The sequence below is a fragment of the Heteronotia binoei genome, chromosome 12 (assembly GCF_032191835.1).
Source record: "Heteronotia binoei isolate CCM8104 ecotype False Entrance Well chromosome 12, APGP_CSIRO_Hbin_v1, whole genome shotgun sequence".
NCBI classification, from domain to species: Eukaryota; Metazoa; Chordata; class Lepidosauria; order Squamata; family Gekkonidae; genus Heteronotia; species Heteronotia binoei.
Window position 1 is genome coordinate 44,836,492 of NC_083234.1, and position 245,169 is coordinate 45,081,660.

Sequence of the window (245,169 nt, forward strand, 5' to 3'; positions counted from 1 at the left end):
TATGGTCACTCGTGTCATGTGCAACGGGCACTACTAGTGAGGACAAACCCACAGGTCATTTTCCCCTCCACTCTGTGGCCCACTTTATTGCTTTTTGATGTGCTGAAATTTCACAAGCAAAGCTTTTCCAGACATGCAATCAACACCTTTTTATTGGGCGGGGGGACACACTCAGCCTGCTTAATTTCTGTGACCACTGAGAGCACTGAAACAGGATTTGGACACAAAAGCACATGAGGGAAGAAAGGACACAACTGTGGGTGAGGGAGATGGAGTGCAACGATTTCCACAGCCACACTCCCATCACCCTGTTTCAACCCACTGAAGCTGATACATCATCTCCAAGACTCAGACCAATTTTGTACTAGACCTTTGATCCTGGTGCAGCCCTGTCCCCAAACTAACATTCTACACTAGAGTCAGAGAATCAGAGAAACCAACTCTACGATTTTAGTGTAGAATATCAGCTTGGGGACAGGGCTAAACCAGGATTAAAGGTCTAGTGTGAAATTGGTCTCAAAGAGCCACAGTAGATATGATAGCGGCAAACACATCAGTCATTCCCATGCCTCACATACAAATAAAGTAATAAAGGTACAAGTTTGCCTTTACAGTGCCAGAAAGCCAGCATCATTCTTAGCTTGACGGGCATTATGGCTAAGAGACCGAGCTATGATTTGAGAGGCTGGCAGTTCATATTTCATCTCTGAAAATGAATCCACTCAATGCCTTTTATGAAGGGCTGTGGTCCCAGTGGCAGAGGGTATCCTTTGCATGCAGATGGTCCCAGGTTCAATCCTTGGCATTCCTAGTCAAAACAGCACCACTGAAGAGAAGGAAGGAGAGCTGCTGTCAGAGCTAGATGGGCCAGCAGTCTGACTCAATATCAGGCAGCTTCCTAAGCCTTCAAGTCATTCCCATGCCTCACAGACAAATAAAGTACTACGGGTACAAGTTTGCCTTTCCAGTGCCAGAATGCCAGCATCATTCTTATCTCATTGGGTATTATGGCTAAGACAAAGACTTCCACTCTGCTTAACGACATGCCCCCTTTTGTGTCAAAATCACAGCCACAGCCCCTTCCCTGGTAGACGGTCAAATAAATGGAACTTCCCTGTCACATTTCATGTGGCCCTGAAACCTATTGTGGGGGCCACTCTTTCTGTGCCTTTTCAATAGGCCACAACCTCCCTGTCACTTTCCTCCTTAATGACAATTCCACTTACTAACACTTTGCTGGGTCAGATTATTGGGAAAGGCACAGGAACAGGGCCGAGGGAAGAATGGTGGCGATTCTATCCTTTCAAACACCCTGGCCATGGGAACACCCTTTGCCCTGGAGGGTGTTTCCCAACCTGGTGATATCCACAGGACAGAAATCCAGGCCATGCCAATACAGTCCCAGGAGTGGGATTCTGACATGGATTGAAATGGGGAGGAGAATTTGGGGAGGTAGGAAGGGAGAGACCTTCTCCTCCCTTTAGACCTGAGGGGTGGTGTTGCCCAGGGCCCCCTCCCCCCCCTGCATCTGTGCCCGTCTCACCTGGGTGGCTGTTCCCTCTTGTTCCATCTTTTATTGGGCCCCATATCAGCAGCCTTCGGCTACCTGGCGCCGGCAGTCATTCCAAGGAGTGCTTTTGTGACAGCTGACGACAAACTTTACTTGACTCCAAGAACCCCTCCCATCCCTTGGGGAAAGGAGCACAGAGGAAGGGCTGAGAACTCGCTCGCCTCCCCTGGGCAGTCAGGGAGGACCCCCAGCACTGGGCCAGAGTCACAGTAACTTGGGGTGGGGGTGGGGTGGTTAATTTCTAAAAAGAAAAAAAAAGAGAGACATGCTGGAGCCCCTGAGTGTCAGAAAACCAAGTCCTTCATCTTGAGTGACTTCCCTCAATCCCAGAAATCTTGTCAGCTACCCATGGCTACCTAACACCAGCAGCAGCTCTGCACATGCTCAACAGCATGTAGCTTTTGCCCTCATCATCTCTCGTTGCTCTTTCCTGCAGCGTTGGTCATCTCCCATTCTGCTAAAAAAAAATGACGGTGCAATCCTAAACCAAGTTAAATGCAGAATAGGTTTAGAAGGATGTAACTTGGTTTTAAGATTGCACTGTTTGACGGTCAGCTCCTGAGAACAGTGACTTGTTCTGTCATTAGGACCACTGATAAGATAAAAATTCTGACCAGATTAACACTGTGGTTTCCCCCTCTCCTCTCTCTTCAAATCCCTCCCCAGAAAACCCACAGATTCTGTAAAATCCTGAATGTGACACCCTCTAGTTATTATCCTCAACTGAGGCAAAACCTACCTTTGCCTGTTTGTTCTGCTTTCCTTTCCTTTTCCTCCACTCTGTTTCCACACCTTCACACACACTCTGTTGCAATTCACAGTGTAAGCTCATTGGAGCAGAGACCCACTTGTGGTACTCTGAAAAGCACCATGTACATTAAGGAAGTAACAAATATCACAATTCCTTTGCCTATTCTAGGGCCAAAATGAGGGTCCAGGGCCAAACCATGGTTCAGTTGTTGCCTCAGTGTTTGCACCTTATTACCAAAAGCTAGGGTTTTCCTACCAAAAAATTCTGGGTTAGCAGGCAGCCTGCTTTCCCCTGACAATGCCCCCCCTCCATGTCTAGTTGGTTACTTACGGTTCCCACATGGTCGACCTCCGTGCCAGTCCTGTCCTGTGTCTGCCCAGTAGCTCCTGCCCCGGGCTGAGTATTCACTCCCTGCTTTGGAGAAGTTCCCCACTTGGGACCCATAGTAGATACTTTGGGTGCCCAGTCCATTGAATCCGCTGACGTGGGAGTACCCCGAGAGGAGGCTGTTCGGTGGAGCAATGGGTCTGCTTAGGATATCGCTGATGCCGTGCGGGGTGCCAGCCGCCAGCTGGGTGCTGAGTCCCGGCGGACTGAGCTTGTAGAAGGAGTTTTGCACAGAATACTGGCACATGGGGGCTTTCACCTCTGGGAAAGGGGGCAGAGAATGGTTGTTGAGTAGGAAGGTTCCCTGTAGGTTGGAGTCCATGGTTTTGCTGCTTGCTGGGAAATGGGTCTAAGTGAGAATGAGTGTCCAACCACACTGCCTCTAGACTTCCAGGGGCACACTGCACAGAGACAGTGCCATTCCTCTGAGACCCAAGGGGGTTATCTTGCTTGACAGCACCTTTGCCAATGCCTGGGCAACTGGTACCCCTGGGCTGCGTCGCTCGCCAAGATAACTGACTGCAGCTCAAGCCCATCAGATGTCTGGCTTGCAGGCCCCCATGAAGCCAGAGATTCTGAAACCAAGACTGACTGGCCACCAAGTTTAACTTCAAGAGAAGCTACCTTTCTTCTGATAAAAGATAGGGCTTATTAGAATACCGAGTTTCAATTGGCTGATGTGCGGGGTCCACCCGCTCTCATTGGACAGGCCAAGGGCAGGACCTGGATTGGCTGCTCCTAAACAAATTACCCTTTGAGAGATCGACGGTCAACACCAGAACCTTAACGCTTGGATAAGCTGCTGGAGGTGGGGGAAGAGGCAGAGCCTGCCTGTGCCTTGGGTGTGTGATGGATTAGAGTGGGAGGGGTGTGCATGCATTGCATGTATAGATGTGTGGAAGCGAGAGTAATAGACACAGCCAGCTTTGCAGTGGATGGACTGAATGCGGGCGAGTGCAATAGAAGGACTTTAAGAGAGAACTGCAGGTGCAGTGCGTGGCAGTTAGCCCAGTGTGAATTAAAAGCTGCATGGTGGGAAACAGACAGATCCAGCACAGTCCACTAAGACTGAATGGGAATTGTGCAGTCCTGTTCATTCCAGGGAGGCTTGAGCAGGATTTCTTGCCATGCCCTGTGTTAATTCTGCGGAGAGCAGAGGTTTCTGTTGGGCTGGCTTGTTATTCTTTGCAAACACTTGGGCAGCTTGGAGGCGGCTGTGAAGATATAACTGTATGAAGGAGAGAAGGCAGAAATGCACACACAGAGGTCTCTCTCACACATACAAGGAAATGAAGTGGCAGAGATTTTGAGAGGGCAGAAAGAAAATCAACGCAGCAAACAAAAAGGGGGTAAGAATTTTTCTTCCCACTAAAATGGTTTCCTATTTGCAGTGAGATTTTTTTTTAATGGAAAAAAAATCAAAGCTGAAATTCTCCACCTGTGGTCTGAAGTCCACCCTGCCACCTCAGAGTTTGGCCAACTTGTTCTCCTGCACGTGTGGCTTGTTTCAGTGGAGAGAGTGTGGTGGATTTAGGATATACTCTGGAAAGAGTTTTCAGAGACTTGTCAGTTTTATCTCTTGACAAATACCTTGTATCTTTGAGATTAAAACTAGATCGGACGGGAGTTTCATGCCTCTTTCTCCAGTTTTTTTTTTAAATGAAAAGTAATCTTGGAGATTGTGACACAAAGCAGAAGTGCAAGGGTAGAGGGTCTCCTTAAGAGCAATTTCCCACAAATATATGAATCACTAGCAGGGTTGCCACCTTATCCTAGGCATCCGGGCACTTTGAAATCTCCCAAGGTCATGGGAGAGAATGCAACTTTTGTGGCCCCTCTGACCAGCTCAGCTCCCTCCCTTACTTGCTGAGCAGCACAGATGGGGTTTGTGTAATTCTGCACAAAATCAGCAGCAGCACTTGTGACAGCTATCCAAATATCCTTAGGGCAATTCATTCTGTAAGTTTTATCATGGACCACTGATGTGAAAATGCAGCCTTCATCTCCACAGATACGCAGTTTTAAGGAGATTCCCCCAACACTGGAGCACTGAGTTTACTGGATTAATCATGCAAGACAAACAAAACAAGCAAACCCCAAAAGATAGCTTTCCTGAGATTGCAGGAGGTGGATTGTATTTTGGAATATTTCCTTGTATACACACCCACAAAAATAATTCCTGGCATATATAAAAACAGCTCACAACAGAGAGGTTATGCTAGATGCTTTCTCTATGATACAGTAGTTCTCTGCTTTGTACCCTAGAAAAGTACTTTAAAAAAAAATGTGACTCTCTCACCCAGCCAGTGCTCAGTAAATGATACTTGCACATTTTATGCCAACAAAGGCTGGCTTGACTTGACTACTTGCACATGCCATTCATACAGTCACTCAGTTCATGCACATCTTAGGAATCAACCAACTTGGCTGATAGGCGTTCACTTCATCCCCCCTCCTCCTTTTGTCAAGTTTATCTAACAAAGGAAATAAATCACTAACTCCCCTATTCTTCTTCAGACTCATGCTGTGATCTAATACCAAATTCGTGACCCCAGTAACTGCCCCTTGACAGTATCCAAACAAGTAACATCAGGAAGCCAGTCAAGAAGAATCAGAAGAGCCTACATTGGTTGGTGTGGATTTATTTATTAATTTGGACTCTGGTAGCTGGTGGACAAAGGAGGATGGTCTATACATCAGGGTGAGGGATGGAGAGGGAGGGTGGGGAAGAATAAGGAGGAGCCAAAAGGCTCATATTTTCATAACAATAAAAAAGGAACAAAAAGTAATTTCAAAACTTCTAAAAAGCATCTAGAGTGCAGACGGCAGCATTCTCTAGGCATCACCCTCCCCTACAGCTCCTACTAGCGATCAGCGGGCAAAGCGGCGCCCGGCAGGCAGGCGAGTGGGCGCAGTTCACAGCTCAGTTTCCTATGCACTACAGGAGGCCAAAGCATGGGGGGGAGCCCACGCTAAGATTCTATGGCGATGCTGTGTCAGCAATTTGGAGGGGAGGGGTGGGGGGAAGTTGCACAGGGCATGTGTCATGGGGGTGGGGGGGACAAGGGGTTGGATGCTCTGTACCCCGCGTGTCCTGTTGAGGCAACTCTTCTCTCTGGGGAGATGCCCAGCCCCAGCACCATTCAAGTGGCTCTTCCTCCAGCTCTTGCTGGCATCCCCCTTGCCTCTCCCCTCCACCTGGGGGGTATACATGCTCCTTGAGCCCCAAATACCTTGGGGCTGTGACCACTACCCCACCCACTGGGGGCTGCCGGCAGCATCTGTATGGGGAATATTAACAGCAGCAGGCCCTTCCCTTGGCAAGTTCCCAGAGACAAGAGTTGAAGAAGTTGTGCATCTCTCAGTAAATAGGGGCCACTTTACATCTCTTCTAGGTCCAAGGACGGTTGCAGGAGGCTGGCATGTGGCAATATCCTTCCCCCACCCCAGCTTTCCTGGAGCAAATGCCATCTCTTGAACGTACCTGCAACAGTTGCCACTGGAGAGGACCCAGATATTGCTCAAGGCAGCTGTCTCAGGGTTCAGGCTTGGCTGGAAAAGAGGCTGGGGAGTGGGGAAGGCAGGATGCCCCAAGCACTGAGAGACGGGAATGGGGCAGTGAGTACCAGCTGCGGTGGCATATCCTCTGATTGGAGGGGGGGGCAAACAGAGAGCACCACATACCCCGTTGGCCACTACTTATCATGAAAGTTGGGGTGGGTTGGGGATTCAGTTGTTCCCCAGCTAGGAGTGGTCCAAGAAAAACTGGCAGATGCCATGTCTGTGCTGAGTGTGGGGGACCCTTTTAGGGTTCTCCCTGGTGCAGAAGCGCAGGTAAGGTAGCAACGGAACTCTGCACCTCTCCTGAGCGACAGATTGTGCTGGGTGGAGCCGGGTGTTGGCGCAAGCAGGTAGCTACGCTCTCCCAGCCCTTGGCCAAATTGCAAGAAGCATCCCGTGGGATCGAATGCAAGTGTGCCTGGCACACATGTAGGGGTTGGCATAGCCCTTCTCCCCATCTCATTTTCCACCCCCTCAACCACCACCCTGTGTGTGTGTCTGCGTTTGTGTGTGTGAGAGGGAGAGATGAGCCTGGGAGACTGCTTCCGATAACTCCTAGCTCTTTCCCACCTCTGTTTCACAAGCTGCTGGTGGCTTGTGGAGGCTACCGGGGAGCTGAGCCAATGCAATCCTGCCGAACGTCCCTAATTGTGTTTGCATAGTAGGTTATCTGTTCATTATCATATACACAAGGTTGAGCAACTGTCCGGGTTACGCTTTCCATCCAAACCAGGTGAGAACAGGGAGGAGGGGGTCTCGGTGGACCTGGGTTGCTTCCTGCCTCCTGGGCCTGAAGACCTTCACCGGATGCCCTTCACTGGAAACACTCGGGCACCGCAGATGGACGTAGCATAACCGAGCACAGAGCTGGCAGGAGAGCTGAGCGGGGGTGGGTGGGATGGCCGATGAGCTCCGTCCAGCTTACTCCTTTCCCAGGAGGCCGAGGCATCACGTCAAGGAGGGGCTTTGGAAAGGACCCCTCGCATACAATGGCATTTCCCCCCTCCTGGGTTTCCTGGTCCAGGCTTTGAGTCAGGAGGAAGAACTGTAGCTCATGCGTCTGCAGTCAGTCGGTCATGCGAATAGGACAGTAAAGTTATGTCTCATACGGAAATCATGCCATTAACCTAAAGCATCATGGGCAGCCAGCTCTGCACTGGTGAGCTTGCAGCTCCACTCGCCTGGCCATGTGGAGGGCACAAGGGGGGTGGAAGTCAGTGGGTTGGTGTCGAGGTGAAGCCCTAGTGGAAAGAGAAAGAGAGAGAGAGAGATTGGGTTAGAGCCACAAAAAAGATCTGCACTGAGGCTCTGTGCTTGCATCACGGACCAGGGACACATCTATGCCACAGGCCTAAGCTAATTTAATAATAATTTCTGCTCCTCAGGGAACTCTGGGAACTGTAGTTCTGTAAGGAGAAGGTAGTGATTCTAGCACTTATCAAATTACAGTTTCCCAGAATCTTTGAGGAGAAGCCATGATAGCTAAACTAGTATAATGTAACATAAGTCTTTGATGGAGAACTGTTTCTACAGTATGGACGTATCAAGGATTTGGCTAGACCAAAAATGAAATTTGGGGTAAAAAATGGAAAAAAGAATTCAGCGAGAGCAACCATGTTTATATATATATTGGAAAGGTCAGCTTTGGGTAACACAGCTAGGTGATTTCTAGGGACGCCAAATAAATTTTGATGAATGCGAGAGACATTTCTGGAGTGGTGCTATTTGTTTCACACATCCGCCACTTCAGCTGGGACTGGGTACATTCTACGCCACTGCCACTGCACCAAATAGCAGCAGAAAAGAGATACTCAAGCATTCTGATGAGAATCTCAGCTTCCACTGGGGTTTTTTTTTTTGAAAGCCATGTTTCCAGTCTTTTGGAATGACCACACTTTACAGAGATGCTTCCCATAGATTCAGCTTTGTGATGAGGTGCAAACCAAGAGTGTAGGAAGAGTGAAGGCCTTGAACAATGAAGTATTCTATTCAGATTGCTTATAAAGTGACAGACTTGCAGACTCATAGACTTCTGTGTGGTCCCTGTGCAGGCACACTCTGAAAGAAGATTTGAACTATGGGAGGTGGAAACAAGTGAAATCAGGAGAATAGGGCATTGAGCACTGCCCTGCCAAAAAGCTGGCTTTCACAGTCAGGCATAGCATACCACAAATGTAAAGAATGATGATTAGGCAGCTAGTGTGCGGAGCTCCAGAAGGGGGTATATCTCTGCTTTATGTTGTGGAGGTAACAACTAACCTTGTGGAGTATGCTGTAATTATTGCTGGCAGTGTCTGCTGAGCCAGTTTACAACAGTGCTTAATGAGTACCGTGATCCAGCTCAAGAGAGACTCGATGACCTTTGCATATACCTCTGTGACAGATGAATAGGCTGGTGTTCTTCTGGATGGGAGAAAGGAGGCATCTGGCCAGAGAATTACTTCTTCTCTATGGAAGATGAGGTAAATGGTGTCCAAATGTACAGCATTCAGTTTACTGCCTCATAGTGCCAAACTTATGGCCACCAAAAATACTATCTATAGAATATGGCTTTTTTTTCTTCAGAAAGAATTTCTAATGATAGGGTAGAGTGTGGATGTGTTCAAGCCATACAGCATAGCCTGTGTGATTGTTGATCAGGACCCTGTTTTCTTGGATGATACATTCTCAGGTTTCATGAAGGTGAAATTGGTGAAGGTCAAACTGAGGGAGTCTACTGTGAAGGGAATCAAAGACTGCATTTGAAGACAACTTGTTGTCACAAAAAAATGTTGTTTTTGGACACTGTGAGTTGGATCAGGTTTCAGAGGAGGCCTTTTGAAACACAAAGAAATAGGATTTGACCCCACAGCAGGAATCCTTGAAAGTTGGAAGGTTACGTTATCTTGAAGACTGGTTGTGGAGAGGGCTCCAAGTCAAAATCGCTTAATGCTGTGGTTGATAGTACATCACAGATATGGCAGTTCTATAAACCCAAAGTTAGTGACATTTGAGCATGAAATAAAAACTATGGGAAAGTGACTTCTTGAGGATGGTTTTTGTTTTTTTGGCCTTTTCCAAGGAAGAAAGCAGTCAATGCTTTGACTTCAAGACCTTCTGTTCTCAGCTAAGCTGGTGTTTGGGAAATGAGGTTCCAGTACTGGAATGGTCAGGTGTTTGAGGGGCCAAAGCCAAAAAAGACTGGCCTTGTAAGGACCACTGTTGTTAAAAGTCTCAGCCAGTGTGTCACAGCCTAACAGAACCTGCTTTCATCACGTGATTCTTAGCCATGTGGAGTGGCTGTGTCAGGCTTGTGTCATCCTGATTCACAGGATTCAACTACATAGCCCTCTTCTAGGCAGAAAAGACAGCAGTTTCAACTGCATATCCCTCTTCTAGATGAAGAATGGCTATTTATGAAGGGCAGTTTGCCTCCACACTGCAAGCACCTTCAGAAGTTGGCACACTGTGCCACAAAATGCAGATAAGTGGAGAAACAGAAGTACACTTGTCAGGGATGGGGGGAGTGTGGAAAAACTAGAGAAGAGGGAACAGAAGATAGGAAACAGAAAATAGGAAATAGAGCTGAATTTGGCTTTCTTCAATAACTTTAGGAGAAGTTCCAAAACATTGCTTCTGCTATGGCAGTCAACGGAAACTGAGTGGGAAGGCTCCAGGCATGCACCACACCATTATCTTGTGATATAGCACTCTGCTGCTTGATACTGATGGGGCTGGTACCAAAAACCATTGAACTTAGCTCTAGAAGCTTCCAGAGGATGCTTTGTGTCCGAACAGACCTGCTTCTCCATAAATATGTGGCATAAATGATGGCAACAGCATTGAAAGATCTTGTAGCACAAGCCACAAAGAAGAACCAGAACTTCTGGAATTATATCTTAAAATAAAGAACAGCTTCATGTACAGGGTTAATACCTACACAAAGCAAACAGGGCTGGGAGGGATTCCTAGAGGCCAGATAATTGATCTTCTGTCCAGAATGAAAGCTTTCATATGCATGCATACTTCTTCAGATGAGGGGACAGGGGACAGTGCGATGAAATACATATAGTGTACTATTTCGCCATTTGATCCTAACTTTGCAACAGTTTACCAACTACATGTAATTCAGCCTACTGTACCCCATTCCCTCGTCTGAAGAAGTATGCATGCATATGAAAGCTTACATTCTGAATATGATTTTAATGTTTAAGTATATAATAATTGCTTAGATTTTTAACTATAAATTATGAAATGTTAATTTTAATGCTTAATTTTATATTTTATGTTAGTTTTACATGTTGTAAGCCGCCCTGAGCCACCTAGTGGGAAGGGCGAGATATAAATCTCAGATAAATAAAATAGATAAATAAATAAATAAAACTTTGTTGGTCTTAAAGGTGAACTTGACTACTACTTTGTTCTATTGCTTCAGACCAACATGGCTGCCCCCTTGGACTGATCTTCTGTCTGTTCCCAAGGCCTCCTCCGGAACTGGCCACCCTCATTCACCTGCTAATCCCTCCTTCAAGCCAATCCCAGCCAACATTCTTTTCACAACCAGCAACTGCAGCGACCCTCTTTCAATTCAGGAAGCGTGCCTCATTTTGCATAAGCACAACCTACACAGCATTCTTGAGAAACCACAGTTTGCGCCGCTTATCTTTTGCCAAAATATTTTTTGAAGGGAGGGAATTAAAACTGAGATGGATAATGGTTAGAAGCTCACGGAAATAAATTCGGCTGGCACGCGTATATGTATTATGGGAAGAATAAAATGGATGGTTTTTTCTCTCACCACTATGTTAGAAACACTTTACTAAGTACTTGGATAAAATATAAGAAATATGGGGATGAGAGAAAACCGCTGTGGATAGTGCCAGCAGAAGTAATAAAAATAACAGCTGAATCCGACGATAAAAGAGAAATGTCATATAACCAACTGCTCAAGATTCGAGGAGATAAAATTGAATTAAAATCTTCGGAAGAGCTAGACAATAAATATGATTGGTTTCAAATGCAACAAATTAAAAGCCTGTTGGAAAATGATATAAAATCGGAAGGAATTAGACGAGAACAAACAGAATTGGAAAGGGTCCTGCTTGGTGATAATGAAAAATTGATATCAAAAGTATATAAGTTATTATTGAAATGGTCTACAGAAGAAGAAGTAGTAAAATCTCAAATGGTCAAATGGGCAATCAATGTGAATAGAGAAATACAAATGGATGCATGGGAATACCTTTGGATGAAATCAATGAAGATATCAACTTGTCAGAGCATAAAAGAAAATTGTTTTAAGATGATGTACAGGTGGTATATGACCCCGAAAAAATTGGCTAAGATGAGTAAGAAAATGTCGGATAGATGTTGGAAGTGTAAAAAACATGAAGGTTCTTTCTTCCATATGTGGTGGACATGTGAAAAAGCGAAAGAGTATTGGAAGATGATACAACAAGAAATCTCCAAAATATTGGGTTACGACTTTAAGAAAATTGCAGAGACATTTTTGCTTGGATTACAATTAGAAAAATATCCAAAGGAAGATAGGACTCTAATTTGGTACCTGCTATCAGCTGCTAGGACATTGTATGCGCAGCTTTGGAAGCAAGAAAAAATACCGGATAAATGGGATTGGACTATGAAAGTTCTATCGTGGAGTGAAATGGATAAATTAACTAGAACATTAAGAGACTATGATTTGGAGATATTTAAAAAAGAGTGGAGGAAGTTTAAAGAATACATAGAGAAAGAGTCGAATGTAAGAAGACATTGGACAATTTTTTAGTAATATTGGGGGGGGGAAAAAACCGAAGAAGCAAGAAGGGGGGGGAAATATATATATAATTTTGATTAGTCAGATGTATCTTTAGTATTGAATTAGAATCTATAACCTCGGGGAAGTCTAGATTGGAGGGAGAAGGGATTGAAAAGTCATATGGGTTAGTATTGAAGCAACGAAGGGAAATTAAGTTCTGTAACCATATGCTATCAATAAATTGGTAAAACATAAAACTGAGATGGATAAACAGAGGGGTGCTGAGACCGCCTCCTAGGGCATCCCCAGGGATAAACTGATATTTGAATCACACAGTCTCAACTCCAACACTCGTGCTCTGGATCACGCTACTTCCTGAGAGATTCACTTGTTCCAGCGGGTGAAGACTTCGAGCTCCCTGACAACTGAGGCAGCAGAACCCTGGTACAAGACAGCAGGCAAAGCATATGCCTAGATTAACTGCATCTCCTGGATGTTCAGACCCTCTTATAAAGCTTGCCCTCTGCCATGCCAGCATGCACATGGCAGGCAGTGCTGTATTTTAACCTGGGAGACACTGGGGTCAAATTGCTATTCATCCATGAAGCCCGACAAGTTAACTGCTGATCTTATAGCCTAGCCCACATCACAAGGCTGTTGAGAGGCTACTACCAGATAATCTCTGAGCTCTTGGTAAAAAAGAGGCAATGGAAAGTCTGGGTAACAGCAATACCATAGACCATGCCCGAGCTACGTGGGACAGACCTGCTCCTCCATAAACAGGTGGCATAAATGATGGCAATAACATTGAAAGATCTTGCGGCACAAGAGGAGGCACTTCTCCCTATGCACCCTTTCCCAATGAAGATGCACCAGACAGGCAAGCAACAGCATATCTGGGCCTCTCCAAAGGAAGCCCTGTTTCAAGCATTCAGACTTTGGGCTCCAGAGGGCAAGGAAGAGGCCACTGAGACAGCAACACAGACTGATGACAGCAACAACAACAGCACACACAAACACAAATACCAAATGAGTGCAGGGAAGCCACTGCCAGCTCCCAAACAGAGCAAGCAGGTCTGCCCCTTTAATAGCTGCAGGAAAGCAGCAGTACAGCCGGCCTGGCTTCTCTTCTCCCCTTGTAGCTCAGCAGGGGATCTCCTGGTTTTACAGGTTTCTCCCCCCCCCCCGCCCCCAGCCAGCTAGCTGGCGGGGGAAGCCCCACCCCCACAGCTCTAGATCTCCGGCAGTTTTAGGGAATAATGGGGAATTGATCCCCAGATATCGCAGGCTCTATGGGGGCTGTGTTTTGAGGTAGATGCACCAAATTTTCAGTATAGCATCTAGTGCCTCTCTCCTAAATACCCCCCAAGTTTCAAAATGATTGGACCAAGGGGTCCAATTTAATGAGCCCCCAAAGAAGGTGCCCCTATCCATTATTTCCTATGGAAGGAAGGTATTTAAAAAGGTTTGCGGTCCCTTTCAATGTGATGACCAGAACGACCTTGGAGTTCAACTATGCTTGTCACACCCTTGCTCCTGGTTCCGCCCCAAAGTCTCCTGGCTCCACCCCCAAAGTCCCCAGATATTTCTTGAATTGGACTTGGCAACCCTAGCTTCTCCCCGCAGGATAGGAGAAAGGTGCACTGTCAAATGTTGCAGAGATTAAAGACCCAGGAGGCCTGCTTTAGAGGAACTTCATCAGTCTGAGAAAGAACATAATACCAAACTAATGGCTCATCTAGTCCAGAATCCTGCATTACACTGTGGCCAAACCAGCTGACCTGGAGAAAAGCCTTTTGTGGCACTCAGTTCCAATCAATAGGGAACACAGATGCAGCTTTTGTACTCAACAGGATTGCTTGCTCAGCTCTTCTTCTGCAAAGCCATACTGTCCCTGGGACTGACCAGTGAGAACTGATTCTGCATTATGTCTGAAAGCCCATAACACAAGAGCTGTCTCCCAGGCTGGAGCTACCTGAATGGTGACTTTATAGCTATATTCCGTTTTGAGCAATGCCTAAATGCAGGCCCTTTCCAGGAAGCGGTTTTGACTCCAAAGAGGAAGACAAACTCACAGGCCTCCTATCCTCACATTACTGTCCCCTCAATGATTTCTTCTTGGCCCTTGTACTACCTCTTGCTCCAGGTTTGAGAGGGGAGGGAACATCACAGTTCAGTTTTGCATGTGCAAGATCCTAGTTTCAGTACTTGGTATCTCTGGTTAAATGACATCAGATGGCAGGAGATGAGAAAGATCTTTTTTGCCCGAGATTCTGCAGAGTTGCAGCCAGTCAGAGTAGATAATATTGGGCTACACTGACCAACGGTGTGACACAGTGCTAAGACAGCTCCACAGGTTCATAGCCACCCCTGGGGTTTTCTGCCAAAAGATACAATGATGCCTACTGGCTAAAAGGGGCTTATTTTTGAAGGCTACGTCTATCGGACATGCAGGTTAAATGGAACTACCAAGTTCACAGGCTGGTAATATCCATTTTTAGGTGCAACAGCAGATGAGGGTGTTGCTTTTTTGCCCGACTGGTGGGCTTCTCTGTGTGCTGTTGGTCTGGGCCCTGAAGGAAATTGCATGTCTGAAATGGCTACATGAACCAGTAGTTTGATCCAGCATGATTCTTAGGCTCATAGGTTTCAGTGTACAGCACCTCTGCACCGCCTCCCCACCCCAACTCTAGACATAAGTCCTTGAAGATGTATCAGTTGCCCTCTTACTCCTCCACCCTCAATTTCTCAATTCTTGATCCAGCCAGGCCACCCCCTCTTGAAGACTGGAGAGGGAGAGATGGCAAGTTGCCTCAGGTAATCTGGTCCAAATATGCAGTGCAAGATCAGGAAACAGCACAGAGCAGAGGTCTCCAATCCTCTGCATTCTTCCCCTGTGGGTAGTCATTCCCAAATGGTTTGCCACAAGACATTAAATAATAAAGCAAAGCCCTCATGATCCCAAAGATTAACTGAGGAAAATGGGCACTGAATCTCTGCTCCTGCTCTGAGCTTGCCTCAATACTGCTGCATGACTAGATCAATCAATCATTCCCATGGTATCTGTGACCAGCTGAGGCTGGATATTGCATCTCTGCATGACTCATTGCTCTGGGCATGACAATTAGATCTGGACACATGCTAGCAGTAATTCATACAGAGAAACGGGGTGGAATATTCTTGAAGATTTGAAAAATAAACTTTTGGGGGTGTAAGAGTGAAGAAAATCTCCACAGTCAATACAGATAAAAAGTCATCTACTGAACATGTGAAGGACACTGTCCTTAGGAACTTGCAACGAGAGCTCTCAAGAGACTGACACATAATAGGGATGCACTGGGTACAGAATGATCCTTCCCTGGCCTCGCGGTACTACACCTAAGGCTGTGCAGATTTCAGTCAATTAACTGAGGCTATCTGCATAAAACTGAACACAAATGAGACTAATGATTCTAAAGAGGGGGAAAGTTGTTTCGGATGATGCACACGTGTTACAGGCGACCAATTTTGCGCTAGAGCTTTAATCCTGGTTTAGCTCTGTCCCCAAACTGACTTTCTACACTAAAACCATAGAATCATAGAGTCATAAAGTTGGTTTCTCTGATTCTATGATTCTAGTGTAGAAAGTCAGTTTGGGGACAGAGCTAAACCAGATTAAAGCTCTAGTGTGAAATTGGTCGAGGTTTCATCTTGGAAGAGGCATTCCCGCTTGGGTGGGAGAGAAGGAAGAATGCCTCTTGTAAAAATGGTGCTTTCCACTTCTAATTTTACCCCAAACCCTTGTTTTTAAAATACACTGTCCAATTAATGGAGGCACCTTCTTAACTATCTAACCAATTAACTGACTTCATGGTGTTTCTGTACTGGGATTCCAAATGTTTCAGTCGCAGGGTCAACTCAACAGTAACAAGGTAGGATGAAGAAGCCTGGGAAGGCCTTCTGCTGGGGAGGGGGCTACAAACTGCAGTCCAAGGCTGTGTCCAGGAGGGGAAACTCACAGGTGTCACCACCACTTACCCCCACCCCTCCCTCCCCAGCCACGAGTAAGAACAAAGGGGTGTTTACCTCCAAAGAGGCCACTCGAGGGGGGGAGGGGTGTCACTGCTTCCCCCTTTTCAGGCTGGCTCGTTTCACTATGTGAGCCCCCATCCTGCCCCCGAGCAGCTCCGATCTCGGGACACTCCCTTGAGCCTCCTCCTGGGTAACAGCAGCAAGGAACAGCAAAGTGGGACACGGTCACGGACAAACCCATGGGGTGCACAGACGGACAGAACAGACAGAGAAACACAAGGAAAAGGAAGTCAGAAGGCCAGTGACAGTGCAGAGGTCAGAAGTCTGAAGTAGGGAAAGGGGAGGAGGAGCTGTGCTGCCATGGCAGGAGGGAGATGGGGGCGGAGCAGGAAACAGAAGACAGGAAAGATGCAGCTGGAGCCCTGGGGCTGAACCCTTGCCCGCAGGGCTTGTCTACCTTGCTGCCTGCACTCCCCCACTGCCCAGGGGCATGTTTCCGGAAGCGATCAGTCTCAGCTTCCAGGTCTAGAGGTTTCTGCAGGGAGCCCCGGATAATCACCTCTTCATGTTGCCGCCCATCGCCCATACTGTCGGTGTCCAGCCTCCGCACCACCTTCCGGATAATCTGAAACAGACGGGTAAAGATTAAAAGCAGTCCCCGAGGTTCCTGGCCTTTCGAATGACTCTGCCCGTTCTTCCTCATTGTGCCTTTGAGCCCTGACATCCTTCATGGGCCACCATGTGGGAAGGCTTCCCAGCCTCCTCTTCAGAACCCTTTTCTGCCAAGCCTGTACCCTAGTCTGTATCGCCAACAAACTTAAATACATACAGTACCCTTGCTACCTGCACAGTCCATTATCAAAATTTAATAACAATAAATATAGTGATTTTTGAGTGTTCAAAACTCTTATTAATTTTTGTCAATTTAGCATGCTTTTACCTCCCTTTTCTCTCAAGATCCAAAATGGTGAAAACAAATTATTAAAAACCAATATAAAATGGCATTTCAAATAAAGTGTCTTGCTACAGTTCTTACAACAAGCCTGTGAGGCAGATCAGTATTTTTATGACCTTATGTCAAAAAGGGTGGGGTGGGGGGTTAAGGCAGAGAGGGAACAGCTATCTCAAGGCCGCTGGTGAGTTTGAGCAGAGCTGAAATTTGAAATGTGCTCAGTCCTCAGTTCAGTCTCTCAGACACAATTTTAGATCAGCTCTGCAATTCTGACTATAAGTTCCTTGTGAGCACCTTCTTCATCAGCATCATCTCACTAAGGCTCACACAGTTATGTCATCCTCTTATCCCCGTGCCCATTCAGATCTGGCACTGGAATATCTTCTTACAGCTAAGAACTTGAGGTTCTTTGCCTATGTGCTGTAGCCATGGATCACATCCAATCTTTCCCCCACCCCCAAACCTCTAGGGGTGGGGCTTGCCTCAGACTACCCACTCACACCTCTCTACAGCTGCTAGCCCAGTACAAAGGCACAAGAGGGCCCCCATCAAGAGGGATTAGTGGCACTGACTGAGCTCTTTTCCTCTTGAGCTTTTAAAAATAATTCCAGGGACTTATTTGCCTCCTTTCCTAGCTTCCTTGGTGTTGGCCCTGCTCCTAATTCTGTCACAACTCTGCTAGTTTTACCACCTTGTGGTAAATGTTGTGCTCCTCTCTGACCCAGTGCAGTGGCAACTTACCCCCTCTCCCCTTTATCACTCTCTTGCCAATTCCTGCAGCTGATCAAAAAGGCCAGCGTAGCTGTCCACAGAATTTGAGCCAGGATAGAGGCTGCTCTACCCATGACAGCTGCATAAGGGGTTTGATTCTGGGCACCATTAAGAGTCAGAATGGAAGACCAACACATCCAGGGCTGGTCTTAGCCAACGAGCAACAGAGGCAACTGCCTGGGCCCCACACTTAGGGAGCTGACCATCCCTAAGGAGTGGGACAAAGAAGACGAGCAGGCGCCTGTCATTATTTCCACCAGTTCCATCTGGAGTTTGGGCTGCTGGCTTCCAGCAACAGCAATAGCTCCTGCCCACCTCACACTGGGTGAAGGCTGACCCTTGCTTGGCCCCAGTGGGGGTAGTAGTGATTCTTGGATCTCAACCTAGATTATTGTCCAAGCCTCCAGAACTGTCTGCATAAGGCCAGAGTGGGGAACAAGCACCAGAAAAGTTACCTATGAGTCTTTTTGGTATTACTGGCACTATACAACAGCCTGGCTCCCAAATTGTCCCAGTGCTCCATCATACACTTCTTCTAACTATCAAGGCTTAGGTTCTCCTGCCCAGGATATACAAACTATTTAGTTGAATTGTACCAATGTGCTGCTGTTGTGGATGGTTACAGAATCACAGCATGGGAGTCAACTGAATGCTATTCAAAACAACCAAACTTCTCCGCAAAATGCGGAACCATCTGTCCCACCCCAGAAGTCCTTGTAACATTTGTCTATACAGCCTACAGCAAAAGTTGACTGGACAGAGAATGATTCCAATTTAATACAATGGCTGGGATATTGTATAGGACAGGGGAGACCTGGTTCAAATCCCAAATCACTTATGAAACATAACAGAAGTGTCCTTGCACATGAAAGCTTCTACCTTGAATAAAATTATGTTGGTCTTAAAGGTGCCACTGGACTCCAACTTTGTTTTGCTGCTTCAGACCAACGTGGCTCCCCACCTGTAAATACCCTTGGCCAGGCACTCTCTCCTAGCCTAACCAGTGAGGTACAAATGTGATCAACAGGCAGACAGATAGAGAACTGTAGTGAGCTGCAGCATGTCTTGGAGAGCAAGATCCACACCCCCTACACCCATCAAAAGCTAAAATGCCACAAGTTCGCTCAGTGATATGTCTCACCACAAAAGAGAGATTCAGTATAGTATAGTGGATACAGTCCTAGACTTGCACTGGGAAGATCTGGGTTCACACTCGCAATCTACCATAAGGACAGGTCAGGTCACTGTATATCACTCTGACCTTGCTTTGAGAATAATACGGACCACGTCAGGCACACAACTCTGAAGCAGAGGTGAGAAAAGCAAACAGGTGAAAATGCATGCAAGCAAAAAGATGCCAGAGAAAAGAAGACCACATCTGCATGTGACACAGCACCATTTTCAGTGGTGACAAACCCTAAGCAAAAGGCTAGCTGTACCAGGCTATTAAGCAATCGTGTTAAAGACCACCCCTGCAAGGCACTCACCTTCTTTGTGACGATGTTGCCTTGTTCATCAGTGAATTGTTCCTCGGTCACTTGTTCCCCTGGAATATCCAACATTTCATTCCCCTGAAGGAACAAGAAGGCAGTCAGCAAAAACTTGAGTGTTGAGAAGCCCATGATGCTGACATCTCTGCTACAAGGCAGTGCAATACCCATCACCCCATAATTCTACAGTATCCTACCCAACATAGTATCCTGAGCTCTGTGGACAAAGTCAGCTCTCCCTGTCCCACCAGGGCCTTGACAGCCCCCCCCCCCATCTTGCTGCCAGCTATGCCTTGCATGGTCTCCTTGAGGAAGGGGCATTCACTGGATACCCTTGCTGCTAACGCCAGGAGGGTCTTCAGACAGAAGCTGCTGAGTACCTGCATGATGACCCGCCGGCGCACCACTCGGGTGGAGACGGCCTCCTCATCATCGCTGAGGGCCTCGCTCTCACCCAGCTCCTTGTCTAATTCTTGGTGAATGTACTTCAGCACGAAACGGACGGAGCCATGGGCGATATGCAGAAGGTTCTGGCAGCTGACCAAGAAGAAGCCCAGCAGGACCAAGCTGATGAGCAGCTGGGTCAGGAAGCCCCACATGATCCCGGCTGGAAGGCTAAGGAGCCCGTTCTGGCTGTCCCCACCCAATCCAACCCCAGCCTACAACCTGCCTTCCCTCATAGCAGCAAGGCACTGCCCAGAGCTGGTGAGAGGAACAGTTTCCTGACTGGGAACCGGGGAGGTGAGAGGATGAGACCGGCTGCTGTAATTTTAGCCGGGCCCAGGACCAGCTGCTTGGAGGCACCCAGCCAATCTCCCTGCCCCCTACCCCACTCTAGTTAAGAGGGAACAGCAGAAGGGCCTCGTCAAAGTCACTGGGAGTTCAGCTTCCACCCTGGCAAGGCCCCTCGTGCCCCTGAAAGAACAGACTGCAACTCTTGCAGGGGTTGAAGAAGGCCTACAAAGGCCTGCAACCTCATCTAGATCTCCTGACAATTCATGATTCTGAGAGGCAAGCAGCCTTGCCTTGCCTAGCCCTGCTCGAGCTGGCAAACAGAAGGCTTGTTTGCCTAAGTCCAGCACGGCTACCCACCACCCTCTGGCATCCCAGGCAGCTCTATTTCTGGTCCCTCCATGCCTGACTCTGGGGGAGAACCAGGCGCTACCCAATAAGGAAGCAAGTGCAGAGGCTAGCCAGGCGAGATATAAATAGAGGAGCACAGAGAGGCTGCACAGGACAAGACTCTGGGGCTAAGGCAGGCCCACCCCTTGTCTCCAGACGAGGACTCAGCAAGATGCAGATGCCAAGGATAGTGCTGTTCTTCTCACAAGCAAAAACTGCCTTGGTGGGGCCTGTCCTGCTGAACTCCTGCCCTGCTGCAGCCTCATTTCATCACTGTCACTCCCTCACACAAACAATATATTCCTATCTCCTAGGGTTCTTTGTAAAGAACACTGAAGGCCAAGCTAACCGTGGTGCAGGGAATTCATGATTAGGTTCTCCCTGATAGTGTGTGTAGGATTCAAGGTAACAGCAGCTGCCAAGGAGGCAGAATCCAGATCAGGACCACAAGATGGACGCTTTACTGTTTCCTCCGGTCTATTTTTCCAATGCAACATCCCCCTGCCTAGATGGCCACTGAGCTAATTTCTTCCCTTCCAGGGAAAAAAACCTTTTATCTACCCACCTGATGGCTGTGTTCTCCAGTCCTTCCATAGGCAAAGAAAAATTCTCATGGAAGAATTTGATGATGATGATGTTATTGGATTTATATTCTGCCCCCCACCCTGAATCTCAGAGTGGCTCACAATTTCCTTTACCTTCCTCCCCACCACAGACACCCTGTGAGGTGGGTGGGGATGAAAGAACTCTCACAGCAGCTGCCCTTTCAAGGACAAGCTCTGCCAGAGCTATGGCTAACCCAAGGCCATTCCAGCAGTTGAAAGTGGAGGAGTGGGGAATCAAACCTGGTTTTCCCAGGTAAGAGTCCGCGCACTTAACCACTGCACCAAAATGGCTTTTTGTATCCGCAGAGGGGAAAGGGATTTAATAACTATCCCCCCCTCTCTTGTAACCCTTGTCTGAATTCCCCTTCTCTGTAGCTGTTGTTAGCATTTTTTTTAAAGAAACCTCTCAGGAGATCCTGTGAGCTGAATCCCTTTGGGGAGGGGCTGTGGCTCAGTAGAAGCAAATCTGCTTTGCAAGCAGAAAACCCCAGGTTCAGTGCTCAGCTTCTTCAGTAAAAAAAGGAACAGGTAGTCGGTGATATGAAACACTTGAGACCCTGAAAATCCACGGCCAGGGAGAATAGTGCTGATGTGGGCAAAACCCAGAAGATCCAGACTTTTCTGTACACATGGTTGCCCCCCAGGCTTTGCTGCAATCTCTTCCAAAACCCTGCAGCAAAGGGGATTTGGGAAAGATTGCAGGAAAGACAGGGGAAAAGCCAGGAAGTGCATAAAACTACATTGATGCTGTAGGGAAGGGGGGTGGGAGGGACTGTTTCTCAGTAGCATCCAAAACTGGGCAAACAACATGCATGTAAGTGACCTTTATTTTTAAAAAGCTGGGGGTTCAGAGAAGCTAGTAGATTGTGTCAATAGATTGTTATAACAGCACTGTACTACAGTGCAACTATAGGTTTTTTTAAAAGCCCTCAGAAAGCCCTCTGGTGGTGCAACTGGGGAAAAGGTGGCTTCAAGGAGCTGGTAGAAAGAAAGTGGTTTTGATATCCAGGGCTTTTTTGGTAGAAAAAGCCCAGTAGGGACTCATTTGTGTATTAGGCCACACCCCCTGACACCAAGCCAACTGGAACTGCATTCCTGTGTGTTCCTGCTCAAAAAAGCCCCAGATATAAACCAGATTTCCAAATCTTACACAGCAAACTCACTGAACTGCTGTGCCTCCTGTACTTATTCTGCTATTCCACTTGAATCAACTCTAATCACTGGCCTCAGTACACTCCTGACATGACTTTACCAGGGTGATTTAGCAATATGTCATTTTCATTCAAAAGGAAAGTTGAGGCACTAGACATTACAGAGACATCCCATACACTTTTAAGTTTATGCTCACATTTATCATAAAAATGAACAGTTTTTCAAGAAGTTGAATTATATACCCAGTCAGTATCACACCTACCCTTTTTCTACACATGTGCAGAATCTCAGCATAGACACGGGTCTGTATATGCTCATAGCCCAGGACTATTAATGATGCTTCTGCAGAACAACACAGCCCTATTTTGTACCTGTGCAGCTGTGGGAGGAAACAGGTGGCTGTGAAGCAGCTCTGCGCCCTCCTACCTGTGTTTGCCCAAAGAAGCTGCTGTCAGCTTCATCCAGCCACTTGGCAAGGCCCTGCCGTCTCCCAGGTTGGAGCCCCCAATCCCTGTGTTGTGATGGGCTCTCCCTCTCCTCTGACGAGTCAATCCGCATGTGCTCCAGCCTCTCCCGCTCCCGCATTTTATAGGGCACTGCTTGCCGCAGCAACGGCGGGCTTGACACTCCCTTGGGCAGATCCGACAGACTGGAGATGAAGGTGCTCTCCACGGTCCAGTCGCCAAGCCTGCTTATCAAGGACAGAAAGAGAGGCTCACAATTCATGCCTTCTTCATGCAATGCAGCTGTGCAAAGGAACATATTTTTAAAATGAGAAGCCCCATATATTCCCCCATTCCATCCTACTTGGTTAAAGATGGCAAAAACCTTTATATGGCCAAAAGCAGCAACTTGCATCTAACAAGGAGAGCTTCTCTGCCTTGCAAACTTAAGTCAATTTCACATCCTATCAAGTGTCGAAAGGCTGCCCTCTATGAATCCTGGGAATTGTAGCTTGGGTGTGGTTGCTGTGGGAGTGCTCAGTACAGAGCCTCACAGCATACTAGATTACCCAGAGTTCCCTGGAGTGAAGGAATGACTTCACTGACTGTATTATCTAGTACTGCAGTCATTCTCGCACTGTGGCTAGTGTGAAACAAAAGCCAGTTATTCCCATCCTTGCCATGAAGCCTGTCTCTCAAGGAAGCTCACAGCTCCCCCATTCCTCCACTGGAGCCATTTTAAGGTGAGAACCACTTGCCAACTGCAAACCCCACCTGGCAAGGGCCTTGCTCACTTTCCTGAAATATGGGGCAGGTGCCATGTTGTGGGAATCGTACTCAGAAGAGTCAGAAGTGGCATGTCAAAGAGCCATGTGACCCAAGCCACTGAATATCACTGATCTAGTGTACTGGTCCAACAATTCCTCAGCAATAGGTTCAGCTGTGTAAGAACAATTGGCCCAAAGTCACCTACTGAGTTTCATGTTAATTTGAAACTAGGGCTCTATACTCACAGCCCAGCCCGCTAATCACTAGGCTACACTGGCTCTGTTAAAGCTATATTGCTTTGATACTATTTTATGGCGGTATTGATGTCTTAAAAAGAGGATTTAAAACCTGCTGGCACTGTTTTGATGCTGATTTGGGGGCACAGAGTGAGATCCCCCATTCCTCTTTTTGCTAGTTTGAGCCACCACCACCCCTCCCCATTTCCTGGCCTGTGGACAGAGTGATTCATTTACCTGTCTTTGCCCTTGTCTATGACACGACTGACTGTGGGCGAATCCGTGATGCGGGCCTGCACCCTCTGCTGGCCTGAAATGAGAGAGACTTCACCATGGGAATCTGGCCCCCCCCAGCGGCCCCGCCTGGCGCTCACCATCTGGCCTCCTCCCCTCTGACCTCTGACCTTCCTCCTGCTCTAGTGTGTCCATCAGGCCATTCATGGCGTCTGAATCCACTGTGTCGTCCTCAACCAGGTCCATGGAGCCCAGCGGGTCGGGGCCATGCACATCCTCCAGGAGCTGCCCCGGAAACCGGCCTTCGCTCGTGGCATCCGAGTCCTCAGCCTTGCTGCACTCCAGGGAGGAGTCTTCGGCAGTCACCAGCGAGGGTGTGAGCCCAGAGGACCACACCTGCATGTCGGACATCTCCATGAGGGCGTCCTGCTCGGTGGCGGCCATGGGGATGGCATCCATGATGGCCACCTCGCTCCAGTACTGGTCGGCGCGCAGCGGGGAGGGCAGTGCATAATGCAGGGAGGCGGGGGAGAGCAACTCGTCCTGCAGCGAAGCGTAACCTGCATGGGCAGACAGAGGGCAACAGACTGACACGCTGGACTGAGGGCAGCACGCGCAGACCCAGCCCTTGGGGGATGGGGGTGACCCACACATTTGTGAATCAAGAGGTCTCAGTTCCAGGTTCCAAATGAAGAATGCCATTGCAGGGGACCAAAGCTAGGCTAAAAGAGTTCACCCCAAGGAGACATCAGGGTACAGAGAGGCACCCTCTCTACATTATGATCCTGCCCTGCTAACGTTTTAATGGCTGCTTTCAAATAGAAACCAGGTTTCTAGTTTTATAGAGTTCCTAGCTTTATGTTGGAAACTTGCTCCCAAAATCATTCTATTAACTAGGACTTTACAGGGTGAATAACAAACTTCTACCGGGAAGGGCAGGGGGCAAATGGAAAATGACAGGAGAGGAGGGAAAATAAAACAAAACCTAATGATGAAACAAACCCTGCAAAGCCTTGTGTTTTTATATGGAAGGTTCAAACACTGCAAAGACTAGTGTTTTCATATGGAAGGTTCAAATCACCTCTGTGCCTCTCTCCCTTGTGTGCATCACTTATGTGAATGCCTGCTTGTCATTAATGTGGAGTGAGAAGTGGAGAAGAGGCATTAGTAACACAAATGAGAAATCTGGCCAAGGTATGGTTTATACTTGCATTACGGAATGGATCTTGGCAAAAACAAATACACTCCAAAAGTTTAAGCCTTGCATATGAAAACTCCCTTCAAGTCTTTGAGATCAATAACCCAAAAAAGTCTTACATGTAGCACCCCCTGACATGTTTCTAAACTATTATTTGTGAAATCTATTTATTCTCTTTCCATTCAAAATACTCACGGTCAACATTTTGATGATGATTATAGAAAGAAATTTTCTATAGATTATTTGAATTTTCTAACAAGCTCCAAAGAATTACTTTTAGAGCATGAAATATACTGGACTGCTACATGTTTGACTTTTCTTTTTGATTTTAAAGATTTTGGGATAATCCAGAATATTTGTTTCACTGGAAGCTTTCTTTTATTCTCCCCTCCTTTTAAATTTCTCTCCTGCAGAATAGCCCAGGCAAGGGCTCTGCAGCTCTCACCTTGCTCCTGAATCTACCACCATCTCCATGAATTTACCCCTCACAGAGTGGGTGAAGACTGGAGGCAGAACATGGGTTTTATTCAGGGAGCTGAAAGTGGGACCGATTTCCCACTCAGTGTCAGCTTTTTCACATGGCAAACAGAAACCTCTAAAAATGTTTCTGTTTGCCATGCGAAGAAGCCTACACTAGCTGCAGCCCCGGAGCAGATAGCATGAAATTGGAAGGAAGTCCCGCTGATAAAAGGAACGTAAGAGCGACATAAGGTGAGTGGGAAACTGGTCTGGCTTTAAAGGAGGACTATTGTTCCTAAACATACTCATCACACTTTTTGCCTCTGGAACTCAGGTGCTGAAGGAGATGATACTGGATTTATATCCCGCCCTCCACTTCGAAGAGTCTCAGAGCAGCTCACAATCGCCTTTACCTTCCTCCCCCACAACAGACACCCTGTGAGGTAGGTGGGGCTGGAGAGGGCTCTCACAGCAGCTGCCCTTCCAAGGACAACCTCTGCCAGAGCTATGGCTGATCCAAGGCCATGCTAGCAGGTGCAAGTGGAGGAGTGGGGAATCAAACACGGTTCTCTCAGATAAGAGTCCGCACACTTAACCACTACACCAAACTGTCTTTCCAAGGGCTTCTTTTTGTACCACTTTGCATTCTTCTTGACCTGCCTATGGGTTTTGCAAAGGCATATGCATGGTCATGGGGGTGATCAGGATGCTGGACTAGAAGCACTTATGGTCACATTTAGCAAGGCTCTTTTTAACTTCTTGAAGATGTTGGAGGAGCAACAGCTTCTCCCAAACTACTTTCAATTCTCTCAAAACTATTGGCATCCTCTTTTCAAAACCTGCAAGTAGCCTTCATGAAGTAATAATAAAGAAAATATGCCTCTGGCCATCTGCAGAGGGAATTCCTCTCCCTACTGAGACAACCAAAACCAGGGATCTGGATGAGTGGATTTTCCAGTAGAAAACAGACATGAAACAGCATATCCACAACTGGAACTTAATGGTTGGATTTTGATTTAAAAGCAGTAGCTAAGAGCTGCAAATAAGATTAAGAACAGCAGTGGCAGGGGATGAGGCGGTTAACCTTTCTCCCTGAGATAGTTTCCTGATCAAAATGAGCTATTTTCCTGATCATAAGATTCCATTAGGTAAAGGAAACAGCAGCTTAGGCAAAGACATTTTGAGGGGAGGCAGGCGACTTTGCTGCTCCCTAGCCATTGCTTTTAAACAAGAATCAAAACATCTGGAGGGTCCAGTCATAGGTCTTCCATGTGACATCATTTTTGACCCTTGCAGAGGCATGTATTCATTTTATTTACCATCTTTTTAATCCCAAACACTCAGTAGGGTTACCAACTCCAGAGTGGAAAATTCCTGGAGATTTGAGGCTGGAGCCTGGGCAGGACAGAGTTTCTGGAAAGAAGTGGCCTCAGAGGGTATAATGTCATACAGTCCACCCTCCAGAGTAGCCATTTTCTCCAGGGGAACTGATCACTCTCATCTGGAGAGATGTAAATTCAGGGAGACCTCCAGGCTCTACCTGGAGATTGGCAACCCTACCAAGAGGCCTGGAGGAAAAAGCATGTCGTTTCTTTAATAGAGGCTCAATGCGTGAAAATGGGCAGATGGAAACATTTCATGGCATGGAGGAAAACATCATTGCCTGGTAAATAACATCCCAGTACGCTTCTATTAAAGGGACAGGGCATTTTTTCCCTCCAGGCGTGTTGGCAACTCTAGGGATCAGTACCTTCATACCTCTTCAGAAATTAGCAACTGAGTGTGAATATCCAAATGTCTTGCTCCCTTGCTTGGTTGGGCCCCCCAATTCCTCCCCCATACATTCCTTTGCTAAGCTTTGGCTGAGCCCATTTGTGCGTGACAGAAACTCTTGGATGCTTCCTGCCTTTTCCAAAGCATATTGGCAGGTGCCAGCCCACCCCTTCCCTGCACTTGCACCTAAAACAAAAAGCCACTCTTGCTGGTCATTCTGGCAGTGACTCTGGCCCTGGGATTTTCCACACCGATTGCCCAAGAAGCTTGCAATCGATCGCCACTCCCCAAAGGCGGTCTTGACCTTGGCAGCAAATGCAGCGGTAAGGGCTCTCTGGCACTTCCTGGGACCCAAAACATCTTCTGTTTGCACCAAAAAGTGTTCCTACTGGCAACCCCTTGCTCTTTGGCAAATATGAATGGGGCACACTCTAGCTGCCAGGGGCACTTGGATCACAGCTGGCAGAAAGCCTGGAACAGCAAGACACCTGTGTGTAGCACAATCCCAAGTTGCCCTCCTGCCAAAAGGGCTGAGCTCTGGGGAGGAGGGAGGGAGAGACCAGGATAGCAAAGGAGGGATGTGAGTAAATGCTCCTGCAACCCCCTCCCCCAACCCCAGGCTCAGTTACAGATGGGGAGAGGGCCTATAGAGCTCAAAGGCTCCCTGGAAAAGAGTTTTCATCTCTCCTCTCTATCTGCACTGTTCCCAAGCAGATGCCATCTCTGCCATCTATCCCTTGTTATGCTGGTCTGAAATCTCTCTTTTCCCTTTGTTGTCCTCTCTTTCTGAAGATTAGAACTGCAAGCTCCTTGGGGCAGAGACCTGTCACATATTGCTTATGAAACTCTGAAGAACATCTCTGAGTACACTGATGACAATGAATAAACAAAGCAGCCCAAGGGCCAAAGGGCAAAAGAAATAAGATCTCACCCCCACCCCACCCCGCCCTGTACGGATGCAGTGAGAGTTAGGGCCATCTCTGCTTCATGCAGACTTTAGCAGAATTTGTTCAGTGCCTGCTGGACTTTGCCTGCTCAGCAGTGCAGGGGAGGGGCATTGGGGGGTGGTCCCTTCTGGGAGCCAATCAGTCCAGGTGAGATTGGGGATTGGCAGGTTTGGGGAGCAGGCCTTCTTGTTTCATCAGAGCAGCTTGGGGAGGGCAGGGAAAGAGAGCCAGGAAAGGGGTTGCAGCAAAGGACAAAGTGGAGACGATCAGCTGTGGCCGCACGGAAAGGCATGCCAGGTCGGGTCAGGTGCATCATGCGTTCAACAGCAAGGCAAAAGCTCTCAGACGGCTCAGCTCAGACAAGAGAAAGAGACAGAGACAGTGGAGACAGGCAGTGGAGGAGGAGAAGGAGGAGGAGAAGGAGGAGGGAGAGAGGTCAGGATGAGGCCAGAAGACAAAGGTGACAGGCACCTACTGGCCAACCATCTCTGGAGGAGCTTGCAAACACCCCCTCCCCATGGCTGGACAGCACGTGGAAGAGCGCAGACCATACTGGGAGAGGGAAGGGAAGAAGAGAAAGAGCCAGTGCGCATTTGGGACACCATGTACACGCACTCCAGACCACAACATCACCCACCTGCACCAGTGCCCACTAACCCACACAAAAGTCTCAAATATTGCACATCTCTCCCTCTCGCTCTAAATCCACAACTGGCACATGGGATCCTGGCCATGCAGCCACCTTCTGCTTCAGTGCCTAGTGACTGTCTCCACCTCTACTCAAGATCTGTATCCATCAGGCCCTATCAATGTCCAGCATCCACACAGGGGGCCCCTCTCAACACTCAAACTCACACTCCTATCCTGAAGAGTTTCCAGTCCTGAAGAGTTTCCAGTCATGCTTTTAAAGGCAAAGGAACATAACTCCAAACAATTCAAGGGCCAAACTGAAACTCAAGAGAGATACATTACTTAGTTAACCATGCTGGGGGCGGGGGGACACTTTTGCTACAATTCAGCATATTTCTTGCAATCCACTTTTCTAACTTCCATTTCCTTCTCTGTATTTGTTTTCTCCCCTCCATCAATACATGAATGGACGCATCATCTCTATCTCTGTTACCTCCTTTTCTGTCCCCTCTCACTAATCTCTTTGCACCTTATTTTCCGAGCTACCTCCTCTTTTCTCTCCTCCCACAACTCACTGTTCTTCCTGCCCCCACCATCTGACGGCACTCTCCCGCTTCCAGACTTGGCCAGGCCTTTGTCCCCTTTTTGCATTGTGCTGGTGGAGTGGGAGCCACTGCACCATCGCTCCTTCCCATTTAAATGCTGTGCACCTAGCTATTCCTAATGCCAACTTCATTTGCATTTCCAGTTTGCATTTCCCCCTCGGTTCTCTTCCCTGCAAGATACCAAACCACACTGCAGTACCTGATCACACCGTGGCATCCCACAGCCTTGTGCTGTTAATCCATTCTGTTGAGCTGGACACTTCTAGCTGACACTAGCAGAAGAGGGGGCTGCCAGCAGGGAAAGTCAGCAGGCAGTAGCTGGTGGCTGAGTGGATCTCAGGAACCAAAGAACAGGCCGGAGAGGCAGCAGAGGTCCAGAAAGAGGGGCAATAACACTCATGAAGCCTGCTCAGGCCTTGCCTGCACACACAACTTCAGGACAAGTGGACTGACAAGAATCTGGTGCTAGTGAAATAGCTCAGCAGGTCTGGGCAGGCACTCACCATTCATCTGGGAAGGTGACAGGGAGTAGTCCCTATGCGGGTAGCGTTTGTCACCCTTCAGACTGCGGCTCTGCCGTACAGAGCCTTCCAGCATGTTGATGATCTCGCTGCGATCAATGTTACGCAGAGCAGTGTATAAGTTCTCCACTGCAAAAAGAGAAAGGGGAGGGGGACACATTATCTGTGAGAAGCAGAGCCCCTGACTAAAAGCAGAAAGTATCAGTAACAGAAGAACCCAGAGCAGGTAACAACATTAAAAAATCCCATAAGTTAAATATTAAAAACAAATTTCGTACCAATAGACTAAAAGTCAAGTGAGATGGCTTTTAAAGACACAAGACAGCATAACTTATACAAAGCAAAGTTGTAAAGTCTGCATGTCGACGAATAATAGCTGGTGCCAGAGGCAGGATGAATGGAAGGAAGAGGGCTGGGGGAGGCTGATAGATGGAATCCTCATTGCCTCAATCGTGGGCCTGGCAAAACACTCCTGTCTTGCAGGCCCTGCTGGGGCTAAAGCAGAGAAGGCTCTGACTCAGGTTGAGGCTAAATGAATACTTTTCAGGCTAGGGATCACCAGGAGATTATTATCCATTGAGTGCAATGCTCCTTGGAGGGTATACCAGGAGAGATAGTCCCATAGATATATTGGTCCCAGACCACGTAAGAGCTTTAAAGGTTAGAACCAAGACCTCAAACCTGATCCAGTATTCAGCTTGGAGCCAGTGCAGCTGGTGGAGCACTGGTTGTATGTGGGCTCTAAATGGTGTTCCTGTAAGTACATGCGTAGCTGCATTCTGGACCAGTTGGAGTTCTGGGTCAGTCTCAAGGGAAGCCCTGCACAGAGCAAATTACAGTAGTCTAGTTTGGAGGTGACTGTTGTGTGTTAGGTTGGGGTGAGACAGGAAGGTAACTAGTTGCCTGACCTGGCACAGATGGAGAAATGCCAGTCTAGCAACATTTGTGATCTAAGCCTCCATTAACAGGGAGGGATCAAGAAACACACCCAGGTTCTTCATGAGTGTCTTCAGTGTTAACGACATACCATCAAGAACTGGAAGTTGGCATCCCAACCTGGGATCTTCTCAGCTCAGCCACAGGACCTCCATCTTTGATGGATTTAATTTCAACTAGCTCTGCTTCAACCAACCAACCACAGCTTCTATGCCCTTGGCTAAATTTTCTAGGGTGGTGTTCGGCTGGCTGTCCATCCACAGATACAGCTAGGTGTCCTCAGCATACTGGTGGCACCCCAGCCCAAAATTCTATCAGCTGGGCATATAAATGTTAAAAACACACAGCACATGTGAGAGAGATGCAAAGGGCATCAATGAGGGAGCATCCAGATAAAGGAGGAGGGAAAAAACCTTTTGTTGGACATTTGGAGCAAAGGAGAAGTCTCTGGATTTAAGGTCTTGTGGCATCTGTCTGTCCAAAGAGTTCAAGCCCATTTGCCCCAGGTGCCATCCTTAACACTCACTGTTGGCACTCTGCCCACCACGGCTGGTCCACAGGTTCAGCAGGGTCATGCTCTGTTCAAGCAGGGAGTTGGGGTTCTCCACGCGGATCCTGTTGATATCATCCACTCCAAACTGCAGTTCCCGGGCCAGTTCTGGAGAGAATCGGGGAGGAGGCAGAGGACCAAACAACAGAATTAGTTGCACACATCCTTTTCCTGTGCACACTCCACGTGGTTCTAGTTCCTCAGAGCACAGATTGCTCTTCTGAGACACCCTGGGACTTTTTTTTTTGGCCAGGCATCTGAAAGATGAAGCCAATCCAGAAGCTTCTTACTGCCTCCCAGTCACAGAGGCTCAGGTACATGCTGCTACTCCCTTGATGTGCTTGAAGCCTCTTTTCAGGCCTTGGCATACATAGTCCCTGGCAAAGGCCCAGTAAGTTTCCCAGTCCATATCTTGAAAATCAGCCCCTACAATCAAACCAGGGTACTCCTGTCCCGTATGGCTTGCTTTGCCATGCCCCAGACTGAGCCCTGTGAGGCCCAACCCCTTCCCCACCAGAGCCGCACTCACCTGCCCAGCTAAGGCCCAGGTGTTCTGCAATGACAGCCATTTTCATGTCAGTCTTGTCTTTCTCCGTGCTGCTTAATGAGCCTAAGGAGGGTGCAAAAGACTCAGAATGATTTCCAGGTGAAGACAAGGTGCAAAACTCTGGTCACAGAGTCTGGTCACAGCTGGAGGTTTTCATGGCAGCAAATTTAGGGTACTTTCAAGAACATCTTTCTTTTTAAAAGATGCTGAAGATGGCTGATTCCATCCAAGATAAAGGCAAGAAGGAAGCTTTTCATTCACAAACACAGCCCCATTCAATCACTCTCACTGCCTGGCTTTACTCTCAAGCCCAGCTTAATTTGGGGCTCAGAGATGCTGCCTCTTTCAGCCAGACTTCAGATATATGAATGCATCAGAAGGAAAAAACTCCTGATCACTAAGTAAAACCTGATTTTAGGGTTGCCAACTTTGACTTGAAAATTTCCTGGAGATTTGGGGGCAGGGCTTGGGAAGGGTGGAGTGTGAGTAGGGGAAGATGCTCCACAGGGATGAAGTTGCCATTTCCTCCGGAAGGACTGATCTCTGTAGTGTGGAGATCAGGAGAACACTTCACCTGGAGGTTGGCAAGCCTCCTGATTTACACATGCAGGAGAGCATAATGGGAAGAATGGACTGCAGCAAAAGATTTGATGTTTTGAAAGGCTTCCCAATATGAAAAATCCCTTGCAAACAGAAAACCAGCAGAGCAAGCAAAGGTGGGTGGGTCAGAACCTTTATCCCTGCTGTACGCATTTTGTATTAGCGTGGCCTTTTTGTTTTCAATGCAAAGGCACATTCAAACTTGGAATCCATCACCCTACCGCTGAAAGTGGTGGCCCATTCTGCTGTTCCCTGGCATGTATAAACCAGGTCTAAGCTATTCAAGCTCACTCCAAGACCCTTAGAAAAAGGACTGGGGGAAAATCTAATCAATAAATCCCTGGACTGCATCACTTCAGATGCCAGTAAGTTTCAGTGTTTCACTGATTCCCCATCCCCACATTAAAATGTCAGCACAAACACCTCTCCAGATCTACATTTAGAACCTTTACATCTACATTTAGAAAAATGGCAAGTCAGGGAAAAGGCAGAGTTAGCTCCCTACCCCCCACCAACATCCCACATTCGTGGGATTTGAATGCTCTCCCAGAAAAAGCTAGCATGTTAGCAATAATGATATAAACCTGGCCTTAAAAAAAATGTGGGGACACTTGGAAACAGTCATGTGCTTCTACAGAAAATACTCTTGTCCACCTGCAGAAATACAGGGCAGGGAATGAGTTATTAGATTTTCTCGTCCTCTTCCTTTAAAGAGTTAAGGGCCACATGCAAGTTTCTCCCTCCATCTTATCCTCACAACAACCATGTGAAGTGGGTTAGCCAGAGAAAGACAGAAAGAGAGACTGTCCCAAGATCTGACCCAGTGAGCAGCTGAGTAGGGATTTGAAACCCACTGCTGATCCAATATGAATCTACCTTGGCTAGGAAGTTGATGTGCCACGTAGCTTTATGAAACTGGTAAATTTACTTGTCAGCATTCCAGATTCAGAGCTCTACTTTGCTCCATGTTGGTTTCTAGAAAATCTGGCTGGCTCCTCTACATTTTTCAAAGTTTTCTGAACACTAAAGTAAGGGTTATCTTGCAGGATATTACATTATTTCTACCTGCCTCTGTGTCCTCCTCCTCCCTACCCAAGTTTGTTTTCCTGCTTTTTACAATTAATGTCATGCCTGGCACAGTGCTACTAGGTGGGCAGCTGGCCACTCAGAGAATGAGGGACATTTTTGAGACAAAAGGGTCTTCTGTTTAAATAAACAAACCTAATACTCTTCACTTCCCTCCTCATGAGGGCCAATTCACACATGACATCCATGCTCAGATTCCCAATAACTGAGCTGCAAAGAACAGCAAGTGTAGGAAATGGATCAAAGATGCAGTGCCAGGGGTGGGGTGGGGTTAATTGCCCTTGATCTTTCACCAACCAGAAATGACCTTCCCTCTAAGACTGCTTAAAAACCACAAGCAGGAAAATTAAACAGGCATCCTAGGGTGAGGTCAGACGTTCAGAAAATCCCGCTACGGGCATGCGTGGAGTCTGGAAGCATGTTGGATTTTAAGCGGTTGTCCAAATGTCAGCATCTGCAAATGGTGGTTAACTCGTTCGAGTCCCGCGTTGAGATGACTGGGTCACGGACTAATTTGATACTGCTTTAAATTTGGAACAAAATTCTTCTGACAGTTCCTGAGTGGAATTTCTCTGTTTGAACGCTCCATCGTTGGCGACTCGTCAGAAGCGCGCCACCGCTTCCCGTCCAAAGCCCCCTGCAAGTGATATCACTGCGCCAGTGAATGAGCGAGCGAATGTTGGCTCGATAAATCGTTTATCCACCCCTATGTCCAGATACAAAACTCACTTTTGAAACTAGATGTGAACTAGATGTGAACTGATTTGAATTCCTGGGTTTTTTTCTGCACGCGTAGTGCTCGTGCTGGAAAAGTAGTGCCAACGGACTAGCAAAACTGTTAGTGATCCGACCCATTTAAAAGCGACGCACATCCCCACCCTCAAGAACGAGGTCATGGTGGGTGTGCGAAGTCTCTCGTGGAGAAGGGGGGAGACGCTGGATCTGCTCAATAGTGCAGATAGCGGGCATCACTGCGTCTGCGCTAATGCAGATTGACGTCTCATGAAACGAGGTCCGGTAGAGCACTCTGATCAACCAGCGATGGGACCCACATGGAATAGAACGGGAACCTGGCTGTTGTCTGATCGGGAAATTGGTTGTGCGGATTATAATAGAGGCGCGTTGCAGATGGATTTAATGGTTAGTGTGACCGCACCCCTACAGGGGTTTTTTTTGCATCCTAGGCAAATTTCTTCCTTTGTTTGATGGCTGCTTCCCACCTCCCATCTGCCCACCTCACTGACTCCAGGAGCAGGGCAGCTCCAGCCCCTGCCAGCTCTCCCAGTGATGTTACTGTGCAGCAGCTGTGGAGCAGCAGCAGGGAAGACTGCAGGTGCTTGGGCAGGCTAGGAGAAACAGCAGGCAGGTGACGACTTCCCTTTGGCCTCCAGAAAGGCACATGGGAAACAGGAGGTACCTCTTGCCTTTTTAGCGCATTTCAAAATCTGGTGCCCCAGATGATTGCCAGTTCTGCCAAGTGGTTAAGCTGGATTTACCTACAGATACTCGTTTTATTCCTTCCATTCTGAGCTTAAAGCAGCCAAAGAGGGGACTTCTGACTGGAGAAACTATGTTGTGTCAGTGCACAGGGGGAGTTAAACCTTCTCCTCCCCAACTCTGTGAATCAAATCTATCCCCCCCCCCCTTCCCCAAAGCTGCACTTTGACATTCAGTTATCCATCTGAGGATATGAACATGGGTCTCCAGCGTCACATGTGGTTTTTGCTCCAAGAGGGGCAACAAAATGCCAGACCCTGCTGGCTGGTCCCATAAGCCTCTTACCCAGAGTGCTGTCGCTGAGCAGGCTATATCTCTCACGCAGGGCTAGGGGGGTCAGCGTTCTCCTTCGCTCCTCACTGGCAGAACTCTGAGGATGAAAAGGAACAGCAACGGTGAGTCTCTAATCTCCCAGGGACAGGAAGGCAGCCTGAGCCAGACATTCAGTGTTTTCCTCAGAAGGGACACTGCCACCCATCCAACAAAAGCAACAGGAAAAAGTTATTTATTTATAATTTATATTTGTGAATAGTTCAGTCCATATATATATATATATATATATACACACACACACACACACACACACATAACATAATAATAAAAGCACTTCCAACCATTATTAAAACACTTCATAGATGGCATTAATTTGAATTTCAGACTGTGTCATCACCTCATACATGGAAAAGAAAGGAAGAAGAGAGGGAAAGGGAGGGATGCAAAAAGGGGAGGCAAGGGATGTGCAGGGCAAGAGGATACCCATTGCTGTCCTCCACCAAAAGCCTGGCAGAACATCTCTGCCTTGCAAGCCCTGCAGAATTGCACCAGGTCTGAAAAACCTCTGGCCCTGGTTGAGGACAGCCGGGTGTCTTTTGGGCTAGGAATCACCAGTAGGTTGTTTTCTGTAGAGTGCAAAGCTTTTGGGGGGACACCAGAGGAGGCAGTCCCACAAGTATGTAGGTCTCAGATTGTTCAAGGCCTTAAAGGTCAGAACCTTGAACCTGACCCAGTATTCCAATGGAAGTCAGTGCAGCTGACACAACACAGGTCAAATGTTTGCTATCCATAATGTTCCCATCAGGACTTGCACAACCACATTTGGATCAACTGGAATTTCTAGATCAGTCTCAAGGGCAGGCGAGTGTAAAGTGAGTTACAGCAACCTCTCCTGTTTCTGCCTCCAGTATAAGAACATTCCAGGGAAGGTTGCCTAACTCAAAATGTGGAACCTGAGTACTTTTGAGATGTGGGTGGGGGCTCTGATTCATTGTGTTCTTCTTTCTTCCATAATATGTAGCTTGACTCACTTGCTTGAGTCATTCTCTGTGGACATTTTGTTCCAATGCTCTGGAGTGTTTGTGGCCCTTTGTATTCAGAATAAACTGGATTAAAAGCATACATTTTACTCTGATTAAATTAACTAGCAAGTGAAGATTTTTAATGGTAGAATCGCCAGTAACAGTTCTGAAAAATGATGGGTTTACAGAAGTCAGTTAAAATGTAACTTTTCTGATACAACTGAGTTTAAAATGCTAATGTGTTCATTACACATCAGGATTCTTTGTTGTACAAATCACTGTGGTGACTAGGAAAACTGTTAGGATTTACAAGCTGGCAGCACATCAGGTATAGTGACAGTGAAGAAAAACAGGTTGCTTACCTGTAACTTATGATCTTCGAGTGGTCATCTGTGCAGTCACACTGATGGGATTCAGGCGCCTGCGCCGATCACGATCGGTAACTTCAAAAGCTGCGGATTTCCGCGCCCCCGGCCCGGTGCGCATGCGCACCCCCCCCCCCTTTGCGCATGCTCACCGAGCCCGGAGCGGACATCCCGCCAGTTCCTTCTGACCGCTGCGTGATCCGCTGATGGACCAGCAGCAGTGGGGAAGGTGGGCGGGTAGTGTGACTGCACAGATGACCACTCGAAGATCATAAGTTACAGGTAAGCAACCTGTTTATCTTCTTCGTGGTCTCTGTGCATCACACTGATGGGAGACTAGCAAGCCAATATCCTACCTGGAGGAGGGTGCTCTGGTTCATCAGCAAGACAGCGACTGCAGCACCGCTCGGCCAACCGAAGCTCCTTGATGCCATCTCAGGTCCAACGCATAGTGCCTGACGAAGGTATGCGGCGAGGACCACGTGGCTGCTTCGCAAATGTCTCTCAAAGGCACTCCTTTCATGAAGGCCGTCGAGGTGGCCATCGCTCTGGTGGAGTGAGCTCTGATGGGACCCGGCAAGGGCCTCTTATTTAGCAAGTAACAGAGTTTTATGGTCTCCGTGATCCACTTAGAGATCCTCTGAGTCGAGACCTTGCTCCCTTGTGATGCTGGGGCATACGATAGAAGAAGTCTGGAGTCTTTCCGTAGCGGCCCCACTCTATGTAAGTAAAAGGACAGTGCTCTCTTGACATCTAGTGCATGGAGTCTGCGCTCTCCGTCCGTAGTAGGGTTCGGGAAATACACTGGCAAGTATATTTCCGTGTTTAAGTGGAAAGACGATATCACCTTTGGGAGGAATCTGACATCAGGTCTCAGCCAGACCCCTTCCGCACTAAACCGTAAGTAAGGGTTGTCACAACGGAGAGCGGCCAGTTCTCCAACTCTCCTAGCTGACGTGATGGCTAGTAGGAAGGCCGTCTTCCACGTTAGTAACTGAAGTGAGCACGTAGCCATAGGCTCAAATGGTCTTCCCGACAAAGCTTGCAGGACTCCCGGGAGGTCCCACGCTGGAGCCGGAAACTTTATTGCAGGGTACAGTCTGGCAAGGCCACGAAGGAACTTTTTAGCGTCTGGGTGAGTAAACACCGAGTGGCCCTCAATGTGCACATGCCTAGCTGATATGGCAGCCAAATATACTCTGACTGAGGATACCGTTAGTCCCTTATCAATCAGGGCGAGGAGGAAGTCCAACACAGTGGGAAGACCTGCTCTGGAGGGGTCTACCCCGTATAGTGAAGCGAATTCTACGAATTTGGCCCACTTGTAGTCATAGGACTTCCGAGTGGATGGCTTCCTGCAATTGAGAATGACTTCCTGCGCCCTTGCTGATATTGGTGCTGTTATAGCCTCCACGCCGTCAATTTCAGGTGCGGTGCGTCGTGATGGGTCACCCGCCCCTGATGCGACAGTAGCAGATCTGCGGCTGGGGGAAAATGATGAAAGACCCCTCTGGAGATGCTCAGTATTGGGGCAAACCAATGTTGCCGTGGCCACCAGGGGGTGATAAGGATTCCCCGCGGTCGTTCGCTGTGAATCTTGTAGACCACCCTGGTGATGAGCGGAATGGGGGGAAACAGATAGATGTGTTGCCCTTTCCAGGGGAACAGGAGGCCGTCCCCCAACGATCTCGGATCTGCTCCCCCTCTGCAACAGAAGTTCTTGCACTTCGAGTTGTTTCGGGTAGCAAATACGTCCACCTCTGGGGTCCCCCATTTCTGAAAAACTGGTTGAAGGAACCGCCAGTTGATTTCCCACTCGTGAAGCATGGCACCTCCGCGGCTCAGGGAGTCCGCACGAGCGTTGAGAGTGCCGGGGAGATGTGCTGCAGTTAGTGTTGTTTGAGTCTCTCTGCAAATCTCCCAAATGCGAAGCGCAAGCAGGCAAAGCTTCCGGGACACTGTGCCCCCCTGCCTGTTTATGTAGGCAAGGGCTGTTGTATTGTCCGTTAGGATCGCTACTGATTTGTTGGTCAGTAGCTTCCGAAAGGAGAGGATGGCATGATGGACTGCCAGTAACTCTAGAAAGTTTATGTGGAACCGTAGATGGCATGGTGGCCACCTGCCCCCAACGCACATGCCGTTCAGATGCGCTCCCCATCCCCATAGGGATGCATCCGTGGTTATCGTCAGGGATGGTGCCCTTCTGTGGAATGGAGCGCCTTCTATTAGATTCCGCCTTCGGTGCCACCAGTGTAGGGAAAGTAGAACTGGTACTGGAAGGACCATTCTGCGTGACGGGTGGTCCCTCAGGTGGTTGAACGCTCTGATGAACCACAGCTGGAGACTTCTCATGTGGAACCTTGCAAACTGGATGACCGAGGTGGTCGCGGCCATCAGCCCTAGAAGACGTTGGATCTGTTTCGCTCTCACAGTGGGGTTGTGGAGGAACTCTGACACTAACGATATAATGTCGTTTGCCCTGTTTGGTGGTAGAAAGGCCATGCACCTTCTGGTATCTAGGATCGCTCCGATGAACTGCGACCTTTGGCAGGGTTGGAGGTGTGACTTTCTGTTGTTGACCTGCAGTCCCAGTTCCTGCAGGAGGGTCAAGGTTATCTGGATGTGGTGTAAAAGACGATCCCTCGAGTTTGCCACCAGGAGCCAATCGTCTATGTACGGGAACACTGTTATCCCTTGTAATCTCAGATGTGCTGCCACTACTGCCATGGTCTTCGTAAAGACCCTTGGAGCTGTTGAAAGTCCGAAAGGCAGCGCTCGGTATTGGAAGTGAGATTTCCCGATAGTGAACCTGAGGAATTTTCGATGATCCGGATGTATACTTATATGAAAATATGCGTCCTGCAGGTCCAGTGTGGCCATCCAATTTCCCTGGTTGAGAAGAGGTAGAATGTTTTGCAGGGAGGTCATCCTGAACTTGTGATGAGCGATGAAGATGTTGAGCGCTCTCAAGTCCATGATAGGCCTGAGGCCACCATCCCTCTTGGGGATTATGAAATACCGGGAATAAAAACCTTGTCCTTCCTGACCTGGTGGAACCGGTTCTATTGCGTCCTTGAGTAGAAGAGCTTGTACTTCCTCCTTTAATGTGGGGGACGAAGTGGTGTAAACAACTGTAGGGATGGTAGGGTATTGCTGGAACTCTATTTGGTAGCCTGATTGAATTATAGACAAGACCCATTTGTCTGTTGTAATCTTGTTCCAAGCTTGGACAAAGGGATAGAGCCTCGTCTGGTTGCCAAGGGACGGGGATGGGAAAGAACACGGTGGGGAACAGTCAAAGGCCCTGCTTGGGCTGCCGGTTTCCCTTTTGGCGGGGAGTTGGGGTTGAAGTTGGTGAGTACTTCGTTTTGGAGCTATATTGAGTTTTGGAGAAAGAGCCCGAGCCCTTCGGTCTCCATTGTTGGTCTCCTTGTTGTTTCAGATACGGTTTCTTGTTCCAAGTTTTTGACCAGGGTCGTTTGGTCTGTGACTTTGATGAGGTAGATACCCCTAAATTCCTTGATGTTCTAATACTTTTATCCATTTCTTGTAAAACGGTGTCAGTATTAGCGCTGAACAGTCCGCTGCCATCGAAAGGTAGATCTTCTATATAAGACTGGGTATCTGGTTGGAGGGCTGTGGATCTCAACCACGAATGCCTTCTAAGTGTCACAGCCGAGGAGATGGTTTTTGCCCCAACGTCTCCCACGTGTTTTGCTGAGCTTATCTGTTGCTTTGCCAGTTGGATGCCTTCCTTCTGCATTTTCCGGATCGCTAACATTGGTTGTTCCGGAAGGGTTGGTAAAATCGTGGACAGTTGGTCCCACAGAGCATATTGGTAGCGTCCCATACAAGCTGTGTAGTTTGCCATCTTCATACACAGTGAGCCTGCTGTATAGAATCGCCTACCCAAATTGTCCAGCTTTTTGCCCTCCCTATCGGGGGGGGTAGAATGGGTCTTCCTAGCTTTAGACGAGGAGGCAACCACCACCGAGTTTGGTTTGGGGTGGTTGAAAAGGAATTCAGCAGTAGACTCCTGAATTCTATACATGTGGTCCAGCCTGCGTGAGGATATCGGTGTCGACGCAGGCTTGTCCCATGCAGATTTGGCCGTGTGCATCATTACTGTTGTTAGGGGCAATGCTACTGCTGTGGAGGTGTCGAGTTGCACGACGTCAAAAACGTTGTCCGTCACTACCGGTTGAGGTTGGATAGTAGTGAGGGCTAGTGTTTGGGCCATCCGCTTAATGAGGTCACCGTAAGACTTGAGGTCCTCGGAAGGGGATATCGGTTGTTCTTCCCCGACCTTCTGAGAAGGTGATGGTTCCTCAGGAGAAGAAAGGTTGCCCTGTTCTTCCGAGGTTGATTCTCCCTCTGACTTAGAGTCCTCCGGGGACTCAGAGCGCTCCGACCGGGGTTGTGGTGTGTCCGGGGTCTTGCTAGGTTCTGGAGTCACTTTTTTGTGTCCTCGGGGCCGAGGGGAGCTCCCCTGTTTGGGGGGTTTTTCGGTGTCGGGAGGTTTCGACAGCGACGCCGATGGTGTATGCCTTGGTGTATGGTACGATGTTCGTGATCTCACCGACGCTTCAGATTGTTGGTCCCACTCCAATTGTCTGGGGGGCAGCCAAGGGAAAACTGACGGCATCGGATAAGAGCCATACAAGTACTGCCACTGTCTCTGGTCCCACGGTATCGGGGGTGGTGGCTTCGTTAGCGGTGAGCTTCCTTTAGGTTTCGGCCTCGGTGAGCGAGTGACCGATGATCTGGCTTCGGTCGAATCTCTCGATCGGTGCCGACGTCTAGGGCTCCTGGAGCGACTGCGGGATCGGTCCCGACGTGTGCTTCGGGAGCGATGGCGTGGGGTAGTAGATCTGCGTGGGCTGCGCGATCGACCCCGTAGTGGAGTGGTGCGAACGTCTCCTCTGGGTTGAGGTGATGGAGTTCGCGGGCGACGATCTTCGATCGGGCTCTGTTCCGTTCCCGAGCGTTGCGCAAGCTCGATGTCGCGGTCGGAGTCCGACGAAATCGCTATTTGCGTCGACATGGAGGAGAGTGTCGGTGGGCTGAGTCGCCGTCTCGGGGAGGCAAATAGTTTCAGAGGCGGAACTGAGCCTGTTGCCAGTCGCACTGGCGATGTCGGAACGGAGGCCGCAGAGTGCCCGCTGAGTTTGGGCTTGTCTGCCTTTTTCTTCTTCTTCGCCTCGGTGTGGGCTACCTTCTCCTCTCTAGGCCGTTTCGCAGGCGTAGAGGAGTCCGACTTCGGTGCCGAGCCCACTTTATTGTTGGGGCGATCGGCGTCGGTAAGGGCCCTGTCGGCATCGACCGACTCCGATGTCGATGTGGTCGACATTTTCTTCGGCGAAAGTGCTCTTTCCATTAGTGCAGCGGCTAGACGGGCTGCGCGATTTTTCTTTGTTTGCTTCGAAAACTTCGAGCAATGCGAACAGGAGTCGGGAATGTGGGACTCTCCCAGGCAGAGTAGGCAGAGAGAATGTCCGTCTGGCGGGGCTATCTTGCTGCCACACCTCGTACACCTCCGAAAAAATCCCCAGCGCCTTTCCATGCGTGGCGGGAAGGATGAGGGGGAGGGGAGGATGGGAGGGTGGAAAGAAGCGGGAAAATCCCGAACAAAAATCGCCCCTTTTTCCTTTTAAGTCCAACACAATAAACTAAAATAAGAAAGACAAAACAAGAAATTGGAAATCCACAATCCTAATATATATAAGGACAAAGCACCGACCGTAGCGTGAAGATCAACTGATCCAGGCGGCGGTCAGAAGAGAACTGGCGGGATGTCCGCTCCGGGCTCGGTGAGCATGCGCAAAGGGGGGGGGGTGCGCATGCGCACCGGGCCGGGGGCGCGGAAATCCGCAGCTTTTGAAGTTACCGATCGTGATCGGCGCAGGCGCCTGAATCCCATCAGTGTGATGCACAGAGACCACGAAGAAGATCTGCTTGTTTATTGGTTAGTTTGAAGATGCTAATTTGCATCTCTGAGCATTCTGTTCCAGTTGTGAGCTAACTGCTTCTTCTTCTGTTATATGCGGTACCATGCCGTATATTAGTTATTACTCTGTAAAATGGTTCTCCAGTAAAGCTAAATTTGTTGTTTTACACAAAGTGTCGGTTGATTTGTATAATGTGCTTCTGAAAATATAACAATTTATCTAACAAAGGCATTAGCACTTCGAACAGTTTTTATGTTTAGGAAAAAAATTCTGGTTCCTATGAAGGACATTGTTAAAGAGCATGTAACTTTGGCAGCTGGGATGGAGGAGCTAAGGTTAGGGGAGGAGAAGTCCTGCCCCTCCATAAGTACCAAATGTAAAATGGAGTATGAAGAATAAGCACAAGTATTCAAGTGGGTCTCATGCAGGTCACAGAATTCAGTTATCCTTGACATAGAATAGGAGTTGCCACAGCATTCCATATTAATACACAGTATCTCTGCTTCAGTTGGAATATTAAGAGTTTTCTATCAGTGCTATTTCTGTCCTAAAAAGGGGCAAAAGCATTCAAGACAAATTCCAAACTGAGAACCAGGGCTTTTTTTTTTAGTAGCAATGCACAGGAACACAGTTCCAACTGGCTTGGTGTCAGGGGCTGTGGCTTAATATGCAAATGAGGTCTTGCTGAGCTTTTTCTACAAAAAGCCCTATGTGAAACAATGATGATGTCAGGGGGTGTGGCCTAATATGCAAATGAGTTCCTGCTGGGCTTTTCCTACAAAGAAAGTCCTGCTGAGAACCAATGTGCTGTAGGGGTTAGTGTGTCAAACCAGGATCTGGAGAATAAGGTTTGACTCTCCCCTCTACCATGGAAGCTTGCTGGGTGATCTTGGGCCAGTCACAGAAACTCAGCATAACCTACCTCACAGGGTTGTTGTGAGAATAAAACAAAGGAGAGGAGAACAACGTAAGTTATTTTGGGTCCTCTTTGAGGGAGAAGGAGAGGTATAATAAAGTAAATAAATAAAAAAATAAGAAATGGAATTCTGTGCTTAATAACAAAGGTTCTGAATACACACAGCTCAGATGTGATTGGATGTGTCTGTGTTGATGGGTGGATGGCTGATGAAGGACTGTGCTATGCAACCTTGGGGAAGAAGAGTAGAATTTGGGTTTGACAGGTAACATCTGTTCATGTGTTGCTGAGTGTCAATGAGCAGAATGTCAATGAGCAATGGAATAAGGCAGAGGGAGAAGGAATGGGCCAAGGTGCCACTCACCTTGGAGCAAGGTGGCATCGTAATGTTCAAATGGCAGAGGACGTGCTGAAGCTCTTCATACTTCATGGCCTTGCGTAGGAAAGACAAAGAGCCACTTGCTTCCCGACTGCTGTCCCGCACCTGCAGCCCCAGAACACAGAAGTGTTAAGCATCCTGCTGGACCAGTGGGTCACTGCCAGCCTATAGCCCCACTCCAGAACTTCACCTTGACTGGGATGATGAGACGGTTCTCTCGGAATGACTGAAACAGGAAGCTGCGCTGTTGGGTTGCCTTCTTGATGGGAATCAGGTTCCCCGAGAGCTCCGTGTGAAGTGGCATCCCCTCTACTACCTGGGGAAGTAGCCACAAGCTTAGTATTCTGAGCAGTTCCTATTAATTGTTGTTGCTATGCTGTTTATTACATAATGTTATGCTTTACTTTGTTGCCCTTCCAAACAATTCTACTCAAAATGTAGTAAGTGCAGCATCATAAAAGTAGAAAACTTAAATTCTAACAAGGATTTTACTCCCTATTCTGGCTCTTTCTTGTAGGCAGATGTGAGCCATGTGGAAAAAATTAATTCTTAAACTTGTTCAGTTACCTAGCAAAGGGTAACTTTCACTGACATGTATGAATTCAGGGTTTTTTGGAGACTCTCCACATTCAGAGGCACTAAGCTTCTGAATCCCCAAAACCAGGAGGTAACAACAGGAGAAGGCCCTGGCCTCTGATGTTGGCCATCCAGAGAAACTGGTTGGCCACCGTGTAGAACAGGATGCTGGAATAGATGGACTATTGGTCTGATCCAGCAGGGCTCTTCTTATGTTCCTATGACTGCCTACTCCTGTATGAACCTATTTGATCACTACACTTGAGGCCCTACTTTGGGTGCCCGCAGCATTTGAGGTTAGGTGGGTGGCAACCTGAAAGAGGGCCTTTTCAGATGTGGCACAAAGATTGCAGAATTCACTCCCTAGGTCTGTCCTTTTCTATCACAGTCTTTCACCAGCAGGCGGAGACTTTTTTGTTTTGTCTGGCATTCCTTCAATATCCCTTCTTTCCTGTTCTATGTTTTTAACTGATGTCTTTTTGGGTTGTCCTTTACTTTTTTATATATGTATTTTATTTATGGTTTCAAAATCATTTTATGTTTTTTTATCCTGCTCTGTTTTTTACTTGCTAGCTTCCTTGGTGGCTCTTATTGGGCAGAGAGGTTATAATAAACATAAATCTTCTAAATAATAATACTACTAATAAGTAATAAGAGCAGGACAAAGGAGATTGTGCATACACACCAAAAACAACAATGCTGCAATGTAAACAACTTCAAACTTCCTTAACAACTGGAATTGCCCAAGAGGCCGAGTGGGAAACAAAGCAGACGAGGGCAGCTAAGCAGAAAGTTGCTGGTCCCAGACAATAGCTACCTCAATGTCTCGGCTGCGTGCCACTTCCGTGAAATTTTCATGCTGCTCAAGGGTCTTGTCCACCTTGTCATCGGTCATGCAGTAGCAGCGCAGGCGACCCTCCCGTGCGTCATTCATTTTGGCAAACACCACAAACTTGGCCATGTAAGGCACAGCTGCCAGCTCCTTGTACAACAGGGTAGCAAAGTGGACGGCTTCAGCTGTGCGTGGACAGTCCGCCAGCCAGAACCTGGAGTGGGGAGCAGGACAGAGCATTACCAGATGGGGCTGAAGCCAAGGAGACTTCCAGGCCATAGGACTGCAGTAACCTGGTCAGCATAACTGGGCTTATCCCGCTTTTTTAAATCCTCACCACCCCTTTGCTGTAAGGAAAGCTAGTCTGAGAGATAAATAACTTGCCCTGTGAAGTTTACGGTTGAGTGCTGATTTGCTGCCAGAGGATGTAGCGATGGCCACAGAAATAAACAGCTTTAACACAGGATTAGGTAGATTCATGGAGGATAAGTCTATCAGTGTCTACTAGTCATGGTGACTGATATGAGCCTCCATATTCAGAGTCCCCTCTTGTCACTTCTACATCATGTTCGCTTCTGTTATTAAGTATGGAAATCACTGGAAGGAAACCTTGACCCATCTTGCTACAGTGCTTCCCACTGCTGGTATTGCTGTAGGTCATAGCGTCATGTTGGTCTCTATACTAAGTATGGCCTAGTCATTGACGGGGACAATGGACAGGCATCCCAGAGATGCCTTAGCTTACCTGGCAGACACATTGGTGGTGAAATTCGCACATTCATTGGCATAGACCAGTTTTGTGGTCCCAGTGATGTCCTCCCATTGTGCTGGAGCTGTTCCTCCTGAGACAGGGAATGAAGACATGCCCAGCACAGTTAAACAAGTGAAGAACTTTCACTCTAAAAATAAAAAATTCCTCGCTAAGTTTGAGCTCTGGAAAAAAACTGATTAAACAAGTATGGAGCAGAAGCTGGTTACAGGTGGTGTTGACTCCCCATGATATCCACCAAGAAACCCCCCCCTCCCCAAAGTATTCGTTTTATTTAGAAAATGTTTGTGCCACCTCTCCAGAGAACCTGCCTGTGGAAGCTTACAAAATAAGGAGAAAACAGAATGGTAGCATCAGTCACAGAGACAAAAGTAGTCAAAGGGTCAAGTCAGTGGAGCAGATGAAGAATATCTTTATTTTTTTTGGGGGGGGGACACCCTAAGTGTCTCACAATAAAGCTTCTTCAGGGGAATCTGCTAGTCCTTCAATGTCTTTACAGCAAAAATACATCTATTCTTCTCCATTTGTACCACTGGCTTTTTGGCTAACAAAATAAAACATAATAATAATGCAAAATTTTAAAAATTGTTATTTAATGCCCAGTGTTAAAAACCCAGCCAGAGCATAATAATCATAAATCACTGGGCAGCAGTTTTCAGCACTCTTTCCCTGTTGTACTCTAAAAGTACTCTATCCCTGTTGTAGCTTTACGTTCTTAAAGTTCTTTCTTTTTAAAATCCATAAGGCAAGAAATGAACAGATAAATGCATGGATGCTTGCGTAACACTTTAAAAACTGCATTTAAAAAAACACTTTTTAAAAAAAGGCAGAAAGCTGGCCTGAAGCATGGAGGCAGGAGAGAAATCTGAGAGTCAAACCAGCATTCCATTCACTGGGATGTTTCTCTGTCACTTCAGCTGGGAAGAAATCAGGCTTATGCAGCAGCTGAAAAATATACCTAGTGCTCCATTTTTACAATGCTATCTGCCTTCATCCAGAGACACAAAATGTCTGCTTGGTTCTCTGATGCAAAGCCTGCTACGGTGGGGAGGGCAGGATATAAATTAAATATTATTATTATTATTAAATATTGGGCATGGCGGGGGGAAAGAGGACAGAAACGCTTTCCTGGGGCATGACTCATAAATCTGTAGCTGCAAAATTAGGAACTCTTTCAGAAGGAAATCCATTACCATGTCTATTTATGTCATTTCAGAAATAAAACAGACATTTCCTTTCCATGACTCATGAAACTGTATGTGTAAAATGAGATTGTGGCAGAGGCGCCAAAAATGGAATTCATATGAACATATGAAGCTGCCTTATACTGAATCAAACCCTCGGTCCATCAAAGTCAGTATTGTCTACTCAGACTGGCAGCCGCTCTCCAGGGTCTCACCTGTTTGCCTGGATCCTTTTTAGTTAGAGATGCCGGGGATTGAACCTGGGACCTTCTGCTTACAAACAGATGCTCTACCACTGAGCAACTGTCCCTCCCCATGGGAAAATTCAGGGGGGGGGGGGACCCTTCCAAGGTTACAAATCCAAAGCACTGAAGCAGCTGCAGCTTCTGCAGAATTCCTACCACTCCATGTCACAGAAATTCTGCAATAAAGCCTCCCTATGTCCTACACTTATGGTGTATTCACACTACACTAAATAACGCATTTTACATTGGATTTTCACTGTGCAAGAATAGCAAAAATCTAGATGTAAAACGCATTATCTAGTGTAGTGTGAACACACCATTAGACTAGTTCCTTGTTTTGGAAAATGCAGAAGAAATTCCCAGCTCTGCTGTTAAGATAAAAGAGGCACAAAGGTGAAGCAGCCACCTCCGGCAAAAGCTTTTGGACACTGTTAAGGGCAGCAGAGTGAGAGCTGAGCAGAAAATCCATCAGGAACAGCTCTGGTGTAAACCCCACTGAAATGTTCAGAGCAGGCATGTATCTTCCACTTTGACAGCCAGGCTGTAAAGAATGCTTTGAATGGTGCACTTAGAAAATACCACATGTAGATCAGAAGCAAGCAAATGTCATTTATAATACATTGTGTACCAGAGAACAGAACTACAAGTTACAAGGAGCACAGGGCTGCTGCAAAAATAACAGCTACTGTCAAGTTTCCCCCAGCCTTAACATATAATTCAATTTACCTCTTGCCCAATGTTCCCTTTAAGCTGTGGAGTCTTGTGAGCAGAAATTCTACTTTGTGAGCTACTGGCATTAAAGTGGTGAGCTGCTGCATAAATTAGTTTGCTCTGGGGCCATTTTTTGTGAGCTAAGACAAAAATGTGTGAGCCAGAGGCTAAAAAACTGTGAGCTAGCTCACACTAACTCAGCTTAGAGGGAACACTGCTCTTGTCCAGATGTCCTCATTGGGACTATTTCCCTGCTATGATGTGAAACAGCGACAGGGAAACACATGATGTAATGGTCAGGTCATGAAGAATTTCAAATTATTACAAGCCTGAAATTGGACAGCCATTTTTGGTGGCAGGCAGTCCTAAGTTTCTGATAATGTGGATTTCTATTCAACAGAAATTAGAATAAATCTGATCTTGTGTTTGTCTTTTACCACTGAGTAGCTGCAAACTATGCTCATTTCCATAAAATTAGTAAGCAAGTCTACCAAGGCAGATGGCATCACTTCCAGGCAGGTCTGAACCCTGGAACCTGCTATCCTCAAAAGAAAAGCCCACCCAATTGAAGTATAATACCAGATTATCCCTCTCACCTATAACGCTGCAGAGTAGGCGGAGGCTGGTTGTATCGCCTTCTCCACTGTCCCGGGGATTCTCCCTCCATGAGGGTGGCAGAGGGATACGCAGCCCAATAGGGCGGTGGAATTTCCTGCGGCGTGGCTCCACTGTCACAATCGGACTGAACGTTGCCTGGTTCCCCAGCAGTTTTGTCACCAGCTCATCTGGCACTGGCTGCGCCTTTTGGAGAAACAAGGAGTCTTGTGGCATCTTAAAGACTAACAGATTCATAGTGGCATTGACATTCATGGTGTTGTGTACGTGCTACTGTGTCTAATGTGAGTTTCTAGTTCCTGCCTGGCTCACTGGAGCCTTTAGGACTGAGCTTGGGGATACTGGAACAATGGGAAGCAGGATCCAAATCTCTGCTTCCCCTGGACCAATTGCCAGTTGTTCAAATGATCCAATGACACTCTAGCATGGGAACCTTGAGTGTATACAGTTGGCCCCGTTGACGCAGTTCTCTAGTCTTAGTTTAACTGTTGCCATGCTGTGATCAGCTCTACCCAAGTCTCCTCATGCACCAAACCCAGTAGTTTTCATATGGGCTACAGCTTAACTGTAACCCACAAACACCTACACCACAATAACCATTTAGTCTTTAAGTTTTCACAAGACTGTTTTTTATTTTTGTGGTATCAGACTAAAGCAGCTTTGAGCTAAAACATCCCATTTTTTGGCCTTTAGGCATCAAGTGAAGACAGTTTCCTCAGGAGGGTGTTTGCTATTTGATATTATATCTGTGCCTGACTGAGGTTTCTGTCATATTTGATGGATCCAAGTAGTCAGCCATGTTGGTCTGAAGTAGTAGAACAAAATAGGAGTCAAGGTGCACCTTTAAGACCCACTTAGTTTTATTCCGAATGTAAGCTTTCATGTGCTCTCTTAGAGAACACACGAAAGCTTATGTTCTTGAATAAAACTAATTTGGTCTTAAAGGTGCAACTTGACTCCTATTTTGTTCTCATATTTGATGGTTTGATGATCCTGTTTAATCTTCTTGGTTTGCATATATTGAAGTAATTGTATGACCATGTTAATTTTTGTTGTTATGAGTTTTATTTGAAAAGCACCTTGAAATCCCACCCCCCCATTTCAAAACATAAGATACAAATATTTCACTAAATTTGTTGTTGTTGCTGTTGTTAACCATTCAGTTGTGTCCGACTTACTAAACTAGGGTCACCCAAATATGTTGCCATGAAATGCTGGTTGGTGACACTATACATTCTGCAAATTAATTACTGTATGTTTTTATTATGTTCGGATTATAAAGACCTATGGATGTATACAATAAATTCTATCTTCCTACCTACAAATTAATCACATTGGCACAGCATGTTTTGCTCCTGCTAATCATGAAAAGGCAATAACTCTGGCTACTGCGTATTCTACTCAGTCCCTCTTCTTGTATCTGAGATTTCACTAGGAACTGCTCACTTGTTTTTGAGCTTATTTTGTTGCATTAAAAAAACCCCAACCACCTTGCTTTTAAAAAATAATGCAAGCCATATTACCAGGATGCTGTATTTCGCATCATGCTTCTGCAAAAAATCCACAGAATCCACACAACCCTACACTGCTTTCTGCTCACAGGGCTCTGCTAACCGCTTTGCACAGAACTTAATGTCTTTCCATCATCCCCTTCCTTGACAAACTATGCCAGGTTTTTTTGAGCCCTGAATCTTAAAGCAGAAGCATGCTTGATTCCTTAGACTGCAGAATGCATGTGTCCTTTTTTGTAAGGTCTACAAAGCACACATCCCTGCCCACTCATGCCTGAGTATCTCTGCTCCTCCCTATTACAAAGAAAGCATCATCCTGATACCTGTAGAGCTAGCTTGACCTTCTTGGTGACCGCTGTTTCTGGAAATGTGGCTTGCACCATGGATACCAACGTGCTCTGCAGACAGCCGCCTTCTGGGCCAATCAGCTCTTGGTCCTGGCATATGCGGGACATGACCACAAAGTAGAGAGGGAAATCTGTGGTGATGATGCGGCAAATCCTCTTCTTCTCCAGCTCCTCTAGGCTCTCCAGTTCTGCAAGGATGGCAGCAATGGGGGCAAGAGCACTGGAGCCACAATTCCCAAAATATGAGCAATGACACTGGCTAGTGTGGCATGGGGCATAGATCTAGTGATATATACCAAGACACTAACTAAATTTTAAAAGGCTCACTAGTAAGGGACAAAACAGGGTGAGATTCAGGCTGACTCCACATTTGCTCCACGCCAGGCTTCCGTTTCTCTCTGGAGCAAGCTAGCAATTTTGCACCAGCTGCTCCGCACCGTTATTTTGTGCTGGGGCAACTCCCAATTTGCTGCACTGCAGTGTAAACCTAAAAAAAAAGTTTACGCTGCGGTGCAGCAAATTGCGGGTTGCCTCGGTGCAAAATGGTGGCGCAGAGTTGCTGGTATGAAATCGCTAGCTTGCTCCAGGGAGAAACAGAAGTCTGGCATGGAGCAAGGTTACTGCGGAATCAGCCTCAATCAGTAGAAGTCAGTTTCATATGCTCAATATTTCTTGTAACTGGAAAACATTTTTTCCCTTTTTCTTCTGAGTAAAAGCATCATAGGACAGATAAAATAATTGCAGGGTAATATGAAGCATTCTGGGGGTATTTTTTGTATTGCTTGTGTATCTGCCTAGAAGTCATGGCAACTTCTGGTGACCCCTACTGGGGCATGGAGGATGTTCAGAGAAGTGGCTTGATACAGCCTGCCTCTGCCCCCTGCTCCTGGTATTCCAAGGACATGTCCCATTCAAGTTCTTGCTGAGATTGGCCCTGTTTAACTTCTGAGATATGGTGAGATCAGGTTTGCACAGACTATCAGGGCATAAAGCATTTTTTGTAATCCTTGTCCCATGGCTTTGATTATTTATTTATTTATTTATTCATAATTTCAATTTATAGATTACCCTATCCCTGAGTACATATGGCTCAGGGCACTAGATGTCTCATCCTACCGGATATCTCTTCTTATTGGGTTGCATTGTTTTTTACACAATGTAATCTGCCAACTGGGAAAGGCAGACTAGAAATATAGTAAATAAATAAATTAATCAATTGACTATTCTTGATCTATCCTGCCAAGCTGGAAGCAGAGCAGCAGTGTAGTGCTCGGAGAGGCAGGCAAGAGTTCAAGCCTGGGTTTATGCCACCACCACCTGCTTTCTCCACAGGGTGATGAGCTGCTGTAAGTCAGTTCCTGATAGCTATCTGAGCAGCCTTCCTACTTATTCATCCTCGTGTGCAGGAATGCATAGGATGCTTGCAAACCATGATCAGAGCAGTGTATTTACTTCTTATGTTCTAATGCTAGATATCAAGACAAATAACACTCCAAACTCTACACTAGCTCTTAAAGACTTTAGCTTCTTCCCTACCTGGACCCTGCCCCTCCTGCAAGACATCCCTACCTTCATCCATGCCATTGAGGACCTGGTCCAGGTAGCTCTCCCCATAACGGCTGCGGTGCTCCTTCCACACAGTCCCATTCTCGCTACGCAGCACCACCAGCTCCCGGTCACCACGCCCATGGGAAGCAAAGTGGGGGATCTCCACAATTACAGGGCTGCGGGAGAACTGAGTGTTAGGACCCCAGGAGGCTTGTCAAGTTGTTCTCAACAAGAAATTGAACAAGAAAAGGAAAACTAAGGAAGCTGTTCAGAAGGAGGGGCTGAAGCTCTGGAGCCTCATGTTGCATCCCATGTGCAGGAAAAAAATTAGGGACTACTGGCCTCTTTCTACCTCGCCACAGACTCAGCATTCCCAAACTGACCACCAGTCTATAGCCTATATTTTGGGGGTCATCAGCACAGCAAAGTTCAAGGCAAGATTTCCAGGCCAAAAACAAATTGCAACTATTTGCATTTGGTTCCCTTTATTAGTGTTTGGGTGCAGAAAGTATTCAGGCATGCACACTCTTATGCCTAAAGTCATCCAGCTAAGAAGGAGGGAGATATTTTGAAGACCAGGAACCAAGTCACTGGCTTCACCCACATGATGCTTGCAGCCAAACATTAGCAGGATTGCAAAGGAAGAAGATATGGAAAAGAATGTCCTGCTTTACTGAGGTAATGCATGAGTCTATACTGACAGCTTCCACTTTTCTTTGTCTCAAAGGAAAGGGTTAAGGGAACAGCCAGAAGAGGAAACGGAGTCATACCTCCTCCTCCTCGTCTCCCACAGGATGAAGTAAGCTGCTATTAGGCTGTTCACAGATTTGCTGATGGGACAAGCCTAGAACAAATCCCATATTAACACTCAAGCCTTTTTATGAAGGATTTATGGACATTTGGATTTTTTTATGGATGAATTTTAGATTGTTGTGCAAACATCCAAGGACAGCCTGGTCATCTTATAACACAGGGCAGACTCCAGACAATGACTACAAAATGAGGAACAAGCTCCTACAGAATAAGGTGCTTCCAGACACTACTGCAATATATAATGGTCAAACAGGAAGTACAACAGGAAGTATTTCAACAAAGAAGTACTTCCTGTACTTCTTTGGTGTTATTGGTTCTGCTCTGCATCTGCCTCATAGAGAAGTAAGAAAAGGTGTTGTTCATACCCCATCCCAGCTCCCAAGAACCTCATGGGTGGTTAATGGCGGGGGGCCCAATATCTGTAACAACAAATCTAGCAAGAATACCAGCTTTCACCTGAGGAACTGTGCTCCTGCGGGACCCAAGGCAATAATTCTGCTGGCCAGTCCTTCTTCCTCAGCCAGAGGGGGTGGTGCTGGCAGTTTCTGAGGCTTGACCAGACGGCAGGTGATGCGTGTGGGTGCTGCACACGTCCTGGGTGGGATGATGACACGTAGACCATTGTGCCGGCTGCCACGCATGGAACCACCACGGGCGTCCACCATGAAGCTTACGAGGAATCTGTGTGTGGGGTGGGGGTGGTTAAGATTTAGGATCAAACTAGGCAAATTACAGTTAAACATGGTCCCTATTTGAATCAGGATCACATGAGGAAGGAAGAAGGGCTTTACCTTTCCACCTCCCATGGTTTGAATTAACCAAACCTGCCCCCCCTTCCTTTGCTATTAATCCTTTAAACAAATAAAGGCGTGCACCAATTTTTTGCCTGTCTTTTCCTCCTGAAGAGCTGTAACAGCATGGGGAGTCTGATTAATCCCCCTCTTTCCTTCCATTTTTGCCCCCAATCCAAATGTGGGTCACACACAACTGCAACTGAGCTTTAAAAGATTCAGTCATGGAACTGCCACATCCTCAGCTTTGAGCTTTAGCTGCAAAATCTCTTGCTCGTGATGGGGCTCCCAAAGATCTCACACCCATAACCTTAGGAACAGAGGAGCCTGCAACTGAGTCCTTCCCTTTGCCCATGGCTAGTGTTGGCTGCTGGCTTTCAACTGGTGTGTTGCAATCCCTATATGAGGTTAAACCCTTACAACTTATCCTAAAGTGTGCCGCAGCAGCCTTTTTTTAAAAAGAAGAAGGAAAGACTGAAGGGGAAGATATGGTCAGAGCAGGAGTGGAAAGAGAAAGACCAGCAACAGACAAAAGACAGAAGCAGTATGTAAGATGCTCATTGCTAGTGCACATCCTGAGCACATGAAGCATTAGCAAGCCAGAGCTCAGAGCACATTTCTGCATGCAGAGGAACTCAGGTTCAGTCTCCTGCATCCCCAGTTAAAAGGAAACCATTGCCACCAGCTAGAGCAAGACAACACTGAGCTGAGATGGACCACTGGTCTAACTCAGTATAAGGAAGGCAGCTTCAGACATTAATATGACCGTATACACCTATGCTTGGAAGCACTGGTCAGCCCTGTGTGGGGCAAGGGGGACTTCCCACTGCCCTGTGGGGTGAAGGGGAATAACTCACCCTGTGTGAACAGGACTGGCCACCGGGCTGATGTTGTCAGAGGTCTCCGTGGCAGGGCTGCTGGGGATGAGGGACTCCTCATCAAATTCCTTGGAAGGCTAAGCAGGACAGAACCAAAGCTCCTATTAAACACAGGCCTAGGCCCTGCCAGCCCTTGCAAAGCTACTGGGCTTCCCCTTCCACCCTATTCATGCCTACACAAACACATCAGATGTCTATTCTGCTACAATCAACCTCCCCCACCCCCCCACCCCATGCAGTTTCTGAGATCCAGCCTTAGGTGGTTTCACCTAAGTCCTACATTTGGCAGTTAGTTTCTAAGCCTGGATGCAATCAATGTCCCTAGGTCATGGGATGTCCTCTCCTGTAACTCCAGATGCATGGAGGCAGGCTGTAGTTACTCAGTGGTGTAAAAAAGGGTACTCACAGGCATAACAATTGAGACAACACTTTAGGGCAGAGTTTGCATTAAAAATTAAGCCCAACCACTCGGCATATTGCACCTTCAGTTCTCTTCCTGGGTTTCTCCTATCACAATGGTTTTCTAATTGGTTTCCAGGGAACCTTGAGATTCCCCAGTAGTGTATCGGGGTTCCTCAATGAGGAGCAGCAATAACAGACAAGCTTCCTGGACAGAGCTTGCCCACCCATGGCCAGCCTCCTCTGTAAAGTGCAGACTTGGGGTGCAATGCAGGGCATACTCTTCAATCACACAGGGTAACAGAGAAGGCCAAGAGACTGTGTGAGCAGAATATGCCCTTTAGAACACACCCCAAAGTCCTCTATGACACATGGGAGAGTCCTTGGCAGTCAAGTCAGAGTGCAGAAAGGATTTCCTGATGGAAGAAAGATTGAAAAACCTGTTGCAGGAAGAAATCCTTCCTTTATTCCCTGGAGAACTATCAGCCAGCTTTGCTTCCACCAACCCCACTAAACAGGGCACACACCTGTTCTGGCTCCTCAGGTTTGATCAGCACCGTCTCTGGAGTGACGCAAGGGATTCGTGGGATAGCTGGTGACTCCTCCCTCCTGAGGGGCAAAACACAAGCGAGGGGGGAGGGGATAGAATCAAGGAACAGTTCTCCAGTGGTCCTTGCAAGCCCTTCACTCTGTGGCCCCAGCAAGCTGCTTTTCCTGTACCCCCAAAACTCAAAGCCTGGCATAACAGAAGGAAAGTGGCTGTGATGACCATCACACACTAAGGGCCAAACAACATATGACATTTGAGTTCCTTGTGCAATCTGATCCTAAGAAGCAGCCTTTGGTGGGAAGGCAGTAAGGGGAAGGAGGAGCAAAATCTTCCATCACCCACACTTTTTCCCCTAGTTGGAAATCCCATCCCCCCTTTAGCTGTGTCAAGCCCTAGTAGGGAGTATGTATGTTATTCTCATCTTTCTTCCCATCCTGGGGCTTAAAGGAACTGGGGTAGCATTTTTGATCAGTGAAATGGCACAGGCTGAAGAGTTAAAGGCCGTTCTCCTCCTCTAAAAGACAATTTGATCCATATCAAGGGGCCCCCTGAAATTCAGGCCCATAGCATTAAATCAAGGAACTCAAACGTTGCATATAGCTTGGTCCTAACAAAGGTATGTGAAATACAGACTAAGAATAGAAGGCATTACAAAACCTGCCCCATTGATAAGTCAAAGAGGACTCATTCAGACATGAAGGCTCCTAACCTCTGTTTCATGCTGCAATTTGCCACTAGCAAATGGAGAAATGTTCCAGGGTGAGTTGCTGGAGACCTTCTTCTGTAGGATGGCCTCAGGATAAATATGAGAAACCAGCCATGCAGTTGGCTCAACCCATCTTGGACCTGTCCACAGGGCCAAGGTTGGCAAAACTGGGCACCTGTCAAGGCCTACAGGCTGACAGAGGGTCCACTGCTAGCTAAAAATGCTGCATCAATCTCTTGTTTCCCAATAAGGAGGGTGTTTGGAGGAAGCAGAGTGTGAGAGAATCACAATCTTTCTGCTGCTCCAGGCACCCTTCCCAGTTGGCCCAGAGGCCCTTGTGCTGCAGTTCCTTGTTCCTTTTAGATCCACCAGTGCTGATGGGAATAAAAGGTGTGAGAGAGTTGCATCTGCTCCCTCCATTGTAGCTGCAATTAGAAGACCTTGAATGGTGGGGCAGAGGGAGGGGAAGCCTTGCATGAGAAGGAGAATAGAGTTGCAACTGGTAAATGGAGAGGAGTGGCTGCAGAATTGTTATGGAAGGATCCGAGGGCACACTGTACCCATAAAAACAACCTGCAGCTGGTTTGCTACACCAGCCCAGCAATAGTAGCACTTCTGATTTGAGACAAGGTGAAGCTATGGACCCAGGAGGTTGGGTTTAAACTCCGCTGTGGGCAGTCCCAAAGCAAAGGCATATGACTGTGACCTCCACATGGAACAGCATGAGAAAGTTTCTGGAGGCTCCCTTCTCATCCAAGGGACTGCCAGCACATGCATGCACTAGCATTTGTGTGCAGGCAAGCTTGAGTGAACGCGTAAGCGCTGGTCTCTGGGTAGAGGCTGCTCTACCACATGAAACTTCAGATTCTGGGTGCTGTTAAAGGTAGCAGAATGGAAGACGGAAAGACCTGACGGTTGTGAGGCAACCCACCCAGGAGTTCTCCAGCACAACTCCCACTGAAAGGAATGGGAGCTGTGCAAGGACATGCTATCATGCATCTCCAGTTCGTTTCAATGGAGTTTCAGCAGGAGAATTTCCCAATGGACTGCAGCCCATGTTGAGTAACAAGAATGCTCAGGTGCCATTTGGATTTTTCAATTCAGGGACCAAACGGATGGGACCCAGTCTCAGGGGAGAGGAGGAGCTGCTCTCAGCATGAACACAAAGTCTCCCACCAACTCTTTCCCCCCCACCCCATGCAACATGTCTTACGTGTGCTCCAGTTTAGGAACAAATTCCACAATTTCTCTCTCATCATCCTGATAGTGGAAGCCCCGCTTGTGTGGCTTGGTCCCAGCCAGCTCTTCCCCTGAAAGAGAGAAGGGGCTGAAAACCAGGACTGATTGGGGCATTTGGTGTGTGATGGGTACACATTAAGCACAGCACTGCAGGTTTTCTGGTAAATCTGGTAACACAGGAACCTTCTCTCCCCTTGGATACAGGCCAGGGAGCAACCAAGGGGGTCAGGACCCATGGCTCACTGCAGTGAATAAAACCAAATTCAGGTTCTGTTTTTGTGTTGTAAGAGTAACATGGCTCAACCCCACATTATGTCTGATGATGCCTGAGGGTTGGAAATACATGGGACCGGTGGAACACATGGCTCAGATAGTAGTGGCCAGGGTAGAACCTACATGATTCTGGACAACCCACACATGATCACATCCTTCTAGCATGATTGGATGTAACTAGCTTAGGATCCAGCCACACAGAAGGGCCATCTACACCTTTCTGGCCATGTCCACATTTCATTTTAAGCTGGAAACAACCCATTTTTCCAAGATGCTTCATTTCTCGTGATGTGCATATACATTTCTTTCAACCTGCAGTTGCCTTTGGTCAAATTGATTTTGAGGGACAATACAAAAATGTATCAGACCTTTTTGTTCAGAGGCAAAAGCGGGTTAAGTGCAGACATCACAAGCAGCAATCCTTCTTTCCAGCCCCACTTATGTCTCTGAATAAATAGTGTCTCTAGACTTCATAGCTTTTGATGGCATGGCTGGCCAGTCAATTCCTTCACAGCTCTGGGAGCAAAAAGATGTGTAGATTCCTCATGAAAGCACAGCACCAGGGCAACCCCCCCACCCCACATAATGTGCTGCTAATCAGTTGCCAGAGGGATTGCTTGTGCCAAGTAGGTACTCAGTAGGTGTGACTACTAACTATTGGAAGGAAAGCCCTGGCCCCACTGACAGACCTCCTGATGGTACCTGGGTTATTTGGCCACTGTGTGACACAGAGTGTTGGACCACTGGCCTGATCCAACATGGCTTCTCTTATGTTCTTATGTTAGGAATTGGGGACATCTTTGGGGAGAAGACTTATCTACTTAGATATTTACATCTTGTTTTTCTACCCAGTGGGACCCAAAGTGACTTACAACAGCATTCTCTCCTATTCTATTTTACCAACAATCCTGTGAGGTAGGCTGGACTGAGAGAGACAGAAACTGGCTCAAGGTCCGTGGCATAGTGAGGGTTTGGACATGGGCTTCCCAGCTCCCCACCCTAACCACTACACCACGATGACACCATGGGCTTCCCACCCTAACCACTACACCACGATGACTCTTGTGTGCGAAAGAAGGGATGTGGTATATGTCCTGACAGAAAGAGGGCGAGGCAACAGGGATTACAAGAGCAACGGTGAGACAGGGCTGTGTGTGTGTCAAGGAGCAACAGGGACCTGTAGATCCCTTTCCAAGGGAGAGAAGTACAAATCCAGGCTCTGATCACAGTGCCCAGATAGACAGGTCCGGCCCTCACACAGTTGTGGTTTAGCTTAGAGGGCTCAGACTGGTGCAAAGCAGTGCCCAGCAGCAATGAGATGGTGGTTGTTCATGCAAGTGCCGTTCCTACCCACCCAACATCCACATGGCCACAGACACGAATGGGCAGGTGGGCAAGCTGGCCCACAGGGAAGCTGAGTAAGGCATGGGATGGAGGCAGGTGAGGCCTGGGCAGTCACAACGTGGGGTGGAATGGGGCAGATGGGTTGGGCGGGCAAGCCAAGCCCACAGTGACAAACACACAGTCCATACCCAGGAGAGTTACGTGAGCTGTGCCTGGAAAGCAAGAGGGGAAAAAAAGAGAGGAGATTTGAACTACTGGCCAGAGATCACCATGTGCAAGCAGCTAATGGTCAAAGACCAGGCAACATGGCACTTGGGAAAAGAACCAGTAAGAGAGGCTGACCACCTCTCACAGAAGGTTGGGTGTCCAAGTATATTTGGTTTAGCTAGACCTGGGGAGAGGCAAGCACTACACATGGGGCTGAAACCTCACCCCCTGCAGACTGAAAATGTCACGTACCTACCTCTCTAGCAATGCCCATACACACTCAAGAATATCTTTGAGGCCATAAAGATGGCATAAATGTATAGGTTATTAAAGTTTGTAAAACTTGTTTCTTAAAAAAAAACCTGCAGAAATTCTTGCATTTTTTTCTGTGCTCTTTTGAAAGTGTGGCATTCACAATGCCAGGCACAGATAGGAGCCACTGCAGAGTCAGGCAAACCCTTACCAGCTGCAGAGTGGAAGAGACAGGGTCTTTGGACACCGCCCCCCCCCATGCTAAACTCAAAGAAGGTGAATTTGCTGAGAGACTAATGTGGTTTAAAAATAACTAATTCAGGCTTGAAAACTAGAATGCTATAGATGGCGCAGGGTTGGGAACGATGGGGGAGAAATTCTATCAAGCAGGAAGACAGAGGTTTGGAGAAAGTCTCTTGTTAATGTGCTCTTTGGGTCTTCCAGCCATATGGGGATTAATGACTTCTACCCTTTAATCCCAGTTGCCCTAAGTACAGCACTTGGAGCAAGGGAAGACCACCCCTGGGACTCACCTTCATCCTCGGAAACATCCAGGATTTCATCCACCGTCTCAGGAAAACTCATGTGGTGTTTGTCACTGAATGACTGCATGAGGCAAAGGACTGGGTGAGAGTTCTGCCTTGGGGCTACAAAACCACCCCCCAGGACAGGCTGGCTTGGGTGTGGGACTCACCAAAAAACTGGTAGTCTCCTCTGTCACAATTTTTAGCACATCAGTGACAGAAATGTAACCCAGTCGCTTGGCAATGGCCAGAGGGGTGGCACCATTCTGCAGAGAGAGACAGAAAGAAACAGAGAGAGAAGACACTCATGTTAATAGCACGCAAGCCTCGGATGAGTTAGAAAGAGATTAAAATTCTGCACCAAGAGAAGGTGAAATCTGCAACCTGCATAAATTAAACAAATGTGAATAATTTCTTTTATCTTGCATAACTTATTCTGGTTCCACTAATCAAGGGGGAGAGGAAAGAGATACCGAGGGCACAGAAGTCCTACTCCAGATGAGAGAAGACACTTTTATTAGCATTTTAAAAAAACGAGTATTTTTTTTCTTTTTAAACCTTTTCCCTCACCTCTTAAAACACACTAAAGATATCATGTTCAGATAAGCATTAAAGGAAATACAATCTAAACAAGGGGACTTTTACCTTCCATGGTGACCGTACTATGAATTCCCTGATTCCTCCCCCTTTTATTTGACTGCACCTATGCAAAAGCACAAATGTGAAAGCCATCACACTGCCAGCCTCCCCCACCACTCCACCTGGAACTCCCCTCTTTCCCAGCTAAGCTGCACTATAAAGCTACAGCTCACCCTGGAAATGAAAAGAAGCTATTTAAAGGACCCAAGGGAAGGTGGAGGAAATGTGGAGCTTAGCTCTTCCCTCTACCTCTTAGTAGCTATGAAGAGGGCCCACAAGGATGTCCTGCCCAAAGCAACCCTTCAACCCTCTCTTGAATGAACTCAAAGGAGGTTTTTCTTACTTTCTAGTCCACGTTGAGTCCCAGTGAGAAAGGTGGATTATAAAATAATCTAAATATTAAATATGCTCCAGCTTAAAGGGGACAAACCTGGATGGTGCACAAGTTGTAATCAGAATAAACACAACATTGCATGGTTGCTCCCATTTATCTTGGGGCCCTCTGCATGGAAGCAGCCCTAGAGATTGTCTGTAATACCCTGATCTTTGACTGACCCACACATGCACATTCAGCAGCTAATGGCTGCCATACTAAACCATGGCCTGCTGGTCAATCGCACATCTTTATGCTATGTTTTCATTTTTCCTCACATCTGCCCAAGTGCAACACTGTTTGATACAATCCATTCATGCATTCAGCTTCTTGTTTTCAAATGTGCACAGAAATCAACAGAGATTCCTGCACAAACCAAGCCTGGATCACAACAACGAATGGTCAACAAGTGTTGGAGCAACAAGAATGAATGGGCAAGCTGAAAAGGTAATTGGAGAAGGAAGCGATGCAGTTCTTCAGACCCCTGAAATTTCACACTCACCGAACTGACTTCATTGGGGGATGCTCCATGCTTTAGCAAAAGGGTGACGATATCAGTGTGGCCTTGTTGAGCTGCCTGGTGCAGAGGAGTGTATCCAAGCTGCAAGGGAAAGAAGAGGAGACTCAACTAGTAAGTGGCAAGAGGAAGGGGCAGCATCAAGCTGCATTGAATTGATGGATGTTTATATGTTATTTTGAGTTTCACTTTTAAATCAAGGTTATCAAACTCAAATCAAAATCTCCCTCCTCCAAGTGTTTGGCTGCTGCTGGGGGTGTGGCATATGTGCAGAAAATGCACACATGATGATGACAAACCATGTTTCTGTAACATCTAATTTGATCAAAGTGGAGATGGAAAAAACAACAACAACTCCTTTATGTTGTTTCTGCCATCTTCCTAGGAACAATAGGAAGGAGGGAAGCAAAAATAAACACTCTTACCTTGCTGCATCCCAGGACCCTAGAAACAAGCATTCCCTCCCACAAAAAGGCAGCTATGAAACAGAGGAGCTGTTTCAACCCAAACTCATGCAAAGTGTCATCAAAGAGAGGACATGGTAGGGGCACGTAGCCCAAGGCATATCTGCATTGCTAATGGTAACATCTTCTGAGCCCTGAAGACAATTCAACAACATGTGTGGACCCTTGTAAGCTATATGGAGGCTGCCAAGGCCCTTACCACTGATGCCTCTGTTTTAGATAATGTGTGAGGTTGTTGTATGTTAAAAATTAAAAGACTTAAGTAAAGTTAATGGGTCTTTTCCTACCTTGGTCTTACAATTGACTTCTGCCTGGTGCTGCAGCAGAAACTTCACTAGCTTGATATTCCCATAATGACAAGCCACATGCAAGGGTGTATAGCCCATCTGTAATGTGAACAGAGAATTTGGATGAGGCACTTTTTACTGTTGTTTTCATTGGAAATTATCCAGGTACTTCCTCAGTAGTTCCCAAGCAGTCCCGGGTAGATGGGGAGGGGGGCACTAAAGCAGATGAGGATGGCTGGAAGCCTTTAGACATTTGTCTTGCAATTTTGGCCATGCAAACCCTCCCGCTCAACCATAAGAGCCACTGGGAGATTATTAACACCAAATTTGACTGCAGTAGCACCTTATATATAGACCAACTTTTTCCAGGGTATAAGCTTTCATGAGTCAAAGCATACTTTGTCAGATACAAATAGAATGAAGAATATATATCTGACAAGGTGAGCTTTCATCACTTAAGCTTATAACCTGGAAAATTGTGTTGGTCTTTGTGGTGTAACTGGACTCAGTTTTGTTCTACTACTACAGATTAACATGGCTACATGGCTTTATGGGAGACTGCTGATGGTTTAAGCTACCACTTCCATGAAAGCACTGTGGTCATGTGACCAACCCCCAGGTGGGGCCTGGAGATCTCCCAGAATTACAAGTGGTCTCCAGATGATAGACATCAGTTCCCCTGGAGAAAATGGCTGCTTTGAAGTGCCCTCCCCTCCCCAAAGCCACCATCCCCAAATATCCAGGAACTTCCCAGCTTGAGGTTGGCAACCTTAACTGTGGTATATCTAGGTGACTGCTCCCCCTCAAGTTATAGGGAGAGGCCAAATGCAGGATTTCATACTTCAGGCCCCAGATGAAGCCTTATTCCCGCATGCCAAAAAGTACAAAGAATAAACACAGCTATTATGAACGAAGGCACCATGCAGTGGGAGGAACCATAAAATCAAGAAATGGAGCCTTCATAGGGCTACCTGCCACTGGCCTCCCTGATTTATGTATATAATATGCTAAATATATTATATATATGGGAGTGCTAATTAAATTAAAATTAATTAAAACTGGAAAGCATTATGGAAATGATCAGGAGAAGAAGTAGCCAAAACAACTCCCAGGGCTTCCAGTCCACCTGTGAGAAAACAAATGACTCCCTAGTCTTTAACCCTCTTGAGGGCCTGCCTTTGTAAGGCCAATGTTGAAGAGAAAGGAACAGCCAGTGGTGCCTGCCACTGGATTTACCCGTGTGGTGGCATCCACTTGGACTCCATGCCTGAGGAGGACATCTGCTACATGTACGTGTCCCTCTTGAGCGACGAGGTGAAGAGGGGTGAGGCCACTCTGGAATGAAAAGCAGGGTCAAGATGATATAAACAGGGACAATGCTCTAGAGATCACTAGAACATCCCAACTGGAGATATGCTAGCATTTCAACAAACAGAGGCCTTGCAACTTTAACCGTTTTCCTGAGGGGGGGGGGAAATATTGCAGCTGCCTTTTCCCCCTATCACTGGATGCCTCTGGGACAGAAGCTGCTTCACCAACAGGATTTCTTTCTGCCTGTTTTACTAAACAGACAGCCTCTCTGCTGTGCGCTCCTAAATTCAAAACCAACCAATAAAGCCACCAAGCATAGTTCTGGGAGCAAGTGTGGGTCAGCATCACTGCCTTAGAAAGCTGCTAAGAGGATTTTGGCATCAACACAGTAGCTTAACCCGGCTGTGACACCTCTCTCTGTGGCCTAGGCCTTTGTCAGACTGCCCCCCTCATACCAGTGTCTTTAAATAAAATGGATGAGGCCCATTGTAGGGTGGGGGAGGACTCTGTTCTTGCAAACAGGGATGTATAAGAAGCCCTTTTGACAGGTGCAGCTCGTCCTGAAGGGGTCAGGAAAGCTGCAGCTGCCCAAATTTCCCCTCAGCAACAAATATTAAAGCAGCCTCATCTTTCACATCTGGTCACCTTGAAGTCTGACCCAGACCAGATGTCAAGAGCCAGCTTATATTTCAGCCCCAGAACCAATTCTCAGTGTGCCAGATCATGCGAGAAAACAACAAAGGAGAAAGGGACAATTGTTGCCTCAGCAGAGTGCCTTTCCCTCACCAGTCAGTCATGAATGGCCACCAGTTCCCTCCCCCACCATATTTGAAATGAAGGGAAAGGGAGCGCTTTTCTTTTAGAAATTAAGGACCGTGGTGGAACTGTCCAAGTGGTATAATTTCAGACCAGCAAGAAAGCCTGCACAGCTTCCCAGCTTGTGTTCCTACCCCACCCTCCCCACACTGCTGTAGCAGCAGATGGTGGGAGGGACTGCTATTCAAGAAACATGCTTTTTGTAAAGACTATATTTTGAGCACTATTGCTAACCATGTGGCACGCATTCTGGCTTGTTGCTGGCAGTAAGCAAAGAAGAATGCCCTGGAAGCTGTGCTGGCCGGGGGTGGCAGGGATGGATCAATACAAGCTGTTGCTTCCTCAGTTTTTATCTTTTGAAATGAAACAGGTAAATATGAGGGCTAAGGGCCAAAACTAGGCACAGTAACAGTCAATCTGCCTGTTTAAACTTAAACCTGCCCCAATCACGATAGAAGGAGAAGGGAAAATGTCTGACTTCAACACAGAAGGCTTGTGAGAGTGAGGCAGTCAGATCCCTCCCATGATCTGCAGTTTACCTCCCCACATCCTCTATTTCCCAAGAGCCACGAAAGGAGGAAGATTTAGTGCTCCTTGCTCATCAAACCCTGAGACTGATTCCCCACTAGCCTTACCCCACTCTCACTCTCCTCTTCTCTGTGGGGCTTCCATCAGATTTTGCACAAGCTGCCCCGAGGCTGCAACTAACTTCGACTCTTTCGTGCAGCAAGCAAGATCCTCTAAAAACTGGTTTCTGTTTGCCGCATGAAAGAGGTGAAGCGAGTTGCAGCCCCTGGGCAGCTTTTGCGAAATCCGACAGCAGCCCCATGGAGAAGAGGCGAGTGAGAGCAAGGTAAGGCTAGTGGGGAATCGGTCTGAGTCCACTTTGGGGGGGAGGGACTAAAGAGTTGGAGTATTAGGGGGGAGAAGTGCAGTCTTCCAAGAGGGATTGGAGGGCCAGAAGCTGCAGGCAGAAGCTCTCTCACCTCAGAAGCACTCCTTTCTATAAAACTACGCATTAATATTCTAGATATGAGAATGTCATATCTTGATTAGCAACCCAAAGTATAGATGCAACTAGCATCCACCACTGGAAGCAGAGAATTCTGCTCTCTCTGCACATCAGCGATAACTGGATCCTATCGGATAATGTCAGCAAAGGCTGGCTAGTGGGTGACAAGGTCAGAGGAGTGAATCATGCAGAGACAGAGCAGTCGGCAAGATGCCTGAGGTTCACAGGAGCCTTGGATTACTGAATTAATTTAATTCTCTTGTGACATGCTAACAGATTGGGAATTACTGTTTTAATTAGTGTTAAAATCCAGCAGTGAAAAATCTTTGCGCTAGATTAGAAAACATATAGCACACAAGTGCCACCTTCTGACCGTACATGGAATTACCCATCTATAAGCACACACACACAAAAATGGTAAAGACCTCTTGGGACTGTACCACACAATAAGAGGGAAGAAACACATTTGGTGTTAAAAACTAACTCTCTGTATATAGAAAAGTAGCCTATAAGGGAGAAAGCTAGATTAGAGCTCATCTCCTTATACGCAAGGAGGTTTTTGAACGAGAGAGGCAAAAAAATTTGCCCTTTTAAGGGATCGGGCTTTTGCTGTCTTTCCCCTGAAAATGCCTATGATATATTTGACTCAGAATTCTTCTATGCACAGGAAAGAGACAGGGCTCTACTCACCTTGTTGCCCAAGTTACCATTTGCTTGCTTGGACAGGAGCAAGGCCACCATATCTGCATGGCCCTCCTGGGCCGCCAAGTGCAGCGGGGTCACCCCTTGCGCAGACTCAGCGTTGGCAGAAGCACCATACTGCAGCAGGCTGCTGGCCACCTCCATTTGGTTCTGCCTAGCGGCAATGTGCAAAGGGGTATATCCATTCTGTGGAGCAGAAGTCAGCAGGCCCGGGGCAAGTCACACAATTAGAAAGTCAGAAACTTTAGAAAGTATTGCAAGGATAGAATAGAATCTCTAGCCTGTACTGGTCTCAGAAGGCAGCAGCAGATGGTTCAAGCCACAGATAAGATTCCCCCAGATCTTAGGAGTCAGATGATTCAGGGGGAGACAATCCTACACTAGTATCTTTCATAGTCCTTTCCTCTGGGCAACATTTTGCCAGGAGAAGTCATGAGGTTGCTTTTCTGTGATTCCAGACTGCTGGCTGGTGCCTTTTACACCTAGCTTTCAGTCTGTTCTTCAGTCTGGAATATACCCTCTATCCCAACCTAGCTCCTCTGCCTCCAAACATCTGCAGCCTTGCTCGCTGATGAGGCTTGATTCTCCAAGCACATTGAACCCCTGACACCAGCATTCAAACTACCCTGTACACATTTGCCTAGCAACCTAATTGTCCTGAACTCTGATTATCTGAGGGCTTTCTGAGTGGTGCTAGAAAGTGTCGCCAAGTCACATCATAGGTTTTCAAGGCAAGAGACAAACAGAGCTGGTTTGCCATTGCCTGCCTCAGAACAGCAACCCTGGACTTTGTTGGTGGCCTCCAATCCAAGTACTAATTAGGACTGACTGTGCTTAGATTCTGAGACCTGATATGATCAGGCTAGCTTTGGTCATTCAGGTCAGGGAAATTCTGAGCACCTTCCCCGATATCACCTACATTTCTAAGTGGGGCTTCAGAGTTGAGTGTGGTTTCTCTGTGTCTTTACCCAGGTCTCTTGGTGACAGTTCTGAGCAGTCAAAGTAAATGCTACCCACCAGCTCCCGTTATTGATTTGTTCCATGCCAGAGGACGGTCTGCCCCCCATCACCCTCATCGCCCTAGCCACCTGCCCCCCAGATTGCTAAATTTCAATCGGAAATGTGATATATAGTGCCACCTGCCCCTTACCCAGGCCACGCTGTGAGGGGAGGCTCCCTTGGGAAGCAGCACTTTGACAATGTCCAGGTTGTTGTGATGCACAGCTACATGGAGGGGTGTGAGGCCATTCTGCAGAGAGGGAAACACAGGGATGGACCAGGTGAGACACTACCGCAAGCAGAGGTGCTTTTCCTCTGGTGGAAGGGGCCTTCTCTTGGTGCAAGAAGCCCATGAGATCCAACCCGCAGAGAGGAAGATCAGCTAGAAGAAACACCATTAATCCAACCAATATTACCTACACCCTCCTGTAGGGCAGTGATCTGCAATGTGGTGCCCATGGGTGCCCATCAATGTATTTCCTGGCACCCACCTCCACCTTTCACAAAACAAAGAGCCAGTCTTGGATTTTCTCCACCCCACTAGAACTGGAAGTACTTCAGAAGACCCCAGGAGGCATCCCCTTTGAGTCTGCAGGTCCATTTGGAAATAGCTGCCACTATCTAAGGAGGATGCAAGCCTTAAGAGCCCCCCCCCCTTTTGTAACTGACCCCCATGACAGACGTTTGGTAATGGTCTCACCTCCCATGGAAGCCATTTCATGTTGCTACCTGCAACCCTTTCTCAAAAGTGCCCAAAGATGGGGGACTGGGACAGTGCTGTCAGGGGACACAAGGAACATACCTTTCCTGCAGCATTGGGTTGGGCATCACGCTCCAACAGGACCTCAGCCACATCCACTTTCCCATATTTGGCAGCAACGTGCAGAGGGGTAAATCCTTTCTGGGGAGAAACAGGGAACATCAGTGCCTGACACTGGAAGGAGAACAAGAGAGCATGGAGGGAAGGACAATGGGTGGTCCTCAGCATGAGGCAACCCATGAAGCACCTCTTTGGACTCCTTACACACACATGGAGCTTGCAGGAGGAAAGACAACTTTTTGAGTGAAAACAAAATTCAGCAAAAAAAAAAAAAGGAACCTGGTGGTAGGTTGGGGAAGTACTTCTTTACCAAGTGCATAATTAACTTATGAAATTCACAACCACAAAGATGCCAGGGTGGGTGTTAATCAACTTTTTTGGAGGGAGGGGTGGGGGAGATAATGCACATTCATGGAAGAGAGATATATCAACAGTTAATAGAACCTCCATACTCAGGGGCAGGGTACAAGATACTGGTGACCAATAACAGGGGAAGACAAAGGCCTTTATGCGCTGCCTGTAAGTTTCCCAGAGCATGATGTCAGAAACAGAACTGGGCTATTTTTGGTTTGATCCAACAAGATAATTGTTATGAAGTGACTTTGGCATGGAGTTTGAACATCTTCAGGCTTCATTTCTGAAATCTGACATGGAAAAGTCACAATGAATCAACTTGTTTGCCAAATGTAATGCTTTTACATTTGGCTTTTCTGCCTCCATATTCCCAGAACTTTTCCACGTCAGGGCAAATAACACTGCCAGAAGCCAATTTACAACGTGGAAAGCACCATGGCCTCAGTCCAATTCAGGGGCCTCTGCAGCTGTTCTTTACAAAAAGCTTTGAGCCAAGAGATCAGATCGCAGATCTCCAGAGTCTTACCTAGTTGTTGGCTTTGGAGGCAGTGCTAAACCAACAGCTCTAGCAAAAGGGTACAGCCGCTACATGACAAACGAAGACTAGTTTTTATAGCACTATAACCGCCACAGCTTGGTGATGTTGCTGAGAATACTTTTAGGGTATCCCTAACCTGCCTCAAATGACTGCAGTTCCTAAGACTTCCTGGGTAAAAGGGAGATGGTGTTAAACCAGTCTGTTGGCATCAAGAAAACTTCCACCAATAAGGGACATAAATTCAATTCAAATACATGACAGACCACAATCTCCTCCCTTCCAATAATTTTGTTCATGTTTGGCTACAGCTCTAATTTTTTTTTCATCCTAGAACACTCACTCATTTATTTATTTATTTATTAACTTATTTATTTTTCTTCTTGTAGAAGGCTTTAGTAATTTTAAATATAGATGGATATGTTTTCTCTCTAGGTTATAATAATATTTTATAAAGTGCTCTTTGTATTGTGTTGGATACATAATTCAATTACCTGTATGTTTGTTTTCATATATTTATCTCAATTTAAAAAAATTGTTTACAAGAAAAAAAGAAAATGTTGTAACTCAGCAGCAAAGAAACACCCTGATAATGGAAGGCAATATGATAGACAACGGCCTTGCTGCCACCAAAATTTATGCTTCTCCCCTGATTGCAAGGGTCCCCAACGTAGTGCCCATGGGTGCTGTGGTGTTCATCAACGTTTTTCCTGGTGCCACCAACTGTTTTTAGAAAGTAGGGCCAGGTGGGGCTTTTGCCAAGCAAGGCTACTGTTTGGCCCCTGGAGATCTGATGGGCTGTGCAGATTTTTAAAAACATTGCTTTGGCAGCAGCTACCACCCCACAGCACAAGGATCATCACTGTGTGACTGAAGGAAGGCCATGGCAGACATTTTAAGCCTGCCTCTGCCTCCAGGTCCAATTCAAGAAATATCTGGAGACTTTGGGGTGGGAGCAAGGAGCAAGGTTGTGACAAGCATAACTGAGCTCCAGAGTGCTCATCATCACATTTAAAGGGACCACACACCTTTTAAATGCCTTTCCTCCATTAGAAATAATGAAGGATAGGGGCACCTTCTTCTGGGGCTCCTAGAATTGGAATTCCTGGTCCAATCCTTTTGAAACTTGGGGGATGTTTTGAGGAGAGGCACTGGATGCTATGCTGAAAATATGGTGTCTCTACCTCAAAAAACAGTCCCCCAGAGCCCCAGATACCCATGGATCAATTCTCCATTATACCTATGGGAATCAGTCTCCATAGGGAATAATGGAGTGCCCAGCAGACATTTTCCTCCCCCCCCCTGCTTTCTGATGACCCTGAAGTGGGGGAAGGGCCTCCAAACCAGGGATCCCCTGCCCCCACCTGGGGATTGGCAACCTTATCTGCCTCCCGTGGCTGCCATTTTCTGGCTGCATCCACCATGCTGTATCAAATTTCTACAGGCTAAAAAACTTTATGGACTTTTGCCCTATTGTCTCTGCTCACAAGTTCTGTGATTTAAAGAAAAAATGATGTTGCAAACTCAACATCCGCGGCTGTGTGTGCGGAAATCACACATTCGGGGGAAGATTGCCCGCCCCTTAGCAGATATTCACGCCCACCATTCTCCCTCGTAATGATGCATATGGTGATGCTGCGAACGCTTTTCTCCTACCGCCCGCAATGGTGCCTCGGGCCTCTTTTTTAAAAAACCTGCATACCGTTTGCGTTACAATGTAATTTTGGGCCATCTTTGAAGCGTCATTACGATTAAATGCCATGCTATTGAGAAATCACTTGCTGCTCATTGCTGCTGAGCCGCAATGGTGCCTCACAATTTTTTTTTTTAAACTGCAGACCTTTTGTATTGCAACATAATATCGGGCCATTGCTGGCCGTTTCTGCAGCATCATTCTGATATATGTTATTTTGAAATCGATTCCTACTCATTGCCACTGAGTTAGGGTTGCCAAGTCCAATTCAAGAAATATCTGGGGACTTTGGGGGTGGAGCCAGGAGACATTAGGGGTGGAGCCAAGATCAAGGCTGTGACAAGCATAATTGAACTCCAAAGGGAGTTCTGGCCATCACATTTAAAGGGATGCCACACCCTTTCAATTTCTTCCTTCCATAGGAAATAGTGAAGGATAGGGGCACCTTCTTTTGGGGCACATAGAATTGGACCCCCTGGTCCAATATTTTTGAAACTTGGGGGGTATTTTGGGGAGAGGCACTAGATGCTATACTGAAAATTTGGTGCCTCTACCCCAAAAAACAACCCCCCAAGAGCCCCAGATACCAGCAGATACCAGCATTTATTCTATGGGAATAAATCTCCACAGGGAATAATAGAGTTCCCAGCAGACATTTCCCTCCCCTCCCCCTGCTTTCTGACGACTCTGAAGCAGGGGGAGAGTCTCCAAACTGGGGAATCCCCCCCCCCCCGGGGATTGGCAACCCTACGCTGAGCCTCTGCATTGCCCTGTGAATGTTTTAAAATAATTTTAATCTTGCTTATTTCAGTGTTTTGACTCATCCAGCCGTGCATGGAGCACACACATTGCTGTCCAGCTTCTTGTTTCACCCTTAAAATGCCTCCTTTTTATTGGGCTATACAAATTTTGGTGTGTCCTGCTTTGTTAACGTTTCCCTGCATTCTGCCCCCATCAGTTCATTAGCGATCATGGCATCTTTTTCCAGCCAGAGCGTGCCATCTCCTGTGCTTGCGACGTGAGGAGATTAGCTTGTTGGTCAATGAAAACACTGAGCGTTTTCGCACTGACCTTAATCGGCAGCGACGTCCCTCTTCACCGCGCAGGATCTGTGCGGATTTCGCACCAATTGCTGCGGAGCACCCGGAAGAGCCGCAAAGTCCCGTGGCTTTTGCGGTGCAAATGGAAACTGGTTTTTGGCGGTTTCCATTTGCGCCGCAAAAGCCGCCGGACTTTGCGGCTCTTCCGGGTGCTCCGCAGCAATTGGTGCGAAATCCGCACAGATCCTGCGCGGTGAAGAGGGACATTGCTGCCGATTAAGGTCAGTGCGAAAACGCCCACTGTCTTAATTGAAGAGGAGGAATGCAGATTCCGGTCATGGTGTTTTCATCCTCGGAGAGTGTGCAAGGAAGTAATCATCACAGAGATTGTTGAAGACAGAGATATTGCCATTATTCCAAAAAGTGTGCCTACTGCTCCAAGCACCCTCCCAACATCTGTTTGTGAGCATGCTTGAGATAAAAGGTAAAGAAAATATGGCGTTCCCTGAGCTTTGTTTCTTCAGAACCTCTCCCCCCCCCCCCAAATTCAAGCAGTGGCGGCCAAATACTGATGACCAATAAGAATGTAGACAGAGATCGAAGCGCCTATTGGTTACGCTATAACGTAACCATGCATGCAACCAAAAAAAACAAAAGAAAGGGGTGGAGTCAGATGCCCGGAAAAAGGGAGAAAGGATCAAAATTTGAGACGGATTAGTCAATGCGGAATCATTTGCTCCAGACAACACACCAAAGTTGAGGCAGTAGTGTGGAAACAAAATTTGATCGGGGGGGGGGGGGGAATAGACCAGCAGCACAAGAGAAGCAAACAGACCAGTGTGGAAAAGGTCAGGGCCTCATTCAGGCCAGGACCACAGTGCGGAGGGAGAAGAGGCTTCGGCCTTCCTCAATCCTGCACCATTCCCCCAACCCAGGCGGTACTGCTTTTTGAACACTGCCCAGCAGCCCTCTGAACTGAACTCCAAGTTGATTTGTGAACAAACATCTTGTGTAGGTAGGCCTTGAAAACTGTCTTCAGTAAGACTGTTTGCCCTTGACAGGATTCATTATCTCCCATCCTTTAGGTCAAGGTGATTTGCTATACAGCAGCAATCTCCACACCATCAGTGCAAAGAATTAGGAAAGGATCACCAGCAGCCTAGAGGCTCTGGTCTCATAAAACTTTGGCCAACCCCACATGCTCTGTGAGAGGACAAAAATGAAAGTAATAAAGAAATTGGGAGGAAACAGAACCCAGTGCCCTTTCTTCCCCTACCTTGGTCATGACTGTTTGTGATGCCTCTTTTTCAAGGAGGGCACAGGCACAGTCCAGATGGCCCTCACGTGAAGTGATGTGCAGGGGCGTGTGCCCAGCTGTGGTGGCCAGATTGGGGTCAGCGCCATTTTCTAGCAACAGCTTCACCATAGTGCAATGGCCAAGGCGAGCAGCACAGTGCAATGGTGTCTGGTCATCCTGCAGTGGGCAAGAAGAGAGTCTCTTAGCCTGGTTCCCTGGAAGTAGTTGCCTAAAAAAAACACTCAGACTGAACTTTGGTCAAAAGCAAGACTGTGGGACTCATTCAAAAGATGTTCACACAGCGGTGCTGCGTCTTTAAAAATGCTACTGAAATTTCGCACCAACCAAAACCCATATTCAAAGTCAAGACAATCCGGATTCTGTGACCAGCTCATTTGCTTAGAATCACAGAGGCCTGACAACAGCTAGAGCTGGTATTCTGTGCCAATTCTTCCCTTCCCCGCCCCCCAAATTCCAAATATTGCATACAGAACAAATTATTCAACTATATAAATTTGCATTTATTGGCTTATTTTACAGAATCCACCTGTACAACTAAGGAATCCGTTCTGACCAAAAATTCCCTTGGCCATAGGTTTTAGATGTTTTCTACAGATATGAAGGATGGAAGCAACGGTGTGATAATGAAAAATTATAAGAACATCAAATCCCACATTGGGTCAGTCAGTCAGTCATTGGGTAATGGACTCTGGAGTTGTACAGTTAATCCCTACAAAAAAGTGCAGCCCACCCACAATGTCATCAGTTGGGGGGGGTGATTATTACTAGCCACCAGGGGGCACCCACCTTAGCTTTGGCATTGACTTTGGCCTTGTTCTGGAGTAGATACTTAGCCACCTCGGTGTGTCCGGCTCGGGCTGCCATGTGAAGAGGCGTTTCCACCTTCTGCATAATAGAACAAATCCAGAGAGTGCCACTGCATCAGAACCTGGTTGGACTATGATTCTTGTACCCACCAGTACAAAGACCTGAACCTAACTAAAACAGGTGATGAGGAAGAATGGCATAACTTCCTCATAGAACATCTCCCTGCCCACAGAAAATGGTTCTAGAATAAGCTAGAACTGCTCAGACTTGTTAGTTTTATATGGGCAGGGTAGTTGTTTTTTAATGCAGGAGTGAAGACAGCCATTCTTTCCTCCACCTGGAATCTGTTGTGATATAGTCCAGATAGGATACATACTGTATTTCTAAATGTGTCATTTGGATTTGGGCCTGCCTGACTTGCATGGATTCTGAACAACTCTAACAGTGGCACCCTAAGCAAGAGATACACGCTTCTAAGTCCACTGAAGTCTATTTATTTATTTATTTATTTATTTATTTATTTATTTATTTATTTATTTATTTATTTATATTAAGATTTATACCCCGCCCTTCTCACCTAAGTGTCTCAGGGCGGCTTACAACATGATAAATTAGACAACTTCAGATTGAAACATTTAAAATACAATTAAACTATAGGTTAATAAAAAGCAGGATAAAATAGAATAATTAAAACCGGCGGCCTATAAATACATTTTGTTCCATCCAGGATGTTTTCATTGTCAGTTAATGTCATAGGCCTGCTGGAAGAGGACTGTCTTACAGGCCCTGCGGAATTGCCCTAGATCCCGCAGGGCCCGTACCTCTTCCGGCAGCTGGTTCCACCAGTAAGGTGCCGTTGTTGAGAAGGCCCGGTCCCTGGTGGATTTTAGACGGGCCTCCTTTGGCCCGGGGACTACCAACAGGTTTTGTGAGCCTGAGCGTAGTACTCTCTGGGGAACGTGTGGGGAGAGACGGTCCCTAAGGTAGGCAGGTCCTAGGCCATATAGGGCTTTAAAGGTGATGACCAACACCTTGTACCGGACTCGGAATATTACTGGCAGCCAGTGCAGACTCTGGAGCCCCGGCCGAATGTGCTCCCATCTAGGGAGCCCTAATAATAGCCGGGCAGCAGCGTTCTGCACCAACTGCAGCTTCCGGGTCCGGCACAAGGGTAGCCCCATGTAGAGGGCATTACAGTAGTCCAGCCTCGAGGTGACCGTAGCATGGATCACTGTTGCCAGGTCGTCACGTTCCAGGAAGGGGGCCAACTGCCTCGCCCGCCTAAGATGAAAAAACGCGGACTTGGCAGTGGCTGCTATCTGAGCCTCCATCGTCAACGAAGGCTCCAACAGCACCCCTAGGCTCTTGACCCTGCCCGACGCTGTTAGCGAAGCGCCGTCAAAAGCTGGCAGGGGGATTTCCCTTCCCGGGCCGCAGCGACCCAAGCAAAGGACCTCTGTCTTCGCCGGGTTCAGCTTCAGCCCGCTCAGCCTAAGCCACCTAGCCACTGCCTGTAACGCCCGGTCCAAGTTTTCTGGGGCGCAGGCAGGCCGGCCGTCCATAAGCAGATAGAGCTGGGTGTCATCAGCATATTGATGGCAACCCAACCCATACCCCCGGGCCATCTGGGCAAGGGGGCGCATATAGATGTTAAATAACATCGGGGAGAGGACCGCCCCTTGAGGCACCCCGCAGTCAAGCGTGTGTCTCCGGGACAGTTCCTCCCCAATCGCCACCCTTTGTCCCCGACCGTCAAGGAAAGAGGAAAGCCATTGCAAGGCCAACCCCTGAATCCCTGCGTCGGCAAGGCGGCACGCCAGAAGCCGATGGTCGACCATGTCGAACGCTGCCGACAGGTCCAACAACATCAGCACCGCCGAGCCGCCTTGATCCAGATGTCGCCGAAGGTCATCCACCAGAGCGACCAGCACCGTCTCCGTCCCATGGCCCGGGCGGAAGCCAGACTGGTAGGGGTCAAGGACAGAAGCATCCTCCAGGAAACTCTGTAGCTGCAACGCCGCTGCCCTCTCTATAAGTTTGCCCAAAAAGGGCAAATTCGATACCGGCCGATAGTGTGCCAATTCGGTCGGATCTAACGTTGTTTTCTTCAAGAGGGGACGGACCACCGCCTCTTTGAGCGCTGATGGAAAATGTCCCTCCAGTAGGGATCTATTTATGATATCCCGTATAGGATATCTTAGCTCCCTCTGGCAGGTCTTAATAAGCCAGGAGGGGCATGGGTCCAATTTACAAGTTGTTGGGCGTGCAGATAGGAGGATCCTGTCAACTTCTTCCAGGCTGAGGGCGCCGAAGCTGTCCAAAACACAATCCGAAGACAGGCATGGAGCCTCAGGTCCACTAACTGTATCCAATGTGGCAGGGAAGTCGGAACGGAGCGATGCGATTTTATCCGCAAAATAATCCGCAAAAGCCTCACAGCCAATTTCCAATTCATTAATATTTGGTCTGCCCTGTGGCAGCGTTGTAAGGGTCCGAATTATATTGAACAGTTGTGCCGGGCGCGAAGTTGCGGACGCAATCTCTGCCGCAAAGTAAGTTTTCTTTGCGGCCTTGACTGCCATCTCATAGGACTTCATAACCTCTCTATAAGATGTTCGAGTCGCTTCGTCTCGGGTACGCCGCCATTGCCTCTCTAGCCGTCTGAGTCCTCGTTTCAGCCGCCACAACCCCTGGTTATACCAAGGTGTCGGCCTTGAACGAGGGCGCAGAGGACGCCTAGGCGCGATCTCGTCGATGGCCCCGGTAAGCCTATTATTCCAAGACTCCACCAGGCCATCGAGGGAATCGCCAGGGGGCCAGGGATCCCGCAGAGCCGTCAGGAACCGTTCCGGGTCCATCAGGCTCCGCGGGCGAGCTAAAATAAGCTCGCCGCCCAAACGGGGTTGGGGTGGGACGTCCACACGAGCCTTGAGGGCATAGTGATCCGACCATGGCACTGCTATAGAAGCAAGCTCGTTCACTAAAACTCCCGACGCGAAGATCAGGTCTAACATGTGACCGGCCTGGTGAGTGGGTGTCGTAACTACTTGGGAGAGTCCTAGTGTCGCCATGGAAGACACTAGGTCCATCGCCTGAGTGGAGGTCACGTCATCGGCATGAACATTGAAGTCACCCAGTCTATGACCCTAGAAGGGTTTAAATCTGTTTATGATGAAAATCTGCTTCCACCATTTCCAGTCCCCCAACACCGTAAGTGATATTTCATATGTCAATAGGGGGAACAAGATATTTCAGCAGAAGGAACATTCTGCACATCCAAAGGACTATGATCAAAGACATTATTTTTAAAAGCAGCACATTTTATGAGGATTTTTGTGATTATTTAAGCATTTGAATTCTTTAGCGCTAGAGCACTGTTGACTCATTTTGGTTTTATTCTCGTCTATGTTTTGATTTTATTTAATCCTTCATTGAGTTTCCTGTTAGCAGCTTAGGCTAAAACATAAGATATAAACTCTGAAATCAGTAAACAAGCTAAGGAATTTGTGCCTAGATTATGAGTCCATTTACTCATTTAAAGCAACAGTCCTCCAACTGTGGGTCATGAACCTGGATTGGCTGTGAGTGAGCCAGGGCTGCCAATCTCCAGGTGGGGACTGGTGATCCAGAATGACAACTGATCTCCAGACTACCGAGATCAATTCCCTCGGAGGAAGCAGCTGCTTTTGAAGGTGGACTCTGTGACATTATACCCCACCGAGGTTCCTCCCCAGACTTCATAACCCTGGTGATGAGCCTCAAGAAGCTCAGCATCCAGCTCCTCCCACCAGTGGGAAAAAGAGAACAGAGCTGCCACATTCTTCCCTTCGCTCCATGGCAATGTTCGTTCCCAGAGGTTCCAATCATTCCCAGCCACCAGTGGTATAGGAGACCTGATTTATTTATTTATTTCTATTTATATCCCGCCCTCCCTACAAGTGGGCTCAAGGCAGGTCACACAACACTAATTTTACAAAACCATTAAAAACAATTATAACAAATAAAGAATTAAAACCATTAAAAAGACAGGTACTACGATAAATTAATAAGGTTCATCAATCCGCAATGGCTGGAAGCAATCGGGCCATGAACCAAGAAGCAGTAGAGATCTTATTAATGTGGGCAGCATACAGCTGGAAAGCTTCAGAAAGGGAGGCCAAATAACTGGACATCCACTGCCTCAACTGAAGGTCTGGAGGAACAGCTGCATTTTAAAGGGCCTGAGAAACTGTAATAGGTCTTGCAGGGCCCTGATCTCAGAGGAGAGCATGTTCAACCAGTAAATGATGGTCCTCAGAGCACAAGGCTCCCTGGGGCACATATGTGGAGAGACTGTCTCCTAGATATGTCTGTCTCAAGCCACACAGGGCTTTAAAGGTCAATAACAACACCTTGAAATGGATCCGGTACTCAATTGGTAGGCAATGCAATCGGCTTGAGCACAGCCAAACCGGACTGGCACTATTGGAGACCAAGTCCAAATCAAGCCACAGACTTTGGCACTGCTAGTCTGTGGGGGCTAGACTGGCTCTTGGTTAGCAGTGACAGAGGAGGCCTATCACCTTCTGGACTCATAGCAGCAGCAGCTGGGTCTGAGCTGAGTCTCACACTGCTCCACTGAAGAAGTGGATCCTACAAGATAAAGTTTAGAAGTAAGCCCCACTTCAAAAAGTCTGAGTGCAATTGGTTTAAAAATAACAGCAGCTCAACAAAAAACTAGCAAGCTGGCCTAGTTCTCATGGTGGTTGTGGACTGTATCACTTTAGGTTTCCAATAGGGGCTCTTCTATTCACATAGAACACTGGAGGCTAAGGGGAAGGATTCTAACAGTCTTCTTTTTGATATATTAGCCCTCTGTGTGCAGGAATTTTAACAATTCAAGAAAAAGAGTCAATCATATGAGCCCACACATGCTTGGTGTCTGAACTGGCACAGGCTCACCACCTCAGTGAGAATTCAGCATTGTCTGAAGTAGATCTCTCTTCCCTATGACACTCTGTTTAAGGATTCAAGCTGGAGGGATGTTTTTATGATAGGGTTACCAGATGTCCTCTTTTCAGAGGACATGCCCTCTTTTTTTCTTTTGATGCCAGTCTTCTTTTGGGGTCTTTATTAAAAAAAACTGATGAAAATTTCCTCTTTTTGAATTGGATGGTTAGGAATATTCCTAGTTAGTAGCAATCATCACAGCTTAACTAGTAGGGGTATTTAAAATGAGAATTAAAATGTATTAAAAATGACATTTGTCATAGTGATCACTTGTTTGAAGTAGCCAGTTGGAAAATATGTCCTCTTTTTTGCTTTTCAAAATATGGTAACTCTAGTTCACGTGCTATTAAACTGCTGCCTGTTTTACCACAGAGTAAAATTATTTTTCTTTGAGATTGCTGCCATCTGTACTTCACTGGCTGCAATCCAGAGACCAGTTTGCACAGCCGATATTTTTGTTTTAATTTTTGTGCCAGCACTCTTCCCTACTCTCCAAAACCATGGTGTTTTTTTTTAAAGGAAGAGTTTTAATATGCAGTCCTTTTTGTCACTTTGGTAGTGGGGTGGAAAGGGGGCTACTGGAATGAAGGCAACAATTGTTTTCAAAAGGGCTGTAAATTTCAGAAGTTGTGTTATGGGCTTAGGACAACACAATCCAACCCCTCAGTGGAAGTATTCCTGTCCCACACCTTTTATCATATAGTTACAGCATACCTCTGCATCCAGACTTCTCTCTGAGGTAATAATTTTATTGCTTAAAGCCTCAATCTATCTGGGATCCCCAGAGACCTGGGCTCTCCTCTGTTGGAACACAGGAACTACTTTTGCATGAGCTCCATCCATGTCTTTGCTCTGCTAATGACTCACCACGTTGGAAACATTGGGAGATGCTCCACGTTGTAACAAGGTCTTCACTATAGAAAGGTGTCCCATGAAAGAGGCCACATGCAGAGGGGTCAGGCCAGACTATGGACAAAAAAGGACAGTGAATACAAGGTTCTCGGGACTGAGTCAGGTCTTTTGGATAGCTGAAAACCAAAAGTTAATCCTGCACTCCAGAGACGCACACACAATACTCTCCCCCACTAAATCTGCAGCACGCTCTATTTATTTTCTCAGGCAATTATGGTTCCGGTAATGAGGAATGAAATGGGAAATACTAAGCATGGCCAACAAGGAGTGGTTGCCTTTGTTAATTAAGTGAAGTTACCTTACGCTTCCTTTAAAACCTCTGTAACGTACTCGAAACGGAGACGAGAATAGGGCAACATAGTTTATTAGGAGCACGTTGCAAGAGAGGGAGCACGCGGGCCGGGCCCCGCTTATATACAATTCCCGGTACAGCCTACTGGGTCCGTCAGGCCAATCCTGACCTGTTGAACTACCCGCCGCAGCTGTTGATTGGCGGGTGATTCCGCGCCCTGCGCTGGAGGCTTCTGGGACAGCCCAGTAGCCTCTGCGCGGGGCGCAAGTTGTTACTGATACACTACACCCCTCCCCCCCTAGTTAAGGAACATAGTCCTTGAGATACGCGGGAGGTCGGCGCTCCCGGGTGGACCGTCTAGGGAGGTCTGGTGGGGGAGGCGCTGCTTCCGCGGTTGGTGCTTCGGCGGCCCGTGGTGTGGCCGGAGGCGGTGGGGCCGGCTCAGCGGGTCTTTCGGGCTCGGACCGTTCTGGTGTTCCCTGCGTCGGCGTGAGGGGCGTTGGGGCCTCGTCCTCTGGTCGGCTCTCGGTTGGCCCCTCCCCGGACCAGGCCTCTTCTGTGTCCGCCGGCTCCTCCGGTAGCGTGCGGCGGCGCAACTGGTCTATGTGCCGCCGTAATACCTGGCCCCCCTCGGTTGATATATCATAGTGGCGGGACCCCGTCACTCGTAGCACTCGGCCCGCCACCCAATCAGGCCCCCTTGCATAGTTCCGGGCGTAAACTGGGTCGCCCGCAAAGAACCCCCTGACTGCGTCCCGAACCTCGGGGCTCCCGCGGGTGTCTGACGCCCGGTCGGGGTGTAGTCTGTCCAGTCGGGTTGTCAGCTTGCGTCCCATTAGGAGCTCTGCCGGGCTCACCCCTGTGACCGGGTTGGGGGTGACCCTATTGTCGAAAAGGAATGCCGCTAATCGGTGGTCCCAGTCCCCCTGCACAATTCGGCCCAGGGCTTCTTTCGTGGTGCGGACCATCCGCTCCGCCTGGCCGTTGGTGGCTGGGTGGAAGGGGGCAGATCTTATGTGCCTAATCAGGTATCTATGGAGGAACGCCTGGAAGTCTGCAGACGTGAACGCGGTCCCGTTGTCAGAGACTATGGTGTCCGGGATACCGTGTGTGCATAAGACCCTGCGCAGCGCTCGGATTGCGGCAGCGGATGAGGTGGACCCTACAGGGATGACCTCCAACCACTTGGTGTAGGCGTCCACTATTATCATGAAGATCTGCCCCTGGAATGGCCCCACGAAATCGAGGTGGAGTCTCGAACCATGGTTTCCGGGTTGACTCCCACCTAGTGGCGGGGGTGCTGGGAGGCTCGGGCCGCGACTCTTGACACGTTTGGCACCGTCGGACCCAGCTCTCTATCTCCCCGTCCATCCCCGGCCACCAGACGTAGCTTCTGGCCAAGGCCTTCATTCGGACTATGCCGGGGTGGGTCTCATGTAAGGATTCTAGGACACGCTTTTGCAGCGGGGGCGGAATCACCACTCTACTTCCCCATAACAGGCACCCCTTGTGGGCTGCTAGTTCCTCCCTCCTGGTCTTATACGGCTTGAATTCTTCCCCCATGTTCCCCTCCGGCCAGCCCCTCACCACCCAGTCGAGCACCCGTGCTAGTGTCTTGTGTTTCTGGGTGGCCTTGGCGACCTCCGCTGCGTGTAGGGGCGGCTCCGGGAGGCTCTCCATTAGCATGACCTGGTGTGCGGGGGCGGGGTCTGGACCCGTTTCCGGAAGCGGCAAGCGGCTGAGTGCGTCCGCGTGACCCATAGCCTTGCCGGCCCTGTGTACCAGTGTGTAAGCGTAGGAGTTGAGGAATTGGTTCCACCTCAACACGCGCTGCGACAGTATTTGGGGGGTTTGACGGTCGGGGGCCAGCAGACCTAAGAGGGCTTGTGGTCCGTAGCTATGGTGAACCTCCGCCCATACAGGTATTCATGGAACTTGCGGACCCCCGCCACGATTGCCAGAGCCTCCTTGTCTATTTGCGCGTAGTTGCGCTCGGCTGGTGTCAGTGTGCGGGAGTAGTATGCGACCGGTACCTCCCTCCCGTCGTGGAGTTGGTGCCCCAGGACTGCTCCCACCCCGTATGGCGACGCATCGCATGCCAGGATGACGGGGAGGCCCTCGTCAAAATGGTGGAGCACCGCATTAGACACCAACACATCCTTGACTGCCTGAAACGCGGCTGCTTGGCGTTTGCCCCAAACCCAAGGGGCTTTTTTGTCCAGCAGGCGGTGCAGGGGCTCTGCTAGGGCCGCCTTGTGGGGGAGAAATGAATGGTAAAAGTTAAGCACCCCCAAGAAGCTTTGTAGCTCCGCTTTGCAGGTGGGGGCTGGCGCTTTCACAATGGCTCGGGTCTTCTCTTCCGTTGGGTGGATTCCCGCTGCGTCTACGGCGAACCCCAGGAACTCCACCCGTGGGACCCCCAACAGGCATTTCTCCCTCTTGACTTTGAGCCCCGCTGCCTGGAACCGGCGGAGTACCTCTCTTAGGCGGTTGCCGAATTCTTCGGGGTCCGGGGCGGCGACTAGCACGTCATCAAAAAACGGCTGGACTCCCGGGATCCCTTTCAGGAGAGCGTCCATTATACTCTGGAAGATCCCGGGAGCGACGCTAACCCCGAATTGAAGCCTCCTCACCCGGAAGGCCCCCCTGTGTGTCACTATCGTTTGGGCTTCCGCCGTCTTAGCATCTACCGGGAGCTGTTGGTAGGCCTGTGCCAGGTCCAACTTCCCGAAGATCTTGGATCCCGCTAGGGCAGCCAGAACGTGGCTTACCACCGGCACTGGGTAGGGGTTATCCTGCAGTGCCTTGTTTATCGTGCATTTATAGTCTGCACAGATCCGCACCTCCCCGTTTGGCTTGATAGGGGGGCTACGATGGGGGTCTCCCAGGTGGCGTAGTCCACAGGCTCCAGGACTCCCTGGGCTGTGAGGCGGTCTAGTTCGGCCTCTATTTTTGGCTTTAAAGCGAACGGGACCCTCCTCGCCTTGAGCCGAATCGGCCTGACCGTGGGGTCTAGCGGTAGGGAGATGGCCGGCCCTTTGTAGCTCCCTAGAGAACCATCGAACACGTCAGGGAACTCTTGGCATATCTCCCCGAACCCCCTGGGTGTTAGGGTTTGCCCCACCCCTTCCACCCGGATCCCCAAGGGTTTGAACCACGCCAGTCCTAGCAGGGTGGCAAGCTGGCGCTTTACCACCAGGATGTCCAGCGGGCCGTAGAAGGACCCCCGCTCGACTTGCACCCGCGCCCACCCCGCGATTTGCACCGGATTCTTCTGAAAGTCCCGGAGTATGAAGTTCGCCGGCCTTAGTTGCAGCCGCTGGGGGGGACACAGCTTCCTCAGGGTTTCCTCCGCTATAATGGAGATGGAGGAACCAGAGTCCACTTCCATTTGGCAGGGGTTCCCCTCGATGAGGACCGCCATTTTGATTTTATCGGGGGTGGAGAGGGGCAAGTTCAGTACCTGCAGGGACGTGGAGTCCGTGGAGTGGAACTCCGCCGACTCGTGATGCGTGGTCGGCCTCCGGCGGTTGGGCTTGGCTCGGCAAGCCCTCGCAATGTGGCCCGTTTTTCCGCAGCTCCGGCAGTCCCAGGTCCGCCTGTCGTGGGGGTCGCCGCAGTCCCGCCTGTCGTGGGGGTCGCCGCAGCTGGCGCACTTGGTGGCCGGGACCCTCTCCGTCACTGGGGGTCGTTCGGCCGCTCGGGGGCATTGGGCGGCTCTGCTGGGTGGCCCAGCTGGGCGGCGCAGCTGGTGGGCTTCTTCCTCCTCTGGGCAGTCGTGGTCCAGCTCCTCGTGGTGGGCAGCTTCTGTCCGGGCCTTGGGGAAGGTCCTGGAGGTCCTCTCGAACGCCACCGCCTCGCTGAAGGCGCTCTGGAGGGTGAGCTCTTCTTTGGCAACGAGCTTCTGCTGGAGCCTCTCGTCGCGGAGGCCCCACGTGAATCGGTCGGCCAGGGTGTCTTCCAGCTGGGGGAAGTTGCAGTTCCCGGCGATCTTGCGGAGGGCCGCCAGGTAGTCGGCGGCCGATTCCCCCACTGCCTGGTCCCTTCTGTGGAACAGGAACCGACGGGCCACCCGCGAAGGCTGTGGCGAGAAATGGCCGGTGAGGAGTCTGATGATCTCCTCGTAGGACTTCTCCGTGAGGCGGGCGGGAGCCGAGAGACCCTTGGCGATCTCGAACGTGGCTGGCCCGCAGACGCTCAGGAGAACGTCCCTCTTCGTGCCTGCGTCGGTGACCTTGTTGGCCCTGAGGTAGAACTCGACCCGCTCCGCGTAGGACTCCCAGCCCTCGGGATTGGCGGGGTCGAATGTCTCGATGTAGCCGGTGGTTCCGTTCTGTGTGGCCATGGCGGCGGCGGTCAGGACTCGTGGTTGCCCTAGATCTCCGTGTTAGCCGCTGAGGCTAAGATCCCACCTTCGTCGCCAGTGTAACGTACTCGAAGCGGAGACGAGAGTAGGGCAACATAGTTTATTAGGAGCACGTTGCAAGAGAGGGAGCACGCGGGCCGGGCCCCGCTTATATACAATTCCCGGTACAGCCTACTGGGTCCGTCAGGCCAATCCTGACCTGTTGAACTACCCGCCGCAGCTGTTGATTGGCGGGTGATTCCGCGCCCTGCGCTGGAGGCTTCTGGGACAGCCCAGTAGCCTCTGCGCGGGGCGCAAGTTGTTACTGATACACTACAACCTCAAAAGGCATCTTTACTGAAATGGGTCATGTCGTGGAGGCCTGGTTTAAAAATCTTTGTGTGATGTTGAGATGCCTTGGTACAAATTTGTTTAGGGAAGATTGTCATAAATCATGACAGCAAAATGGAACCTGCATGTTCAGCGGCAGTATATCTTTGAATGGGGGAAGGAAGGCAAACCATGAGAAAGGGGTGTTTTCCTCATGCCCTACTTGTGGGCTTCCTAGAAGTTTCTGGCTGGTGACTGCTGGAAACAGGATGCAGAGCCTAATCAAGCAAGGCTCTTCTTATGTACCCAGCACAAGACAATAGCGGAAACAACTTCTACAAGCCCAGAGAAGACAGCTATTCAAATATAATGGCCCCACCAATCAATTCATCACAGGCCATAAAACCCACTTCAAACTGCCTCATAAGGTTAGAAGTTTCCCTTAGGTGTGAATCCAAGCTGGGAGACAGATCTTTTTATTTACATTTTTTTTTAAATTCCAGTTTTCAAAAGAATTAACACAATACTGAAAAAAGTTCTATTCTTCTCCTTGTTTGCTGGGCTGCTTTTGTGTTCAATAGGAGTTTTTTAACATAGGGGAGCTTTCCACAACGTGATTCTCTGCCTGCACCTTACAGTGGTGAAGTTCAGTCTACCAGCTCATCTCCACCTTATGCATCAATCAGGTCTGAGAGTCTTCCTTGAGAGAGCTGACGGGCATCTGCTGAGGGACTTCCTTTTGACCTTGGCTGAAGAGCTTCTCACACAAAAAAAATCATCTTACAGCAGTATGGATTATATATGTTTGGGCAGTGTGTGTGTATGGGGGAAAGATACCCAATAGCCTTGCCCCTCTTCTGAATGCATTTGAAAATGGGGTGAGAAGATGCAATCCTGCTTCTCCCTGTATGCACGCTTCCTCTGAAAAGTGCTGCCAAGTCACAGCCAACTTATAGTGATCCCATAGGGCTTTCAGAGCAAGAGACTAAGAGAGGTGGTTTGCCCGTAACAGCCCTGGACTTCCTTGGTGGTCTCCCATCTAAGTATTAGCCATGGCCAACACCACTTTGCTTCCAGAATCCAACGCTATCGGGCTAGCCTGAACTAGTATGCTCCCTCTACATGCAAGCTAGCTGCAAAGTCCTCCTATATGTGGGCTATCCGATATGATTATGTAACATGTAGAAACTTTCTTATCTCACAAATACGGAGCTCCAACTTACCTCAGTGACTGCATCAATGGAGGCCCCTGTCTTCAGCAGGAGTTCCATCACTCGGATGTGGTTCTTCTTGCAGGCAATGTGAAGTGGAGTGAAGCCATTCTGCAGATGCAGATAAAGAAGGACCTGTCAGTTCCATGGCAAAGACAGGAAACTAGGTCTTCCCTCTCCAACCAGAACTTCCCCACTCACCAGGGCCCGTGCATTGGGCTTTGCACCCTTATCCAACAAGACTTTGGCAACCCGGTGGTGGCCACAGTGGGCAGCCACGTGCAGTGGTGTCAGGTGGTCTAGCGTGATGTCATCAATGTCAGCATTGTACTGAAGCAGCAGCCGGACACAATCCAAGTGATCCCCTTGGGAGGCCATGTGGATGGGGGACAGGCCATTCTGGGACAAAGAAAGACAGTTAGAGCCTCACCTCATCCAATGAAGGTCAAGGACTAGGTAGCTGGGCAGATGCTGCTGGCTAGAACACTGGGCAGCGGCTGGAGGCAAATCTGATAGGGGGTGAATTAGGCTCAGAGGCCACACCCTTGGCCACCCCTAAAAACTTATGTGGTCTCTAGTCTGCCTTCTTTATTCTAACTCCAGTTAAAAAGAAGATTCTTCCAAGAAGACCCTGGTTTCTCTTCAGCCATCATCCCTAACTGAAACAACACTAAACTATACAATTCAGCATTTCCTTTTGTTTCAATTCATCCATCCATTATATTTGTCTTCCCTCCCCTGTTTAAATTCAGAGTATAAACTCCTCAGGGACAAGGATCTAACTTTTGTTTGTCTTTCTCTGGAAAGTGCCAGGTACACAGGAGATTCTATATAGCAAATTATCTCTCTGCATAAATTACAGTCTTTGGACATAGCACAGCATCAACAGAAACTAAGATGCAACTATGGAAACAGGATCAGACTTGGGGTTCACAGGATAAGGCCATTAAGGACAGGTTTCGCCCCCTTTGCCTGAGCAAACCCTTCATTTTCTCCCATAAAAATGGAATGGTTTCTCCACTGGAGTGAATTGTAAAGTAAAACCCTGCATGGCAGGGAGCAGTCACAGTGAGGACAAAACCAAAGTTCTACCCATGATACCCATCCACATGCAGAGTGCACACACATACACAGAGAGATCCTTGTAATATGCACATGCATTTCTACACACTATTATTCTAGTAATAATAATAATCTGAAACCAGACAGGTGGCAGCCTAAAAAAGGCCTTTTTTGTTGTGGCACCAAAACTTCGGAACTCCCTCCCCAGGGAGTTTCATCTGTCTCCCTCTATTGGTTTCTTTCATCAGTAGGTGAAATTTTTTTTTGTTTCATTTGGTATACCCCTAAAAACATTTACTGGCCCTCCTTCTAGTGTTGTTTATGCACTTTTAATTGAACTATTTTATAATTTTAATGTCTTTTTAATTGCTCATATGTTTTAATGTTTTTCATGTTTGCTGCCTTGCGGACCCTGATCAGGCGACAGGTGACATAAAAATGCTTTTAATAACAGCAACATTCTTTTTGCTGGAAAGTAGTAATAGTAACTTTTAACAGAATTAAACCAACTTCCAGTATTTCAGGGGGAAAAATCTTTCCTCCCAGACCCAGATATTCACTCTCACTCCTCCTTGCTTTTAGCTGGTGTGGGCCCTACTGGCTGGTATGAAGAAAGGGTGGATTTTGTAGGGGCGGGGGGCTAATTCCATAGCTAGGGAACAGCTACCATTTGCAATCCTCAGAGTGAGTATGCAGCAGAAAGAGAGAAATCTCCTCTACCCTTGTGAAGTTATTTCCCTTGCCCCCTCCCTCCATTATCCCTCCGCTGTCCTCCACCTTGGTTTTTGCTTGGATGGGAGCACCATGGTCCAGCAGGATTTCAGCAATTCGCACATGTCCGTTCCTGGCTGCACAGTGCAATGGCGTCAGTTCATCCTGCAGAAATAAGGCATAATGATCATATTTCAACCAGGAATAATCTTTTTAAAAAATTGCAAGCACTTTTGGGTCCTGAGCTTTGGAGATCTACCTGGCCTCCTTTAACCATACCCATTTAGTGCCAACCCCTTCCATTTTTTGCCACACCTTGCCCCAATGTTATGATGGTACCTGCATACCTTAATCTTAATGCTGGTGTTTCATACCTTACCAAATTAACTACTAGATTCTGTGCATAGGCAATCAAATTCTGCGCACAATAAATTTAAGTCCTGCCCTTTTGAGACTTGACTTAGACTTCATCACAAGGTCTACTATATAGTTCTTGATTTTTAGTTACCAGGTGTTATGTATTTTATATTTTATTCTCTTTCTATGCAGTTTTACATAGATTTTTGCTAAATTTTCTATTCTTATTTTAACTGGAGTTTAACTTGAATATCTGTATACCTGATAATGTTTTTGTCAGTTGGATCTGGTCACTGACCATAATAATAAAACTGAACTGTACCTGACCTACTCATGCCTTGTTCTCAGGGCCAAATTACATGTTATAATCAGTGTTCCCTCTAAGCTGTTAGTGTGAGCTGGCTCACAGTTTTTTAGCCTCTGGCTCACACATTTTTGTCTTGGCTCAGGAAGAATGGCCCCAGACCAACTGATTTGTGTAGTAGCCAAATTGCTTGCTCACAACTTTAATGCTGGCAGCTCACAAAATAAAATTTTTGCTCACAAGACTCCACAGCTTAGAGGAAACATTGGTTATAATGGAATTCCATGGCTAGGGCATCTAATATGCTATCTGCTTTATAATCATATAAAAAGAGTTGTGGAGAAAGAAAACCAAATAAGGACTATGGCTCTGGGGATGGGAGTGGGGATTAAATCTCCCCAATAGTACTGTTTCCCCAACAAAAAGGCCTCTTTCCCATGGCAGTTTTTAAGCCTAGCAGGGAAAAAAGACTGGTGGTATATTAATAATAATAATAATAATAAAAAAAATTATTTGTATCCCGCCCTCCCCGCCGAAGCAGGCTCAGGGCGGCTAACAGGACATTGTCTACACCATGATAGCTGTGTCTATCTTTTTTTTTTCTTACCAGAGCTTAAGATATGTGGGGAGGGAGGAAATCAATAAGGGAAATAGTGCATGTATGCTACAGCCCTGATCCACATTCCCTCACCTACAAAAAGCTTTTCACCGCTATATAAGACATTTGCAGTTTTAATCAATCACAAAGCTCTGGTTTAACATGTGACCATCACTGAGCTAAGCCTATGTTTGGACTATAGGTGGTACAGGCTCACATGGCTGAATGTCATTTCACCAATTGCACTCTGCATTCTCACAATATGCTGTATAGCAGAGGTGGCCAAACTTGCTTAATGTAAGAGCCACATAGAATAAAGTCAGATGTTTGAGAGCTGCAAGACATGAACTTCAGATGTTTGAAAGCCACAAGACAAGGAAGGAAGGAAGGAAGGAAGGAAGGAAGGAAGGAAGGAAGGAAGGAAGGAAGGAAGGAAGGAAGGAAGGAAGGAAGGAAGGAAGGAAGGAAGGAAGGAAGGAAAACAAATAGATGAGAGACGGAGGAGGCGGAAAGAAAGCAACTTTACATGCATTCTCCAAGCTACCAGCTGGCTTGGCTTGGAGAAGTGATTTAAAGAGAGAAATGCCTTCTCCAAGCCAGCAAACAGTGGTTGAAGGCTTTGAGGGTCACACAGTATATGTGAAAGAGCCACTTGTGGCTCCCAAGCTGTGGTTTGGCCACCCCTGATGTATAGAAACTATCACTTCCAATGATTTATGTGAATATAACAAAATCCATGATGCACTGAGACTGTGGAATAAATATGTATGTGGGAATGAGATGCAGTATTTATGAGATCCATGCAAAAAGAGATTATTCATGGCCAGAGAGGTTCTTTTTGTTCCAGGTAATTTACTGCAAGAGTTCTTCTGCTGTTGCCATTCTAATCACACTGCCTTTCCCTGTCCATATCCCCCATATCAGTGAAGCCTATGCTGCTTTTGTCAGGGGCCCCATTGCATCATGGGCATTGGAATAGAATAGCCCATATATGGCTTACCTTGGTACGTGTCTCAATGTGAGCTCCTCGGTCAAGCAGTAAGCGCACCATGATGATATTGCCACGACGGGAGGCGATGTGCAGTGGGGTGATGCCGTTCTGCATTTTGGGAGAGCAGAGAGGGGGATATATGAAGCTGAGTCATACTGCTGACTCACCCAGTATCTCTCCCCTGTCCGACAGAAGTGCTCCAAAGGTCTCAGGCAAGAATCAGGTAACTAATGCTCTTTTAAATTGGAGTTACCAAGGACTGGGACTTCACAAAGCATATGTTTTAACACTGAGCTATGGCCCTTCTATCAGTACTCCGGTTTAGGACTGTGCGTGTGTCTCTTCCCAGCTTTTCCTTACAGGAAACTGTGGACAGGGAGTAAACCTGGAGTTTCTTGTCTGCTGTTTTACTGAGCAGAAGACAAGCAGAGACCATGGATCATTTTTCTTCCTGCATAGGAGCTAGGATATATCCATCTTTGCATGGCATCAGCTCCCAACAAGGTTGGGCAGATTCTCAGGGCCCATGGATGAAGGGCCCACTGAGCCTATAGCTTCAGACTGACCCTCTTCATCTTGTTCTAGCGCTGCCCAAGAGACCATTGAGGATGGCCCATTGAGAAGAGAAGCATGCATTATTGCTAGAGGATGGGTGTCTTCTGCAGTTAGATGCTTCTTGAAAGTTCACAAGCAGAATCCTAAGGCCAGAGCCATCCCTTGCTATTGCCCCCCAGCAGCTGCCATTCAGAGGTATAGTGCTTCTCAGCACTGATGTTCTATTTGGGTCTCATGAGCTTCCCTCTACGAATGTGTGTCTCCATTTAATGTCCATGGTCACCACATCTTGGGACAGTCATCTGCATAAGTTAATTATGCATTGTTTGATGAAGAATTTTCTTTTGATTGTTCTGAATCTACTGCCAGTAAATTTAATTAAGTGACCCCCCACCCACAAGCATGCCACAAGGCAGAAAAAAAGTGTCTCTGTCTCACTTTACCCGTTGTCTCTATCAATAGAGATATACCAATATTCTCTAAAGAGAAAGTACCCTACACCCATTTATCATTTTGGTTACCCTTTTCTGCACTTTTCACAGTTCTACAATACCCCTGTCAAGGTGGAACAGCTTGATTTAAAGAATTCCAAACACAACTATACAATCTATCTATATTTAGATTTATAACAGGCAATTATGATACTGACTTTTTCCCCAGTCCTTTTCCTAATAACCCCTAGAGCGGAGTTTGCCTTTTTCACTGCAGCTGCACATTGGGATGACCTTTTCATTGATCAAATATAATATTTTGTGGATCAAATAAACCTAGCAGGAGGCATCAAGAAAAGCAAATGGACAGATTGGCTGATAAGAAGTGGAACTCCACAATCATGGCAATAGCTTTTTCCTCTGAGAGGCTGGCTCTTTCTTAACAGGCTGTGGTTTGTATGGAACCAGGAAAAGGTACAAGATGGGCTGCCCTGGGGGGGATGAACCAAATGCAACATCCTAGAGTTCAGGTTCCCCTGCTGTGGCCTAGTTCTTCACAATAAGATGGTAGACTCTACCATAATGTACTTATAAGGGCATCACTGGGCTGTACTACTACAGACTGTAATTGTGGACTGACAGGCAGAGATACAAAATTCCAGTGGCCCAAGGGGCCTAAAGAGCCTGGTAAGGCAAAATGCCTCAGGAAACTGCAATGGTCTATCTATTCTAAGTAAGATTTTTTAAAGTGTTCTTTTGGAGGCACAAATGTGGTACAGAACTAACCAGAGGGAATCTTTGTATGGGGGCCAATGAAGGCTCTCAGTGGTCAAGGACACCTGATGAAATTCTCCTCTGTATAGAATAGTATCTTTACATACTTAAAAAAGGGGTTCTAACTTGGCCATCCACCAAGATCTGCTATTTTTCTGAATGGATGCAATTTTTTTGCATGGAGCAGCATTTGGTCATGCAATCTCCCAAGCTCTAGGCCACAGTGGTACCAGCCAAGATAAGATGTAAGCCCCACCCCACCCCTGTCAGTGATCACAGTGCCAAAGTTCAAGGCCTGCCAGTGTCAGGAGAAGACTCTGTGCTTACCTGGGGAGTGAAGTTGACGCTTGCGCCGCGGTTCAGTAGTAACTGGGCCACATTGAGGTTCTCGTAGTGAGCGGCAATGTGCAGTGGGGTAAAACCAGTCTGTGGGAAAGAATTTGTGAAGGGAAGTAGTGGGAGATAAAAAAAATCAAGGCAGTAAACTGACTGAGCAAGCAGCCCTGGAACCCACACCGGCAGCCCACACTGAGAGCACTTGAAAATGGGATCAAGTCTCTGGCAGAATTTTTCATTAGACTTCAGAATGGCCTGAAAGGCCAAGGCACAGTTCTAACTGCTGAATCTAAGCAAGACCGATCCTATGAAGTACTTGGGGATGGGAGACCAGCTTGGAACCCTAAGCTCTAGAGAGGAAGAGGAACAGACAAATGCATCAATAACTGCACTGAGACCTCAAGCATCAATCCTCGCCTTCTATTTGCTGTCTTTTAATGTTTACATTTAATGAGCACGGAAATAAAGGATTAGTATCCTTTCTGCATTGACATAAACCACAGAATAACATGGCGTTTGCTCACTGTTAGAACTCTGTCTAGGGCAGTGATGTTCTGTATTCTTGTGTTTGGGGGGGGGGGGCACAGTGGCAGCGCTTCTAGCCCCACTGGTGGACCTCTTGATGGCACTTGGGTTTTTTGGCCACTGTGTGACACAGAATGTTGGACTGGATGGGCCATTGGCCTGATCCATCATGGCTTCTCTTATGTTTATTTCAACTCTTATTTTAAGGGTCATAAAGAAGGTCAAGGAGCTCAACCCAGTAGAAAGTGCCCCCCTTAACTCGCATGCAATTAAAGCCAGTGTGTGGTAGTGATTTGACTTAAAACCTGAGAGACCCAGGTTCAGTCCTTAGTCTGCCATGCAACTTGCTCAGTGACTTGAGGCCAGTAATCCTCTACAGCTTATCCTACCTCACAAGGCTGTTGTGAGGATGAAAAGGAAGGAGAACCATGTATCTTGCCCTGAGCACCTTGGAGGAAGAGCAGGATTAAAAATGTACTAAACAGATATACAGATAAAAAGGGAGCTGTTTTCACCCACTGAGGTGGGTCAGGGCTTCGTCTGTCTCTGTCATATCAATTGGGAGTGCAGCATGAGCTCTGAGGCCCACATTCAAAACCCCCCCTTTTCATTTCAGACAGGACCCTTGGAACAACACTTGCTTTGTCCCACCCTCAAATAAAGCAGTTTGGCACCTTGAAGACACATGACAGCATTACGCTCATCTTAGCTGTGTGAAAAGCTGCACATCACCCAGACAGGGGCCACACCTCCCAAAGGCACAGATCAGAGCCAGACATACCACAGACCACACCTGACAAAATTGCATACCTTGGAAAGGACATCGGCATTGGGGTCATTCTGCAAGAGCACAGCAGCCGTCCGTGTGTCATCGTTGCGAGCAGCTATGTGCAGCGCTGGGAGGCGCACTTTGCCCTTTGTCCCATAGTTAATCAGGTGGGCCACAACATTTTCGTGGCCTTGCTGAAGCGCCACCGCTAGTGGTGTGAAGCCATCCTGTCACAGATGAGGGAGAAACGCACATAGTGAGTGAAACGGGGTTGAAACCATATGAAGGCTGCCTATGGGATACGAAGCAGAAATATCTGGGCTAAGGGGAGAGGTACTCACTTCAGTGGCCACGTTCTGATTGGCCCCATTTTCCAGCAGGAACTTGACAACTTCCAGGTGGTTCTCTTGTGCTGCCATGTACAGGGGCGTGAAGCCTTTCTGCAAACAGAGAATCAGAACTTTCACTTCCAGCCATCCACAATAACCACTGCTCTAGCAGAAGGAAAGAGTGGAACAGCATGGAATTGATTGGATGTGTGTGTGTGGCGGATGTCACTGCTGCTGTTTCTCAGATTAAAATGTGTCAGGAACCTTACACAGTGAATAGCCAAATGAGGATGGGGCAGGCAGTCCTTGAGGGTTCTGGTTGCTACAGTGATGAGAGAATGCTAAAGGGTGAATGACGGGCGATGCAGTGACAGTTGGGGAAGTGTTGGTGGCAAGGAAAAAATGAGAGGAAATTCCTCAAAGGAACTATGAGGGGGCTGGAAAGATATCAAGCACACCATAATCTACTAGACAGTGGACTATTCAGCCAGCAACTGCAAGCCAGCGAGTGGGCCCACTCTGTTATGTATTTGCTGTGTTCGCTGTTAATAGGCTTGAACTTGAAGCATGCTTTCATTACTCTTCAGGATCCTGATGCCTACATTCCAGTTGGTTGTTTTTTTTTAACAACCGGCCAATCGGGATATGAGGCATTTCTTCCAGGAAATGCAAATGAAGGATCCTGGAGAGACCAATAGGAGGGATTGCCGCCAACTAGAGGGGGCGTGTTTAACTCAGCCACTGCATATATAGTGAGTGGAGTTGCCTGTGCTGTTCGTTACTATTTCTTCTTGAACAAACTGTTGCTGCTTGCTTAAGAACTGACTGAACTCACTTTACAATACAGTTAAAGTAAAAGTGCATTGAACTGATCACTTTTGTGTTCACTTGAGGGGAGAGGGGGAAGGAAGGTTCAGATTTTGAAGGGAAACTACATTTTGATTTTTTCCCCCCTAAGATAAATAAATGTATAATAGTTCAGTCAGTCAGGATTTGTTTCTCCAATATTTTTACTCCTGTAAATATTCCTAAATAAATAAATCTTTTGTTGTTGTTGAGGACTGGGCTCCCAAAACATCACACAACATTCTGACTGGGCATGAACAAGCACCTAGAAGACCAGGGAAACTTAAAAACTTGAGAAGAAAATTTCACAAATGCTTTTCATCCCCTCAAAAACAGAGAATAGCATTTCTGGACACCATCTCTTTGTCACACTCCAATGTGACAATTCAAAACAAAGATAGTCTTACACAACTAAAAGCAAATTCCATTATTAGGAGTTCCCTTTGAGTTTATTAGAAGTAAACAAATAATGATTTGGGACAAAATTAGGAGTATAAATGAAGTAAAAAATAATACATAACATTCAGTGATATTGCTGTAGTGGGAGAAACGCGCTCTGAACGGCCCTTCCTCTACTCTTACTGACAGGAACCCCAAGCTGGGGTCATAGGGACCTGCACTCTTAAGAGGGGGCTTGCCCAGGCGCATATCCAGGCTGTACATGTATGATGCCATTGGGATTTCCCACAGGGACAGTCCAAACAGAAGTGGAGAAAGTCAAGTTGCCAGCCTCAAGCTGGGATCTGCTGTTCTCCTAGAATTAAAGCTGATTCTCAAACTACAGAGATCAGTTCCCTTGGAGAAAATGGAAGCTTCAGAGAGTGGATGCAGCAGTATCACATCCCTGTTGAGCTCTCTTTCCTTCCCATACTCCCCAGGCACAGTCTCCTAATCTCTAGGAACTTCCCAAGTCAGAGACAGCAACTCTAGGAGATACTGATAACACACCTGTGCTGAATTCCACTTTCTCACTCAGATTCTGCCAAGCAAGGAACAATAACATTATCGGGAAGAAAGAAAACTTCCTGGCCCTGTTGCCAGAAAGCAGCACCAGCTTATGCAGAAACTCTGTGTTTCAGAGCTCATTATGCCACCCAATAAAAGCACTTCAAGTTTTCTTCCTTTAAGAAAAGGACTCAAAAATATGGCATTGCAAACCGGACCAAAAAGGATGGGATGGGTGGGTGAGAGTGTTTGCTTGCTCATCTCAGTCAGAATGACTGACAGTGATCTGGTACTGAAAATAGAAAGCCTGCCCTCTTAGGCCTTCCCTAAGCCTGTCATTCTTCATCTCCCCTACCTGAATGCTTCTAAGGCCCTGTTTCTCTCGATCTCCCTTGCACTCATTTGACCTTCAGACACCTCCTTATGTAATCCCAATACACAGAAGCAGACTGTAGCAGATAGGCTGTATACCTAACATATAGCCAGCAGGAGGCTCCTTTGACAAGTGATGATGCAGCTCCCGTTAGGAACCAAGATGCCCTGCAGACATTTAACCAGAACAGAGAACCCTCTTGATGCCTTCCCCCAGCAGTAGCCAGGAAGGTGACATGGGAAAGGATAGACAGCAGAAAGAGCAAAGCAGGTGGGAATAGTTCCAAAGCACATAAGGTGTTTGGGTCCCAGTGAATCAAGCCCCCAAGATAAATGACTATGGCTGAAAGCTTTACACCAGCAAATTAATCAACTAACATTTTAGTAGGTCAACTGATAGGTTTAAAGCCCTAGTAACTATCTGCTGGGTTGAGTCAGGCTCAGCTTCCTTTTAAAAAAAATGCATTAATCAATGGGTGGCAATTTTAATTGGCGAATCTGAGAGTAAAGGGCAAACAGTTTGGAATTTTGAATCTATTTTGGTTCTTGTGTGTTACTTCCAAAGGATGCAAAGAAAAATATTAAGACAGCCTTTCCTTTTGACAATGAGTGGTAACTTTAAAAAAAAAGGTTGTATATCTCACACTCCCTCCAATGTTTTTGAAAAAGAGAGGCGTCAGTAATATGTAACTAATTAAATGTAAGGAATTGATTAACTGGTTAAAAAGGCAGATGCTTAATGAATTACAGACTGTTTAATTGGATGGGAGCCCTCCTTCATGTTCTCATTTGCTTTTGATGACAATATTGTAAAACCATTCAGTATTCAGCAGAGTTGCACATATTATAAACTAGGAGCCAAGAACTGGAGCCTGCTGGGTGCAGAGTACAATCCCATCCTTTGCTTTTTGAAGCTCCATGTAGCAAAAAGCAAAAACCAGGAAGCTGACCAAGGAGGTGGGTGGCCATCCATACTGGTGATTGCATGGGGATGGCAGGTTAAAAGCTGTGCAGGGCTGCCACGGGGTGTCTCCAGAGCTACTTGCTCCTTCTTATGTTGTTTGTTTATAGGTTGATTATGTTTCACTTGCTAATATGTATTTCTCCATAGTGGTTTTAAGTCAATGGCCCCACAGCATAAGAGCAGCAATTAGTATTAGATGCAAGATTCAGATCTGGAAAATCAGCTTTCAACTAAGCAGAAGACTGAGTGCCTCTTCATCTCCTTGGAGGTGGCCTATCTAATAGGCTCCCTGGCTCATCTAATAGGCTCACCCAGGTGATCACTTGAGGTGGAGGAGCATCAAACCCAGCCCTACCTGTGCCTCATCTGCCTGCCCACAGCATTAGAGTATGCTGCAGCACACCACAGCCCAGGTGGCACTCTTGGCTCTCATGTGTGACCCACTGTGAGCATGCTCCTTCCCTCTCATTGGGGGTAGTGTCTTCCTCCTTCCTTCTCATTCCTTTTGGCATACGGCCATAGGTGCAGCTCTTTTCCAGGGCTGTTTTTACCTCCCAATGTGCACCTGCTGGGAGGTGTGGCACTGCAACAAACCACAGCCCTGGTCCTAGTGATGCTGGTGTGAGTGAGGGGGTCACTTCTCCATGGTGGCAAGGAGGAAGGTGGTGGTGGCAGCTTCCTCACAGTGTACGGGTGGGAGAAGGAGGGCAATGGTGGCTTCCCCATAGCATGTGGGGGTTCCAAAGTCATTTGCCTAGGTCACCAAAATTCCTTGTGCTAGCTCTGGAGAACAATCGGAGCCCTTCTCTGACTTGGGAAATTTCAGCAGGCATCTCCTCCAGGACCTTAGTTAATCATATGTTTAGAACCATAATGATTACAAATGTGCAGCATTTTTGTTTTAAGTAAAGCAGTCAAGCAGATATATTCAGAATGCTGAATTCTGCATCCCATACTATGTTCCTTTTCAGTTCTTTGCATAGAGTTCCATAGCTCTTTCATTCTTTTCTGTAACTGCACCTTGTATCTTAATTCACTTAGGATAGCTAAATAGCAAGGAGAATGGTGAAACTGCCCTTGAGTTACATCACCAACAGCTGAAAGGTCACTTAAAAAAACACTCAGTTTGTATAGAGCCCTTCCCCTGCCTGTAGCCCAGCCTCTTGCACAGCCCCCATACCCCTGCCCCAGTCCTGAAGCTGGACTGATGAAGTACCAAATGGGCCCATCTCTGGGGAAAAGATGGCTTACCTGTGACTGTGCATTGACATTTGCCCCAAAATTGACCAACTCCCGGACCACATCTTCTTGTCCTGCCAGGGCTGCAATGTGCAGAGCCGTATTTCCTTTCTGTGGGAGAAGATATGCAAGAAAGATCAGATGGGCTACAGGCAGGCTAGGAAGAAATCAGCTCAAGACATGTACAGAAGATCAAGTTGTTGTTTTTAAATCCAGATTAATTAATTGAGATAAACAAGCATCGCCTTAGCGAGGTACATCTATATTATATTTGTTTTATGTTAATTTAACATTGTGTGGTTCATCCAAAGAATCCTGAGAAGTGAAGTTTGGTGAGCATCAACCTGGAGTGCAACTGCTGGAGTGACCTTGGCTCATAACTCTCTCAGAGCTGTTCTCTCAAGAGCAATTTTTGTAAGTGCTCTCTAGGCCCTACCTACCTCATGGGGTGTCTATTCTGGGGAGGGGAAGGGAAAGAAGATTGTAAGCTACTCCAAGAGAAAGATGGGGTATAAATCCAGTCTCCTCTCCTTCTCTTCTGTTAAGACATCCTTAATTCTTCTTATAGAACTACAGTTCCAAAGAATCTGTGCATAACAAAATGCCATTAAGGCTGTGGTGCTGATATGTTCTCAGCTGAGTGTTTGCCTTTTCAATGCATCACTTTATAGCAGATTTAGGATTCTCATCTGTATTAGTAGTTTTGTCTTCTTATTCTTTTTAACTGTAGAAAAAAGCTGTCCAGAAGTGCAGCTAAAGCATACTGAGAGATAACTAGGCTTTGTAATGATCTTAATCCAGCATCCCAAATTTGTGAGCTAGAAGTGTTAAAGCAATGTCTGTATTCCATGAATATGAGGGCTAAACTGAAACTTAATCCAGACAAGACAGAAATGCTGAGGTGGGGGAACTGATGCAAAAAGTGGTCTTCAATCAGTTCTAGATGGAATTACACATCTGTTGAGACATCAAGTATGTAGTTCAGGCCAACTTAATGTTACAAAATCCTTATGTCTGTTGGGGATTTTGTGTCAGCCTGCAATGGGCACTTTATGCTCCTCTGACATATGACAGTCCTTTTCTGCTCAAGAATGTGGCAAGAAGGGGGAAGCAGCTTCATACCTTCATACTACCCCATACTATACTAGCCCCACTATTGACTCTGTTGCAAAAAAATTCATGGAACTGAGCATCCTGTGCGTTCATGTGTGCCTCCCCTACCACACAAGCAGGCATTCTTGCTTCCATTTCAGTTTGAAACAAAATTATAATTAGCACTATGTCTACATTGAAGTTCTGACTAGCCACACCAAACCACAGTTTGCAACCAGGATAAGAAGCAGGGTTGCAAACTACATGTCATTAACAATGATTAGTTAAGAAACTGGTGCTGACATAGTGCTAACCATTGTTATTTCCTGTGCTTTGTATGAGTAGCAGCCCAATTTGAACAAGAATGGCAAAGTCCCAGGCTAAGTGCTTTTCTTCCACTAGTGTCATGTTTAAATGAAGTCTAAACATGCAGTCAAAAGTGCGTGTGCATGTGTTACCAATTGTTGATTATTCGTGATCATTTGTATGTTGATGAATAAACTATAAAGTTTCTGCAGTCTGAACATCGGATATTGCAAGCTCCTCATTAGGCACACAAGACCTTGCAATAAATAAATACACACAGGAGCACCCTGAACAATAGTTTTACTTCCCTAGTATAAGATTGCATCTGGTTCACACATGAATAACTGGCATATGTTCAACACCTTCATTTCCCTCTCTGGTGGACAGACATATTAGTCTGCTGTAGGAGAACAGAATTCGACTCCTGCAGCACCTTAAAGACCAACAACATTTTCCAGGATTAAGTAATTCACACGTCATCCATTCCATTTGCACCTGACAATATAAGCTTTGACTCATGAAAGCTTATATGCTGGAAAATTCTGTTGGACTTCAAAGTGCTACTAGACTCAAATTTTATTTCCCTTTTGGTATAACATCCCTAAGAAGCCCATTGGTCCCATAAAAACATTTTCTTGACATTCCTTTCACATACCAGTTATTCTAGCATCTCTTTTACCACCTTCCTTACGTTATTTTTCTGTAGTGAATTCTGCAGTGAGACCCATTTGGTTCCAGAGCCATAGGATGCAATGAACAGAGAACTGAGATATCCACCAGAAAGAGATTCCAGCTGGCTGACTATGAATTACTAGCTCTGCAGCACAAGCAGGGAAGGGGAATGATCTGCTACTGCAGCAGGCATTTTCCTTAGATCACCTGGTCTTCTCCCCGCCATGGAGATGGTAAAGAAGCAAGAGCCTTTGCTAGCTGGGAGGTTAGCAACCCCTTATTGAACCTCCCATTCCCTGGCAAAGGTTAAGACAGGAAAGCCCTGACTTCCTCGGCACAGCAGGCTCCCTGTCACGGGAGTCTTGACTGAAAGCATGAAAGAGCTTGCCAGAGCTTCTGCCAGGAATGGTGGAATCATTATGGGCTGTACTAGCTTTTAGGTGAGGACAACACAAATGCCTACAGCTCAAAGCTGGTCACGTGGAGTACAAGGGAAACTTTGAAGAGCAAGGCAGAGCAGGGGTGACATGAGTCTACCCAGCAGAGAAATGTGCCAGGACCACCCAAGCTTGTGCTGAATCATTGCCACATAAATCAGGCAGGGCAAGGCTTTTGTGACATGCCCCATGTCACTGCAACACAGAACATGGCAACCCCAAACATTAGAACTCACTCTCCCACAGGCTCCATTCAGCCTGCCAAGTCATTCCCTCCACAAGCTAGAAAAATTATAACTTTTATGTTCATTTTTTTAAAAAGTGTTTCATGGCATGGAGGGTAAACATCATCACCTAGTAAATAACATACCAATAAGCCTCTGAGAGGACACTTTTGTCTGGGTCTGTCTTAGAATCCTAGCAGCCACTGGCCCCTCATTCCTGGTTGTAGCAAATAAGGAATGGAACTGTTCCTAATTTTAACTAACGACATTTGGCTCATTCCATTAACAAAATATAACTAGCATCCACACAAAACTGCAATTTCTGGGATTCTTATAGGAATGCCTAGACAACTTGGCTGCTTTCCAAAAAGTTTAAGCACCTGCAAAGACAAACAAAGACTCCCAGCTACGCTCCCTTGCTTCAATTGGTTTTCCCTTTGAAGTAATGATTCGGTCAGGGTGCCAACAGCCAGCTCTGGCCAGAGGATGTAAACTCAAGGAGACTAATCAAGGAAACCTCCCTGCACCAATAAGCAATAACCTTATAAAGGCTTGCTTGCCAGTATGACCAACTAAAGGTTCGAACAGGCCTGATGAAGATCATGACTCCATCTGTCTATAAAACATAAACTGCAGGTTCACACAGCCTCTGTTTGCCTCAGGACCACAAAGGGAAGGGAGAGGTGGTTTAACCCTTTAGTCTCCACTTGTCTTCACTATTCAAATTAGCATTTCAAAGGGAAACAAACTGATTTTAAGGTAGGTTCAGGTGGGTAGCTGTGTTGGTCTGAAGCAACAGAATGAAGCTTGAGTCCAGTGGCAACTTTAAAACCAACAAAGTTTAATTCTGGGTATAAGCTTTCAAAAGCTGACATCCAGTAATAAACTTTTAAAATACTAAGTATAAATGTCATCTGTTTAAGCTCTAGAAAGTCAGTTCTTGTTGGATATGGAACAGTTTTGCCCTCAGCTTTACTGGAACCAGGTTCTGTAATTATATAATTGCCAACTGGACAGTAACAACAACAAAAACCCTGTTCTTTTAGTAGAGATTTAATGAGTGGAAATGGGCAGCTGAAATTTCCCATGGCATGAAGTTAAATAATATCACTCAATAACGGTTTCTCATTCAAACTGATAAAGGAACAGGTTAAGAGAACAAATTAAGACCTGGCAATTCTCTGTAAACACCATCCCCATCTCAGCAGCTTTGGGCCTTACCTTGGTGGTGGTTTCCAAAACAATTTCCTTGTGCAGCAGCTCTGCCACCATCTTCACGTGTCCCTCCTTGGAAGCCAGGTGCAAAGCATTTAACCCATTCTGGAAAAAGGGAAGAGTGTATGAGATCCTGGCCTCAGCTTGCTTGCTCTTAGCTGGCCCTGTCCTGCAGCAGTTGGTGCCAGTTAAAAGGGCTATATATGACTTCTAGCAATGACCATGGATGCAACAGGTGGGGAGGAAATGTCAGTATCTTCCTGCGTTGTTGGAATGTGTGTCTAAGAGAACTGGGCAATCCTGAATCATCTGGTTGACCCTGTTTAAGGATACAGTCCAATACACGTTGAGCTGTTTGCAAACCTAATAATTTCTGCATGAATTAAAGTTCCCCATAGATGGAGATGTATGGAAACATCAAGGAAACAAGATTCTTATGCCTTTGGAAAGCCTGATCTAATCAAAATTACAAACTGGGTAAGAATCAGAATGAAAATGGACACATATCCATACAGATTAAAACATGGTATGTTCTTCAATGCAAATTTTGAAAACAGATTTTCTATGGATGCCCGGATGCCATGAATACATACATGAAATGATACACATGATGGAAATGGCAACTTGACAGATATTGAGAAAACTGTTCAATATACATCCTAAACCCTAGTTGCATTTGTTACTTCTTGTAAACAAAAAGCCATGAAACTACAAGAATCAAAAATTAGAGCACATGCGTTCATTTCCCTTAAAGTTTTTTGTTGCAAGAGAGAAATTCAATGGGTAACCTGAGAGACTCACTTTTCAATTTTTTAAAAGTAACACCTTGGAGATAAATCTGTGGTGCCACTCTTTGCAGCAAGTCAGTGCTGGGGAGACAAACAGGCACATTTTGGGGGAAGACTGGAAAGCAGGACTGACAGGGTAGCGTGTGGGCTTGAGCAAGCATGTGGATCCCATCAGCCGGCCCCTGACTGACCAACCCTCCATAGACCCATAGCCCCTGTGTTGCGGCAAGCAAGGCAGCTAGCCAGGCCTCCTCTTGATATCAATCTCAGCAAGGAAAGAAAGGGAGACCATACCCAGGCACAACGGACACCTGAGCTGTACACACAGCCTTCTACCATGCAGAATTTTGCAAAATAAATACAATTAAACATGAAAAGAATCTAGTAATTAATTGGGAAAGGAAAAGCCAAGCAGGGGGAAAGGAAGCAACTCTCCTTCCTCACTCACTTGGGTTAGGGGTTGCCAACTAGGTGGGGCTTGAAGACCCTCCATAATTATAATTTATCTCCATATGACAGAGACTGGCAGCCCTGGAGAAAATGAAGAAGACTGCAGATTCATACCCCGCCCTTCTCTCTGAATCAGAGACTCAGAGCGGCTTACATCTCCAATATCTTCTCCTCCCACAACAGACACCCTGTGAGATGGGTGGAGCTGAGAGGACTCTCACAGCAGCTGCTCTGTCAAGGGCAACCTCTGCCAGAGCTATGGCTGACCCAAGACCATTCCAGCAGGTGCAAGTGGAGGAGTGGGGAATCAAACCCGGTTCTCCCACACACTTAACCACTGCACCAAACCGACTGCTTTGGAAAGCAGAATCCAGGGAATTATACCCCTGCTGAGGGCCTTCTCTTCCCTTTTGCAAACCTAGTCATCTCCAGGCTGCACTCTCAAATCTCCAGGAATTTTCCAACTTGTAAATGGCAACCCTACAACACATGCCAATATCTCATAAAAAGCCAGCTGGGCTCTTTCCTCCTAAGTCAGTTGGCCACCTTCCTTTTAGGTCCTTGACAGGAATACCAACCTCTAGGTGGGGCCTGGAGATCTCCTGTAACTGCAGCTCATCTCTGGACTACAGAGATCAGGACCCCCAGAGAACATGGATGCTTGAAGCATCTATGGCCTTGTACTCCACTGAGGTCCCTGTCCTCCCCAGGGTTCACCCCAAATCTCCAGGAATTTTCTAACCTGGAACTTGCTGGTTGCTGGGGTAATTTGGCAAGCCTATCAATGCAATTAGCTCCAAGTCATCATTGCTAATTAGGCTTCTTAATAATCCTCTGAATGTTCTTCTGTTTTGACACTTCTCCCACCCCATACAGTGCTCATGAGCTTGCCTTCTACTTTGTTCTCATCTCCCTGTACAAAAAAAGCCCTGGGTCTCAGTATGGTTCAATGCCACAGCTTCCACCCTTCAAAACATCCATTTCTCTAGGGGAGCTGCTCTCTACCAGCTCCAGATCAGTTGTAAAAATGGGAGATCTCAAGGCCCCACCTGGAGGCCGGCAATCCTACCAGGCACAAACATGTGCTTCAGAAGAGTAAGTGGCACCATTGTGAAGGCAGAACCAGGGCCTCAATACAAATAAAGGGGCTTTTCACTTGGAATCTTCCCACCACTCACAGGAGAGGGATTCAGGATCCCATACACAGGACCACGGATGAACTGTGTGGAGGCAGGGGTTAGGGAGCACCCCTCAGGCTTCTCTCTGTGTGTTTTATCCTCTTGCCACCTTTTTTATTATCTTCTTCTGTGTGAGTTGTCTCCCCATGGACTTTTTTGTTTGTTTATATTTTCCCACCCCCACCCCTTTCTCTTGTCTGTTTATGTATGCTTGGTCACCATTTTGTAGTGCCACCTACCATCCCATCTCAAAACTCCAAAGCTGCTCACACGCTCAAAAAGCTTGGGAACCCCTCATCTATATCACAGTGGTATTTGTGGTAGTGACCCCAGACTCAAGGAGTTGCAGGCAGAACTATATCTTGCAACCACTGGCTGATTTTGCTGCTGCAGTCTTAAAGAAGGATAAGGCAAATAAAAGAGTCTACAAAGGTGAAGACAGCAGGCCAAGGCAAGTCAGGGAGGGAGGTGAGGAAAAGAAGGCTGGAGGAAAAGCAGTACAGAAGAGTGAAGGGAAGAGAAGACCAAGAGGGATGTGTCTGAGATGGAAATTGGTAGAGACAACGGGCCGGAGTGGTGAGGGCACACGCAGGCAGGAGCTGCATTGCTGAGGAAAGCTTGAACTTCACATATTGATTCAAAATAACCAGCCATCTCTTTGGCTGCAAGCTTCTAGCCCCAAGAGGCTTCCTGCTTAAGACTCTTTGCATCCTTTTGGCTAGACGCAGGCATCCAGGGCCAAGCGAAGGCACCTTTTCTCTCATTACAGCTGGGCAGCTAAAACAGCACGTGACTGAAGAAGATGGCAGATGCAGGTACTCTGACGATGTGGATGAAGATGGAACCAAGGCTGGTGCACAGTCATACGGTGAGGTGATGATGATCAGGTGGTAGGATAAATTCTCGCTCTGTTTGTGTGAGAATACAGGGCTTGTGGGGTAGGTCTGACCACACGTATCCCTCTTTATCACATACAGGACATGTGAGGTTGGACCTTTACCACAAGTCTGATATTCCCCCAGGTGGAATGGCAAAGAGGCAGTCAAATCATGAGAGGAAGGTGTAATTAGCACCCAGGTCTTCTTAAAACAAGTTCCAGAGTTGCCATGAGTAACCCACCTACCCCCCACACACACCTGCAGCTTGCACAGTAGAGGCACAGTCTGACCTAGACCTATTCCCCGGACCCTCAGCTTTTCCTGGCCTCTGTACTGCTCTATGCAGCCTATTCTAAGACATGCTGCTTTTCAGAGCAGAAATTCTTGCCAGGTTGTGGCCCAAAAAGCCATTTGCAAGTCCAGAGCTCAGCTTTGGAACCTCACATCAGTGGGGTTTGTTTGTTTTTACTGAGGTAAAGGTATGCCACAAAGTATGTGATGAAATCTGCACAGCTGGAGCTGTTGCTCATAAGATTTTCAGGGCCTGGGGAGAAAAGACGTAAATGACACAGCATGAAAATATAAGAAGCAAATTTTGTGGATTTCCTCAAATTAGGTAACAGAATGTGGCTTTCTTGTGACACCCTGGCACAGAATTTAGGCTCTTAAGATGCAATGGCATGACTATTTCCTGCTAAAAACCAACCCTGAGCACATGAGAGCACCCCCCCACACACACACACAAACACACACGCTGCTATGCTGAGGAAGTTGAACAGTGTATAAAATCACCACAACTTAGTGCGTAGAACTTCCAGGAGCAGTGGCAATCTGCATATCTGAATACTACCCCCATTTATTCCCCTACAGACAGCAAACAAGTATGTAACAAAGGCGGCTTGGGCCTAATCTTCTCCCTGATGTGCTAGTTTTCTATGTGAAAGGGAAAGGTTGCAAGGTAGCCTTCCAACAGGTAATACCAGCATCCTGAAAGTTATATAATACTGCTTGAATAAATTGGCTCTTATGCTAACAGGGGTTCAGAGAAAAGGAAGTATTTTGTGCTATGGATTAGCGCCCAGCAGCAGGACACTCTCAGTTACCTTCCAGGAAGGAATATGTAGTCAAGTCATTTTTACAGCTATAACTGTAGAATCACTAGTTGTCATCAGTGGCAGTTTATCCACCCCATTCCCCATTCATGCAAGATTAAAAAGAGAACAGTACTCATTCCATATCCTATGGCATTGCAGAGCAATTCACTATATGGTGTGTAACTGCAATTTTATTTTTTTTAAAGAAACATTCTTCTGAGATCTGTGTTTTATGTTTTCAAATGAAAGTCTCTACCCATCATGTTTGCAGAAAAAATGCCGCAAGTCTCCATGCCCACCTGTTGCCTCTTGCTTTCTGACAAAAATCACAACTAATTGGCAATTTGAATAATAAATTATAGACAAACTAATCAAATATTTGCAAACACACTTTATCTGCATCATCAAATTGCAGAACTGGAGCTTCCTAGGAGTACAGTCTGAACACAACCCAGGGCCAGATGGGGGGTGGGAAAAAAAGGCTTCCCTGCAAGTCCCGTCTCTCCACTGAGCCAACAAGTACTGCCCCTCTGCAGGAAGATAACTCTTTCTTCAAAGGGCCAAGCATAAATCTTGGCTGTTAGCTTTGCTTTGAAGACGGTTATCAAAGGCGAACAAACAGCTTGTCTCCGGAGAGAGATGCTAATGTGAAGCTTGCCATAATGATGTGCTGAGCAGGGTAACAATCATGGCACAGAGGCCTAGCCCTGTGAGGCGGAGCGATCACCATCCTTTCAAGTAAAGAAACAAATGAAGTATTCTGGAAGAGCGCCTAATGCAGCTGGAAGCCGTGGGCCACGTACGGGAACGGATCGATACTCTGAAACCCACAGGGCTTTCACTGGCACTTAGCAGTGACGTTAAGGAAACAGGGACTGAATTTGCAACACATGAGCTGTGTCAGCAGACGACATCATCACACCTCTGCAGTGCCGGTTCCATGGTCCTGGGAGGGAGGGGGGTGGTTTCTGAGCAAGACAGTTCCAGAGGGGTAGCCGGGTTGGTCTACTGCAGCAAGCAGAATAGAATAAATGTTCATTTTTAAGGTGCCACTGTACTTCTGTTTTGTCTGAAGTCAACCTCAGTACTCAACTAAACAATACGCCTGATGCATAGGTGCCCAAAAGGACTCACAGTCAGATGTACATTGCAGAACTCCCTTAAATAGCAGTCATTTGCCTGGCCCACTGAGGGAGGGCTGCAAGGGGAGGGAGAAGAAGCTTCTGGTTTCCCTCCCAGCATCAAGCAAACAAGCACTGTTGAAGGTGAGATCCCCTGCTGTGCATCTAACTGCAAGTCTGGCCACACACCCTGGACCTGACACATGTTAGTCATGTTGTGTATTTTGGCTTTCAGTTGTCTCCTCCACAAAGCTAGGAAAAGGCAGGGCATGCAATCAGAGGATTTTCCTAGGCTGCCATTTTCTTCGGCTCTGTGAGAAGTGAGAATAGAGGCAAGGCAGTTGCGCTACTGGAGGCCGTTTGCTAATCTGGGGGGGGGGCACTCTTCTAAACAGAACAATAACCATATATAAGTATTATTAAAAGTATTTTGTTTTCACTTACAACTATGTAAGTAGTAAGTAATATTCTTTTATGAAAGTTATCTTCAGTGAATTTGAAAGTCTTCTTTTGGGAGATGTTTGTCCCGGCAGTTATATGGTGACTCAGCAATAGCTGAGCATAGTATAATCCATGTAAATTCTAAGAAAGAGATACAGCTTGTACATGAAAACTTCTATTTATTGGATGCAAAAAATATTAGCATGATTTCTGGGTGGTTACTCTGCAATATATAATTGGTTTTGTCTTTTTCAGCCAAACCTGCATTAAGATAACCAAGCAGAAATTGCTATTATTCTGTAGACCTCTGGCTAACTGAGAACACCCTTCTTTTAAAGATTAGCAAATCTTTCTTTTGCAGTACCCAATATGGCTACGGTCTCTTAAAGCAAAAGCTCAACAAGGAAGTAATTTCTTTAATTATCCAATACTGATTTGCAGGATTAGTTCAACTGATGCACTGCAATTTAGCAGTTATGAAGCCGGGTTCAGCAAACAGTTCCCCATTGACCTTGGCAGTATACTGCTGTTAGGCCGTCTTATTTGCAGACTATGTAAGATACCTGCCCAAGTCTGGTGGATCTTTGCCAGCAGCACCATGTACCCTCCCACAGATCCTGGAGACAGCCCCTTAAATCCTGGTTTCACATGATACCTGAACTGAGCCTGTCAGCTTCAAATTGGCTTTGTCATATTCCATTTCATATTGGTTTAGTCATAATATTAGTAACATCAAAATTGGTTTATGTTTTTCAATCTAGTGGGTACTCAAGGTGGCGGGGCTGATGGCTGTAAATACTCCATTCCCCTTGTTTTTGTGTCCAGGTTCTTGGGATCTCACAAAATGCCTGCCACACAATCCTTCAAAGCTGGCCCTGTACCTATGTGCTATAGGTTATCTTGCACACTGAGGCGCCAATCTGCTTCACAGTTACTAAAAAATGAGTAAACATGCATAGGATTGGACTGCTTGATAAATGTTAGATAGAAGGAATTGGGGAGGAGGGGAGTTGAAAATGGAATCGTTCCCTTCTTCCCACATAGCATGTGGCTGGCTTGAGTCATTTGAAGGTAGTGGCTCTCCAGGCACCAACAGCCCTATCACGAGGTGAGTTCTGGATGTAATGAAAGGAAGCAGAAGGGAAACAAAAAGATCTAATCCATAATACATAACATTCTTGCACAACTCTCCTATTCATTTCATTGAGGCTTGTGCAGGAGAACTTCCCACTGTTACTGGGCTCTGAGTTAATTAGGGAGAAGGGGAGCTGCCATTTGGATTCTCACCACCTCAGGTACCAACATTTGAATGGCTGGCCAATATCCAGGGTTGGAAATAGGGGAGAGAGGTGAGGCAATGCAGGATGAGCAAGTAAATGAAAACTTTGATTTAATGTGAGGTTTTGCAAAACTAAGTGTTTACATCAGGTTCACCACAGCAGAAGTGGCATGTACTGGGGGAAATATTATTCCAGTGATGTATCTGGCAAAAATTCAGTACACAAAGTAGGGCCAAAGTAAAGTTAATTGTTCAAAAGTAGCAAGTAAATGGACAAATGCTTCATTATGCAGCAGTAGTTCATAGGCACCTTTCTGACAGTTCCACCTCCTCCTTCCCACCTTGTCCATTGAATAGTAGGTGCAGCTGAATAACAATCCCTGGATGAGCTCCACCACTTTTTTTTCTACAGTACAACCCCCGATGACAACATTCTGCTCCTTTTGGCAAAGAACTAGGGCAATCTTCCACCAGAAATGTTCCCTTGATGAAGAAGCCTGTGGGATTCAAAAACTTCTCTATATCAAAGAAGGCGCAATGGTTAAATAGCCAGTCAAATGTTTTTCACTGACCACCTATTGTTTGGCTAAGGTAAAAGCTTTTTAAATGCTCAATGCAGCTGCAAATGCTACTGTGTAGATAGCACCAGGGCTTTTTTTGAGCAGGAACTCACAGGAACGCAGTTCTGGCTGGCTTGGCATCAGGTGTGTGGCCTAATATGCAAATAAGTGGGTAGCACCTTTCCTTGTTAACAAGGGCAGGAGTGAGAGATGCTAGTTCCCTAACCTTGAAGAAATTGAGGGCAAGCCTAGCAGCAGAACAAAGTTTCTTCTACTGGCCATCTGCTATGGCTGCTGACAACTATACCCAGGAAGAGCAGTCATTGAAGGGAACAGTCACGGCCCAAGACAAACCATGTAAATTGTTCACAATTTTTTTACAAGTTTGTTCTTTTGCATAATCATTATTGAATATGTTTCTGTAATTAGCATAAGGACCAAATACAATGATGCTGAAGTATCTTTTTGTTGTTCCTAACAATGTTAATGCCCTGACCTGGAGAGCCCTGACTACAGTAGTCTCAGACGCTAAATGGCATTGGTCCTGGTTAATCCTGAGTTGGGAAACTACCAGAGAAGACTGGGGTTGCAACTCAAAGGTAAACAAAGGCAAACCACCTCTGGATGTCTCTTGCCTTGAAAACTTTAAAGAGTTGCTATAAGCTTGCTACAATTTGATGGGGAAATAATGACAATAACATTAAAGCTATTGAAACTGCTGACCATTATTTGACCATTCAATGGACAAATGGACTGGTAAAATGCCCAGTTGTGCTGTTATCACACACCTGAAGCAATTCAACAAAAGAGCCATCTTGCTTGCTTTGCAGCCTGCTTTCTTTATTGGAAATCCCCTGCTGTCTAATTGAACTGGGTTTTTTTTAATTTTGTAATCTGCCTTGAGTCACAAAGAGAAAGGCAAGCTATAAATGAAGTAAATAAAATAAAACGGACAGACTGTGGAAAGAGGAGACTCCCCATTTAACAGGGACAGCCCCCTGGTGACTGTCCATTGTAAACCATTTCTTCATGTCATCTGATTTTTTTGAGGTGGGGTGGCTTTTAAAAATATTTGCTAGCATTTGTTGCTGTGTATTCCCTTCTATTCCCCCACCCCTATAACTGCCTAGCTAGCCAAATGTTTCAGGGTGTGTTTACAGTTCTCATAATTTCATTAATATTCATGCAACCAGATCCAAGGTGATATTGAACTGTCTTCTGTTAAATATTGCTCTGGCTTGTCATATCCCATGACACCAGAAAAGCCATCAGGCAGCCTCTCAAACCAACTGGAAGAGAACTTGCCTGTACATGAAAGGTGTTCAGTTTTGCAGTACACAAATGCCTGACCAGGAAGGGAGCATATATAAAAAAATCACCAAAGGACCCTGGAGGCAGTCAGGAAGAAGCAGGGAGAAGGGAAGGGATGGCGAGTTCTGGTTCCCACTCTCAAGGTGGACTGCCTGAAATCAGGAGCTGCACAGACACAGGGCAATGACAAAAAACCTGCAAGTAGCCATTATGGCACCTGAGCTTGGGAGCACTGAAGGTACAGAGGTGTGATGCAACAGCTGCTCTCTGCAGATTTCTTAAAAGAGGCAGAGCAAAAAAGGCACAGTTAGCCAGTGATGAGGTAAGCACACATAGTACACTGGAGGTGGAGCACTGGGCATTTGATGGGCTAAGAACCTCAGAATCCTTGGTGTGAAGACAGGGGTGGCAAAAGTCCCTATTTGTAAAAGGGTATGTAGGGTAAAAGGCGAGGCAAGAGTGCATCAAGTGAGCTTGGTTAAGGCTATTCTGTTTTTCGGATGTGGGTAAAGATTTTTTAAACAGACTTTTGCCAGCATGTGTTGGATGCATTAACTGCTGATGATAATGCCTGAATTGTTACTTTCAAATCACGTAGGCAATATTACCTACATAAAAATGCATGTTCTTTCAATAGAAATCTCTTTATTTAATCTAGCTTAGATAACTGCAATGTGCCTTACATGAGGCTGCCCTTGAAGACTGTCTGCATACTGCAGTTGGTACAGAATACTGCGGCCAGAGTGTTGACTGGAGTGGAGTGTAGAGACCATATCACTCAAGTCTTGTGCCACCTACACTGGCTTCCAAATTGTTTATGGGCTCAATTCAGGGTGCTGGTATTGATATTGAAGTCCTCTACTGCCTGGGGCTAACATACCTTAAGGACTGACTTCTCCCATATGAACATACTTGCTCACTTCAGTTATCTTTGGAGGCCCGGCTTCAGTTGCTCCAATATCTGAGGCCAAGAAAAGGCCTGTTTGGTTGTGGCACCAAGACTTTGGAACTCCCTCCCCCAAGAAAATTGTCCAGTTTTCCTCATCCATGTTTTTTACTAGCAGGTGAAGACTTTTTAGTTTTGTTTGGCATACCTCCCAGTGAAGGCTATTGGCCCTTCTCCTTGGTTCTTGTGTTGTCTTTTACATGTTTTTATGGAATTATTTAATAATTTCAATGTTGTTTTTAAGCAATGCATCCAGACCCTGATCAGATGGAAAGGTGGCATGAAAATATTTTAAATGAATAAATTAATTTAGGCTTAAAGAAAAAATTGGACTGTTCTAATAAATTTTTTTCTATAAATACTAGCAGGTCTACCCTCTCATAATTTCCTGTATAAGGTGCAGTGCCTTGGGTTTTTTTCCCCTCATGAAAGGAAAGGAGGCAAGTCTACAATTGAGTAAGTATACTTTCCTGGCAAGTGCTCACATATTCCCCCCCACTTCTTCCTTTTCACACTTATGACAAGCATCTCAGGAAGACTTACAGCTGTTGTACAACTTGCCTATTTAAACACATAAAAGGCTGTTACTCCCAGAATGCACTGCAGGGGAATGTGACACTATTAAGCCATGTCACCATTCCTCCCCCCCCCCCAAAAAAAAATCCCTATTTTTTCCTATTTTAGTGAGTTTTGAGAGATTGGGGGCACCTTGAATAGCTATTTATTTCTGGTCAGTGATGGGTAAAGAAATATACCTTGGAGCTGTGCAAGTGCAGCTGTAGCTTTGTTACCACAAGGCCTCCCTTTCTCCTTCACTTTCTGGGGCCTTAGCCCAGTTCAAAGCAGCGCTTCTCCTTAATGAGCACAACACTCTCACCCAATTAAGAATCAAGGGCTGCGCCACACTGGGGTATGCGTGTGTGAGAAAGAGACTCTCTAGCTAGCGTAACACTTTCTTCTGCAAAGGAAAGATGTAAGAATACAACATTGATCCATAGAAGTGGACCCGCTATGAGGCTGCTTCAGGCAACAGATTTGAGGGGGACAAGGGAGGGGGCATTATGGGAATCCAACAAAATGCAGATCTGACCCATACAGGGAATTTCTACAGTACAAGCCACATTGAAATGAACAGGAGTTTCCCAAGACCGCAATACTTTCAGTAAGGTTTTCCCAGGAAAATTACCCACTGATTTAAGCCCCATATTCATTTAGTGCCAAAGGAGCACCACTGGGATTTTCCATCACAGGCATTAAAAAAAATGTCCTGCACGAAGGTGTGGAAGATTTGCAAACTTAAGATGGATTCCTGTCTGGGCTTGTTCACTGATCTTTCCAGCAAAATCATATTACCAGGTTGCATCCACATGTGCAGACACACTTCTACCTATGTATCCCTCTGTGACAGGTAACATTTTGTCAGAACTCAGCAGTGTGCATACCGGTGACCCAAGGTCCTAGAGTAAAGGTCAAGGGGAAATCGGAACACTTCTCACAACCTGCTGTTTCAGAGGTTAGAGATTTGCTGACATATCAGAGGTGTGAAATTCTAACTGCCTCCCTAGCCCCATCATGGGAGTAAAAAACTTCCAAGGTAAGAACAGAAGCATATGCCTCAGTGTTCTGTAATTCTGCAAAGAAATTACTGGGTTGGAAACACAGGGATGTATCCACACTACATATGGGTTTTAGCTGTTCTCTCTCCACAAGGAACTGTAGTCCCGCAAGCAGACCCAGGGACTCTAAGAGGCCTTCTCAGCACCTTCCTCAAATGACAATTCGCAAAATTCTTTAGGGAAAAGCCATACCAAGGTATTATGACACCAAGTTTCTAGTGCACACTGCTCTTAATTCCAGGACAAATTCCTCATTCAAGTGCTTTTGCTACAGAACCTGCAGTAGCAAACCCTTGAGAAAAGCTAGCTCAGTTTGCGGAGAGCTAGGAAGCATCATGCGGCTTGTCCAAATGCCGCCTTCTATCATTTCTAGCTGTAGCATGTCCTTCAGAAGTCAGATAACCACTGAACTTTGTATTCCATGCAAGCACAAAGCAGTTTGTTACCAGGAACGCCCTCATCCCAAGAATCTCAGCTTTCATTTTTGAAAACAGAGACAAAAACATAAACATTCTAGCCTTTATGAATGTGAAGATTATATCCAAGCAATTCCTGTGCTAAAACTTCAAAGGAAGGAAGAGGAATTCCAATGGGCAGAGCTCCAGTCCCGATGAGATTCTCGTATCTCCCTTTGAGTTGCAGAAACACAGTGTCTGTCTGACAAAGTGTCCATGCACGAGAAAGCTCACACCCTGAATAAAACTTTGTTGGTCTTAAAGGTGCCACTGAACTCTCGCTGGGTCCAGAAGCACAATGAATTATGCGGGTCCAGAAGCACAATGAATTATGCCAAAGAAGCAATTTTATGCATATTTCCTTAACTTGCAGAGTTTACACAAACTGGAGAATTCAGATGTGCATGTCTAGTGAGTATTCTGTGTATGGGGGAGGGAGGTGGATTCAAACATGCATACAACATAGAGGATTTCCTCCATTCTGGCTCTCAAACAGGAATGGGGGTTTTTTCAGAGCATCCACATCTCCATCCAATGCACCTGCTATTGCTGATCATAGTTTTGCATGATATGCTCTGGTGTTTCCAGGACCTGATTCACACTAATCTTTCCAGAAATATCAGAGTCAAAGTGGACTTCCTCACAAGGTGGATGGGGAGGGGAAGACTTCTGAAGTGCCTCACTCATATTTCATGCCATTTTCCATCCCTCTCCCTTCACAGCCACTATTTTCCATTCCCCACCTCTGGCCACTGGAAGACTTTTTAACTGGCTTTTTAAAAAAAATGGTAGTAGTTCTATTGCTATATCATCACTACAGTGATATACTTCTGGGGTTTTTAAGCTGGTAAAAGCCCTTTTAAGCTGGCACAGGGGAATGGCAGGCATGAGGACATTGGCAGAAAGAATGGTGAATTGCCCTGTGCAGGTACTCTGCTGTTTCTGCATTTGGAGCAAGTCTACAGCAGGGAATAATTTCCATCCAGGCATAGCCTAGCTGCTTGTTGCAGGCAGAGGCCACAAGGCTAGCCCTCTGTGCCTCCAACTTGGCTGTTTATCCAGGTAATTGCCAGCCCTTGGCTATGAATGCCAGACATCTTGCCTTAAACTCTGAGAACTCCATGAGCATTGAGCGTGGAAGGAATGTAGGAGAGCTGCTTTCCATGCAAGTCCACCTCCCTTGTGGGTCTGAGCAGACCGCAGAAGTGTCTCCCAATTTTGCTATTGTGATATTGTGCATTCGGATGAGAGGTGAGTCACTGTCTGACTGCGCAGGCATCCCCACCTCCGCCTCTGAGCATAGGTGGTGAATACAAAATGGACTGAATAAGGACGCCAGCTCCGGCACTCTCCTTCAGTGAAGGGCTCTGCTCTGTCTATCATTGTGCTGGGAAAGGACCTAACTTCTATGCTGCAAAAAAAGGGCTAGCTGTTCCTGGGCCTGAATTTCTACAAATAAAGGTCACCCTGGGATCAAAGGGAAGCTGACTGGGACCCCTAAATGCTGAATGACTAAGTTGACAAGGCGCCAAGAGGAAATACTGGCTGAACATCTATACTGCCTCCCAACCTGTTTTCTCACACAATTCAAGGTGCTGATGTTGACCTTTATAGTCTTATATGGCTTGGGACTAGCATAATTGATGGACCGCCTGCTCCCTTACAAATCTACCCAACCTCTATGGTCATCTTCTGAGACTCTGCTTTGGGTATCCCCACCTTCTGGGATTAGGTGGATGGCAACCTGGACAGGGTCTTCTTGATTTTGACACCAAAATTCTGGAACACTCTCTCCAGGGAGACTTGTCTGTCTCCTTCTATTGCCCTCTTTCACCAGCAGCTGAAGATTTGTTTCATTTGGGATTTCCTCAATTAATCTTCCATCTTGCCCTATGTTTTAATTGTTGGTTTTATTTTTTCGTATATGTATTTTAGTTTTGGTTTAAATTGTTTTAAATTTTCTGTGTTTTTCTTTTCTTTTTCTATGTCCTTTTTCTATGTTTGTAATATTTTAGGATGTAATTATGTAATGTTTATTTAACTTGTTAACCAGGTTGGTGGCCCTGATTATGACAGAAAGGTGAGGTACAAATTTTGTAAATCTATAATAAATGAATAATTATCATTAAATTATACCCAATCTAGTTCAGTTAGGGTTGGCAGCCATTAGCTGCTGATTTCCAAGACTTTTGGGGGATAGGACAGGAATTATATTGCAATGCACAACTCTGCAACTTCACTTCCTTACATACTGGAAGTTACATCACGGCAATGGAATTCCTCAAATATCTGTGGTTTTATCACAGAGATTTCAGGAACTCGTAGAGTTCTGCCATGATGTCACTTCTGGTTACATAAAGGGAAATCGAATTGTGACAGCAGAAGGAACCCAGCAGCAGGAGGTCTCCTACTATAGTGGGAGACTGAGCTACCCTAAGTTAAATGTCTTCTGTCTTGGCATGTCTCCAGCAGAGCTTATTCCTGTTTTCATTTTTTTTAATGGAGATGTCAAGAAATTAGATAATTCATAAAGTAACTAAACTTATTCCAGCTTAATGGGATTAGATTGTGAAAGTTTTATCATGGAGTGAGATGGATAAATTAACAAGAACTTTGAGAGACTATGATTTGGAAGTGTTTAAAAAGGAGTGGAAGAAATTTAAAAAATATATAGAATTAGAGTGGAACGTAAAAAGACATTGGACAATTTTTTAATATGAATGAGAAGAAAAAGACATTGTATTTTGATGGGTTTGGGTTACCTTTATATTCGGATTTAAATACATAACTTCGGGGTAAGTCTAATAATGGAGGGAGGGGGGATTGAAAATATCATATGGGTTAGGGATAGAAAAGATATAACTAAACATTGTAACCGTATGTTATTAATAAATTGTTAAAACATAAACTTATTCCAGCTTAGGTGTCTATGTAATACATACCATGGAAAGGAGAATCTTTTTTCATTCCATGATACTTACATACTAATTTAGGCAATTCCAAAAAGGGTAACTGTCTGGAGGCGCACTAGCTGTAGACGTGCTTAGCCCAATTATGGTTATGCAAGAAGTGAATAAAATCCACTCAGAGACACCTCTCCTCTTTATTATCTCTTCACCCATTCTGGAGTTTACAGCTGAACCCTGACAGAATAACATGGACTTCTTGCATATCTTAGCACTCTTCAGTGTCTGGGGAAGGCAGAAGTTGTTCTATTGTCATCATAGCACCCTCAGACAACAAATGTTGGAGGAGCACAATTCACCCAAATCACTTTGAATGGGATATAGGATCTGTGGTCATCCCAGTCAACAACCCAATGGATAGGGGATGGTGAGTGCTGGGAAGGAACTCATGACCTACCTGATTGCAGGTGTTAATATCAACGCCATTCCTCAGGTGATCCAATGCTTTGTCCAGGTTCCCAGAACGTGCTGCCCGAAGAAAGCTGGTCGCTGCATCAGCCTTGGAGGGAAAAGAGAAGGGGAGCAGTCAACAAGAGTATTTTGCCAACTGCGCTAACCTAGGCTAGCATACTTGTACCTGTACTTTGCCGCTTTAGACGGGGTTTACACAAGTTCTCTTCCACATTAGCTGTCTCCCTCAATAGTTTTTTTTTAATGCGCAAATATGTCTTTTATTTGGAGAAACAGTCCTTCATAGGCCAAGGAGCTCTTGACTCTGGACCAGCTGGTACATGAAGAATTGCATAATTTGCATGAGGAGAGAAATATTTAATTCTAGGCAGAGCTCTTAACAATCACTTCTCCTCTCCCAGACACAGGTCTTTGTAGATGACAATGGGGGTGGCAACTGGTAGTATTTTGGTAAATGTCCTCAAAAACTAGAAATCAGCCCTGAATACAATATGCATGATGCCTTTCAGCTCAGTCTTGGTCTGCAGGGATCCAGTTCAGATAATTGAAATAAACAAGATCTTTTAATGAAAATGTGTTTGGAGCAGAAGAGATGAGTCAGAAGTGTGAAACCACCAGTTGTCTTTTGATGCCAGCTATCAGTATGCATCAATGCTTGACCAGCATTTCAACTAAAACTACAGGTTACACAAAATATGTACTGTAAGTGAAAATGAAGGTCCTGTGTTACAATTTCCTCTTGCTTCCTGCATAGTGTTGCCAAAGCTCCCAGGAGACCTTTTGCTGGCAATCTGCACTTCCCAGTGCTGCTTTGTTGGCTGGAGAAAAAAAATGCCATCATTGCATTCAATGTAATATCATTTCCAGGAAAAAAAACTGGAAGCAACAACATGTCACTCTACGAATTGACAGAAACTCCATGCTTTTTCCACAGAGTTTCCAGCAATTCCTAGAGTGACATGACATCACCTCCAGCTTCCCCTGGAAACGATGTCTGGTCATATACAACAACTGTGTCCCCTATGTACCTGACCCCTCCTCATCTCCCACCAGATGCCAGGCATCAGTTAACACCCTACCTCTGCAGCATATCATGCCCTGAGATCATTACCATTGGAGGGGTGTTGGTGGCTTTGTTTTTGAGCAGAAAGGCAGGATATAATTATTGTAAATAAACGAAGTACTCATGTGATGACCTTATGACATGAAATACATTGTGCTACTGATGATGGAAAAGAGCTCCCATTTTCAGCAGAAGTCCTTCTCTTCATATAAAATACTGTTTTACCCTCAAGGAACAGTTCCTTGGGGCCTGCTTTGGTTATCTTTTTAAAATTTTGATATTTTTTTTAAATTTCAGGTTTCAAATTTTACTGCTGAAATTATCAACATTTCAAAATATTTGAAATTAACTAAATAAAAAATAAAAGGCATCTACAGAGCCAGTAGGGTATCATGGTTAGACCACATGACCAGGGAGACTTTGGTTCAGAGCCCTGATTAACCATGTTTAATCCCTTGAGCTCCTTGGAGGAAGGGGTAGGATAAAAACATAACAGACCAACAGGAATAGCATAACAGGAATACCATCCTCAGATATAAGAGATTATTAGATTAATAACATTAATGAGGAGGGAACGAAAATATACCGAAACACTCAACTCTGTGATGCCATCTTCTACCACTTCCTAATTGATAAATTCTATTAAAACTTTATATTTTCCAATCCAAAATCTAATTAAGGAACTCATTATGAACACGACTTTTTTTAGTGGTTTTGTGTATTTTGTTTAAAAGCTGATTTTATTAGTTTAGCTCCATGCCAAAACATATTATACCATTCCTATTACAGATGGATGCTTCCATTTGGATGCAATTAAAGGTGAAACTAGAAAAGACACAGGGAGACCTATAAATGGTATGCTCAAGTGGTTTTTTTTTAGTAAATAGCATCCATGGGGAGTGGGGATTCTGATTCAGACTGCAAGTAGGGTGTAAGGGGTGTGTGTTAAAACAAATCTCTGTCATTTTCCCAGTCTCATACATTTATTCAGAACTGATATTTGCCCATGCAGAGGCAACATACAAGTGGGGATTATTGGATTGAATCAGTTATGGTTATAGAAACTTGATTTCAAAATATCTCCATAGTGCTATGGGGTTCCACAGGCCCATGTTTTCTAATATGTAATTACTGGCAGAGGTTGTCAATGCATTTGGAATGAGATGTTCTGTATTATGAAACCCATCTCTGTTTCTCCTTTTCATCAATCAGAAAGTGTGAAGGATGTGCTGAACAGAATGCCTAGAGTCAGGATTAAGTAGGATGGCTGCCTGTGGCATTCCGGATTCATTTCAAGGTGCTGGTCTTAACCCCTAAAGCCCTATATGGCTTGGGACTTGTCTGCCTTCGGGACTGCCTTTCCCCACGTGCCTCAGAGACTACTGCATTCAGGATCTCAAAATCTCTTAACGATCCCCGGGCCAAAAGAAGCCCGACTGACCACCACTAGGGCCAGGGCTTTCTCCGTGGCAGTTCCCACATGGTGGAACATGCTCCCAGATAAGCCCTGCGAGACTTCTCACAGTTCCGCAGGGCTTGCAAGACAGAATTATTCCACCTTGCATATAGTAAGAAATGGGAGACGGTTTTCAAATCACCACAGAACTGTTAATCTTGACCAAAACTACTGTATTAACATCATGAGCGCCATACCTGATAAGATCTTGGATAGTATTGGCGGTGCAATTGCTTACCAATTATGTAATTTTAATTGATTATTTTATTGTATAGTAACTGTTGATTGTTTTTAAGTCTTACAATCTGCTACAGAGAGGGCAGGATATAAATATAATAAAATAAATAAATGGCAGATTTATTTAATAAACTGCAACTAGGGTGGGATATAAATCCAATATCATCATCATCAATGTGAACAGGATAGAAAGTTTGTCAGTGAGCAGTTATCCAGTGCAAGCTGGTAGCTTATGGCCTTTCTGGAAAGGGTTGCACTCCTCCTGAAGAACTAGGCTCACCACTTGGGGAAGTACAATTAAATCTTGCCGCTCTAGCCACACAAGTGGCTTCCATAGCTCAAAAAGGTATCTTTAATTCATTTTAATTAGTTAGCCAGTTGTACCCCTTCATGGAAAGGAATGACATCCCCTCAGTTATCCACATTACACTGTATTTGGAGTTGCCTTTGAATACCTTTCACAGATCCAAAATCCTATGGAAAGATCACTGACAGGACCATGTAGGTTTGCCAACCTGACAGGAGACTCACATCAAGATGGGGGGGGGGGGAGCGGCTTTGCTGGTTTAACCTTAGAGTTTTGGGTGAGTCCTAGAGCGGTGCTCAACATCTATAATAGGAATGGTAAAGGAATGGTAGAAGTGACAACATGGTGTCATAGTGCAACACCAATCCTCCCATCCATTTCTCCCAGCATTTCCCTGGCTGCCCCCACTGAATGGCAGTAGGCAAAGCCAGCAGAAAGTGGGAAAGTTCATGGCTAAGTGCAAGATCTGTCCTCCCTAAGGCCACACCACAATGCTGCATGACCTACAATGGCTTTCATTTATTTTTTGGGCACAATCCAAAGTGCTGATATAAACAGTAAGAGGTTGGGGTACATATACAGCCTATAAACAGCCTATAAACAGTAAGAGGTTGGGGTAACTGAAGGACTATTTGTTCTCCTCCAAATCTGCCAGTTCACTAGGATCATTAGCTCTTTCTCTGGGGTCCCTCTCTCCCTCATGGGGAGAATATAAGAATATAAGAAGAGCCCTGCTAGATCAAACCAATGGTCCATCTAGCACAGCATCCCATCTTACAGTGGCCAACCAGTTACTCTGGAGAGCCAACAAGACAGAAAAGAGGCCAAGGTCTTCCCCTGACATTGCCTCCTAATACTGGTATTCATAGATTTTCTGCCTCTGAACATGGAAGTTCTCCTTAATCACCATGCCTAGTAGTCAATGATAGACCTATCCTCTATGAATCTGTCCAGTTCTCTTTCAAAGCTGTCAACGCCTGTGACTATCACTACATCCACGGGCAGTGAATTCAGCATTTCAGTGAGTAAAGAAGTACTTCCTTTCATCTGTCCTGAATCTACTGCCCATCAACTTCAGTGGGTGTCCCAGGTCTCCAGTATTTAGGAAGAGGAAGAAAAAGTTGATCTCTATCTACTTTCCCTGCCCCATGAATCTTCAGATAGTTGCAGGATCCTGGTTTGGAATTTTGCCTTTTTCTTATGGTGAGATCAAGGTATCAGTGGAGGCCCAGATCACAAATGCTGCTGAACTGGCATTCCTCCAACTACACAAGGTCAGCCAACCGGCCCCCTATCTGTACCACCCTAACCTAGCGACAGTAATCCATGCAACAGTCACCTCTAGATTATACTACTATAGCTCACTCTTCATAGGGCTACCCTTGAGGTTGACCCAGAAACTCTGATCAAGAATGCAGCAGCACAGGTCTTTATGGGGACTCCATGTACAGCACATATTCAATCTGTGTTGCATGAGCTGCACTGGCTTCCAATGGCATACTAGATCAGGTTCGAGGTTATGATAGCAACCTTTAAGGCCCTTAATGGTCTGGGACCCACATATCTTTGGGACCATCTCTCCTGGTATACCCTCCAAAGTGCACCGTGCTTGGTTGATAAGAACCTACTGGTGGTCCCCACCAGCCCGAGAGACATCCAGCTTTCCTTGACTAGGGCCAGGATGTTCTCTGCCCTGGTGGAACTCTCTGCTGAATAACATCCATACACTGCAGGACTGACTGAGTTCCACAGGGCATGTAAGGCAGAGATGTTCTGCCAGGCATCTGGTTGAGGACAGTGACGGTTTCCATCAGGATGGCACTCCTGCTTTTCCTGCCTCTCCCCACACACCCCAAGGCAGTGGCATACTTTGGCAGTCTTATTGTCATCTTGACAGGCTAACTACTGTCACAATAATGTAAATTTATAGGGGTTTATTATTCAGGTATATATTGTATTATATAGATGTTTTAATTATGTACACCACTCTGTGCCCTGCTCTACAGGGAAGGGTGGTTTAAATTTTTAATTAAATAAATAACTAATAAGTTAGAATTCTCTTCCTAGGAAAAATATCCAGAGCAGAGGATGTAATATCTCAACAAGCATATTACCTGTAAGTATCTTGATAGAAATCCTACATATTGGTTTTGGCACACGAGTAGTACTTCCACACAGGAAAAAAGTGCGTATCCTGTCCCACGTGACAAACACTGTAAGGTCCAACTGAGTTTTGCTTGCCTTGTGGTTTTCTAGAGACCAGTCTCCCTTACTCTCCACTTGAAGTCACTTACCCATAATCCTCTGAATCTTCTGGGATGCAGGTTGAAGAGGAGAGGACTTGTACTCACTTATATACTATTGATTGATCCATCTCTCTAATTTTCTGTTTTGCTTTCTACTGTAACATATTTCTCCAAGTTCAGTCGGAGAACAAAGCATTACAGTATCCACTGGGACTTTCCAGTTCGATAATTCCTGACCAGGCAGCTGCCAGAGATTGGGTAGGATTGCCTGACAGCCCGTTAATGAGAAAGGGAATGGAATGGAAGATAGAAACACCGGAAGCCTGGGAGAAAGTCAAGTCTAGCTACTCTTAAGATTCAGGATCCAATTGCTCCTGGGGCTGCCACTGATTGGAAGAGATCTCCTGCACAGCGCTGAAGCAGGTCTGCCCCCAAACAAATGCCATGACATCATTTAAAGATCTATAAGTTAAAACATGCCCATTGCATAGCACTGATTTTTAAAAATAGCTTGCCCTTTAAAGAGAACTATTTTTCAGGCAAGTCTAAGTCAAACTACCCAGATAGCAAAGGCCAGAGAAACCAAGTTTCATTGGGAGGCAATGTTCCTGAGGAGAAAAAGTACTACATTTGCATATAGATGCCCATGGATTAGCAAACCTCTGAGAAGAAACATTTTGCACTAAACATTTAAGACAGTTTAAAAGCAGGTAGACAGCAATATTGGGTTGCTGAAAAATTATTTCAGCATTAAGAGCTGTGTCAGGGAGGCATGGTTGCTCAGGTGCACATTGCTATCAGATCTGTTTTCAAACAGTTTTTAAAATTTTAAGTGCTTCAGAAACCTGTTCAGAGACAAAAAGAAATGAGATCATGCATAGCAAGAATGCCTCTGCAGAGTCACTTCTGACTCTTTAAAAGCACCAGGTCCCTTCAAGCCCCAGGAATAGACTTCACAGCCTAGGGAGAGTAGTATTTCATCTTGCACATACTGGTGTGGATCAGCTCTCTTGTTGGTCTGCCCTGTCCACCCCAAACGAAATAGACCGGATTTGAACTCTTACAAAAGCCTGCAGGAATGGAACCATCACCACCACACCAGAAGTGGAGCAGGCAGGTGCCCAAGAGGGGAGAGATAACTGAGATACTCAAGCTATAATTAGCCCTGCACTTCTTGGACAGGACCTTAGGCCAGAAGGAGAGGCCCCCAAGCTCAGCACAGGAACAAGATGGGAGAAGGACAAAAACTGTCAACACAGAGAGGAAAGAGATTTATGAATGGAATGGGACCTTCCACAACCTCAAATATTTGAAACAGTTTTCCTTGCCACTCCTCCTCACCAACTGCAAGCTAGCAGCATGGCATACAAGCTGGTGGAACCACCAGACCTGGGCCCATTGCCTTTCCACTGCAAACCCCCCCCCCTCAAAAAAAGCAATAAAAATTACAAGCATGGCTGTAGGGTAGAGAAACTGTCTCCATGTTACTGCTTCTTAATGAAGAAGTGCAGCAGGCAGGAACACCACAGAACTAGCAAAGAGGGCCATAATGAAATGTGCAAAGGTAAAACAGACCCCAACAAACACAGTTCAGGACTAACAAACTGAAGGAGGCAAGCAGGAGACCCACACAACCTACGGAAAACCAAGGCTAATCAGGTAGAACCAAAGCTAGCTCAATCCATTCTGGTACCTGGGGCAGGAGAAAAAATCCAAATGGAAACCTCATAGCATTCACGTGATGACCCATCATTATTCCAAAACTGCATATTCTGAATCAACATCTCAGATTCTCCATTACTTTAAACATAACCCAGAGTCATAACCTGGGAGGGAGAGACATTCCCAATATAATGAAGAGTTAAGACATTAATCAGCCTTATACTGAATCAGACCATCAGTCCATCAAAGTCAGAATTGTCTACTCAGACTGGCAGTGGCTCTCCAGGGTCTCAGGTGGAGGTATTTCCATCACCCGATCCTGTTAAATGAAGGTGCCGGGGATTGAACCTGGGACCTTCTGCATGCCAAGGAGATGCTCTACTGCTGAGCTACAGTCCCTCTCAGTCTATCCCAGTTTCCAGCTGGTGCCATTTCCCTTGTAATTTGTTTTTTTAAATTTCTTTAAGTCTACTGATACCCAGGAAGAAACCCCTGTACTTATTCCCAAACCATGCACCCCTGGAATGTGATATTGCAATGTAACCCTAGAATATTAAATATGACACAGCAATGCCCATTTGAATTGGAATGGTCTCTCTTGCACATAAGGGAGAAAAATCCAATTCCTTCTTGGCCCAAAGCAGGCTGTGGTGTGATTCTGGTTCACAAGCCAGAACAACATGTGGCCAGCTGAAAGGTTGAGAAGCGTCCATCTTTCTGCTCCTGGGAATGAAAAAGTTCTGGGCCCAGAGAGGGACAAATGTGGGCAGAGCTATAAAAATTCCTTCATTCTTTTGGCACCCTTTAAAGTCCTGTTATCAAAGCATAAAAGAAATAAGAATTACCAAGAAACCTCCAACACAAATAAATGGCTTGTCTGGTACTCTTCAGGGCACGACAGCAGAAACACAAAGGTTAAAGGCTAAGTGCTCATCTTGTTGTGAATGTGTGGTATAACTGCAAACTGATCTCAATTTTTGGCTTTTAACAGAGTTTCTATTTTTCTTTAATTAACTGCTAAGGCCATCAAAGTCAACCAGTCCCCTGACCACCTGATGGATGCCCATCCATGTTTGACACTAACGGAGAAATCTATCACTTTTTGGGAGCTTCAAAGGAACCAGTTTTGGGAAAAACAGGGCCATAAAGTCATTTGGCCAGTGTAATTAAAATTCCTATGTTGGGGTATGGATCTATGATACGAATGGTCTCTGATTGGATATTACACATATGACACTCTGATTTTCCATTGGTGTGACACTCTGTCCCCTCATTGGGTAGTTTAATTGCGTGATGTGACGTAATTTACCCTAGAAAACAGGCAACTCCACCTGTCAGGTTAGATGGTTGAAGAAGAAGAAAAAAGGAAGGAAAAAGGGAATCCCTTTATCCTCTCCTTCCTCCACCCCCTTCCTACCCTCACCCCCCTCTTCTCAAGAGAAATCTCCTTCCAGAGGCCTTGCATTTCCTCTGACTGAGCCCACCCTGCAAGATCTAGGTATTGTATCACCTTACCCCATCCATACTGATTCAGCTAACCTCTTGTAATTCCTCTTGTATGCTTGAAATTGTTTGATTGGGATGTAACTATATGAAACCCTATGCCATAATAAAATCAATTATTAACCAAAGGATTTTCAGTGGTCTATCTCCGTAGACAAAGACCTCACCTCACCTCCTGCACACCTCACCTCTCATAGGCCTACCATTTTGAGCTAAGAAATATTAATATTCCCCAATAAAAAGTTGTTTGAGGTGTAACAGAAGTGGTGGAGAATGCGATTGGCATGTCCTGTACTTTTGGGAGCTGTGAGCCAAGCCTCAGAACCTAAATTTACAGACATAGATCCTGTACACCTCATAGGTCTACCATTTTGAGCTAAGAAATATTAATATTCCCCAATAAAAAGTTGTTTGAGGTGTAACAGAAGTGGTGGAGAATGCGATTGGCATGTCCTGTACTTTTGGGAGCTGTGAGCCAAGCCTCAGAACCTAAATTTACAGACATAGATCCTGTACACCTCATAGGTCTACCATTTTGAGCTAAGAAATATTAATATTCCCCAATAAAAAGTTGTTTGAGGTGTAACACTACATCCCCTGGTACATCTCTACTAAGCGAAGGTAGGTCATTTTTTGCTGAGTCCCCAATCACTGCAAACCTCCACAGGGCCCCTCAGGCTGTTCCTGTGAATCCCCCACAGCAGCACTTTTAAAGATTTTCAGCTGCAGAAGGGTAGGGAAAGTTTCATCTGCCATCTTCTGTTAATAGAGATTTGCCATGGGATCTAAGCCAGTATCTGCCATGGGATTTGCCATGGGATCTAAGCCAGTATCTGCACACAATATGAACACTGTCAATGAGGAGAGGCAGTAGAAGAGGGATTACTCAACCACAAGTACATTCAGCACTCAGCAATCTTATCTCACTGTCCCTCCAAGGAATTCAAGACATAAGAACATAAGAGAAGCCATGTTGGATCAGGCCAATGGCCCATCCAGTCCAACACTCTGTGTCACACAGTGGCCAAAAAAAGGAAGCCCTTCCACTTTGCCCCCCACCAAGCACCAAGAATACAGAGCAACACTGCCCCAGACAGTTCCAATAATATGCTGTGGCTAATAGCCACTGATGGACCTCTGCTCCATATTTTTATCCAAACCCCTCTTGAAGCTGGCTATGCTTATAGCCGCCGCCACGTCCTGTGTCAGTGAATTCCACATGTTAATCACCCTTTGGGTGAAGAAGTACTTCCTTTTATCCATTCTAACCCTAATGCTCAGCAATTTCATTGAATGCCCACAAGTTCTTGTATTGTGAGAAAGGGAGAAAAGTACTTACTCTACTTTCTCCATCCCATGCATAATCTTGTAAAACTCTATCATGTTACCCTGCAGTACTCTCCTTTCCTCCATTGCTATCTTCACAACAACACTATGAGATTGCCCAGCGAGCTGATGGCTGAGGGCCTAACCCTATAACACAGTTTCTCCAGATACATCCTCAGGTCAGGCTGGAAGTCATACTCTGGGGCAGAGGTGGCCAAACTTGCTTAACATAAGAGCCACAAAGAATAAACATCAGATGTTTGAGAGCCACAGGAAGGAAGGAAGGAAGGAAGGAAGGAAGGAAGGAAGGAAGGAAGGAAGGAAGGAAGGAAGGAAGGAAGGAAGGAAGGAAGGAAGGAAGGAAGGAAGGAAGGAAGGAAGGAAGGAAGGAAGGAAGGAAGGAAGGAAGGAAGGAAGGAAAGAAACTTTAACTTTAAATGCATTCTCCAAGCCTCTGGTTGGCTTGGCTTGGAGAGCCACATAATATGTGTGAAAGAGTCACATGTGGCTTCTGAGCCACGATTTGGCCAAGATTTGTTCTTGGGGATCATGTCTCTGGGCATATTTAAGTCTGAAACAGACTGGACTGGGTTACCAACTCTGTGTTGGGAAATTCCTGGAAATCTGAGGGTGGAGCCTGGGAAGGACGGGGTTTGGAAAGGGGAGGAACTAGAGTTGCCAGGTCCTCTCGCCATCATGGATGGGAGACTTGGGGGGCATTTCGAAGGTGGGCAGGACGTTGTGTGTCCCTGCTGCAATGACATCACCCAGACGTGACATCACTGTATTGGCAATGTTGCATGCAACACTATGGTTTTGAGGCAAAACTCTATGGGATTTTTCCTTCAAAATCATGAAGATTGCCCCAAAACCAGAATGTGACATTGCCATGCAATGAAATCACCTGGAAGTAATGTCATTGTGTCGAGCCATTTGGAGGTGGTGTTCTTCCCACTGGCCAGCTAACCAGTGACAGATTGAAGCCCCCAAAAGCAGGGGAACTCCTGCTGGGACCTGGCAATCCTAGGAGGGACCTCAGCAGGGTATCATGTCATAGATTCCTCTCTCCACAGCAGTCATTCTCTCCAGGGGAACTGATCTCTGTCATTTGGAGATTAACTGTAATTCTGAGAGATCTGGCAGCCCTAGCCCCCAGCATGGGATAAGGATGCTTACGCCTCTTTTCTTTGCTGTAATGTCCCCAGGGTGCTATTTGCCCTGTTGGAGGCTCCACATATACTGAAAAAGTACACCTAAGCAGGGCTTTTTTTCATAGAAAAAGCCCAGCAGGAATCATTTGTATATTAGGCCATACCCTCTGACACCAAGCCAGCCAGAATGGTGTTCCTGTGCGTTCCTGCTTAAAAAAAGCCCTGTGCATAAAAAGACGACACAGGATTTATATTCTGCCCTCCACTCAGAGTGGCTCACAATCTCCTTTATCTTCCTCCCCCACAACAAACACCCTGTGAGGTAGGTGGGGCTGAGAGAGCTCTCTCAGAAGTTGCTCTTTCAAGGATAAGCTCTGCGAGAGCTATGGCTGACCCAAGGCCATTCCAGCAGCTGCAAGTGGAGGAGTGGGGAATCAAACCCGGTTTTCCCAGATACGAGTCTGCGCACTTAACCACTACACCAAACTGACTCACCAAACTAAGGTCCTGATGCAAACTGACACAGACTCTCAAGAATGCATCTGCCAGTCTGACCCAGGAATTAGCCTTCACACTATTTAGAAGTCCTCGATTGCTCACCTAAACCAAGCAGATTGAAATCCTAATGCACCTTTCTTGTGGTATTCTTGTTACTTGGGGGCCAGGACCAATGCTAGTCTATAAAATGCAATAATGTATAATTAAATATGCATTTAATTGCAGTTTAATTATTCTAGAGCAGACTCACAGCCCATAAGCAAGGAATGAAAAAAGTAATTCCACTTTCAAAATTGTTGCTGAAAAAGGCACACCTCTTTAACTACATATCTGAAGAAAAGGGGTAAAGGCATGTTTAGGAAATAGTTACCCTGTCTTCAGGGACCACCATATTTTTTAAAAATGTACTCTTTTAAATCATAGAGACACTGTGTAATGTACCGAGTTTTGAGAAGTTTAGAAGGCAACTTGCTTTATTGGCGAGTACATCATAAAGACAACATTGCGGGTCCGGGTCCCCGATTATATACATCTCCCGGAACAACCCCCTTGCCTGGCCAGGTCCAGCCTGGCTAGTTAAACTTCCCACCACAGATCTTCATAGGCGGAGTGCATTTTCGTCCTTACATCCAGCAACCTGCGGTTTCCCACTGGTCACCTCTGCGTGCATACACTCACTCTGTGTTGTAAATTCAGGGACCAAATTGCAAGACATAACACTCCTCCCCCCCAATTCAAGAAACATAGTCTTTCAAATAAGCCGGTGGCCTTTGTTCCCTGCTTGACCTCCTAGATTCGATCTGGGGAGCCGGAGCAGCTGCTGTTGCTGCGGGGACTGCTGGTTCCTCATTATGGGGTGAAGCCAGAAGAGCGTTGTCCAGTGCCTGCAGCCACTCTGGGGGCTCCCCTTGCCCCCCCCACTGGGGAGGGGTTGCTCCAGCTGCTGCAGGGCCCCTCCGCTGGCAGGGCCGGCAAGGCTGGCACCGGCTGGGTGGCTTCTGGTGGTATTACCACTATCACCCCGCTCCCTGCTCCCCCCTGGCTCTGCCGGTTCTTCTGGCAAGGTGCAACGGCGCAGCTGATCAATGTGTCTCCGGAGGAGTTGGCCCCCTTCTGACGAGACCTCATAAGAGCTGGACCCGGTGACCCGCAGCACCCGGGCTGGTAACCACTCCGACCCACTTGCAAAGTTCCTTGCATAGACCAGGTCTCCTGGAAAGAACTCCCTAGTGGTTTATCTTGTCTCGGGGGAGCTGTGGAGGTCTGGGGCCTTGTCAGGATGCAACCTATCTAGCTTAGTGGTTAACCTCCTACCCATAAGCAGCTCTGCAGGGCTTAAGCCAGTGACTGGGTTGGGGATGATTCGGTTTCCAAAAAGGAAGGCTGCCAGATGGTCGTCCCAATCCCCCTGCACTATGCGACCCAGGGCCTCCTTGGTGGTGTGCACCATGCGCTCTGCTTGGCCATTGGTGGCTGGATGAAAGGGAGCAAACTGTATGTGGAAGGTGAGGTACCTATTCAGGAATTCCTGGAAGTCCTGGGAAGTAAAAGCGATACCGTTGTCCATGACTAAGGTCTTGGGGATCCTGTGAGTGCAAAAGATCCTCCATAGGGCTCTGACCACAGCCGCGGTGGAGGTTGTAGCTACAGGAATCACCTCCAACCACTTTGTGTAGGCGTCCACCAGGATAAAGAATATTTGGCCCTGGTATGGCCTCATGAAGTCTAGGTGTAGCTGGGACCACGGCACACGACTGGACTCCCAGCGGTGGACGGGGGCGCTGGGCGGATCTGGCCGGGACTCTCGACAGGGTTGGCAACTTCTAACCCACCCCTATCTCTTCATCCATCCCCAACCACCAGACATAACTACATGCCAGGGCCTTCGTACGCACTATCCCCGGGTGCTTCTCGTGCAAGGCTTCGAGCACTTGCTTCTGAAGTGGGGGGGGGGGACCACCAATCTGCTTCCCCAGGGAATGCACCCCTTGTGTATGGACAGTTCATCATGGCGGGATGCAAATGGCCTGAAATCAGTGTCCAGTTTGCCCGTGGGCCACCCCCTCCCCACCCAGTCCTACACATGTGCAAGGATGCGGACTCTGCCCGTGGCCCAAGCTATCTCAGCAGCGTGGAGGGGCCTCTCCGGTAGAGTCTCCAGTACCACCATGTGGTGGACAGGGGTCAGGTCGAAGTCCATCGAGGGCAGCGGAAGGCGGCTGAGGGCGTCTGCATGTCCCATTGCTTTGCCAGGGCTTATATGTGTACGAATTGAGGAACTGGTTCCACCACAGAACGCACTGTAATAGGATTTGCGGTGTCTGGCGGTCCGGGGCGAGGAGGCCCAGCAGCGGCTTGTGGTCCGTGGCAATCGTGAAACATCTGCCGTACAGGTAGTCATTGAATTTGTACACGCCCGCCACAATTGCCAACGCCTCCTTGTCGATTTGGGCATAGTTACGCTCTGCGGGGGTCAGGGTTCGAGAGTAGTAGGCCACGGGGACTTCCCTCCCATCCGGAAGTTGGTGACCCAGGACGGCGCCCACCCCATATGGGGAAGCATCGCAGGCTAGAATCACTGGAAGGGACTCATCAAAATGGTGGAGCACAACATTGGAAACCAGGATGTCCTTGGCCGCCTGAAAAGCAGCAGCCTGCTTTTTTCCCCAGACCCACGGGGCGTGTTTATCGAGGAGCCTATGTAGGGGTTCTGCGAGGGCGGCTTTGTGGGGCAAGAAGGAATGATAAAAGTTCAAGAGTCCCAAGAAACTTTGTAACTTCTCCTTGCATGTGGGGGCTGGGGTGTGGACTATCACCCTGGCCTTGTCAGCCATCGGGTGTATTCTCACAGCGTCCACTGCAACCCCAAGAACTCCACCCTCAGCACCCCGAGAGACCACTTCTCTCGTTTCACCTTAAGTTCCGCAGCGGTGGAGTACCTCTCGCAGATGACAGCTGAACTCCTCGGCGTCCAGGGCAGTGATCAAGACATCATTGAAAAAGGGTTGTACTTCGGGAATCCCTTTGAGGAGAGAGTCCATTATGCTCTGAAAGATTCCCAAAGGCACGCTAACCCCAAATTGTAACCGCCACACCTTGAAAGCCCCCCTGTGCATCACTATTGTTTGGGCCTCAGCAGTCTCAGCGTCCACTGGGAGCTGCTGGTATGCTTGGGCCAGGTCCAGCTTCCCAAAAACCTTAGAGCCAGCCAGGGATGCGAGGACGTGGCTGACCATTGGGACGGGGTATGGGTTGTCCTGGAGCGCTTTATTTATTGTGCATTTATAGTCTGTGCATATGCGCACCTCCCCATTTGGCTTCACCAGAGTGACTATGGGGGTCTCCCATACAGCATAGGAAACCAGCTCTAGCACTCCCTGGGCCACGAGGCAGTCCAGCTCCACTTCGATTTTTGGTTTTAAAACGAATGGAACTCACCTGGCCTTCAGCCTTATTGGCCTCACGTGGTGGTCGAGCTGTAAGGTGATGGGAGGCCCCTTGTAGCACCCCAGGGTTCCATCGAATACCTCCAGGAACTCCTGGCACACATTTTCAAAATTGTGCGTTTGTATCTGCTGCACCCCAACTATTTGTATGCCCAGAACCAGGCCAGACCCAGTAAAGTGGTGAGCTGCCACTTGACCACGAGTATGTCCAGTGCCCCCTTAAAGTTATTGGACTCTACCCTCACAGTGGCCCATCCCAAGATCCGTACAGGGTTTTTCTGGAAGTCCCGCAGTATGAAATTGGCAGGCCGCAACGGGGGCCAGCCATGCGTTTTCTTAGGGATTCCTCTGATATTATGAAGATGGAGGATCCCGAGTCCAGCTCCGTAATGCAGGGAGCACCCTTGATTTGGACCGACACCTTGACCTTATCAGGGGTGTCCAGGGGCAAATTCATTACCTGGATGCTGATGGATGCGATCATATGAGCGTCCGTCGAGTCGTGGTGCATGGACTGGCGCCTGCGGTTGGTCTTGGCCCTGCAAGCGCATGCGATGTGGCCCACTTTTCCACAGCTCCTACAATCCGCGTTGCAGTAGGAGCCGTCCCATCGCTTGTGTGGGTCTCCACGGCTGGTGCACTTTGTACTGGCAGGCCTATCTGTAGTTCGCGGCCAGGTAGATTTCGGCTCGTTTCCTGGTTGGCGGCGGAGCTGGTGTGCCTCTTCCTCCTCGTGGTCACCCGATGCCATCTCAAATGCGGTGGCTTCATTGAGTTGGAGGTTCAGTTCATCCTTTGCGAAAAGCTTTTGCTGTAGCCTTTTGTCCCGGAGGCCCCATACCAATCAATCCCGCAGGGTTTCCTCCAGCTTGTCAAAGCTGCAGTTTCCAGCGATTTGGCGGAGAGCGGCCAGGTAGACAGCAGCCGTCTCTCCCGCCTCCTGATCCCTCTTGTGGAACAGGAATCGGCTGGCAATGACGGATGGCTGGGGTAAGAAACGCCCGGTCAGGAGTTTGACTACCTCCTCGGAAGTTTTTGTAGTGACTTTCGTGGGGGCAGAGAGACCTTTGGTGATCTCGAACATGGCATCCCCGCAGACACTCAGGAGCCCGTCTCGCTTCTGGCTGTCGTCCATAATCACGTTTGCCCGTAGGTAGCAGTCGACACGCTCTGCGTAAGTCTCCCACCTTTCGGGTTTGGCGGGGTCGAACTCTGCAATGTGGCTCATCATTCTGCTCAGAGTTGCCATGGTGGTGGCGGGCGACTTGGCAGCGGTGGTTGCTCTGGCGGCGGTGGCCGCTTCTGCCCCTCTGGGCTGCATGACTTTTTCATCTCCAGCCAGATCAGCGATTTCCCAATGGGGGAAACTAGCTGCCCGCGGACCCGGCTAGAATCCCACCTTCATCGCCAGTGGAATGTACTGAGTTCTGAGACGTTTAGAAGGCAAGATGCTTTATTGGCGAGTACATCACAAAGACAACATGGTGGGTTCGGGTCTCCGATTATATACATCTCCTGGAACAACCCCCTTACCTGGCCAGGTCCAATCCTGACGAGTTAAACTTCCTGCCACAGATCTTCATAGGCGAAGTGCATTTTCGTCCTTACGTCCGGTGACCTGCAGTTTCCCACTGGGCACCTCTGCACCACGCACTCGCGCTGTGTTGTAAATTCAGGGACCAAATTGCAAGACACAACACAGTGTGAAAGGAGGGAATTGTTAAAATATGTCCAGAGTAATTAATTTGCATTAAGTAAGATTATCCACAAAAATCTTTAATTGCTCAATGTCTGAAGTTTGGGTTGGAATGGCAGCTATTGACTGGACTGACGCCCAATTATTTCACCGCAGCCAAAGGCCAACACTACTGAATACTCCAAAAAATGTTCTTGTGCAAGTGGAAACTTATCTTTTGCTATTGCACCATGAAGTCCTCTCTGACGCGCAGGACTTGCCACATGAGGTTTTATTTTTGGTGGTGGGGGGGTGAGTAAGATGTTCTTCAGTATCCCACATTAACCATGTTCACAAACACAACCTTGTTGGAGGAAGGAGCAGGGCGTAACTCCTTCATGCTCCAATGAACTCTGGCGGCAGCAGAAAACCTTGGAGTATGAAAAAGCTGTGCTCCAGGCTTCTAGGCATCAGCAAGAAACAGCAGACTCACTCGGAGGCCTCTGCAGCATTGCCTGTTGGAGAGGGTCCCTTCTTCCTGGTGGAGACAGAGGCAGGCAAGCATTACTTACCAGTGATGGGACCACTGCCACACTATGGTGTAGGTTTTCCAGCTCCCATTTGTGAAATACCTGGAAATTCTGGGGATGGAGCCTGAGGAAGGTGGGATTTGGGGGATAGGGACTTCAGTGAGGCATAAGGCCTTAAAGTCCTCACAAGTAAAGCCAGGCTAGGCTACCTCCTGTTTGACATAAACCCTAAAATCACCTATCAAGTTGCCAGATTTGGTGTGTTGATTATGAGGCTGCGGAAGATGTACATTAACCAGGTTTAAATACTTGACTTGAATAATATATTTCATATCTCTCCTCTCTGCTTGTATTGAAGAATGCATACTTTTCAACTTTTTCAGATGAGGAATGAGGTACAGTAAGCAGAGCCACATATAGCTGGCGGGGTTTGGAATGCCAAGTGGTACAAAGTTAAAATACAATAGTAGAATAGTAAAATTAACAAATTCAGAAAACCTTTTATCTGGATTGCATTAGGTCCCACGCTAATGCAACCCAGATCAAAAGTTTTCTGAATTTGTTAATTTTATATTCTACTATTGTATTTTAACTCTGTATGACTTGGCATTCCAAATCCCACCAGCTATATGTGGCTCTACTTACTGTACCTCATTCCTCGTCTGAAGAAGTGTGCATGCACACGAATGCTTACGTTCTGAATAAAACTAAGTTGGTCTTAAAGGTACAATCAACTCCTATTTTGTTCTACTACTTCAGACCAACATGGCTGCCTATTAGGATCTTTTCAACTTTTAATTTAATTTTTGTTTTGTATTTTTTCTTCTGTACATGGATGGTCTAATGACTGTAATAAATATGACTGACTGATGCCTTAAAGTCTAACTTCCAAAGTGGCCATTTTGTCCAGGTGAACTGAGCTCTGTTGCCTGGTTATTAGTTGTAATAGCAGGAGATTGCCAGTCACCATCTAGAGGTCAGCAGCCCTACTATAGAGTCTCAGCAATCAACCATGCTGACCCTTGATGCTGACCCTCCTAGGCTTTAAGGCCACTTGCTTCCCTATCCTTTGATAGTCCATGTTTCATAATGTGCCTATGAGGACCACCAATACTTGGCTAAGCTCAACCACTGGCTATTATCTGCATTCCCCAATGACCCACTCCTTCTGCCCCAGCTGCAAAGCATTCAAGAGAGAGGGTGGCTCTCCAACACACACACTCAATTCCTAGGAAGCCTTCCTGAAGCTATGGTTTCCTATTGTTACATACCTCTCTGACCTTGACATTTTGCCAAAAAAACAAATTTTATCATAATCTAATATTTTTCTAAAAGCAGTGACACTCCTTTACTATTGCATTTTGGTCTTATTGGGTATATTTTTGTTTGTTGTGTTTATTTTTGTTTGTTTTCCCCCTTTCCCCTTCCCCTTCCTTTTCTGGGAAGTTACCGTAGCTCACCCTGTGCATTCCATGCATTCTATAAACTGAGCTCCTTTGAGCTTGTCAGTATGCATTTTCTATGTAGGGAGTTTATTTTGCAGCTTTTTATTTTGATCATATTGTCTTGTACCTACCTCTTCAACTTCGCCTGTCTGATCTGATCCTAGGATAATGGTATAGATGTGTTATTACAGGTTTTTGTCTGAGGGGAGGGGGGATTTAAAGGGTTAAGATTTTGTGAATATTTGACAGTACTTGTTTATCATTTTTAAAAGTTTAATTTAAAAAAGAGAATGCAAAAAAAGAGAGAGGGTGGATCAAAGCTTGGTTCCTTCCCTCATTTTCCACTCATGACAGAAGTAGGTTTGACAAAAGAAAAGCAAAGGGTACCAAACTCAACCTGAACAACAAGTTAAGTACTCAAAAGGCTAAGTGTAGCAAACATAAAAAATATAACAAAAAATTTATTACACAGTGAATCAATTAGCAATTAAAAACATTATACATACACACAAAAGTATCATATACAGCAGTCTACTGGACTTGTACATCTAATAAAATCACACAGCTGAATATTTCATTTAAGGGCCAGGCAGGTTTGAAATTATTTCTGAAAATAATAAGAAGGAAGTTGTTGCAATAAAGTCAAAGATAACAGCCAAATTGATGTTGATCAAAAAGTAGGAGTATTAGTTAGTTACACTATTAAATGATATTTCATGTTTTATGTGTGTGCAATATGGTTTTAGGTCACTGAAGAAGACCTTGGGGCTGAAATGCATCTGGTCTATGAGCTTTTTATGAAATATTCCCTTGTGTGGCTTTATGATTATTAGACATGCAAGTCCAATAGGCTGCTGTATACAATACCTTTATTTCATATGTATGTATGACATTTTTAATTGCCAACTGATACACTGTGTAATAAATATTTTATGCTATATTTTTATGTTCACTACACTCAGCCTTTGGAGTACTTAAGAAGCAGGTTTTCTGTCGCATTTAGGAGCATCTATAATGCAAATCCCAACTTGAAGTGGTACAGCTAGGGTTGCTAACGCTGGGCTGGGAAATACCTGAAGGTTTTGTGGTTGGATCCAATGGAGGGTGGGGCTTGGGGGATGAGAGGGACCTCAATGGGGTATAACACCATACAGCCCACTTTCCAAAGCAGCCATTTTATCCAGGGGAACTGATCTCTGCAACCTAAGGACCACTTGTAATCTCCTGGTCATTGGCAACCCTAGGTTCAGTCCATCTCAGTGACAAGACCATGGCTACAGGACACATATGCTAGAAAGCTGCAGCAGTCATTGTTTCCCACTGTATATAACCACAGAAAAAGCCCCAAGTGTGAGACTGCCAGAACACGTGTGGGTTTTTAATTACCGTAACCCTTCTATGTGCGCCTGAGGAAAAGTTTCCAAAATTCACTGGTTACTATCCCTACTGGCCACGTGTTGCAACAGCAGGCATTTCTAAAGGGGGCACAAGAAGTGATACATGAAGAAGCATAAAGCGCACATGCCCATGCCACAAGTGGAATTTTCAAGATAACAGCAGATTCTGCCATGAGCAGAATTATCTCTCTTCAAGTTTTAACAAATGCATGCTTTTAAACACTTGATTATCTGACTGAGCCTGCTTTTGTTAACAAGTCAAATTGCCAACACTCTCTGAAAGTTCTTGTAACCTTCATAGAGAAGAAGACAGAAAAGAGTAGAAAGGTACAATGGTACAGAAAGGTACAGAGTAGACAATGCCAATTTTAGGGGAATTCAGACCAAAGGCTTGGAAACCCCAGAGAAGGACTAAGCTTGAGACCCAGGGTTGGATGCCACTGATAGAGGGGGAAGGAAAAGATAGTTCTGAGCTTTCTCACACAACCCCCAACAGGAACAAGAGTTTAACAGCAGCATCCCAAATGGATGTCTCAGGCTGTCCTCTCAGGATAGAGGTGGCCATGGAACTCTCTCTCTCGGCTTGACTTCGTGAATGAAGATTTAAGAAAGGTGCAGTAGTCCACGTCTGTTGCAGGCTCGCTGGTGGCTTACAAGACCAATGCGGGACAGGCAGGTCCGGCCACAGTGGCTGAAGGGAAAAGTCTGATTTGGGGTTGGTGCTGTAGCAGTACGATTCTTCCTCGATCTCCTTTTGTCCTCAAGACCAGCTATGCGTGCGTTCTCAAAGGAAGAGACAGCCTGGTGGATGGTGTGCCTCCATGCTTTGCGATCTGAGGCTAGGTCAGACCACTGGTGATGGTTAATGCAACAGGTACCAAGGGATTTCTTCAAGGAGTCCTTGTACCTCTTTTTTCGTGCCCCTCTATTTCGATGGCCGGTGGAAAGTTCGCCATACAGGGCAATCTTGGGAAGGCGGTGGTTTTCCATCCTGGAGATATGCCCTGCCCAGCACAGCTGCGTCTTCAACAGCAATGCCTCGATGATTGTAACCTCCGCCCGCTTGAGGACTTCAGTGTTGGTCACAAAGTTACTCCAGTGGATATTGAGGATGGTGCGAAGGCAGCGCTGATGAAAGCGCTCAAGGAGTCGCAGGTGATGACGGTATAAAACCCACGATTTGGAGCCGTAGATTAGGGTTGTCATCACAACCGCTTTGTAAACATTGATCTTTATGCCTTTTTTCAGATGCTTGTTGCTCCACACTCTTTTATGCAGTCGGCCAAATGCACAGTTTGCCTTTGCCAGTCTATTTTCAATCTCCTTGTCGATCCTGGCGTCTGAGGAGATGATGTACCCCAGGTAGCTGGACTGTCTTCAAAACTGATTCACCCACAGTAATACAAGGAGGGTGATAATCTTCCTGGGGTGCAGGCTGGTGGAGAACTTCTGTCTTCTTCAGACTAACTTCTAGGCCGAATAGCTTGGCAGCCTCTGCAAAGCAGGACGTCATATGCTGCAGAGCTGATACCAAGTGGGAAACAAGTGCAGCATCATCAGCAAACAGTAGCTCTCGGATAAGTTTTTCCATTGTCTTGGAGTGGGCCTTTAGTCGCTTCAGGTTGAACAGGCTGCCATCGGTGCGATAGCGGATGTAGACACCATCGTCATCATCTAAATCTACTGTGGCTCTTTGAAGCATCATGCTAAAAAAGATCGTAAAGAGAGTTGCCGCGAGAATACAGCCTTGCTTTACACCTGTGCCTATTGGGAAGGGCTCCGAGAGGTCGTTGCAGTGTCTGACTTGGCCTCGCTGGTCTTCATGTAGCTGGATGACCATACTGAGGAACCTTGGGGGACATCCTAAATGTTCCAAGATTTGCCACAGGCCGTTCCTGCTAACGGTATCAAAAGCTTTGGTAAGGTCGACAAAAGTCACATATAGACCCTTGTTCTGTTCCCTGCATTTCTCTTGGAGCTGCCTGAGAACAAATACCATGTCGGTGGTGCTCCTGTTAGCTCTGAAGCCACACTGGCTCTCTGGGAGGAGTTCTTCTGCAATGGTGGGCACCAGTCTGTTCAGGAGTATTCTGGCAAGGATTTTGCCTGCGATGGAGAGCAGGGTTATCCCCCGGTAGTTGGAGCAGTCTGACTTTTCCCCTTTGTTCTTATGTAGAGTAATGATGACTGCATCGCAAAAGTCCCGTGGTAGTTTGCCTTGTTCCCAGCAGGTGACAAGTACTTTGTGAAGTGTACTATGTAGTACTATGCCCCCATGCTTCCAGATCTCTGGTGGGATTCCATCAACTCCCGCTGCCTTGCCACTTTTCAGTTGCTTGATGGCTTTAATAGTCTCTTCTAGAGTGGGGATCACATCCAACTCTGTTTTCACTGGTTGAAGTGGGGTGAGGTGGATTGCTGAATCTTGAACTACGTGATTGGCACTGAAGAGATCCTGAAAATACTCCGACCACCGGTTCAGTATGGATGCCTTGTCTGTGAGGAGCACTTGGCCATCTGCACCACGCAAGGGACTCTGAGCCTGATATGATGGACCATATACTGCCTTCAGGGCTTCGTAGAACCCTTTTAAATCACCAAAGTCTGCACACAGCTGGGTTCTCTCTGCAAGCTTGGTCCACCACTCATTCTGAATGTCTCGAAGCTTGCGCAGGAGGTTGCTACATACAGCGCGAAAGGTTGCTTTTTTCCCAGGACAGCAGGGCTGAGCAAGATGTGCTTGGTAGGCAGATCTCTTTTTCGCCAGTAATTCTTGGATCTCTTGATTGTTCTCGTCAACCCAGTCCTTGTTCTTCCTTGTGGAGAACCCGAGGATTTCTTCAGAGGTCAACAGGATAGTAGTTTTTAGGTGTTCCCAGAGTGCTTCTGGAGAAGGATCTGTGAGGCAACTGGAGTCCTCAATTCTTGTCTGGAGTTTTGCCTGGAAGGCAGCTCTAACTTCGGCTGACTGAAGGCTGCCAACCTGAAACTTCCTCCGGGGATACCGCCTCTCCTGAGTGTAGATTTAAAGTGAAGACGGAGATTGCAGCGTACTAGATGATGATCCGTATGACATTCTGCATTGGGCATTACTCAGGTGTGTAAGACATCTCGAAGGTCTCTCTGGCGCACCAGAATGTAGTCAATAAGGTGCCAATGCTTGGACCGTGGGTGCATCCAGGTTGTCTTCAGACTGTTCTTCTGCTGGAAGATAGTGTTAGTAATGGTGAGCTGATGCTCCATGCAGAATTCTAGCAGGAGGCGCCCATTATCATTGCAGTTGCCAATGCCATGTTTGCCAAGTACTCCTTTCCAGGCTTCCGAGTCTTTACCTACTCTGGCATTAAAGTCGCCAAGGATGAACACCTTGTCCTCTGTAGGGGTCTTCCGTACGAGGTTGCGTAGATCAGCATAGAACTTGTTCTTTTCTGCAGGATCTGCTTGAAGGGTTGGAGCATACACACTAAAGAGTGTTGCATGCTGCTTGTTTTGACGTGGGAGGCGCATAGACATGATGCGATCTGAGTGACCTGTTGGCAGGTTTTCGAGTTTAGAGTCAATGGAGTTCCTGACCATGAAGCCAACGCCAGAAAGGCGGCTCTCAGCCTTTGACTTACCCGACCAGTAGAGGGTATAGCCAGCACCGTGTTCTAGAAGACTACCTTCCTCAGGGAAACGGACCTCACTGAGAGCTGCTATGTCGATATTCAACCTGAGAAGTTCGTTGGCAACTAGAGCAGAACGTCGTTCAGGGCGACCACTGTCTACTGTGTCAAGCATGGTTCTGATGTTTCAACACGCAAGCTTTAGTCTTTGCACACTTTGTGAGGCAGGTGCATGCCTTTGTTGTTATTTTTCGACCGCAAGTAAGGATGCCCGTTGACCGCGGCTAGCCAACTGTGGGGGGGGACGAGCTTTATTTAGGCCACCTTTTCTAGGCCACTCTCCATACGGAGCAAGCAGTGCTGTCCCTAAATAAGGCTGCTTGGTCGTTCAGGGTGCTGCCGAAAAATGCTTTCGTCCCCGGGTCAGCATCAGGCGACCAATACCCTGAACCGCCTACATGCAGGATCGGGACTGCGGCTTCCAGTGGCATCTTCCACCTGCTGTTTCGCCCCTTGCCCATCGCTGCAGGACTTGGTATGTTATGGGTTGTGGATGTGGATACCCCTCAGGCCTGCGCAGAGGAATTTTTAGGTGAAGTGCAGTGTGCGCAGTACTGGCTCCACCCTTTCACCATGGGGTCATCTGCCATGGCCCAGTAAGCCGGGACGCCGGCAGCGAGTCCTCCAGGTGGTAGGTGTTACATTAACGAGCTCTGTCTGCCCGGGCTTGATGTTAGAGTTTTCCTTCTCTTGGCTGGCGAGGTTGGTGAGCCCAGCCTGCCCATCCGGTTATACCGCCGGACATTCGATCGCACCATAACATGGCAAACTCTGTGAAAACGGGGGGGACCAGCGAGAAGGTGTTGCCACGAATGCAGTAATGTAGGAGAGGCCATTGCAATGACCATCTGCCAGGCATAGCCAGACAGTGACCACGCAGCATTCACTACACCGGGAAAGGAGAGGCGATGTATTGCGCGTGCACTTTCCCTGGGGGGGCAGGACACCCAGAGGGAGCCCACCCGCCCGGCCATGGAACAATACTTAGGTATATATCAGGGGTGGCCAAACTCGCTTAATATAAGAGCCACATAGAATAAACATCAGATGTTTGAGAGCTGAAAGACATGAATGTCCGCTGTTTGAGGGAAGGAAAGAAGGAATACAGATGGAGGGAAGAGAAGTGGAAAGAAATCAACTTTAACTTTAAATGCATTCTCCAAGCCAATGAGGTAGAGGGGGCTTCAAGAGACACACAATATGTGTGAAAGGGCCACATGTGGTTCCCAAGCCACAGTTTGGCCACCCCTGGTATATATAGTGATGCTTCAGTTGCTCCCAGGTCTCCATTCACCCCAGCTACCTTTTCTTTCACATGCCTTAGGAACCACTTCACACATTATGAAATTAAGAATGCAATACCAGCCCTGCTGGATCAGAACTGTTGGATGGCCCACCTAATCCAGCATCCTCTTATCTACAGTGGCCAACCAGATGTTCACAGAAAGTCCACAAGCTGGGCATGGAGGCCCAGGCCTCTCTCCATTATTGCCCCCAGAAATTCCCCATTATTGAGCTCCAGCATCTGGCTTGCAAAGCTATAGTGCCTCTAAACAGAAAGGCCCCATGTAGCCAACAGAGCTAATAGCGACAAACGTTTGGCCTATGCTTTAGGGATTTGTCTAGTTTCCCTTTAAAGCCATCTTAGTTGGTGGTCACATCTTGTGGCAGTAGATTCCATAAGTTAATTCATTACTGTATGAAAGATATTGCCAAGTCTGATGATCTTGCATTTTAAAAAGAATCAGTGAGCATGCATCGAATGTATGATGGGAAGTCTCTGCCAATCATTGCTTCTCACGACATGTAAATAACAGGAAAAGATGCAAGTATAAGGCTGCCAGGCTACAGCTGCATTTTGCGTTAATCCGTCCACATGCTCCAGAGGAAAGGTTTCCAGGTTCACCGGATATTACTGCCCCTGTAACCTCAGATCTTCCACCCAGCTATGCCCTGCCCCCCACTCCCACCTGGACCATCCACAATCCTTACTTTAGTTTACAGCTCAGCCAGCAGAGTCCTACCACATGTGATTGCTCTGGGTGCTGCAAACAGCTGCTGCAAGCAGCACCGGGATTTCTGTCCGGAATAGCAAGCATGGTTTCCCACAGGGTGGTGATGGTGGAGAAAGCAGAATGACTCTAGTTTTTGGCTCTCTGAACTTGTGGGGAAATAAACAGCTGGAGATTGCAGTGTGGAAATGGATTTCGGCGCTCATGAGCCAAGCACAGTACAGCATTCAGCTTGCTAAGCTACTGTCTATCAGCAGTCAAGACCCCCCCCCCCCACATCACAACTCTGAACTTTCAAGTGTTGTTTTGTGGCTCAGTGACTGATAAGATCCAAGAGGCAATGAACTGCTCCAGAAAAATGAGCAGCTCAAAAGAAAGAGTCGCCCAGCATGTCCGCCATGTCAAAAAGAGAGAGACTCCCATTAAACACAGCAGTCAGCCCTATGAGTTTTCCCTAGCTTCGGAGATGGAAACACATGAGCGTGCACACACACACAACATACAGACACTGAGCAGCACAGGCTGCAGTGCTATTGCTGCCTGGTTCTAACATTAAGGTGCTTCCCGGGCAAGAGCAGAGCTGTTGGGGAGGCAGGAGAAGCTAAAACCAGAGAAGAGATTTTGCACGAAGCAGAAGCAGGTTGTATACTCACAGTAGAGTCTGGACCGGACTTGCACTGCCGTGCTGCCATAGCCCAGCACTCGAGCCGAAATCTGAGCCCAAGTTCCTTCTCCCCACTTCCTGCCTTTGCTATTCCCCACCTTTGGGTGAGCCAGAAAGTGGCATTGCATCCTGTCTAAAAATACAGACTCCCTTCCTCCCGCCAGTGCAGCCTCTGCAGGGTGAGCCAGATGCTAATGGAATATGTTCCTTTTTTCCTCTCCCCATTATTATGTCAGGCAGGGAAATTTAATAGCTGCCTGCCTCCCAGCAACAAGCTGCCGACTGCCAACCCATGGCGGTATGGGTCATCACAGCCAGTGCCAGTGCCACACAGCGAATGGCAAAAAGGGGGGAGCAGTTGACAACCCTGCCAGGAGCAAACAGGTCCAAAGGATTTGGCTGCCCAAGGGGGGAACAGCCCCAAAAGCATCACTCTTCTCACTAATTAACAGCTAAAGAGCAATCGGAGGGGAAGTTCTCCTGCACAAATGCATTGTAATGAATAGCAGCTGTTCCAGTGCAATGCCATTGGTTTGTGCAGGAGAAGTCCTCAGATTTTGTCTCACTACTCAGGGGTCTCTCCCCCACTACACCACCTTTGATGGTGCTCCTAGATCCACTGCCTGAGGTTGCAGCATCACCAGAGATTAGGAAATTTAGCACCACTTTCCCCCCATGGCACTCCTCCCCCTTCTATTCCCTCCCCACTGCAAAAAGAAAGGGGGAGGGGAAGCAAATCTGTGGAAAAGCAGGACACCTCTTAAGATCAGTTAGATTTGAGTCCAGCAGAACCTTAGAGAACACATAAGATTTGGGGGGCATGACCATTCCAGAGGCAAAGTTCCCTTTGTCAGGTATCACTACCCCTCCCCCTTGTTGGTCTCTAAGTGCCACTGGGCTTGTATCTAGCTTCTCTACTGCAGTCCAACACTGCCACCCTCTGAAACTATCTTATGGTCCGTGGGGCCCAGGACTACATTTCAGAGACTCTCCATATCCAGAACTTCTAGAAGAGAGAGGGTTGCCAGCTCTGTTGGGAAATATCTGGAGATTTTGGGAGTTGAGCTAAGTGAGGGTGGGGTTTGGGGAGTGGAGTGATCCCAGCAGGGTATAATGCTATAGAATCCATCCTCCAAAACAGCCATTTTCACCAGAGGAATTGATCTTGGTTGTCCAGAGATCAATTGTAATAGCAGAAGTTCTCCAGGTACCACCTGAAGGTTGGCAACCCTAAGAAGAGAACATAGAAGTCCTGCCACGCCATTGTACAACTTGGGATTGGTCACAGATATGAAGTAAAAGGCTCATAGAGAGCAATGCTCTTAAACATGATGCTAGTAAAGACATCAGTTGGCAAATGCCCAACGTTGACTCTGCAAAAGGAAAGTAATGCCTAGCCTATTAGAATTTATGAAGGACGTATAATAATCAAGCAACCAGGGATTTTCCAAAGGCAAGAGCATCTGGATTTTCAAAAAGGGCTTTAGATAAAGTGCATGAACAGAGGAATAGGCCCTCTTTGCTGGCCTCTTAGAGAAGTAGAAATGGTACAATTTGGGGATTGCTACTCATGAGGTGTATGCTCACCTGTCTTTGGACTATGGGGGTGAAGCCTGGAGAGGGTGGGGTTTGGTTGAGGTGCAGGACCTCAGCAGGATATGATGCCATACAATCCACCCTCCAAAGCAGTCATTTTCTCCAGGGGAACTGATCTCTTAGCCTGCAGATCAGCTGTAATTCTAGGAGATCTGCAGATACCACCGCCTGGAGGTTGGCAACAAGAGGCATGTAAAATACACTATGAAAAGCAAACTTCTCTCATATTGCTCTTTTTTCTGTCTCTAGTCTCAGTGTTCTGCACTGTGAGTGAGGGTATTTTTTAGTCATCATAAAGCCAAAGAAAGGAGCAAATGGTCTCTAGATGACCAAATGTTCTAATCACTGTACTCCAAAATAACTATGAATCACACCAAAACATGGGGAAAGACCTTTTAGGGCACTGCGGTTGATTTAGAAACCCACTGACTTTGCTTTTTCCTCCAGGTTAGGAACTGGTTCTGCTAGTCTACATCAAGAGCATAGTCTTCAGGCACCCATCAGGTCACACACACACCAGCCCATAAATCCTCAAAGCAGTTTTATGCTTCTAAAAAACTATCCTATATTAATAATCATTATTATTATTATTATTATTGTGACACATGATTACATAAAAATGCATGTGCCTTTCTTATTTTTAAAAAACAGATCACCTACATGAAGCATGGTGGGAAGGGGCCAAAGTTATGTTGAGCCAGCATCTGCTTTGTTGGGCATATCCAGCCATTATTCAGATTGCAAAGCCAGGCTCACACAGCAGCAGAAGCAATCATTGCAAGTTCCCTTGTTTATAGTGAATCTGTCTTGATTGTGAATCTCCTTTTTGCTTTTGTTGTGTATGTGGACTCAAGTGAAGACTGAATTGGGTGTTCCTGCCTGGCTCATTGGAGCCACGCAAATGGAGACTTGGGAACAATGGGCAGCAGGATTCAAATCCCTGCTGCCCTGTACCAATCACCAGCCCCTGCTGGTTTGAATGATCCAATAACGTGCTTGCGCTGGAACCCTGAGCTGTATATAGTTGGCCCCGTTAGTCCAGTTCTCCAGTCTTTGTAGAGCAGCCACCTACCATGCTGTATCAAATAAAGAGCTGATTATCACTATCACCTCGCCTCTTCTATGTGTGGAATCCACTATATTATAGCTTCTAAGCTCCTCTCCTCATTTTTGAATGCTGGCCAATCTTAGGGATAGCTTTTGCTTCTCGGCTTTGTGAGCAAAATGAACGGGCCTCTTGCAATGCCTAATACACAACATTAGCTACTCATGAACTAATGTCAAGGGGGAAAAGGACCTTTTTTCAAACTGCCAGTGCAGTCTACATGGTTCAGAATACCATGGATCAGAACCAGATGCTCTCAGAATTTCCCTTTGCAAATGACTGCCGAGATTCTTTTAATACTCTGCTAAGTTCTGTAAAGGGCCAGAATCCTCTCTTGCTGCACAAAATTAACTTAGGCGGCGGTCAGACACACCATTTAACCCGAAAGCAAAGTGCTGCTGGCTTTGTCTGTCCTTATTTGAAATGCAGTTACCTGATCAGCCATCCCGATTCTAATCCACCTTGCCACATGCCTGTCCCATTATTGAACAATCAGAAGGCCTGGCCTGGTGCATTTTCTTTCTTTTTTTTAAAAAAAAAAGCCTTGGTGCATGCACATAAACAATGTCAATTTTATGCATATACGCTTCTAGAAGCATGGACTAAACAATGTGTTAATCACAAATCTCAACCTATAAAAAAGTAAGAGAGCCAGTTTGATGTAGTGGTTAAGTGTGCAGGCTCTTATCTGACAGAACCGGGTTTGATTCCCCACTCCTCCATTTGCACCTGCTGGAATGGCCTTGGGTTAGCCATAGTTATCACAGGTGTTTTCCTTTAAAGGGCAGCTGCTGTGGGAGCCCTCTCAGCCCCACCACCTCACAGGGTGTCTGTTGTGGGGGAAGAAGATAAAGGAGATTGTGAGCCGCTCAGAGACTCGGAAATTCGGAATGGAGGGCAGGATATAAATCCAATATCTTTTTCTTCTAAACTTGAAAAAAGCATTTGCAGTTGCTCAGAATGTGTCTCTTGTGGTGTATGAGCCACCCATGAACCTCTGCCACCTTTCGCCAATTATGTAGTTAAGCACATATTGCTAAGACTAAAAACAAAATGGTGCAGACCCAGAATTGATGGGGACTCAAGTTGCGACAGCTTGATGATGCTGGAGCGATCAGATAGGGAACATTCATTTGTGGCCTGTCCTCAAGCATTTAGGACCAGACTTTTATGAACGTCAAATAAGACCAGAACTGAGTCAGGGCAGGATGGGTTGCCTGTGACTCACCAACCATTCCCAGATGTTGCTAACTGGATGTGCGCTTAAGATTCAACATGCATCCATGGCTATGTTGGATTTTAAAGCATGTCTGACTGAGACCTTAGAGTTCATACAGATAACCAGACCATGTCAAGGAAAGCTCTCTTCTTTGCCCGCCCCCCCACACACACTTATAGAGTTGCCAACCTCCAGGTGGTGACTAGAAATCCCCAGAATTACAACTGGTCTCCAAATGACAGGATCAGTTCCCCTGGAGAAAATGGCTACTTTGGAAGTTGGACTTTATGACATTATACTCTGCTGAAGTCCCTCCCTTTTCACCGCCTACTCTCCCCAGGTTCCGTCCTCCGGATACCAGGAATTTCCCAACCCAGAACTGGCAACCCTAACGCACCATGCCAGGCAGCAAGGAAAAAATTTACTGTGTGATAGCTGCAGAGAGACATGTTGCGAAATTTAGGTTGTACTGTTTGGACTCTGGAGTGTGAGAAGCACCATCTCACAGCAAAGGCCAGACAAAAATTAGACAACCTCCAGGTGAAGTGCAAAGAGAGGTCTGAGGCTACAGGGCAGGCAGACATGTGGCTCTTTTCATGTTGACTTTTGTGGGGGCTGCACAAAGAGAGGAATTTGTCCCCTCAAAGCAACTCCAGGGACTTGAGATTTTTTTAAAAAACCACTGTGGAGGGAGAGATAGATTCTTCCCATAGTAATTGAACTGCTGACATTGGCCTACTCTTGTGGCTGTTTTCAGGATGAATTCTAACCACACAGACTTCAACATCACACACAGCTTGGCCTTGAGACTGATGCCCTCCTCCTGCCACAGGCTTATCTCCGAATTTCTCCTTGTCATACTTGATAAGCATGTTGCTAGTAAATTCAATTATAAACCAGTAATTGGCCATTTATAAAGTAGCTTCATCCTCTTCTCTGGAAGACAGAAATAGTAGTTACTGAGCTAATGTACATGCAACACTGTGAACCCTCAGAAAGTGCTGCATAAATGTTAAGTACAAGGGAGGAAGCCAAAACAGAGACTAGGGTTGCCAGGTCTGAGTTGGAAAATACTTGGGAGACTTTGGGGGTGAAGCCAGAAGAGGGCAGGGTTTGGGTAGAGGAGGGGCCTCAACATGGTACAATGCCATGGAGTCACATTTCAAAGCAGACATTTTCTCCAGGGGCGCTGGAGATCAGTTGTAAAAGCAGATCTCCAGGCCCCACCTGGAGGCTGGTAACCTAGCAGAGACCATACCACAAGTTATGTTTCCTCAGCCCTGGAGATTTCTCAGGTCTGGTGGATAGGCATATTATGAAATCCTGTGCTCTCCTCCCCACACAGAAGTTTTCTTCACCTGAAATAGCTTCAGAATTTGCTGTTTACCCTGTTGGGGGCAGCACATATACTGATGATCTACATATTGTTTCTACAATGGGGCAAGCAGTGCCCCCTGAGGTCATTTCTGTTCAGTGAAATGATGCTGGAGGAAGGCACATGCTGTGGTCCTGATTCAAGCTGGGGCTAAGCATGTCTAGGAGACTCCGTACTTCAGAAACATACCTCTCCCCCTTGACTTGGGGATGTTCTCAGAGAAAATGTAGACTATAATTAGCCCGGCCCTTGGGATTTACTCCTCAAATACTTATCTAAGGACAGCAATTTTTCTACTCCACAAAAAGGATGTTTTCCCCCAATTATCCCAAGATGAAATCCACCTAAACCCAAAATTTTGTGAATCGTTTAACAGGCTTCAAAATAGTGGCATGACAAACATATTGTGCTCTGTAGGAGCTAAATGTGTGTAGGCCTCTCATGCATTAGTCAGTACTTGTGAGGAAGATAAACTGGAAAATGATTCACTGCAGGATAATTTTAAAAAATACAAGGTTACGTTATGGTATGTACTGCAAAGGACGATACAGTGTTAGAGTAAGGCAGTGTTAGAGTAAGGACTAGGTAGAGCTGGGTTCAAATTCCCAAGTCAACCAAGAAACTCACCGTGTGACCTAGGACAGTCACTTACATCACAAGGCCGTTACAAGGATAAAAATGAAGATGGGAACAGAATACAAGTCTAGCAAAAAAAATAATCATTAATTTCTGTTCCGCAGGTCCTGTAAGGCAGAATTGTTTAACATCTAATGGTGGCAACCAGTACTTCACCACTCCACAGCATTAATATCTTAACCCAACCCAAACAGAAATGTAATGCGCTAAACAACATCCAATAGCATCATGGTAAATAGCGCTAATGAAGAACTAATGATATCGCCATCTAGGAATTAGAATCGTATATGTTTGAGATGTTTTCATGCTTTTATGCGATTTTATTGAAACAATTCAATTTAATGCTGTTTCAACTGCTGTTAGCCACTCTGATCCCATCAGGAGAGGGTGGGATATAAATATAATAAAAATAAATAAATAAATGTCAGTGTTAATGCCCAGCTTTGCTCTCCACTGGGGATCCTGAACAATTTGTCATATGGTTCTCCAATCCTATTTTATCCCCACAACAAGGTGTTTTTTTTCTGGGGGAGCACAGTGGAACAGAATTCCAAAACCTCTTTGTGGAAACAAAATTCTCAAAAAAATGTTTCAGAGTTCATGAGGGGCTCCCATGTGTTTCTCCTTCATTTCCCTCTTGAGAGTTCCAGCACAACTTTTTCCAGAAAAAAAGCCCTGTTCACAACAACCTTTTGAGGTAGTTTATATACTGTCATAGTAGACAGTAACCGGCCCAAGGTCATCTAGTGAAGCTCCATGGCAACCCTGGGTCTCCCAAGTCCTGGCCCACCACTCTAATTACTACCTCACACTGGCTATGAGATTTAAAAATGACTCTCATGAATTAAAATGAAATTTAATGTAAAGCAAAAATATAAAACAAAACAACTTTCTAGTGGATTGTGCTCCATGACTTAGGAAAATGACATAAAAGCGTTTTGATTTTCTACCTCAGGTACCAAAATGCCTTGGACTGGCCTTGATTCAAGAGAAATTTTACTAAATAGCATAAGCCCTTTTGGATCCCAAATAGCCATGACTGAAGCAATTAATTAAAAGTCACAAAACACCCAGCACATCCAGTTCTCAGAAACTTATAACAACTACTACTACTGTGTTTCACATTCCTCGAGTATTTAAGATGGCGGTGAAAAATTCCTAAATAAAACAAAAAAATGAATTTATCTGAGCATACAGACCTTACAAAAAGTAATGGGTCCCAAGATACCCGCCTTCTTTCCGCTCAGATCAATGCCAGTGTCTGGCATCCCCACCTCTCCCTAAGAATCTGTACTGGGCCGATAAGAGAAGGTTCATGAGAATTACTCCCTCTTTCATAAGGCAGACACATTTATCAGCTTCAAGACGCTGAGCGCAGCACTTGGAATGCTCATCACCTCTCCTGTTTTTAACTACAGCATCAACCACACACTTCAAGGATGACAAACCCTCAAGGCCTGTGTGACCCTTTGTCAAATGGAGACGGCAGTTGTGACTGCTTTTACAGACAGTTTGTTAATTTTGGGGATGCACCCCACCCAGAGAAGCCAATGATGCTCAGAGGAGGTGGGGAGACAAAGAACACAATGTCAGGACATAGGATATTTTTGTGCAAGGCGTTTTTAAGAAGGGGAAACCTCTAGTCAGGACTGCCATTTTGAGTGGCAACCCCCTAGTGCCTGTAATTCCTTATAGGTCTAATTCAGGGGTCTTTTTGAGCCTGTGGCCACCTTTGGAACTCTGACACAGGACAGAAGTCACAGTCACAAAATGGCTGCCAGAGAAAGTGAAGCCCACCACAAAATGGCTACCGCAGGAGGCAGAGCCAACCACAAAATGTCAGAGCAAGGTTATATATAACAGTAACTCTTCAACATTTCAAGTAGAAGCTCTGTTTAACAGAATGCCTTTTAATCTGCACAGCCAATCCCCAATTTGCCCCACCCACTTTCTAAAAGCACATGGCAGGTATCAGGAAAGATGTTGGTGGGTTCCAAGGCACACACAGACACCATTTTGGGGACCCTTGGTCTAATTAAATAAGATACTGGGGAGTTCCACATTTGGTTTCCCCTTCCCCAGCAGTTTTTCTTGGTAAACAGTAGCCTAGTGGGGACACTATTAGACAGCGGGTGTCACAACCCTTGCCCCTGTGTTAATTTCCTCACCTAAAGCATTCCTGTAGAGGTTCCAGGGCTTTTTTGGAGCAAGAGCACACAGGAACACAGTTCCAGGTAGCTTGGCATCAGGAGGTGTGCCCTAATATGCAAATGAGTTCCTGCTGGGCTTTTTCTACCCCCAAACCCCGTGTGAAACAATGGTGACATCAGGGGGTGTGGACTAATCTGCAAAGAAAGCCCTGGGAGTCACTATTTGTCTTGTTCAGCAAATCTGTAAATAGGATTGCCAGGCCTGTGTTGGAGATGGATTTTGGAGAGGGCAGGGTTGGCGAATGGAGGGGCTTCAGCATGGTATAATACCACAGAGTCCACCCTTCTTTCCAGGGCAGCTGATCTCTGCCAACTGGAGATCAGTTGTAAAAGTGTGAGATCTCCAGGCCCCACCTGGAGGCTGGCAACCCTATCTGTAAATGTCCTATATTCCTTCTTCAGAAGGACCACTATAGGACTGCTTCAGGTGAAGAAAGCTGAGTGAGAGGGAAAGAATTAACCCCAGTTCTAATCTGAGTTGGATCCCTACAAGTGCTATTTACAAAGGAAAGCCCTTGAGAGCTCCAAACATGGAATGCTCAGTGTTTTCTCTAGTTGATCCTTTCTTCTAGCCTCACATCAAGGATTAGCATTCTTTTTGGCCTGAGTGCTTTTTTGGGTGGGGGAGCAGAAGAAACAGCTACCTGTGTTGTTGTTGGTGAGTCAGCAAACAAAGAGTGGCGTTGTGTGTAAAAGGAATGAAGGCTGTACTTAGCCAGATACACGAGGAGCAAACTGAGCTCCCCTGGCATCGCCCGCTTCAGGGGTTGCCTTGGAATCCCGATGACTGTTCTGGTTTGGGTGGCAATGACAGGCCTCAATCACACCCATCACTTTCTCTCACACAGTCAGCCCAGCAGCACTGCCAGAGCTTCAAAGACTTGCCTTAATTGCTTCGGCAGAGAACTGGTCCTGCATTAGGATTAGAATAATAGAATCAGACAGTTGGAAGGGGGCATAAAGGCCATTTAGTCTAACCCCCTGCTCAAGCAGGATCAGCCTAGCATCCCTAACAAGTGTTTGTCCAGCTGCTGCTTAAAGACTGCCGGTTTTTCCTAATATCCAGCCGGTAGCTTCCCACCCTTAATTTAAACCCATTATTGTGAGTCCTATCCTCTGCTGCCAACAGGAACAGCTCCTTGCCCTCCTCTAAGTGACAGCCCTTCAAATACTTAGAGAGCAATCATGTCCCCCCTCGACCGGACTGAACATTCCCAAGTCCCCATTCTCATAGGGGTTGGTCTCCAGGCCCGATTGCCAGTCTAGACTCCTGCGAAGGAAACACAATGAAGGACCACCTCCAGAACACCAAAAGGAACAGGTGAAGATCAGCCAGTCAAGAATGAATCTAAGATGTGCAGTATATTTCCATTTTTATATTTCCATTTTTAATTTTATAAGACCTAAATGAGATTTCTGGAATGTTCAGAACCCATTTTCGCCTCCTAGGCTTATGACAAGGCACTTCAAAAAAAGATCCACAGTTTCAGCTTTTCACAGTTCCAGACAGGTTACCTGTGAAAAAATGAAACTATGGATCTTTTTTGAAGTGCCTTGTTTCATTTTCAATAAATATATTTTGATATGTTAAAGCTATAACTTTTGTGATTACAGTGGTGTGAGTTACTATAGCTTTTAGAAGGACGTTTGAGATGAACCTACACATGGAAGTGCTGCTTCGGATCTCTGTCCCAGCTAGGAATTGGCAACCCTAAAGTCCACCTTCCAAGGCAGCCATTTAATCTAGGGGAACTGATCTCTATAGTATGGAGATCAACTGCCATTCTAGAAGGTCTCCAGGCCCCACCTGGAGATTGGCTACCTTTCCTTTTCAGCCAGACAAATGTCTGTCCTGCATATTGGGAGTTGCCTGCCTTAGGTGTTCACCAAAATAAAAACAAACTTACCCATGAACACGTGACTCTAAATGTAAAGCCATTCACTTCAAGCCCTAAGGACATGCCCATCTTTCTTTGTGTTCTCCTTTCTGCATAAAAGGGATGCCAGCTTCCAGGTGGGACCTGGGGATCCCCTGGAGATGGTTCACCTCTAGAATAGAGATCAGTTCCCCAGAAGAAAATGGAAGTTTTAGAGGGTGGAATCTATGGCATTGTATCCCACTGAGGGTCCTATCCTCCCCAGGCTCCCCCCTCCCCCCCAAATCTCCAAGACTTTCCTAATCTGGAGATTGCAAGTCTACTTCCTCTCCTTCACCTGCAGTCAGGGGGACTCAACAACCCTACTGGGAAATGCACAGCTTCTGACACATATTACCTCCCCCCCACCCCACCCCCAGTTGAAATGATCATCCTCAGTTAACTGTCCAACATGCCAGACCAGGCCATTCAAACAAGCTCTCACAACTCCATTCTCTGTTAGCCGATAATCTAGTGGCTCTGTTGTGGACCAAGCAGTTCTTTGCTGTGCAGAAGCAGATCCTGATCTCAGCATTCTGTCCTAACTCCATGTAATTTTCCCAGGACCAAGAAAATTCAACACTTCCCTCTAATGGCAAAGCGGCAGCTCTGCACCAGCTGCTCTCCACATACCACAGCTTGGCTTGAGCGCTGTGCCGCATTGCAAAGTCCCATCCCATCATCACTGGCCAAGATTTCTGTTTATTCTGCTTCCTGTTTTGCAGGTTGTTCCCCTGAGTGAGTCGGTGCACTGCTTTATTTCCTCTCCCTGACTTCTAAAAAGCTGAATCGCCCTGCAGGTTCTCAATCCATCACTGCTGTTTATCTCTCATGGTCACAAAGCCAGATCCAGCCACAACCTGGTGTCAGATCAGACGAGGCAAGCTTGACTTGTTTGCATGGCATCGTTAAATGTGCTCAGCACTATTTAGGTTGCAGAAGCAAAGGGAAGCGACAGATCCTGGCCCCCAAGGAATTCATGGATCTCAGTTTTAGCGGGGGAGGGGGGAGAGAAAGGCTTAGGAAATGCAAAAAAGCAAGAATAGAGACACAAGCAAATGCAGTTACAAGTACTTAGACATAATTAATTTTTCAAAGCCATAGCAGGAATTATATTCAGGGCTGTGAACATGTGAAAAAGCCTTGTAACAAGTCCACTGAACCTCCGCTGACTCTGCAAGAGCAAAAGCCTTCCAGAGATTCTTTCTGCTAGAGTCTCACCACTTTGTGAATTTTTCTTCCTGAAGAGCAGTCTAAAAACAATATAGTGTTTACAGCTAAGACAGCTATCAATCATGAAGCCCCTCCTCGTTCATATTTCACTTGGGGGCCTTAAGCAAGCCACCATCTGCATCCCTCCTATCCGCAATATACAGTTGTTAGTAATAATACTGACCTACTTCACAGGGTTGTTGTGAGGATTAAAAGTTAATAGCTGCAAAGCACCTTGAACACTTGAAAGCACTATATTAAACACTGAAAATTATTATTAAAGATAAATATAGAGATACCAGGGATATTTTTTTACCCAAGAACTTTTGCATGCAAAGAAAACTACACAACAAAACCACAAATATTTTTCACTGCTTCATATCTACGCGAAGTATCATCAGGTCCCATCCAACTTATGTGAAACTAGAGAGCTCATGGGTATGAGTAAGGTATATAGGAGAACACTCCGTGAGAGCTTTAACTAATATATATATTGAAAACAATATTTTAAATCACAATATTTCCACATTAATTTGAAATTATTTCACAGTCCATTTAACAATATACGTTTTTCTTTGTTTGTAAGACTTCCTGAAGTCCAATTCACCAATGCAGGTGTGATTGTAGTTCCCAAACTGGTGTGGCTGCAACTGGACTGCTGCTTCTGTCCACTTTCAGAGAATCCTTCTTCGGGCAGCTCACCAAGGGATACAGTTTCAATTTGGCTCTCCTCTGCTATCTCCAAGGATCAAGCATGGCTCCACATTTCTCTTTGTCCTTAGCTTCCTTTGAAGAGCCAAATATTGTTTAAAATATATATTAATTAAAGCACTCACGGAGTGTTCTCCTATATACCCATCCAACTTATGGCAACCCTATAAATTGCTTCATACTAAATTTAAAGCTCAAAATTCTGCCCAATGTGTCCAAATTATGTAAAACAAGAGAAGTTGTAATCTGCAGCACTGTATAAATTATATAAAGAATTATATTGTCCTTCCAAGGATTTCGGACATCCAAGTGTTTCATTTACAGTAATCATAACATACTACCATTGAGACTGATCAATTTTTTAAAAATCCCATTTTGCAGCTAAGAAGCCTGAGGCTAGCAAAGAACAGCTTGCATAAGGTCACCTAGTGACTTCATGAAAGAGGTGAAATATGAACTAGGAGCTCTCAACTCACATAGGTGGAAGCAATACTGGTGACCTGAAAAAAACAGTATACTGTTCATTGCTACAACAGGGCAGTGTCTGTGTCCACTGATAAATCATCAGTCTCTGGCATTTCTGGTTAAAAGTGGTCTTGGATAAGAGGTGTGAGGTAAAACCTCTGCTAACACCCTGGTGGGCTAAGACCGAGTCAGACTAATGGTTTCACTCAGTATAAAGCAACTTCAAAAGTCCAAATCCAGAAAGGGTGAAAAGTGGTCTTGGATAAGAGGTGTGAGGTAAAACCTCTGCTAAGACCCTGGTGGGCTAAGACCTAGTCAGGCTAATGGTTTCACTCAGTATAAGGCAACTTCAAAAGCCCAAGTCCAGAAAGGGTGAAAATATGCTCTGCATGTTGATCATACACATGGACAAACCGAAGCAGTCCCCCCTCCCCCACACGAACACTGTTACAAACATTAGGGTAGCCATACTGGATCAGACCACTGTCTAGCTAGCCCAGCTGCCTGTTTCCAACAGTTGCCCAGCCCAGGGCCACAGGGAAAGCCACGAGCAAGACTCAGCAGCCACAGTCCTCAGTGGTTAAATGCTCCCCAGCATCCTACATGGAGTTCAATTCAGTTATCATAATATATTTAATTCTGAACTGGGCCATAGATTGTGGATGAACAGACCCACAAAATGGGTCTAGGGACAGATAGGGGAGATTTCTCTACAAATCTAAAGGAAGTCGTTTGCAGACAAATATGACTGGGGGTACTGGGGGTGGATAGGAGAAGAAAGAGGGAAGGCTATGGGGACTGCCAGGGGAGGGAAAGAAGAAATGATGGGGGAGGTGGATGCAGGGGGGAATGAAAGCCCTGCCGCCAGTCCTTTCCCTTGCTTGTCAGGTTGAAAAGCCAGCAATAGACCATAAAACTCCATCATTCTGTCCAGCCCTCTTAATTCAGTCTGTAAGAACATGGGTGTGTAGCTGTCAGGTGTGACAATCTAGAAGGAAGGGTGCCTTTGCTATTCCCAACCCAAGAACCTAACAAACTGGGACTTCTATGTGGTATGCATCAAGTTTCCAATGAATTTGGAAAGATGCAACTGCTGGGGCTTTTTCCTTACATCCTCCTGGCTCCCTTTCTAACATCTTCCTACTGCCAACAGAAGCCTTCGTATATTTGTTTCTGGCTATTTCATCAGGAGCCAGAACTCTCACTTTTAGTAACATTAATGGAAAAAATGAATTTCCAAATGAGTCAGGCAGCCAGCAAAGAGCCATTTCCTTATACACAAACTTCCTGATTACAGGTTGACACCAATGCTGGAGAAGATTTGCTTGTAGGGTTCCCAATCCCCATGTGGGGGCAGGAGATCACCTGGTTTGGAGGCCCACCCCCTGCTTCAGGGTCATTAGAAAGCAGGAGAGCGGAGGAAAATGTCTGCTGGGCACTCCATTATTCCCTATGGAGACTGATTCCCATAGGGAATAATGTAGAATTGATCTGCAGGTATCTGGGGCTCTGGGAGGGCTGCATTTTGAGCTAGAAGCGCCTAATTTTCAGCATAGCATCCAGTGACTCTCCTCAAAACATCCTCCATGTTTCAAAAAGTTTGGACCAGGTAGTCCAATTCTATGAACCCCCAAAGAAGGTGCCCCTATCCTTCATTATTTCCAATGGAGACAAGGCATGCTGTCTCTTTAAATGTGATGGCCAGAACTCTCTTTGGAGTTCAATTATGCTTGTCACAACCTTGCTCCTAGCTCCACCCCCAATGTCTCCTGATTCCACCCCCAAAGTCCCCAGATATTTCTTGAATTGGACTTGGGAGGAAAAGATGACCTCTTAGAACACGGTAAGGGTCAGTACAATTGTGGAGCATGGGTCCCCTGACCTGTCACAGTACAGGCTTTGCTTGTCCCACAGGCCACATATAATGGTATCATAGGATCAGTTGCCATCTATATTGCATGCCACAGAGCTTGTGGCAGTGGAGCTGGCCTGAGGTGGTTGCTCAGGAAACTAAATATCTTACAGTCCAACTTCTTTAAAGCAAAGGAAAGTTGCCAGTTTGGCTGAGACTAAAATCTCAAGAGATGGCAGGTTAAGGACTGCAAGAAGATCCCATCCTGTAAGAATGCTCAGAAACAGTGAGGCTAAAGGGTACAGAAACAGCAGCAGTTCAAGGGCAGAGAAATGTGAAACAAGAGCAGTTCCGGGGTTGTGGGGGGAGGGGGAGGCCAGAAGAAAGGGACAGAAGATTGAAGGGAAAGGGGGCTAATTAAAGAGGACAAAATAAAGACGTTATACAGCATTCAAAAAGTGACTGAGCACTACTGTTAAGTTGTGCTAGCAACTATTCTCAGGAAGTAGGCAAGGAGCAAAGAAGGCACAGGCTTGTTAATCCATAATTTAGTTAAACATTTATACCCTACTTTTGCTTTTGGTTTAAAACATTACAAATTGCAGCCAGATAGAATTAGCAAAACAAAATAAATGCTTCCAACCCCCTCCCCACCTCCCCTGCTGTCCTAAACCCTGGCAAGAGACTTTCTGCCAATTAGCGCTTCTTTTATCACAAAAATCTGCCGGCTGGTAAAGAGGCCACTGGAGGCAATTGGATCTTCTGTGGTGGCACTAGGGTTCTGGAATGCCCTCCTGACAGCACTCTGCCTGGCATCACGTATAAACCTTTTGATCTGCCCAGGCATGGGGATTTTTTTTTGTGTGATTCCTCATTTACTGTGCTTAAAAACTTTTTTACAACCACATCTTGGGGTGCGGTCAGATGTCCAAAAAACCCCGCTACAGTTGGTGAATTTTTTATCATATGTTTATCATGCTGCTTTTATTGATTTCTGCAACTGCTTTAGGCTTTTATGCTAATTGCTCCAACATTGTTCCAGGCAACTTTAACCATCTTCTGGAGAATGCAGCTAACCCAGATTATAAATAATGCCAGCAATACAAGCCTAAACAAGCAGGGCTTTTATTTGAGCAAAAACGCACAGGAACGCAGTCCTGGCTGGCTTGGTGTCAGGGGGTGTGTGGCCTAATATGCAAATGAGTTCCTGCTGGGCTTTTTCTACCAAAAACCGGTTGTGAAACAATGGTGACATCAGGAGGTGTTACATAATAATGCAAATTAGTTCCTGCTGGGCTTTTTCTACTCAAAAAAGCCCTGTAAACAAGTATATAAGGCTAAAAAGCTAAGGGAAAGAAAGGGACTGGGGCAAGTTGCTCACCTTGACTTTATCTAACTAGCTGGTTCTTTGGCTACTGGCTTCTAGTATGCATTTGTGATGCTTGGAGAACTAGAGACATTGCCAGCTTCCATGAACCTCACCAGTTTGAAGGTGGCAGACATGATACCAGATTCCATACCATATCCCATCTGTCTCAACATAGATGAGGAAACGCCCTGACTTGGATAGCCCAGGCAAACCCAATCTCGTCCGATCTTGGAAGCTAAGCAGGGTCTGTCCCAGCAAGTACTTGGATGGGAGACCTTCAAGGAATACCAGGGTCATGACACAGAGGCAGGAGATGACAAGCCACCTCTGAACATCTCTTGCCTTCAAGCCCCACTGGAGGTCACCAGAAGTCAGCTTGACTTGGTCGTGATGGGGGGGAGATAGATGAGGAAACATCCCCTTCCCCAACAGAAAGTACTCTGCACATGCTCAGTGTTCTAAGGTCTTTTTTTCAAAATACTTCTTTTCCTCACGGTAGAGGGACTCGCCACACACTCAGAAGCCCAATCCTTCAGTGCCAAGCCTTTTTGCAACATGACTCACAATGACTGGGAAATTACCTTTGAGCCAATTTTACTAGCAGCTCTTCTCCCATAACATTCCATGAAGACTGAAAAAGTGGGGAGAGGGATGTACCCTCCCCCCTCCCAGCGCACACATATACGTACATACAGCTGCAAAAAGTCCCTACAAGCACACGGTGCTCTTTCATCCTAACTGTGCATCATGTGTTTTTAGGATTCCCAACAGTGAAAAGAGGAGTCTATACTACATTCACATTTTCATAAGCGCATGGAGCCTCTCCACACCTTCGAATGAACATGCATACACATCAGGGGCACAGCTTGCAGCCTTTGCACTGCTTTCACTTCCATTTAAGTCTTTTCAGATGTTCTGTCTTGGTGCTCTAACCATGCATAACAGAAGCAAGTGCTATGTAATCCAATATGCACCATCATCACCATTGCATGTGAAGGAGCAATGTGCATATTTTCCAGGCGCCTATAGCTCTGGTGAGTGTAAACACGTTCCCTCAAAAAAATTGATTCACGTGCAGCAAATTTGTACGAGCATGGAGAACATGCACACAAAATGGCAACCATACATATCAGAAAGGTTGTCTGTAGCACACATTTCTGGTACGCACAACTGGCGAACCAAAATGAAATGCCTGAAAAGGGCTTCAGTTGCCACGGGGACATTGTGTGAAAGGAGCTTGTCCCTTCTTTCTGCTGAAAGCAATCCTTGGTGGGACTCCTCCCCTGCTGAGCCCAACATCTGCGCCCAGAACAGCTGTGCAGAGGCAGAGCAAGAGTTTAATCAGCTCTAAACATTACTCTACCCTTGAAGCAAGGGCTCCTCTCCCTGTGATAATGAGTCGCTGCCCATTAATCTCCCAGAAACAGCCCCCGCCCACCCATCCAGGCATAAATTGCTTTTTTTTTTAAGTGGCAAAAGCAAAAAGATGTTCCAAAAGGCACAAAACCATCACCCTTGATCAATAATTAGATCTGAAGCAGCAGCAAAGAAGCCTCTCCTAGAGAACATAAAAGAGAGACAAGCATAAGCCCTTTGCGTGTTATGCGTGCATAAGTGTGTGTTTTAATTCTTGCCATACAGAGACCTTAACCACCTTAAGTGATTAAGTAATTTCAGCCAGGCAGCTGCATTACACTGTTGCAGAAACACCACCAAGAGTCTCATGGGATTTTAAAGATTCAGGAAACGTGCACTGGCCTACTCATGCCACAACATAAAAATTGGTTAGTTTTAAAGGTGCAACTTGACTCCTGCTTTGTTCAACATATCTGTAAGACTTGGAACATTGTGATTCAAACTCTGAAATTTGAGTCACAAGCCCACAATGACCATGTAGCCAAGAACAATGCAAGGCGGGCTGGGGGACAAATGGAAACTAACAAGGTGGGTGCAGGGTGTTGGGGTTCTGTTATAGCCTGGTAAGGAGAAATGGGAAAATAAACTAAATTGTCTTGACTACATGAATTTTCCCACATTTCAGCTCAGCTCTTGAGCCAATTAATTATTACAACTTATAAAAAAGGGAGAGAACTAACAAGACTAGCAGGTAGCAGGTAAAAAATTAAAAAAATAAACCCATAAGATGTAATATTGCTGGCTTTTTCTTAAATGTGTGTTCAGGATTCTATGCACCAAGGAGAAATAAAAACAAAAAAAAAATGGCATCTCAGAAACTGACAGCCCTACAGCCTGTCCCACAGATTAGTAATTTTCAAATTATGTGCCATGAAAAATAGTTCAATATGCCCATCTCTAGTGAAGCCTGCATGATTCATTGTTCTACCCTTGCCTCCTGGCAATCAGTCTCCACTGGGGAAAAATAATTCTACTACATTTCTATATTAAATAGCATTGGATTGTTCCACCTCATCCAAAACAGAGATGCAGTAGAATTACCTGGCCTTACAGGAGGCTGCTCAATGCATCTCTGCATGAGTCACTGTCCTGGGTTTGCCTCTTTCCACTCAGGAAGAGGGACTGGGCTTAACTTCTGAAGACAAATTAATTATATTCCAGTGCTCTCCAATAATAAACATTTTTGGCACTAACAGAGAAGCGTGCCTCCAATTTCAATTCAGAAAAAAGTATGCATCCTCTATAAGAAATTTGGTAGGCTGTGGCCTCATTTTGCGTGTGCATATTCCGCTCATAGTGAACTCGCTGCACATGACTTACCCATGGTGGAGAGCATTCACTTTGTTTTCAGATCTGTTTCCTGTCTTCTGATTCCCAGGACAATCCTGCACCTTTGAACAACTGGGGAGCAGGGAGACATTCAGCAACTGCAGCTTCTCTCTTGTAACAATGACACTAATGGAGAAGATTTCTGCCTGCTATTAGGAAGAATAACCTCTTCAAGGCAGCAGATCTGACAAATTCAACCACCTTCTGGATGCATACATCATCAGTCCATTCTGTGGAGCTTTGCGGATGGACGCAGCATGCAGCACTGGTTCCCAAGAAGAAGGGGGGGCTTCTTCTACCAGCACATGGGCAGTGATGTTATCCAAATGATGGTAGGACTGATCAGGATTTGTGACAACTGATAGGTGTGGGGAAAGCCAGGAGAATAGCCATTGCCCAGGAACCACAGTTCCTCTCATCCCTGAAGCCTGCCTGACAAGTGAAAGGGCCCTAGATAACAGTAGAAGTCCACATTTACTGAACTAGCCCAGATAAGTCATGGAAATGCATTTGTACCTCTGACATTGTAAGAGAGAAGCCTGCTTCCAGTTTCAATCCACAAAATAAATGGGCTCCAGGAATAAAAAACTCTGGGGTATCCAATAGTCATTAGGTACAGAATGATATTGCCAAGGTCCCAGATTATCTAGCTCCCCCTCAAAGGAGATATGTGTTAGCTCCAGCCCCCTATCTCTCAACTGTAACAATACCATCCCACAGAAGGGCCTTTTTTTATGGCCCGTTGCAATATATTTCCTTCAGCAGTCGTTGAGGGCCGCTTTGGAAAGGTGCCTATGGCTGAGCGGGTTTGTCCTTGTAGTGCATATAAAGTTGAAACGATTGACCATGTTTTGTTTGGGTGTGGCCTATACCCTGGCATACGAGCCAGGTACATTTATTCTTTGTTGGAGGGATGTCTCGGGTTTTCTGATTTCAAAATCAGAAATACGCTGTTATCAGATTTTATCCCCCAATTCACAATTAATTGTGCCAAATTTATGGTGGCAGCTAGGAGAATTCGTGGGGATTATGTAAAGAAGGGGTCTTGAACTGACTGTTCTTTGAATATTTCCAAGCTTGTATTTTATCTTTTCTTAAATGCCTGAGTACTCTGTATACCATCACAAATGCTACTGAAACTGATATAAATACAGAGACCATACATAAAGTTGCCAAATTTTGTTCCCATGCAATCAAATTGCATTTTATGGTTCTTACAAGTTAATGTCGAGGTAACAGATAATAATTTTAACCAGTGTATTCTAGTTAATATTTTTTCTGGAGCTGTATAATTTTTAAATTTTTTATTATATGTACTATATTTATTAAGCTAGAAGATGTTTGACCACTACTGTATTATTTGTCATATCTCATTATTCATACTAATGTCCTATATTTTATTTTCACATTTATTTTTTAAATATCTTAGGTTTCACCTATTTAGGTCCATCTTGATTTTTACAATTTTTATGTGGTTGTTGTTGGCCTGCATTGTGAAGATATTTAGAAGATGAAGAAGATGATATTGGATTTCTATCCCGCCCTCCACTCCGAAGAGTCTCAGAGCGGCTCACAATCTCCTTTACCTTCCTCCCCCACAACAGACACTCTGTGAGGTGGGTGGGGCTGGAGAGGGCTCTCACAGCAGCTGCCCTTTCAAGGACAACCTCTGCCAGAGCTATGGCGGACCCAAGGCCATGCTAGCAGGTGCAAGTGGAGGAGTGGGGAATCAAACCCGGTTCTCCCAGATAAGAGTCCGCACACTTAACCATTACACCAAACTGGCTGTGTATTTAGTCATGGACCGTAATAAAGCAAACTGAACTGAACTAGTCATTAGGTATGAATTATCTGTTTATCTGGCTCTGGATTTAATAATGAAAACAGTACAACTGAGTGATTGTGATCATACTATGGGTCTCAGGGATATCCATCTGTTTTATTCCCTGTCATGGAGAATGACACAGTTCAAGAGATTAAAATGTAGTGATCAAAACCAACAAGCTTTGAGCACCTGCAGCACCAGCATTGAAGCTGCTGCCAGTGCCATTCCTCTTGAAGGCAAATCATGTCCAACAAATTTAAAAGGGGCCTCTTAGAGATTGTGGAAGCAAACAGTGCACTTGGTTGCCAAACAGGAACAGTACATGGCCTGCAGTTTTTCTTCAAGGGTTCAACTTTTGCTAGAAGGATGTACGCATAAATATCAAACAGCCAACCACAACCCAAACTGTTTTGGAGTTAGAACTGCTAATACTTCTTACTCATACCTTAAGAAATGCTTTTGAATTTGTTAGAGAACTACAGTTCAACAACCTGTTAGCTCTGACTTTATAAGAAGGGCTGAGTCACACATTACAACTTCCTTGCTGCTTTCATGTGTCAAATCAACATATGTGATCTGAGAGTTTTGTGCTTGGAAAGTCATTTCAAAGTGTGAGGGGTCCCAATTTGGACTGGGACCCTGGCACATTGGAGAGGAGGCTTAAGGCTTTCCTCCTGACCTGAAATCGCCCAGCAGAGCTATTTGCCAGGTTGGGGAAACTTCCATGTAACTCATTTGTACATGCAGGTTTCCCTGCCAGAGAAAACAGCAGGTTCTGAGGCGATTTAAGTTTGGCAGGAGGCTTAAGACACGCCCCACCGCCTTCTCCAGGTTTATTGCACTTCTGAGCCAAACTGGCCTGTGAGTGCTAAAGAACTTCCAATGCATTTGTGATCATAGTGGTACCCATGATGTTCACATAGAAGATATGAAGACTTGGGAACGTGAATCAGCAGCTTGTTTCTCCTTGTAGTAGCCTAACTTTCAATCCTTGAAGAAACCCCTTCATTGGAGCTTTTATCCACTCTGGCAAGATGAAACCAAACACAGAACTATGACTAAAAGACAAACAGCTACAACTTGTAGCATCCAGAGTAGCCCACAGAGTTGATGGCCTTATAAACTCTGCTCTGTAACTGGCCAATAACTTTCATTCTAACAGAATGAGATTTGTTCCCATTTGCCAAAGCACACAGCAACATGTTCAGTTTAATCCTGGAGTGCCCTTCAGGGATAGAGGAAGATCATACCTGGAATCCATTGGGCCTTGAGATCATGAAACAGTCATTGTTTCCTTATGTAGGTTGCTTTATCAATCCAGAGACCCCCTGGAAGTGTGGTTCACTTCACCCAACTCAGGGTTTCACTCTGTTAGACAGGAGAAGAGCCACGACTACGCTACAACCTGCTTCCTATTTCTACCATCTTCTTCTCCTGCCAGCCCTCTCCCATTTCCCCCTCCTCCCTTTTTATAGCTCCAGCTTCACACCTGGCCCTTGGGTTAAGCTTTACCCTCTTCCCCTCTGTTCCGTTGTCACGATCTGAGGCCTAGTGCAGCCTCGAGAGTAGGGAGAAGCCTGCCTAGGAGTTGCTAGAGGGCCTACATTTCCCAGGATTCCTTCTGTCCCTCTGATTGGGTAAAGAGGATTTGGAGGGAAAACTTACTCCAGAGGGGTAGGACCCAGGAGGAAAGCATAATAGGCCTGGCAGAAAAGGAAGGGTGTTCTCTCTGGGAAAGGCTGCAGGAGAGAAAGCAGCAGGACTCCTGATTCTTTACCCAAGGGGGTGAGTTTTGGCATTAGGAAAGCAAACATTCAACAAGTCACCGTAGGGCGTTTCTTTTTGTTTGGCACCAACCTTTACTGTTTATAGATTCACTGCACTGTTTATCACTCACTGTAAATAAACTGTTGTTGTTGTTTGACTGCCTGGGTCCTCACATCTCCTTAGTTGCAGTTAAAAAGATTTTATTAAAAGGAAGATACAGGGATGGTTGGGTGCTCTGGGCCTTCCCATAAAGACCTTACCAGAGTGGTGCAGCCTGTAAAAGGTGCTTCCAAGGCCCCTGCTGTGTGATGTCTGTCCTGCCTCAAAACCCTGGGCCCAAAGAGTCATTGTTCCCCCACCCAGACCTGTTCACTGCTTCCACACCCTTTGAGCTTCCATGGGCCAGTCTGCAAAGGCTGCCCTTTTGCTGAGGCTGCTGCCCGTGTCTTCCCTTGGTCCTACACTGCTCCACTCAGGTGAGTTGTCACTCGGCCCTAGGGCCTGCCCCGCCCTGCCAAGGTAGTCTGCCACACATCCCTTTGCCTCTGCTCTTATGCTTTGTTTCTCCTTTGCTTCTGCAGAATATTGAGTATCTGGGAAATAAAGCAGCCTCTGTCCTGAGAGAATGACTTGCCTGATGTGGCTCAGTTTGGTGTAGTGGTTAAGTGTGCGGACTCTTATCTGGGAGAACCAGGTTTGATTCCCCACTCCTCCACTTGCACCTGCTGGCATGGCCTTGGGTCAGCCATAGCTCTGGCAGAGGTTGTCCTTGAAAGGGCAGCTGCTGTGAGATTCCTCTCAGCCCCACCTACCTCACAGGGTGTCTGCTGTGGGGGAGGGAGATAAAGGAGATTGTGAGCTGCTCTGAGACTCTTGAGTGGAGGGCAGAATATAAATCCAATGTCGTTGTTGTCATCTTCTTCATGCAAGAGGCAAGGTGAGACAGCTAACATGGGAGGAAGATTTTGAATGCCATTAAGGGCACCAGAACAGGAGAAAGACCAGTCTGAGCCATGCAGCACTGTCCAATGGGATGCAGGCTGGCACAAGTTCCATTGCAAACAGAAGCTGGACAAGAGCACTAATCATTTGTTTCAGTGATGCTGGAGCAATAAAAGTCATGCCAGATTGTGCCCCACATTAAATAACAATGAGAGAGGAGCTGTTTGGCTTTTCTGCCGCAGGCACCTAAACACCTTGAGGGCAGCCCTGAAGACAGCTTTCTCTCAGACACACACCAAAAAAGATTCATCACTGGTAGTGACTCAGAAGAAGCTCCCCACCTTGAACTGGGATATCTGGGATGGAGGCTGCTCTCGTTTGGGGAGCCATTTCCCTCCAGAGACCAAGAGAAAATCTGCTCAGAGAGCATTAATTCTAGCAATCTGTTCCCACTCAGTCTTCTTTAGCCTGACAGAAGCAAGACAAGCTCACACCTGCTCAGCCTAGATGTTCTGGATGAAGAGGGCTCAGAGCAGAAACCTGTCTGCTGCAATCCATCTAAGCCCAAGAGAACTCTGGGTAGGATGCAAACACCCAAAAGGAATAAAAAAGAGGAAAGAATCTTTCCTGCAACCATTGGCTGCCTGTTCAGCACACCTAGAAGGCTACACAGGGGAGCCACACAAGCACTGAGCTTTCTGTTATGCTCAAGAAACCTTGCCAGTCAAACACAGCCTACCAAAAATGGAGCCAGATCCACATTTTACATAAAATGACAATAAGGCAACATTTTAGATAGAATTCAGATAGGAGCCTTTACGGCACACAGTCATTTTACAGTCTGCTCATATGTCAAGATCTATCCATGCTAAGTAGAGTGGGCCTATATTGAGGGGAGGGAACATTACAGACACCATCCTGAGCTTGAATTAAAATGTACTAAATAAGCACACCCACGTGTCTTCAAGAGAGCATAAGCCTCAGACTTCTTTCTGCAGCACTTAGCCATCTGAAAATCTCTCAAAGCTAGTAGTGAAAGCCAGTGGGCAAGAGCATGCACAAAGTATGGAATGTGAGAACCATCCAAATCTGAAGCCTGCTCAGAATGCACATTAAAAAAAAATAAAGGACTCACATTAGAAGGACTTTCCAGTTTCCAAATCACCAACACCCTTCCACTCTAAGCCTTCTATGGAAACAATCCAGGTCTTTTCCCATAAAGACTAGAAACCATATTTTGAGTGAAAGCTAAATGCCTGGGCCTCCTCAGTGCTAAAGAAACTAAGTACATGTTGCAGTTTTTAAGGAGGCCACATTGGCTTTGAATGATATCAAGTGAAGGCGAGGTGTTGAGGGGGAGGGGTGTTCAGGTGCTTAACCTTCTCTATGCCTGCTGCTTCCCTGCTTCAAATCACTCTCCCCCAGCTGCTTCCAACCATCACAGGGCTCCTGAAGTGTATTTAGCATTGCAGACATGAATCTGGAGCCCTTTGAGGGAAGAGAAGCTGAACATGAAGCTGAATGATGAAGTGGCATGTCTTAATTTAAAAACAAAGTCCCAGGGCATCATTTAGCTGTCTTTGTGTGTAATACTCCTATTTTCCTAATCTCAGGCTAACAGCTCACCTTGCAGCAAGAAATTCTGTAAGTTTGATATGTCTTGCATGAAGGAACAGGGCAGAACTTGTGACAAAAAGTCCTTTTTTTTTTTTGACAGAGCAACTTAGAAAAAGCCTCTCAGCTCTCTGCTCACCTGGGGAGGTGGGGGGGAAGCATCACCATCGCATACAAAAATAGCTGTGCAAGTTGGATCAGATCCCGTCTGACTGGGCAGCAAAGCAGAGAGGGAGGGGATTTTTTTTTAAGGGCAGTGGATTGAGAAAAGCATGCCCTATAACATTCATACATTTTCTTTTCCCTTCCGTCAACTCTGGACAAAACAGTTTAGCAAGGGGATGAGCTGCTCAGCAGGTCACCACCTCACCCCACCCCGGAGAACTGGTGGTGGAAAGTGCCATCAACTTGCAGTCACCTTATGATGGCCCCGTAGGGTTTCAAGGGAAGAGATGAACAGATGGAGTTTGCCATTGCCTGCCTCTGTGTAGCAACTCTGGACTTCCTTGGTGCTCTCCCATCCAAGTACTAACCAGGGCAGACCTTGCTTAGCTTCAGTGATCTGACAAGATCAGATCCATGTGAGGGCTCAGGAGAATGAGACCTCAGAAAAAGAGTGCCCAACACCCCAGATACTCACTTTCCTCTGACACAGGAGGTCCGACATTGTAGCTGTTTGCTCCCAAAAGAGCCAGGTAGGTTTCCCAAACACTCGCCAGTCACACCCTCAGGGCACTGAAGTAGTAGCAAAACTTTTCCACCCATAAAAACTAATATAAGTTCAGGCTGACTGAAATTCACTCTGTTCCTTATCGCTTAAGTGAGGGGGCCACCCAAGATGTGCTGCACAGATAGAGTCTGACCTTCTGGAAGACAGAGATTACAGAAAACATACCCCTGAGCTGACAGACTTTACGACACTTCGCCTGCAAGGCCTTATCTTGGCACACAGCTCAAAAACAAGTACGCAGCTCCACAGAACCTACCCAGATTGGTACACTGAGAATGGAATGGAGCAGATAATCATACTTAGGACTGACGCAGCTCATTTCCAGCATCCAAAACACTTCACAGAGATTATCTCAGGAATATATACAACAGCCTTGCAAAGTAGTCCAAGAATCTCCATATTGCAGGTGAAGGCAGGATGTGGTTTGAAGATGAGTGGGAGGGGGCTTGCCCAGGTTCATTTATAGCGAATTTTTTGGCTGCCATGAGGTCTGCAGGACGCACTTGCCAGCTAGGCTATGACAGCTCTCAAATCCATGCTCAGCTAATCATGCAGTGAAGCTGTTAGAATCATGTAGGAATCACTTTGAACATAGAGAAAAGGAAAATATCTGGCCAGCAGTTTTTCCAGGGTTCCCAACTGCAGAGAAAACTATGCAGGTAGGGTCTTATGCAGATGTTGAGCTGAACAAATGGAGAACAGAAGCAGGAACAGTGTGCATGACACGCCTCATCGTACTGTAGTAAAATGAATAGTAGAGTTAACTGGGACCTGATTATGGGTTGGAGGAAAACTCTACCTCTTAGACTGTTCTCTTTTCTTGCTTTCAGTCTCTGTGTTAGTCTGAAGTTGACTGAAGTAAAGCAGTTGTGTTACATTCAGTAATGTGCAAGTACAAACTAGGGTTGCCAGCTTCCAGGTGGGGCCTGGAGACCTCCCACTTTTACAACTGATCTCTAGCTGACAGAGATCAGCTCCCCTGGAGAAAATAGCTGCTTTGAAGGCTGGACTCCTCTCCTGAAACCCCACCCTCTCCAGGTTTTTTCCAATCCAGACCTGACAACCCTAGCACCAAGTACAGTGGGATCACAAAAGTATATTCAAAGCCACTTTAGTAATATCCTTTTGCTGACTTAACCTTGTCAAAACAAGGTTTAGAACCCAACTATGTTACATTTTTCTGTTTTCAAACATACAAGGGTCAAAACAGGATTTCATACATGTTGCTTCTGGTGTGTTTCTGTCTGCTCAGCATTCTCATTTCTGTGGTGTAGCAGCCTCTGGAATTACAGCAACAGCTGTTGCTATAGCTGTGGTTTGTTAATTATGAGCACACAAATCATGGCTTCTGCTTTAGGCAGGCTGCAAACCATAATTTGCCAATTCAGTGCAATCCTAAACAGGTCTAATCAGAATCCTGTTGAAGGTATCTCAGTGGATCTTACTCCCAGGAAAGTGTTTTTGGGATTGCACAGAAAGAGGGCCTAGCTACATGACCTACTTTTCCCAGGTGCATGATGTACTTTTCTCAACCAGTTTGGCATAGTGGTTAAATGCACAGATTCGAATCTGGACAACTGGGTTTGATTCCCCACCCCTCCACATGCAGCCAGTAGGGTGACCCTTGGGTCAGCCGCAGTTCTCTCAGAGCTGTTCTCTCCAGAGCAGTTCTCTCAGAGCTCTCTCAGCCCCACCTACCTCACAGGGTGTCTGTTGTGGGGAGAGGAAAGGAAGGAGATTGTAAGCCATTCTGAGACTCCATGTGAAGAGAGGGGCATAAATCCAATCTCCTCCACTTCTTTTCTTCTTCATTCTTAGGTCCAGCCAACAGATGTGTTTTGGGAGTGTTTGGAATTTAACTTCCAGGTGTGTGCGTGGTCTTGATTTGGGGGCTTCAGTTACTCCCCTTGAGTCATTTTACCAACCTGCAACATCTCTGGGGAGCTGCCATTAGTTGCACTGAGGAAACGTAACGTACTGACAGGCTACCCATAAGGCTTTCCAGTGTGGCAAATATCAAGGCTGTTTCAGATCAGGAAAATGTCATGTGAGCTATAAGCCCTGTCTTTCTGCATGCTGCAGTCTTGTTCCAAGTTGGGTCCCCAAGGCACCTGAGAGTCACAGAATTTGTAGCTCATGTCTGTTGACTGGTCTCAGGGATACATCAGGGGAAAGTGTATCATGTAATTCTGATTCATTCTTTAGGAGCAGGAGAACTGGGTATCTCTAGGTGTGTCTTGTAACTACTTCCCCCAGGTTCCAAATCTTGTGCAGAAACTGGCCAGGCATCTCTTCCCGAGGAGCCGAAACTGTATTCTAAATGAAAACTGGCATGTTAAGGGCCAAGATGCAAACATTCATATTTCTGCTGCATTCACATATTTAATGGGCACCCTTCTTCATTCCCGGCTTTAATAGAAGAATCTGAGAGTTCAACACCTCTTTCCTGCACTCTGTTTCTGCTGCTGAATGCTCCATCCCCTGCTTCACTTGTAAGCAACTCAGATGTGTGGGGGGAAAAAACACATCTCCTCCATTGCCATGCCTAGTGTGCCCTTTAAAAAAAAAAAATGAAAAACACCTGTTGTCGAAGGCACAGAAGTTTGAATGGAGGAATACGCGAGAGGGACTGCAATTTTTTCTCCTACCAGTTTCAGATCAGTCCCCTGTCCTGCCTTTTTTCACTGTGCAAGAAAAAAGTATGGAGCGCTTCTCCTGTGAATAGGGAAACAACTACATGGATTTTTTTAAAAGCATGGTGAAAGAACAGTCTGATGCTGCAAAGAAAAATACTGCATCAGAACGTGGAATGTTAGATCTATGAATCAAGGTAAGCTAGATGTGGTCAAACAAGACATGGCAAGACTGAACATCGACATCTTGGGAATCAGTGAACTAAAACGGATAGGAAGGGTTAATTTAACTCAGAGGATCACTACATCTATTATTGTGGGCAAAAGTCCCGTAGAAGAAATGGTGTGGCCTTTATAGTTAACAAGAGAGTGAGGAAGGCAGTAATGGGATACAATCTCAAAAATGACAGAATGATCTCGGTCTGTATCTAAGGCAAACCATTCAATATCACAGTAATCCAAGTCTATGCCCCAACCACTGACGCAGAAGAGGCTGAAGTAGATGAAGATCTACAACACCTTCTAGAATTAACACCAAAAAAAGATGTCCTCCTCATCATAGGGGACTGGAATGCCAAAGTAGGAAGTCAAAAGGTGACCAGAACAACTGACAAGTTTGGCCTTGGAGAACAAAATGAAGCTGGGCAAAAGCTAATAGAGTTTTGTCAAGAGAACAAGCTGGTCATAGCGAACACCCTCTTCCAACAACCTAAAAGGCGACTCTACATATGGACATCACCTGATGGGCAACACAGAAATCAGACTGATTATATACTCTGCAGTCAAAGATGGAGAAGCTCCTTACAGTCAGCAAAAACAAGACCTGGAGCTGACTGTGGCTCAGATCATGAGCTACTCATTGCAAAATTCAGGCTTAAACTGAAGAAAACTGGGGAAGCCATTAGGACATTCAGGGGAAGCCATTAGGACATTCATCCCTTATGAATATACAGTGGAGGTGAAGAATAGGTTTAAGGAACTAGAGTTGATAGACAAGAGTGCCTGAAGAACTATGGACGGAGGTTTGTGACATTGTACAGAAGGCAGCAATCAGCACCATCCCAAAGAAATGCAAGAAAGCAAAGTGGCTTTCTGATGAGGCTTTACTAATAGCTAAGGAAAGAAGAAAAGCGAAAGGCAAAGGTGAAAAAGAAAGATTCACCCAGCTGAATGTAGATTTCCAGAGAACAGCATGGAGAGATAAGGAGGCCTTCCTGAAGGAACAATGCAAAACAATGGAGGAAAATAATAGAATGGGAAGGACAAGAGATCTATTCAAGAAAATTGGAGAAATCAAGGGAATGTTTCATGCAAAGATGGCCATGATAAAGGACAAAAATGGTAGGGACCTAACAGAAGCAGAAGAGATCAGGAAGAGGTGCCAAGAATACACAGAAGAATTATACAAGAAGGATCTCAATGTCCCAGACAACCATGACAGTGAAATCAATGACCTTGAGCCAAACATCCTGGAGAGTGAAGTCAAATGGGCTTTAGAAAGCATTACTAACAACAAAGTGAGCGGAGATGATGGTATCCCAGTTGAGCTATTCAAAGTCCTAAAAGATGATGCTGTTAAAGTGATGCACACATTATGTCAACAAATTTGGAAAACACAACAGTGGCCACAAGATTGGAAAAGATTGGTTTATATTCCAATCCCAAAGAAGGGTAATACCAAGGAATGTTCAAACTATCGCACCATTGCACTCATTTCACATGCTAGCAAGGTCATGTTAAAGATCCTACAAGCTAGGCTTCAGCAGTATGTAGATTGATAACTACCAGAAATTCAAGCTGAGTTTCGGAGAGGTAGAGGAACTAGAGATCAAATTGCCAACATTTGATGGATTATGGAGAAAGCACGGGAGTATCAGAAAAAGTCTATTTCTGCTTCATTGACTATGCTAAAGCCTTTGATTGTGTGGATCACAACAAACTGTGGCAAGTCCTTAAAGAGATGGGAATACCAGACCACCTCACATGTCTCCTGAAAAACCTGTATAAGGGTCAAGAAGCAACTGTCAGAACGGGATATGGAACAACTGATTGGTTTAGAATAGGAAAAGGAGTCCGACAAGGATGTATATTGTCACCCTGCTTATTTAATTTATATGCAGAGTACATCATGCGGAATGCTGGCCTGGAAGAAGCACAAGCCAGAATTAATATTGCCGGGAAAAACATCAACAACCTCAGGTATGCAGATGACACTACTTTAATGGCAGAAAGTGAATAGGACCTAAAGAACCTCTTGTTGAGGGTGAAAGAGGAGAGCACAAAAGTAGGCTTGAAACTCAACATCAAAAAAACTAAGATCATGGCATCTGGCCCCATCAAACCTTGGCAAATAGAAGGGGAAGACATGGAAGTAGTGACAGACTTCACATTTCTGGGATCAAAGATCACTGCAGATGGTGACTGTAGCCATGAAATTAAAAGATGTTTGCTGCTTGGGAGGACAGCTATGGCAAACCTGGGCAGTATAATAAAAAGTAGAGACATCACCCTGCCAACAAAAGTCTGTATAGTTAAAGCGATGGTATTCCCAGTAGTAATGTATGACTGTGAGAGCTGGACCATAAGGAAGGCCGAGCGCAGAAGAATAGATGCTTTTGAGATGTGTGCTGGAGAGTCCCTTGGACTGCAAGAAGATCAAATCAATCAGTCCTAAGGGAAACCAACCCAAACTGTTCACTGGAACGTCAGATGCTGAAGCTGGAGCTCAAATACTTTGGCCACCAAATGAGAAGGGAGCACTCCCTGGAGAAGATCCTGATGCTAGGAAAGACAGAAGGCAAAAGAAGAAGGGGACGGCAAAAGATGAGATGGCTGGACAGTGTTACTGATGTAACAAACACGAATTTGAGCAGACTTCGGAGGATGGTAGAAGACAGGAGGGCCTGGCGTGGCTTTGTCCATGGGGTTGCAAAGAGTTGGACTCGACTGTGCGACTGAACAACAACAACAAAGCTTAAGTAACCTTGTTCACTCCCAGTTGCAGCCTCTGAGGCTGCTTCCCAATCAAACATAAACTGGGGACTGTTCCTTCCCCTGCATCTCATGTGGAACATTTCCTTTGGCTCTCATGCACAAGGGCAGCCAAGTCAACCTGAAGTATTTAATACCTAGATAACTCATGGTTTTTGTTAGCTATTTGCAGAAGGCAGAGGCCTCTGAACCCTGAGGAGATTTATGTACCTATCTAACAATTACTACTCTGTTTTAATCACATTCTTCCCAGAATACTCTCCCATTGATTTCTCAGTTACATCTCACTTCTTTTCCCTTATCTTTTTTAGCTTCTCAGAGTTGAAGAGGGGAGTTCATGGCCTGTCAATCACCTGGTTAGCTATTTCTCTTTTGCAGATGCACCCCTGTGCCAAAAGTGAAGAGATGGCTTAATATTACTGGGAGAGGAGGGGTGAGGGACAAGTAGAGTGACATCTGATTGTATTCTGGTGCCACAACAGAAGCACCATTTAGTCATGGCAAAAATTTTGAGGGGAAAAAATAAAAGTCCAGAAATAAACGGCATAAACCACTGCGCAAGCATCATAAGAATCAGCAGAATGCATTTTTAGTTTTAAGATGCAGGTCTGCCAGCTCCATAAATGGAGGCTTGCAAACTGTTACTGAGATTCTCTGGCCCAAAGACTGCTGGGAACATGTGAAGCTAGGGTTGCCAACCTCCAGATGGTGGCTGGAGATCTTCTGCTATTACAACTTACCCCCAGATGGCAGAAATCAGTTCACCTGGAGAAAATGGCTGCTTTGGAAGGTAAATATGGCATTATACCCCACTGAAGTACCTCCCCTACCCAAACCCCACCTTCCTCAAGATCCACCCCCAAAATCTCCAGGTCTTTTCCAATCAGAAGCTGGCAACCCTACTGTGAGCAGAAGTATTTGCAGAGCTATGCAAAATCTCCAGGTCTTTCCCAATTCTAAGCAACCCTACTGTGAGCAGAAGTATTTGCAGAGCTATGCAAAATCTCAAGTTCTGTGCAAAGGCAGAGGTGTATGGAATGCCATATCGGGAGCAGAATTCATCTTTCAAAAATCTCAGCAGTCATTAAAAACCAAATTTCTAGTCCTCAGATTGCAGATAGTAGTATTTATTCATTCTTAATTCTATGCTTAAGGCTGAGGGGGGAAGAGCTAGAACCCCCATTCCCTACCAGCATTGACATGTCAATGGGGGGGAAATTGGAGTGGCTCTTTGGAATCACACCAATGCACAACATCACTTGGGAAACTGGAAATGGCATCAGCGTGACAGTCTAGGATTCACCCAAAACTCTTTGTTCGATCATAGAGTTTAGGGTCAATCCTAGAGAGTCATCCTAACACAATGATGACACTTCACATTTTGTGCTGGAAGTGACCCTGTATGTAAATACAGCACCAAAGAAATTGCCCTTGCCCCTAAAGTGATCCTGCCAGGTTTCCAGCTATGACCAGCAACCCAACTTTAAAGCCTAGTTCTCACAAACAGTTGTAAATCAGTTGTATCATTGTAAATCAGTGCCTGAGTTGTTCCACAACAGGCTGCATATGGGGGTTGAGCCCCTCCGTACATTCAGGGCTTTTTTTGAGCAGGAATGCACAGGAACGCAGTTCCGGCTCGCTTGGCTTCAGGTGGCGTGGCCTGTGCAAATGAGCTTCTGCTAGGCTTTTTCTACAAAAAAGCCCTATGCTAAACAATGGTGATGTTAGGGGGTGAGGCCTAATATGAAAATGAGTTCCTGCTGGGCTTTTTCTACAAAAAAGGCCCTGCGTATATTAAAAAAAAATTACTGTGCCCAGAAATCCTGCATATCAAGGAGATTGGCAAACTTACTGACAAGGCACTTCTCATTCCACTTTCCCCCCCTTTGAAGGTAGGGCTGCCAACTCTGGGTTGGGAAATAACTAAAGAAAACTTCTTTCTTGTTTTCTATGTGCATGGCTAGACTTCTGTCTGATATACCTGTTTATTTTATTTTAACATGTGGGGTTCCTCCCCAATATTGTGAAGTGGAGCATTCCTTCATGAGTGTCAGTACATGCAGTCTGTAACAGAACAGCTGCACAAACTCATCTGCTGTTTTTGAAAACTAGGCCTTTGGCTTAGACTGTCCTTATATCTTTAAATATTAGAAATTTACTTTTTTATTAACAAAAAAAAGCTGGGAAGGTGGCATGAACAAGGTTTCCATGTACCATGGGGGTTTCATGATTCACAGAAGGAGAATAACAAAGTTTGGGTCTAGTGGCACCTTTAAAACCAACAAAGTTTTATTCTGGGTATAAGTTTTTATATGCATTAACACTTCTTCGGATACCAGAATAAGTTATGGTTAGTAACAAAGATCCAAAAGCTTGCATGATTTACAGGCAACCCTAAACAGAGTTACTCAGCTCTAAATCCATTCAAGTCGATGAGTGCTTTTTAGCAGAGAGAAGAGTATACACAACATCAGGTTTAAGAATCAGCAATGATATCAACAGAACTGCAGCTCATGAGGTCAGAGATGCCCTCGCCCATTCAATCCACTTCAGTTTACAGGAGTTTTAGATGGCAAGGCACCACCTGGTGGCCACTTAAAACCTCACCACACTGTTTTTACCATAGACCACAGAGACAGTGTGATGATCAATCATACCTTATCATGGTTTGCAGAGATGTGCTGGGCTGCTTTCCATCACCAACCCTCCCTGCCAAGTACAGCTGCCAACTCTGGGTTGGGAAAGTCCTGGAGACTTTGGGCTGGAGCTTGAGGAGAGACTGGCATTTGGGGAGCACAGGGACCCCCTGAGCAGGTTAAAAATAATGCCATAGAATCCACTTACCCTTTTCTTTCCAGGGGAACTGATTTCTGTAATCTGGCAATCAGCTGTACTTCTGGAAGCTCTCCAGGCCCTACCTGGAGGTTGGCAAACTTACTGCCAAGGCTCTTTTCTCTCCCCCCCTCCACCTTGAGGGTAGGGCTGCCAAATCTGGATTGGGAAATACCTAGAGATTTGGGGGGGGGGTGGAGCCTGCGGAGGGGTGGATTTGGGGAGGGGGGAGACGTCAGAGGGGTATAATACCACAGAAGCCACCTTTCAAAGCAGCCCTTTTCTCTATGGAGAGCAATCTCTGTTGTCTGGAGATCAAACTCTAATTTTGAGACCTCCAGGCTCTACCTGGAGGTCTGCAACCTCAGCAGTTACCCACTCCAGACCTTTTCAAACCCATTGGGCCACATCAAGCTACAAGCCACACTGTGGGGCCCAGAGCACCCATTCCCAGGAGCATCTGCTGCCTCTGCTGCCCCGTGCTCTGCTTAAAATAATCTGGCGGCATTCCCCCTCCTCGTCCATGGGGAAAGCCCCGGGGAGGAGCCCAGATACAGTATCCAAAAACACAGAAGCCCTCTCCTGCTGCCAGTTCTTCTCTCTGTCAGATGGCACACAGCAGAAGCTGCTGGCTGCACTCCTGTCCGTGGCTGTCAACCAAGGACACAAAGGCTGGTGCTCCTGGCAAGCCCAGCTCAGAGGATGGTCAAGGGACTGGGGCAGGTGCTTGGAGGGATTAAACAGGGCAGCCAGCTTAACAAACAGGGACACCCAGAGCTCTAGGACCTGGGAGATAAGTAGCACAAAGGTGTGGAGGCTCAGAAGGACTGGAAAACCAGCCAGCCAAAGCAGAGACTTCATTCTTACAGGAGGATCCTGCAGAGAGCAATTCAAAATCCAGCATGCAAGTCTCCTTTTAGAAATGTATGAAATGCTATGAAGAGTCTCAGGCATCATGCACCTCTGGTACTGCCAAACTGAGTCCTGGATATTCTATTCTACTCTTAGGAGGGGAAAGACAGGTGTGTGCAGGAGCTGCTAAGTGTTTCTGTGTATACACAGACACAGCGCCTGAGATGGCATCCCCAGAGGGTTTCCAGAAAACTTAGGAAATATCTGTGGAGCCAAAAGACTTTGGGGGTGGAGCCAGGAGTAAGGGTGTGGCAAGGATGACTGAACTCCGAAGGGAGCTCTGGCCATCACAGTTAAAGGGACCACATTCCTCTAAAATGCCTTCCCTTCGTTGGAAATAACAGATGAGGGGGCACGTTCTTTTGAGGTTCATAGAACTGGACCCCCTGGTCCAATCTTTTTGAAACTTGGGGTGTGTTTTGAGGCAAGGCACCAGATACTATGCTGAAAATGTGGTGCCTCTACCTCATAAAACAGCCCCCTTAGAGCACAAGATATCCATGGATTGATTCACCATTATACCCTATGGGAACCAATCTCCACAGGGTATAATGGAGTACTCAGCAGACATTTCATCCTCTGCCCTGCTTTTTGATAACCCTGAAGAAGTGGGAAAGAGAGGGCCTTCAAGCCAGGGGATCCCCTGCTCCCAGCTGGGGATTGACAACCCTACATCCCCATCAAGGCAGGCCAGACACCCACTGCAACAGTGCCTCAAAACTTGCTCTTTTATTCTCCAGTAGGAGCAAAGGGCAGCCTTATTCTGGCTGGTCCAGGCTTGAGCCTGCACTGGCTCCACTTGGTACCTGTTTGCTTGCTTTTCACATGTGAAATCTAACCCAACCTCACGCCCGTAACTACAATGGAGCCCCAGGGGTCAGGGCCCCACCAATCAAACCACCATGTAACCTTTCTGGCCCCGCCAACTAGTCCTTTGTTGCTCACCACCACTCTGTTCAAGAGGCCTTTCTTTTTCCTCCTCCTCTTACCATCCAGCCTGATAAAAAGTTCAGGGGGAGATGAAAGCTTGTGCATAAATTTGTGATAATAAAAGGGATAATATGGCATTTGTTGTTTTTTTAGGGGCATTCACAGGATATTTTGAGAGTTGACACTGAGAGCCCAGCCCCCTGGCCCCCCTAAACAAAAAAATCCTGCCTTTGGCCCCACCAAATTTGAAATCCTGGCTATAGCCCTGCCCAGCCTGAGTCTTCTTTACCCACCCACCAACACCTGGCTTCCCTGACATGCTGGGCCTGCATCTGCCCAGCTTCCTGCCCATGATTCAGCAGCATATGATTCAGTGGAACTCCCAGAAGGAACAAGGGCTGCAGAGTGTGGGCAGACAGCCAGCCATACCCCAACACCCTCTTCAGAATTCCCTCACCAGGACTTCCAAACTCCTGGCAAGGCCTCTGGGTTGCTTGTCACCTGCCTCGCCACCAAAGAATGCCAGTTCCAAGAACAGAAGGAGGTGCTTGGGGCCATGCCCAGCAGTATGGCCCAAGGTCAAATCACTTCTTAATTACTGCTTACTGTGCAAGATTCTGCTTTCATTTGGGCAGCTGCCAGTCTGAGGGACATGCCAAGGCCCTCATCTCTGCCCACAGTTAATTGACCCCTGCTGCAATCAATCCTGCTTGGATCCATTGATCCAGCTTGTAACCAGAGAGAGGAGGAGGGAGGGAAGGAGGGAGGGAGGGATTGTGTTTCCCTTCCGTGCGGAAGTTGAAGGGGCGGAGGAGACTTTGCAAAGGAACAGAGCCCAGTGCCTTGCCCAGAAAGGCTAGCCAGGCTGCTTGCAGCACTCCTGGGAAGAGAAGAGGGTGCTGAGGAGAGGCAGCCAGCCCTGGTGACAGATTTGGGGTACCATTATGACACTCCCTGCTTCAGGTGGATTAGTCCAGTGGCACAAATACAATTTTTCAAAAGTTTTTTATAGGGAAGAATAGAGTAAAAAGAACAGAGCTGGAATCCAACAGAGACTCCACATGGCATGGCTGTTAGAAGACTGGATTGGGATCTGGGAGACCCGAGTTTAGATCCCCACTCTGAGCCAGACCAGACACTGCCACCATTTTAAAGCCTGAGTCCAGTGGCACCATTAAGACCAGCAAAGTTTTGTTCAAGGTAGAAAAAGAAGAGATTGGATTTATACCCTGCCTTTCACTTGAAGTCTCAGAGTGGCATACAATCTCCTTCCCCTCTCAACAACAGACACCCTGTGAGGTAGGTGGGGCGGGGAGTGCTCTTTCCAGAACTGCTATTGAGAAAACAGCTCTGAGAGAACCTGTGACTGATCCAAAGTCACCTAGCAGCTGCATATGAAAGAGTGGGAATCAAACCCGCCTCTCCCAGATTAGAGTCTGCACACTTAACCCCTACACCCAACTGACTAAAATATAAACTTTTGGGGGGGTCCTAAAGGTGCCACTGTACTCAAACTTTGTTCTCTTGCCTCAGACCAACACGGTTGCCCACCTGGATCCATTTTAAAGCCTGACATTGGCAATTTTAAAATGCCACAAGGGCTCAATCCGATTGGGCCTACCATGCAGTGGGACCAGCTGCTCTTGTTTCTTCTCCCCACACCTTTTCAAGTAGCTGTTTTGGCACTTGAAAAGTGTGGTGTAGGGTTGGCAACTTCCAAGTTGTAGCTGGAGATCTCCGGGGACCGCAACTGATTTCCAGGTGATAGCGATCAGTTCCCCTGGAGAAAACGGTCACTTTAGAATAGGGGTGTTAAACATCCGGCCCGGGGGCCAGATCTGGTGCAGATCAGGAGGGCTCCAATCAGGCCCTTGATCAAGTCTGCTTCCTTCTCCCTCATGCTTCCTTCAGTTATCAGAGATTCTTAAATAAAATATTGCAATAGTGCTAATCTTTTAAGCATGTTTTATTTAAAGCTTTTTAAAAAAATATTTAGTTGTGTTTGTCTGTGTCCTTTATAAAGTTTATATCTCTGCTGCCTGGCATTACATTTTATGACACACATGGCCTGGCCCGACAAGGTCTCATTTATGTCAGATCCGGCCCACAGAACAAATAAGTTTGACACCCCTGCTTTAGAAAGTGGATTCTATAGCAAGATCCCCTTGTGGGGCTCCCTTCTCTCTCCAAAGCCTGCCCCCCCGCCCTTGATTCCACCTGCAAAATCTTCAAGAATTTCCCAACCCACAGCTAGCAACCCTTGATGGGGGGGGGGGACAAGAATACTTGGTCCAGCTGCACAGTGGACCCAATCAGCACCAGTCCCTGACAGCATTTTAAAATCACCTGTGATAGGCTTTAAAATGGTGGAGACACACTGTGACATCTAGTTGGACCCTCTGCCATGGAAGTTCAATCCACTATTGTTTCAGTGAGGTGTTGGGATAAAGAAAAAGTTCACCCACTTAAAGCCAGTCTACATTAGCCAATGTCAAACATTTTGTTGCCTTTATCAAGACTGATGGCTTTTAAGTGGAACCTCAAAATCCTGTCTCTTCCTCACATGGCTCAGTTTGGGGGCCAAATCAGGCCCTCGAAGGGCTCCTATCAGGCCCCCGAGCAACTGGCTGTCATCTGCTTCCTTCTCCCTATATCTTGCTTCCTTTTGCATAACAGCTTGCTTTGCAAGGCTTGCTCAATTGCACAGGAGCTACAGAGCAAAACCTCTATTTTCTCCATTGGCTGAGGCTCCTCCCTTGGGGAGGAAGGGGGGAGGAATAGCGTGTTTTGCCAGATTCTCTCAATAGCACAGCAGAGTTACTGAGCCAAGCCTCTCTTCCCCCCGCCCCTGTCCCTAGGGAAGGAAAGGTTTGCCCAGTTCCCTGGATCCCATGGAAAAAAATACAAAGAAAGCACTTTTAAGACCAATGAGTGCTAATGTTTTAAGCATGTTTTAAGTTTTTAAAAAATATATTTGTGTTTGTGTTCTTTACAAATTTTTTATCTTTGCTACCTAATCTTAAATAAGTACACACATGGCTCAGCTCAACATGACTCAGCCCAACCAGACATGACCCAGCCCAGCAAGGTCTCTTTTATGTCAGATCTGGCCCTCATAACAAATGAGTTCGACACCCCTGCTAGTTCATTCTTTATAAAGACAGAGTGGGTTTCTCACAGAGCTGCTGTTGGGAGGATAAAATGGAAGGGTGAACGATGCTGTAAGCTGCTTTGGGTCCCCTCCCTTTGAGGGAAAAGTGGAGTATATGAAGACTGGGCATGAAAGTGTTTTCTAGAAAAGAAGAATAAATTAGATTTATACCCCACCCTTTGCTAACCAAAGGAGTCTCAGAGCAGCTTACAAATCTCCTTTCGTTTCCCCTCCCCACAACAGTCACCCTGTGAGGTAGGTGGGGCTGAGAGAGCTCTCCCAGAACTGCTCTTGAGCAGAACAGTCCTGAGAGCACTTGTGGGCTGACCCAAGATCACATCAACAGGTGCTTGTGAAGGAGTGGGGAATCAAACCCAGGTTTCCCAGATAAGAGTCTGCGCTCTTAACCACTACACCAAACTGGCACTTATCCCCCAAGCTCATGCTTGCTGTTCATCTGACAATTGCATTGCCTGCACCAATGCGGTAAATTTCCTCTTTTGCCTGGATCATGTTCTAATCTGTGTCCTACAAGGTGTAGAATATTTATGCCTTGGAATGCTGTGCCTTCTGGCCCCTTTGCACCAGCCATTCCTCCTTGGCTACAGCTCTTCTTCTGTTTGTACTTGAGTGGGCCCGCAGAACTGCCCACTGAGGGGAACATTTTACGCATCTGATGAAATGGTCTCTAGCTAGAGTTTCCAGTTCTAGGTTCAGAAATACCTAGAAATTTTGGAGGCAGAGCCTGAGGAGGGCAGAGTTTGGGGAGGAGACAGAGAGCGACCTCAGCTGCGTATAATGCCACACAGCCCACCCTCCAAAGCAGCCATTTTATCCAGGGACACTGACTGCTGTCATCTGGAGGCCAGTTGTAATATTGAGTGATCTCCAGTCTTCACCTTGAGATTGGCAACCTTAGCTTCAGCTCGTGAACATTCTGCCTTCATGAACAAAGTCTGTTAAATGGCGCGGAGCCTTTGATTGTTTAGAGAGGAGCCAGACGTGTTTAACAAAATATTAAAAATGAGCCCACGTTGCAGTTTCAATTTAAAGATGAGCTATGAATTTTTAACAGAATAGGGCCCTTGGCAATTGCGAGAACAGTGTCTGGACAGCACCACTTCGGAATGAAGGAGAAAGCTTGTGCCTGAATTTCCTCCAGTCCACTCTCCCACAAAGGAAAGACAAGCCAACAAAATGTCAGAGGCTGTGGCCCAGGCTTCTCCCTGACATGCTAATTTTCTATGCACAAGGATTTAATTTTTTTTGCAGAAAAAAAGCATTCTGGAATGGAACTCACCCCCCACCCCACCCCTGCTGTCTGAAGTGGTACAACCTAGATGCTCCCCTTCAGCTGACTGCCTCAAGGAGAGCAAGACCCGCTTAGGTATTCTCCAGATCCAGAGACTTTGATCTTGCAAGCAGTGCTCCCTCTAAGTTGAGTTAGTGTGAGCTAGCTCACAGTTTCTTAGCCACTGGCTCACACATTTTTTGTCTTAGCTCAGGAAAAATGGTCTCAGAGGAAACTAACTTACGAAGCAGAGCTCACAACTTTAATGCCAGTAGCTCACAAAGCAGAGTTTTTACTCACAAGACTCCATAGCTTAGAGCAGGCTGTCAAACATGTGGCCCAGGGGCCAAATCAAGACCTTGGTTGGCTCCTATCAGGCCCCTAAGCAACTGGCTATCATCTGCTTCCTTCTCCCTCTCTCTTGCTTCCTTCTGCATAACAGCTTGCTTTGTAAGGCTTGCTCAGTAGCACAAGAGCTATGGAGCAAAGTCTATTTTCTCCATTGGCTGAGGCTCCTTCCTTGGGGAGGAAGGGAGGAAAGATAGCTTTCTTTGCCAGGTTCTCTCAATTACACAGCAGAGCTACTGAGCCAAGCCTCTCTTCCTTCTATTGGCTGAGGTTCCTCCCCCTTTTGGCCTCCTGGGGAAGGAAAAAAAGAGCCAGAGCTTCCTTTGGTCAGTTCTCTGGATCACATGGGAAAGATAAAAGAAAGCACCTTTAAGACCGAGTGCTAATGTTTTAAGCAAGTTTTATGTTAAGGTTTTAAAAAAACCTTTAATTGTGTTTGTCTGTGTCCTTTATAAAGTTTATCTCTCTGCTACCTAATCTGAAATAGGTAGCATGGCCTATTTCACACACATGGCCCGGCCCAACATGGCTCAGCTCAACAAGGTCTCATTTATGTCAGATCTGGCCCTCCTAACAAATGAATTCGACACCCCTGGCTTAGAGGGAGTACTGCTTGCAAGGAAGGCTTCCAAAGTTACCACCCTCCATTCTTCACCATTCTGGAGGCAAAGTCTGAAACATTCCAGAAGTTTTCAAATTCATTTTCAAAATTCTGAAACTCCAGCTTTATGATTTGGGCACATTTTTGAAATACTCAAGCTCATAATAAAGGCTTGTAACCCTCTACTTTCCTAGGCAACAAAGACAGACCCCTGAAAGGTCTATATCTGTGCACACACTTTTTTTTAATAGAGTCTGGAAATTCAGGGAAGGAATCTGAAGAGACTAAAGAACCAGTCTCTCTTCTTCCCCATGTATCTATGCCCTTGGCTCTACTGGCTTGCTCCATACCCCTTTTTGAGGGAAGGACTCTTGACTGGCACAAGCGATATGCCCAAAGAGTTAAGGTGGAATGTTGCCTTTGCTGGGTTCCCCTCACCCTCTCAATTAGCATTCAGCGCAGGTAGGCCTCTGAGTCCCTTGAATAGCTGGCCTTCGACTCTAGAATTGCTTACTGCTTGGAAGAAAGGTTCCCCTTGCAGGATTAGGGGCTGGAAGGTTCACACCAGAAATCCAATTTGTTCTGATCAATATTCAGACCACAAAACAATGCTGCATCTTATTCAGCTTCTTTTTTCCTTTGACAAGGCAAGAGACAGGACGGACTACTTGGCAATGCTAGGACAGCCGATGTGGGGGGGGGGGTGCTTGTTCCAGGCAGGTAGGCAAAGGAATACCTCAATTAAGGCCTGTATTTTAAAAAATCAAACCTCCTAAAATCAGAAATTACACATGTCCCCAGAGCCCAGTCACAAGCACCTGGCTTGCCCTTACCCCAGCTACAGCGAAGAAGGAAGGGTCCCCAAATGGCAAAGCCCTTGACAGCTGCCGGAGCTTCTGGGATGCTGGCCCTGAGCCAGGTTAATGGTCTCCTGCACCACCATGTGAGAAGGGAAGATGGTTCAGCAATGTTTTTTTTTTCCTGAGAAGAGCATCCTCCCCCCCCCCCCCCCGATCCGCAGACATAAAAAGGTAGCCAGAAGTGTGGCTTCTGCTGCCCTCCTGCCGCCATCCATCTGACTCTTCCACCACCTCCTTGAGTGCACTGCTGTTCTGGTGCACCTCCTTTCTCTGCCACAGATTTTACAAACCATGTCAGCCTCACGCTTCATTTGTCACCTTTGTGCTGCAATCCCAACCAACTGCCCTTCTCTCCAGCTGGTCTGCCAGCCCATCATCTGGCATTTTAGTGTCAGCAGTTTGGAAAAAGCTAGCTGGGAAGTTCATTACGGGTTAGCTCAGCAGGTGTGTGTCACCTGAGCCAAAGTTCTGGGCTAGATTGCTATTGGGAGATTTTGAAAGGGCACAAACAAGCAGGTTGAAGGATCTTGTGTGAAACCTGCCCACTGTAACTTAGTGGGACGCAGCATTGTCAGGATGTCCTTTCTAATTACAAAAAACCTTAAACCAATTCCCACACTGGTTTATCCCTGCTACGGAATACCACTTCCTGTAGAAGATTCTAGGATTTGCACTCAGTTCATCACACAATTTTGGCAGTGGACATAACTGCACAGTTTCACCTTTGCTCTGTGTGAAGCATGACCTAGAACATGCAAAGCACTCTGAGGCTGCTTGCCACAAGGAACAATCAATAGTGGACGGAAAGCCAGTGCTTGTACTGTGGGAGGAAAGACAGCAGGTTTCTTATTAATGAATCACAGTTGAATCCTGCCCCTCATGACAAAGGGGAGTCACAAAAGGAGGGGGCTGAGCTCTCTGTATTTCTGATAATTCTACCACTGAAGCAAGCTGTCTTTTAGGGATATTTCTCTGCAGGGCTGGCGCTAGCCTGTCTACCATCTTAGGCAAGGCTAACTTATGGTCCCCCCTGCCCCTCGAACTGATAACATCACAGAGTCACACGGGAGCACCCAATTCGGTGCCTTCAGAAGGCCAGTGCCCTAGGCAATCGCCTAGTTTGCAAAGTGGCAGGGCAGGCCCTGTTTCTCTGTCATTATTGTTCTTCTAACTGGGGAACTCTCTGTTTTCCAGGCACTCCAGCATTCTGCCAGAACATAGACGGAAAACACTGTTCTCCTTTTGTGTTCCTCCAAGTGGGTAGAATCTGACTGTGGGGAAGCAAGGTGGTAAAGATGTGGGCATCTAAGGCAGGGCAGCCCCACTGGCATCTACATGGCAGACCTGATGGGGTGCACACACACACAGAGCATAATAAATATAAGCCTTACTTTTCATAATTTGAGGAAGGATTAAGCCTAGCATATGTTGTACTCTGTGCAGTTATGTCTAGTCTACATAGACGCCAAGCAGGACAAACAAGCCTGGAGGCGATCACATCACTTTCTAAGTATCTTCCATACTGAAGTATGGAACCAATGGGTTCACTGAAACTGAACCAATGAGTTGAAATCAAATCAGAAGAGTTTCCTGCTCAACATTAGGAAGAACTTCCTGACAGTTAGTTCGTTGGCAGTTCATTGGTTCGTTGGCCCAGTTCTTCAGTCTTTGAGTGCAGTCTACCTTATGCTATACTCAATAAAGAGCTGATGTTCACTACCACCGTGCCTCTTCAATGCATCGAACCTACTATATTACAATGGTGACAAAGGTAAGATACAAACCCACTATATTATACACTCCTTTGAAGATTTTTTTTACCACAAGGCATATTAATATTCGTGCACAATTAAGCCACCCTGAGGAAACCAGGCACAGGGAGGGGAGGGTTTCATGTCTGCTCCGGATCTTCCATTTACAATTAAATCACTTAATGCCCCAGGACTTTCCGCAACTGGGGAGAGAGTGGAGGCTTGCAAAGCTCCAACTCTTCTCGCTGTCTTGTTATGCCACGTAAACATGATGCAATCTGCAGTCCTTTGGAACAGAGAAACCTGATTCATACAGGGAGCCGGAGGCAGGCAGAAGTCCACAGGGACCTCTCTTTCATGTACCCAGAGTATTACAGTGCAGTTTTATAAAGCTCAGGAAAAAGATGTATGTTACAAGCAGAATTTAAATTTTTAAAAATTATTTATATCCCACCTTTCTCCCCAATGGGAATCCAAAGTGGCTTTCATCATTCTCCTCTGTTTTATCCTCAACAATTCTGCCAAGTAGATGAGGCTGAGATTGTGTGACTGGCCCAAGGTCCCCCAGAAAGCTCCTTGGCATAGGCAGGATTCAAACCTGAGTCTCCCAGATCTTAATCTAACAGTTTAACTAGCACATTGCTGGGTCACATTCTTGCATGACCAAGAAACAGAGCTCAGAGCAAAGTTATGCATATCTTCCCTCTCCTTTCCTTTCCTTTTCAGAGCTCCTCAGATTAGGGGGTTCCCAGACTACCTGGTTGAGTTGGGGGTCCTCTGCATAAGAACATAAGAGAAGCCATGTTGGATCAGGCCAATGGCCCATCCAGTCCAACACTCTGGGTCACTCAGTGGCCAACCCCCCCCCCTCAAGTGTCATCAGGAGGTTCGCAAGTGGGGCTAGAAGCCCTTCCGCTTTGCCCCCCCCCCCCCCCCCTAAGCACCAAGAATACAGAGCATCACTGCCCCAGACAGTTCCAATAATATGCTGTGGCTAATAGCCACTGATGGACTTCTGCTCCATATTTTTTCCAATCCCCTCTTGAAGCTGGCTATGCTTGTAGCCGCCGCCACCTCCTGTGGCAGTGAATTCCACATGTTAATCACCCTTTGGGTGAAGAAGTACTTCCTTTTATCCGTTCTAACCCGACTGCTCAGCAATTTCATTGAATGCCCACGAGTTCTTGTATTGTGAGAAAGGGAGAAAAGGACTTCTTTCTCTGCTTTCTCCATCCCATGCATAATCTTGTAAATCTCTATCATGTCACCCTGCAGTCGACGTTTCTCCAAGCTAAAGAGCCCCAAGCTTTTTAACCTTTCTTCATAGGGAAAGTGTTCCAAACCTTTAATCACTCCAGTTGCCCTTTTCTGGACTTTTTCCAATGCTATAATATCCTTTTGAGGTGCGGTGACCAGAATTGTACACAGTATTCCAAAAGTTAGGCCCTGCCCCTCAGCCACCAATCAGTTGGCCTGTGGGGGACTTACCAGGAGAAACAGAAATGCCTAGACCACTTGCCACTTGCCAGCACCACACAGGAAGTGATGTCATCACGTGATTCTCTGGTGTTTGGGCAAAAACTCTGTGGTAGAAGTCATTTTCACCCAAACACCAGAGTGCTGCAGTGGTGCTGCAGCATGATGATATCTTCCTGTGCAACACCAACAACATGGCCTGGGCCTTCCTCTTTCTCCTGGTAAGTCCCCTCCATCCCCTGCCCATTGCCAGAAAGGACCTGACAACCCTACCTCTGGTCAATAGATCTTGAACAATGACTAAAAGAGTACTAAATTAGTTTCTAAAGGAAAATATAATAGACGGGAATGGAACAACCTGTAAGGTTATATATTCAGATCTAGCATCAAATAGGGAATCACACACACAAAGAAGAGCAATCCAGTTCTTGAGGACTCCCACCGAGTTCTGTGGGACAAAGGAAAAGCCCCAGTTTGCAAAAGCAGTCAGAAGTAGTTCAGCTGCAGAATCACACCCTCTGTGCTGCTGTCCCCAAATACACTCCCAAGAAATTACTTTTGGTTCAAGTGAATGGCAATTTTTATGATTTGTATCAGATTTGTGCTTTTGTAGCATGGCAGGATTCTTCTGAAGGAGAGTTTTTATATTAGTGCTTTTGCTTTTAAGATCTTGGGGAGTTTGGGGCAGCATCTTAATTTTTGGTTTACACTTTTCTGTTGTTGTCATAGTTAATTACTGTTGCTTAAACATGCTCATTGTTTTAATTATTATTTTGGTCGTAAGCTGCCAAAGTAAAAGGGCAGGGTGCAAATGTTTATATTTAAAACTACTTTTAAAAATAAAATACTGTTGCAAAAATCTGAGACTTGAAGCAAGGAGATGATGCCTCCACCACCCCAAGGTAGGGATAACCCAATCAACGGAACCACGTGACAACAATATATTGCTGACCAGAGCTGATATGTAATAATGCACAGAGGACAAAGGAGGGCATTGTAAAACAAACCAAGGATTTTCACAAGTATTTTTTAAAGCACAGATTTTGTTTAAAGGCACTTTTCAGAACCACAGACAAGGCTTCAGTTTTTAAAATGCACAAACAGTTTTGGCAGAGGTTTACACCAGATCTCCTAGGTCATCAAATAGGGTTGCCAGCCTCCTGGTAGGGCCTGGAGATCTCCCACTTTTACAACTGATCTGCAGCTTGCAGAGATCAGCTCCCCTGGAAAAAATGGCTGCTTTGAAGGGTTGACTCTATGGCATTGTACCATGCAGGGGCCCCTCACCTTCCCGAACCCCACCCTCTCCCGGATCCACCCCCAAAGACTCCAGGTATTTCCTAACACAGACCTGGCAATCCTAGAGCTTCATGTACCACCAGCCATGGAGATTTTATGTGCGTGCAAGCACACATGCGGGCACATAAGAGATTCATGTTTCTGGAGGAAAGTGCACTGGGAGGTTTGGTGAACTGCACAACTTTCACTCCAGGGTAAGGGCCGCGTTATCTAAAATAAAAGAACACGCTTCTCTTGTGCTCACTCATCAGCACTTACAAGGATCTTAGTGTGTGGGTTTGTTCCTTGTCCAAAGTCTAATTGAATTACATAAGATGCCTCTGGAAGCAGGCAGTAAAGTCCCAGAAACCCTTGCTTGGACGCTACTCCGAAATTTTTCATATCTACAATATAACGAACCACTCCAACAGCTAAGAGCTGAGGAGCGCACAGCCTCCTTCACCAACCAAGCTGGGCTCAGGAGACTGTTTTCTGCTGCTGTTTGAAAACTGAAGGTCATCTGTCTTATTCCCTGTAGTGTACTAGAAGACAACTTTTCCCTTAAATGCCTGCTGTGCTAGGGTTTTGTTCTGGCCTGAGCTTTCAATATTAAAATGTGCAGATCTCTTTCGCCCCAAAAAACATCCTGCTAGAGAAGTGGGTTTAAAAAAAAAACCCATCAAGTTGCAGCTAACTTATGGAAACTCTGTAGGGCTTTCATGGGAAGAGTCAAACAAAAGTGGTTTGCAATTGCCTGCCTCTATGTAGTAACCCTGGAATTCCTTGGTGGTCTCCCATCCAAGTACTAACCAAGCTTCTAAGATCAGGCTAGCCTGGGCCATCCAGGTCTGGGCAATATTACCCCTATTGCTGCAATTTCTCTTCCTCCACTGGACATCACCTAGTGGGTCACTACCAGGGGTCGTTTTGTAGAAAAATAGGTGGTGGAGCTCATCTAGGGACTGTTATGCAGCTGCACCTACTATTCAATGGACAAGGTAGGTAGGTGGGGAGGAGGAGAGGAAACCCTCAGAAAGGTTCAGGAGCTGCACTCCTGTGAGCTTCTGCTGAATTCAAGGCCTGGTCACTACTACAGAAGGGTGAGAGCCACTTCTGGGGTTCATTGAGAAATATTTTCAGCCCCCAAATACCTTCACTTCTGAACCAGGAAGGTTACTCATACATACTGTCTTCACTTGCTCTCCACTCTCAATTGCCCCTATCCCAAAGCCAAATTCAACTGGTTATACAGTATTCTGTAGTCAACCTGTTCCATCAGTCCATGATCCTTGGTAGGGTGGGATCATGCCTGCAACTGAATCAGAAAAAGGAAGGCTAAACAGTACCAAAGCGGCAGCCAAAAGAAACAAAAAAAAACCCAGTCCTGTCCTTCTGCCCTGCGGTTTAAACTGAAGATGTCAACTTGAACACACATGAAGCTGCCTTATACCAGAGACTGACTGTTAGTCCATCAAGGTCATTTTTGTCTACTGAGACTTGCAGCAGCTTTCCAAGGTCTCAGGAAGAAGACATTCACATCGCCTATTGCCCGATCCTTTTAACCTGGGACCTTGTATGTGCAGAACAGATGCTCATCTACTAAGCCATGACTTGCTCCCACTTTTTTGGTCTACAAGACTGTCATAACCTAAGGAGGGCACTACAATCAGCTTGGTATGTGTGTTTCCTTGGTGTGTGTTAAGGGGGATAAGCAGAGGAAAGTAGGCAAGAGAGGAAAAAAAGAGTTCAAGAGACAAGCCACAACAGAGACAGCTTCACTAGATGAGGGGAAAGGAACCATGTTTGAGTAGATATGCTCAAAAACGCTTAGCAAAAAAAAAGCAGGGAAATGGAAAACTGGCCTGAGGGGGATTCAAGGCACAAAAAAATTAACTAAAATCATTAACTAAAAGGATCAGGGCAGAGAGGTAAGCCACCCAGCTGGTTTAGGAACCCAAGCACAGGCGGGAGCTCAATCAAGGAGCTCTGAACGGAAACTGTGGTCCAGCCTTCCAGCAGCCTCCATAAAGCTTCTTTGTACAGAGACTGGGGTGGGGGTTGAACTGAGCTGGGATCTCCCAGTGGCCTCCAGTGAGGAACAGCCTTCCATGGGAGAGAAGAGACACAGATCTATGCAATAAATAAAATAGATGCTCAATACATAATGCAGTTCTATTTGAAGATGCTGAAAAATGATCATCTTCTGCTACATCCAATCAGAGAAGCACCCCATGGGCTTTCTTGACTACTTCACAAGTCTCACATGCTTCCCTGGACAGCAGCCATAGGCCAGCCGACAAAGTCAATCTAGCCTGATGGATTATGTTACAGGAGCACACAGTTTGGCAGAGGGCAAAACAATCATACAGCAGCTGCCTACCACATCCAATGCCAGTCTCAACACAGCACTCAGCCAGCTCTCAGTTCCTGTGTGCAAAGGCAAATTGAGTTGCAATTTAAGCCCATATTGCTTTCACACAGCTGTGTTTGGTTTGGTTTTCACACAGCCTAGACTCACTCAACTCACATCACAGTTCAGCCAATTTAGTTGCATGAACCAACCCAAAGGAGGAAGCCTCAAGAACCCCAGCCCCCACTTTGCTTTTTAATCAAAACTCAGTTTAAAGCATGCTGACTTAGAATTAAGCCATCCTGAATTCAATTGGACTGACATCTAAGTAACCTAGAACAGTACTGAGATGCAAGCATGATTTGGGACATTATAAAATCTGAAGACTCCTTAGGAACAATACCCTAACTCTGGTGTTGATGAATGATGCAGACTTTGAAAATAAGAACAAAAAGTTTAAATCCACACTACTTTGCTTGGCCTTTCCCCTTGGTTCTGCAGTCTTTGATACTGCAAACTTCGAACCTAGGTCTCCCAGATTCTGGTCTGATACTTTAACCACTACCTCCCATTGGCATCCTAAACACTGACAGGTAGCAGTGAATATCTGCATAACCTAAGGGCCATGCGACACAGGAGATGCAACATGGGAGATCTATGATTAGATCTTCCTAGAGTTTTTAAAGAGCCGACAGCTGGATGTGGGGCTTTGATTTAGACAAACAGAGTGTGGGAGAGGAGGAGTGGAACCCTTCCTCAATGAAGGGCAACACAAGCCCTGTGCTGTTGTTAGCCATGGAAAGGAAAAGACCTGCTCTCTGCCTATTTTTCCCCTCTTTCCACAACAAACAATTGTGGGGGTTAGCAAAATCACGTGGAGGGCAAAATGGTTATGCTGCAGCCCAGATCTGAATAAGGGTACCCCTGGGTAGAAAACACTGGTCAGACATGATCACAGAACACCCAGGTTGTGTCTGTTTCACCCCTAAATGATTTGGAAAAGAGACCTATCTACCAAAACCTCCACTTTCAATCAAAACCTCAAACTGCTGACTACTCAGCTCAGACCTATCAGGGAGAGGATGCCTTATCCACTTTGGAAAGCAAAGGGAGAAACCCTAGAGGGCTGGCACTCCACTCAGACTGGCAAGGGCTACCCTTACTGATGCTTGGCAAAACCTTCCATGCCATCTGAAATTAAGCACTGTCCTGCCAGAGGATTCCCCGGCGACCCTCTTGTGTGTTCAGTCTGCCACCTCCTGGCATGCATGACTCCTGCACAAGGAATTGTTCAGCTTGCAGGCCTAGCGTGAAGTTGCAGCCTGATGCCCCCCAGAGACCACCTCTCCCACTAGATGGCGTCTGTTGAACAAGATGGGTCAGAACTTGCAGGAGGCACTCTGCTGGAGCCAGCAGCAAGAGGGGAACAGCTGGGCCGCAAGCCAAGCCTGTTCTGTCATCAGTCTACAACTGAAGCAGAGAAGCCGCCAATGTTTCACCATCTAGCCAGGAGGAGACCTGCAGGCCATAGTAGGTTCTAGGATGCCTGCAAGCAATGGTGGAGAGAATGGTCACAGTTTTTGAGCTACGAAGGCATTGATGCGGGAAGGCATAAGTTGCCCGGATGATCCAAAATGGGATTTAATGGGATCATCCCATTTAACAAGTCCTCTCTTTCCACTGTTATGAGTGCCAGTGCAGCTGTTTTAAATGGCAGGGTTTCATTTCCCCTTTAGTTAAATGCTATCTCTCTCTCTCTCTCTCTCTCTCTCTCTCTCTCTCTCTCGGCTTGGCTTCGCGAACGAAGATTTAAGAAGGGTGCAGTAGTCCACGTCTGCTGCAGGCTCGCTGGTGGAAATGCTATCACATTGTTGCAGAAATTCCACAACCAAATCCTTTGGAAGAAAAGCAGATCCAATCTTTGGAGTACATTTTACTAAAGACAACAGCAGGAATGGTTCTATCCCATGCACCCTGATCCCTAAATCAAGTTCAGCCTATAAGAAAAATGGTTCTTTGGAAGGCTTAAGAAATTTACAGCTGTGGTACTTCGCCATTTCAAAAAAAATGAAGTTGAGGCACCAGTAAGAAGAAAAAATCAAGGCTGATTAAAAAAAAAAACCCTTGTGAAGCCTAGGTATGTTTCAGGCCCCTGGATAAGGTGCATTTCAGCGGTTTTCCCATTAATCAAATTGCCTCTGTTAAAAGGAGCATAAAAGAATAGCCCTTCACTCCATTCAAAGAACTCTCCCAAAACAAACTGGAAGACTTTCCCAGGCATTGGCACAGGGCTGCAATTTTAATTTCCCATTCTGAACAGCAGTGCATGAGCCACACATCTCTGGTTAGAAGAGAACCCCCTGCTGAGCTATAGGCCTTGGCAGATTCTCCGCCACGCTGACCCTTCTGCCTTTGAACATAATATTTTGTCTGCAAACACATCTGCGATGGTGTCTGGCTAGCTGCTGTATAATGCAGACAAAAATGCATCCGGGATTGCTTATTAAATAATAATAATAATTGCACCTGGCTGGGCTTGCATGTATTTTCTCTTTCAAGCAAGTAGTAACTGCAGAGAAGCAAACACAGGCGTGTGGCTACTTCCTGCTCTGGAAACTACAGGGGCGTGATCTGCAGCAGCTTCCACTGACTCTTTTCAGCAAAGATGGGAGGATACCAGGGTGGGGTTGTTTTCAGAACTGTTTAAAAATGTAATTTAATGGGATCATCCCATTTAACAAGTACTGCAGGCCAATCACCTGCAAAAGAATCATCTCTGGATAGCCAGTGTTTATCAAGTTCAGTTCTGTTAAGCAACAAATGGTTACCAGACAGGCAGGTAAAAGCCTGTAGAAGATATTAACTTTTGCTGACATTTTTAAGGCTCCTAATGGCAAGGTGGTGATTGGTGGAAAGTACCATCAAGTTGTAGCTGATTTATAGTGCCAGTCCTCTTTGGTGGTCTCCCAGGACTAACCCAGCCTTTGTGGGGGAGGGAGCTGTCAAGTTACAACTGACTTATGGGGACCCCCAAGGGGTTTTCAAGGCAAGAGATGCTCAGAGGTGGTTTGCCATTGCCTGCCTCTGGACTTCCTTGGCCGTTTCCCAATACTAGGCAGGGTCAGGCCTGCTTAGCTTCCAAAGTCTAGTGAGATCAGGTTAGCCTGACCATCAAGGTCAGAGCACAAGTAGATTCTGAAAACACAGCACTGCCAGACAATTAAGCAACTGCAGCGTAAAACTGTGCAGCAATGTTCAGAGCACCACCTTCTTTTTAAAATTAGACTTTTTTATTTTTAAAAACACCAACGCAACATGTTCAGGGAGAAAAAAAGTGGGACAGGATGGATGAAATTACAAATCTGGATAAGTGGGGAAAGCAAGAAAGGAGCCCAGAGTATAAAAAGGTAAAGGTAGTCCCCTGTGCAAGCACCAGTCGTTTCCGTCTCTGGGGTGACGTTCCTTTCACAACTTTTTCACAGCAGACTTTTAACGGGGTGGTTTGCCATTGCCTTCCCCAGTCATCTACACTTTCCCCCCAGCAAGCTGGGTACCATTTACCAACTTCGAAAGGATGGAAGGCTGAATCAACCTAGAGTCAGCTACCTGAACCTAGCTTCCACCAGGATCAAACTCAGGTCATGAGCAGAGCTTGGACTGCAGTACTGCAGCTTTACCACTCTGCGCCATGGGGCTCCTCCCCAGAGTATAGGAAAAGGGAAATAAACTATGGTGAATGATTTTAAAAGAAAGTAGCAGATTCACCATTTTTGATTCAGTGTTGAGACGATACAGTGGTGTTGTGCAGTGCTTAGAGTACTGGACTACAATCTGAGTGAGGCCCAGGTTTGAATTTCCACTCTGCTGTGGAAGCCTGTTGGAGGATCTTGGCCCAATCGCACTTCCTTGGCTTAACCTACCTTACAATGCAGCTGTTGGCTGTCCAGTGGAGGAAAGAACAACAGTGCTTTAGTTGCTTTGGGTCTCCATTGTGGAGAAAAGAGGAACATGGGCATCCAAATAAATATCTTTTCCCTTCCTGTCAGTCAGAGGGAACTGTTCCTTTAACAACAGGTCTAACATTGCTCCAGCCCATACTTCAGTGTCTGGTATTAGCTGCTGCTCTTCACTTTGGGAGGCAATCTAAATTCCCACCCCTATTCAGGCCTTCCAGTAGCCATCTGAAGATACAGGAAACCACAATAATCCCACCATCTGCCTAAGAGTCAGTAACCTCCAGGTGGGGCCTGGAGTTTCTCCATAACTACAACTGAGCTCCAGACTACAGAGATCAGCTCCTCAGGGAGAAATAGCAGCTTTGGAAGGTAGCTTTCTCACCTACCCATTTTCCACCATCCCCAGGCACTGCCCCCAAATCTCCAGGAATTTCCCACACCAGAGCTGGCAATCCTCATCTGCCTCCACTTGTCCTCTAAATCAAAGGGAAGGAGCTGAAAAGGAGCAGCGATCCTCTTAGCAGCGAGCAAAGAGAGCTCTTGATCTCCACTCAAGAACTCCGGAGAGGAAAGAAGCTTCGCAAGGGCACCTTCAGGCTTTCGGAACAGGACTGCGGAACTGCTTCCCCCATCAAAGGAGGCACCTCCTGAAACTGCTCGACTGCCAGTCTCCCTGGAGCTCTTTGAGAAACACTGTCTTCGGGCTAGTCTGGCTCCTCCTCCCAACCTCATGGACTTAATCATTCCTTCCCGTGTGGAAAAAAGGGCCTCCCGGCCATATCTAAATTTGGAGAGGAATCTGATTCAGAGAGCCTGGGAGCAAAGCCCCACATCAAATGGCAAAGCCCATGTTTATTCATTGTTCATTCCAACACAGCCTGCAGCCAAAACAGCCCCAGGTATAAGGCCTCCCATGAAGATACCACAAGCCAGGAGAGAAGACTTGCCCATCCTCGACTGCACAACATTTCTCTCATGCCAGAGCAGCACTAGGCACTGGACAGAGCACTGAAGTGGCACAGCTGCCAACAGGAAGGCAAATGGGCCAGGTTACACACATAGCGGAACCAGAATAAACAGCTTTAGGTGGAATGGACTGCTTCAGGATGCAGGGGGTATAAGGTGGCCCCTGGCATATTTGGCAGCTGCTCACCAGGACCAGATCTAGGGGGGGCAGAGGGGAGGTGCTTGCTCTGGGCATGGGGGGGGGTGCCAAATTGGGTATGGAGTCCATTGTATTCTATGGGCCCATAAGATAGAATGGGCCCATAAGGGGGCGTCATTTTTAATTTTGCCCCCCTCAAAAAACATGCTGCTCCCTCAAGGAAAATAATTCTTTCGTACACAAAACTACAGTGCTGACGTGAACAGTTTACTTCTATGGGTAAGCTTTCCAGTATCCAGCCTCCCCTTACCAGCAACCTGAAGGGGGACAGTCCAGGAAATGCTTCTCCTTTTATTTCTGTTGCATGTATAAAATGGCTTTTATGGTCATCCCCCCCGCCCCCGCCAAAGCAGCATGCAGTCCCAGAGCACTGCCCGTTTTGTCCCTAGAACTTCACAAGCATGTCCAGCCCCATAGGATTTCTGATGTCAGAGAGCATGAACAGAAGTTGGGGACATTAGCAGCTCCCCCCACCCCACCGGGAGGCATGGCTGCCCCTGACACCTCTTCTGTGCATTTTAAGCAGCCCTGCCTTCCCCCACTATCACTGTTGCCTCTGAAGGGCTGCAGAGGTGAAAGCTAAGAGGGGGGGCCACCCCCTCCCTCCCAGGCAATTTAAATCGCACAGGAGGGTGTCCAGGGGCAGCCACTGCCCTTCCTGTGCTATCAAAAGGCCCTTCGATCAGCTATATTGGCAGGGCCTTTAAACTGCATGGGAGGCCAACTGTGGCACTCAGGCAGCAGCAGAACCATGGTGGCAGCAGTGCTGAATGGTTGGAGGCCAGAGTCAGCCCCCCCCCCCGACAAGAAGCTGGGGGCAGGGCCCCACAAGGCCCCCCATGGCTATGGGCCTGAGCATGTGTAAAGTGGCCCTTGGCACTTCAAATTGACTGTATCACCTCCAAATAAAAATCTGCATTGTAGTTTTAATGGGAGATCCAGTGAAGCTGTATGCCAAGGGTGGTCAAACTGTTGCTCAGGAACCACATGTGGCTCTTTCACATATATTGTGCGGCTCTTGAAGCCCCCACCACACCTCAGCCAGCGTGGAGAAGGCATTTGTCTCTTTAAATCACTTCTCCAAGCCAAGGCAACTGGCAGCTTGGAGAATGCATTTAAAGTTAAAGCTGCTTTCTTTCCATGTCTCCCTCCCTCCCTTCTTTCCTTGTGGCTCTCTGCTGAGGTCCTTCTCCTCTCCAAACCCAACCTGCCAGGGCTCCATCCCCCAAATCTCCAGGTATTTCCCAACCCAGGGCTGGCACTCTACCTGGGGCAGTTACAGGTTGGGAAAACAGCATAGGGGTGAGGCCTAAGTTTTGTATACATTAAATTTTGTATACCCAAGTGACGGGTCTTGGGTCTTAGGAAACACTGTATTTCAGAAATCCTGCAAAACCCTTGACAATGGACAATATCGTAAAAGAAAGTAAAACTGTGTGATGCTTTATTTTTCACTATAAATGATGCATGTATGTTCAACTGCAATGAGCGAAGCACCCAGAGATAACTCTTGTGTGTAAATAATAAAAGACAAAAGATCTCCAAGGCAAGTATTTGCTTGATATGCAAAAGCCAAAGTCTCCTCCTGTGACAACTCTAGCTCCAAACAGGTAAACCACTATCAGAGACTCTGCAGTTCAAACTGGGATCCAAGGGTTGTGGGCTGTCTGCTCTGGCAAACTACATGAGACTGTTTAGGGTCAGGTCTCAGAGTTCTCTTTGGACCCAAAAGAGAACTGTGATGTGCGATACTGACCCCTGTGATTGGCAGGCAGTATGAGGACTCTTGTAGGATTGCCATCCTCCAGGTGGGGCCTAGTGATCTCTCAGAAGTAGAACAATCTCCAGACCAGAGATCACTTCCCCTGGAGAAAATGGCTGTCTTGCAGGGTAGACTTAGTGGCATTATACCTTACTGAGTTCCCACCCCTACCCAGCCTCCATCCCCAAAATCTCCAGGTATTTCCCAACCCAGAGTTGGCAACCCTAAGCCTCTGGAGTGCCAGGCCTGGTATCAACATCAAGAGCTACAGGCTGCCTGTAACCCTTCTGCTTCCATCATACTCAGCTTTTCCAAGTTAATGCCCAGGTAGAGCCCCTCAAACACCCACACAGGATTCCAGTATATCTTCCCACAACCTCTAGCAGACCCAGAGAAGTGCAGGCATGAGCTAAGAGACGCTGACATGCTACTGAAGTCCCATTGGCTATCCAATAGTCTCTACCTATGGCCCTGACCTAGATAGCCCAGGCAAGCCTGATCTTGTCAAATCTCAAAGGAAGCTAAGCAGGGTTGACTTCGGCAAGTACTTGGTTGGGAGACCTCCATGAAATACCAAAGGCGGGGGAAGCCATCCCTCTCAACCCCCATTTGAGGTCAATCACAAAAGGTTGCCATGACTTTCATGTGCACACACACACACACACAAATGCAAAAAAGAAAGAAAGAAAGAAGGGGGGGGAAATCTCTACCTATGCAATACAGCAGCTCCTGCTGGTTTCCCTGAGACAGCAGGACACTATGACCGAGAAACAAAGCTCACAGGCACCTTTATCATAGCCCTTTGCAACACCTTGCGCCAAACCATTAAAGCCACCTGGTTCCTCATCTCAGTGTGTGTTTACCCTTGCACACAGCACCAACTTTCCTTTATTTAAAACATCATTACCCTGCTCTCTGACCCAATAGGCCCACAAAAGGATTAACAAGAGCACAGGATTATAAAATCCACCAGCGCAGTGTAGTAGTCAAGAGTTTCAGACTAGGATCTGGGTGTCCCGGGTTTGAATCCCCACACTGCCTTGGAAGCTTGCTGGGTGACCTTGGGCCAGTCACACACCCTAAGACTAGCCTACCTCGCAGGGTTGTTGTGAGGAAAAAATGGAGGAGAGGAGAATGATGGAAGCCACTTCAGGTCCCCACTGGGAAGAAAAGTGAGACATACATGAAGAAAATAAAATAAAAACAAGTAAGCAGAAGCCCCAATCTCTACAGTGAGGAAAGCAATAACTAAAAGGTAACACTCCATCATTCCAGATATCAATGAATGCTTTGCAACTTTGCAGTTGCAAATAGACAAATAGAAAAGTTGCATTTTTGTGAAAAACTGCTCATCGATGGATGCTTCCAAGCCTGTCTCACATTTCCTACAGTGAATGTACCCCTGAGCATTATGCATCAGGCTGGCTGCCCTCCCCCATCCCACACAATAAATGAAACCACTGGCTAGGACCATTTTGGCTCAAGGAGAGAGACAATGTAGCAGAACAGTGCACTGCTGGTCTTATTTGAAGCCTCACTCTGAGAAGAACTTGCTGAGTGCCTTTGAGTCAGTCACTCTCTCTCAGCCTAACTTTCCTCTCAGGGTTGTTGTGAGGGTATAACGGGAAAGGGAGAGCTGTGTGTATTGCTCTGAGTTCCTTTGATGAAATGTGCTGGATAAAAAAAGGCTTAGCTTTTGGATAATGGCTCCAGCACATACCAGGGAACTCAGAAACAGAGAGCACATAGAGAAGTAACAAGGCTAACCACCTCCAACAAAGAATTCCCAGTACCCTCACTCTACTACACTTCCCAGGGTTCCTTGGGGAAACCATCACAGTTTAGGCGACAAAAAACAGAATGAAAGGTCTAGGAAGGTATCTATCAGTCATCCCCCCCCCCTCTCTCTCACTGATTGGCTCTCTGCAAACACACACAGAGAACTGAATATGAATAGCGCAGGTTTATTCCGTTGCATAAATTTATTCAAATCATGGGATTAAAAATATAGATTCTTGCAAACAACTTCTTTCTGCCAGGCATCTATGACCACTGCTAGCAGCAGAAACCTCTTTCCCACTCCAGACTGGAAGCAGTCATCGTTCCTGAATGGAACTAGATCCTGCAGCAAAGCCCAAGAAGTATTCTTAGCATCAGCTCCAGCTCTGTCCTAGATTTTCCCCAGACAAGCTCTCTAGGTTAGAGACCAACCAGCGTCTACTGTCCTCATCAACCACGGGGGATTCGGAGCCACCCCTGCATGATGCCCTTCCTTGTTGTCCAATATCAGCAGAGGTGGAATGAAGGACCTTGGATATGCCTTTGCCATTGTCCTGGAATGTACCCATTCATCATTGCCAAAGTCAGAATGTCCAGGAAGCATTTGGACCATCTTGGCAGAACGCAAGCATCTCTTTCTAGGATCCCTGGTTGTCGGAAGTGGCCCTGCCATGAGGAAAGGTCAGGTGACAATTTTCCTACTAAGTCTGATCAGTGGTGCATCTAGGCCAGCATTCTGTTTCACACACTAGCGAACCAGTTGCCCTGGAGGCCAAGTTCTCCCCCGATGTCACTTCCTAACAGGGCTGCCTGTACTGTGTTGGGAAATACCTAGAGATTTTGGGAGTGGAGCCTGGGGAAGGCGGGTTTTCAGAAGGTGAGGGACCTCAGCAGGGTATAATGCCACCCTCCAAAGTGGCCATTCACCCCAGGAGAACTCATCTGTGTTGCCTGGAGATCTGTCCCAGGAGATCTCCAGCCACCACCTGCAGGTTGGTCATTTGGAGATCAATGGTAACAGTAAGTGATTTCCAGGTGCCATCAGGAGGCTGGAAACCATTTTCCTAGTGTTGGTATTTATGTCTTCTAGCACTAGAAAGAATACCTCCTATTATTGCTGGTATTACTGCTTTTGGCTACAGAGGTTCCTTTTAGCACACACAGTTAGCAGCCACTAATGGACCTACCCTCCATGAATGTCTAATCCGTTTTTAAAGCTATCGATGCATGTGTCCATCAGTACATCCACAGGCAGTGAATTCTACAATTTAAATACGTCTGTTAAAGTTGCTCTTCTGTTTGCCCATCCTGAATATATTGCCCATTGGTTTCATTGGATACCCTCCCAACCCCAAGGTTGCAGGTTTTACATTTTTAATCCCTCCCCACTCCAAAGGCTCAGGGCGGCTATAACATTAGAAATCTAGATATAAAAATAAAAATGCTAAAAATATGGTACGACTGAGACAGCCAATTAACTCTCTCTGCCCCCAAACACCAGCTTGAGGGAACCAGAGCCAAGATTTCCAACCTGCTCCAAATGCATGAGCTAGAAGGAATTACACAGAGAAAGAACGGATGGCCTAGCCACACTGAAACCACCACACCCACCAACACGCACACACAAACCCCCACCCCAACAGATGGGCCCAGCTTGAGGCTGAAAACACCCTGAACAACTTTCCAGACAGAATTAAAATTTTGTTAGCCCACTCACAGGGGAAAAAATTAAGCCGTTCACACTTTCAGCCACTGTGGCAGGCTATATAATCAGTACCTTTTCTGTACCATGATGCATGGCACACGATGCTGTTGTTAGACCAGGGTTCAAATCCCCATTCTCCCACTGAGGCTCAACTTCGTAACTCTCTCACCACATAATCTACCTCACAAAGGTGTTACCAGGATAAAACTGAGGAAGAGAGAACTGTCTACTCCACCCTGAGCTCTTTGGCGAAAGATAAACATGTGTCAGTGAGTGACCCACACTGGAAGTTTGGCTAGCCAGTCAAGAGCATCCGTCTACACCATTTGGAGATACTCCCTCCTGAGACTCATAACACCCTTCAGGGAAAGCATGGGGCCTCCCTCCTCAACTTCCATTTAGCTGCTGCCACCTTTATAATAATGAAGAGCTGCTTTGTTAATCTGTCAGTGGTTCTGAAGGTGTACCTACACTCCAGGTGGGTGGTCCCTGCTTTTTAGAGCCCAATTCCATTCTCTTTTCTGAGCCACACAGAATACTCCTCTAGTCTGTGCTCCTCCTATAACAGGTAGCTGTGCTGCCATACTCTGCCACCTAGCCTTAAATGAGACAGGGAAAGCTGCAAGATCTCTCCCAGGTCAGCGCAAAATTAAATATTTGCTTCTTTTAAAGAACTAAGCCAAGTGAACACAAGTTCCCCACAGCCACAAAGCAGCAGGGAATTATTTTTAAAAGGCTTTAAAAAAGGTAAAACCCCCTTGGGCTTGGTATGTCACTGCAGGGGGAGAAAGAGCTCTCCCCCTAGCTATTTTCTGCACTGAAAAAGTGTTTAGGGGGTGGGAGTTATTTCCCTTTCTTTTTTTCCTTTTTTAGTTTCTTCTTTTTTTGCTGTTCCGTGTGCACAGAATACTCCACTTGGAGCAGCAAAAATAAGAGAATATCTCTCTCCGCCCCTCAGTAGTGTTTTGGCACAGGAAAACAGCTGAAGGAGGAGGCAGGAGCCCTTCAGCAGTGTACCAAGCTGAAATGGGCTCTGCTTTATTTTTAATAGCAGCTGTGGGAACCTCAAATTGGGTTCGAAGTTGGAAGCTGGATCCAACCCTTAAAAAAATCCAAACATCTAGCTTGGCCCCACCACCTCACCCAAATATGTTTCACTTCATTTCCAAGAAACCCAGTTCTTTCCTAGTGACAAAGCGGAAGCGGGAGCAGTTCCTCCTTCATTTATTATTTCCAACAGGCTTACAGTAAATAGACACTACATAAATCAAACCAAAACACAGGATCCACCCTCAGGCTTGCATGCATTCTAAGAGACTAGACATATAAGAGAAGGGGGAAGCAGAGAAAAGAGGGAGAATTATGCCATCAGAAACCACAATCCTACAGATGTTCCCAGAGCCCAAAGCAGATTAGTGGAATGCAGCTGAAGGACCATATCCTCCTATGTGAGCACATATGCCAACTGTTTTCTTTCCTGAGAACAGTACCTTTTTAAAGAGAAGTTAAGGGACCCCCCCTTCAGTGCCTTTTCAGTGGTGGCTTCTTTTTTGTCAGGCAGATTGACATATGAGGGCTGCACAGTCTTACCTCCATTTTCATCTTCACCTCTAAGGCAGTATTATTTCAGGGGGGTTTCTGGTGATTTTGCTCGATTTACAGTAGGTAGCATGTGATTGGTTTGAAGGCCAGGATGTGAATTGTATGGAGATTTTAAATTTTTTAATGGACTCAGTATTGTCTGTGCATGTTTGCACAATGAAAGGAAGCCATCTTGAGCCTCAAAGGAAATATACTCAACAAATGTTATTAATAAATTAATGAATAAAATGAAGGACAGGTTTAAATTTCATATAAATTAAACCAGTATTTCATTTACATTTCATTTTAAATCAGTTGTATGAAATTTCTCTTTTTGAAAATAGTGGATTCAAACTGACTTTGATAGAAACCAACATGTTACCATCTATATATGAAAACGGAGCTCATGCTTCTTTAGTTAAAAGCCTGATTTTCTGTGTAAAAAAACTTAAGGGAAAATGTACTGCTTTTGAGGTCAAAACATTATAAATGTGACATTATAAATGTGACATGTGGTCTTGTGACTGAATCTTGCTTATTATCAAGGTCATCTGTCATTGGGCCCAGCTATAAATATGTCTGACCTGTCGACCAATCAGCAGACAGGAAGGCACAGAGGCAAAGCAATTGCTCTCACTTGGAAGGGCTCCCATGGCAATCAAATTAGAGCTGAACATATGCCCTCAGTTTTCACCTCAGAAATGCCACCCCCGTTCTAGTTGCAGTTTCTGGTGATTATGTTCCAAGGAAGTCAGTTAACTAGCTTAAATCCTACCAGACCCAAGGGGTAGATCTGAAGTTAGCAGTATGGTTGCTGAGGGGGCTTTAACCTTTTCTCACTTGAAACTGCCCTCACCCCACTCAGCAACTAGGTCTACAGAGGAAAAGCAAGAATGCCACTGCCCCCATCCATCCTGCACTGAGCGAAGTAGGGGGCAATTTAAATCGGGGGAAGCACAAGATACAACTGTTAAGCACACCCAAAGCAATGCTTCCCAATGTTCAAAGTACCTGCTAGAAAACTTTCAACACACACAGAAGGGAGGTTCTGCCATATCAGGTCTACTTTGATTTACGACTAACTGTAACTGGATCTGGGGAGGAAGAGGAAGAGGAAGAGGAAGAAGAAGAAGAAGAAGAAGAAGAAGAAGAAGAAGAAGAAGAAGAAGAAGAAGAAGAAGAAGAAGAAGAAGAAGAAGAAGAAGAAGAAGAAGAAGAAGAAGAAGAAGATGATGATGATGATGATGATGATGATGATGATATTGGATTTATATCCCACCCTCCACTCCAAAGAGTCTCAGAGCGGCTCACAATCTCCTTTACCTTCCTCCCCCACAACAGACACCCTGTGAGGTGGGTGGGGCTGGAGAGGGCTCTCACAGCAGCTGCCCTTTCAAGGACAACCTCTGCCAGAGCTATGGCTGACCCAAGGCCATTCTAGCAGGTGCAAGTGGAGGAGTGGGGAATCAAACCCGGTTCTCCCAGATAAGAGTCCGCACACTTAACTACTACACCAAACTGGCTACTGTTCAGCTAGTAATTAGCTGCCCTCTGTTTTTGGAAAAGGTGTGGATGCTCAGCCTTCGAGTTTGCAATGTTGCCTAGTGAACCTGACTTTTATCCCAAAACAAGGAGGGCAATTCTGTAGTGCCAAAAGACATCAGCTGCACTTCTAGAAAAAGATTTTTTTTCAAAAAAAATCCAAGGTTCCTTGTGGTTGTATAAATTCTCTATTTTTGACCCACTGCTCAATGGCAGAATATCTGTGCATGCTGAAGGTCCTGGGATCAGTCCCCTGGCATCTCAGATATCCAGGTCGGCAGGTAAATGTGAAGGACCACCTCCTGAGACCCTGGAGAGCCTCTGTATATCAGGGTAGGCCTGTGGGCTGATCCAGTATAAGGCAGATTTGTGTGTGCTTACATGTACATACTTGTCTGGAAAATGTTTGTTTTACTTCATTTGTATCTCCAAAGCAGCTTATATCATTTTCCTTGCCTCCATTTTACCTACACAACAATCCTTTGAGGTAGGTTAGGCTGAGAGTATAGGATTGGCCCAATTTCATGGCTGAGCTGGGATTTGAACCTGAGTCTCCCAGATTCTAATCTGGCATTTTAACCACCACAACATACCAGCTCTTGTAACATTATATATTAACTGTACAGTGGAAAAGTCTATTTGAATCATTGATTTTGATCAGGGCTTTTTTAGGGTTTTAAAATATAATCCAAGCAGAAGCGATGGCCTATAAATATATTTTTTTCCCAGGTCCAAAATACTTCTCCTAGGGGCTGATTCATCACAAAAACTTAGTATAGCTCTTGTCTGATATTTTGAGCCCCTTTAACCCACACTGTTGTATGCACTCCCCAGAGAGGTGAGAAACCCAGCAGTGGTGCTACAGGATTCAGATTCCTTTTTGGCAAAAGACTTCTTAGAACAGGTTGCACAACTCCTAATCTTGCATTAGATTCCCAAATAACCATTTTAGGTATCTCCAGCTAAAACCTCCCAGCCAGGGCTTTTTTTTGGGGGGGGGGGGTAGAAAAGGCCCAGCAGGAACTCATTTTCATATTAGGCCACACCCCCAACATCACCATTGTTTCACACAGGGCTTTTTGTGTAGAAAAAGCTCAACAGGAATATTTGCATATTAGGCCACACCCTAACACCAAGCCAGATGGATTTGCATTCCTGTGCGTTCTTGCTCAGAAAAAAGCCCTGCTCCCAGCTCTGCTTCATCCCAAATTCCAACTGAAAGTCTGCTGTTCTCTCACTCACACCACACTAAAGATGCATCCACACTAAGGTAGCCAAATCCAAATTGGGAAACACCTGGAGATTTGGGGGATGGGTACAGTCTGGGCAGGAGGGGGTTTGGGGAGGGGCAGGACTTCAGTGGGGTATAATGTCATGGAGTCCACCTTCTAAAGAACCTGGAGATCAGTTCTAGTTCTGGGAGATCTCCAGGACCCACATGTAGGTTGGCAAGCCCAATCTACGCATTTATGAGGTGCCACTATAACAGCACTTCACGATGGAAATTCTCCTACATGGCCAAGGCAACCCAGAGTGCTGAAGCTCCAGTACAGTGATAGTCCAGTACCAGAGATGAGGATATGCCCCCTTTCTACAGGACACTGGCCTCAGACACTGCCCTGAAGGTTTCTCATTACAAAAACACAAATGTCTTTCTGTTAAGCCCCCATCACCCATCAGACAAGGGTTCTACAGGCAAAACCAGTCTAACAGCCCCATTCATAACAGCTAAGATGGCCAACTATCAGAGTATGGCAGTTTGCATCTCTAAACAATCAAGGACTAGAGGGTTTGTTTTCTGGGAATGCTGTGCAGATGGAAAGATCCCAATGTCACATGTTTTGTTAGGACAGAACAAAATGTTCAAGGTACAAGCTTTTTAGCCATAATGTCCACAAAATTCTGCCTCCCACTAGAAACACAAGGGCTAGTAACTTCAAGATTTTTTGAAAGTTAAGTAAAATGCTTGCAGGATCCTCCCCCCCCCTTCAAATAATCCTTGTTCGGGAAATCTGAACAAATTCTCCAATGGCTCAGCTGCCCTAGAATACAATCTCTTTCATGCTGGCTTTGAGCCTCAGATCTCAAGGTGATAAATGTGGAATAAACCCTCAAGAGACAAGATGTTTTGCTGCCTGGAACCATTTCATGGCATACACTGGCAGCGCACACATACAAAACGTGTTGCAGTACTTCACAGTATGGGCATCCCAGGATCTCTCCTTGGCAGAAGGTGCAGCGTGTAAATATGGGGGGGGGGTGTGTGGTATGTATGGAATTCGATGCTCTTTATTCCAACCACTTTATGGAAGATGGGGAGGTCAGTGTAAAGGCTGAAATGCAGCCCTCAGCTCACCTTCCGGTGTCCTTAGACAACCCTGCCATGCCTGCATTCACTCCAGTCAGCTCTTTGCAAGCCTTACTGGTGCAGAGGCAGACCAGAGAAGCTGCCTCAGGCAGCAAGGAAGAGACCCTGGGAAATGTGCATGATCCAGATGGCCCCCAGTCCCTTTGCATTACTGCATTATCATCTGGCAACTGCCCCAGCTCTTTGTTGTGACATCCAAGAGGTGCCAGGTCAACCCTGCTCCTTCCCAGCCACCGACACATAAGCAGTCCTGCAAGAGCTTCATTGCCGCTGCAGCAAATCTGTGTCCTGCATTCTCTTGCGCTGTCTCACTGCAGTGCTTTAGCTGCCTGAACCGGAACCCATGCAATCACCTGGACACAATCCCAAGAACATATACCATCTGGATATAAACATACACACATGAACTGGTACACACTCACACACCTACAGCCATTTGCCAGCACAAACCCACCCACCTGGTCCAATTTTTGCCTCAATTGCTCTCCCTCTTTCTAGCTGTTCTCACTGTTGCTTTCCTTTCTGCCGACCCAGAGACTTCTGCTCCACGCTCGGTGTTTTATGCCTGCCTAATCAAGCCAAGGGCTGCAGTGCTTTGAAGTCCCAGATTTCAAGCACACGCACAGCCAAAACAGCCCCATTCTTCTCCGCAGATATTTATGGATCTCTCTTCGGTATTTTGGCTACTCATCAGTTTTTGCCAGCATCCAAAAAAAGGATGCTGCAGCTGGAGGAATCTGTAACCTATTTATGCAGTTCAAAACAGGAACGGGGCGTGCTGGGCAGCAAAGCTCTTTGACCAAGTGGGAGGAAGTCTCCCATCTTCACAGGGCTCCTGATCCCTCCACCACACAGATCTTTGTTTTGCTTCCTCCCCTGCCTTGGATCAGCATCCAGGCACAGGAAACACTTGTTGAGTCAGCATTGCCCAGTAAGGCCCAACTCCAGGTTACATTCTTCCTGGGTCGATGCCTGGGTCAGGCACACAGGATTCCCAGGCACACAGGAGCTCAATTTGGAAGTGGCTCAAACATTCCCATCACTCCCCATGCCGTTTTCCCAACTCTGAAATAGTCCCAGGGGATTCTGTTTGCTCAGCTGGGAAAAGTGACACATAGCTGTATCAATATATGTGTAGTTCTCCCCCCCACACACACAATGGAGCATACAGCTGCTTCCTCAAGGCCATTTCAGGTCAGGGAAAGTCTGAAGCATCTTCGGCCTGACAGCCATGACCCACATTGAATTCAGGCCCCTATATATCTGAAAAGCACAGAATTCCCAAAAGACATCTGTGACTCAACTCAGAGATGTACCAAGAAAAAAAATATGCAAGATGTCACTAGGCCTTGGAGAGATTCAGGTTAAAATCTCTACTCAGATGCAAAGTGGTGCCAGTGTGCTATAGTGGTTAAGAGTGGTGGACTCAAAAGTAATGATAAAAGCAGTCACTACATCACTACTTTTGTCTCAACCTGGCTTCGGGTAATTACTTATTTCTCACAAACCAATCTTTTCCTACATCTGCCTTCTCTAGTGGACCCTCTACTATAGATAGATTCTAGTTGAGTGGTTTGCTCTTTTGCAGTTAACTACTATTAAATTGAAAGGGCCCCATAGCGCAGAGTGGTAAAGCTGCAGTATTGCAGTCCAAGCTCTGCTCATGACCTGACTTTGATCCCGGCGGAATCTGGGTTTAGGTAGCCAGCTCAAGGTTGATTCAATCTTCCATCCTTCTGAGGTCGGAAAAATGCATACCCAGCTTGCTGTTGGTAAAGTGTAGATGACTGGGGAAGGCAATGGCAAACCACCCTGTAAAAAGTCTGCCATGAAAACGTTGTGATGCGACATCACCCCAGAGTCAGAAACGACTGGTGCTTGCACAGGGGACTACCTTTACCTTTTTTACTATTCAATTATATCTATTGTTGCAAATGTGCTTAATCTCTAGCGATGGACATAGCTCTTTTGCATGCATCAAAACTACTATGTGTAAACCTATTGACAGCAATATCAATCTTACACTGCATTTTGTGTTGTATAATTTATCTTATGTTATTTATAAAATTTAATAAAGTTTTAAAAAGAAAAAAAAGAGTGGGAGTCTATAATCTGAAGAACTGGGTTTGATTCCCCACTCTTCAACTTGAAGCCTGCTGGGTGACCTTGGGTCAGTCACAGTTCTCTCAGAACTCTCCCAGCCACATCTACCTCACAAGGGAGAGGAAGGGAAGGTGCTCCAAGACTCCTTTGGGTAGTGAAAAAAGCAGGGTATAAAAAACCAACTCCTATTCTCCTTCTCCTCCTTCCCCCAACCTTTAGTCATTGTTCTCCCCCTCTGGATGTCCTACCTCACAGGGCTGTTGTAAGGATAAGTGGGAAAGGACTACACATTCCACCCCAAGTTTTTTGGTGTAATGGCTGGATTTAAGCAAGTGTTTAGTAACATGAGCCCCGTGGCGCAGAGTGTTAAAGCAGCAGTACTGCAGTCCTAAGCTCTGTTCACCACCTGAGTTCAATCCCCGGCGGTAGCTGGTTTTTCAGGTAGCCAGCTCGAGGTTGACTCAGCCTTCCATCCTTCCAAGGTCGGTAAAATGAGTACCAAGCTTGCTGGGGGGAAAGAGTAGATGACTGGGGAAGGCAATGGCAAACCACCCCGTAAAAAGTCTGCCGTGAAAACATTGTGAAAGCAACGTCACCCCAGAGTTGAAAACGACTGGTGCTTGCACAGGGGACCTTTCCTTTCCTTTAGTAACACAGAAATATGAGTCCCAATTGAAGAAAACAATGTGGCTCCAAAGGTGACTTTATGCACTGTCGGTGGACATATATATAAAACAATTTTGGCACCAAATATTTCAAGAGACTAAGCAGATAACATTGATAGAATTACCTCTACTTCCTGAAATTTCTCTTTTGGGTAAATGGTCAGATCCCAATGGTAACATACAGAAAACTTAACTGTCCATATACTTTTAACAGCAGCACACACTACTATAGCTTTGTGATTGATACACAAATCAATTCTAAATATTACATCATGGCAGAATAGACTGTGGAAAAATTTTGTAAGGTATAAAATTACATCTAATGTCTCCTTATTAATGTCAGAGGTTCAGGAATCAAGGTTAATAGCTATCTGGTATCCTATTGTTAAATACCTTATAGCAGGGATAGCCAACAGTAGCTCTCCAGATGTTTTCTGCCTACAACTCCCATCAGCCCCAGCCAGCATGGCCAATGGCTGGGGCTGATGGGAGTTGTAGGCAAAAAACATCTGGAGAGCTACCGTTGGCCACCCCTGCCTTATAAGCAAAGAGGTTATTCCAAAGAACAGACTTTATCAACAAATGATGTATTTTTATTAGTATATAGTATATTGATTATAATTTTAATAAGTGTATGGAACTGGAAGTTATATAATATGTTAATGAACTGTGTCCTTATTAGTTTTGCTTTGGTTGTATTTTATAACCTGTGTGTTTTATGTTTTCTTATTTTGTAAGTTATACTTTGGAAAATAAAGACAGTTTTTTGGGGGGAAACAGAGATATGAGCTCAATGCCTGCTGCTACTGCATGTTCTGTTTGCAAACACGGCTACAAGGATCCCTTCTCCAGCAGCACCTCAGCACCCTTTGGAGATAGAAATCCCAGACGAGGTCCCTCTGCCTGTCAATCTGCCTCTTCCTTAAACAGAGTGGATTTTCTAATGCTTTGAGAGTTTGCTCAGCTGTGGCTTCTGGTTTAGAGAGATGAATGTTCTAAAATTAATCCCAGAACTGGACCATGCAGCTTTCACCTCTACTAGGTCATTTCATTTCTAAAGGAAACCAGAACACACATGGTGCGTTTTCCCCAGGGCTTCAACACTCCCAGGAAGTTTACATCTCTGTTTTTGATGCGTCCTTCCTCCTTGATATCCCTGCCTACCCCCTGCCTCACCCCACCCCCCCACCCCCAGCAGATCCCAATGGCTTCCACTGCAGGCTTCCAGCTGTCCTATCCATTTACCTGCCTGGATTTTCATCCCAACCCTGCAGCTCAGCTCTGGCTAGCCTGAACCTTTGCCTCCAGACTGTCTTTCTGCAGTGGAGCTGCTCTGCCTCCCTACCCTGCTCTAGCCCCAGTCCTGCTGGAAGCCCAACTCCCCGCATGGGCCTTTCAGCTCTCTCCAAACATTACTTCATTCTAGCTTGCTTACAGGAAGCCAGACATTCATTCTACATAGAAGAGATGACACAACCATGGCACAACCCTCTTTGGAAATCTGGGTCTGTCACAGACACATCTCTGGAGAGACGGTATACACATTTCCTAAATAATTAAAGTTCCAAGGAAGCACATAGGAGATGCTGACCTCACCCACCCACCTCATATCCACTCCAAAATCTCAGTCCTCTCAACAACCCCATAAGGTGGTCCAGCATTACTACTCTTGCATTGTAGACTGACAGCAGCAATCGATTACTACCTGAAGTCTCACTCAGAGTTAAAGATTTAATTAAGGACATATTGGACCCAGTAATTTCTCTAGCTCACTACCACCATGTTACCAGTGTTCCCTGTAAGCTGAGTTCATGTGAGCTAGCTCACAGTTTCTAGCTTCTAGCTCACACATTTTTGTCTTAGCTCAGCCTACTGCATAAATTAGTGTTCTCAGGGGCTCAGAAAGGATGGCCCCTGTGAACACTGATTTACGCAGTAGCTCACAACTTTAATGCCAGGAGCTCACAAAGTAGAATTTTTGCTCACAAGACTCCACAGCTTAAAGGGAACATTGCATCAATGCAAATCTAAGAAAACTCACATCCTTCTAAGGTACTTGATTTCAATTAGCATAGAAAGATATACCCCTGTGACTCCCTAAAGCTATGGCCATCCTTCCATCATCTCCTCTTTTATTCCCTGGTGCAGCAAAATGCCAGAACAGCCTGTGTAGCACCATAGTTAGCATTTCAGGCCAGGACTAGAGAGATCCAGGTTCAAATCCCCACTCCATCATGATTACACTGGGCCAATTATTGTATCTCAACCTAACCTACTTTACAGTACTGTTGCATGGCTAAAACTGGGGGGGGAGGGTGCTCACCTGAGCTACTTGGAGAAACAGCAAAATAAGAAGCAGTTAAGTACAGGGTGATACTTCAACCAAACAGCATTGATGCAGCATGGTAGTCTATGGAATGTTCAGTGCATTCAATGTGGATTCAATATGAAGCCACCTCGGACCAAGTATCTGACCCCTGATGAGCCTAGATGAGCCCTTCTCCCACCCATGATCCTTGAAACTGGAGAGGCCAAAGACTGAGGGTCTTCTGTTTTGAGGGACCTTCTGCACTCAAAGCATGCACTCTGCCACTGAGCCACAACCCTTTTTCCCCCAAAAAAGAAAGTGCTCAGAATCAAACCAGAGACCTAAACATGCTTTCAAAAGATACCTCTCCAGCTAAGTAATTGAAGGGGAGAAAGGATATTTGCCCCAGTCAATGGGCTGCTCACTGTTAAGAAACAAGCCTGCAGCCTGCTTGAAACTGCTACGCCCTCCGACTCTTATTTCAGAAGATGCTTCCATTCACTGAGGCAGACCACTGGTCCATCAAACTCAGCAATGTCTGCACAGACAAGCAAAGATGCTAGGATTCCAGCTGCATCTGAAGAAGTGAGCAGCAACTCACAAAAGCTCATCCCCTGCCACAAATTTTGTTAGTCTTTAAGGTGCTACTGGACTCTTACTCTTCTGCTGCTACAGACAAACGAACACAGCTGCCCATCTTGATCAAAGCTCTCCTCTGTCATCCTTTATTCCTGCTTAAGGCAGCCGGGGGAGCCAGGGACTGAACCACACAGACCGTTTGTCCTATTTTGAGGGTATCATTACTGCTATGGGAATCGTTACGCCTCTGTCTCAACACTCCTAGCAATAACTCTGTCATCCTGTAGTGCCCACTCCCCCCAGTTGTATCTTGATAACTAACAATAAGCTGGTTGGCCCCTATTAGGGTCACAAAATTAGCAAAAACTACCCACAGATGAAGTCTCTACAAATTCAGTGGACTTTTTAAATTAGGCATACAACGCACACACACAAATACACACACAAAAGTAGAAAGTCCTTGGGATGGAATATGCTCTGGGAACACAGAATGTCGAGAGCAGCTGAGAGTCAGGAAAAGAGGGGCAAGAATTAGCTTTCTCAGACCTTGAGATATCAGCAATGAATAAATCTCTTATAACTTGCTTAAAGAATCTGGGAGGGGAGATTTTCAAATTGTTCCCCACCCATAACTCAGAATCCCCCAGCTTGTCCTACTCTGATATCACACCAAGAAACAGAACTCCGAGTAGAGCTGAATAGGTGGAAGGAACAAGGCTACAGGAACAGGGTCTTCAGATGGTCCCATTAATGTCCATGGGACAAAGTCAGAGAGCTGCAGTCTGGGAGACAGTTGCAAGGAGTCTCCAAAACTGCTCCTCTCTCCCAACACTAGGATTTCCAGGGCATGATGGGAGTTCAGCCCCCATCTGATGGATATCCCCTTTCTGCCGTTCACACTTCTATGGGAAAATGGTCCACCTGCAATTCATGACAGCCAACACCTAGCCTCCATAGAAGGGATGCATTGCAGAGGGAGCTGTTTTGCAGGTACACACACACACACACCATGCAGACCCAGCATCCACATGCATGCCCCCCTTATGACCAGGACTTTCCTAAATGCTAAGCAGCAGCATCCATTGCAGCATGCATTTCACTCCCAAATGAAGCACGGCTTGCTCCATCCAAGTCTGTTTTGATTGACAGCTTGAAAGATAGACTGGAGGGAGAAAAGGGCACGTGGGTGGGGGAGGGGATTATTTCTTAAACAGGGACACGGGGTGGGCCAGGCCAGTCTGCATTGCTGCTCTGCAGGCTGTTAAATTATTCAGGTGCTGACAGCCTCCTGCACACGGGCTGCCCGCCCGCCCAAGAGAAGGTGACTGAGCGAATTTTGGGAACATGTATTAGGAAGCCAATGCCTCTAGTCACAGCAGGCAAGTGCTTTCTTTCAGCCAGGGCTGGACCCACACTCAGCACTGCCCAGAGGCATCCCCCTTGTCCTTTGTGCAGTCTGAAAGGAGCCAAGCCAGAGGTGCTGCTTCCTTGGGCAGCCCTGAGGGACTACTGCCGCGGCTGCTAGCCCTTGGAGGCTGGAAAAGTGAAGAACCAGAGGCAGGCAGACAACTGTTTTAGCTCTGCCCTCCAGCAGTGCCCTCGCTCTCTCCAGCAGAGACAGAACTTGGTTGGTCCTCACTTTGCAAGCAGAGTGAGGCACCTACATTCCAAATCCCTTCCCTCCTCTGCCTGCAGAGGGAGGAGAGCCCAGAGAGGTGATCCTAGTTTCAGAAGCCCAGCTTTGCCCCCCAAACACTCCATGCTGTCTGATGCAATCCCTCTCCCCACCTTGGAGAGATCAGCGAGTTACAAGAGGGGCTGGCTCATTACATTTTTACCTACAGGAGCCAATGCAGTGTCATTGATCAGAATTTTGGACTAGGAGCCCCTGGAGCAAATCCTTGAAGCTTGCTGAGTGACCTTGGGCTATCAGGGTATTTGCAAGGATCAAATGCAAAAGAAAAAGCACGTACACTGCTCTGAGCTTTGGGGAGGAAGGGCAGGATAAAAACAGATAAGCTGGCAGATTGATTAAAAGGCACATGATTAGTTAACCAATTTAAGTTAAAATGTTGCTTACGTTGCTTGAAGAATAGGCACCCTACTTTCTTCTGCTGTTTGAAGTGGCTCAAAAAGACTGCACCAAAGATCAAAATCTAAAAACCATTAAACCAATGCTTAAAATCAGCAGGTAAAACATTAAAAGCCATTGAGCAGAATCCAAACCTAAATGCAGGGGCCCTTCTTAAACACCAAAATACATGTGAGATAACTCGCATCAATAGACAAAAGCTACAAAGGGCATCTTTTAACTTTTCCCAGTCTGTTTTGGTTCTGTTGTAGCATGCTCAAATTACAAGATCTCAAACCACCATGCTCTGAAGCATAGCCCCATGGACTGAAATTAGCCATTTCCAATTAATCGACTTTAGTTGTGATCGACCTACCAAGTAATGCTTTCGGTCCTAAAGAAAACCCATTGACTTCAGAGCACAGAGGCTTCCACTATAGACCAGCCATGCTAGCCTAATGAAAATGACCAGAGGTCAATAAAAAGCAGCAATGGGCAAAAACTGAAAAAGAAAAAAAAATTGTGGTGGTTGGCAAATCATCAGTCCATCCTGCAAGCTCAGGACCATGGACAGATCCCTCCACTCTTGGTGAATTCCAAGGCAGACTGCAATCAGGGTCTCAAATCTAGACCCCACTGAGGAATGCCAGAAAATGTTAACATTCAAAAAGCCAGCTCTTGGCAAGGCAACAAGCCTGTTTCTCTGTTGCATTCAGGCTGACTGGCATGAAAATGCTTCTCCAAAAATATACACATACATCCCATGCTCATAGAATACTAGCATCCCAGGGAGCCATGTTAACTTCTTCCTGAAAAGCTAGTTTTCTACATGCATGAGGAAATTTGATACTGAAAGATTACTCTATTGCATAACCCCTCTCCCCAGTAGTCTGAAATGGTAAAGCCCAAAATGATTAACTATTCCAGAAAGAATTCTGTCAAAGACTTCCATCTCCAGCCTCTTTTCCACATAAAAAAGAATGCATTGTGAAAAAGGAAGGTCACCTTTAATGCAGTCAGTATTTCACTCCCTGTTACAACAATATGCCAGAACCAAAACAGTCTCTAAAAACAAACAAATGCACCTAAACTTGAAGTCTTCCAGGTTAAAATTGGCCCTTGCTGATTAATCAGCTTAATCCAGCAGTTCTACTTGAAAATAAGTCCATATTAATTTCAACAGACTAAACCATTCCAGATTGAGATATAGGTCAGGTATTTTAATATCTGCAGTGAGATCACATTCCGTATGTCAGCAGAAGTGTCAAGAACTCCAATCCATCATACTTTTCAGGCTGGAGAGCAGATAAAACTGTTTTCAGGCTGTTCCTCTGTTTGTAAATGCTAATCTGAATCTGACCTGTGGCCAGCCATTTGCATAAAGCTCATCTCTTTGCCATAGTCAGTGTTTATAGAAGCATAACCACATAGTTGGCTGATTGCCAGCATGCTTCAATCTGTACCCAGCAGCCTGCGACGCAAGGCCCAACCAAGCCATGAGACTTACACATCTCTTCTTTGGCATGATCCTTGGCACAACCACAAGTTTGGCATCAGCCACCCAGACTGAAGGGTGGTTCAAACAGAGTTCAGTTAGGTTGCTGGAATAAGTAGACACAAAGACTTGGGGGGCACTCATGGCTAATCTGTGCCTACTGTGAGTGTGTATAAATGTCCCATCATAGTACACACCTGTGCACTAAAGTGTTACATATTATGATGGCTGTATTTGCCTTGCAACATGCATGCATGTGCCAAGAATTTCCATTGCATGCTCACTATGCTGTCACATAAAACTCTGGGACTTCGTAACAGGGTCCACTAGCCAAGACAGCAGCGAGTACATATGTGAGAGAGTGCACATAAGAGAGTATTTCCCAGCCACAGTGCAGACAAACCAGCTAATCTTGGCATTTGTTTCCCAGGCTACTTCTGAACCAGTATAACAACAAACAAGAGACGTTGCCATACCCTAGCCAGTCTACCAGTCCATTTTCTCTGTCTCATTCATTCTGACTGCCAGAGGTTTTCCAAGATTTCAAATTGAGCAACATCTCTCCCCAAAACTGCTGTGTAAGTGGCAATGGCAGCAAATGAAAATCGGACCTTCTGTGTGGAAAGAAGACGGTCTAGACAATCCAGATAGCCAAGGACACATTCCCTTCTACAAAGAAAAGGGATTCTGCATATACTCAGAGGCACTCAGGCCATGAGGATAAAATCAGACAAAAAGAAGTCCTTCGACATAGTTGCTTGGGTCAGTTTTGCTACTGGGCAACTCCACACCTTCCAAAGATCACTTCTATCCTACCTGCCTAAACTTTATTGAATCAATTCATCCACCAAGGGGTTCTTAGGGGACCCCTGGAAAGTGTGGCTTTATCAGAAGACACATCGGGCAAGCCTGACAAGGGTGGGGGAGGAATCAAGAATTGTGCAGCACTTTGTAAATCAAGACTGCCAGGTATAAATAGCGGAACAGAAATACAAAAATACAAAATATTGTGCACAAATACTCTTAACTGGTGTAAATAAAGTTCTATTATAATGAAATGAACAGCCTACAACAGTGGGCATACATTCATACAGTATAAATAGAAATAGAAAACAACAGTCTCAAAACAATATTCCAAGGAGGACCCCACACAGTCACAGAGTTTTCAAAATGAGTACAATGACTCAAAAATAAAGTTCCACAGGAGTCCCTCCGTTGTTTGTTGACTTCTGAAGGACAAATTCTAGCCTTCACGCAAACCCCGGATTTGATTGCGTTCCGCTGCTCCTGCAGCTTCCTCGTAAGTCAACTGAAAAATCCAGCCAAGTTCTTTCTCAAACGCCCATTTTGATATCTTAATTTGCAGCTGGAAAGTGTGGCTTTATCAGAAGACACATCGGGCAAGCCTGACAAGGGTGGGGGAGGAATCAAGAATTGTGCAGCACTTTGTAAATCAAGACTGCCAGGTATAAATAGCAGCACCACTTAAGGATGGATTTTCCTGCATCCAGTTCACTGCCAAAATAAGCATTTGGCTGACCAGTTTCCAGTTCCTTATTGCTAACTCAGATCCAAGCAATGAAAAGAGATGCATGCTGACACCCGTTCCTAAATGACGTGCCCGTGCTCTGTCAGGGAAAGTTTGCTTTAGAAGATTTAAGGGGACAGAACTTCCCCACCAAGGCAGAGATTTTCCAAAATGGTTTCACTCCTAATCAGTACTGCAGCACACACAAAAATACACCTAGAAATCTTCTGTCCCCTAAATGCCTCCCTCAACTCACCTGTATTTCTAGCCATTCCCCCAAATTTGTCTATTTCTCAGTCACTCCCTCCATGCCCACTTTACAACTTCAGGTTGGTATTGAACCTGGAACCAGAAAGACATCCAACATAGTTTGATCCATTGCTGAATTCCAGCCAAAGCAAGACCGTACAGTGTAACATACAGCTGCCAAGAGAATTACAGCAGCTACCATGGACAGCACTTTCCCAGTACACAAACTGACAGAGTATATAACACATTCGTTATGGCAGACTGGGGTCTTTAGGTACATAATGGTTAAAATATATGTAGATCTGCCACTTTTCAACCATTGCAGTGCATTATGAGTCAACCTTTATGTTGTCAAGCAGTCAAGCACCTATTTTGTATGCAGAAGGTCTGGGGAATCTCCAGTTAAAAGCCCCTCAGTTGTTAGACGATAGGAAAGACTCTTCTCTGCTAAAGTTCCTGGAGAGCTGCTGACAGTCAGAGTATATGTTTATACACACACACTTCTTTGCACAATCAATGTTTGTCTTTCTGTACCACTCCACCTAATACCAACTTAGTAAACCCATGTATATCAGCAAGGAAATAAAACAGTCCAGCCACAAACAAGATAAGGATTTAGTTTGGAGACTCCTTCCCAGCATTTAGGAAAAACAAAACACATTCATTTCTAAATGTAGAGATGAATCCAAGAACAGCCTGATGAAAACTGAGCATGCTCAGTGTCCTCCTACAACAATGTTGAGGGTAGCTGCTCGTCAGTGAAAGAATCTGAAAGGAAAATGGACAGGGATAGGGAAACAGCTTACATCATCACAGTGGGGGAGAGGCACACCCTCCCCACCCAAAAATGTCACCCTATGTCATAAGGAGATGGAAGTAAACACCCACTTCCCTAAACTGTACTACTAACGCTTGGAGGTGAAGTTCTTCTTTGTTCATTTAGCCCTGAACCTCAGCAGGTGGGGCAATCCTTTCCCAGGCTAGACAGCTAAATGGTCTAGCAGTTTTACACTAGAAGGGAAGGAAAAATCTCCCACATGATTTCCCCCAACCAACATTTTTGCAGCATCACTTACCAGAAACTTTAAGCTTTTTGGAATACAACCTGTGAAGTGGGGGAGTTGGGTGAGTTTATTTACAATTCTGAAGCTGTTTAAGTGATGCTGTTTTAAAGTGTTGTTCATTTTAAATAATGATGTTTTGCTGCCCCCCCCCTTAACCTTGCACTTAAAAAAAGAAAAACACACACACACTCGGTTTGATTAAGGCAAAAAACAAGGAGCTGCTTGTTGACCAAATTTTTTTTTATCGCATTGCTGCGATTGTCTCAGCTCACTGAGAACACACCTCAAAGATTTGTGTTAAGAATGAAAGTTGCCCTACAATAAACCTTAGTCAAATTAAACTAAACAAACAAGTAACCCAAGTTAAAAAAAAATCAGTATGAGACTATTGAAGATTTCCAAAAATTGAATAGCATGTTCAGTCCAGCTCATTAGAGACTGGAGTTTGAAAATATGCAAACAGGGAAGAAGACAGAAGAAGACTGGCCTCTTGACGATTGGTGTCATAATGATTTTTCTTGCGGCATTGAAAGCGCCTCTTCAGAAACTGCTCTTCTGAGGGTATTTGGGAGGGGCTTCTCTTGATGGGGGAAGGGTGGCAGGTTCCAAAGCACAGCCACGTCTTTCCTCTGAGTCTTCGCACACCACTTTCCCTTGTGCCGGTGAAGCAGGTCAGGAGAAAGGTCAGAACTGCTAGCAAACATCTCATTATATTTAATTGTGACGGCATGTTTTCCCCTAACCTTGCACTTAAAAAAAGGAAAAAAAACACCCTTTGCTTGAAGGGAGCAGTGAGCTCTGCAGCCAGAATAATTTGTTGCTGTTGGATTTAAGGGTGCCATTTCATATGCGGTTCCAGAGCAGCAAGAAAGATATTTTTTTCCAGAGATAGAACGTGGCAGGGCCAAAATTTTCTTGTTGCATTCTTTTTAAAGAAGTGCAAAAATATCACACCAACTTAACTTCAGGGCCCAACAAATTTACTTTGATTGCATGGAATGGACAGTGTTAGCAAATTACTCCGCTGCCGGAAAAAACCCCAATAAAATGGAGACATTTTGCCAGAGATCACAAAAATGGTGCTGATTCATTGCAAAATTCTGTTTTCTCCCGCATTTTCCTGACTCTTGGGACTCGCCTGGTGCCTTAATGGCTTCACTACCATTATTTTCAAGGCACTCAGATGGCCAGGCACACCAGATGTCTCCCTACAGCACATCCCAGAGGGGCTACTGGCCCAAGGAACCTGACAGACAGCCAAGAGTCAGACCCAGCTTCCACAGTTATGGACAGACAGGAGAGAGAAAAACACTGGACAACTGCACTTGGGTTTGTGACTAGCAGTGCAGGAAAGAATTATGCATAAGAAAAGAGAAGGTAGAGAAAGAAGTATTTTTCTCCCTTTCTCACAATACAAGAACTCATGGGCACTCAATGAAATTGCTGAGCAGTCGAGTTAGAACAGATAAAAGGAAGTACTTCTTCACTAAAAGGGTGATTAACAGGTGGAATTCACTGCCACAGGAGATGGTGGTGGCTACAAGCATAGACAGCTTCAAGAGGGGATTAGATAAACATACATAGCAGAGGTCCATCAATGGCTATTAGCCACAAGGTATAGATGGAACTCTCTGTCTGGGGCATGTGATGCTCTATATTCTTGGTGCTTGGGGGAGGGCAGCAGTTGGAGGGCTTCTATTGTCCTGGCCCCACTGGTGGACCTCATGATAGCACCTGTTGTTTTTTTGCCACTAGGTGACAGAGTGTTGGACTGGATGAGCCACTGGCCTGATCCAACATGGCTTCTCTTATGCTCTCATAAATATGGAGGCATCTGTGGAGACAGGGTCACAATTCAAGGTCTGGTATGAGCAAGCATACAGTAAGCTAATGTTACCTGATACAATGATCAAAAAAGCAGGAAGTATCTACACTGCAAGGCTGGCAGTGGTAGATTCTCTGTGCCAGAGAAAGAGCATGAGCTGCCCAAGAGTAGACTTGTACAGTTCTGGCCTATAGCACTGCAGCTGGAGGTCATGCTCTCTTTTGGTTTCTTTAAGGTTGTCCATTTCAAAATATGCTGCAGCTTTCTTCATGTAGTACAGAGGTTCAGATTCAAATCTCAGCTCTGCCATGGAAGCTTGCTGGGTGACCTTGAGCCAGTCACACACACACCAGCATAACCTACCTCACAGGATTGTTGTTCTTGAGACAAGAACAATGTAAGTTGCTTGGGTTCCCCATTTTGGGGGGAAACTGAAGTATAAATGAAGCAAATAAATAACCAACACACTCATACACAACAAATAAGGTTCAATTCCCTTATATGGGAGAAGCATTCAAAAGTAATCCCGTCCCTGCAATCAGAAGTCCAGAATGCTAGCCCCTCACTTTGACACCTCTAGGGCAGCTGGCAATTGCTAGACAAGGATATAAACCTTTTGAACCTTGTAATTCTTAAAGGGAAGATGAGCAGAGGCAGCTGGATACTCTGCAAGGCAGAGGTGGTCTATCATAGCAAGCAGAAATGATGTTTAGACCAATGAGGAAGTCCCATCTGGATGCTTTGATAGGGATTAACATGCAGCCTGCTTGGGACTGATCCTGGGCAGGAAGCCTTGTGGCTGCTCTAGTTGACCCCTCAGCAGCTCACTCCTCTGCCCAGGGTGGAGTGGTGGCCCACAGCCTGAATCCTTACCTGACACTCTTCATCATTCATAGTTAGACTGGAAGTGCTCCTTTTAATTTCAAGCAATGCATACCTGCACATTCCATTTATGTTCCTTCAGAACCTTTGAAAATGACCTCTTAATGGTGCCTTCAATGAGCTAAATCTACAAGAACATGGAGAAAATAACTGTTAGGAGCTACAAGGCCCAGAAAATGGCTCAGCAAAATGCAGACCACATGCACACAGCCTGTGTATGAAGGTGCAATTGCCATACATTTTTTTCTAAGTCTATAGGGAAAGTGACCTGCAGGGACCCTCATGGAATTCACAGGAAGGGAAGCCAAGAGTGTACCCAAATAGGAAGCTTCATTCCATGTGCAAAAATCAAGAAGAGCATTGGTCCATTTGATCCAGTGCTGCGCACGAGAGTTGAACTAGCAGCCATGAATGTCTGAGGCCACCACCAAGGCTAGTGGCTGGCAAAGGGAACTGCAAACCATTCAAATTAGCCAATGGAATTTTCTGCCGGAAGCCCAATGGCCACTGGTTTCAATGGTAAAGAGGAGAAATTTGTGGTGGGGACCAAGGCATAGCTCCTCTCTCGGTCAGCTAAATGGAACCTCCAAGCTCAAAGACAGCCTGCCTTTTGCTATAGGTGAATAGGCCTGTAGCCTTTATGCCCTGCTTGTGGGGTTTCCAAGAAGTGCATTGTTGGCCACTGATAGAAACAGGATGCTAGACTAAATAGATCTTTGGTATGATCCACCAAAGCAATTCTTATATGCTGAGGCTCTTGTGGATACAAATGCCACAGATAAGAATCAGTGGGGGGGGGGGGGAGTGCCAAGTGATTTTGGAGAGCCAGTTCTCATTGACTACTGTATAGCTCCAAGATTTGTTGCATAACTCACTGCTGAAGGAAGTCATAGGGCCATCCCTTTTTCACCTCTAGAGGGCACCACTCCTTGTTTCCCAGCCACCCACCTTCCTACTGACCCCAGCACTTAGCAGCTCTCCATCCATCAAAGTGAGACCTTGCTGGCAGGCCTGGGCTGCAGATACATTCAGCCTCAACCCACCAGCCCAACCAGAACTGAAACAAGAATAAAATAACAGGACAGAGCCAAGACCTCCCCACTGCAACTTCCCACACCAAGGTAGAGCATCTTGTGGGATACTTTGTCAAAGAGAATGCACTGCCAAAGGCTGACCTCAGTTCATTCCTCCCCCTACGTCATGGAGCCAGCCCAAAATAACTGCTCCAGAAATAAAAAGGTAAAGGTAGTCCCCTGTGCAAGCACCAGTCATTTCCGACTCTGGGGTGACATTGCATCATTACATTTTCACAGCAGACTTTTCACAGGGTGGTTTGCCATTCCCTTCCCCAGTCATCTACACTTTCCCCCTGGCAAGCTGCGTACTCATTTTACCAACCTCGGAAGGATGGAAGGCTGAGTCAACCTTGAGCTGGTTACCTGAACCCAGCTTCCACTGGGATCAAGCTCAGGTATTCAGAAATACCTCTTGGTTAAAATAATCTATTCGGCATTAAGCAGCTGCCAGTTCACCAAGCTCTGCGCCACTTTCAGGATACCCAACCCCCCCAAAAAGAACGAACTTGTCATCTCCATTTACCAACACCTACAATTGGTATGTCAGTAGTTATGAGCTGAACCCCACAAGGATGTTTGTTAGCTCCCCCAAATGCCTGAAAACCATGATATGAACTTTAATCTTACACAAATGGGGGCACAACCTAGTATGCTGCCTCTGGCTGGGCTGCAACTCCAAAGGGTCACTGACCAAGTTTGAAGCTAAAGAAGAACTCAGGATTTGGCACAAGACACTGGATGCCAATTATCCTTCTGTCTTTACAGCCGTTGAGCACAGTTCTGAATGCTACAGGCTCAAGGGACAGGCAGCTGGACCGGGCGGACTTCCCCATGCTTTTTGCATGGCTGCACTAATGTGACCCAAGATACTGTTCACCCACAAAACCACGGGCTGCCCTAACTGTATAGGCATAGCTTTGCATTGATGCCACCACCTCCTCCTCTGTTTACAACACACAAAATCTTCTTGGCCAGTCAGAATCTCTGACCAGAGCTGAGTCTCCATTAGCAAGCCCAGTTTTGTGCAGGCCACTTTCTTGGGTGAGGTCTGTAGGTACCCCAGTGCACTGGAAACTCACACCACATTCCGGGTGATCGTAGCTTACTCAGAAACAGTCATACCAAGTCAAGAAGACCATACCAGCCTTCACAGCAATGTTTTGGAGACTCACACAGCCAACTGCAAAAATACAGTTTTCCTCTCTCCTTCCCTGGCAGCATTCCAGTGCCAAACTGCTATCTTCCCCCCACCTTCCCAGCTGACAGGTATTACCAACTGCTACCAGCCACAAACCCTTCTGAGCCATCAGTGCCTACTGAGGAACCACTGTACTCTAAAAACTCATTGCTGAGCAAGACTAGAAAAAGCAGAGTCATCTCTCTTGACGGCCGTTGCAATACATTGTGAGCCATAGGCAGGGATTTGCCATTGTTAGTTGATCATATGGCACCCAGCATACCATTAGGCACTTCATAAATCATCAGCAACAGCCAAGAAACTGCAGTCGAGCCACGTGCTGATTTACTAGCCTAAGTATTCTCAGAAACTGGTGCCAGAACCGTCAGAAACTCCACACTGGGGCAGCTACAATAAATCAACATTCCTTGGTAAACAAAAGCTGGGTTCTGTTAGCTGTGTTAATTATGCAAATTAAGCATTCTTCCATACATTGGCTTTCTATACTTCCTCCCCCCTCCCACCATTCTGCTTCTATAAATCAGAGGGGGCCTACGTTGAGGACACTTCAAAACCATACGCTTCATTCTGGAATTTCACATGGCTATTCTCATAGGCTCTCAAGTTTATCTTCTTCACCTTAAGGACTGGAAGCTTGCTTTTTTAAAAAAGGGACACTGTTTTTTAAAAAGTAAACGCTGATTCTCAGGGTCTTATTCTGAGTTCATTAGTGCCCTCTGTGCTTCCCATGTGCGACTGCAGAATGCATGCAGCTCTCAAGATCACCAGCAGAAATTTAATAGCAGCATTTAACAGCAAGAGCATAAGGATATACAGAGGTGGGCATTATTGCTTGCAGGGCTAATTCACACCAACAACTATTAGAGAAAAAGAGGTGGAATTGTCAAGAGACCACAGTCTCAGAACAGCCTTCTAACTATAGAACTAAAGCAGAATCATCTATACCAGGGGTGTCAAACATGCAGCCCAGGGGCCAAATCAGGCGCCTATCAGGCCCCCAAGCAACTGGCTGTCATCAGCTTCCTTCTCTTTCTCTCTCTCTTGCTTCCTTCTGCATCACAGCTTGCTTTACCAGACTTGCTCAATTGCACAGGAGCTACAGAGCAAAACCTCTCTTTTCTCCATTTGTCAAGGCTCCTTCCTTGGGGAGGAAAGGGGGGGGGAAGCAGAGCTTGCTTTGCCAGGCTCTTTCAGTTGCACACCAGAACTACTGAGCCAAGCCTCTCTTCCTTCTATTGTCTGAGGCTCCTCCCTCTCCTGGTCCCCTGTAGAAGGAAGAAAAGAGCCAGAGCTTCCTTTGGCCAGTTCCCTGGATCCCATGGGAGAAATACCAAGAAAGCACCTTTAAGACCAAAGAGTACTAATGTTTTAAGCATGTTTTGTTTTAAGGTTTTTTTTTTAAAAAAAATCTTTCATTGTATTTGTCTGTGTCCTTTATAAAGTTTCTATCTCTGCTACCTAATCTTAAATAGGAACACATTTGGCTTGGCCTGATAAGGTCTCGTTTATGTCAGATCCAGCCCTGATAACAAATGAGTTTGACATTTAGGTATTTCTTTGGGTATTTCTTGAAAGTCATAAGAACTAGAAACATGATTCTTGTTAAAACATACATGCCTCTCCCAAATGGCTTTGGATCATAGAACTAGTAAATAATACAGCATCAGGCCAATGCACTTTGGCAGTACAGACTGGATTCTTTTATTTCAAAAGAGAATAGCACCCATTCAGATTTCTCAAGACCTGTCAAGTGTGATAGACAGGTGAGGGACGGGAATGAAGAACGCTTTCCGTCATCCTTTATCTTCATTTGAACTGTGGTGTTAGAGGAAAGTTTTACAGATACCATACACCTCCAAAAAGACTTCTTCACCCAAAGAGTAATTAACATGTGGGATTCACTGTTGCAGGAAGTGGTGGCAGCTACAAGTACAGACAGTTCCAAGGGGGGATTGAATAAACATATACAGTAGAAGTCCATCAGTGGCTATTAGCTACAAGGTAATAGATGGAACATCATGTCTGGGGCAGTGATGCTCTGTATTCTGGGTGCTTGGGAGGCAACAGTGGGAGAACTTCTGGAATTCTGGCCCTGCAAGTGGACCTCCTGATGATACCTGGGTTTTGGCCACTGTGTGACACAGAGTGTTAGACTGGATGAGCCATTGGCCTGATTAACATGGTTTCTCTTATATTCTTATGACACATTAGTGTTTTCTAGATCAAATCAAGTCTGAACTCTTCTTAGAAACCAAAAAGACTGAACTGAGTCTCTCGCACTTTGGTCACATTATGAGAAGGCAACAGTCACTGGGAAAAACAATAATGCTAGGAAAAGTAGAAGGCAGCAGGAAAAGGGGAAGACCCAACACAAGATGGATTGACTCCATCAAGGAAGCCATGGCCCTCAGTCTACAAGACTTGGGAAAGGCTGGTAATGACAGGATTGTTTTGGAGAACATTAATTCTCCAAGCAGGGGAGGGACGGTGGCTCAGTGGTAGAGCATCTGCTTGGGAAGCAGAAGGTCCCAGGTTCAATCCCTGGCATCTCCAACAAAAAGGGTCCAGGCAAGTAGGTGTGAAAAACCTCAGCTGGAGACCCTGGAGAGCCGCTGCCAGTCTGAGAAGACAATACTGACTTTGATGGACCAAGGTTCTGATTCAGTATAAGGCAGCTTCATATGTTCAATTCATAGAGTTGCCATAATTCAGAAGCAACCTGACAGAGCTCCACACACAAAATTTTCCTATCAGTTGCTGAGGTCCTTGCTTCAGGCAGAGACAGGGTTAAATCCTTCTGGCTAAGTTGGTCCTATCTCCCTGAACAGAAAATGGATTCTAGAACAGGGGTGTCAAACCTGCCCGGGGCCCAAATCAGGTCCCCAGAGGGCTCCTATCAGGCCTCCAAGCAACTGGCTGTCATCTGCTTCCTTCTCCCACTCTCTTGCTTCCTTCTGCATCACAGCTTCCTTTGCCAGGCTGTGCTCAATTGCACAGGAGCTACAGAGCAAAAGCTACAGTTTTCTTCATTGGTTGAGGCTCCTCCCTTGGGGAAGAAGGGGGGGAGGCAGAGCTTGCTTTGCCAGGCTCTCTCAATCGCACACCAGAACTACTGACCCAAGCCTCTCTTCATTCTGTTGGCTGAGACTCCTCCCCCTCCTGGTCATCTGGAGAAGGAAGAAAAGAAAAGAAGGCTGCAAATTTATACCCCACCCTTCTCTCTGAATCAGAGACTCAGAGTGACTTACAATCTCCTATATCTTCTCCTCCCACAACAGACACCATGTGAGATGGATGGGGCTGAGAGGGCTCTCACAGCAGCTGCCCTTTCAAGGACAACTTCTACCAGAGCTATGGCTAATCCAAGGCCATTCCAGCAGCTGCAAGTGGAGGTGTGGGGAATCAAACCCGGTTCTCCCAGATAAGAGTCCACACACTTAATCACTACACCAAATTGGCTCTCAGGTAGGTAGTAAGAGACTGTGGCAGAAACTAGCAAGCAGCCAGGCTCAATCTCAGCTCTGCTCTGCCTTCCCTAGGTGGCCACTGGCAAGCCACTCCCTCTAAACCTCAGTTCCACATCAGCAATATGGAGAGAATTTTGCTTTACCTTACAAGGCTGTTGTCTTGAACATAAAGTATCGCACATAGATAGGGGGTAGTGGCAAGGACCATCAAGTCGCAGTCAAGTTATGGTTTTCAAGGTAAGAGACACTCAGAGGTGGTTTGCCATTGCCTGCCCTGGACTTCCTTAGTGGTCTCCCATCTAAATACTAACTGAGGCTGACCCTGCTTAGATTCTAAGATCTGATGAGAGAGGGCTAGCCTGGGCCATCCAGATCAAGGCTGCATGTGGATTCCTTACCATTATTTCTAGCAAAAGCCTAGCATTACCTACAGGAGGCATGCAGTGCAGTGATTTGTAAAGAATTTATTTATTGCCTAAACTTACACACCTATCTCTTTTGCCTGACAAACCCACAAGGAGAATAGCATTCTGATGGTTTTCTGCTCACTTGCCCCAAGGATACAAAAAACCAGAACAAAATGACTGCCCATTCACATAACCATTGACTTGGATTATTCTGGCCTGGTGAAGGCTCCAAGCTCACAAATCCTTCAAGAGTCATTAGGTAGGTTGCCATGACCTGGACATCCCAGGCAAGCCCAATCTTGTCAGATTTCAGAAGCTAGGCAGGGTCTCTGGTACTTGGATGGGATACCTCCTTGGAATACCAGCAGCTGGGAGGCAGGGGCAGGCTTTATTCAGTCACCTCTCTGAATATTCTCCAGGTCCCTAGTAAGGGTCAGTCACCAGAGGTTATCATGACTTCCAGGTGCACACACTCACACACTTATTTTAAGAAAGAGTCATTAAATGCGTTGAACTCAACACAGCTATGTGAAGTCAGAACAAATAGCAGCACCTTCAGAGGACCAGTAAATCAAGATCTTTAAAAAAAATCATTTACAAAATCAGTCATGTGAAGCAGTTCTTTAAAAAAAAAAAAAAGGAGAAAGGGAAAGGGAAGACAGATCATAGAATATACCTGACATAAGAAAACCCATGCTGGATCAGATCAAAGGTCCATTTAATTCAGCATCCTGTTTCCAACAGGGGCCAGCTAGATGCTTCTGAGAAGCCAAGGAGCAGATGAAGACAATAGTTCTCTTAATCTTTTGTCCCCAACAACAAATACTTAGAGGCATACCATCTCTGAACATCAAGGATCCATCTTCGCTACTGTGGCTAATTATCACATTGCCTGCCCTGTCATCCAGGAATTTGTTGAATTCATTTGAAAGCAATGTAAGCCACCAGCACATATGTGGCCAAAAATTTCTTATCTGAATTCTGCATTGTGTGAAGTACTTTATTTTGTCATGAACACGTGGAGCTACCTTATACAGATCCAAACCATTGGTCTGTCACAGTCAGTGTCGTCTACTTCGACTGGCAGCAGCTCTCCAGGGCTTCAGGTCAAGGTCTTTTACATCACTTATGACATGATCTTTTTTCAACTGGAGATGTCAGAGATTGAACCTGGGACTAGGTGCATACATAACAGATGCTCTGCCCCTGGCCATGGCCACAGCCCAATCTACTGCTGCTCAGTGTCACTGGGTGGCCCCAAATTATTGTGAAAATTATCTCGATCCAGTCATAGTTTATAAAATGTTAGACTGTCCCTATTTGGTGGTGGTTCTTGGGTATCTCTTTAAGTCTATCTACACATAAAATATCACATAGCTGCAGATAAAACATCACATAGTGTGGTTTTATCATAATCTTCCTGTCTCAAGACCCATGGAATGAAGGAATAATATTTTAATACTACCAGATTCAGCAGCTATATTTTTAGGAAAACCAAGCAGCAGATTTCTCAGCAAAAAGGACCACAGCTCACACGGACTCGAAGCAGTTTGAGATCAATAAAGTTCTCTGCAGCATCCTATACATATGAAGCTGCCTTTAACTGAATTAAATCACTGGTCCATCAAGGTCAGTACTGGCTACTCAGACTGGCAACTCATCTCCATGGTCTCAGGCTGAGATTTTACACAACACCGACTACCTGGTCCTTTCAACTGGAGACGCCAGGGATTGTACCTGGGACCTTCTGCATGTCAGTCCAAGACAAGCAAATCATGTACCAATAAACTGCAATCTCTTCCCTAAACCGATAGCTTTTAGATATGACAAGTTCCCACAGGAGTTTCAGCATCGTGCTTGGGACACTTCATACATTATTGAATTCCTACATTTGTGATCGTAAACAGAGACCTGCCTTATCATATTCTGTAAAGTACCATGGACATTGATGTACTGTACTGTAATTAACTAATTAACAATTGCTTGTAAGTACATCACATGTGCAATGCACAGCAATGTATTGGGTTTCTCTGGCTTTACAGCATTCTCACATTATATTTGATATTTTAGAGGCTTATATGAGCTTTTGGCTTAAATCTGTCTCAGGGCATATAATACTGCATATAATACAAACAAGAAGCAGAGGGTCATGAATCCAGATCCACGCATTACATCATATATGTACCAAGGAAGCTGACTTGGGTACTCTAAACCATGATATACACGCCTGGCCAGAAATGTGGAAATTATGCATCATCTTCCTCTGCAGTGCACCCCTTTTCGGTACCATCCAGCTATCTCTGCTTGTCCTTCCCATGAGAGGATCCTTCAGCTACAATTCAGGCAGCCTGAAGGACTCCCTCGGCTGCAGAAATGTGCCTTTATCCTTTTCTGAACATGATTATCTAACCCAGATGTGTCACATCTGCAGGCTACATCCGATTTCAGGGAAGGTCCAGAAATCCTTGCTGCAGAAGGAGGGAGGGGGAGATTCTGTCCCAAACAGTGAAGCCACCTGGCCCTTGGTTCAGCTAAAACACCAAAAAATATCAGGACTGCTTCCCATGTGCACACACATGTTGGTTTCTCATGATGAAGGGATCTGTTAAAAAGCACTGTGCTGTGCAATAGAGCTGCCATCAGTGGTATTTGATCTGTGACTTATGATTCACCGCCTGATCTTGTGAACAAGATCTCAGTGTGGCTTGAGATTCTGGTCATTCTAGATCCCAAAGATGGGATCTAATGGGACAAAAAGAATAAACTGATCTGACTATCCATGCAAATGTGCTCTAACAAATGCAACCTCCTCAAAAAAAATCACTAGCCCACGGACTTTTTAAAAGCCTACAACATTTGTGATATATCAGGACTTTTTTGTAGAAAAGGCCCAGCAGGAACTCATTTGCATATTAGGCCACACCCCTGATGCCAAGCCAGCCGGAACTATGTTCCTGTGCATTCCTGCTAAAAAAAACCCAAAACCCTGTATATAACTGTTTGCAAAGTTTACAAATATGCTTCCCAGATCACCTGGTCAGGATTTAGATTCTCCACAGGTGACCAAGTAAATAGATACCTGCTGCCTTTTAAAGTCTCCATATAACTACACCATCATTATAGCATTAGGATATTTTGTCTTTGAAGTACTTCAGGTAAACTTCTGTTCGACTGTTTTTAGATAGCCTCCTCAGCAAAATCAGAACTATTAGGTCAAAATTGCAATGCAATAAATTTTTTATTGGGACCAACCAATATTCACAATACAGTAGGAATGTTTTCATATCACACAGAATTCTTCCTTTCAACTAATACCTAAGAAAAGGAGGGAACGGAGTGTCCCAAATGGAAGCTCTTAAGACTAAAACCTTCTGCAGATGAGGCTTTAACTACAAGCCCGTATGGAGAGATGTCTGTTTTCCTTTCTCCTCTTCTCTCCACCAACATCCAGACCACAGAAGAGTTCTGTGTAACTCAAAATCTCTCACACTGACAGAATCAGAGAATTTCAAACTGCAACACAGCCACAAATTAACACATGCCTACTAATTAGCACAAAGCACTGGGATGTTCTCTAGTACATGCCTTATGGAAATGAATGGGAGGCACACAGAAACATCTATGTGTTCTTGTACCATTCGCATTCCTCCTAATGAGCCTTGCCTGGGAGATCTTCCCAGCGCACTGGGCTTTCTTCTCCACACTGAACCCGAACAGCACCTCAAATCTGCTGCCCCAGGCTTCATTTTGCCTGGCTTGTAAAAAAACCCCATGTCTGCAGACTGCATTATGAACATAACATTTCACTCCTTCTCCCCAGGAAAGACTCTGTAACTTGCCTAGGCTGAAAAGGTTTTAGAGCATAACAGCAGTGCATGTGAAAGTGGAGGAGAGAACCCGCAAAGCCATTTCAGACTGATTTACTGGAGATACCTGGCATGCAACAGCTCCAGGAAAACCTCTCAAGAAACCCACACGCAGCCAAAGAGCACCCGACCAAAAACTGGAGAAAGCTATGCTAGCTAAGACGGAGCCTCCTTGTTCAGATGCAATGTACCCCAGAGCACCAGCCACCAGTGAGCAGCGACACAGGGCAGCGTGCACTTTTCTCCCCTTCTTGGGCATCCCAGAGAGGCACCTGCATGGCCATAAATGGAAGCAAGCTGCTGGAGCCCCTGGTCTAGCCTGGCAAAGGCAACCAGCAAAGCATCCCCCGGACTCCAAAGCCAGGCAGAACAGCACACAGGCCAGGCCTCAGAGGCCTTTGCTCAGGGGCTTCTGCCGGAGCCCCCCTTCAGCCCCAGGTCACACCCGCAAAACCGCCAGGCTGTGCGCGGGCAAGCTGCCCTTTGAGGGCTGCACTCCGCCCCACGCCGGGAGGGCCCCGGCGCAAGCCCCGCACCCCCAGTCGCCAGTGCTGCTTCCCCCGGAGAGCCGGCTGCTGGGCGGGCGCCAGGCCCCCTCGCTTCTCCGCGGGGACTCCGCAGGGGCCTCTGGGGGCGGCTGAGCGCAGGCGGGCCGGGGCCAGAAGAGGAGGCGCCCAGGCGGCGACGTCTCCCACGGGGCCCCAACAAACTTGCCGCGGGGCGGGGGGGGGGGCGGGGGAGCCCTCCAAGGCAGCGCCCACATGCGCCCCTCCCCCCTCCCTGCGCACCTTTTTCTTGCGGTCCCGCGAGCGGTTGCGGCGCTTGCGGTTGGACTCCTCCTTCTCCTTCTGCTCGGCCAAGGCCTGCGCCTCGATGTCTTTGATCTTCTTGAGCTGCTTGGCCGCCTGAGCCATGGCCCCCGCCGCCGCCGCCCCGCAGCCCAGCCCAGCCCCGCCAGCAGCCCTGCTCCCGCCGCCGCCGCCGCTTCACCTGGCGGGCCACTGGCAGGCAGCGAGCGAGAGGCTGCAGCGCCCCTCTCCCCGACGGCCGGACAGACGGCCCGCTGGCTGGCTGGCTGGAGGGCGCCCGGGCCGGCGGCTGCTGCTGCTGCTCAGCGAGCCGCCGGAGGAGCCGGCAGCCAGGAGGCGCCCAGCATCGCCCGCCTGGCGCGCTGCTGCTGCTGCTGCTGCTCTCGGGCCGCCTCCGAGGAGGGCAAGGCAGGCCAGTCCGGCCGGGCTCGCTCTCGGGCAACCTGCGCAGGGGAGGGAAGGCAGGCAGGCAGGCAGGGCGCCTCCGCTGCAGTGAGGCTGCTGCTGCGGCGGCGGCGGCGGCGGCGTCTGCCCAGCTCCCGTGCTCCCCGCGCGGCCACTAGCCGAGCAGCAGCAGCGGCGGCAGCCGGGGGGGGGGGGGGCAGAGAGCTCCGAATCGATGCAATCGCGGCAGCCCTCGCTCGGCCGCCCCGAGGGGCTCACCTGCATTCAGCCCCCCGCCCCGAAACCACCTCGCGACGCAGGGAAGGCAGGGCTCCTGAGCAGGTGCAGAGGGCGCCTCCCGCGCTGCGCCACGCAGGAACTGCAGGGACCATCCGAGGGGCTGGGGAGGGAGGGAGGAGGGAGCCCCGCAGCCTTTCCACCTCAAGGTCTGCTGACAGCTGCAGATCTCCCTTCTCCCAGGGCTCGGGTGGAGATCCTCCAGGGTAGCTGGTCCTTTGGCCTCAGCCACCCCTGCTTCAGCAGTGGGGGGAAAGAACAGTACTGGCCTACCTAACAGGGGGGTGGTTAGGATCACTAACATAATGCTGGCAGTCAACACGCAGGGAAAGCCCTGGACATCTGGCCCTAGGTAGGTGGGGCTGGTGGGTGCACTGTCCCACTGAGATCACTGCTTCACCCAACCGGAAACTTGAGGGGAAAACAAGATGAGGCTGGGGTTGTTGTTTTTCTAATTATGACATGGCGGCTTCCATTTCAAAGAGCCACTTTTTGGAATGGGCCAGGAAAATAAAAAGAATCCATAGAAGATGGTTCCCAAAAGGGACAGGACTCCGCTGCCCACTCAAGATTTCCTTTGGACTATGTGGATGATTCCCAAGGACCCTCTTTCCCTTATCAATGGCCCTGAAATAGATCCCCTTTAGCTAGCTGCTGTCTGTGTACCTGAAGAGGGACCATGGCTTGGCGGCAGAGCATCTTCTTGGCATACAGAAAGTCCCAGGTTCAATCCCTAGCAGTCCCCCCTCCACACACACACACACACACACACACACACACACTAGAGCTACTGCCTCTAGTCTGAGTAGTCAAGGCAGATGAGACTGGTTTCAGGAAGTTCTTCCATATAAGCAGGTAAAAATATCTGACTTAAAATAGCTTCTCTGATTCAACATGTATTGCTGACATTAACCATTCATAAATGCTAAAATAAATAGAAATCCTTGGACTCCAAGACTGTTTCTCTTGGTCATGAAGAAATTATGGCTTCTTTTTCCAGTCTTTGAAGGAAATCCGGCAGCCCCACCTAGCAGGAAGGCTGCTTACAATCCTGCCTCTGTGTGTGTGCGTGTGTGTTTAAAATCCAGGCTCTGTTGGAAGAATTCAGATTCAGCCCTGCTGGATGTTTGACTCGACTCCCCAGTCTAGTCAATCTCTCTTTCCACCTTCACCCACCAGAATGGCACCCCAGAGACTGGGACAGCAGCATGTCAGAGGTCACTGGATGCTACCCTGGGAGAGGTGATAAAATCGGAGTGCCTCTAAGCATGGGCTAAGTGTCCCTCACCACAGCCAATACCAACATTCCTGAGAGGAGAGTTTACAGGTCAGAGAGGTCAAGATTTCCAGGCAGGCTGAAGCCTCACCACCTCCCACTTCTCCAGCAAAGCATCTCCCAGGATGGAAAATTCTGGCCTGGCTGCCTTGCCCAAGTGATGCTCACTGTAGACCCCTCATTTAAAAGTTCTGTTGAGCGCAGGCCTGCCCATCTGATGGCATTGCTAAGCTGCAAACAGAGACACAGTTGAGCACTGGCCTGTGCAGCTTGCAACTGGCCAAATCAAACACAACCCACCCATCACATTGGGCAGCCTGTGAAAAGCTTGATCTATGCCCAGGACTGCTAAACTGGGGCAACTGGCAAGCACCTGCGTTAATGACATGGGACGAAAGATGCCTGGTGCAATTTGCCTTTAGCAAGTACCAAAACTCGTTGGTCCTGCCTGAGCTGAAGCAGGGAAAGGAAGGAAAATGGAGGTTGGGAAGAAAGGGCAGGCCACATTGCCCCACATGTCATGGTCCTCTGCCCTAGACTCCCATAGTTCCATCAGGGGCTTGCATTCCACATGCAGTTTATCCAAGCCCTTCAAAACACCCCCATGCTGGTGGACCCTGCAGATATACTTTCTGCTAATTATTTTGCATGACTTGCCTTTTGAAAAACAAACACCTTGGAAAGGGCCACGGCTCAGATTCAGAGTGTGAATTTTGCATGTGGAAGGTTCCAGGTTCAATCCCTGGTTGAAGATAGGGGGAGAAAGACTCATCTCTGCCTGAGGTTCTGGAGAATCAGTGCCTGTCAGAGGAGACTATGCTGAGCTGAATGGACCAATGGGATGAAGGCAGCTTCATGGATTCCTATGACCTGCCTGGGGCAAAACTTTCAACAGACCAACAACACAGTTTTATTTGGAGAGGAATTAATCCCAGTGATGCTAGGGGAAGAATATCCTGGTCTATACAGGTGCCCTATCCCAGGCTGCAGAGAATCTGACCTGAGGAGCCAAATGGCTAGGAAACTTCTGCAACTAACATGCCTTCCTCTGGAAAGGCAGCTGCCGCTGGTTGTTGCAAAGGCAGCAGGAATTACCCTGCTGTGCAGTAGGGTGGGGCAGAAGCTTCCAGTGGCAGCTTTTGCTATTGAAGGAAGGCTGGAAAGGAAAGGGGAGATACTTAGAGGGATCCAGCAGGAGGAAGAATGCAGAGGTCCTATTTGTGGCTGGCTGGGCTTCACAGGTGTTAGGGCTGTGAGAGAGGGGGAGAGAAACCTTGTTAGTGTTCACAAAGTTGTATTTGGATGGTACCTCCCAACAAAGAAATTCCCCACACCTGTATGGCTGCATGTGCACAGGAATGCTTTTTTTTGTCTTCCTTCTCTTGCTGGAGCATCCCCATGGTAGTTTCCCCCACAATTTCCTTGCTTCTGCCCGCTGCAGCTGCCAGCCACCTCTGTGCCACCAGAGGGCTTTAGGGGCTTCCTCCCCCCCCCAATTGGTAATTGACATCTTGCTATAGAATTAATATACAGTGATATGTCAGTTATGAGCTTTAAAGTATAGTGACATGTGGATTACATTTGCTGAAGTTTCATTTCAGCAATGAACATATCGCTTCAGCTTATGGCACACTTCACTCTTCCTTCCAAACAATGGTTTATGTTGTGAAGTGTAAAAGAGGAGGAATTATTCATCCTCGGGGGACCCTGTTTCCTGCATTTCTGAGCACATACCCCATTGGGAGGAGGTAAACTTCACAGCAGGGACTCATGCAGAGATGCAACAGGCTACCTCCTCTGAGGATGGGAATTCTCATGAATGGTGTTGGTAGTCAATGTATTTAAAAAACTCACCTGGCTATCAATCCCTGCTTTGCCATGAAGCTCATTGTGCAACCTTGGATCAGCCACATTCACTCAGCCCATCTACATCACAGAGATGTTGGGGAGATAAAATGGAGGAGGGGAGCACGCAACTCTGAGCTCCTTGGAGAAAAGGCAGGATAAGGATATCAAAGACAGCTCTCTCCATCACAATTCTGTGACCAGCATGACTGAATTATGCCCAGTGCAGAGACGGCAAGTGTACTTGCTGACCTGGAAAGAGGGAAGGTCAGAGCAGTGAATCATGCAGAGATGCCATTCATGACTTAATTTCTGTCTTTCTTGTGGCATGCCGGCAGTTTTCTTGCAGAAAACAAGTGTGCCTCAGCCCATAGCCTGAAGATGTCTTGTTGGTTGTGACAGGGTAATACATCATGGATACGGGGGCTTTTGTTTCGCCAATGATTACTGTGCACTTTCAGCCAAGCTGGAGATGAAAGCATATGCATATTTGTAGGAAAGCAAATGTTCTCCAAGCCCAAACTGTCATTTAAACCGTCTTTGAGATGATTCTGCCAACACACCATAAAATTCAAGAAGAAACACGTTGGCTACACTTTAAGTCAGGTTCTTATGCCCCAAAGCAATGAACCCTTCCCAACGGGCTGTGTTCCCAAACAAAATGAAATTAATCCTTCAGTCAGCTTTGAGACCAGACCTGCCTTTAAATTGGTTAATCTGTTAAATTAATTGTGAAAACATGAAATAATTACATGCAAAAGTGGTTTTTTTTTTATCTAGCAAGTTTGTCCTTGCCTTTCCCCCCTATGTGTTCATGTCTGCTTCAGATGGGGCCAACCCAGGACACTTATCTACCCTGCAGAACTGCACTCCATGCACTTTGTTAGAGATTCAGGTAAATGCAGCAAGAAAGCTTTTATTCCTGCAGGGGGGAAATCATTAACCACATCAATCTATGCTCTCTAATATCAATGCTGAACTACTGCAACACACTCTATGTGAGGTTGCCCTTGAAGACTTTCCATAGGTGCAAATTATTGGTTAAAGCTCACAGGTGAGAGTATATTACACTGAACTTGGGAAAAACAACATTGGCTACCAATATACTTCAGGTCCAATATAAGGTGCTGGTTTTGACCTTTAAGAATATAAGCCATGTTGGATCAAGCGAAAGGCCCATCCAGTCCAACACTCTGTGTCACACAGTGGCCAAAAAAAACATGTGTCATCAGGAGGTCCATCAGTGGGGCCAGGACACTGTTCTCCCCCCGCCCCAGCACCAAGAATATAGAGCATCATTGCCCCAGACAGAGAGTTCCAACAATATGCTGTGGCTAATAGCCACTGATGGATCTCTTCTCCGTATGTTTATCCAATCCCCTCTTGAAGCTGGCTATGCTTGTAGCTGCCACAACCTCCTGTGGCAGCGAATTCCATGCGTTAATCACCCTTTGGGTGAAGAAGTACCTCCTTTTATCCGTTCTAACCCGACTGCTCAGCAATTTCATTGAGTGCCCACGAGTTCTTGTATTGTGAGAAAGGGAGAAAAGTTTCAAAACCTTTAAAATCCTGTGTAGGCTCCAGAAGATTTTAAAGACTAATATACAAATGAAACCAGACTAATGGATAACCCACTAGAAAACACTCACAGAACTTTGTTTCTGTATCTGATAATGGCAGCAAGACTGTTATATGCTCAAAAAATGGAAAACTTCACCCTGACCTGTATAGCCCAGGCAAGCCCAGTCTCATCAGATTTTGGAAGCTAAGCAGGGCAGATCCTGGATGGGAGACCTCCAAGGACTACCAAGGCCAAGACGCAGAGGCAAAGTATCAAGCCACCTCTTTGAATGTCCTTGCCTCCCAGTACCACTAGGGTTTGCTAGGAGTTAGCCTTGACTTCCAGGCATATGCACACAAAATAGTTTTTTAATAATTGAAAACTTCATTATTACCTACAGTAGAGGAATGGTTGGTGAAGAAGATGGAGCTTGCAGAGATGGCCAAACTTACTTCTTTGATAACGGAAAAGACACTGTCTAAGATTTAGACAATATATGGCTATATGGAAACCCCTTATTGACTTCTTGCGTTAGATGGGGGGGGGGGCGGAAATGGACTGACAGTTTGTGGTTTAGAAGATTAAGAGGCAAAAATAATAAGCTGACAAGGAAAGGAGATGTACTTTTATTTCAGTCAAGTAAGATTGTAACATGTAAATGCATATTTTTCTGTCACAGAGAAAATTGGAAGTTGTTTCTTCCTATATTTTTTCACAATTGTTATAGCTTTCCCTTTTCTTCTTTTTTATCTTTTTCTGTTTAAAAACTTCAATAACATTTATTTTTAAAAATAAAATCCTATGTAAGTTAAAAAGGTAAAGGCAGCCCCCCGTACAAGCACCAGTCATTTCTGACTCTGGGGTGACGTCGCTTTCATGATGTTTTCACGGCAGACTTTTTAAGGGGTGGTTTGCCATTGCCTTCCCCAGTCATCTATACTTTACCCCCAGCAAGCTGGGTACTCCTTTTACTGACCTCAGAAGGATGGAAGGCTGAGCCAACCTTGAGCTGGCTACCTGAATCCAGTTTCTGCCGGGATCGAACTCAAGTCATGAGCAGAGCTTGGACTGCAGCTTACCACTCTGCGGCACAGGGCTCATACCTATGTAAGCTAGGGCCCCTTAATTCAGATTGGTTTCCTGTTATGAGCCTGTTCACAGCCTCAGATCTTATCTGAACCTCCTTGTGATTCAGCCCTCAGAAACTATCTTAATAAATAAAGGTAAATTAAGAACAGAAGAAGAGCCTTCTGGATCAGGCCAGTGGTGCTACTAGTCTAGCATCCTGTCTCACACAGTGGAGTGTCAGCAACGGAGTATGGAAGAGACTGGAAGATGCTTTCTAACATGGTATTGAGATTTTTATTGCTTCTGAATGTGGCCATTCCCTTTCATCATGGCCAGTAGCCGCTGATGGACCTGTCCTCTGTGAATCTTTTAAAGCCTTCTGTCCCTGTGGCTATCACTGCATCCTCTGGCAGCAAATTCTATTCATTGAGAAAGGAATTTCCTTTCATCTGTCCTGAATCTGTTGCCCATCAGCTTCATCGGATGCCCTCGAGTTCTAATATTTGGGGAAGGGGAGAAAAAGCTCTCTTTGTCAACTCTCTCCACCCCATGCATAATTTGATAAACCTCTATCATGCCTCTGTTTAATTATCTTTTTTTTCTATACTGAAAAGTCCCAGTGTTCCCTCACAGAGAAGGAGCTCCAACCCCCTAATTATTCTGGTTTCTTTCTCCTGTACTTTTTCCAGCTCCATAATGCTCTTTTTGAGATATGATGACCAGAATTGCGCTCAGTACCCTGCCCATCCTCTTAGGTAAGGTACTCCAAGAGGCAATGGAGTGACACAACTACCCCAGTGAGATCATTTATACCATGTCATAAAACTAAGTACATTGTCTTCCTCAGACCCACAGCCAGGAGCAGGCAGTGATGTAGAGCAATGGGATGACAACATTACATCACACCTGGCACAGAGGGGGAGGGCTTGATGCAGACCTGCTTCCCTGTGTTGTGTGTGCTAATTTTGCACCCTTAGAGACAAGGTTCCTATGCAGAGCCATTCATTGAGGGTTTTAACCTGAGTTTCCTACATGCAAATCAAGCACTATACCAGGGGTGGCCAAACTGTGGCTCAGGAGCCACATGTGGCTCTTTCACACACATTGTGTAGCTCTTGAAGCTCCCACCACCCCATTGGCTGGCTTGGAGAATGCATTTGTCTCCTTAAATCACTTCTCCAAGCCAAACCAGTCAGTAGCTCGGAGAATGCATTTAAAGTTGCTTTCTTTCCACCTCACATCCCATAATCTATTTTCCTGCCTGTCTGCCTTGTAGCTCTCAAACATCTGACATTCATGTCTTGTGGTTCTCAAACATCTGACATTATTCTATGTGGCTCTTACATTAAGTTTGGTCATCCCTGCACTATACCAACATGTCTTTCTTCATGTTGGATGGTGCTCTGCTCTAATCTGGATGATTTAAGGACAGAACTTGCAGCTCTCCTTTCCTAAGGACATCCTTGCTATTGCTACAGGTAACCAGTTTTGCAGATGCCCATGTGGCCTGTGCTGGTCTCTGTCAGCCTAACATGTGGACGGGGGTTGCCAGCTCTGGGGTGGGAAATATCTGGAGATTTTTGAGATGGAGTTTGAGGACCATGAGGTTTGGGGAGGGGAGGGACTTCAGTGGCATATAAGGCTATAATGTTCACCTTCCAAAGCAGCCATTTTCTCCAGGGGAATTGACCTCTCGCCTGGACATGAGTTGTAGTTCCAGGAGATCTTCAGCTACCACCTGGAGGTTGGCAACCCTAATTATTGTGGATCCGTGTGGAGAAATCTGGGCAGGCCAACAATAGTGCATATTAGCAATTTCCTAGAGATGCCATGTCAGCTAATTGACCAGTCACCTACTGGCAAATGAGCCTCTTTTCTTTGGCCATGGTCAAATATTGTCAAATATCCAGGGCTTTTTTTTAGCAGGAATGCACAAGAACGCAGTTCTGACTGACTTGGTGCCAGGGGGTGTGGCCTGCTATGCAAGTGAGTTCCTGCCGAGCTTTTTCTACAAAAAAGCCCTGTGTGAAACAATGGTGATGTCAGGGGGTGTGGCCTAATATGCAAAGGAGTTCCTGCTGTGCTTTTTCTACAAAGAAAGCCCTGCAAATATCCCATGAAGCCAAGAATGCCATTCCACAGGCAGCAGATTCCCTTTTGTAGACGTTGGTGGTCCCCTCACCCCAGAGGGGTTGGGGCAAGTAGAGATCAAACTTCTCCTGCTGGCCCCCACACCTTCTGCAGGCGTCTCCCCCAGGGAAGAACTGCTGCGCTACCTGCTTACCACAAACCGCCGTTAAAACAGATCTTTAACAATATGTGCTGTTCCTTTGTTGAATTTCTCTTTTGATTTTGTTTTTCAAAAAACATTCAAAACTGTAGGCCGACTCTGATGTTCTAGGATACAAGCCAAAGAGGAGAGCAGTTTAGCAACCGTTCACATTTACAGAAACCTTGCCTAATGTTATTGGAATTCATGACCATGTTAAAAAGTTAATGTCATTGTTTCACAAAGCCAGTTAAGTCATTTACTTTTCTAATTAGATTTCAAACCTGCAGGTGATTAACATGTTTCCCTTCACTTGTTGCTCTCATAACGCTTTTAAATTATTTGATTAACAGTTGACAATATTTGACTTGTCCATTGACCCTACATTTTTCTCTCTGGGGTGTATGCTGGTGCAGGGCGAATTCTGGATAAATGGCTACATTCACCCATGACAAAAGTCCATAGCTTGCATCAGGGCTTTTTTTGTAGAAAAGCCCAGCAGGAACTTATTTGCATATTAGACCACACCCCTGACACCAAGCCAAACAGAACTGCGTTCCTGCTCAAAAAAAGCCCTGGCCTGCATGTACTTTCGGCTCAGCCAATAGCTTGACTCCCCTCTGCTTTTCTAAAAGTAGGCACAAAGGTCATTTCCCCAAAGAGCAAGGGAAAAAAGAAGGGAGCACATCGGAAAAGGAACTTTCCTGCAAACAAGAGACAGCTTGTCTGTGAAGGGAGTTCAAGGCCTGGGCTGCCAAGGCAGGGCCTTCTCAAGGGTGTTGTGGAAAAAAACCCTCTCCAGTCATATCTGCCAACATTTGCCTTGGGGGCTCAATGGAAAGAGGAGGAGGAAGCATCATGTCCCAATAGATTTTTAGGATGTGCTTAACAGTGCTATCCTAAGAAGAGTTACAGGCTCCTTTGTTAATTTATCTAGTTTTTATCTAGTTAATTGTTGTTTGATTATATAATGTATTTCAGTGTTGTGGGACTGAGTTCAGATTTTATTGTTGGCTTGATCTGGTTTGTATTTTTTTAAAGCATCTTTGTGCTTTTGGAAAACAGGCACATTCAGATTTTTAAAATTCACGGATCATGAGTCATGTTCCATGCGTGGAAGACTAGCAGCCCCGAGTAACAACCTATAGGCTAGGTAGCTGCTTTGAACTGTCTCTGTGCTTGTCTTGTACTCTTTGGAATTTTGCACAAAGATATTACCAACTATACCTCTTGCATTGCATCACCAATACATATAATTGAACTCCAACTCAGGAAAATTTGCACTTCAATCAAATGGTTGACCTGGACAGCCCTGGCAAATCTGATCTTGTCAAATTTTGGAAGCTAAGTAAAGTCAACTCTGGCAAGTACTTGGATGGGAGACCTCCTTGGAATACCAGAGCTGAGAGGCAAGGGCAGGATTTATTCAGCCACCTTTCTGAATATCCTCCAGGCCCCCAGTAAGGGATCAGCCACCAGAGGTCACCATGACTTCCAAGTTCACACACATGCACATAAAAATACAAAAACACACACACACAAAAGGTGCCATGAGAGTCCTTTGTGTAGTGACTTAACTACATATGTTATTCAACAATGGATGCTGCAGTCCAGGCAGGTTAAGGAATCTTCAGCACAGGGGGCCAGTCCTCACATACCTATGGATGGGTCACTGCCCATCTAGAGCAACAGTAGCTTACTTGTATAAATGACATGACACAGATGAATGACAAGGGATATGAATGTCCTACTGCCTGCCTGTGACCGCTTTTAAAACAACATACAATTTGTTTTTAAAAAAACCCTTTAAATAATTAAATAATATTACTTGTGTCTGTTAAGATACTTTGGTTTAAAACAATATTAGGAAAACCCAGTTACACCTTTACAGCTAATCTTTAGAAAAACAGGGCAAAGCTTTTGCAGGCTGTTACATCCGATATTTAAGTGGACATATTGAGCACGAGTGGGCAGAACGGGAATTTCTGCAGTACTTTGACTGGATCAATCAAGGCCTGAACTTGGACAGTTTCTTCTTAGACTACAAGAGCTGAAAGTCAGGTGGTGACTGTACCGTTGACTGCCCCTGTGCCTTAGAGATGAGTGTCCCTTTCAGAGTTCCTGCACAAACAGCCCAGCAACTGACTTCTCCAGCAAACAGGCTCACTGGCATCAGATGAAGTAGGGAATGCAAAGCTTATGCTCTATAAATAAATCTTTGCTGGAATCATTGGTTTACAATGGCATCAGAATATAATGCAAACAAATATATAAAATGTGACTTTCTCCTAAAACTGAACCCTTTGCTGTGTATGAAATATTTATTTAGATATTTGTACTCTCACTTTTCTCCCAGTGTGGCTTACGCCATTT

At 46.3% G+C, this 245,169-nt stretch overlaps 2 protein-coding genes across 7 annotated transcripts in view; both read right to left on the bottom strand.

The window, feature by feature from the left end:
* Positions 1-3,091, bottom strand: part of NKX6-3 (NK6 homeobox 3) — a 6,006-nt gene extending 2,915 nt beyond the window's left edge. Inside the window, exon 1 of the mRNA XM_060251160.1 lies at positions 2,652-3,091. Coding sequence (XP_060107143.1) covers positions 2,652-3,030 — 379 coding nt within the window. The 5' untranslated portion in view covers positions 3,031-3,091. The remainder of the gene's footprint in view (positions 1-2,651) is intronic.
* Positions 3,092-6,026: 2,935 nt separating this feature from the next.
* On the bottom strand, positions 6,027-234,201 carry ANK1 (ankyrin 1). Of its 6 annotated transcripts, none has more exons than XM_060251575.1 (45): positions 234,076-234,201; positions 117,657-117,758; positions 102,183-102,281; positions 98,243-98,341; positions 93,877-93,975; positions 93,577-93,762; positions 92,233-92,331; positions 90,155-90,253; positions 87,962-88,060; positions 86,324-86,521; positions 86,135-86,233; positions 79,900-79,998; positions 74,023-74,121; positions 73,195-73,392; positions 68,279-68,377; positions 67,628-67,726; positions 66,466-66,663; positions 63,873-63,971; positions 62,637-62,735; positions 61,871-61,969; positions 60,527-60,622; positions 60,366-60,438; positions 59,562-59,585; positions 57,731-57,827; positions 55,789-55,870; positions 54,842-54,939; positions 53,650-53,874; positions 52,402-52,556; positions 50,809-51,020; positions 48,956-49,160; positions 46,196-46,292; positions 45,436-45,664; positions 44,233-44,358; positions 44,028-44,147; positions 35,425-35,509; positions 31,939-32,019; positions 31,386-31,517; positions 29,906-30,052; positions 23,961-24,350; positions 23,794-23,866; positions 22,536-22,797; positions 19,228-19,311; positions 16,577-16,642; positions 16,072-16,203; positions 6,027-7,510 (listed from the first exon to the last, which is right to left on the bottom strand). In XM_060251575.1, exons 1-44 carry the CDS (start codon positions 234,199-234,201, stop codon positions 16,105-16,107), a joined length of 5,652 nt encoding a protein of 1,883 aa, XP_060107558.1. In that variant the 3' UTR covers positions 6,027-7,510; positions 16,072-16,104. The 6 variants fall into 6 exon arrangements, with proteins under 6 accessions (XP_060107558.1, XP_060107563.1, XP_060107562.1 ...); XM_060251580.1 differs by lacking the exon at positions 234,076-234,201 and adding an exon at positions 169,153-169,286; XM_060251579.1 differs by lacking the exon at positions 234,076-234,201 and adding an exon at positions 143,943-144,084.
* Positions 234,202-245,169: the final 10,968 nt, after the last annotated feature.

Excerpts from the sequence above, each read along its gene's own strand:
- ANK1 (XM_060251575.1), bottom strand. The coding sequence starts at position 234,201 with ATGGCTCAGGCGGCCAAGCAGCTCAAGAAGATCAAAGACATCGAGGCG. Across the intron at positions 68,378-73,194 it reads CACAAACAGTCATGACCAAG|AAAGGATTTACCCCTCTGCA; the intron begins GTAGGGGAAGAA and ends GTTTCTCCCCAG. Across the intron at positions 54,940-55,788 it reads AACCTGAGGAGCCAGAACAG|CCTTCCAAGGAATTTGATGA; the intron begins GTGTGTGCCCTG and ends TGTCCTGCTTAG.